The 288,358-nt window shown below is 38.7% G+C and overlaps 4 protein-coding genes, 1 long non-coding RNA gene and 2 pseudogenes across 9 annotated transcripts; 5 read left to right on the top strand and 2 right to left on the bottom strand.

The window, feature by feature from the left end:
* Positions 1-37,641: 37,641 nt before the first annotated feature.
* On the top strand, positions 37,642-37,982 carry LOC117085980 (annotated as a pseudogene).
* A 9,052-nt stretch (positions 37,983-47,034) lies between these two features.
* On the top strand, positions 47,035-53,890 carry LOC117085981. The gene is made up of 3 exons (XR_004438156.1): positions 47,035-47,120; positions 48,671-48,813; positions 53,797-53,890. It is a non-coding gene; the product is annotated as an uncharacterized LOC117085981 (long non-coding RNA).
* Positions 53,891-62,277: 8,387 nt separating this feature from the next.
* On the top strand, positions 62,278-62,897 carry LOC117085979 (uncharacterized protein C11orf98-like). The gene is given in 2 exon segments (XM_033215384.1): positions 62,278-62,388; positions 62,391-62,897. Coding segments are annotated over 2 exon segments (369 nt in total). The 5' UTR covers positions 62,278-62,285; the 3' UTR covers positions 62,657-62,897.
* A 6,623-nt stretch (positions 62,898-69,520) lies between these two features.
* OTUD4 (OTU deubiquitinase 4) lies at positions 69,521-118,090 on the top strand. Of its 3 annotated transcripts, none has more exons than XM_033215377.1 (21): positions 69,521-70,297; positions 75,679-75,762; positions 78,739-78,789; positions 86,816-86,862; positions 87,789-87,861; positions 89,302-89,383; positions 92,039-92,171; positions 95,140-95,197; positions 95,446-95,563; positions 95,655-95,719; positions 98,508-98,602; positions 100,249-100,352; positions 100,455-100,641; positions 104,724-104,886; positions 107,027-107,150; positions 107,461-107,516; positions 108,009-108,089; positions 109,421-109,559; positions 110,117-110,377; positions 111,740-111,780; positions 113,072-118,090. In XM_033215377.1, the coding sequence occupies exons 1-21, from the start codon at positions 70,139-70,141 to the stop codon at positions 114,290-114,292; spliced, it is 3,342 nt and encodes a 1,113-aa protein (XP_033071268.1). In that variant the 5' UTR covers positions 69,521-70,138; the 3' UTR covers positions 114,293-118,090. The 3 variants fall into 3 exon arrangements, with proteins under 3 accessions (XP_033071268.1, XP_033071269.1, XP_033071270.1); XM_033215378.1 differs by having other exon boundaries at positions 70,075-70,297; positions 95,449-95,563; XM_033215379.1 differs by lacking the exon at positions 69,521-70,297 and adding an exon at positions 70,429-70,535.
* A 4,370-nt stretch (positions 118,091-122,460) lies between these two features.
* On the bottom strand, positions 122,461-154,056 carry ABCE1 (ATP binding cassette subfamily E member 1). Of its 2 annotated transcripts, none has more exons than XM_033215381.1 (18): positions 153,810-154,056; positions 147,415-147,544; positions 146,257-146,342; positions 143,817-143,914; positions 142,719-142,836; positions 141,735-141,872; positions 141,530-141,599; positions 140,834-140,930; positions 139,552-139,641; positions 134,540-134,661; positions 131,812-132,033; positions 130,727-130,786; positions 130,569-130,627; positions 128,823-128,933; positions 128,597-128,739; positions 128,354-128,476; positions 126,874-126,985; positions 122,461-124,095 (listed from the first exon to the last, which is right to left on the bottom strand). In XM_033215381.1, exons 2-18 carry the CDS (start codon positions 147,515-147,517, stop codon positions 124,048-124,050), a joined length of 1,800 nt encoding a protein of 599 aa, XP_033071272.1. In that variant the 5' UTR covers positions 147,518-147,544; positions 153,810-154,056; the 3' UTR covers positions 122,461-124,047. The 2 variants fall into 2 exon arrangements, with proteins under 2 accessions (XP_033071272.1, XP_033071273.1); XM_033215382.1 differs by having other exon boundaries at positions 122,465-124,095; positions 147,415-147,541; positions 153,810-153,957.
* On the top strand, positions 153,985-283,334 carry ANAPC10 (anaphase promoting complex subunit 10). Of its 2 annotated transcripts, XR_004438155.1 has the most exons (6): positions 153,985-154,143; positions 156,153-156,279; positions 171,262-171,352; positions 187,715-187,835; positions 220,438-220,530; positions 282,889-283,016. XR_004438155.1 is itself a non-coding variant. In XM_033215383.1 (5 exons), exons 2-5 carry the CDS (start codon positions 156,165-156,167, stop codon positions 283,117-283,119), a joined length of 558 nt encoding a protein of 185 aa, XP_033071274.1. In that variant the 5' UTR covers positions 153,985-154,143; positions 156,153-156,164; the 3' UTR covers positions 283,120-283,334. The 2 variants fall into 2 exon arrangements, 1 of the variants encoding a protein (XP_033071274.1); XM_033215383.1 differs by lacking the exon at positions 220,438-220,530 and having other exon boundaries at positions 282,889-283,334.
* Positions 276,604-277,485, bottom strand: LOC117085978 (annotated as a pseudogene).
* Positions 283,335-288,358: the final 5,024 nt, after the last annotated feature.

Raw genomic sequence — 288,358 nt, 5'->3', positions numbered from 1 at the left:
CACTTCCAGGTATTCTATCCAAGTTCAAGGTAGGAAAAAGCAAAAGGAAAAGGACCAAACAATTTAAAGGGGAAAAGCGTTTTCATAGAGAGCTATTACCTTTCTATTTGCCAAAGGAAGCACTTTTCTTCATTGGCCAGAACTATTTTATATCTCTTCACTGCAAAGGAGGTTGGGAAGTAGGGAATTTTAGTTTTTTCATCTGAATTGCAGATAAAGATAAGAGAGAAGGGGATTATAAATTGTTTCAGAAAGCTCAGCCTTGGTCTCTGTCACAGAAATGATTGCCTAACAGCATTGAAGATCCAGCCGACGCTGGAAATCACAAATTTGTGGTGGAACCAATCAGCAGAGAATCACCCACTTGGTTAACTGGAAAAAATGACAGCTTTATACTAAATTTCACTGATTCTGCTAACTTGGGAGATCTATGAGCCAAATTTTTCTAGCAAAGAGGGCAGTGAAACCAACCACATAGTTCAGAAAAATTGTTGGAACAATGCTGCTATTTTATTTCCAGAAAAATTAAGAGACTTTCTGAATAAATTTATAAACTAAAGTCCATAATTTGTAACATATCCCAACATTCATATTTGTTATTTTTCCAGAGAAGCGTATCCATTTAGGAAGGAATGTTGCATCTAATTTTAAAGACTACTGACAAAGTTTTAGTATTTGTCTAGACAAATGCAAAAGAAAAAAATTATTTCACTCTCTTTTAAGGCAATTTTTCAAAAGAAATCCCTTAGTAGGCAGGTTTTATTGACTTTTTTGCATTATCATCAAAAATACAAATTTTTTCTTATATAAGCATCCTGCACAAGGCCATATACAAATGTGTACTTAATTAAATATAGCTGAATTAAATACATTTTGTGTATATGATTGTATCATCCAAATATAACATTGCTGCAATCTTAGGACTCACAGTGACACTTTCAAAATATTTACAAATTCTCGTGCTGGGCGCGGTGGCTCATGCCTGTAATCCCAGCACTTTGGGAGGCCGAGGCGAGCAGATTACAAAGTCAGGAGATCGAGACCATCCTGGCTAACATGGCGAAACCCTGTCTTTACTAAAAATACAAAAAATTAGCCGGGCGTGGTGGCACGCACCTGTAGTCCCAGCTACTCAGGAGGCTGAGGCAGGAGAATCGCTTGAATCCAGGAGGCGAAGGTTGCAGTGAGCCGAGATCTTGCCACTGCACTCCAGCCTGGCAACAGAGCAAGACTCCATCTCAAAAAAAAAACAAAAAAACAAAACAAACAAAAAAATTTACAAATTCAACTCCAAAAGCCTTGAAGAATAATGTAAATCTTCACAGATCTTCTATACCACAAGGTTCCCCTCAGTCTCACATCACATGGAAGCTGCTGTGCCCACAATATTCTTCCTGTCTCTCTTGCCTGTTCCAGAAGAGCCAGCTCATGTCCTTATTTATGCGAAACCATCTACCCTCTTTTCTAGGCTCCCGTGGGTTGGCAGCCTTGCACATTTCTCCACCAGTACATCAAAGGCCCCAGTCTATCTTCCCAAACAGGAAAGGACCTTCCTCTTTAGAAAAAAGCAAAGAGAGAAGGACACATAAAGGTCAAATCATAGCAATAGCAAACTCTAGGCAAGTGCTTAATATAGCATCATAGAAAGTGCCAGTAGCTTCCCACCTTCAATAAATAACAAAACGATTGGAACAAAAACATATTATTTTCACATGGCACCATATGGCAAAAAATAACAAATGCCACAGATTTCACTGATCTTCGGTGTGAAACAGAAAAGGAAAAGGGAAAGAGGAAGATAATGACAAAAAAGATATGAAGCAAGAGCAATAGTTAGATTTCCTTTCGCAGACCATGTATAACTGGAAGGGAACTGCTGAAAATAAGAATTTTAAGCTATTGAATAAAAGGTATAAGTGTTCTATTAAAATATGAAATAGCTTGCAGTGTAAATGAATAAGAAAAATGCTTCATACAGCACATGAACTGACAAAATTTCTTTGTGGTTTGTGGATATGCTTAGGTATATTACTACTAGGCAAGTAAAATAAGACAATTTCCATTTCAAAACAAAGACATGATGAAGGCAATTATTAAGCTAACCAACAATTCCACGAATGACTGTTTTCAATCTCCATGATGCTTATTAACAACCATGAGTAATAAAAACCTATATTCTACTTTGGGTTCTTCAGTTCACCAGCCATGTTCAACTCCAGTTTTCTCCAATCCTCTGCTCCTACCTCTGTTACACTGAGATAACATTTGCCCTTCTCCAGGTGCAGTGAGGACCAATTTAGATAATGCTATGCCACCATTTTGAGAATTGCAAAGCACTTATCAAACTTAAAGTAGTTTTGTTTGGCAAAATGGTGCCAGGTGCATTGGAGATATAAAATGTATGCATTATGCCCACTCTAAAATATTTAACTTTGGCATCACTGTCTAGGACAGTATAATATACTCCTCGGAATTTTAATTAGTAGATAATCATAGCAGCTATCTTTTAGTGAGCACCTGTGAAGCATTAGTCTAAACTCTTTAAATACCTTATATCATTTAATGATCACAGGAACATAATGAGAGAGGGTATTGTTATAATCAGCTCTATTTCATAGTAGGAAATAGGGACTCAAAGAGTTTAAGCAGGCCAGGCGCCATGGCTTCTGCCTATAATCCTAGCACTTTGGGAGGCCAAGGCGGGCAGATCACTTGAGGTCAGGAGTTCAAGACCAGCCTGGCCAACATGGTGAAACCCCATCTCTACTAAAAATTAAAAAAAAGAATTAGCTGGGCATGGTGGCAGACCTTGTAATCCTAGCTACTCGGGAGGCTGAGGCAAGAGAATTGCTTGAACCTAGGAGGCGGAGGTTGCAGTGAGCCGAAATCACACCACTGCACTCCAGCCTGAGTAACAGAGCAAGACTCTGTCTCAAAAAAAAAAAAAAAAAAAAAAGTTTAACTTTCTCAATCCCAGTTACAATAGTATTAAGCAGCAGAATTTGGGATTGAATCCAGGTGATCAAATTGACATGCCATGACATTCTCTTGTAGATAAACCATGGTGTATGCAGGTACACAAGCAATAAAATATATGTTGACTGACTGAATGGACATATATAGATGCCTGTTTTCAAGTAGTCAAGAGTATTACTAAGTTTTCATGGCATATATTATTATTTTCTAAATGAGGAAAGGAAAAAGAAACTTTCCCACCATTAATAACTGTCATCATTGAGAAATGAGCTTCCAAGAGCACAGTTTTTTGTTTTCTTTTATTTAATTTTTTTGTTTGTTTGTTTGTTTGTTTTCTTCCGAGACAGACTCTCACTGTGTTGCCCAGGCTGGAGTGCAGAGGTGTGATCTTGGCTCACTGCAACCTCCATCTCCCAGGTTCAAGTGATTCTCTTGACTCAGCCTCCTGAGTAGCTGGGATTACGGGCGCCTGCCACCATGCCCAGCTAATTTTTGTATTTTTAGTAGAGACAGGGTTTCACCATGTTGGCCAGGCTGGTCTTGAACTCCTGACCTCGAGTGATCCCCCACCTCAGCCTCTCAAATTGCTGAGATTACAGGCATGAGCCACTGTACCCAGCTTCTCTTCTTTTCTCTTCTCTTCTCTCTTTTTTTCTATTCTTTTCTTTGAGACAGAGTCTTGCTCTGTCATCCAGGATGGAGTGCATTGGTGCAATCTCAGCTCCTTGCAACCTCTGCCTCCTGGATTCAAGTGATTTTCATGCCTCAGCCTCCCAAGTAGCTGGTATTACAGGCATACACCACCGTGCCCAGCTAATTTTTGTATTTTTAGTAGACACAGAATTTTGCTATATTGGCCAGGCTGGTCTTAAACTCCTGGCCTCAAGCAATTTACCCACTTGGCCTCCCAAAGTCCCTGGCCAAGAGCAGAGTTTTCTAGATAGACAATGAACTCTTAGAAGATTGAATTATAAATTATAAACTTTTAATTTACTTTGATAAAAATTTCCTAAAATATACTACAAACTTTTGAGCGTCAATAGAGGTGGATAGCTATTTGATGCCCTCTCCAGGAACTAAATTTCTCTGTCTCCTAAACTATACTCTCTGCTTTCCAAGTATCTGTTACTCACTGCACCTGCTTCTAATACATGGTACTGTTCTATATCTCTACTGTTTTCTTCTTTTTCTCTTTCATTGTTCTTCTTGCCTCACAGATCATTTATATTTTCTTTTCTATATACTTTCATTTGAAAATCTGGCTTTTTACAGACAGAATCCATCTTTTTATTTGTTTATCAAAGTAAATAATCACAATGAATTGGAAGTGTTCCTGGTATTTACATTCCTTTCACTCAGTTTTCTTCTTGCTCCTTGCCCAGGACTTGTCTCATTAGAAACAAATACCTTTTAGGGGGTCTAAATCCTACTTAGACTAAAGTGGGCCACCAGCACTTCCTGATAATCCTTCCACATTTCTGTAATCAATTCACTATCCCATTCTCTCAAAGGACACCTTATCATTTCTCCTCAAACCTGCAACACCTTTTCACTTCAGCTGATGATTATATCTCTAATTTTACTGAAAAAAAAATAGAAGCAATACAAAGGTATCTGCCTAATCTTCCATCACCAAATGCACCAATTTGCCTGCGTCTATACCCATACATACTCTCTCTTTGCTCTCCTGTGTTCTGGGGTATTCCTTTTTAAGATCTTGCAAATCACTAATTTTTTCTTCAACTATATCAAAATTCAAGTCTTCAAATACATTCACATTCCAGCTTACAAATTTCTAATAATATTTTGTATTTTATTTTTGCTTCTTTTTATTTCATAATTCCTTGTTCCTTTTAGTAGAACTTAGGCTTTTATGTCTTTGAACCACTCATTCATATTTATATTAAAAGCTTTTCAAATGGCCAGGTGTGGTGGCTCACACCTGTAATCCCAGCAATTTGGGAGGCTGAGGCAGGGAGATTGCCTGAGGTCAGGAGTTTAGAGACCAGCCTGGCCAACATGGCAAAACCCTGTCCCTACTAAAAATACAAAAATTAGCCTGGTGCTCTGGCACACACCTGCAATTCCAGCTACTAGGGAGGCTGAGGCAGGAGAACCACTTGAACCCAGAAGGCAGAGGTTGCAGTGATCTCACCACTGCACTCTAGCCTGGGCAACAGACTCTGTCTCAAAAAGAGAAGAGGTTCTTCCAAGATGGCCGAATAGGAACAGCTCCAGTCTGCAGCTCCCAGTGAGTTCAATGCAGAAGGTGGGTGATTTCTGCATTACCAACTGAGGTACCCGGTTCATCTCATTGGGACTTGTTAGACAACGCAGCCCACATAGGGTCAGCCAAAGCAGGATGGGGCATTGCCTCACCCAGGAAGTGCAAGGGGTTGGGGAACTCCTTCCCCTAGCCAAGGGAAGCTGTGAGGGACTGTGCCACGAGGAATGGTGCACTCCAGCCAAGATACCATGCTTTACCCAGGGTCTTCACAACCTACAGACCAGGAGATTCCCTCTGTTGCCTATGCCACCAGGGCCCTGGGTTTCAAGCACAGACCGGGCAGGCATTTGGGCTGACACCAAGCTAGCTGCAGGAGGTTTTTTTTTTTTTCATACCCGAGTGGTGCCTGGAATGCCAGCAAGACAGAACTGTTCACTCCCCTGGAAAGGGGGCTGAAGCCAGGGAGCCAAGTAGTCTGGCTCAGTGGATCCCACCCCCACGGAGCTCAGCAGCTAAGATCCACTGGCTTGAAATTCTTGCTGCCAGCACAGTAGTCTGAAGTGGACCTGGGACACTCAAGCTTGGTGCGGGGAGGGGTGTCCACCATTACTGAGGCTTGAGTAGGCGGTTTTCCCCTCACAGTATAAACAAAGCCACTGGGAAGTTTGAACTGGGCAGAGCCCACCACAGTTTGGCAAAGCCCCTGTAGCCAGACTGCCTCTCTAGATTCCTCCTCTCTGGGCAGGGCATCTCTGAAAGAAAGGCCGCAGCCCCAGTCAGGGGCTTATAGATAAAACTCCCATCTCCCTGGAACAGAGCACCTAGGGGAAGGGGCAGCTGTGGGCACAGCTATAGCAGACTTAAATGTTCCTGCCTGCCAGCTCTGAAGAAAGTGGTGGATCTCCCAGCACAGTGCTGGAGCTCTGCTAAGGGGCAGACTGCTTCCTCAAGTGGGTCTCTGACCCCTGTGCCTCCTGGCTGGGAGACACCTCCCAACAGGGGTCGACAGATACCTCATACAGGAGAGCTCCAGCTGGCATCTGGTGGGTGCCTCTCTGGGATGAAGCCTTTAGAGGAAGGAACAGGCAGCGATCTTTGCTGTTCTGCAGCCTTCACTGGTGATACCCAGGCAAAAAGGGTCTGTAGTGGACCTTCAGCAAACTCCAGCAGACCTGCAGCAGAGGGTCCTGACTGTTAGAAGGAAAACTAACAAACACAAAGGAATAGCATCAACATAAATTAAAAGGACATCCACACAGAAACCCCATCCGAAGGTCACCAACATCAAAGACCAAAGGTAGATATATCCACGAAAAGGAGGATGAACCAGCCAAAAAGGTTGAAAATTCCAAAAACCAGAACACCTCTTTTCCTCCAAAAGATCACAACTCCTCACCAGCAGGGGAACAAAACTGGACAGAGAATGAATTTGACAACTGACACAAGTAGGCTTCAGAAGGCAGGTAATAAATAACAAACTCCTCTGAGCTAAACGAGCATGTTCTAACCCAATAAAGGAACCTAAGAACCTTGAAAAAAGGTTAGAGAAATTGCTAGCTAGAATAACCAGGTTAGAGAAGAACATAAATGACCTGATGGAACTGAAAAACACAGTATGAGAACTTTGTGAAGCATAGACAATTATCAATAGCTGAATCAATCAAGCAGAAGAAAGGATATCAGAGATTGAAGATCAAATTAATGAAATAAAGTGTGAAGACAAGATTAGAGAAAAAAGAATGAAAAGGAATGAACAAAGCCTCCAAGAAATATGGGACTATATGAAAAGACCAAACCTACATTTGATTAGTGTACCTGAAAGTAATGGGGAGAATGGAACCAAGTTGGAAAACACTCTTCAGGATATTATCCAGGTGAATGTCCCCAGTCTAGCAAGGCAGGCCAACATTCAAATTCAGGAAATACAGAGAATACCACAAAGATACTCCTTGAGGAGAAGAACAACCCCAAGACACATGACTGTCAGATTCACCAAGGTTGAAATGAAGGAAAAAATGTTAAGGGCAGCCAGAGAGAAAAGTCGGGTTACTCACAGAGGGAAGTCGATCAGACTAACAGTGGATTTATCTGCAGAAACCCTACAATCCAGAAGAGAGTGGGGGCTAATATTCAACATTCTTAAAGAAAAGAATTTTCAACCCAGAATTTCATATCAAGCAAAACTAAGCTACATAAGCAAAGGAAAAATAAAATCCTTTACAGACAAGCAAATGCTGAGAGATTTTGTCACCATCAGGCCTACCTTACAAGAGCTCCTGAAGGAAGCACTAAATATGGAAAGGGAAAACTGGTACCAGTCACTGCAAAAACTTACCAAATTCTAAAGACCATCAACACTATGAAGAAACTGCATCAACCAACAGGCAAAATAACCAGCTAGCATCATAATGACAGGATCAGATTGGCACATAACAATATTAACTTTAAATGTAAATGGGCTAAATGCCACAATTAAAAGACACAGACTGGCAAAGTGAATCAAGAGTCAAGACCCATCAGTGTGCCTTAATCAGGAGACCCATCTCACATGCAAAGACACACATAGGCTCAAAATAAAGGGATGGAGGAAGATCCACCAAGCAAATAGAAAGCAAAAAGAATCAGGAGCTGCAATTGTAGTCTCTGATAAAAACAGACTTTAAACAAACAAAGATCAGAAAAGACAAAGAAGGGCATGACATAATGGTAAAGGGATCAATGCAACAAGAAGAGCTATCCTAAATATATATGCACCCAATACAGGAGCACCCAGATTAATAAAGCAAGTCCTTAGAGACCTACAAAGAGACTTAGACTCCCACACAATAATAGTGGGAGACTTTAATGCCCCACTGTCAATGTTAGATCAATGAGACAGAAAATTAACAAGGATATTCAGGACTTGAACTCAGCTCTGGACCAAGCAGACATAATAGGCCATCTACAGAACCCTCCACCCCAAGTCAACAGAATATACAATCTTCTCAGCACCACATCTCACTTATTCTAAAATTGACCATATAATTGGAAGTAAAACACTCCTCAGCAAGTGCAAAAGAATAGAATTCATAACAAACAGTCTCTCAGACCACAGTGCAATCAAATTAGAACTCAGGATTAAGAATCTCACTCAAAACCTCACAACTACATGGCAACTGAACAACCTGCTCCTGAATGACTACTGGATAAATAACGAAATTAAGGCAGAAATAAGTAATTTATTTGAAACCAATGAGAACAAAGACACAATGTACCAGAATCTCTGGGACACATTTAAAGCAGTGTTTAAAGGGAAATTTATAGCACTAAATGCCCACAGGAGAAAGCAGGAAAGGTCTAAAATCAACACCCTAACATCACAATTAAAAGAACTAGAGAAGCAGGAGCAAACAAATTAAAAAGGTAGCAGAATACAAGAAATAACTAAGATCAGAGCAGAACTGAAGGAGATAGAGACACAAAAAAACCCTTCAAAAAAATCAATAAATCAAGGAGCTGGTGTTTGAAAAAGATTAACAAAATAGACCACTAGCAAGACTAATAAAGAAGAAAAGAGAGAAGAATCAAATAGACAAAATAACAAATGATAAAGGAGAGATCACCACTGATCCCACAGAAATACAAACTACCATCAGAGAATACTATAAACACCTCTATGCAAATGAACTAGAAAATCTAGAAGAAATGGATAAATTCCTGAACACATACAGCCTCCCAAGGCTAAACCAGGAAGAAGTTGAATCCCTGAATAGACCAATAAGAAGTTCTGAAATTGCAGCAGTAATTAATAGCCTACCAACTAAAAAAAAGCCCAGGACCAGACGAATTCACAGCCAAATTCTACTGGAGGTACAAAGAGGAGCTGGGACCATTCCTTCTGAAACGATTCCAAACAATAGAAAAAGAGGGACTCCTCCCTGACTTATTTTATGAGGTCAGCATCATCCTGATACCAAAACCTGGCAGAGACACGGTTACAATCATCTGATCGTTGACAAACCTGACAGAAACAAGCAATGGGGAAAGGATTCCCTATTTAATAAATGGTGTTGGGAAAATTGGCTAGCCATATGCAAAAAACTGAAACTGGACCCCTTCCTTATACCTTATACAAAAATTAACTGAAGATGGATTAAAGGCTTAAATGTAAGACCTGAAACCACAAAAACTCTAGAAGAAAACCTAGGCAATATCATTCAGGACATAGGCATGGGCAAGGACTCCATAACTAAAACACCAAAAGCAATGGCAAAAAAAAAAAGCCAAAATTGACAAAGGAGATCTAATTAAACTAAACAGCTTCTGCACAACAAAAGAAACTATCATCAGAGTGAACAGGCAACCTAAAGAATGGGAGAAAATTTTTGCAATCTATCCATCTGACAAAGGGCTAATATCCAGAATCTACAAAACACTGAAACAAATGTACTAGAAAAAAACAGACAACCCATCAAAAAGTGGGTGAAGGATATGAACAGACACTTCTCAAAAGAAGACATTTATGCAGCCAACAAAGGTATAAAAAAAGCTCATCATAGGCTGTACATGGTGGCTCACGCCTGTAATCCCATCACTTTGGGAGGCCAAGGCGGTTGGATCACCTGAGGTTGGGAGTTCGGAACTAACCTGACCAACATGGAGATACCCCATCTCTACTAAAAATACAAAATTATCTGGGCGTGGTGGCACATGCCTGTAATCCCAGCTATTTGGAAGGCTGAGGCAAGAGAATCGCTTGAACCCAGGAGGTGGAGGTTGTGGTGAGCCAAGATCACGCTATCGCACTCAAGCCTGGGCAACAAGAGTGAAACTCCATCTATGAGGGAGAAAAAAAAAGCTCATCCTGGTCATTACAGAAATGCAAATCAAAACCACAAGGAGATATCATCTCATGCTAGTTAGAATGGCGATCATTTAAAAGTAAGGAAACAACAGATGCTGGAGAGGATGTGGAGAAATAAGAACTCTTTTACATTGTTGGTGGGAGTGTAAATTAGTTCAATCATTGTAGAAGACAGTGTGGCCAGTTTTCAAGGATCTAGAACCAGAAATACCGTTTGACCCAGCAGTCCCATTACTGGGTATATACTCAAAGGATTACAAATCATTCAACTATAAAGACACATGCACACGTATGTTTATTGCAGCACTGTTCACAATAGCAAAGACCTGGAATCAACACAAATGCCCATCAATGACAGACTGGATAAAGAAAATGTGGCACATATACACCGTGGAATACTATGCAGTCATAAAAAGGATGAGTTCATGTCCTTTGCAGGGACATGGATGAAGGTGGAAACCCTCATTCTCAGCAAACTAACACAGGAACAGAAAACCAAACACCACATGTCCTCACTCATAGGTGGGAATTGAACAATGAGAACACATGGACACAGGGAGGGGAACATCACACACCAGGGCCCGTCAGGGAGTCGGGGGCTAAGGGAGGGATAGCATCAGGAGAAATACCTAGCTGAGTGTGGTGGCTCATGCTTGTAATCTCAACACTTTGGGAGGCCGAGGCAGGTGGATCACCTGAGGTCAGGAGTTCGAGACCAGCCTGACCAACATGGCAAAACCCCGTCTCTATTAAAAATATAAAAATTAGCCCAGCGTGGTGGCAGGAGCCTGTAATCCCAGCTACTTGGGAGGCTGATGTGGGAGAATCGCTTGAACCCGGGAGGCAGAGGTTGCAGTAAGCTGAGATTGCACCACTGCACTCCAGCCTGGGCAACAAGAGCAAAATTCCATCTCAAAAAAAGAAAAAAAAGAAATAAATACCTAATGTAGATGACGGGTTGATGGGTGCAGCAAACCACCATAGGATGTGTATACCTATGTAACAAACCTGTACATTCTGCACATGTATCCCAGAACTTACAGTATAATAATAATTTTTATAAAAAAGCTTATCATGCTGCTCCAGAGATAAAATTAATTTTATCTACAGGCAATTCACATTCTGATTATTGATTTTGTTGACTTTCTTGCTAAGCATTAGACCTACCCATGTGTTTTGGAATTTGGATTTTCAGGCTCATATTGAAACATTTGGAAGCTTTTAACATTTTTTTTTCTGCCCTTCCCCCGTGCCTTAACAATGAGCTCATTCTGTCAGCAGACCTTCAATTGGAAACCAAATCCAACTATTCCAGCTTGAGATTTTATCTACAAGGTGATATTGAGGACTCCACAGGTCTAGTCATAGAGCAATTAGCTATTTTGACTCAATTTTTGATTGTGAGATTGTATCTATGCACGCCCTTCTCCTTAGGTCCACAGCTTCCTAAAAGCCACATCTCCAAATACAGAGTATTTTATCAGAGCCAGGCATGGTGGCACGCATCTGTAGTCCCCACTATTCAGAAGGCTGAGGCAGGAGGATCACTTGAGGCCAAAAGTTCAAGGCTGCAGTGAGCCATGATTGAGCCTGTGAATAGCCATTACACTCCAGCCTGGGTGACATAGTGAAACCCATCTCTAAACAATAAATAAATAAATAAATGTAATTTTTTTCCAGCCTCATTCCTGAGAATAAAAGAGTTTTCAAGCTGTAAAACTGGATTCAGTTTCTCATGGAGCAATTTTAGTGTCCTCTGCCCCTCAGGAACTGAAATCCTAACCAGAACTTGATGCTTTCTGGATTTTCCATAAACTTTGTGACTTCAGTCTACCCACTTTGACATTTTTTATCTATTTGCATTTAGGAGATGTTTGTTTTTTATCCTAGACTTACCTTTTTTTTTTAGAGTTGATCTATTTTTGTCATGTATTGGAAGCAAAGTGGGTTATCGAAGCTTAAACTCAGTGAGCTGTATTGCCTAAAAGTTGTGCCCCACACTCTGCTTTCTCTGTTGTTTATATCAAATGCTGATCTCCTCATTTGTGCCCTGTATTTGGTTTCCCACTGTCTTCTTAAGGACTTTACTCCTACAATTCTTCCCCCTTCCCTGAGTCATTCATTTCTTCTCTCCTAAACCACTCCCATTATTATACTAACAGGTTGAAATATTATTCATTTTATAAAATGAAACAAAATTCTCCTGAGACTTTACATTCTCCTCCAGCTACTTCCCATTTTTCTGCTCCTCTGCTCTTCTATCAAAACTCCTGAAAGAGTTCTCTATACTGTATTCACTATCTTCACTTTCTTACTCCTCATTCTTCCCTCAACTCACAGTCATTCATCCTTGAGTCTCCATTACAAAGGCAATGCTTTGCTCATGTTAAGTTTTAGTTGCCAAGTGTGCATCCAAGCACAGTAAGTGGTCTTGAGGCTTGGAGAAGAGTAAAGGGCTGGAAATATGAATATGGGACTCTTTGATATATCAATGTTATGACAGAAACTACTAGGTGCTTACCAAATATTCTTTTTCCTCCTCCCCCTTAGAACTTCACATTTAGGGCCGGGCGCGGTGGCTCAAGCCTGTAATCCCAGCACTTTGGGAGGCCGAGACGGGCGGATCACGAGGTCAGGAGATCGAGACCATCCTGGCTAGGATGGTGAAATCCTGTTTCTACTAAAAAATACAGAAAAAAATGCTAGCTGGGCAAGCTGGCGGGCGCCTGTAGTCCCAGATACTCGGGAGGCTGATGCAGGAGAAAGGCGTAAACGCAGTGAGCTGAGATCCGGCCACTGCACTCCAGCCCGGGCGACAGAGCGAGACTCCGTCTCAAAAAAAAAAAAAGAACTTCACATTTAGGCCAGGCACAGTGGCTCACACCTGTAATTGCAACACTTTGGGAGGCCGAGGTGGGAGGATCACGAGGTCAAGAGCTCGAGACCATCCCGGCCAACACGGTGAAACCCCGTCTCTACTAAAAATACAAAAATCAGCTGGGTGTGGTGATGTGTGCCGGTAGTCCCAGACTTGAGAATATATGTGCTAAGATGATGGAACAGAAAATCAGAAGCAGCCTGAGTATCTGATGACCTTGTAAATCTGCCATATCAGCTATGGATGGCCTCCTTCTGACTCCTAATATGGAAGAGAATGAACTATTTTGTGTCAAAGCTGCTGTAAGTGGATCTTTGTTATCAGCAGTTGAGCACAATTTCTTAGGGAACAGATGATATTTAAAGCCATGGAACTGGATGAGATCACCTGGGAAGTGAATGGAGGTAGAGGAGAGTAAAGGACCATGCCAGAGCCTTGGAATTCTAGCATGCTGATGTTCAGGAAGAGGAAGAGGATGCAGAAAGAGATCAGCCATGAAGGACCAACTAAGTAGCAGGACAACCAGGCCTCTGTGATGTCTTGGAAGCAAGTGAAGAAAATGTTTGCCAAATGCTGTCCATAGGCCAAATTAGAGGAGAACTGAGAAGGAGCCATTGGATTTAGCAACATGGAGGTCATTGGTGACACTGACGAGAGCAAGTTCAGGGGGAGGTGGGGAAAAGCCTGATTTGAATGGAGACTGGAAGAAGAAGACAGAAAGTATAAGCAACTCTTTCAAGTAATTTTTGCTTCAGAGGAAGGCAGAGACCCAGGGCAGTAGCTGGAGAAGTATGCTCAAAAGAAGTTGTATTGGCCGGGCATGGTGGCTCACACCTGTAATCCAGCAGTTTGAGAGGCCGAGGTGGGCCGATCACTTGAGGTCAAGAGTTCGAGACCAGGTCAACATGGTGAAACCTTGTTATTACTAAAAATACAAAAATTAACTGGGCATGATGGCATGTACCTGTAGTCCCAGCTACTTAGGAGGCTGAGGCAGGAGAATTGCTTGAACCCAGGAGGCAAGGATTGCAGTGAGCCAAGATCACACCACTACACTCCAGTCTGGGCAACAGAGTGAGACTCAGTCTCAAAAAAAAAAAAAAAAAAAAAAAAGAGTCGCATTTTTTTCAGATGAGAAAAACAATAGCATATTTGATGCTTATAGGAATGATCTAATTTAATAATGCAGGAATGAGAAGGTAGAATTGTTGGTGTGATATCTTTGTTTAAGTCAAGTTGCTCCCTGAGTTTCACTCAAATATTCACTTTATTATGTTTCCATAACTACCACATAGCTAACTTTTCCTAGTTCTTTTTCATTTGTGTAATTTTTAAAAAGATCAATGCAATGAGTTAAAATGGCATAAATATATAAAAGAATTTTAAAGAGAATACTTGATTCTAAAAAACAATTAAATATATTCTAATTTAATCTTATTTATATTACATCATTTAGATTCTAAGTACTTCAAATACTTACATATATATATATGTGTGTCTCCAATTAATTAGGAGAAAGTATAGATTGAAGAAAAAAAGAACAAAGAAAAGTGCAGTAATTTTATCGTTTATACATTTGTATCTAAGGATAAGAACTTTAATTACAATGTATGAGGCATGATGTGGGCGTTATCTTTCCTGTCCATCCAGGAATTTGTAACAAAAACAAATAAATACGATTTTAAAATAACATTACTTGCTTCAAAAAGTCTTTAAAGTGTTAGTCAATATTAAATCAGGACAGACATGAATACAATGTGAATGTTGAGCCTTAGTGTTTATAATGTTCTATAGAAACTGGAACTGTATAAAGACCAGAGGGTGGATTCTTTAACATGGAAACTACATGCTCTCTGCGAAGGAACTACGGTGACCCCTGCTGGGAGGATGAAGTTCTCCATATAGGGCCAGGCTTAGGGTAAATGAGAAGGTCACAAATTGGAAAACTTAAGAACGTGAGGATTTAACATGAGGAAGGAAAAAGAATACCAGATGAAGTGATCATGCATGGACAGGCTGAAGTAGCTGGTCTTCAGTAAAAATCAGAGCAAGGGGAGGAGAAAGAGTCATAGCATGAAAAGAAAGAACCGTAACAGATGATACACAGGTTGTGTAAATTAAAATGGAGTTTTGGGCTCCAGACCCCTGTTAAAGGGCACCTTTGAATCCTCTAAGTGTTCCCAAACCCCACATAGGTCAAAACCCTCTGCCAAGAGAAATAAATATTCTCTCAGACGTGCAAATAGTCGATCTTGATACACAAAAACTCCTGAGAGATTCATCATAATTTCAGAGAAACATTGGGGTTTTTAAAAAAAAGTCTGGAGAAAGGGGAGGAAATGGCAAAGGGAAAGATGAGTTTTTTTCCAGGGGGCCATCAGTCTTCCTTTGCACCACAGTTTAGAAATTGCTGCTCCAGGTTATTTTAATTATTTTCTGTCTCACTTCAGACAATTATACTTAATAGATAAAGGTGAAAGTGAAGAGATAGATTAGTATCAGAAGATTAAAGCCTTATTGATAGATGAGGTTGTTAGCCCTTGGTTTATAAATCAGAGAACTAATGGATAACTTCCAGAGGATCCACAAACCTGGGGAAAAATATACTTTTTTTGTATGTCTTCCCCAATATTTAAAACTACAGTTGGAGGAGAAAAACTTTTTGTATAACATATTTTTATGAAAGCATTGTTTATAATAAACAAGTAAAAAGCAGTATGTAGAATTACAGTTTGGTGTCATTGGCCTATTATAATATCTACCAGGCCATTCTTTGACATGAATTGAAAATGAAACATTATGATTATGAACATCTGTTTATCTATACCTTAATATCAGTTTAGGCTAGGATATATCACCAAAAAGAGAAGCTCTCTTTTTTTTTTTTTTTTTTTTGAGACAGTGTCTCGCTCTGTTGCCCAGGCTGGAGTGCAGTGGTACAATCTCACCTCACTGGCAACCTCTGCCTCCGGGTTCAGGCAATTCTCCTGCCTCGGCCTCCTGAGTAGCTGGGACTACAGACGCCCGCCACCACGCTCGGATAACTTTTTTTATTTTTAGTAGAGACGGGGTTTCACCATGTTGGTTAGGATGGTCTCGATCTCCTGACCTCATGATCTCCCACCTTGGCCTCTCGAAGTGCTGGGATTACAGGCATGAGCTACCATGCCCAGCAAGAATCTCTCTTTCTCTCTGCACTTGGATTTTGCTTGCATGGTTGAACATATTACCTATGGAAGTAGGAACCCAACGAAGCTGAAGTGATCCCTTACATCCTGAAAATACACTGCACAGTCTGCCTCTTTTGCCTTAGTAAAAGGGTCAATTGGAAAGCATTAAAAACTTGAATTTTCTCCAACACAAAGATGTACTGTCTTGAGTCATCCTGCAAGATTGCTTGCTGCACAACTAAATAAAAGACCTTGCTGAAGCAAAATGTCCTGGAAATGGTTACGCTGATTTGTAATTTGAAGAAAAATTTAAAAAGTAAAACAATGCTCTGTCAAATCTTCTCATCCATTCCAGAATCACTAAAATCTATTCCAATATTTTGAAGCAGATCATGAAGGAATTGCTATTTCTCTTCATCGTGAAAGTATTGACCTCTGTTGGCAGAACCAAGTCCAGTTCACATGTTATCTGCATAAGAACAGCATCGAATGAGGATTTCTATTTTGGGAGCACTTTTAGAAAGTTCGAAGGCCTCCTGTGGTGTTGAAATTATAAAAACTTTATTTGCAAACAAAATTTCAACTCAAAGAAACATTGGTACTATGCATGCTTGGAGAACTAGCAATGAGATTCATTTCACTCTAGATTGTCTCACATTAGTGTCAAAGGTAAATCCCAAATAAAATTTTGCTTACAACCACAAAAGTCTTCAACCTATTTAGCTTCAGAACCTTGCATTTCTGTCTTTTCAAGAAGTTTTCTTAGAAAAGCAGATTGTGAAGTTGTCTTTTGCTTTATGGAAATTCATCAGCTATCTGGAAGTTAAGTCTAATATAACTTAATTGAACTTGGGGTAAGTAACTCTTCAATAACTTCTACTGAGTCTTAAGATTGCTGATTAAATAATGCTTTCTTATTAGTTAAGTCTCCATTATTTTTTCTCACAGAACAATGTACCTTTTCTCCACAGCAACTTTACATGTGTGTTCGTGATTATTTGATTAATATCTGTCTTCCCCATTAGCTAGAGTCTGTAGTGGCCATCTCTCTGCAGGAAGAAACTACAGCAGTTGGAAACACTGTAAAACTCTGCTCAAAATACCATCTAGACAGTGCCAGTAACAAAGATGTTCTCAATGATCTGAGGGAAAAAAAAAAAGGCGTAAATAGAATCCAACTCAGAAACTGAGAATTCTGGTATTTTTTTGATACAAGCCAATCCTTACTTGAAAAAGCAAGCAAGCAATGGGAATTTTGATTCCATCTGCAATTGAAAGTCAAAGATTTCATAACTTTCTATCATTAGTGTTAGAGTTGACATCTGTGGAATGTCAAAGTTGAAAAAGTTGGCATGTTAACATGTCAGTGACTGCTCCAAAAGTTGTTCTTACTGAAGTTAAAAAAAAAAAAAAATCCATATACCTTTGGAATGTCCTTGTTAACAGAAATTTCCTATTGAATTTCTTTTTTTTTTAATTTTAAATACACAATTTCGATTTATTTTTTAAATTGTTACATATTGGCCACTATTTTTTCTGAGAATATAAGTGAAAAAAATCAAATTCATTATTTACTAAAATATTATCTGTCTCTGAGGAGGCAAAATATTGTACATAAATTTGTTTGAGTACTTAGATGCACATCTTAAAGTCTGTGACCCCAAAGGAATTAAGAACCACCAGTCTCTCTCTCTCTTTGTTTTTTGTTTGTTTGTCTGTTTGTTTGTTTGTTTGTTTTTGGTTTTTTTGAGACAGAGTCTTGGTCTGTCACCCAGGATGGAGTGCACTGGTGCAATCTCAGTTCACTGCAACCTCCACCTACCAGATTCAAGCGATTCTCCAGTCTCAGCCTCCCAAGTAGCTGGTACCACCATTCCCGGCTAATTTTTTGGCATTTCTTGGCATTTCTAGTAGAGACAGGATTTCACCATGTTGCCCAGGCTGGTCTCGAAACTCCTGGCCTCAAGTGATCTGCCTGCTTTGGCCTCCCAAAGTGCTGGGATTACAGGCATAAGCCATTGCACCAGGCCTTCTTTTTCTTTTTCTTTTTTTTTAATGTATAACAAATAGAATTTGTTTCTCACAACTCTGGATGCTGGGAAGTCCAAGGTCAATGTGCCAGGAGGTTCTGTGTCTGGTGAAGTCAGCTCTCTGCTTCATAGGTGGTGCTTTGTTGTTGCATACTCACATGGTGGGAGGAAGATGGGCAAGAGGGCCTGACTAGTTCTCCCCACCCCAAAAGTCACTAATGAGAGCTCCATCCTCATGACCTAATCAGCTTCTACAGGCCCTCTACCTAATTCCATTGCATTGGGTATTTAAGTTTCAATATGAATTTTGAAGGGGACATAAGCTTTCAAACCATAGCGCCTCCCAAATGAATAAGTTTCTTGTATGTATTTTATTTTTTCTTCCAATGCAAGTATTTCTGTTTCTATGAGCTCTCTAAATAGTGATTCAAGGACTCAGACTTCATCCATTTGTGACCTTTTCAAATTCAACATGTGATTCCTAACATCATAATAGTTAAGTTTGCCTTCATTCCAGCCAATTTAAAGAGGAAAAGAGCATGGATGATCAAATATGCAGTTTTTCATGAGCCAAGCTTGAAAGAGGGATAAACCCTTTATACTCACCTCCCATTGGTCAATTCAGTCTCAATGTATTACCTACATAGAAGGGGACAGGAAATGTGCCTCCTGGCTGAGTGTTCGCTTCCCAGATTAATCTTACATTAGGAAAGTATAGAAAAAAAATTTGAGAACCACCAGTCTCTAGACTGAAACCATGTATTATGACTTTCTAGATCAGAAGTGACTAGTTTAATGCATTAATGTATAAAGAGAACAGGGTTTTGTTGAAAGTCTGTACATGGATATTCTCTATGTGCTCCTCCAGACCCACTATCTATTCTTTCTGGCTGTTCTTTGAACCTCTGGTGACTGAGCTGTTCAGCATGTATCATGGATCCCTGTCTTCTGGCTTCCAGTTGGTTCCAGAAGTAACCAGGCAGGAGCAGAGGCCTGGCTAGCTTCCTGCAGGGCTGTACTATGTCAATAGTTGTGTGCCTCCTGCTAAGATCCTACTTTAGTCTGGCAGATTCAACCTTTGCCAGCTTCCAATTGCTAATCCCTCATATTGCCCCCTTAGCCCTTAGATTTATTTGACTCATAGTTCTGCAGACTGGGAAGTCCAAAAGCATGGTGCTCCAGCATCTGGCAGGGGTCATCCCACAGTAGAAGGCAGAGTGACAAGCAAGCATACAAGGCAGAGAGAAAATTAAGTCAAACTCATCTATTTATCAGGAGCCACTCCCAAGATAATGGCATTAATCTTTCACCTCTTAGAGGCCCCACTTCTTTTTTTTTTTTTTTTTTTTTTTGAGGCCGAGTCTCACTCTGTTGCCCAGACTGGAGTGCAGTGGCCGGATCTCAGCTCACTGCAAGCTCCACCTCCCAGGTTCACGCCATTCTCCTGCCTCAGCCTCCGGAGTAGCTGGGACTACAGGCACCTGCCACCTCGCCCGGCTAGTTTTTTTTTTTTGTATTTTTTTAGTAGAGACGGGGTTTCACCGTGTTAGCCAGGATGGTCTCGATCTCCTGACCTCGTGATCCGCCCGTCTCGGCCTCCCAAAGTGCTGGGATTACAGGCTTGAGCCACCGCGCCCGGCCGAGGCCCCACTTCTTAATACTGTTACAAAGGCAATTAAGTTTCCAACACATGAAATTTTGGGGGACACATTAAAACCATAATATAGGCATTTGCCAAAATGTATCTAAATTGGGGTTCCATTCCAAGATGGTTGAATAGGAAAACCTCCGGTCTGCAGCTCCCAGCATGATCAATGCAGAAGACAGGTGATTTCTACATTTCCAACTGAGCTCTGAAGAGAGCAGTGGTTCTCCCAGCATGGCTTTTGAGCTCTGAGAACGGACAGACTGCCTCCTCATGTGGGTCCCTGAACCCCATGTAGCCTAACTGGGAGACACGTCACAGTAGGGACCGACAGACACCTCACACAGGCAGGGGCCCCTCTGGGACGAAGCTTCCAGAGGAAAGATCAGGCAGCAATATTTGCTGTTCTGCAGCCTCTGCTGGTGATACCCAGGCAAACAGGGTCTGGTGATACCTCCAGCAAACTCCAACAGACCTGTGGCTGAGGGACCTGACTGTTAGAAGGAAAACTAAGAAACAGAAAGTAATAGCATCAACATCAAAAAAAGGACATCCACACCAAAACGCCACCTGTAGGTCACCAACATCAAAGACCAAAGGTAGATAAAACCACAAAGATGGGGAGAAAAGTTGAAAATTCTAAAAACCAGAGCCCCTCTTCTTCTCCAAAGTATCGCAGCTCCTTGCCAGCAACATAACGAAGCTGGATGGGGAGTGACTTTGACTAGTTGACAGAAGTAGACTTCAGAAGGTCAGTAATAACAAACTTCTCCAAGCTAAAGGAGCATGTTCTAACCCATCACGAGGAAGCTAAAATCCTTGAAAAAAGGTTAGACAGATGGCTAATTAGAATAAATAGTGTAGAGAAGACCTTAAATGACCTGATGGAGCTGAAAACAATGGCACAAGTACTTTGTGATCCATGCACAAGCTTCAATAGCCACTTAGATCAAGTGGAAGCAATGGTATCAGCGATTGAAGATCAAATGAATGAAATAAAGTGAGAAAACAAGGTTAGAGAAAAAAGAGTAAAAAGAAATGAACAAAGCCTCCAAGAAATATGGGACTATACGAAAAGACCAAATCTACATTTGATTGGTGTACCTGAAAGTGACAGGAAGAATGGAACCAAGTTGGAAAACACTCTTCAGGATATTATCCAGGTAAATGTCCCCAACCTAGCAAGGCAGGCCAACATTCAAATTCAGGACATACAGAGGAACATCACAGGGACACTCCTCGAGAAGAGCAACTCCAAGACACACAATTGTCAGATTCACCAAGGTTGAAATGAAGGAAAAAATGTTAGGGGCAGCCAGAAAGAAAGGTTGGGTTACCCACAAAGGGAAGCCCATCAGACTAACAGCAGATTTATCCACAGAAACCCTACAAACCAGAAAAGAGTGGGGGTCAATATTCAACATTCCTAAAGAAAAGAATTTTCAACCCAGAATTTCATATCCAGCCAAACTAAGCTTCATAAGAGAAGGAAAAATAAAATCCATTACAGACAAGCAAATGCTGAGAGACTTTGTCACCACCAGGTCTGCCTTACAAGAGCTCCTGAAGGAAGCACTAAACATGGAAAGAAACAACTGGTACCAGCCACTGCAAAAACATGCCAAATTGTAAAGACCATCTATGCTAGGGAGAAACTGTATCAATTAACGGGCAAATAACCAGCTAACATCATAATGACAGGATCAAATTCACACATAACAATATTAACCTTAAATGTAAATGGGCTAAATACCCCAATTAAAAGACACAGATTGGCAAATTGGATCAAGAGTCAAGACCCATCAGTGGACTGTATTCAGGAGACCCATCTCATGTGCAGAGACACACATAGGCTCAAAATAAAGGGATGGAGAAATATTTACCAAGCAAATAGAAAGCACAAAAAGCAGGGGTTGCAATCCTAGTCTCTGATAAAACAGACTTTAAACCAACAAAGATCAAAAGAGACAAAGAAGGCCATTACATAATGGTAAAGGGGTCAATTTAACAAGAAGAGTTAACTATCCTAAATATATATGCACCCAATACAGGAACACCCAGATTCATAAAGCAAGTCCTTAGAGACCTACAAAGAGATTTAGACTCCCACACAATAATAATGGGAGACTTTAAAACCCCACTGTCAATATTAGATCAACAAGACAGAAGGTTAACAAGGATATTCAGGACTTGAACTCAGCTCCGCACCAAGCACACCTAATAGACATCTAAAGAACTCTCCATCCCAAATCAACATAATATACATTTTTCTCACACTTATTCTAAAATTGACCAGATAATTGGAAGTAAAGCACTCTTCAGCAAATGTATAAGAACAGAAATCACAACAAAGTATCTCTCAGACCACAGTGGAATCAAATTGGAACTCAGGATTAAGAAACTCACTCAAAACCACACAACTACATGGAAACTGAACAACCTGCTCCTGAATGACTACTGGGTAAATAACAAAATGAAGGCAGAAACAAAGATGTTCATTGAAACCAATGACAACAAAGACACAATATACCAGAATCTCTGGTACACATTTAAAGCAGTGTGTAGAGGGAAATTTATAACACTAAATGCTGACAAGAGAAAACAGAAAAGATCTAGAACTGACACCCTAACATCACAATTAAAAGAACTAGAGAAGCAAGAGCAAACAAATTCAAAAGCTAGCAGAAGAGAAGAAATAACTAAGATCAGAGCAGAACTGAAGGAGATAGAGACACAAAAAAAACCTTCAAAAAAAAAATCAATGAATCCAGGAACTGGTCTTTTGAAAAACATCAGCAAAATAGATAGGCCGCTAGCAAGTCTAATAAAGAAGAAAAGAGAAAAGAATCAAATAGACGCAATAAAAGATGATAAAGGGGATATCACCACCGATCCCACAGAAATACAAACTACCATAAGAGAATACTATAAACACCTCTATGCAAATAAACTAGAAAATCTAGAAGAAATGGATAAATTCCAGGACACATACACCCTCCCAAGACTAAACCAGGAAGAAGTTGAATCTCTGAATAGAACAATAACAGGCTCTGAAATTGAGGCAGTAATTAATAGCCTACCAACTAAAGAAAATCCAGGACCAGAGGGATTCACAGCCAGATTCTACCAGAGGTACAAAGAGGAGTTGGTACCATTCCTTCTGAAACAATTCCAATCAATAGAAAAAGAGGGAATCCTGCCTAAGTCATTTTATGAAACCAGCATCATCCTGATACCAAAGCCTGGCAGAGACACAAGAAAAGAGAATTTTACACCAATATCCCTGATGAACATCGGTCCAAAAATCCTCAATAAAATACTGGCAAACTGAATCCAGCAGCACATCAAAAAGCTTATCCACCACAATCAAGTCGGCTTCATCCCTGGGATGTAAGGCTGGTTCAACATATGCAAATCAATAAACATAATCCATCACATACACAGAACCAATGACAAAAACTACATGATTATCTCAATAGATGCAGAAAAGGCCTTGGACAAAATTCAATAGCCCTTCAACTCTCTCAATACCTAGTTTATTGAGAGTCCTAAAAACTCTCAGTAAACTAGGTATTGATGGAACGTATCTCAAAATGATAAGAACTACTTATGACAAACCCACAGTCAATATCATATGAATGGGCAAAAACTGGAAGCATTCCCTTTGAAAACTGGCACAAGACAAGGATGCCCTCTCTCACCATTCCTATTCAACACAGTGTTGGAAGTTCTGGCCAAGGCAATTGGTCAAGAGAAAGAAATAAAGGGTTATTCAATTAGGAAAAGAGGAAGTCAAATTGTCCCTGTTTGCAGATGACATGATTGTATATTTAGAAAACCCCATCATCTCAGCTCAAAGTCTCCTTCAGCTGATAAGCAACTTCAGCAAAGTCTCAGGATACAAAATCAATGTGCAAAAATCAAAAGCATTCCTATACACCAATAATACACAAATAACCAGTTCATGAGTGAATGCCTGTTCACAATGGCTACAAAGAGAATACAATACCTATGAATCCAATTTACAAGGGCTGTGAAGGACCTCTTCGAGGGGAACTACAAACCACTGCTCAACAAAATAAAAGAGGATACAAACAAATGGAAGAACATTTCATGCTCATGGATAGGAAGAACAAATATTGTGAAAATGGCCATCCTGCCCAAGGTAATTTATAGATTCAATGCCATGCCCATCAAGCTACCAATGACTTTCTTCACAGAATTGGAAAAAACTACTTTAAAGTTCATATGGAACCAAAAAAGAGTCTGCATTGCCAACACAATCCCAAGCAAACAGAACAAAACCGGTGGCATCATGCTACCTGACTTCAAACTATACTACAAGGTGACAGTAATAAAAACAGCATGGGGCCGGGCGCGGTGGCTCAAGCCTGTAATCCCAGCACTTTGGGAGGCTGAGACAGGCGGATCACGAGGTCAGGAGATTGAGACCATCCTGGCTAACACGGTGAAACCCCGTCTCTACTAAAAAATACAGAAAACTAGCTGGGCAAGGTGGCAGGCACCTGTAGTCCCAGCTACTCGGGAGGCTGAGGCAGGAGAATGGCGTGAACCCAGGAGGCAGAGCTTGCAGTGAGCTGAGATCTGGCCACTGCACTCCAGCCTGGGCGACAGAGTGAGACTCCGTCTCAAAAAAAAAAAAAAAAAAAAAAAAAAAAACAGCATGGTACTGGTACCAAAACAGATATATAGGCCAATGGAACAGAACAGAGGCCTCAGAAATAACACCACACATCTACAACCATCTGATCTTTTACAAGCCTGACAAAAACAAGAAATGGGGAAAGGATTCCCTATTTAATAAATGGTGCTGGAAAAACTGGCTAGCCATATGTAGAAAGCTGAAACTGGATCCCTTCCTTACACCATATACAAAAATTAATTCAAGATGTATTAAAGATTTAAATGTCAGACCTAAAACCATAAAAACCCTAGAAGAAAACCTAGGCAATACCATTCAGGACATAGGCATGGGCAAGGACTTCATGACTAAAACACCAAAAGCAACGGCAACAAAAGCCAAAATAGACAAACAAGATCTAATTAAACTAAAGAGCTTCTGTACAGAGAAAGAAACTACCATCAGACTGAACAGGCAACCTACAGAATGGGAGAAAGTTTTTGCAATCTACCTAAAGGGTAATATCCATAATCTACAAAGAACTTAAACAAATGTACAAGAAAAAACCCCATCAAAAAGTGGGGAAAGGATATCAACAGACACTTCTCAAAAGAAGACATTTACACAACCAACAGACAAACTAAAACATGCTCATCATCACTGGTCAAGAGAAATGCAAATCAAAAACCACAATGAGATACCATCTCATGCCGGTTGGAATGGCGATCATTAAAAAGTCAGGAAACAACAGATGTTGGAGAGGATATGGAGAAATAGGAACACTTTGACACTGTTGGTGGGAGTGTAAATTAGGTCAACCATTATGGAAGACAGTGTGGCGATTTCTCAAGGATCTAGAACTGGAAATAGCATTTGACCCAGTGATCTCATTACTGGATATATACCCAAAGAATTGTAAATCATGCTACTATAAAGACACATCCACACGTATGTTTATTGTGGCACTATTTACAATAGCAAAGACTTGGAACCAACCCAAAAGTCCATCAATGATAGACTGGATTAGGAAAATGTGGCACATATGTAGTCCCAGCTACTTGGGAGGCTGAGGCAGGAGAATGACATGAACCCGGAAGGCAGAGCTTGCAATGAGCCAAGATCACTCCACTGCACTCCAGCCTGGGCAACAGAGGAAGACTCCGTCTCAAAAAAAGAAAAGAAAAGAGAAGAAAGAAAATGTGGCACATATACACCATGTGCATACACTATGCAGCCATAAAAAAGGATGAGTTCATGTCTTTTGCAGGGACATGGATGAAGCTGGAAACCATCATTCTCAACAAACTATCACAAGAACAGAAAATCAAACACCACATGTTCTCATTCATAGGTGAGTATTGAACAATGAGAAATCTTAGACACAGGGTGGGGAATATTACACACCAGGGCCTGTCGCGGGGTGGAGGGCTGGGGGAGGGATAGAATTAGGAGAAATAGTTGATGGATGCAGCAAACCAACATGGCACATGTATACCTATGTAACAAACCTGCAGGTTGTGCCCACGTACCCTAGAAATTAAAGTATTTTTAAAAAAGTATCGGCCGGGCGCGGTGGCTCACGCCTGTAATCCCAGCACTTTGGGAGGCCGAGACAGGTGGATCACAAGGTCAGGAGATCGAGACCATCTTGGCCAACACGGTGAAATCCTGTCTCTACTAAAAAATATAAAAAAAATTTGGAGGCTGAGGTAGGAGAATGGCGTGAACTCGGGAGGTGGAGCTTGCAGTGAGCCGAGATCGCGCCCCTGCACTCCAGCCTGGGTGACAGAGCGAGACTGTCTCAAAATAAATAAATAAATAAATAAATAAAATAAAAAATAAAAAGTGGACACTTAAAAAACATGCAATTTATTATATTATTTTCTATTATATTATTATATATTATTATAACTGCTTTATTGAGGTATTACCTCTGTTTAAAAACAGAGATAACAAAAGACGCACAATGTTGCAATTTGTTTTTAGGCAATGTTTATGTTTTTTCTAATGTAAAGTAGGTGAAGGGCACAATTAAGGTCAGTTTTACTAAAGAAAATGCTCAGGGATAAAAAGAAACCACCTTGTTGTTCAACAAATGAATGTGTTACTAGATTATCTTTTTTGCATGTTTCCATAGTGTTATCTACAAAGTTTCTCAAAGACTTAAGATGGTAAAAATTGAAATTGATATTTATAAATTAAAAAATGAGTTATTCTGTAAGTTTTGTTATCCTTTTCAAGTATTTTTTTAGTTATTTTATTTTTTAGTTTACACATGAAGGGGGTAAAAGTATAGGTATTTTACATGTGCATAACGTGTAGTGGTCAAGTAGGGGCTTTTAGTGCACACATCAGCCAAATAGTGAATGCTGTACTCAATATGTAATTTTTTCATCCCTCACTCCCCTTTCACCCTCCCACCTTTTAGAGTCTCCAGTGTCTATTATTTCAGTCTGTACGTCCATGTGTGTCTATTTCTTAGTTCTCACTTGTAATGGAGGACATGCAGTATTTCTATTTCTGGGTTATTTCACTTAGGATAATAGCCTCCAGTCCCATCCTTGTTGCTGCAAAAGACATGATTTTATTCCTTTCTATGGTTGAGTAGTGCTCATACACATATATCACATTTTCTTTATCCAGTCCTCTGTTGATGGAGACTTAAGTTGATTCCATGTCTTTGCTGTTGTGAATAGTGCTGCAATAAACATATGAGTACTGGTATCCTTTTGATACAATGATTTCTTTTCCTTTGGGTATATATCCAATAATGAGATTGCTGGATGGAATGGTAGTTCTATATTGAGGTCTCTGAGAAATCTGCATACTGTTTTGTATAACAGTTGTACTAATTTACAGTCTCACTAATAGTGTACAAACATTCCCTTTTCTTTATTTTGTTTATTTATTTATTTCTTTATTTTGAGACAGTCTCTCTGTGTCACCAAGGCTGGAGTGCAGTGGCACAATCTTGGCTCAGTGCAACCTCTGCCTCCCAGATTAAAGCAATTTGTGTGCCTCAGCCTCCCAAGTAGCTGGGATTACAGGCCTGTGCCACCATGCCCACTAGGCTGGTCTCGCTCGAACTCCTGCCCCCAAGTGATCCACCTGCCTCGGCCTCCCCGAGTGCTGGGATTACAGGTGTGAGCCACTGTGCCAGCCACCTTTTCTTCACATCCTCACTAACATCTGTTGTTTTTTGACTTTTTAAAAAGATCCATTCTGACTGGTGTGAGATGGTATTTTTTTTTTTTTTTGAGACGGAGACTCGCTCTGTCGCCCAGGCTGGAGTGCTGTGGCCGGATCTCAGCTCACTGCAAGCTCCGCCTCCCGGGTTCACGCCATTCTCCTGCCTCAGCCTCCCGAGTAGCTGGGACTACAGGCGCCCGCCACCTCGCCCGGCTAGTTTTTTGCAGTTTTTAGTAGAGACGGGGTTTCACCGTGTTAGCCAGGATGGTCTCGATCTCCTGACCTCGTGATCCGCCCGTCTCGGCCTCCCAAAGTGCTGGGATTACAGGCTTGAGCCACCGCGCCCTGCCGGAGATGGTATTTTACTGTGGTTTTAATTAGCATTTCTCTGATGATTAGTGATGTTAAGCATTTTTTCGTATGTTTGTTGGTCACTTGTATGTCTTCCTTTGGAAAATGTCTGTTCATGTCCTTTGCCCACTTTATAACAGGGTTATTTGCTTTTTTCTTGCTGAGTTGTTTGAATTTCTTGTAGATTCTGGATATTAGCCCTCATGGATGCATTGTTTGCAAAAAAAAGTTTTCCCATTCGTAGGTAGTCTGTTTATTCAGTTGATTTTGTTTGTTTGTTTATTTACTTATTTATTTACTGCTGTGCAGAAGTTTTTTAGTTTAATTCAGTTCCATTTGTCTGTTTTTGTTGCATTTTCTTTTGAGGACTTAGTCATAAATTTTTGCCTAGGCCAGCATCCAAAAGAGTTTTTCTTCTAGGATTTCTACAGTTTCAGGTATTGGGTTTAAGTCTTTAATTGATCTTAAGTTGTGTATATGGTGAGAGATAGCAGTCCAGTTTCATTCTTCTGCATATGGCTCTCCAATATTCCCAGCACCGTTTCTTGAGTAGAGTGTCCTTTCTCCAATGTATATTTTTGTTGACTGTCAAAGATCAGTTGGTTGTAAGTCTGTGCCTTTATTTCTGGGTTCTCTATTCTGTTCCACTGATTATTGTGTCTATTTTTATACCAGCCCCATGCTGTTTCAGCTACTATAATCCTGTATAATTTGATGTTAGGTAATGTAATGCCTTCAGCTTTGTTCTTTTTGCTTAGGATTGCTTTGGCTATTTGGCTCTTTTATGGTTTCATGTGATTTTTACGATTGCTTTTTCTAATTCTGTGAAAAAATGACATTGGTAATTTGATAGGGATTGTATTAAATCTATAGATTGCTTTGGACTTTATGATCATTTTAACAATATTGATTCTTCTAATCCATGAGCATGGGATATTTTTCCATTTGTTTGTGTCAAATTTGTTTGTGATGATTTCTTTCATCAGTGTTTTGTAGTTCTCCTTATGGAGATCTTTCACCTCCTTGGTTAAATATATTCCTAGGTATTTCATTACTATTTTTAGCTATTATAAATGGAATTGCCTTCTTGATTTGGTCCTTAGCTAGATTCGGTTTGGTGTATAGAAATGCCAGTGATTCTGTACATTAATTTTGTATCCTGAAACTTGACTAAATTTATCAAATCCAAGAATTTGTGGTGGCATCTTTAGGGTTTTCTAGATATAAAATCATATCATCAGTGAACAGGAATAATTTGACTTTCTCTCTTCCAATTTGGATGCCTTTTATTTCTTTATCTTGCCTGATTGCTCTGGCAAAGACTTCCAGTAGTGTGTTGAGTAAGAGTGGCGAAAGTGGGCATTCTTGTCTTGTTCCAGTTCTTAGAGGAAATGCTTCGACTTTTTCTTATTAAGTGTGATATTGGCTGTGGGTTTGTCATACATAGCCTTTCTTATGTTGAGGTATGTTACTTTTACGCCTAATTTGTCAAAAATTTTTATCATGAAGGGATGTTGAATTTTATCTTTTAAAATTCATTTTAGATGCGTTTTCTATGTCTATTGAGATGATCATATGGTTTTTGTCCTGAATTCTGTTTTTGTGATGTATCACATTTATTGATTCTTTTTCAAATATTTAAAAATCTCTAATTGGTTTAATGCAATTTCTGTCTTAGTATTATTTAAAAGGGAAATGGTTATTGATATATTTTTTAAATGCTAATAATTTCAATGCCCATATTTCAAAGTCAAACAGATCTCAATTTGGATCATCACTTTAATCATAGGTAGAGCCTCCTAGCTCATTTAGTGTACTCATCAATAAAAAAGAAAAAAACAATTCCTATTTTTTAGGGTTTTCATGAAGAGTAAATGTGGTAATTCATATAATATACTCAACAAATGTTAGTTCCCATTTGTTCTTCATAAGCATATTTTTCTAGTCCAGTAAATAATCTTCTGTATAAATCATAGAATGACAAGTGGGATAGTTCCTGGGAATCTTAGAGGGTCCGTTGAGCCCTCAAATTTGAGATTGGTAATAAAAGTGGCCACACATTCAAAGAGAGAAATTAAACACATTCCTTTCAAGGTAGCCACACTGGTCCAACAACCATTGCCCACGAAAAGCCTAGTAATTCATTTGATAGCAGATTTCTTTCATGGAATCTGAAGGGTAGAGAATCACTGCAGATGCACAGACCCAAGGTACAACCAGATCACAATGCAGCGTACAGTAAGAGTTCTTACAGAAACGTGACACGTGCCCCCTGAAATTTGAAGCACAGAAGCTGGTGCCTGGATGAGCCTCAACACAGGAGGATGCCTGGAGCTGCCAGCAACATCAGGGCCAGCATGCCAAATAGCAGAGGGCCCACGGTCTTACATAGCTGTAAATATTCTGAGTTCCAATTAAACTAGTAACTTCTCATAGCAAAATAGGAATTGCTTTCACAAACCAAAGACAAACATATATATATATATACAAAATGGAAAAGGAGTTTAAGGTTTTATTATACTTTTCATCAATATTTATGTAATTCAAACATATATGGATAAAAAGTAATTAAACATGTTACTGCTATCAAATATGAATCCTTAGGTGGCTCTAGCTGGAGGCAGAAATATTTGAATATGTTATTCAATTCTTTGGAATAAAATTGTGCTCATTTCAGCAGCATATATACTAGGAACTGGAATAAAATTATATTTGAAGATGGGGTACTTACTTCCCTTATAGTATTTGTTCTATATACAAGTATAAGTAAATAAAACCACAGAGAGTAATATCATTGAACTAATAAACTATTAGTTTAGTTGAATCACATAATTTCTATGAGCAAAAGCTATTCTCTGTTCCCAGAACAATTAAATACTTCTGGTGCCTTGGGATAGGCTGTTACATAAATCAGCCAAAGATAGCCTCTGTACATTATCCCCAAAGTTGGTTGTTTCTCCACTGCAGGCTGAGACCCATTAGCTCAAAAGCCCACTGACACCAAACTTAAATTTTTACACATCCACTTATTTTAAAAATAGCCTGACCAAGAAAATGTTAGCCGCTTAAGAGCCTGTCTGCTTTACATACCCCGCAAAACCTCACCCAACAGCTGTTACTTATTCATAAGACAGGGCCGTGCAGTTATAAGGCCTCAAGCCAAAGCTGCATGTCAGGGCTCTCTGACCCAGAGACTCTATGTAAGCTTTCTCTCCAATCCCTCTCTCTGTTGTCCTCCTCTCTCACCAGTAAGGCTATGAGGGACTTCTCCTCTCATGCAACCCTGGCCAAGCACCAACAAACTTGTCACTGCCTTTCTTGCAGATATCCTTTTCCTTGATCAGCCCCATATCCCTTGAACCCTACACAGACTAATTACAAATTCAGTGAAAAATGATAAGATGCTGCTGATTATAATGAAGATATAACTATAGAAAAGAAAAAAATTGTGAATTACATCTAAAATTCATTAATTGTAATCTGAGACTATTAAGAAAAGAAAAGGTATGAAACTTTATAAGGATTCAAAAGATGTTAATTTGGGATAGGCAATGAAATACGTCTCAAACTTAAATAAATTCTTCCTATTTCCACATGTATTCAATAGGAATGGACCATGATCTTGATTCTCTCATTTACTAGTTGTGGGAATTTGAACAAGTTTTTCTTTTTGAAGAAAAATCTCTCTGAACTTCTAGTTCTGTTCCAATGAAATGGAATTAGTCATTTTATTTGCAATGTTACTGTGGGTCACTGTGAATATTATTTGAGATAACAAGTGTAAGGCACTTGCCACATAATGGGTTTTCAAAGTTTGTTAGCTCTCCACCCTAGATATGATGAAAACACGTTTTTCTTGAAAAGAAAAACTTGGCCGGGCGCGGTGGCTCAAGCCTGTAATCCCAGCACTTTGGGAGGCCGAGACGGGTGGATCACGAGGTGAGGAGATCGAGACCATCCTGGTCTACACGGTGAAACCCCGTCTCTACTAAAAAATACAAAAAACCAGCCCGGCGAGATGGCGGGCGCCTGTAGTCCCAGCTACTCGGGAGGCTGAGGCAGGAGAATGGCGTAAACCCGGGAGGCGGAGCTTGCAGTGAGCCGAGATCTCGCCACTGCACTCCAGCCTGGGCGACAGAGCAAGACTCCGTCTCAAAAAAAAAAAGAAAGAAAGAAAAACTATCACTAACATATATAGGAAATATTTCATTGATCTTTACAAACGAGTATTTTCAGGAGTAATTCATTAAAGAAAAAGCTAACATTCAAAAGGTAGAGATGGCTCAAGTCACTCACCTGTGAAAAAGGCTATTCTTACTGTTCCCTGTCCTTTCCTTAAAAGAAATCTTTATTTAAAAAGTGAGTTGAGGCTGGGCGCGGTGGCTCACGCCTGTAATCCCAGCACTTTGGGAGGCCGAGGCGGGTGGATCACGAGGTCAGGAGATCCAGACCATCCTGGCTAAAACGGTGAAACCCCGTCTCTACTAAAAAATATTTAAAAATTTGCCAGGCATGGTGGCAGGCACCTGTAGTCCCAGCTACTCGGGAGGCTGAGGCAGGAGAATGGCGTGAACCCAGGAGGCGAAGCTTGCAGTGAGCTGAGATCACGCCACTGCACTCCAGCCTGGGTGACAGAGCGAGACACTGTCTAAAAAAAAAGAATAAAAAAAAAGTGAGTTGAAGAGTTTCCTTCCTGCTTTCAGCACTACTGTGGTTTCATTTGGAAGACAATGTGGTGTAGTGGGAAGACAGAACAAGGATCTTGGGGCCAGCCGATTCCAACACAGTGTAGAGGAGGCTAGCCACGAAGCCACCAACCTGAGACCCCAGGCAAATCCCTTGACCCCCACAAGCCCCATTCAAACCCAGGACAACCAAGTAAAATGTGCTAAAATCTGCTCTCTTTTCCTGAAAGGAAGGCATCTTTTAAAGGAACAAAAGTGCCTTGAGAATTTTTTAATAGTGTCTTTCAGAAACATGAATTCTGAATGAAGTAGCAAAAAATGATAATATGAATGATAATATGTATGATTCCAAATACCAGAATCCATACAGATGGCAATTTCTCCACACCTTTTATTGCTAAATATTTGGCTTGCTTCCATTATGCCAACCACAGTAAATTCTGATGTCTGAAGTGTTGATTCAGAAAAATGGGTATAAGAGATTTCTTACATACATGAAAGAACTCCCTTTCAATCCAAATTTTTACAAAATTTGGGCCAAAGAATAGTTTCCATTTTGCTTAGAACCTCACATTGAACTTCAAAACATTTTTAAGATTTTTGTTCTAAAATTATCTAATCCAAGGCAAAGAACTGGAGAATATTTGTTGTCGAACCAAAAGGAAGACATCATTTAGTCAGCATGAAGTTGCATAATGAAAGAGGTCTCAGGATGCCTAGCTTCTATATTAATTTATATGTCATTCTAGACCTCAAATAACATTCGGATCAGCTTTTAAGTCCATCAAGCTGTCAAAATATACATATACACATCCAATAACCAAAAATCTCTGTAACACATGCCTAAGTATCTAATGCCACCTAAAGGCAACTGTAGCTAATTGCAAAAACAAAACAAAACAAAAAATGGATACATGACAAGATATTAAAACTTTTCTCCCTGGATGTAAACATAAATGATATGTTCTTAGCTTAATACTCTCCTATGTTGCTTACAGTCAATATCTACTAAAGTCAACGACACATTTAGCATAATCAATATTAAAATACAAATAGCTACTCAGGGGGGAAAAATGTGTGTGTTTGTGTGTGTGTGTATGTGTTCAGTATTACAATAAATCAAATAAATACAATTAAAACTAGGGAAGAGTCTTTTTAAAATTCGATGCTGAATAGCCAAAAGGTGAAAGCAACCCCAGTCTCCATTGAAAGATGAATGGAAAAACAAAATGTGCTATATACATACAATGAAATGTTATTCAACCCTAAAAAGGAAGGAAATTCTGACACATGCCACAACATGGATGAACCTTGAAGGCAGTTAATTAAATAAACCAGTCACAAAATGAGAGATACGATTCCACCCATATGAGGTACCTAGAGTAGTTAAATTCATACAAACAGAAAGTAGAAGGGGGTTGCCTGTGGCTGTGGGGAGAAGAGAAAGTTAGTGTTTCATGTGGATAGAGTTTCAATTTAGGAAGAGGAAAAAGTTCTGGAGATGGATGGTGATGGTGGTTTCACAACAATGTGAATATACTTAATGTCACAGAACTGTACACTTAAAAATGGCTAAAATGGTAAACATTATGCTACCATATGTTTATGGTATACTTCACCACAATAAAAAAATTCAGTGCTGATATGAGAGGGATGAGATGCACCAATATATTGCCAATAGAAGTAAAAAGTGATGCAACTTTTCTGCAAAATGTGACAATTGCGGAGCAAGAAAATTTTAAATGCTTATATCATTTAATTAATTAATTCTATACCTAGGACTCTAGCCAAAATATATATATAACAGAGATAACATTCAAAGAATTATGTCCTAGGATGATCATCAAAGTATTACTTGTAACAGAGAAAAGCAGGCCGGGTGTAGTGGCTCACGCCTGTAATCCCAGCACTTTGGGAGGTTGACATGGGTGGATCACAAAGTTGGGAGTTCAAGACCAGCCTGGCCAAGATGGTGAAACCCCATCTCTACTTAAAATACAAAAAAAAATTAGCTGGGTGTGGTGGCAGGCGCCTGTAATCCCAGCTACTCAGGAGACTGAAGCAGAGAATTGCTTAAACCCAGAAGGCGGAGGTTGCAGCGAGCTGAGATTGCGCCACTGCACTTCAACCTGGGTGACAGAGCAAGTCTCTGCTTCAAAAAAAAAAAGAGAGAAAAATAGACAATAGTCTACAAATCTTATGACAGGAGACTATAAAACTAAATTGTAGAAAAGCAATATGGATTTGTTTGTTACAATTACAACCATATTTTTAAAGAATACTTAATGACATGCAGCATTAAATGGAAAAACGAGATTTTTGTGTATTTTATCAATATTCTCTAAGTATTTCTCATGACCAGTGGGAACAAATGTGTACATATGTTTAACAATTTGTAACATGAGGAAAGAGTTGAATTAATTTGCTCTTTGAAATATATCAGGAGGTTATTTTACTTAACTAAAGCCTAGAAACAACTCATGATCACATTATACTAATAGCCAAAACTATATTCTGTTTTAATTTAATGAGAAATCTGTTGAGAATGTTTAAGAATTTTTAAGGCTTATGTTGAAATATTATTATCTTTTATTTTACAAAAAAATTTTTGAATTTATTAAAAATTCACATATCTACCACTGTAAGAATCCACTGTGAGTGGAAATGTAATAGGCCCTTAACAGATTAAAATACAATTTATTTAAAACCATCAACTCTCTCCAGCTACGCTTAGACTTCATTTGAACTTAAATGATATGATACAACTTTTAGATGAACAGAATGCTTGCTCTGTCACAACAAATAAAATAAGCATTTGTCTCTATGCCAAAGATAATGCTTTAAAACGTTGATTATGAACCAGATGCACACCTATAATCCCAGCTACTTGGGAGGCTGAGGCAAGAGGAAGGATTGCTTGAGTCCAAGTGTTCAAAGCTATTGTGTGCCATTATCACACCTGTGAATAGTCACTGCACTCCAGCCTAGGCAACACAGTGAGACTTTGTCTCTAAAAGCAAATAATTATAACAAAATATATGTTGACAGTTTTATTCAATCCAGTAACATTTACCAAGTATGATATAGGTATTAGAGCTATAGCAGTGATGGCAACAGAAGGAAGCCAAATGCCCAGGCAGATACAGGTGGGTCCCCAGTGAAACCACCTTCAAGCCAAAAAGAGCCTGAAGGCTGAAAGACCAGACTTCTGGTTCCAGATGGAACCTACAACCCAGAAAACTTCTATTTCTGTTTGCCTGCCCTTTCCCAGTTGATTATTTCTGAATAATGCCTTTTAACTAATCGAATATTGCCTTTTCCAATACTACTTACGGCCTGCCCCTCCCCATTCTGAGCCCATAAAAGCCCCAGACTCAGCCATACACAGGGCACTTTCCTGTCCTAAGGTAGGAGGACCACCCCCACATCCCCTCTCCCCTGAAAGCTATTTCAACACTCAAGAAAACTCCCCACCTTGCTTACTTTTCAATTGTCAACATATTCTCATTCTTCCTGGATGTGAAAAAAGAACTCGGGAACTGATGTGCAAGCATGACTTGGCCCAGACAGGCCAAGTGAGCAGGCCATCTCCTGCAGCAGGTAGCATGCCCCGAGCGAGGCCCAGGTAGGGGCATCACCAGCCAGAGGTCCTTGACTGGCAAAGGGACTGAGAAAAATCCTGCATCAGCAGTAAACAAAACAGACAAAAATCGTTGCTTTTACAGGATTTGCAATCTAGTGAAGAAGAGAGAAAATAAATGAAATAGATAAGTAAAATCAAAAGTATGTTAGATTATGATAAGTGCTTTGGAAAAAGATAAAACAGAGTAAAAGAATACAGAGTACTGGAGGGGAGTAAGTAGTGTGATGAGGAAAAGTGACCTTTGAGGAGGCATGAGGAAAGTGAGGGATGTGTGTGTGTTAGCCCATTGCTATAAAGAACAGCCCATTGCTATAAAGAAATACCTGAGGCTGGGTGATTTATAAAGAAAAGAGGTTTAATTGGCTCACAGTTCTGCAGGCTTTACTGGAAGCATGGTGCTGGCGTCTGCTTCTAGTGAGGCCTCAGGAAGCTTATAATTGTGGCAGAAGGTGACCAGGAGTAAGGCATGTCACGTGGAGAGAGCAAGAGCAAGAGAGAGATGGGGGGAAGTGCCACACTCTTTCAAACAACCAGACCTCACATGAACTCAGAGTGAGAACTCACTTATCACCAAGGAGATGATGTTAAGCCATCCATGAGGGAATCACCCCAGTGACCCAAACACCTCCCACCAGGCCCCATCTCCAACACTGGGGATTACATTTCAACATGAGATTTGGGGAGACTGCCGGGCGCGGTGGCTCAAGCCTGTAATCCCAGCACTTTGGGAGGCCGAGACGGGCGGATCACGAGGTCAGGAGATCGAGACCATCCTGGTGAACATGGTGAAACCCCATCTCTACTAAAAAAAATACAAAAAACTAGCCGGGCGAGGTGGCGGGCGCCTGTAATCCCAGCTACTCGGGAGGCTGAGGCAGGAGAATGGCGTAAACCCGGGAGGCGGAGCTTGCAGTGAGCTGAGATCCGGCCACTGCACTCCAGCCTGGGCGACAGAGCGAGACTCTGTCTCAAAAAAAAAAAAAAAAAAAAGAGATTTGGGGAGACCAATATTCAAACCACTTCACTGGGGATATTTGGGTAAAGGGCAAAGGCATTTCAGGCACATGAAAAGGAGCCTAGTGTGCCTGGAGCAGAATGAACAAGAGAGAGAACAGGGGATCAGAGAGGTGGGGAGAGTAGGAAATCATGTAGAGCCTCTTGTAGATGATCATTAGGATTTTGGCTTTTGTTCTACAAGACTGTCCATGAAGCCTGGAAACGTAAATAATTATGTGATTTTATTTTTTACAGATTGAAGATGTCCTGGATAGTATTATGTATATGAGCCTATGTTTTCAGACTCCATGAACACCTTGAAATGAGATAGAAAGTCATTTGGGGTCTCTCTGGTCTCAACTGCAGAAGCGAGATGATGAAGGGAACGTCATCGTTTGGAAAGTGTCGCAATAAGACACACACATTGTGCCACCGCTGTAACTCTAAGGCCTACCACCTTCAGAAGTCGACCTGTGGCAAATGTGGCTACCCTGCCAAGCACAAGAGAAAGTATAACTGGAGTGCCAAGGCTAAAAGATGAAATACCACCGGAACTGGTCAAATGAGGTATCTAAAAATTGTATACCGCAGATTCAGGCATGGATTCTGTGAAGGAACAACACCTAAACCCAAGAGGGCAGCTGTTGCAGCATCCAGTTCATCTTAAGAATGTCAACGATTAGTCATGTAATAAATGTTCTGGGTTTTTTTAAAAAAAAAAAAAGAAAAGTCATTTGGAGGGACAACTGAATGACACACTTCTGGTAGGTCCAAAGGTTATCCTTCCTCAGGTTAGCCTAGGATGTTCCCATTGTGAAGGCAGAGGAACCAAACAGTGAGTGGAAATGTGCAAGCACTTTTTCAAGCCCCTACTTGAAAAACATCCCATTGGTCATATCAGATCACATGGCTGAGACCAGAACAAAATCCCGAGGCAGATCATCTCATCCAGAATGGGAGGGTATTGCAGTTACAAGGACATGGATATAGGGAGGGGTGAAGCACTGGGGCCAATAATGAGCACAACTCCCTGAGGGAGGGAGCTACTGCAGGAACTTCTTCTTTCTCAGCCAGATGAGAGCCTAAGATTAACACTAGAGAACACCAATGCTAGAATGTGATCCATAGTTCCTGTGGAAACCGTGGCTCTCAAAGGTCAGCAGACCACTGGGAGGAAGGAAAATATATTAGGTCTAGCAGCCAAGGAGATTAATACTCAGAAGAATCCCTTATTAAAAAGAGAGTGACTGGAAGAGAGTTAAAAGTATCATGAGAACTCTTAAAAGAGTTCCATGAATAGCATGGAATGAACTAGGAATTCAGCATCTCAATTCAAAGAGATGTTTAAAGTTGAAGTTCAAGTTACTGGCCTGAAGTTCAAGTGAAAGAGATCTTGAAGCAAAGAACAAAATTACAAAGAGATGAAAATCATTAGGGAAATGATGAAGGATTCGAAGGATAGATCCAGAAGATTCAACGTGTGAGTAATAGGCATTCCACAGGGGAATAAAATGAAATAATGGAAAAAAGAAAATAATTAAATATAGAAGAAGAAAATTACCTTGAGCTGAAGAAAGATATGCATCTGCAGACTGTAAGGGCTCACTGAATTCCAGATGGTTTTAACAAGAAAACACACATTGCTGGGCATGCTCTTGTAAACTTAAAACTTCAAGAATGATGAAAAACTCATAAAAACTTCAAGGCAGAAAAAAATTTACTTATAAAGGAAGAAAGACAATCTCTCATTTGACTTCAAATCTACAATGTCAGAAGCTAGAAATTAGTAGAATAACATCTACCCATTACTGTGAGGAAAGGGCTGGCATGCTACTTTACATAGACAAAGAATAAAAACAAAGCAAAACAATTGGCTAACCAGGAAAGAAAGTTATATGCAGGGATGCAGAGAATGTACTACCCTTGTATTTGATCTGAGAACAATACTTGAAAAATAACTCTAACCAAGCAATATACAAATCAGACAAAAAGCCTTATGAGTGTTGAGCAAACAAGAAAAAATGACCACACAGCACACATATAGTTGCATTCATAGGAGAAGATTCATAGAAACAGAAATCTTAGGAATGTAGATTGTCCCATTGTCCATACATTCTGGGGCAGCACAGAGACTTCTGGCTGTGTCAGCCTGTGGGGAAAAGACCCCAACCCTTGGGCTATGAGGCCTTTTTGCTGCTCATTATTAAGGAAGCAATAGCCTCCTACTCCAAATCCCCATCCCCTACGAGGCATCATCAGAGCCTGAGACACAACAGCAATATAACAGAGCAGAAACATGGATCTAGCTCTGTTTTTCCAGTTCAGCACTATCCTCTCATCTCTTGTTATGAAATGAGTAGAGTCTGGAGTCCAAGCCTGGAAGCTATGTGATATGGTGAGTTGGTTGCCTAACTCAATACCTTAACATTCACAGTTAGGGGAGCACCAATTCATTCCCTGTCATAAATAGGATCGGGGAGCTTGGGTCCAATACTTGTCATTGGCCAATGCCTTATGCACTGAACAATAACCAATTTCCATAAAACTTTTCAGGAAGCCAACTCATTTTCTAAATGGCATCCTGCAAGGGGATTAATCTTGTACAAGTTGACCCTTACCTCTTAGTGCCTCCTCCTGCAACTCCGATCTCCAGGTTTGACTTCTACCATTAATACTTCACTCTGTCGGTACTCTGTTTCAGCCACAGGGCCAGTGAGGCTGGTCACTGACTTTGTAGGTTATACTACAGATAATTAGGAATGACCAAGGGTGAACCCTAGAGTACTCTGTACCCCAGAGCACAGATAATATGTACTCAAAACAGACAGAAGAGGCCATTTGTGAGAACAGCCTGAGAGGTACACATTATCCAGTCTGGAATGTAAAACAAGACCAGCATACATTGCTTTAGTCCAGAGATACAGAAAGATTAAACAGAACCTGAGACCTTGCTGTCATGCCTCCTTCAATGATGGGGTATCCCATGTTGACTAGGGAGAGGAAGAGCCATCCTGCATGACTTGACCACCAATCTTTCCTATCTTTCATCTGTCATTGCTTACAGAACCATAAATAGAGTCAGATCCCAGCATGCTCTGGGGGAGAATTACAGTCTGATCTGGGTGCAGATAGCCTATATACCAAAAGAATTGTCAAATCTTGCTGATTTTCATTAGAATGAGCCCAGGTAAAATGTTTAAAGATAATTTCTTTTCTTTCTTTTTTTTTTTTTTTTGAGATAGAGTTTTGTTCTTGTTGCCCAGGCTGGAGTGCAGTGGCACCATCTCGGCTCACTGCAACCTCCACCTCCCAGGTTCAAGCAATTCTCCTGCCTCAGCCTCCTACGTAGGTGGGATTACAGGCATGCGCCACCATGCCAGGCTAATTTTGTATTTTTAGTAAAGACAGGGTTTCATCATGTTGGCCAGACTGGTTTCAAACTCCTGACCTCAGGTGATCCACTGGCCTCGGCCTCCCAAAGTGCTGGGATTATAGGCCTGAGCCACCATCCCTGGCCTAAAGATAGTTTTTAGAGTGTTAGACCAAAGAGAATGGAATTTAACACCGAATCAAGCCAAATTTATCTATGAGTGCACTTATTCGGTATATAAGATTTGGGGTACATAAGTGGGAAATGGCTTAACAGTGTCCTTGGTTGATTGGCTTAAATTTGTATTCAGTAGAGGCCTACCTTTAATGAAGTTAACATGCCAGAACTTCCCTTCAAAATAGGGAAGAAGACATTTTAAAAGCTTAGGGGTGTAAGAATGTTGGAGTAGATTAATTCTGTGAAACTCACGCACCCTTTCCCTATTTTCCTTATTTGCTACTTCACTGAGAAAATGCATTAGCAAAAGGTGCACCGGCATCTTGGAAAAACCTGGCGGTGGCTGTTCTCTGTTGACTGGTTAGGATGCTGGAAGATGCTGCCACTGGGATGAGCTCCACAACTTGAGTGGGAATAATTGGATCCTGGCATGACATAGGCCAGGCGAAAGCTCTTAACTATCAGAAACAAACTGGATGCAATTACCAGAATGAGCAGCAACAGGTGCAGAGTGACAATGAGAGTATTTTGACACCAAGGGATCTGTGGTGGTGGCTAACTGAACACAGTGTTCTTAGGAATGAAATAGATGGCAGCATACTAATATATTTGATCTATACTATCAGAAATATTCTAGGAATGAGGAGCTGAAACCTTACTTGATCACTGCAAAAGGAATTCATAGCCTCTCACATTTCCCAGATCTAAGCCAATTTGACAGTTTGGAGCCCTTTGAAAGGGAGAGTGGATTTCTTTTCTTTTTTTTCTTTTCTTTCTTGAAACGGAATTTTGCTCTTGTCACCCAGGCTGGAGTGCAATGGCACAATCTTGGCTCACTGCAAGCTCTGCCTCCTGGGTTCAAGCAATTCTCCTGCCTCAGCCTCCCAGGTAGCTAGGATTACAGGCACCCACCACCATGCCCAGCTAATTTTTGTATTTTTAGTAGAGATGGGGTTTCACCATGTTGGCCTAGCTAGTCTCGAACTCCTGACCTCAGGTGATCCACCTGCCTTGGCCTCCCGAAGTGCTGGGATTACAAGTATGAGGCACCGTGCCCAGTCAGGAGAATGGGTTTTATCAGGAAGGATCTGACAACACTACATGCTTGTACTAGAAATCATCCTCCAAACCTACCCCAGTGAGACCTGCAGTCCTTTACCAGGATGACTGTACACTGGAAAAAGACAAGTATCCAAATTTGGGGGAATTAATAGATTTGAGTTGATGCTAATCAAATTTGAGTTGATGCTAATCCCTGGGAAAAATCACTGTGATCCACCATTCAATCAGAATGGGGTCTTGTAGAGGTCAAGGGGTTAATGGAGTTTGGGGCTGAGACTATGTCACAGTGGGCCCAGTGGGCCCACAGCCCTGTCCTGTGGTTATATCCTCTGTCTCTGAATAGTTGAGGTAGACATACCTAGCAACTACAGAATCTCACATGTAACTACTCAACTCAGGGTCCAGTAGAGGGGGAGCAAAAAGAAGATATTCGGCACAGCCTCTTTTCTCACCCGTCCTGGTACTTGATTGCATACAAAGTGACCATAGCAGTAGGGATAGAGTCAATCATAACAGGGACTTCAATAACAGAGACTTCCCTTAACAAGGCTGATCTGGCTGTAGCCACTGCTGGGTGCCCAACCAGCCAACAGCAGAGGCCAACACTGAGTCACTGATATGGCACATTTCCCAGAGGAGACCAGCCAGCTGTTTTGTGGCAGGTAGACAATAGTGAGCTCCTTCCATCACAGAAGGAGCAAATTAAGCACATACTGAGGATATGCATTTGTCCTCAATGCCTGCAATAAATCTCTCAACACCATCTATGGGCTCACAGGAGGCCTTATTCAGTAGCGTGGTATTCCTTACAATACGACTTCTGGAAACCATTTTACAAAAAACAAAAACAAAAAACAAAAAAGAACAATTATTCATTACTCATGATCATGGAGTTCACTGGTCTTACTACCTAAATTATCAGCCAGAAGCAGCTGGCCTAATAGAATGGAAGAATAGCTTACTAAAAAGCCAGTTATGTCATCTGCCAGAAGACAACGTTCTATAATGTAGGGGTGCAGTATATCTCTGACCCAGCTCTCTATTTATGATGTGTTATTTCTCCCATAGCCATAATACATGGGATAGTCCAAGTAATAGAAATGAGAGTGGACTCTCTCCCCGTTAAGCTTAACCCTGTCTCAGAGGTTTTGCCTCTCATTCTCACTCTTGGACACTGCTAGTTTACAGGACTTAGTTCCCAAAGAGGAATACTGGCACCAGAGAATCCAACACAAGTCCCATCAAACTAGAAGCTGAGACTCACCAACAGATAGAGAAGGAAGTTGCTGTAGAGACTGGAAAATTTGATCTGATTAACACATGAAAACTGGGTGGCTGGTGCGTGGTGCCGGTAGGGAGGATCGTGTCTAGAACCCCAGGGATTCTCATTACTTCTGTCCAGTGTAAAGCCACCCAATAAAGTCTGAACTTCTATGGACTAAGATCCTTCAGTATAAAAGTCTTAGTCACCCAATCAGGTAAAGAATCCCAACAAATCCAGGTGCTATATTAGGACAAAGCAATCATGAAATGGGTGGTGGAAGAAGGAAGTAATAAATATCACTCTTGACCTTGTAATCAGTTACAGAAATAAGGATCATAGCAGCTATGCACATACACACACACAATATTTCATATGTGCCAATTTTTTTTTTTTCAGATTTTCCTGCTATTATCTTCCTTCTTATGTTGAATGAGAGTTGGTAGTGCCTAATTTTACAATTTAGTTCACTGGTAACCAGGAACTACAACAGGGAGGATTACAGGATTGTGTTATCACCTGGAAAATCTTGAGATAGATACTATGGCTCACTTTTCTAGGACTTTGTGTGTCCATTTTCTGGAAAGAAGACAACAGTATCTTTGTTTGCATGATGGATAGTAGACTCATGTTAGGCAGAATCATGGAGCTGCTGTTGTATTGGTATAAGGGTTTTATGGTTTGGTTCTGTGTCCCCACCCAAATCTCACCTTGGATTGTAAAAATCCCCATATGTCATGGGAGGAACCCGGTGAGAGGTAACAGAATCATAGGGGCGGGTTTTCCTCTGCTGTTCTCATGATAGTGAGTAAGTCTCACGAGATCTGACGGTTTTAAAAAGGGGAGATCCCCTGCACACGCTCCCTTGCCTGCCAGCATGTAAGATGTGCTTTTGCTTCCCCTTTGCCTCTGCTATGATTTTGAGGCCTCCCCAGTCATGTGAACAAGTGAGTCCATTAAACTTCTTTCCTTTATAAATTATCCAGTCTCTGGTAAATCTTTATTAGCAGCATGACAACAGACTAATACAAAGAATAAGAATAGATCCTGAATGGCAAAACGGTTAGACTCTCATATAAATTTTCTGCCCTTTTTGTGCCCCATGCTATCTCAGAGGAAAGTACATTTTCCAGGTTCCTTCTTCCTCTGGCTTCCAGAAAGTTCAGCCAGTGAAAAACACTGGCAGAAAATTGAAGTACAGGAGGAAAGGAGAAGGTAAATTACTTGTAACTCTGCTAGGGGTGGTGGTAGCTTCTTGTGGAACCAGTCTCTTGGTTGCCTCAATGTCCTATGCTTAAATTCTCAGCTTTTGTTTCTGACCATTAATTCTCTGTATCAAAACTCCTTCTGGTGAAAGATCTTGAGTGGTTTATGCTTTCCTTCCTGGACCTTGAATGAAACTGTATGTGTATATATATATATATATTTCATTATAAACTACTTCAAATTGTTTTGAAAGTAGGTAGAAGCTTTTTTAATTAAAAGATATTAAAATTGTACTTGAAATGTTGTAAAAATTATCTCTTTAAAAAGTCACAATTAATTTTATAAAATGTAAAAACAAAACTTTTTCCTTATATAAGTGAAAAAGTACTTTAATATAAGATGGTGTTATTATTTACATGAATATTGCTGAGTATTTTTCTTGTAATGCAGCAAAGAAATGAACTTTTAAGTTTAATCTCTTTATTTACACAATGAGTATAGATAAATTTTTGATAAATAAAACTCCACAAGCCTACCCAAAGAAGTCTATTTTTCAAATTTCATATATGGCCAAGCCTTAAATATATTCTTCCAGGCATTTTATTTTTTCCCTTAAAATTGCATGTGGAGTTGCAAGTAATCCAGATATTACTGATTTGTTTATATTTAACAAGAATTATTTGCTACAAAATATTTAAAGGCCAAAATGCTTTTCAAATGTCGTTATTCTTAGAAAACTAAAGTTGAGTATTGCTGATGCTAAGTGAAACTTGAACTACACAAGGCTTAAGTCCAATGAACCTAAGAATTTCCAAATTTTCACATGGCCCAAAGCTAAGTGATATTTTCACATCTGACTCTAGACACTAAGCCACCAAAGACTGGAATTTTTTTAAGTGGTTAATTCTATTCTTGTTGAAGTTCCTATTTTGTCACAAATTATATTTTAATGCCTGTGATTTTAACCAGATGGTTTCAAAATTACACCACATTGGAATGCAAGAATGCAGCCAACATATTTGGCCTCTTTATTCTGAAACATTTTTTACTGATCAAATGAGATAAACTAGTCATCAAATAATACCTATACATTTCCCCTCCCACTTATTCAATTTTATTGTGCTGATGTTCAGCCAAAGTTCATTGAAGAATTCAGAAAAGAAGAAAGAAGAATTCATTGAAGAAGAAAAGAACAGCAGTATGGCAGTGATTAAACACAAGTTTTTGAGTCAATAATACTTGGGTGTCTCTAGTGTTGTTCCTAGTTGTGTTACATCAATGTCTTCCTTCATAACATAATTGTACCTGTCTCATGGAATTGTAGAGATTAATTGAGAAACCATTTGTAAAGATCTGAGTATACTACTTGGCACATAACACATGTTCAGTTATCTACTACTATTTTATACATTTTCCAAAACATACTTTTTCAACGTTGGAAAGGCTTTTTATACAAGATGAAAGATGGAGATTATAAAGTATTCCTAATGGCTAGAACTAATGAAGATTTGTGGGTTCACCTGTGTATATTTAGTTTCAAATGATTTGTGTTTTGAATAGTTAGTACATTTACATGATTTGAAATTCAGAAAGTACTAAAAACTATACAGCGAAAGGTACATACTAAAAGGACCCCCTCCCACCTCTGTATGTCAGTTACCCAGTACCACTTCTCATGAGGCAATCAATGTTAGCACTTGCTGATGAATCCATCCAAAGATATGTTATGCATATACCAACAAATAAATATGAATATAATCTCTCTCTTTTACACAAATAGTAGCATATTCTACACTTTGATTTTTACTACACTCACTATTTTTGCTTCACAGTATACATCTTATACATCATTCCATATTGATATGGCTCTGCAGTATTCCTTATTTTATTTAACCTGTCTTTTATTAATGTAGGTTGTTTTCAGGCTTTTGCTATTACAAAAATATGTCACAACAAATAACCTATGTGTGCATGCTTTAGCATGTATGTATATGCTATAAATATCTGTAGGATAAATTCTGTATGTCTGCAGCAGAAATTCCCAGAAGACCTGCTGGGTCATTGGGTATATATAATTGTAATTTTGATGATTATTTGCAAATTATTCCCCATAGAAGTTACATCATCATATATACCAACAAACAATGTACCTGGACATTTAAAATTCCTTTTTTTTTTGTTGAGACAGAGCGTTGCTCTGTCGCCCAGGCTGGGGTGCAGTGGCGCAATCTCAGCTCAGTGTAAGCTCCGCCTCCCATGTTCACGCCATTCTCCTGCCTCAGCCTCCCAAGTAGCTGGGACTACAGGCACCCGCCACCACGTCTGGCTAATTTTTTGTATTTTTAGTAGAGACGGGGTTTCACCGTGTTAGCCAGGATAGTCTCGATCTCCTGACCTCCTGATCCACCCGCCTCAGCCTCCTAAAGTGCTGGGATTACAGGCGTGAGGCACCACGCCCGGCCTAAAATTCTTTTTCAAAACTACTAACAGACCAAAGGTTCAGCTAGCTCAACAGTCCATGAGTCTGTCGAGATATACTTTGAGCTTCACACCCTTTTTTTAGTAATAAGCTCCACACGGGAGGAGATCTCGGAGAGATTTCTTTTTGTATCCATGGCAACACTTACCTACTTAGAAGCTTCAAATTATTGTTCCTAGGTTACAAAAGTAAAAACTCTGGATTAAAACATTCTGCCCACTCCATGTTTTAAATAGAAAAGAGATAAGAAAAATCTGTGTTGGAAAACAGTGGTACACACACTGCTTCAGGTACTTGAGGATTGCTCAATTTAGGCATTTTCTTAGTGCATTTTGGAATATATTTTTCTGCTTTCTGAGGCTCTCTTCAGTTTTGCTCTCTGGCTTTTGAGAAAGAGACTAATTTGTTTGCTTTACTGGCTGAACATAGAGCAGGTCCAGGGTAGGAGTGGGATGATTATGGGTTTGTCCTGAATTCTTAGCCCCTCCTTTAAGCAGGTAAATGTGCTATACTGTGGTATGGTCCTCAATGACTTAAATGCATTTGAATTTATTTTTGCTACTAAGACTTAAATTGGAATGAACAGTATTATCCAAGTACAAAAATGTGTCCACTTATCCAATTATTTTTTATTTAAATAGTAATTAGAAAAAAATCAACTGAGCATTTGGAAAATCTCACAGGGAAGAAGTAAACACATGTATAATCGTTAGTGTTATTAGCTGCAGTTACAAAAAAAACAAAGGCCCTTTAAGATGTCCTGCTTTGAAAACATCAGAGGCATGTATGTATGTGCTCCTGCCACTCGGAATCCACAAGTAAAAATCTGCCTATTTGCAGAAATGATTCAATTGACTGTAAACATATTTGTTTGCAACATTGAACAGCCCATTTGTGAATGTGTGCTCATCTCCAGATGAACTGTCTTGCACATAGGCCAAGTCATTGGAAGGTATTTAAAACCAAAAGTTTCTGTGGGGCTAGGCTCTCACTACAATCCACTTCTTTCACAGTGTTGATTTTAAACTCAAATTCAGCATTAAGTGAGGTCTGATTTAGTTGGTCCAGTTTTATAATGCTTTTCAGAGTGAAGCATCAAAAAGCATTGTTGTTTCCTTATTGGTACAAAATTAGTCTTTGAATTGTGGATAACTTGTAATTTCAGTTAAAAGAGAAAAATAAAAGCAAAACTAGCTTATTGTATGACAATAACTCAAATCAGGGATTTGCCACACATAAGAACAAAAACTTGACTGATGTAACAAATGTTTTTTGCTTTTTATCTATCTTTTTTAACATCATAAATACAGCTACTGAAACATTTTCTGACTGCAAGTAATCAATACAGCCCCACTGATCTTTTCAAGGTTCTCTCCAGGAACTGATGTAGAGTTGAAACGTGAACTATAGCAAATGAATTGCGGTTACTTTATTTACATGAATAATAGTCCCTTTTTAAAAAAGAAAAAAGAGCCACAAAAACTCCAGCAAATAAATTTTTAGAATAATTGCTCAAAGTAGCTTAGGAAAAAAAGAAATTAATTGGTTCAACTAGCCAAACATGAAAAGCAATTTTGCCTTATGACCTAAAATTCAATAACTCCATCTCCAAAGGCCTGATAATTATTGAAAAAATGCTGCTCTGTGTGTCTTTTCTTAATGTACAGTAAGCTTAATTTGACATAAAAATTGAAATGTATCAAACAAATTTTTAAAAAAGAATAAGAGAAGGCAATTTGATCAGAGAACATTAAGACAAGGCTACTTGTATATGTACTTTATTCTATATTTTTCTCAGAAAAATAAAACTAGCTTTAAATAGTCACTGGCTTTATTTCAGGACTATGACTGGAGCTTCTCTTCACTGCAATATAGAACAGCATCAAAGGCAAATAAGACCAATAGAATCACATTGCCAGTGCTGCCCTCGTTTCATTGTGTGCACACCATCGAACAGGCAGATGAAGAGGATCCTTGTCTTGGGTAGATTCAGTAGTTTTTTAAAAAGTCCAACAGTGTTCATTGTTTAGTAATAATATTTTTGTACCCTGGGCTCTACCTAATTATTCTTCCTAAACCAATATTTATATATAGGCAAAGGTTGAACATATACAATACACCTTCAGGGGTTTTCCTTTTAAAATATAATGTATCTACATTACGGGTGAAGCAGCATAGCATAGTAGATGAACTTAGGAGTCAGTGAAGCCTTGGTTCAAGTTTTGTCAAGTTAATGTAATTTTAGTATTTTCATATTTGAAATAGAAATAATAAAACTTCCTAGAGTGACAATTAAACAAGATAACATATGCAAAACATAGTTCCTTAAATAAAATGGAGTGTTAACAAATAGAGGCTATCGGCCGGGCGCGGTGGCTCAAGCCTGTAATCCCAGCACTTTGGGAGGCCGAGACGGGCGGATCACGAGGTCAGGAGATCGAGACCATCCTGGCTAACACGGTGAAACCCCGTCTCTACTAAAAAGTGCAAAAAACTAGCCGGGCGAGGTGACGGACGCCTGTAGTCCCAGCTACTCGGGAGGCTGAGGCAGGAGAATGGCGTAAACCTGGGAGGCGGAGCTTGCAGTGAGCCGAGATCCGGCCACTGCACTCCAGCCTGGGCGACAGAGCAAGACTCCGTCTCAAAAAAAAACAAAACAAAAAAAAAAACAAACAAACAAAAAAAAATAAATGGAGGCTATCACTATTACAGTATGCTATCTGAATATTTCTTAGGCACCATATACCGTTGGCCCCCTGTATATCCGCAGGTTCTGCATCTGCAGATTCAACCAACCGTGGGTTGAAAATATGTGCAAAAAAATTTTAAATAGCAATACACCGATAAAAAAATACAAATAAAAAACAATACAACAAATATTTACATGGCATTTACATTGTATTAGGTATTATAAGTAATCTAGAGATGACCAAGTATACCAGAAGATATGCATAGGTTGCAGGCAAATATGACATCATTTTATACAAGGGACTTGAACACCGTGGATTTTGGTATCTGCGGGGATCTTGGAACCAATTCCCCCTTTCCCGCTCCCCCACCCCATGCCATGGATACTGAGGGAGGGCTGTTCTGTAGTACATATTTAAATTAGACCCCTAAAGGGAAACAACCACATTTGTAACGCCATGGAATTTCCATTCATCAATTAAATAGCAAACAACGTGCATGGCACTGTAACAGATGTGCCAATTGCCATCTAATTGGCAATAACAAAATGTATATATGCAAAATATGGCCTTAGATACCGTCAGCTAAAAATGTAAAATTGTGCCATATGGGCGGTTAGGGAAGAAGCACAGTATAAAGTAGCAAATGGTTAGTACATATAAAATATGCTGAAGGAATAAAGAGTGGAAGTGAGAATGCGGTCAAGGGTCCTCAGGAAAGTTAACATTTTAGGATTCTCAATTATAAGCGATAGAAACCTAACACAAAGTAGCTTGGGTGAAAAATAAATTAGTTGGTACAAGTAACTAAACTGTGGTAAGGGTCAGGGCATATTTGTGCCTGTGGTAATACTAAAACCAGGCACTCTAACGCCAACATTTTTTTTTTTTTCATTTTCCTCCTACTGTTGCTTTTCTCTATATGTCAACTTCATTTTCTTAGACTGACTTTTTCCACGAGGCTAGGAAATTACTAAGCAAAGGGAAAAGTCAAGCTGGGAATTAGGTCAGACAAACCTGCCTCCCATTTTATTTCTAAATAAGATAGGTGCAAAGCTACATACCTCCCTCACAATTTGCCCACAAGGAAATTCCTTGTGGGCCTCAAGATCTTTACCCTAAAACAGTTCTGTTGAACTTCATCCTGATCGCTTACCTTCACAGATGTGAGCAGAAGCTCATCCCTCTGCTCACCTGAGACAAATGCTTCCTCTGCCCTAATATTCATGTAAAAATGCAGATTCACTGACCCAGACTAAATTGTGTATTCAGTGAAAGGCTGATCAAGGACTCAAAAAGAATGTAACCCTTTGTCTCTCATCTACCAGTGTCCTAGAAGCCCCTTGCTTTGAGTTGTCCTGTCTTTCCAGACCTAACCAATGTACATCTTACATGTATTGATTGATGCCTTATGCCTCCCTAAAATGTATAAAAGCAAGCTGTACCCCGACTACATTGGGCACATGTTGTCAGGACCTGCTGCGACTGTGTCATGGGTGTGTCCTTAACCTTGGCAAAATAAAATTTCTAAATTGATTAAGATCTGTCAGGTATTCTAGGGTTCATATCATGGATAGCAGGTTTAGGGACTAGCCACTACCAACAGAACCAAGATAAGGAAGCCCATTCAGGGCTGACATCCAGACCTCATAGAAACAGCAAGGACTTAGCTCACTGGATGGCAGAGAAGTTTGCGGGGGTGCCATACTGATGAAACTTGCTGGAAATCCACCTCATGAAGTGCTGGGGAAGCTGTTCATGGAGAAATACCTTGTTGCCCGCACTTCACTGTCAAGTCACCAAAGAGGTGCCATGAAAAGCTGTTCATAGGGAGGTGCCATATGCTAATAATTACTGGGTGCAACTGGGTGTGGCTGACTGCTGCAGGAGCCTGACAAGAAGAGAACACTGCAACCAGGGAGAGAAACTCTTTTCTTCTCCAGCCAGCGTCCCCCCAACACCCTGTACTGACAAAGCTTAACATCATGCCAACTGGCAAAGGAGAAAGTCCAGCTTCATTATTATGGCGCAGGCAGTGAAGGGTGGATTTGGAGCTAAGAAGCAATAAACTAGTAACTGACATGGAGTATTTATGGAATTTTTTTAAATACCCATCTTGAAGAAATACCATCCATCAGTCTTATGCTGCTCTACTTAAATACAACTTAGCCAGAGAAGGAGAAGGGGATAGAGTGTCTCAAAAGGCTCTGCAAATTCTGCAGGTGGAAGGAGACTACTTAAAAATTAAAAGAGGCCAGGCGCAGTGGCTCACGCCTATAATCCCAGCACTTTGGGAGGCTGAGGTGGGCAGATCACCTGAGGTCGGGAGTTTGAGACCAGCCTGACCGACATGGAGAAACCTCATCTCTACTAAAAATACAAAGTTAGCCAGCGTGGTGCTGCATACCTGTAATCCCAACTACTCTAGAGGCTGAGGCAGGAGAATCACTTGAACCCAGGAGGTGGAGGCTGCAGTGAGCTGAGATGGCACCAATGCACTCCAGCCTGGGCAACAAGAGCAAAACTCCGTCTCATAAAAAGAAAGGGGGGGGGGCGGGGAGAGAGAGAGAGAGAGAGAAAGAAAGAAAAAATTTAAAAGAAAGGGGGCCGGGTGCAGTGGCTCATGCTTGTAATCTCAGCACTTTGGGAGGCTGAGGTGGGCAGATCACCTGAGGTCAGGAGTTCGAGACTAGCCTGACCGACATGGAGAAGCCCTGTCTCTACTAAAATACAAAATTAGCCAGGCGTGGTGACGCATGCCTGTAATCCCAGCTACTCAGGAGGATGAGGCAGGAGAATCTCTTGAACCTGAGAGGCAGAGGTTGTGACATTGCACTCTGGCCTGGGCAACAAGAGCAAAACTCCGTCTCAAAAAAAAGAAAAGAAAAGAAAGAAAGAAAGAGAGAAAGGGTTAAATATCTTGCCACTAGAAGAGCTTTTTGGTTCAGGATAGATTACTGAAGATGGACATTTGGTAGTCTCTCTCTTTTATCTGGGGGGTGGTCTGGAAATATATTAATAGAACTTCTGCTCTACAAATAAAATTGGAATTATACTTCTATAATTTTTATTTTACAAAAATGTGTTACATACTCTAAGAAAAAGAGTCTTCAGCATTTATTTTATATGGAAATCCATTCATTAAGACAGGAGGCATTATAGGTGGTGGTTAAGCATGTTGAAAAACAAGTGTAGCCAGGCGCGGTGGCTCAAGCCTGTAATCCCAGCACTTTGGGAGGCCGAGACGGGCGGATCACGAGGTCAGGAGATCGAGACCATCCTGGCTAACACGGTGAAACCTCGTCTCTACTAAAAGAATACAAAAAAACTAGCCGGGCGAGGTAGCGGGCGCCTGTAGTCCCAGCTACTCGGGAGGCTGAGGCAGGAGAATAGCGTAAACCCGGGAGGCGGAGCTTGCAGTGAGCTGAGATCCGGCCACTGCACTCCAGCCTGGGTGGCAGAGCGAGACTCCGTCTCAAAAAAAAAAAAAAAGAAAAAAAAAAAGAAAAACAAGTGTATAAGTTCAAACTGAGATGAAAGATGATTTGGGTTGAGTTAACCATGGAGCAAAACTTAGCCATTTTTTCTTCTTTTTTGGTTCAGTCTTTACTCTTTATAAAAGAAGAAGGGAATATTGCTCCATGTTACAGATTGCAAAGGGTAGTATTGTATCAGCCACAGTCCAGTCAGGAAGGAAAACAAACAAACAAAAAACAGTGCTAGGTATTTGAACAGGGGAGATTATAGAGAGAGAATTGATTACTCAAGTGCTGTAAAACTGGAAGAACAAAAATGGAGCCCTGGGGTAACCCAGAGAGAACAGCAGAAACAACTACCTTCAGGTCTCGGGAAATAAAAGGGAAGATATTGAGATGACCACTCATCTCCTCGAAGAAAGGGCCTCCTGAGCTGGGGATAACGCCTCTGAGAAGTGCACACTGCCTGGCACCTCTGAGAGGGTAATGAGGCTTCTTCTGGGGGTGACAGAAAAAGCTAGGCCAACATAAAAACAGCAAAAAGTCAGAAAAACGTCACTTCTCCTCCCCAACTTTCCAATCTCCCTCTTGCGCCTCGGATTTGCAGAATTTAACAGATTGCCAACTGGCGAAGGAGCTCGGGACATGTAATTTGCAAAGTCCCAGTCCTGGCATCAGTGAGCAGCTACAAAAGGATCTATTTGGGATCGAGAGGCAATAGGTAAATAGTTGTCTTAGTAAGCTCAGGAGCATAACTTACCATTTTTTTGTTCTTTCTTGTTTTTTTTCTTTCCATGTTACAGTTAGGGAAGAAGTCACCACACATCCCAGCTGGAGGAGGGAACATGACTTTGGCTCACTTCAGCACCCTCACTATTGTTCCAGATATCCAAGGCCCTCCTTGGACCTCAGCAAGACTTAAGCCGCTGCAGAGATGGTGTAGATGTGGAGTGGCTGGTTGGGGACAGAGTGAAACTCCTGGAATCAGATGGTGATCTGCTGATAAGCTGGGTCCTTGCCAGCCAACAGAGTCCATGTGTGCAAGAGCCTGGAGTCTCCCCCTGTGAAAGCTTGGGGCTGGTTGGTCAGTAAGCCTCACAGTAATCCTTAGTCCTGTTAGATATGAGTTATAAATTTCTTTTCAAAGAATTAATATGTCAGTATGTTCAATTCTTTTCCTTTTACTTTTAAACTTCCTCATAAAACAACCTTTTCCAATTACCTACTCCTCCCTGACTCATTCCTATCACCTGCTTCACCCTAATTCATTCTGACCACCTGCCCCACCCTAACTCATTCTGACCACCTGCCCCACCTAACTCATTCTGACCACCTGCCCCACCTAACTCATTCTGACCACCTGCCCCACCTAACTCATTCTGACCACCTGCCCCACCCTAACTCATTCTGACCACCTGCTCCACCCTACCTCTTTGTGATTACTTGCTACTTGCTCTGCCCTGACTCCCACCAAAGCACTCACCCCATCATTCTCTTTAAATTAGCCAGTTGGAATTAGTTTAGCCTGTGCGGTCTAACCCTAGCCAACAGCAGCCACCACCACGTTGGTCAGGGATACGAACCCCTTCCCCTCCCGTGTCCAACTGTGCGCTCACCATTGTTCCATCTGTAAGGGCGCACCATTCTATATAGAAGTAACTTGCCTTGCTGAGAATTAAAAAGAAAATTTTATATTCCAGTGCTATTTCTTTTGCAGCACCGAAACTTTATATATAATAGTCCCCTGCACTTCTTGCGCACCAGGCTCCTACTTTCTATGACATTTTTTCCTAGGTTTATGTCCCAAGCACCAGTTCCTATCATCTCACTTCACATGCTTTCTGCTTTTTTTTTGTACATAGTAACACACAAATCAAATACCTATTCTTAATTTCTTTCACAATAGATTTTGTTTTGTTTTGTTTTGTTTTTTGAGACTGACTCTTGCTCTGTCACCCAGGCTGGAGTGCAGTGGTGTGATCTCAGCTCACTGCAACTTCTACCTCCTGGGTTCAAGCAATTCTCTTGCCTCAGCCTCCCAAGTAGCTGGCATTGCAGGCGTGCACCACCACTCCTGGCTAATTTTTGTGGTTTTAGTAGAGACGGGGTTTCACCATGTTGCCCAGGCTAGTCTTGAACTCCTGGGCTCAAGCAGTCCACCCGCCTAGGCCTCCCAAAGTACTCGGATTACAAGCGTTGGCCAGGGGCGGTGGCTCAAGCCTGTAATCCCAGCACTTTGGGAGGCCGAGGCGGGCGGATCACGAGGTCAGGAGATCGAGACCATCCTGGCTAACATGGTGAAACCCCGTCTCTACTAAAAATACAAAAAAACTAGCTGGGCGAGGTGGCGGGCGCCTGTAGTCCCAGCTACTCGGGAGGCTGAGGCAGGAGAATGGTGTGAACCCGGGAAGCGGAGCTTGCAGTGAGCTGAGATCCGGCCACTGCACTCCAGTCCCGGCGACAGAGCCAGACTCCGCCTCAAAAAAAAAAAAAAAAAAAAGATATTTTCAAAGAAAGAAAGGGAAAGACCACATTCACATAACTTTTATTACAGTATTTTGTTATAATTATTCTCTTTTATTTGCCAAGTTTATAAATTAAACTTTATCATAAGTATGCATTAATATGTATAGAAAAAAACAATAGAATGTATTGGTTTCGGTACTGTCTACAGTTTCAGTCATCCACTGGGGTCGTGGAATGTATCTCCCCCCCAGTAAGGGGGACTACTATAATAAAATGCATTTAAAAAATTTTAAGTTTATTTGAAATACTTACACTATTTATGTATGTATGTATGTATGTATGTATGTATGTATGTTTTTTGAGACAGAGTCTCATCTGTCCCCCAGACTGGAGTGCAGTGGTGCGATATCAACTCACTGTAACCTCCACCTCCCAGGTTCAAGTAATTCTCATGACTTAGCCTCCCCCAAGTAGATGGGATTACAGGCGCCTGCCACCACACCTGGCTAATTTTTGTATTTTTAGTAGAGATGAGGTTTCGCCATGTTGACCAGGCTGGTCTTGAACTTCTGATATCAGGTAATCTGCCCGCCTTGGCCTCCCAAAGTGCTAGGATTGCAGGTGTGAGCCCCACTACACCTGGCCCATTTTTATTTATTTTTTATGGCAACTCCATTGAGGTATAATTCGTATCTCACAAAATTCACCTTTTTAAAGTGCACAGTTTCACGGTTTTGGTATATTCATAGAGATGCACAACCTTTACCCTGATCTAATTTTAAAATACTTTCACCTGTCCTCAAAAATCTTACCTATTAACAGCCACTCCCCATTCCTCCCACTCCTCAACTCCCTCTACTTTCTGTCTGTATGGATTTGCCTTTTCTTGACATTTCATATAAAGGGAACCACACATGTGGCTTTTTGTGCCAGGCTTGTTTCATTTAGCATATTTTCAAGGTTCACCATTTTGTTGTTGTATTTGTACTTTCATTTTAATTGTATTATATGGATATACCATATTTGTTTATTAATCCATCAGTTGATGGACATTTGGGTTATCTCTACTTTTCAGTTATTATGAATAATGTTGCTATGAACATTAGTATACACTTTTTATCTGGACACATGTTTTTAATTATCTTAAATGTATACCTTGAAGTATAATTGTTTGATCATATGATAATCCTATATTTAAGATTTTAGGAAACTGGCAAACTTGTTTTCCAAAGTGACTGTAGCATTTTACAATCCCTCTAGCAAGTGTGAGGGTTCCAATTTCTCCACATCCTTACCAAAACTTGCTATTGTCTGTATTTTTTATTATAACCATCCTAGTATGTGTGAAGTGGCATCTCATCACGGTTTTGATTTGTATTTCCATGATAAGTAATGAAAATCTTTTCATGTGCTTATTTGCTATTTTTACATCTTTTTTGGAGAAATGGCTATTCAAATCTACTGCTTATTTTTAATAGGGTTGTCTTTTTATTCAGTTGTAGCAGTTCTTTATATATTCTCAATAAAATCTCTTACTAGATATATGATTTATAAATATTTTCTCCCAAGAATTATCTTTTTTTTTTTTTTTTGGAGAGTCTTGCTCTGTCACCCAGGCTGGACTGCAGTGGCACAATCTCGGCTCACTGGAACCTCTGCCTCCCAGGTTCGAGTGATTCTACTGCCTCAGTCTTCCGAGTAGCTGGGATCACAGGTGCATGCCACCACGCTCGGCTAATTGTTTGTATTTTAGTAGAGACAGAGTTTCACCCTGTTGTCCAGCTGGTCTTGAACTCCTGAGCTCAGGCAATCTGCCCACCTCAGCCTCCCAAAGTGCTGGGATTACAGGTGTGAGCCACCATGCCCGGCTATTGTAGCTTTGTAATAATTTTGAGATTGAGAAGCATAATTACTATAATTTTGTTCTTTCTCAAGATTATTTTGACTATTCTGGGTCTCCTTCATTTCCATATAAATTAGAGGATTAGCTTCTCAATTTCTGCCAAGGTAGCTGGGATTTTGGTAGGAATTATGTTGAATTTGTAGATCAATTTTTGTAGTATTGCCATCTTAACAATATTAAGTCTTCTGGCCAGGCACGGTGGCTCACGCCTGTAATCCCAGCACTTTGGGAGGCCGAGGTGGCCGGATCACCAGGTTAGGAGTTCTAGACCAACCTGACCAACATGGTGAAACCACATCTCTATTAAAACATACAAAAATTATCTGGGCATGGTGGTGCATGCCTGTAATCCCAGCTGCTCGGGAGGCCAAGGCAGGAGAATCACTTGAACCCGGGAGGGAGAGGTTTCAGTGAGCTGAGATCGTGCCACTGCCCTTCAGCCTGGGTGACAGAGCTAAACTCTGTCTCGAAAAAAAAAAAACAAATTAAGTCTTCTGATCCATGAGCATTAATATCTTTCTATGTGTTTATATCTCCTTTAATTTCTTTCAACAATGCTTTATACTTTTCAGCATACAATTTTGAAACTTCTTTTGTGAATTATTTTCTAAGATTTTATTCTTTTTGATGCTATTGTAAACAGAATTTTTTAAATGTCATTTTTGGATTGTTTATTGCTAGTGTGTAGAAATACAATTGGTTTTGGATTAATCATGTATCTTGCAACCTTACTAAACTCATGTATTGATCCTTACAGTGTTTTGTGGATTCTATTTTATTTTTTCCAGTGTGAAAATGCACCTTTGGTATGTATGTCAAATATGTACTTCTTTCACTTTTAGGAAACTCTTTCTTGGCTGGGCGTGGTGCCTCCTGTCTGTAATCCCAGCACTTTGGGAGGCCAAGGCAGGTGGATCATGAGGGCAGGAGTTCCAGACCAGCCTGACCAACATGGTGAAACCCCATCTCGACTAAAAAGACAAAAAATTAGCCAGGCATGGTGGAGCACACCTGTAATTCCAGCTACTCGGGAGGCTGAGGAAGGAGAATCGCTTGAACCCAGGAGGCGGAGATTGCAGTGAGCCAAGATGGCGCCACACTCCAGCCTGGGTGACAGAGTGGGACTCCATCTCAAAAAACAAACAAACAAACAAACAAACAATTTCTCTCCAGCTGAGTTTGGTGGCTCAATCCTGTAACCCCAGCACTTTGGGAGGCCAAGGCAGATTGATCACTTGAGGTCAGGAGTTCAACACAAGCCTGGCCAACGTGGTGAAACTCTGTCTTTACTAAAAATACAAAAATTAGCCAGGTGTGGCAGCGTGCGCCTGTAGTCTCAGTTTCTCAGGAGGCTGAGGCGTGAGAATCGCTTGAACCTGGATGGCAGAGGTGGCAGTGAGCCAAGATCACGCCACTGCACTCCAGCCTGGGTGACAGAGTGAGGCTTCGTCTCGAAAGAAAAAAAAAAAGCAGGGAAACTAGACTTATTTTGTGGCCCAAACTGAAAAGTCTGTGGACGTAACAATACTCATTGTATTTGTTTTCAAATTTCTGCTTCTGGCCAAGTTGGAGTAATAGAGATCTTACTTACCTTTCCTCCTGAAATGACAAAGAAAAAAAGTCAAGAAAATATATGAAAGAATAATTTTCAAGACACTGGACATTAGACAACAAAGGACAGCAATCACAGAGGTGGGAAACAGCTGAAGTAAGCCTATAATTACCTCAGCTTATTGCCTTGAGAGAGTTTTTAGACCATGGCACAGGGAGGGGAAATTCAAGTGAAATACAGGGACTCCCTGAGTTGAGTAGATGGCGCTAAGAGTCCCAGAGAGCAAGGCAACTCCAATTCACTGGACACAGTACAATAGAGAAGAGGGCAGCATAGATAAATAACTGTGACGATTTGTGGAGAATTCTTGTAACCAATGCATGCACGGGAGGAAACCACCCAAGGCCAGGGAAACAACCTCCTGAGAAGATTAGAGAAAACAATGCCCAGTATAGAGACAGTGTAAGGAGAGTGATGGTTCCTCCTAGCCACACTGGAAAATCTCATAATTCATGAGACATTGGTTAGAATACTCAGAAAGGTCTAGCCTCAGTAGTGGATATAAATTAACCCTAAGCTAAATGCTGCTCTGGTCCCACCTAACAAATCCTAAAAGCAAGAGCCCCACCAAACTGAATACTCAACCAAAGAAGAAATACAAATGACATACAAGTACATGAAAGGAGGCGCCACATCATTAGTCATTAAGGAAATACAAAGTAAAACTGCAATGAAATGCCACTGCATACTCATTAGAGTGGTTAATATTTAAAAAGTCTGTCACGCCTGTAATCCCAGCACTTCGGGAGGCTGAGGTGGGTGGATCATGAGGTCAGAAGATCGAGACCATTCTGGCTAACACGGTGAAACTCCATCTCTACTAAAAATACAAAAAAAAAAAAGAAAAAAAAATTAGCCGGGCATGATGGCAGGTGCCTGTAGTCCCAGCTACTCTGGAGGCTGAGGCAGGAGAATGGCATGAACCTGGGAGGCGGAGCTTGAGGTGAGCCGAGGTCACACCACTGCACTCCAGCCTGGGCCACAGAGTAAGATTCCATCTCAAAATAAATAAATAAATAAATAAATAAATAAATAAATAAAAAGGCTGACCATACCAAGTGTTGGAGAAGATGTGAAGGAACAGTACTCTTATGTACTGTTGCTGTAACCAATGAATATAAAATGGTACAACTCACTTGGAACAGTTTGGTAGTTTTTTTTCGTTGTTCTTAGAAAGTTAAACGTTCACTTACCATGTGACATATGACCTAGTCATTACACTTCTAGGTAATTTGCCTGAGAAAAGTGAAGAGTGCATTGTAGCTTTATTTTTATAGCCCAAACCTGGAAACAACCCAAATATACAACAGCTGAATGGATAAACAATGTGTGGTATGTTCATACAGTGGAATGCTACTCAGCCAAAAAAAAGAAAAAGAAAAAAACTACTGATACATGAAATGAACAGATCAGTTCAGAATAATTGTGCTGAGTGAAATGTCAGACAAAAAAAGAGCCCATATAGTATAATTCAATTTATATAAAAACTCTAGAAAATACAAACTAATCTACAGTAACAAAGAACAGATCAGTAGTTATCTGGAAACTTGAGGAGTGTGAATGTGTGTGTGTCTGTGTGTGTGTGTTTGTATGTGTGTGTGCATGTGTGTGTGTGATATACAGGGATTACAAAAAAGGATAAGGAAACTTTGAGGGGTGATGGATATGTTCATTAGTTTGATTGTGGTGATAGTTAATCATGGGCATATCATTATATCAAGATATCAAAATTTTACACTTTAAATATATACAGTTTATTGTGTCAATTATATCTCAAAGTTGTTAAAAATTATTTTACTCAGGTTTTACAGTGCTTTTTTTTTTGAGACGGAGTCTCGCTCTGTCGCCTGGGCTGGAGTGCAGTGGCCGGATCTCAGCTCACTGCAAGCTCCGCCTCCCGGTTTTATGCCATTCTCCTGCCTCAGGCTCCTGAGTAGCTGGGACTACAGGCGCCCGCCACCTCGCCCAGCTAGCTTTTTGTATTTTTTAGTAGAGATGGCGTTTCACCGTGTTAGCCAGGATGGTCTCGAACTCCTGACCTCGTGATCTGCCCGTCTCGGCCTCCCAAAGTGTTACAGTGCTTTTAAGAGTAATACGTTCAGGGCCAGGAGCAGTGACTCACACCTATAATCCCACCAATTTGGGAGGCAGAGGCCACCAATGCCCAGCTAATTTTTTGTGCCACCATACCCAGCTAATTTTTTTTTTGAAACGGAGTCTTGCTCTGTTGCCCAGGCTGGAGTGCAGTGGCACAATCTCGGCTCATCACAACCTGTGCCACCTGGGTTCAAGCGATTCTCCTGCCTCAGTCTCCTGAGTAGCTGGAACTATAGGCACGTGCCACCATGCCTGGCTAATTTTTGTATTTTTAGTAGAGACGAGGTTTCACTGTGTTGGCCAGGCTGGTCTCGAGCTCCTGACCTTGTAATCCACCTGCCTCAGCCTCTCAAAGTGCTTGGATTACAGGAATGAGCCACCGTGCCTGGGTTTTTTTTTTGTTTTTTTGTTTTTTGTTTTTTGTTTTGTTTTGAGACAGAGTCTCGCTGTATTGCCCAGGCTAGAGTACAGTGGTGCGATCTCAGCTCACTGCAACCTCTGCCTTCCAGATTCAAGTGATTCTCCTACTTCAGCCTCCCGAGTAGCTGGGATTACAGGCGCCCACCTCCACACTGGGCTCATTTTTGTATTTTTAGTAGAGACAAGGTTTCACCTTGTTGGCCAGGGTGGTCTCGAACTCCTGACCTCCAGTGGTCTGCCCCCCCTTGGCCTCCCAAAGTGCTGGGATTACAGGTATGAGCCACTGTGCCCAGACTTAATTTTTGTATTTTTAGTAGAGACAGGGTTTCACCACATTGGCCAGGCTGCTCTCAAACTCCTGACCTCAAGTGATCCACCTGACCTCAGGGTTCGAGACCTCATCCAAGGTGATCTACCCACCTTGGCCTCCCAAACTGCTGGGATTACAGGTGTGAACTACCACATCCAGCCTGAAGTAGGATATTAAAAACCCTGTTTTTAAACTTTTTTATTATAGAAAATTCCAAACATGTACAAGGTAAAAGGAATAATATAATGAACTCACGTGTGCTCATTACCTAAGTACAATTATTAATTCATGACGGATCTTTGATTAATTCATCACCATCTTCTACCTTCAATTTCAGTAATCTGTGGTTTTATACAGTTTTCCGGATGATTGTGATATGACACACACACAGAAACAGACACATTGTATTTGAAGGCTGAACAGTACTGTATTCTAATTGTATTGACATATTAGAATGTGTTTGACCAGGGGTGGCATCGCAACTATGGGAGCTCCGGGGGGAAAGATCAACCAGCCCCGAACCGAGCTGAAGAAGAAGCTGTTCAAACGCCGGCGGGTGCTGAATCGGGAGCAGCGTCTGAGGCACCGGTGGTCGGGGCTGTGATAGACCAAGGGCTGATCACGCGGCACCACCTCAAGAAGCGGGCGTCCAGTGCATGTGCCAACATTACTCTGTCAGTGAAGAAGCGCAGAAAACTCCTCCAGCAGATCCGGCTTGCCCAGAAAGAGAAGGCAGCCATGGAAGTGGAAGCCCCTTCAAAGCCAGCCAGGACTAGTGAACCACAGCTCAAAAGGCAAAAGAAGACAAAAGCTCCCCAGAATGTAGAAATGAAGGACCTTGAAGATGAGAGCTAAACCTCTTCCAGTAGAAGATTCTCAACTGGAGCCAGCCTTCAGACTCAGTGGTTGTTTCAGATGACTTTGACAAAAGCAGTGCCCCTTTTCACTCTCCAGATTTCCTCCTACCTAATGGCCTACTGACCTCCCCTAGAGGGATGTCTTTGGGAGGGAAGACAGTACAGAAGAAAGATTGGAGAAGGGCCTCTCTAGCAGTCAACTCTATTTGTAATAAAGCCCTAGCACTCTTAAAAAAAAATCATAATCATAATCATGTGTTTGACCAAGTCTCTATTTTTACATTATCTTCAATTTGTTTGGTTAGGAAGACAGTATTAAGTATTACTTAACATATAATCTTGGTCCATTGTTCTATATCAAATATTTAGGCCTCAACCTACAGGTTGAGGTTCCATAACCTGTGGTTATTTATGTATTTTCATTTGAAATACTTTCTTCTTTGAGCAATTCATTGGGAATACATGAAATCAATTAATGAATGTTTATTGAATGTTTAATCTGAATATGCAAAAGCAAATATACTATTAGATACTTGAAAAAGAAAAAAAGAATCTTAAATTCTACGAGCCTACAGAGAGTTTACAATCCCATTGGGGACCTAAAGTAAATACCTTGTAATGGGACTTTGTGAGTTTGCTTCTGTCAGGGTGGAATCAAGAGGTAGTGGTGGAAGGAGAGGTAAATGGTTGGAAGTATGTGGAGGTTTTATTTGCAGAGGTGATGGACTATGACTTAGCTACTAGCTACTTGTGTAAGAGGCTCAGTCTACTGTGAGGTTTATTAACTCATCCAGCTTGGGCATAGCAACATATGGAAGTCATAGCTCTAATAAGAAACTAAATCATAGTTTCACTTCTTTAGTCATACAGGTTATAGGGTCTCAGGACTGCAGTCCTAGCTCTGGTGTTTGAAACTTATTCAGTGCTAGCTCTGGGGTTTGAAAGTATAGATGGGGGCTCTTTTTTCTTTATTAGGATTGAGTAAGGATCTCATGGCATACACCAACTTCGGTACTACAGAGCAGTCAAGCTACAAAGCGCTGGTACAGTTAAGTAACATGGCCAACAAGAGATGCTTCTTCATGTGGAGGCTGAATGGTGAGCTAGAAAGGAGTCAGATATCTGAGCATTTTCAGCCAAGCCCCTTGCAAGGTCCTTCTCTAGGTTAGCTCACTTGGCTAATAGATGGCACCAGGGTCCTGGCCCCTTTACCCTTCCTTGTACTTTCTTCCTTCTTTCCTTTTTTTTTCTTTTGTAATTTTTTGAATTGTTCTTGATGACAAGCCATAGTGAAACTTTAAAAATTACTTTAAAAACTAAGAAAAGTGGTCTTCTTTTCTTTCAAGCCTTGATCTTCAAACATTTTCCTGCAGTGAGAAGTATTTGCTTCCTGTTTTGGGAAATGATGTCTCTCCTCTGCCGTTCTTTTGATCCTTTTGCTGTAGCAAGGAAAAGGAAAACTAACTCATGCAATGTTAAAGTATTTTCTGCTATGCAGGAATGTATATTATTGAAGACTTAGAAGGCTTGTGAAGGACTTTGCTAAGGTTGATATTCCAAGTTACCAGAGAAGGTGGGAAATGGGTATAGAATCATAGGTTTATTAGGTAAAGTCTTTTATTACCACCAGCCAGTTCCTCCTTGTGAATAGCTTGCAAATGAAACACAAAAGCTATAGCATACGTTCTCTTCTATCATTTCATTCGATTATTAAATTACAGATGAGATTATTTTTCTGAATGATCATTGCTCCAAAGTATAAATTGGAAATGTAGTCCCATTACATCAGTTTTTTCCTGATTTGCCTGAGCATTTAACTAAATGATTTCATTTGCAAAAAGTTGGTTTTTATTACCTTGACCATAACTCCTTATTGTTTCTCATCTATTCCACAGAGAATGGAAAATGATTAAGCAAAAACAAGAGTTAGCTACCAAAATAAATGATATATCATTAAATCATTCAGCAAATGTTGTGTTTTTTGAGTATCTACTATTTAAACCTAATGCTTGATGTTAGAGTGGTTGAGGGGGATGGTTTTAAGAGAAAAATGAGTTTACTTTTAGAAATGCGTTTCAGGTAGAAATACCCTGCATGGACTAGAGATAAGATATTAAAGCTTGTAAAAGAGAACAGGGCTAAATAAAGTTAAAGCTTGAGACCTGGGGCACCCCCACACTTAGGAGATGAGGAGTGGGGGAGAAAAGGAATCAGCAAAGGAGATATAACCAAGACAAGATATTTAAATATCTTGACTACACAAGATATATCACCTTCACAAAAAACGAAGGAGAGTAACAAAATGAAAAGGTGGTCAACACCATCAAATGTAGCAGCTAAAGGGGAATGTGGGTTGGTGAGGCAGAAAGTCATTAGTTGAAATAACACCATTATTTTGATGTTAAAAACTTCATATTTTGAAGCCCTCTAACATTTGGAATCTTGCAATTAAGTCTTTGGCAATTCCCTAATTTCTCAGAAAAAAGAATTATGGGCTAGGTGTGGTGGCTCACGCCTGTAATCTCAGCACTTTTGGAGGCTGGGGCAGGAGGATTGCTTGACTCAGGAGTTTGAGACCAGCTGGGGCAACATGGCAAAAACCCATCTCTACTAAAAACACACAAAAAATTAGCTGGGAGTGGTGGTGCATGCCTGCAGTCCCAGTTACTCGAGAGGCTAAGATAGGAAGATCACCTGAGCCTGGGGAGGTTGAGGTTACCGTGAGCTGTGATGGCGCCATTGCACTCCCGCCTGGACAACAGACTCTGTCTCAAAAGCGAGAAAAAAAAAGAATTATATTCTGCTCAACTCAGAAACTCTTATAAGTAAATTTAGTTTGTCCCAAATATTATCACTTATTTAATATTGGAGGGGGAAATATGCTAGAATACATAGACTAAGTAGTTATAATAACAACAGCGGCAATGGTCAGTAAAATAAGTTTATTTCTCATGAACAGTCTGGAGAGGAGTGGTTCAAGGATCACAGGCTATGAAGTATTCAGGAGCTCCAGTCCTCCGTCTCATTGCTCTGTTATCTTAGGGTGTTGTCTTTGCATGATCAAAGCTGGCTAACTAGTTTCAACCATGTTTGTTTTTTTTTCTGAGATGGAGTCTCACTCTGTTGCCCAGGCTGGAGTGCAGTTGCGTGATCTCGACTCATTGCAACCTCCACCTCCCAAGTCCACATGATTCTCCTGCCTCAGCCTCCGGAGTAGCTGGGATTATAGGCACCCGCCATCAAGCCTGGCTAATTTTGTATTTTTAGTAGAGACGGGGTTTCACCATGTTAGCCAGGCTGGTCTTGAACTCCTGACCTCAGCTGATCCGCCTGCCTCGGCCTCCCAAAGTGCTGGGATTACAGATGTGAGTCACTCGGACTTCAACCATGTTTTCAGAGCAGCTCATGGGAAGTAGGACAGAGAGTAGAAGGCAGGAGAATCCATCTTTAAGGAGATGAGCTGGAAGTTAAGTAATTCTGCTTACATCCCATTGACCTAAACACAATCACAGGGTCACATTTAGTTCCAAGGTAGTTGGGAGATATAGCCCAAAGTTGGGTGCCCATGGGCCCAGCAAAAACTCAGGGGAAATCAAATGGGAAGTGGAGAATGGCAATTAGTAGCCTCTGGCAGGTAAGATACAGAAGATACAGGTCTTTTTTCATAAAATACATTTTTTGAGTAGGATTCCAGTACTTGAATTTTTGTAGAAAATGAAACAATGCTATGTGGTAATAAAGACATTCTTTGGTTACTCTATTTTTGTAAGAGATTTTATAGATTTAAAAAAATCCTATTACTTACTATTTTGACTCTTTGGTAAAATAACCCACCTTTTCATCTTTAGAATTCAGAGAACTGGTAAAACCACTGATACTAAACCAGTGATTATTTTCATGAATTGTCAAAATGCATTCATTCTCTATCTAGTAAAGACAAATAATGAAGAATTATATCTGTATTATTTATCTATTGCCATGTAACAAATTACGACAAAATTTAGGAGCTTAAAACAAACACTCTCTCACCCAGTTTCTGAGGTCAAGAATTTCAGAGCTTATCTGGGTAGTTCTGGCCAGGGTTTCTCCTGAGGTTGTAGTCAAGATTTTGGCCAAGGCTGGAGTTGTCTGAAAGCCTGACTGGGCTGGAGGATTCGCTTCAAAGCTGACTCACATGACTGCTGGAGGAAGGAAGGTTCCAGTTTCTTACCAAGGGAACCTCTCTGTCAGTCTGACACATAGCAGCCAGGTTCCACCAGCATGAGTGACCCATGAGACAGGGAGTATGAGAGGGCAGTCAAAATGCCAAAAGTGTCTCTTATAACCTAATCTCAGAAATGACATACCATTACTTTTGCTCTATTCTATTGGTCACTCAGACCAATCCTGTTACAAGGTGGAGGTGATTATGCGTGTCAATACCAGGAAGTGGGAATCACAGGGTGGGGGTCGGGGGTGGGGCATCTTAGAGGCTGCCTACTACAATACCTAACCTTAGGTTGGAAAAAACAAAACTCCATAAAATCTATCAATCTATGAAGTTTAAAAACAATTTTAAAAATTCTGTCTAGTACAATTATTAGCCCTAAAGTTTGTCAGAGTAAACAAACTTAAGGCATTGACTTTGCACAAGGAAAAAAAGTTGGTTGACTCCTTTGTGTAAGTTTAATTTTATAATTTCATTAGGTCTCAAAAGCGTTGAATCTTTCAGGTATTGTTTGATTAAAATGATGTCTGCTTAGAGTTCTTCACACAGGCAGAAATGGCTTCCTTAGAATAAACATTCTGTCAGCTCTGGTTTGTTTTATTGAAAAGGTTCAGAAGTTAATGTCAACAAGTAAAGATCCTTTGAAAGTAAGTGAATTTCTCTAAGTTTTGGTCCAGTTTAAAGACATAGGATCCTCTAATGTTGCTTTAACACTGAGCTATATTTGGGAAGTTGGCATACAGAGGGTCTATCTTGGATTAGGTCTCAAAATACCTAAAGGATTTCCTTAAACAGGCCCAGGGTCAGAGATAACAGGTGCATCACTTCTAATTTTGGAACCAGAAGCAGCCAGCTTAGAGTGAGGCTGTTCTACATTCATTCAGCAGGATTTTAGGTATTACTTTGAGTTTCTCTTTGAGTTTAAAAGGAAGCTTTTAAACTCAAAAACAAGGGTAATCCATGTTTTAAGTAGTGGCAATACTCAGGATTTGTTTTTTTTGTTTGTTTTTTGTTTTTTTTTAAGCAGAATGAGAAGTATATGCAATGTAAATGTATTTTAAAAAGAAAAGCAACAGGTTTGACTTGAAACTATATTTTTCTTTTCCTTTTTTTCTTTTTTTTGAGACGGAGTTTTGCTCTTGTTGCCCAGGCTGGAGTGCAATGTTGCGATCTCGGCTCACCGCAACCTCCGCCTCCCAGGTTCAAGCGATTCTCCTGCCTCAGCCTCCCGAGTAGCTGGGATTACAGGCATGCGCCACCACGCCCGGCTAATTTTGTATTTTTAGTAGAGACAGGGTTTCTCCATGTTGGTCAGGCTGGTCTCAAACTCTTGACCTCAGGTGATCGGCCTGCCTCCGCCTCCGAAGTCCTGGGATTACAGGCATAAGCCACCATGCCCGGCTGAAACTATATTTTTCTAAACGTGATTTCAAAGCGTTTCTTTGCTACAACAAGTAAATTTGAGGCAGGGACATTTTTTTCATTTGGGTAACTATGACGTTTGTATCTCTAAAAGAAGCATCATTTGAGATAGAGTAAACATTAAGAAATCAATTACGCTCCTAGGAAAGTGAATATATGACTGATTGCTTGCACTGAAAATACTGAAAAGTGTGTAAAGCAGTTTTTAAAAAAATTATGTCGTTGGACCCTCACCACCTGGCCTGCCTTGCCCCCATTCCAACGTATTTGACTACATGTCTAAACCTATAGTAACGCTCCCTTTTCTTCTCCCTCTCCTCCACCATAGCCTAAAGACTGAATTAGTTCTTATGATTAACCATGTATTTAAATAAGGACATCACACGTTGTATTTTAGCGAAATAAAATTCTGGTGCAACAGAAAGCATGCTGGATTAATTCTTGGTTCTAAAGCATAATTTGACTTTGTCAATTCTCTGTCATTCATCATCGGAGGGTGGGAAGTTGAGCTGAAGCCTCGAGCACTGGTGGAAGCCATGGCCAGTCCAGTTAGCATGTTATCAAGCAATTACAAGATGAATTTTTTAAGAAGGAAAAAAAAAAAAACCCTAAAGTCTTCCGACAGTGACATGTCTCTGTGATGGGGTGCTCAGCTACAGTGACAGGGTAAACAAAAATGTCTTTGGCAAAGCCTTCATCTTGCCGTACGTGAGCTGTACTTCTAATTTCTAATAGGAATCAGCAGTCCACGGTTGATTTATGGAAAGAGTGTGTCGTCCCGCACCGTGTCAGTTCCCGGAGCCTCCGCCAATTAGCTCTATTTTCTGCTTAAGCCGTTAAAGCCACCTCCATGGAAACGCCAGGAGAGCAGGCCGGGGGGGAAGGGAGCAGACAGGTGCGCCCTCTGGAAAGAAATACACAAAGGGCCGACACTGCGCCGCCGTGCCCTTGGCAACTCCACGCCAGCCCAGCGCGCGCGTTTCCCGCCGCGCAGCGGCAGGGTTGGCGGGCGGCGCGCGCTGCTCGCCCCACGTCGGCTGGCGGAGCCCCTCGGCCTGCTAGCGGACGCGGCGCCAGAGCAGCGCGAAGTCCGCTTGGGGCGGTGGCGGCGGCGCCAGCGCTGTAGGGACTTGTAGTCCGCGCGCCTCCCAGGCGCCTCCCCCGGATAGGCCGGCCCGCGCGTCCCCGCCTGCCGCAAGCCGACTTCCTGCGGCTGCCAAGACTACATCTCCCGCCGTCCTCTCCGCTGTCGGGCCGAAAGCGAAAACAAATTCTGGGCTGCGAGGTGCTGTTCTCTCCCGGGCGCCCCCACCCGCTCCCCGCCCCTTCGGCGCCCTCCAGCGAGGTGGGGAAACGAAAGGCTGCGTCTTTCTCTTTTGGTTTCCTCGGCTCCCGGCGTGGGGAGTGTGCGGGGGACGCAGGCCTCGCTTCACCTGAGCCGGCCCAGCGTGCGCGCCAGGGGCGGGGGTTTTCTCGCTTCACACCGGTACGGACGAGGAAACTTGTGGGGGCGGCGAACCCCGGCCTGGGTCCTGAGTCAGGCAGCGAGGCCGTCGGGAAGTGACTGCTCACCCTCGGGGTTTTCCTTAATCCCGCTCCCCCCGTTTGTTGTGGGCGCGTGTTCGCTCTGAGGAGGCGGCCGCGTGCGGACAGCCATGCATTAGGCAGGGCTCCCCTATGCACCCGGAGAGCGCGGACCGCTGCCTCGGGCCGCCGCCGCCTGCCGCCGCTCGCGGAGCCCGAGCCCCAGCCCGAGCCGCCGCCTGCCCCAGGCCGGGGCGTCGAGCAGCCGGCGGCCTAGCCATGTGGGGCTAGCCCTTGCCGCGCCTGGCCTGCAGCAGGACCAGCAACATGGAGGCGGCTGTCGGCGTCCCCGACGGCGGGGACCAGGGCGGCGCGGGGCCCCGCGAGGACGCGACGCCCATGGACGCCTATCTGCGGAAACTGGGCTTGTATCGGAAACTGGTCGCCAAGGATGGGTCGTGCCTGTTCCGGGCCGTGGCGGAGCAGGTAATTGCGGGGGGGGGGGGGGAATGGTGCGAGGGGAGGCGGGGACGGCCCGGCGGGTCTGGGTGGGGAGGCAGCTACGGGCTGTCCGGGCCGCCCGCTGCCGGGGCTGCGCGTGCCCTCGCTGTCGTCACAGCGCCCCATTGTAACGCCGGAGTGGGACGCTGCTTTGCGTCTGAAAGGTGCAAATTGAAACTTCAAAGCTCGCAAATTAACGGGTTGTCTCTCTTCTGATGAAGAGGTAATGGGTTGAGGACAACTTGTGAGGCCTGCTCGGAGCTTGTACAGTTGATTTATTGCTGGGGACCTGGCGACATATTTTTCACTTCTGTTCCGCATTCACCTTCCATCCCTTCGTTTAAGAAGCACCACGCTCACCCCACTCCAGTAAAACAAGTGTTGACTGTAAGTGGTGGATCAAACTTGACTTGTGGAACATATTTTGGTTTGCTGCTGGACTTTGGAATGTGGGGTAGGCAAGCTCGCCCATATCACTTGAATCAAATTTGGGCAAACTGCCGTTTGAGAAAATCAACCTTTTACAAATATAGAATATTTTGAAAGGATTTGTCTTTGAGTAGGTTCCACCCTTTATTATGGTCTGCTGGGTTGTGTAGGTATATTAAACAGAACTGACTTTTTTTAAAAAAACCTGTTTTGATGTTGGTAGTAGAAAGGGTACGTGTAACTGGAGCTTTTCAAAACCACTTTCCAACACAGTTGCTCAGGAAGATTTTTCTGATTTTTGTTTTTGAGCGAGCTTATTCCAGTTATATAACACTGTGTTGTAGGTGTGCTGTCACCAAAACCCATCCTGTATTGAAAAATAGCTGCCGAAGTAGCTGGATAAAAGTTTCTGCTCTGGTGTGTCTTTCAGACCTTTCACATGTGCTTTCGTTTGACCTAGGACCTGCTCTCCACACCCCATCGCACACCGCTCCCTACCCCCCTGTGGGGTTTTTATGATGTTTCTGTTTTCTTTTCCCTCACCTTTTTTGAATGCTAAATAACTTTTAAAATTTCAATTTGTGAGTAAATCTTTCACTTAACATCTGGAGGCCAGTCCGTTCTCATATTTTTAAACATTAAAAGGCGAGCCATTTATTTGCCATAGGTAGCGGAAAATCTTTCTTTAAAACAAATTGATTTAAGGGACACAAACCGTTGCTTTATGTTGCGGACATTGTCATTGAAACATTCTTCCAGAAGCTCCCCAAACCAGGCTCTGTCCGTTAGACTTTTCTCATTTTCAATGTTGCTGTGAGGTATGTTCACACCCACCCACTCCCTCCAGTCCTTATTAGTAGTAGGTAGTCTGCCCCATTTGTGAATTTTCTGGGTCTGTATCTGTCTTGCTTCCTTGAACTCCTCAGCACCTCCAGAAGCCTAGGGAAGAGGTGAAAGTGAATTCAGCCCATATTTATTACGTACTGTCAGACCTAGCAAGAGTTTGGTAAGCAAGGAGGTAGAAATAAATGGCGGTAAGGGAAGCTTGGAATTTACTTGGATTTGAGTTATCTGAATCCTAGTTTATATTGAAGCAGAAAGGTGTGCCTGATTTCCGTAGTGCATACCATAGATACTTGGTGGCCTTGATTATACAGAAGCCTCTCTTATTGTAGTGGGATCTCTGTTTTTAACTGGAAAGGGGGCAAGAGCTAGTTTACACTAAGAACTGTTTGTTACATCGGGTAACACATTTTATTGTGTTTTGTAATGGGGCTTAGATTAGGCATAAGGGACTACCCTTCCCAGTTATGTGACTCCGTTTTAGTCTGATGAGCTTAGCTCAAGACCTTGAACTTTGGGAGAAGTTCAGTTATTCAGTAGACTACAGGTATAGCCATCATCGCTAAAGGCAAAGTGTGTGTGTGGGAAAGAGGAAGTAATACCAACGTCAGGCTTCCCTTTTAAAATAAGTACCAAGGATTTATATTTTTGCCAACAATTTCTCCTATAAAATCACAAATATTCATCATTTCTAAGAAGGAATCAGAGTAAATAATCTAAGTGGCAGTTTTTAAAGAGGGGAGGAGACTTGAGTTAGAATTTTGGTCTTTCTCTCCGAATTATCTGATTTAGATAGGCCATTTCCTTTTTACACTTGTGGATTTGGGCCTGCCGGAGGCCTGACCTGAATCAGCTCCACAGCCATGGAGCTAAAAATAGGGCACTCTTAGAGGACTTGCTAAAACAGTGTCTCAGCCTTTCCCAGTATTTATCACTATCTTGTCCCAAGTAAAAATGGGAAAGCCTTCTTGTTTGCTTTCATGTATATATTAATTTGCAGAGGTATTTGTCGTATTACTTTAATTCTTCCGGAGTGTTCTCAACCTTGCACAATAATTTACATTTTAAAAAGTTGTCATTTAACCTTGCTTTTCTTGCAGTACTTGACTTTGTAAATTACCAGCACTCTCACACTTTATAGAAGTTGCTAAGAGTTTTGCTTCTGAGCAAGGAGTTCAGATAGATTGTATGTGCCATAATCTTTGTTAAAAGAGGAGAAGAACCAATAAATATGCCTACCATTGTTTTTGATTGAAAATAAGCTTTACTAACTTAGTTTGCCACCTGTTGCTAGGTAAATGGCTTTAAGACTAGCTCCACTTTGCTAATGGCAGAGGAAAGCCCTATCAGATGACACTGTGGTTTATTTATACTAATAATACCTTGATTCATAATAGTGTCTAACATGGCTTCTGTGAAAGAAGTGTTGCTAAATGTCATTTGATTGGCAAAAAAAAAAAATTCTTTTTTTTTTTTTTTTTTGAGACAGTCTTGCTCTGTCGCCCGAGGCTGGAGTGCAGTGGCACGATCTCGGCTCACTGCAAGCTCTGCCTCCCAGGTTCACGCCATTCTTCTCCCTCAGCCTCCTGAGTAGCTGGGACTACAGGCACCTGCTACTGTGCCCGGCTAATTTTTTTTTGTATTTTTTTTTAGTAGAGATGGGGTTTCACCGTGTTAGCCAGGTAGGTCTCAATCTCCTGACCTTGTGATCCACCCGCCTCGGCCTCCCAAAGTGCTGGAATTACAGGTGTGAGCCTTTATGCCCGGCTGGCAAAAAAACTCTTTGGTGGTTATTTTTATATATAGATAGTTCTTTTGGTCACGGACTCTTAGAATGTATACGAATACAGTTTAATCGTGTCCGAGAATAGCAGTGAAGGTAGAATCGGTTAAACTGAAAACCAGTTATTACAATGAAAACAAACTAATTGCTAACCTCAATAGGTGCATCTTCGGTGTATCTCAGTGTAATAGGACATACTAGGCGTCCAGGCAGTTGTGCCGGTTCTGTGGGTATAAATGAGCCTGGTTGTTACCAGGAGAGCTGTAGAATGCACAGCTGGAGCCTCCCTTTTCCCAAATTCTCTACTCACACTAAACGTAAAGGGAGAACCACTCGATTGGATCTGTAACTTTTTTTTCTTTTTTTTCTTGAAACAGTCTCACTCTGTCACTCAGGCGGGAGTGCTGTGGCGCCATCTCGGCTCACTGCAACCTCTGCCTCCCGGTTTCAAGCGATTCTCCTGCCTCAGCCTCCCAAGTAGCTGGGACTACAGGCATGCACCACCACACCTGGCTAATTTTTTTATTTTTTATTTTTTTTAGTAGAGATGAGGTTTTACCATGTTGGCCAGGCTAGTCTCGAACTCCTGACCTCAGGTGATCCACCCTCCTGTGCCTCCTAAAGTGCTAGGATTACAGGCGTGAGCCACTGTGCCCGGCCAGGATCTGTAACTCTTAAAGCTACTTTCTATTAATATAAATTCTTAAGAGATCTTGATGGTAGTTTGAAATGTGTTATTTTAAGTGTGTGTGTGTGTGTGTGTGTGTGTGTGTGTGTTTAAACTATAACCCTTTAGAGTACAGGAATATCTTTGAGATAACTAGTAATAGAAAAGAATTTTAATCTCCTTTAAGCATGTTAAAGAATTGGGAGCTAGGCCTGGGCGCGGTGACTCATGCCTGTAATCTCAGCACTTTGAGAGGCTGAGGCTGGTAGGTCACCTGAGGTCAGGAGTTTGAGACCACCCTGGCCAACATCGTGAAACCTTGTTTCTACTAAAAATACAAAAATTAGCCGGACATGGCAGCACCTATAACCTAGCTACTCAGGAAGCTGAGGCAGGACAATCACTTGAACCTGTGAGGCAGAGGTTGCGGTGAACCGAGATTGCACCACTGTACTCCAGCCTGGGCGGACAGAGAAAGACGCTGGGGGGAAGAAAAAAATTGGGAGCTAGCTAGAAGGAAGCATTGGATAAGAAATAGTTGTTTCAGGCTGGGTGCGGTGGCTCATGCCTGTAATCCCAGCACATTGAGAGGTTGAGGTGGGTGGATCGCGATATCAGGAGTTTGAGACCAGCCTGGCCAAGATGGTGAAACCCTGTCTCTACTAAAAATACAAAAATTAGCCAAGCTCTGTGGTGGGTGCCTGTAATCCCAGCTACTCAGGAGGCTGAGGTAGAAGAATTGCTTGAACCCGGGAGGCGGAGGTTGCAGTGAGCCGAGATTGTGCCACTGCACTCTAACCTGGGCAACAGAGAAAGACTTCATCTCAAAAAAAAAAAAATAATAATTGTTTCAGTTCACCGTTTTAGAATATTGGTAAAAGACCACATGCCAGTAAGTTATCTTTTTGTTGAACTGGTTGTTTAATAGAAGAAAATGAAAACTACAGAGTGAGAGGATCTGGATCATACTTTGTAGGTTGGTACTTTACAATTTGGGCATACAAACAAATCCCAAACCTCTTGGGATGACATCACACAACATTTTTGCACCCCTTGTGCTGCCTACTTGGATGTTCTTTCTTGTCTTGTGAGCTTGATCACCAGGGAAAGAATGAGTGCCTTAATTTTTCTGAAACCAGAGTGGACTTACATTTTTACATAGAGCGTCTAAGTGGATTCAGAATTAATGGGAAAAATAAATCGGCCTTTTACAGGCTGAAAGCTTCAAAATACATTCCTACTGAAGTTGCCAGTTTGTCTTTTTCAATATTGTATAGGATGAGGTTCAGCGTGGCATAGCATAGATTTTGTTAGCTCTTCTTTGTGAAGAGTGAAGTTATTGTGGAGGGATGGCCAAGGGAAGAGAGCGTCCTAAATTTGCAAAAATGTCCTACAGGCGAAAGGCTAATAAATTCTTTTCAAAATTTGGCTTAAGAAGTAGTATTGTTTGTATATGTCATGTTTTTGCTGTGCTTGGTTAGAAGAAGAGGTAGGAATGAATAAAGATATCGAAATTTTAGAAAGGGAAATGGAGGAAGACTGATAATCTATTGGTTGTCAGATTATTTTGGGTGTAAAAGAAGACATTAGGTTCTAACTTTTAACTGAATGCTTAATAGTGTGTTTGTTGCCTTTTGTTTTTAGGTATTGCACTCTCAGTCTCGCCATGTTGAAGTCAGAATGGCCTGTATTCACTATCTTCGAGAGAACAGAGAGAAATTTGAAGCGGTAACTTGTAATTTCAAACATGTAATGGTGTCTTGACTTGGATTTACATTTTGGCTTTTAGAAGTGTTCTAGTAGAAATTTCATAGGCTGGATCTTAATGCAGGTTATGAAAATAACACATAAAAAACTTCTCTATTGAACTTAATCTAGTTATTCAGTTACGTTATTTTCTAGGCTATTTTATGTTTTGCATTTATTTGGACATGTAGAAAGCTACTATGATGGATAAGACGCTGAGCTGTGGGGGATGAAAAGATGACCTGGACAAGGCCCTTGCATACTAAGAGTGGGCGTTGTCTGACATGGTCAGGGAATTGGGGGTGTTGTGATTAATAGTGGTTTCTGTGATTGGCAACTCCCTATAAATTAAAAAAAAAAATTCAGGCCAGGCATGGTGGCTCACGCCTGTAATCCCAGTACTTTGGGAGGTGAGGAGTTCAAGACTGGCTTGGCCAACATGGCAAAACCCTGTGTCTACTAAAAACACAAATTAGCTGAGTGTGGTGGCCCATGCCTGTAGTCCCAGCTACTCTTGAGGCTGAGGCACGAGGATTGCTTGAACCCAGGAGGCAGAGGTTGCAGTGAGCCGAGTTGTGCTGCTCCACCATAGCCTGGGTGACAGAGTGAGACTGTCTCAAAAAAAAAAAAAAAAAAAAAAATTCAGCCTTGCAGTGTAAAAAATACGCCCAGTGTAAGTAATGCTGAACACTTAATTTTATCAGAAGGCATTTATAGGTTTTTAATTTTCAGGGTTCAAAGTGAACTCACATATCAGAACACTGTAATTATGTAAGTAGTGATTAATAGTTAATAAAATGTTGTGTAACAGCTTAATACAATTTTTTCAGTAGTATGTGAAATAAGATGCCACAGTGACCTGTTCTCATTTTACATTCAAAGTCTTATAGGATTTATTACTTACTGGTTTGAAGACCTAGAATTATGTAACCTGACAACTTTGGATGTTGTTTCCCCCAGTTGACTGGTAGAGAACATTGATATAATACTTTACAAATGATAGGCTTGAAACCTTGTTTTATTAAAAAAAACTGGTAACACAGAGGCTAGATAAGAGAGTACAAAGGTTACAAAGGTGTGGTAGAGAAGGGAAGTGGGGAGGTGGAGTGGTCTTTAAATTAATTCTTATTAATCATTGGCCCCAGAGGGTAAAACTGTTGATAATAATGGACATTGCTAACATTGGTTGAGGTGCTTACTATGTGCCAGGCATTAAGATTAAGTGCTTTGCATATATTTTTTTAGTCCATATAATCTTTTTTTTTTTTTTCTTTTGAGATGGAATCTCACTCTGTTGCCCAAGCTGGAGTGCAGTGGCATGATCTCGGCTCACTGCAAGCTCTGCCTCCCAGGTTCATGCCATTCTCCTGTCTCAGCCTCTAAAGTAGCTGGGACTACAGGTGCCCGCCACCACCACGCCAGACTAATTTTTTGTATTTTTAGTAGAGACAGGCTTTCACCATGTTAGCCAGGATGGTCTCAATCTTCTGACCTCGTGATCCACCCGCCCTGGCCTCCCAAAGTGCTGGGATTACAGGCATGAGCCACCGCGCCCGGTCTTAGTCCATATAATCTTTTGAGGTATGATCAGAGGTTGAAAGTTCCATGGGGAAAAGTTTCACTTTCCGTATACGAACGTTCAGGCAGTTTCATTTGTCCAGAATTGGAAAGATATTGTAGAAAGGATTATGCCTTATTATGACATTGTTCAGCCACGGCATAGATGGACACTTTCTGCCCAGAAAGAAGACTCTCAGATAGGATGCAGGCTTGCGTCAGAATTCTGCACTCTCTTGTAACTTTAAACGGTTCTGTGTTTTTTTTTTCCTTAGACCTATAATCATCTAATATAGAACAGTAGCCCTTGATTGGTGGGCTCTTTTATATATATGCCTCTTTTATTATAAATATGTTTTGAAATTTAAGATATTTTTGGCAATTTGACATTATATAATCTATAAAAGAATCTCAATCTTAAAATCCAAGGGTGCTTAAAAGATTTTTTATAGACTAGGGAGTATACTTTAATGTCTTTAAGTATATTACTTTGCTAAATCAACTGGGACTGTAATTTAAATGCAATTGAATTTGGTGGTTCAACGAATGACATTTGGAGATTTCTCAAATGAGTGCGATTGCTGTGAAAGAAACGTAAGAAAGATTGGGTTATTACACAGCTTGAATAAACTCTGTATTTATGTCAAAGTAACAATTAAGCAATGAAGCAAGCTGTATTAGAAAAATCCTGTTGATGCTTCAAAATATTTTTAGCCTTACTAGTTCTCATCGCTCTTTCTAGTATCACTGAACTGAGAGACAATGAGTACTCTTATCTGTATTGTTAAGCTATACTATTTCTTAGCTAGTAAGTCAGCCTTTGTTTTATTCCCTTCCACACACTGGCCACTACCAAGTTAAAGAACTGCTTTCATTATATAATTTCTCAGTTCAGAATGTCACCTGCAGTGGCCTTGAATGGCCTTTCCCATCTAGCCTGTAAGTCCTTCCTGGGCTCAAGGCCCTCTGTAAATATGCCCCCATTTGGGTTCTTCTCCCCCTCAGTTCCACAACAGGTTGTCCTGCTCCAGCTGGGCAGATTGCTTGTCTTCCCAACGCAGTGTTCCTCTTCCTCCTCATGCCACATTGGCCCTCTCTGTAGAGTATCAGCTGCCTGTTGCCATCCAGATCCTGTCCAGTATTCATTCATCTTGAGTCACTTGTCTTTCAGGGAACTTTTCCCGACAAAATTTCCTTCTTTACATTCTTTTGCATGTTTATGGTCTTTAGTGATTGCTATATGTTTTCATAATTAGATTATGTACATATTTTCAAATAATGCTGAGGTATTTTAGGTTTATGTACAAACAGTAATTCACAGTGAATGTTGTTTACACAGTGAAGCGGTTAACTTTTGACATATATCTTAGATGACATTTCTAATAGATTTATTTTTTGCAGTTTATAGAAGGATCATTTGAAGAATATTTAAAGCGTTTGGAAAATCCACAGGTATGTCACAATCTTCTGGTATATTTCTATTTTTATATATCCAAATAATGGATTTAAAATTCATTAAAATGGAAGATTACTATTACAGTGTATAGAGAAGTGTAAAAGGCTGAAATAATATTGGGGTGATGATTTTCAGAATGCTACGTTGGTGTCTGTGTAACCTTGGACAGGGTGAAGTTTGATTTCTCTCTCTTTTTTTTTTTTTTTTTTTTTGAGACAGAGTCTCGCTTCTCGCCCAGGCTGGAGTGCAGTGGCCGGATCTCAGCTCACTACAAGCTCCACCTCCCGGGTTTACGCCATTCTCCTGCCTCAGCCTCCTGAGTAGCTGGGACTACAGGCGCATGCCACCTCGCCCGGCTAGTTTTTTGTATTTTTTAGTAGAGACGGGGTTTCACCGGGTTAGCCAGGATGGATTTCTCTCTTTTTTTTTTTTGAGATGGAATCTCACTTTGTTGCCAGGCTGGAGTGCGTGGCACGATCTTGGCTCACTGCAGCCTCTGCCTCCCAGGTTCAAGCAGTTCTCCTCCCAAGTATCTGGGACTGCAGGTGCGCACCACCATGCCCAGCTAATTGTTTTATTTTTAGTATAGATGGGGTTTCACCCATCTATACTATTGGCCAGGATGGTCTCGATCTCTTGACTTCGTGATCTGCCTGCCTCGGCCTCTCAAAGTGCTGGGATTACAGGTGTGAGCCACAACACCCAGCCTGCAAAGTTTTTCTTTCCAGGCAACTGAGAAGGCGGAGTTCTTTCTTTCTTTTTTTTTTTTTTTAATTATACTTTAAGTTCTAGGGTACATGTGCACAACATGCAGATTTGTTACATATGTATACATGTGCCATGTTGGTGTGCTGCGCCCATTAACTTGTCATTTACATTAGGTATATCTCCTAATGCTATCCTTCCCCGCTTCCCCCACCCCATGACAGGCCCCAGTGTGTGATGTTCCCCTTCCTGTGTCCAAGTGTTCTCATTGTTCAATTCCCACCTATGAGTGAGAACATGCGGTGTTTGGTTTTTTGTCCTTGCAATAGTTTCCTGAGAATGATGGTTTCCAGCTTCATCCATGTCCCTGCAAAGGACATGAACTCATCCTTTTTTATGGCTGCATAGTATTCCATGGTGTATGTGTGCTACATTTTCTTAATCCAGTCTATCATTGATGGATATTTGGGTTGGTTCCAAGTCTTTGCTATTGTGAATAGTGAGAAGGTAGAATTCTCTCATGCAGGTTCCTATTTCCATGATCATCTCGTGAAGAGGGAAGAGACTGTTGTGACAGAAAAGGATAGCATTTACCTACCAACTCCTGCTGCTACACTTTTTCAGTCACGATGTTAAAAGCATTTTTCTTAATTTTTTTCTGTTTACAAAACTAACATTCTCACTGTAAAAATCCAGATACCTTGGAATGCCATTTAGAATGTTAAGGTAAAAATAACATTGGCAAAGAAGAAAGCGAAGAAAGTTAAGGAGTAAAGGGAATGTAATATAGGAACCAAGGGTGTTTGATTGATGACTGGTGTATCCATTTGGTTGCCTAACACTAATTTGAGTGCTTGTTATGGGCCAAGAATTCCTAGTCACCCTAGGGATGCAGAGATAACGTAGATGACAAAAAAGTTTCCCTATCATAGGAAAGAAGGTCAGTACAAGCTGGAAAAGTGGATTTGTCACAAGAGTTATATAGCTGTGACGCCGTAGGCATTCAAAGTGTTATTTCTAGCTGGGTAGACAAAGCAACACTTTGAGAGTGAGTTTGTGTTTGAAGTCTGAATAGATTCTAAATAGGAAATGCCTGGGCCGAAGGGCATTCCAGTCAGTGAAAACTGTGAGCAAGGCAGATTCAGAAAACAGTTCAGATTGTGTGGAGCGTTGAGCATGTGAAGGTAAGAAGCAGTGAGAAAGGAGTTGGAAGGCAGGTTGGGGCCAAACTGTGGGAGAGCCTTCAGTGTTAGGATCAATGGTTTGGAGCTTATGCTTTAGACCCGTGTTTCTCAAAGTGTGATCTGTAGTTTATCTGTATCAAAATCACTTGATGTGCATGTGAAAATGCAGATTCCCTGGCCCCTATTCCAGACCTGAATCAGGGCCTCTGGGCCTGGGGCCTAGGCGTCAGGCATTGGGAAGCCATATAAGGTTTTGGGGGAAGTCAGAGTAGTGGTTACCCTATCTAAAATTGTAATTCTCAGCTTCCAACACATTCCCTGTATCCCTCTCTGCTTTATTTTTCTCTGTAGTGCTTATCCCATTTAATGTACTGTGTATTTCGTTTGTCGTCTTCCTACTTGAATTATAAGCTCCATGAATATGGAGTTCTGTATGTTTTGTTCACTGCTATGTTCCTGAGCTGAGGGATTTTGTTGACTGAAGGGTTGGATGGCATTTTGATGACTGAATGGATAGATGAAAGAATATTGTGTAAAAATAGTTTGAGGTGGATGGGATCACAGGCGGAAAGACTCATTTTAAAATAGTTTAAAAAGTATTTAATACAGAAAAATGCTCACATTATATTAAGTGTAAAAAGGAACAAGTATTACTCCGGTTTTGGAGACAAATACCATTGAAGGCTTTTTCTCTAAATCCAGTCCTGAATATATTTTTCAGTAATTCTGAAACTGAATTTTGCCAATATACTGTGATCACATATTCATTTTCCTGAGGTTTGCATTTTTCTTAGTTTATAAGCCTCTTTGAAGGCAGGCATTGTGTGTATGTTTTTATTGCTTTGGAATTCTCATAGTTACCTTTCAGTTTGGGGTACCTAATTCATGATCAGTTTGTCTGTGCAGAATGAGTGTTAAGTCCACGTCACATTATATGTAACAGATAGGGAAAATAAACACCAGAATATTAACCGTTGTTATCTCCAGGTGGCAAGTATTATACGTGATTTTTTTTTTTTTAACTTCCTTTAGAAAAAATATAAAATGACAAAGGCCATTTATTACTTTGTATCAGGAAAAACCACACAGTGTTGTTTCACAATAATTTCTGTGCAGCAGGTCAGGCTGTTGGACTATGAGAATTTGAGCTAGGCTAGGCATAATGGGAATGAAGAGAAAGGGACAGAGGGAGGAAATGAAGCAGTGAACTGAACAGAGACGGATTTGATTTGGGGTTGTGGGAAAGGAAGGTGTTAATGTTGGTTTGGTTTAGAACACGTGGGACAGGTTGTACCTCTTCCTCACGGTGGAGACTGGCCAGGTTTCTTTCTGATAAACACAAGACTTCTTAGGATCTCCCCAGTCTGATCAAACCTCTTCTTGAGATGTCTTAGGTATCTTCTGAACAGTTGTTTCTTTTTTGTTACTAGCAACAAATATTTATAAATCTTCATTCTTATTTTTTTGCTCTCCTGGGCTGGGCACAGTGGTTTGTGCCCCTAATCCCAACACTATAGGAGGCAGAGGTGGGCGGGTCACTTGAGGTCAGAAGTTCATGATGGTGAAACCCCATCTCTACCAAAAATACAAAAAAATTAACTGGGTGTGGTGGCGTGCACCTGTGGTCCCAGCTACTCAGGAGGCCAAGGCAGGAGAATTGGCTCGAACCTGGGACGCGGAGGTTGCAGTGAGCTGAGATTGTGCCACTGCATTCCAGCCTGGGCACCAAGGTGAGACTCCATCTCAAAAAATAAATAAATTTTTTTGCTTTCCTGATACGTGGCTGTATAAAATGAAAACAGAAACCATTTGGCGGATAGTTGATGGATAAACTCAGTTGCTTCATCCAGTTCTCAGAGAAAGAATCTTTTTCCTCTTAAAATAATAAGTAACAGTGGAGCATTTTGAAAGGTACCTCAGACTTGTGCAAGAATATGTTTTTGTCTGCTTTGAGGTCAAATTGATATATAATGAAATTAATCACTTTTAAATGTACGATTTGATGAGATTTGACAAATGTATACACTTATGTAACCACCACTACAAACATCATAAAGGACATTTCCATCACTCCAAAAAGTTTCCTTTTGCCTTTTTGCAGTTAATTCCCTTCCCCCTGTCCCCCGGGTCCTGGCAAGCACTGATTTGCTTTCTAAGTTTTGCCATTTCTAGATATAAATGGAATGATAGAGTTTGTAGTCTTATGTATTTGGCTTCTTTAACTTAGCCTATTGGAAACACCAAAATTCATTCATGCATTTAGCAGTAGTTCCTTTTTATTGAAGAATAATAGTCTGTGTATGTATCTATCACAAGCTATGTATACATTTACCAGTTGATATTTAAGTTCTTTACAGTTTTGTATTGTTAAAATTGAAGCTGCTAGGCCAGACGCGGTGGCTCACGCCTGGTAATCCCTGCACTTTGGGAGGCTGAGGCGGGTGGATCACGAGGTCAGAAGATGGAGACCATCCTGGCTAACACGGTGAAACCCCGTCTCTACTAAAAAACAAAAAAAACCAAAAAAAACCAAAAAATTAGCCGGGTGTGATGGCAGTCGCCTATGGTCCCAGCTACTCGGGAGGCTGAGGCAGGAGAATGGTGTGAACCCAGGAGGCGGAGCTTGCAGTGAGCCGAGATCGTGCCACTGCACTCCAGCCTAGGTGACAGAACAAGACTCTGTCTCAAAAAAAAAAAAAAAAAAAAAAATTGAGGCTGCTGTGAACAATTGCTTATAAATCTTTGTGTAGACATGTGTTTTCTTTTTTCTTGGATTAATACCTTAGAGCAAAATTGCTGGGTCATCTGGTAAATACATTTTTAAGAGAAACTGCCAAACTTTTCGAAGTGACTGTACCATTTTGCTTTCTCTTCAGCAATATTATGAGAATTTCAGGTTCTCCACATATTTTGCCAGCACTCTTTGTGATTTAACTTGAATTTTTCTAATGATGTTGAGCATCTTTTCATGTGCTTATTTGTCATCCATCTAATTTTGTTGGTGAAATGTCTTTTCATAGGTTTTTGCCCATTTTTTAATTGCTGCTGTTCTTACTGAATTTTACTAGTTCTTTATACTGGATATAAGTCCTGTATTGGATGTATATTTTATAAATATATTCTTCTAGTTTGTATTTTGGCTTTCCATTTTCTTTTCTTTTTTTTTTTTAAATTTTTTATTTATTTTATTTGTTTTTTTTTTTGAGGCAGAGTTTTGCTCTGTTGCCCAGGCTGGGGTGAAGTCGCACGATCTCAGTTCACTGAAACCTCTGCCTCCCCGAGTTCAAGCGAGTGCCCTGCCTCAGCCTCCTGAATAGTTGGGATTACAAGCTTGACTTTTCGTTTACTTAACAATGTCTTTTGAGGAGCAAGAGCTTAATACTGATGACTATTTAAGAACCATATGTAATTTTGATATAATATGGTTAATTAGTTAAAGCATATTTTGAAGGAATTCTTTTTACAAGAAAGATGTATGTGACACATCAAAAATGCTGATTAAGCAAAATTATAGTTTTAAGGTGGAAGACAGTGGTAGTAGAATATTGATTTTTTTTTTTTTTTTTTTTTTTTAAATAATAGTGACACTGCTTGGGGAAGATTTTAGGATATCCATTGTTTACCTAACCAGACTACAAAATAACTTATTCTGAAGATTACTTATTAAAAAGTACATTATTCTCATGTAGCATTTTGTTGAGACTGATAGAATTTTTCATTTTTTATTTTTATTTTTTTTAGAGATGGAGTTTTGCTCTTAACACCCAGGCTGGAGTGCAGTGGTGTGATCTCGGCTCACTGCAACCTCTGCCTCCTGGGTTCAAGCGGTTCTCCTGTCTCAGCCTCCTGAGTAGCTGGGATTACAGGCATCTGCCACCACACCCGGCTAATTTTTCTATTTTTTAGTAGAGATGGGGTTTCACCATGTTGGCCAGGGTGGTCCTGAACTCTTGTCCTCAGGTAATCCACCCTCCTCAGCCTCCCAAAGTGCTGGGATTACAGGCATGAGCCACTGTGCCTGGCAGAATTTTTCATGTTTTTAAGTGATGTAATGCTTCTTGTATAAAAATTAGAAACGTAGCTCGGGTGTTTGATCTAAACAGACTCATAGCAGTGAACAGTTTCCTCTACACCAAAGGGTATCACTTCTAGCAGTTTGTGAGAAGCCGTGATTGTTAGGCTGAGGCCTATTTTAAGAGATCTATTTTAATATATGGCACCTATTCCATTTTGAAAATCAGAGCTAACTTTTAAGAACTATTGAAAAGTCTCTGGGGGAAAAGATTGTGCTGGTCTAAGATCAAAACACTGTTTAAAATATTTTCCTTATTTGAGTTTTTCTTTTCTTCCAAAGATTAAGTGGCAACATTCACTTACCAAAGCTCATTGTTTTTGGTGACTTAATGTATTAAGTCTTTACTGACTTCACAGTACTATAGGAAAATATTCTTATGATAAAAGTTTTAAAATATAGATGTATATAGAATGAAGGGTGAAAATTCTTCATTTTTCATCATGTTAACTTCCCTGTCTCTATTGTCGGTTTAGGATGTATCCTCCCCATCCGCTTTCTATGCGTGCACATGTACCAATATGCGTGTCTTTTTGTTTGTTTTTTACAAATAGGATTATTTTACCATGATTTACTTTTAAAATTTGAGTGATTTTTCTAGGTCATTTCATGTGGTTATACCTCATTCTTTTCAATGAATACCTGATATTCTATAGTGTGGATGAAACATGAATTACTTATTTTTATTTTTTTTGAGACAGTTTCGCTCTTGTTGCCCAGGCTGGAGTGCCAGAGGCGTGATCTTGGCTCACTGTAACCCCTGCCTCCCAGGTTCAAGTGGTTCTCCTCCCTCAGCCCCTGAGTAGCTGGGATTACAGGCATGCGCCACCAAGCCCGGCTAATTTTTTGTATTTTTTGTAGAGATGGGGTTTCACCGTGTTGGTCAGGCTGGTCTCGAACTCCTGACATCGTGATTTGCCTGCCTCGGCCTCCCAAAGTGTTGGGATTACAGGCATGAGCCACCGTGCTGTGCCTGAAACATGAATTATTTTACTATCCTGTAGGAATCTTAGGGAATTTTTTTTTCCTGTTTCTTTTTTTTTTTTTTTTAACACTGTTACAAATAATCCCCAGTGACATCATTATTTTACATACACTTTTGTAGACATGAAATATTTCTTTATGATAGATTTATAGAAGTTGAATTGCTGGGTCAAAGGGTATATGGGACATTTTAAATTTTGAAATATACTGGCCATTTGTCTTTCAGAAAGGCTGGGACTTTTCTAAGGAGTGTAGAATTTCCCTTGTTTTCAAAACGATTGCTAGCACAGTGCTGTCTTTTGTACCTTCATTTACCCTGAAGATAAGAGACCTTCTGCCCTTTTTTATACTTCCCGATTTTCTGCTTCTATTCAATATTTCTTTTTTTATTTTTTGAGATAGAGTTTTGCTCTTGTTGCCCAGGCTGGAGTGCAATGGTGCAATCTTGGCTCACTGCAACCTCCGCTTCCTGCGTTCAAGTGATTCTCCTGCCTCAGCCTCTTGAGTAGCTGGGACTATAGGCATGGGCCATTACACCTGGCTAGTTTTGTATTTTTAGTAGAGATGGGATTTCTCCATATTGGTCAGGCTGGTCTTGAACTCCCGACCTCAGGTGATCCTCCCTCCTTAGCCTCCCAGAATGCTGGGATCACAGGTGTGAGCCGCTGCGCCCGGCCTCCTCTATTCAGTATTTCATTTCCCAAGCTTATACCATGTGCCAGCCTCGCTCCTGGGGGCTAGGCTGGAGCATAACTCTTGCCTTCAGTAAATTATCAACTTGAGCCAGGTGCGGTGGCTCATGCCTGTAATTCCAGCACTTTGGGATGCAGAGGCGGGCGGATCACCTGAGGTCGGGAGTCGAGACCAGCCTGACCAACATGGAGAAACCCCATCTCTCCTAAAAATACCACATATTGTGATCTGCTTTACATAAACGTTTTTATAATATTCACAATACTACTAATAATGAACTTTAAGAACTCATTACATATGCTGTATAAATGTGTGTATAGAAGTATAAAGTGTAATCTAAAAAGTGTGAGACACTTACATGCCACCTTTTTTTCTTCAATACAGGAATGGGTAGGACAAGTGGAAATAAGTGCCCTTTCTCTTATGTACAGGTAAACACTGTAATAACATAAGTAAAAGAAAATGTAACCAGTGGGAAATTATATTCCATTATATTAAAAATGTTAAAATAGCAAAGCTGTTTTATACTTTGGTTATGAAGCATCTTTTCTAAGTTTTTTTTTAATCGCATCAATTAGATTTTGACATTTAGATAGGTCAGTGTTTAGAAATTTTAAATCTCAAAATACTTTGGAAAAGGGTACAGAAATTTTTCTGGTCTATGTTCTGTAAGATATCACTTATCAACCTTATAGAGAAATGATTTTCTGCTTTCTCAGGGTCAGTGGCATTGAATGGGCCACTAAAACTGTACTAAAATACCATGTTACAAATTGAGTATTCCTTATCTGAATTGGTTGAGTCCAGAAGTTTTTGGATTTGGATTTTTTTTTTTTTTTTTTTGGAATGTTTACATTACACTTACCCAGTTGAGCATCCCTAATCTGAAAATCTGAAATCCAGAATGCTCCAGTGAGCATTTCCTTTGAGTGTCATGTTGGTGCTCAAAAAGTTTTAGGTTTTGGAACATTTGGGATTTTGGCTTTTTAGATTTGGGATGCTAAACCTGTATTCAATTTTGCCACTTTTGCCCAGTAGAGAAGCAGGTAAATACTTTGTTTTTTCTTTTCAGAATGTTGTTTAAATTTCATCTTCAAAATTTCTTTGATTTTTGAAGTCTCCCTTTAAAATTATATCTGACATTTAAAATATATACAACTTCGAAATTTTACATGTTAAAAAAGTTACTTTTGTATAGATATTTTACAACTTAGTTATCTCATTGTCTTTTGTATCTCCAGTGGTTGGGACAGTGCCTGGCACATATTAGGTCCTTGAATGAATTAATGAATGAATGATTAAATTCAAATTAATCAAGTATAGCCCATTATAAATAATTTCTAAATGTTATTTTCAGGAAAGATTTTGTAATTTATCGGGAACCAAATGTTTCTCCTTCACAAGTAACTGAAAATAATTTTCCTGAAAAGGTAAGAATTTTTCAAAGTGTTGTAAAGTATTTAAGTAGAAGACCCACTTAGTTGCTACCATGACCTCATAAGCTATAATTTTAAATGATTTTTTGAAATATTTCCATATTAAGGTTATAGTATTCTGATTTCTTAAAAGTTCCTATTGTCACTTAGTCGTATTATTTTGTATTTTTTTGCTCCCACAAATTACTGTTTTTAACCCTTTTATAACATTTTAGTAGAAACACTGAAAAGAGATGAGACATTAATATATACAATGAATTAGAGTGTTATTAGTTTTTTGTCAGTGTAAACATTAAGTACTAAAATAACTTGTGAAAATAGGTTCTGCCATTACATCCAGGAATACTTTAGTAATCATATATATTTCCCTGTTGTAAATTTTACTCACAAGGGTGTTGTTGCATTATCTGTCATAAAGCAGAAGCAACTGAAAAATTTTGTGAAGCCTAGAAAGAAAGATCATCTGACTTACTATAAGAGAATTTTTGTCTTGGCCGGGCGCGGTGGCTCAAGCCTGTAATCCCAGCACTTTGGGAGGCCGAGACGGGCGGATCACGAGGTCAGGAGATCGAGACCATCCTGGCTAATACGGTGAAACCCTGTCTCTACTTAAAAATACAAAAAACTAGCCGGGCGACGAGGCGGGCGCCTGTAGTCCCAGCTACTCGGAGGCTGAGGCAGGAGAATGGCGTAAACCCAGGAGGCGGAGCTTGCAGTGAGCTGAGATCCGGCCACTGCACTCCAGCCTGGGTGGCAGAGCAAGACTCCGTCTCAAAAAAAAAAAAAAAAAAAAAAAAAAGAGAGAATTTTTGTCTTAAGTAGCTATTTTGGAGTCATGAAGGCCAAATTGAAGTGACTTGTGTTCCACCATTCTAGTGGTGGTAAGTTAGAGGGGAATTAAGTTAAATACTACTGTTAGAAGAGTTTTGGGGTTTCTGGGATGTTTTAAGGGATCTGGCTTTTTCAAAACAAATTTTGAAATATATTATTATATTCTAAACAAAATGCGCATTTTTCTTTGTATATCTGATGATTTAGAAAATCACTTATACAAAGAAATTTATCTTTGATTTTGCTTGTTTAATTTTGCTTGTTAGAGGTTAGCATTAATAAGGTTTTCAAATATTTTCTTACAGTGCCTTAATTTTCTTCTTTAAGTAGTTGAAAGCATGTTTTCATATATTATTTTTATTTTTTTGTGATCCTGTAAACATTTCCAGAAATCATTTTGAATTTTTTGATTCAATGCTTATATAACATTTCAACATATGGATGTACTGTAGCTTGACAATATTGAAGCTTTAGGTTACTCCTAAAATACTCACTGTCTGTTTGGAAATGATCTAGTAATTCAGAGGCATTGGAGACGTACGTTGCTATGTAAATGTCATATATATGAGGGGCTGAAAGGTTTCTTTTATTTTTCCCTTTCAGGTATTACTGTGTTTTTCAAATGGAAATCATTATGATATTGTGTATCCCATAAAGTATAAAGAAAGCTCTGCTATGTGTCAGTGTAAGTATCACCTTGTGTTTATGTGGGAAATTATATTCCTGAACTTATAAAGTCTTAATATAAACAAATCAGAACAAATAATTCTATTGTGATATGAAAGTTATGTCCTAGAACCTTAAATTACCAATAGTATTAATATTGTAATAAAAACGTGTTGCAGTAGGAGGAAAGGTAGCTGGGCATGGTGGCACATGCCTGTTTTCCCAACTACTTGGGAGGCTGAGATGGGAGGATCACTTGAGCTCAGGAAGTCAAGGCTGCAGTGAGCTATGATTGTGCCACTACACTCCAGCTTGGGCAACAGAGTGAGACCTTGTTTCAAACTCAAACAAAACGAAACAAAACAGAAATTGGAGGAAAGGGAGCTTGTGGCTGGAGTTTGACTTGTAAATACCGACTGTTTTTTCCTGCAATAATTTCAGTAATAAAGATTTATATGCATTTTAAAAACTGTTAGTGTATAGCTTGAAAATCCAAGTGACTGAGCAAATCAAACATTTGATTGTGTTTGGGTCCAGGGCAGCATTTTGAACCTTGGCACTATTGATATTTTGGGCCGGATAATCCTCTGTTGTAGGGCTCTCTTGTGAACTTCAGGGATGTTAAGTAGCATCCTTGGCTTCTACCTAGTGGATGGCAGTAACACACACTCTCTCCCTTTGTGACAACTAATAATATCTCCAGATTTTGCCAAATATTTCTTGGGCATATGAATTCCCCTTGTCCTTCTTCTTTTTGAGAATCCCTGCTATAGAAGAGCAGTGACCCTTCCTACCAGTTTATTTTATATCATCTGTACTGGCAAAGCACAGATCAGTCATACAAAGCAGTGGTACTGGGCTTGTGACAGCTTTTTCCTCTGCTCTTAAGCTAGTGGTAACCAGTAAAGATATGTGCAATACACTATTTAAAAAAATTAATCCATTGTAAGATATGGAAGTGTAGCTTCTGTACCCTGGGCTATGTCTTCTCTCTCTCCTAGCTAGTCACAGTCTGGACATTAAATAGCTCTGGGAAAGATAGCTCCTAAAGCTTGTCTTTCCTGTGCTTCTAAGTGCCTGTGGTTTGGGTGATATAAGGGCTGTAACTCCTGTTACTGGAATGTGGAAGAAAGATGGTCTATAAGAGGAAGTCTCTGTGGGGACTCATTTAGAGGTGGACACCCAATGTTTCTTTTGTTGTTGCTACTTTTTTTTTTTTGAGATAGAGTCTCGCTCTGTCGCCTAGTGCAGTGGCTCAGTCTCTGCTCACTGCAACTTCCGCCTCCTGGGTTTAAGCTGTTCTCCTGCCTCAGCCTCCCAAGTAGCTTGGATTACAGGTGCACGCCACCACGTCTGGCTAATTTTTGTATTTTTAGTAGAGATGGGGTTTCACCATCTTGACCAGGCTGGTTTTGAACTCCTGACCTCAACTGATCTGCCCGCTTTAGCCTCCCAAAGTGCTGGGATTACAGGCGTGAGCCCTACCACACCCGGCCTTTTGCTGTTTTTTTAAGACAGGGTCTCGCTCTGTCACCCAGATTGGAGTGCAGTGGCATGATTTCAGTTCACTGCAACCACTGGTTTCTGGGTTCAAGCGATTCTCCTGCCTCAGCCTCTTGAGTAGCTGTAATTACAGATGTGCACCACCACACTTTGCTAATTTGTGTATTTTTAGTAGAGACAGGGTTTCACCATGTTGGCCAGGCTGATCTCGAACTCCTGACCTCCCGTCGTCTGCCCGCCTTGGCCTCCCAAAGTGTTGGGATTACAGGTGTGAGCCTCCACACCTGGCCCCATTGTTGGTGAATTCTTAGTACATTTGTTTTCTTAAAGCTCATCGTAATAAAACCGAATGAGAATCCTAAAATCCATGTATTTTTGAGTTTTTGTTAAAATATATTTCCCTATATTTGAGACTGGAGTTTTACAATTTTACTTTATTTAAAGCAACAGAGTTGTCTAAATATGCTTCTTTCATTCAGTGGCTGCTGAGAATATATTTTGTAACAGCTTTTTTTTTTAGTTGCTTATGTAAAATTAAAATCTGGAGCTAGGTTATGTAGTCAAACATCCTCTTTTTCTATGGAAACCTGAGAAGTGCTTGTCCAAGGGTACAATTAGTGGGAAAGCTTAGACTAGCATCCAGGTCTTCTGAATTGTCAGCTAGTATGTACTATATTCCTCTTTCTAGCAATCTTAATGCTTCTTACTGTTTTTCATCCAAGTCTCTTAAGATTGGGCATGTTGTATGACGTACTTAAGTCTCAGTTTCCTTATCTGTACAATCAGAATAATGCTTCACTGTGCTGGGATTAAACGTAAGGATATATAGAGGTGCACAGTGTGTGGCATGTAGTATAATAATTGCTCAGTATGTGTGTTTTGGCTTTTCCTATTGTCCTTGTTTCACAGTTGTACCTTTTTGTGATGGTGTTAGTTTTTAAAATGGCACTGTCTTTTGCGATTACTTTAAACTACTTAACTGCACTTACAGAAATTTTAGTTGTACCCTGGGTAACTTTCTGATTAAATTATGTTATTGACCATAAGGTTTAGCAGGTATCTAGTCAGGATTTTAAAAGCCTGAGCAATAGAAAGTTACAATGTTACGGTCTGTTCCTGTTTTTAAAAAACTTCCTATAGTTAATGTTGAAAAATCTGTCATTAATTGCAGCTCTCCTTTATGAATTGCTGTATGAGAAGGTATTTAAAACTGATGTTAGTAAAATTGTGATGGGACTAGACACGTTGGAAGTAGCTGATGAAGACAACAGTGAAATATCAGATTCAGAGGATGACAGTTGCAAGTAAGAATGAAATCCTAAAATATTTTTCTAGTGCCATACAAGGAAACATTTAAGTAAATGTCTTTACATTTCAGTAAATGTCTTTGCATAAGATATATTGAGGTGTTAATGGTATTCATAAAATATAGCCGTCTGCTGAAGTTTCTTTATCCCTGCCACTATTTTTACCTAATTTCTATTATGGGACTGTTTGGTTGTTTATATTAGGATATTATATTAGGATGTTTACTCTTTTATAAGAACCAACCCTATTGTATTCTTACTGAAACTAAAAGTATATATTGTTGTATGAGAGTATGAAAGGATTGTACTTGGTATGTTACACTCTGTGACACTAGAAATATAAATGGAACTTAAGCCTTAGGCTATCTAATTCTTTATTATAAAAATAACTTAAAATATATGTATATTTCTTGATTTGTAATTCCAAGTATTTATTGAATTAAAATTTTCTGATCCTGATTGAAAATTTGGCCACCATTTCTTTTTTTTTTTTTTGAGGCGGAGTCTCGCTCTGTCGCCCAGACTGGAGTGCAGTGGCGCAATCTCGGCTCACTGCAAGCTCCGCCTCCCGGGTTCACGCCATTCTCCTGCCTCAGCCTCCCGAGTAGCTGGGACTACAGGCGCCCGCCACCTCGCCCGGCTAGTTTTTTGTATTTTTAGTAGAGACGGGGTTTCACCATGCTAGCCAGGATGGTCTCGATCTCCTGACCTTGTGATCCGCCCGTCTCGGCCTCCCAAAGTGCTGGGATTACAGGCTTGAGCCACCGCGCCCGGCCCACCATTTCTTTCTAACTTGAATCAGTGTCTGCCATTGTAAATTTAATTCTAGAATGGACTGACTTTGCATAGATAGAAATTTTGCTCTATGGTTCTCTCTGAGCACCATGTAATTGAGCATGGGGGGCATTGGAAGAGAGAATGACTAGCTTGTTACAACTTATTACCTGTGATTGGGGTTGGGGGACTTCTAGCACATCCAGCACGTGCCCTTTGGTTGCTGCTGGTGGTAATGGTATTAGAAACAACTGGGTCTTATATGGCATTTGGCAAATGAAGTATAAGTAGGGGCTAGTAAGCTGGAGAAGTTTACCGGAGATGGTAGAGTAGGTGTATAAGAAGATGTGTTCACTATTGTGTTTAGTTTTTCTTTTTATACCGCACTCTTGTTGTCCTTGGAATGTGGATTACCTTTACATTGCATTATTAAAATTTCTTTTTTTTTTTTTTTTTGAGACTGAGTTTTGCTCTGATTGCCCAGGCTGGAGTGCAGTGGTGTGATCTTGGCTGACTGCACCCTCCTCCTCCCGGGTTCAAGCGATTCTCCTGCCTCAGCCTCCTGAGTAGTTGGGATTACAGGCATGCGCCACCAGCCCGGCTAATTTTGTATTTTTAGTAGAGATGGGGTTTCCTCTGTGTTGGTCAGGTTGGTCTCAAACTCCCGAACTCAGGTGATCTGACCACCTCGGCCTCCGAAAGTGCTGGGATTACAGGCCTGAGGCACTGTGGCCTCTTTTTTATAAAACCATCAGATCTTGTGAGAACTCACGATCATGAGAGCAGTGTGGGGGAACCACCCATGATTCAGTTATCTCCACCTGGTCTTGCCCTTGATATGTGGGGAGTATTACAATTCAGGATGAGATTTTGGGTGGGGGCACAAAGCTAAACTGTATCAGCCTACATCTCAACACTCATTTTTGCCTACTTATTTTTTTTTCCTTATAACAGTTATCAGCATTTTACATACTCATTACTTACTAGTTTTTATCTGTTGTCACCAGATTGTGCATTTCATGTAGGCAGAGTTTTTGTTCTCTTAAATGCTAGACCCCAGCACCTAATAATACAGTCATCCCTTGGTGTATACCAGGGGATTTGGGACTCTTGAGTATACCACAGTCTGCACATATTCACGTCCTGCCACGGGCCCTGTGAATCTGTTTATATGAAAAGCTGGCCCTCTGTGTACTTGGGTGTCACATCCCAAGAATACTGTATTTTCGATCTGCTTTTGGTTGGAAAAAAAGCTGTGTGTAAGTGGAACTGCACAGTTCAAACCTGTGGTGTTCAAGGGCCAGCTGTGTACAGTGCATGGCACATAGTAGACACTCAAGTTAGTTATTGAGTATATGAATGTGTAGGTATGTATGCGACAGTGAATTTAAAGGGCTTATGATGGTGCTTTCATTGTGCTGAACATTTATTTGACGTAGAGTTTTTTTTTTTTTTTTTTATTTGAGATGGAGTTTCACTCTTGTTTCTCCGGGCTGGAGTGCAGTGGTGTGAACTCGGCTCACTGCAGCCTCCTCCCCCCGGGTTCAAGCGATTCTCCTGCCTCAGTCTCCCGAGTAGCTAGGATTGTAAGCACGCGCCACCATGCCCAGCTAATTTTGTATTTTTAGTAGAGACGAGGTTTCTCCATGTTGGTCAGGCTGGTCTTGAACCCTCCAGCTCAGGTGATCTGCCTGCTTCTGCCTCCCAAAGTGCTGGGATTGCAGGCGTGAGCCACCGCACCCAGCTGATGGAGAGTGTTTTTAATAAACGGGTTGTCGAATCTGCCTATAGATAATTTTGTTGTAAATGGATTTTTTTTTAAATGGGTATATTGAAAGAAACTGGTATATTGAATTTACAAAACAATGTAAAAACTTGCTTTCAATATACACGTGAGTAAATGCAATTATTCTACCCACCCAAATTTCAGTTTATTTCTGTTCTCTTACTGATTACTGAGCCAGTTAGAATTACTGTTGTCTTTGACTTCTATCTTATATGTATACATTTACATACATATACCCTTTTATATATAGATACATTTATACCAAAACTTGTATGAGCTCACTGGAATATAGCTCTGACTTTTTGGAGCATAGTTCTGACTTTGAAGACTTTTAGATGAGGTTAGAAGGTAATTACATGCAAATACCTTTTTTCTGCCCCTAATTATGGTTATCTTTCTTTGTAGGAGTAAAACTGCTGCTGCTGCTGATGTGAATGGATTTAAACCTTTGTCAGGCAATGAGGTATTTTTTTTTAAAGTGGTTTTAAAACTAGCTCTTTAATGTAAGAAAGCATATACATTAAAATCTTAATTTTTTTTCTTTTTTCTGGTACGTTTCAGTCAAGTCAGGATCATCTAAGAAATTGATTTGGTGGCTTCCTAGTTTTTTGAAGTTTCTTTTCTTCATTTGACTTTAGTTTTACGTGTATCTCAAACAAAAATGTTTTAAAAGACTCGTGTTGATTGGACTTCCTGACTCTGTTTATTTAGCAGCTGAAGAACAATGGGAACTCTACTAGCCTGCCTTTGTCTAGAAAGGTTCTTAAGTCACTCAATCCTGCAGTCTATAGAAATGTGGAATATGAAATTTGGCTGAAGTCTAAACAAGGTGAGTTAAAAATCTGCATTTTCCATAAATTTGCTTTGTAGCACTTGAAAATAAGTCAACTTTATATTCTGACCTTTTTTTTTTTTAACAGCTCAGCAAAAACGTGATTATTCCATTGCTGCTGGCTTACAATATGAAGTTGGAGACAAATGTCAAGTAAGTGACTTATGTAAAATAAGAGATTTTACTTGAAACCTTGCTTTTTCTAATACGAACCGAGAAAACAACTGAGGTGTGAATATGTTGTTAATTTGGGATTTCAGAATATATTTATCATGTATATACATTTTAGTAGTTTACAAGTATTTAGCTTTTTGACTCATTTGAATACATTGTTAAAATTGTATGTATCTGAAACTGTGGCATTCCATCACATGATCTTTAGAAACAGTTCAGCCTTTGGTGTTACTTGGTTCAAAGAAGTAACGATAATAACGTTTCAGATATTGAGGTTTTTTTGTTAAAATTGACTGAAGTTGATTCAAAATTGACTATAGGTCATTTAGTTTTGTTTATGAAAATCATCTTGGATGATGTTGATACATAATGTTTACTGTTGGACTGAGGAAGGAAAGTGAACCACAGAGAAGTTTTTGCCAATTAATTTGAATAAGCAGCTGCCCTGGGTTTGAGTAGCTGATTGTTAAAAGGAGAAAGTTGGATTAAAATCAGTGTTTCTTAATCTAGTGGTTAACCCCCTCACTCGCCCCCCAGCCCCCCCACCCCCACTGAACATTCAGCAGTGTCGAGAAATTTTTTACTGTCACAACTGGGAGGGTGCTACTGACATCTAGTGGGTAGAGGCCAAAGCTGTGGCCAGATACTCTTCAATGCACAGGACAGCCTCCCTCATCTCCCTCCAACAAAGAACACCTAGTCCAAAGTGTCAGTAATGCTTAGGCAGAAGAAATCCTAGGTAAGATAATTTACAAGGTCTCTTCTTGTTTTTTGTTCCTTGTTTATGGAAAAATATTGCTATTTCAAAAACAAAAACAAAGCCACATACACAAAAAATGTTACATGGAAGTTAATTCTCATCAGTAATTATTTCCATCAAAAAATGTTGCCTTTTAAAAAACTACTTTAAAACAGCCATTGGCAAACATTTATTTTTGACTTACAGAGGAAACATTTACTTTATGATAAATTGGCTTATGTGAAGTCATCTGATTAGCCAGGATTTTATCTTAAGAACCTTTAATAGTTCTCGTTCTGGGGTATTTAAAGGTGAGGAAAAAGAGAACATGATTCATTCAGGTACTGCCTTATGGGATTGTCATAAATCTGCTCTAATTGTAGAAGGGAGTTGTGGAAGCTTTTACTACATTGATTGGGAAAACTTGAAAGAGAACAAACTAGATTAAATCCAGGGTTTAAAGGTCTCTCTCCTCACCCTTCTTGACAGAGAAGAGAAGATGGCTTATGCTGTATCACTAAAGTCATGTTATTTTAAGTCAAGCATATTTCCTTTGAGGTTGAAATTGCTTTTGGTAAAGTAGGTGCTTTTGATAAAGTAAATGGTAAAGCACATGCTTTTGTTTTTTTCCTTTTTAGAGTATTTTATTTCCATCTGTACTGCTTGACCATTTTATTTGGATAACATGGTCATTGGGTAATTTGGATAAAATTTTAAGAAACTGGGATGACTCTAAGGTGACTTTTGTTTACTCAAGTGTGTAAGATGTAGTTTAAACTTTTGATTAGAACTAAGTTCAGAAAAGAATTTTTTTATTGTGAAACTTTTGAAGGAAAAATGTCTTGTCATTGATGAAGAATGAAATACCAGCTTGAGGACTTTGGTTTACTACTAAAAGTGGGAGGTTGCTTAAAACATTGTCCTGTATGTTGTACTTGGCAGGTACACAATTCAGTGTGGGCAATTTAACAATAGGAAGAAAACTTAGGCTTATTTCCTCTTTTATCAAGGATTTACAATTGCGTAATATTAATTGTAAGAGAACAGTTAATGGATCTATTTTTAGGGATAAAACTCACAGTTGCACATTTTTAATATAGGAAAAATGGGAAGATAATTGTAATAATAGTTGCTCTCACTTGTAGAGTGGTTGTTGTGTGCAAGTTGGTATCTCTTATGTGTATCCTGTGCACCCTCATTCCATCTCCGTGAGTTCTGTGACGTAGGTACTATTATTAGCTCCATTTTGCATTATGAGGAAACTGAAAGGAGAGAAAAATAACTTGCCCATGGTCATATTGCTGGCAAGTGGAAAAGCCATACCTGGAAGCCTGGGGTATGTGGGACCCATAGCCCTGCCTTCAGAACCAGCGCATGTTGCCTCTTTTGTTTAGAGCCTTAACATATTGTGCTCCTACTTTTTGAACAATTTAGAAAATCAGTTTCGAAAAGAATTTAGAGGGACAAAGAAGAAAAGATTTTCTTTCTTTTAGGTGGGAGATATGGAGGTCTGGGAAGTTAAGGAGATGGATTTTGTTGTAGACCTCTTTGGACTTACTTTGTTTTTACTGATAAACTTTATTTTCTGTTTAATTAAAGACAAAATTTTAAAATCTGGGTGTGGTGGCTCATGCCTGTAATCTCAGCACTTTGGGAGGCCGAGGCAGGTGGATCACTTGAGGTCAGGAGTTCGAGACCAGATGGGCCAACACGGTGAAACACTGTCTCTATTGAAAATACAAACAAAACAAAATAAAATAAATGTAGCCGAGTGTGGTGGCACGCACCTGCGATCCCAGCTACTCGGGAGGCTGAGACAGGAGAATCCCAGGCTTGAACTGGGAAAGTGGAGGTTGCAGTGAGCCAAGGTTGCGCCTCTGCACTTCAACCTGGGTGACAGAGCGAGACCCTATCTCCAACAAACAAAACAAACAAAAAAACACAAAAAAACCGCAAAAAACTGATTGATGCAAAGGAAGCAAGTGACTGATTTTTTTTTTTCCTTTTCATTTTTGGAATTTTTAACAGGTGAGGTTGGATCACAATGGAAAATTTTTGAATGCAGATGTTCAAGGAGTTCATTCTGAGAATGGACCAGTTTTGGTTGAAGAACTGGGAAAGAAGTATGTACTACTCTTCAGCTAAGGCATTTACTGCCTCTTCCATTTAGCCTAATCATGAGCATTTTAAAATGGCTTTCTATATTTGCAAATTCAATGAAAGATATTGCCCATGTATAGAAAGTGTATTTGGGGGCCGGGGGCGGTGGCTCATGCCTGTAATCCCAGCACTTTGGGAGGCCAAGATGGGCGGATCACGAGGTCAGGAGATCGAGACCATCCTGGCCAACATGGTGAAACCCCGTCTCTACTAAAAATATAAAAATTAGCTGGGCGTGGCAGCGTATGCCTGTAAATCCCAGCTACTGGAGAGGCTGAGGGAGGAGAAGGAGAATCCCTTGAACCAGGGAGGCAGAGGTTGCAGTGAGCTGAGATCGTGCCTCTGCTCTCCAGCCTGGTAACAGAGCTAGACTTCGTCTAAAAAAAAAAAGGAAAGTACATTTGTTCTGACCTCTAGAAAAGCACTAAATGTGCAAATTTAGTATTTTGCACATTGTCAAACTTTAAATGAAGATTGTTTTGTTGCTTACTGTTTAAAATGTACCATTGTGTGCACAAAGGCAGTTTAAGAAATTGACTAGATCGTAATATGGGAGCTTTGGAGGGATTCATTTTAAATTCATTCAGTACTGCATTGTGTGTAGTTAGTGTTCAGTCAGTGTTTGTCAGATGGAGTAGCAAAATATTGTTGGCTTACCTTATACAGTGTTATTTTAGAGCACCTTTGTTTCAGTTGCTGCTGGGCTTTATTAGAGAAAAAGGTAGTAAGTCATACCTTAAACTTCACTGTGGAAAAATTTGAACATACACAAATTAAGAATAGATCCCCAATATAACCAACAGCACAGTTTTTGAATTCCAGTATAACTCAACACCCATTTTTAGCAACTCACAGTATTTTGACCAATTTTCTAATTTTTTTGAGACATAGTCTTTCCTGTCACCCAGGCTGGAGTGCAGTGGCACAATTTAGGCTCACTGCAACCTCTGCTTCCCGGGTTCAAGTGATTCTTCTGCCTCAGCCTCCCAAGTAGCTTAGATTATAGGCATGTGTCACTATGTCCGGCTAATCTTTTGTATCTTTAATAGAGACAGGGTTTGACCATGTTGGCCAGGCTGGTCTTGAACCCCTGACCTTGTGATCCGCCCACCTCAGCCTCCCAGAGTGCTGGGATTACAGGCATGAGCTGCCTCACCTGGCCTAGGCAATATTTTCTAATCTATTTTCCCTAATACGTTTTTAAAAAATGAAAATGAAATTGGCATATTTTGAAGGTAATCCAAACATCACACGATTTCTCCAGTGATGTTTATATGTTTCTCTAACAGAATAAAGACTTCCTTCCCTGCCTTAACTACAGTACCATTATCCTATCTAAAAGAATAAGTCATTCTGTATTTAACTTTTGCTTAGATTGTGATTTAGCCCTCTTTTTTTTAAATTAGAAAATATGCTTTTGATTAATACCATTTTATTTGATTAGAATTACATCTGGATTGGTAAATGCTGTTTGTACCTTAATTCTAATTTATTTTAATGTAAGAAATAAAACTAGAAATTCTTAAATAAGCTGAAAATAAATATGCAGAATATTTAAGTATTCTTACTAGGGTATTTTAAGCTATCACAAGTCTTTTCCCCTTTGAAGGCACACATCAAAGAACCTCAAGGCACCTCCCCCAGAAAGCTGGAACACAGTGTCAGGGAAGAAGATGAAAAAACCTTCCACTTCTGGACAAAATTTCCATTCTGGTAGGAGCACACCAGGCTATCATTCCTTTGGGATTGGGATGATGGTACTTGGGATTGTTTATAATATGAATATTATGATGTACTTTTGGGTTCTTATCACAGATATGGATTACAGAGGGCCAAAGAATCCAAGCAAGCCAATAAAAGCCCCATCAGCACTACCTCCTCGACTGCAGCATCCTTCAGGAGTAAGACAACATGCGTTCTCTAGTCATTCTTCAGGGTCACAGTCTCAGAAATTCTCCAGTGAGCACAAAAATCTTAGCCGGACACCTTCACAGATCATAAGGTAACCTTGAATGCAAGAAAAGTATAGAAATCAAGTAAGAGGCATTTGTTGTATTTGCCGCATTATGTGCATTTAAATAATTATAACTTTGTATTCATGTAATTGTCCCTACATTAGTATTAAGAGCATTTTGGATAAAACATCATGTGAGGATCTCAATTCTTTATAATTTTCTTTAAACAAAGCAAGGAAGTATATATAGAAAGACCTTTATTTTTTAGTATTTTTTCAAACGGTTTGGGAGATCTTATTCTAGCCCAATGCTATTCTGGCACTTAATTTTCTGGTGGCTTGTAATATGGTAAATACTGGATTCCAGATTGCATTTCTATTTTCTTGAGAGGTGAGGATACTCCCATTTGTACAGGAACTTAAAGCAGCCCAAAATTGTTTACTTTGATAAGTTTTGATTGTGGTAATGTCCCTTACTACTGAATGGGGCTACAATTTTAGGTCTGTGAAATTGTAAATATCAACATTCTAAGTATCCAGAGACAGATGAACTTTGAGGATCACAGTTTTCCTGTGCTATGTGGATTTTAATTTTTCCCTAGTCTCCACTTTCTGTTGAGTAACTTTATAACCCTTTGCAAGAGCTTTATTTGAGAGGCTGTGTCGTATGTTGAAGCTGTCTTTATCATGCAAATATGACTGTGTTTCCTGTGGAGTCTTCATAGGTAACTGTGACAAGTACTTTTCCCATCAAAGCACCTTCTCAATTGCCCGAATTGCTGTAGCATCAGCTTATGAGTTTGCTAACCCTCTGGTCTTTAGTTCCTTTATATCTGGCATTTGGATGTTACCTTTTTTGTGAATGCACTTAACATTTTGTCACTGAAGATATATAGGCTGGTGTGAAGGTCATGAGTTATCTCAGTTGATTGTTCACAGTCAGTTACAGATCAAACTCCTTGTTCTACTCTTTCACCTTTTCTCACTACTGTAGTTGGCTTGTCTTAAAAAGAAAGGAAATCAAAAAATATGTTTTATGTAGCATCTTCAAGACAGAATTGTAGTTCTTAAGCTGACATTTATCAATACTATAAGCTGACATTTATCAATACTATTTTAGTTTCTTGGTGCTGTTGTAGCAAAATACCATAAATTGGTCATCTTAAAACAACAGAAATTTATTGTTTCACACTTCTGGTTGCTAGAAGTCTGAAATCAAGTTGTTGCCAGGGCCATGGTCTCTCTGAAGGCTCTAGGGGAGAATCTGTTCCATGCTTGCCTCCTACTTCTGGAGTTAACTGCAGTCCTTGAGGTTCCTTGGCTTGTAAGTGCATCACTCCATTCTCTGCTTCCATCATCGCATGGTGTTCTCCCCATGTGTCTCTGTCTGTCTTTTCTCATAAGGACATTAGTCATACTGGGTTTAGGTCCTACCCTATTCAGTACGACCTCATCTTTACTTGATTACATCTGAGAAGACCCTATTTCTAAATAAGGTCATGTGCACAGGTACTAGAGATTAGGAACATGAACATACCTTTCTGAGAAGCACAGTTCAATCCATAACAAATACTAATGATTCTAATCCGTTACATTACCTCTCCCAAACAGGATTTATGCCACTAATCAACTAGTTTATGGCTGAAGTTTGTTGTTTGGACATTGACCAAACTCCAGTAGCCCCTGGTGGTAGCTTACTCAATGCACGAAGAGTATCTAAGATATTAACTTACTTTGAATGTTAACTTTGGAAACCTAGAAATAGAAAGTAATTATGGAAAGGTTATAGGCAGAAATTAATTGTTTAATAACATTCTCATTTTTTGATAGAAAAAGCAATATTATTTTTCCTTGAACACAAGGGTACTCTTTAGTGATTTAAAGATTTAAAAAGAAAATACAGATAGACTACAAAATGGCTAATTATTATGAGTTTATAATCCAGTGTGTTTCTGGTGTTTGATCGCTTGTGAATTGGTATAGTGCTCAGACAGATGTCTTGTACCAATAATACTTTTAATCGTTTTTTTTTTTTTTTTTTTTGTGAGACAGAGTTTCGCTCTTATTGCCCAGGCTTGAGTGCAGTGGCGCAATCTTGGCTCACTGCATCCTCTGTCTCCCGGGTTCAAGTGATTCCCATGCCTTAGCCTCCCGAGTAGCTGGGATTACAGGCGTGCACCACCACACCTGGCTGATTTTGTATTTTTATTAGAGACGCGGTTTCACCATGTTGGTCAGGCTGGTCTTGAACTCCTGACCTTAGGTGATCAGCCCGCCTCTGCCTGATTACAAAGTGCTGGGATTACAGGCATGAGCCATGGCACCCGGCCTCTAATCAACAGTATTTTTAATACTATGAAATAGAGAAGCATATCTTATTAGGATCCTTTTACATATGTTAGCTATATGTGTTACTTGGTATATAAAAATACTTGATGATGTGTGACAAGGCAGTGATAATACCACAAACGTGAAACTTTAGAGATTTTTTGACATTGTGACTAATTACATTAGAACCTAGTGGTATTTGCAGTTTGTTGTTAGGTTAGTATGCCTTCTCCATTGTGTGTGAGAGCGAATTTTACTAACGTATTAAAACAAATTTAAAAACTTTATTGAATATTTAAAGTAAGAACTTTAAAAAACCTAGTCAGATTTTAGAATTTTATAGCTAACAATCTAATTGATTTAAGCCCAGTACAGTTCATCTTCACTGTATTTCTGATTTGTAACACATCACTTTTGAATTTCTTCTAGTTATAGAGCAAAAGAGAACTGTAGTGCTGGATATGAGACCTTCATGGCCTCTTACTTTTTCCAGTTTTTCCTCATTGATAATTGTCTCTTCCTGTGGAGAAAACACAAAATATAACCAAAAACCAAGCAAGATTGCCATATATGCTTTCATTAATGTGGCTATCCAGGAAATACTGTGGCTATCCAGGAAATACTGTGGCTGAATATCTATCTTCAAGCTAGATGAAAATAGACCGTGGTAGCTTCTGTCTGAGGATGAGATGAAAACCATACAATAGTGGTCATTTTTTTGGGGTGATAGGAGGTGGTGACAAGGTAGTGCTAATTTGGCAGAGACTCCTGACAGTTGCTGAGTCCTCTTCAAAATTTTTTACCACTGGAATTTGGGAAGGATTAGTCTAAAATAGTGAGAATCCAGATTTTCTATCCCTCCCTTTTTTCATCAATACCATTGGGGTTGACATCTGTCCTATTGTAATTAGAGTGTGATTGTAAGTGGGACTGTGTAAGGACGTGAAATGGCTATTTATTTCAGCGGTAAAAAGAAAATCAGATGACATCATAGTGCTCTACTCTGTTGAGGAGGATAATATTTCTTTGTACTGTGACAAAGTATTTTTCTTACAGGTTTTAGATTTTCATGTTCCATTTTTGAAGAACTGTTAGACATGATAGAAATAGTATTCATACTGTCTTTAATAGTTATAAGCCATATAATACATTAGGGTTGGATTATAGGGTACTAAACTCTATTCATGAATTTCTTGTCATCCTTTTTTGACCAAAATTATGTTGAAACGACAGCAGTCTTATCTATGCAATTGGTATCCAGCCTGACATGTTTTAGTTTCTCTTTTTCAGCTCTCTATCTCCCTTGGTGGTGTCATAAACAAGTGGGAAGATGGTCCTTCTGTCTCATTGGACCTTTGGACCATTCCCCTTTAACTTAGAACAGAAAGTGAGAATGCTTTTGAGACCTAAACTAATAATTTTCCCTTTGAGAATAAATTCTTAATGAAAATATTGGAATATGGTATAACAAGTATATACAGTTCTCACATTTCTTCCTTGATGAAAAGAAAAAAACTTCACTAATTTTTGTATCATTTGGAAATTTTTTTTTTCTTTTCCCCTCTACCTCCCATTGTTAAGTTTGTCTTATTGACTCTCTGTAAGGTAGGCTAATGCTACAGGAGCTTCCATTTGCTGAACATTTATTAACTAGGCTGCCAAATGTTCTAAAATGTCAGTGTAGCTAAATTAGTAAAATGTTTGTATTGCAAAATAGATCGTTTTATTTTAGGTACTCAGTACAGTTTGTCTTTTTTTTTTTTTTTTTTTTTTTAATCTGACAAGAATGTTTTATTTGACAGAAAACCTGATCGTGAAAGAGTTGAGGATTTTGATCACACAAGTCGAGAATCTAACTATTTCGGCCTTTCCCCAGAAGAACGCAGAGAGAAGCAAGCTATAGAAGAATCCCGTTTACTCTATGAGATTCAGAACAGAGATGAACAGGCTTTCCCAGCCCTTTCGGTATGTATGAAAAGACAATTTAAAAGTTATTGTCTAGAAGTTTCTCTTAATACAGTTTTTAGATTAAGCCATAGTTCCCAAGGGTAAACTAATTTTTAAACTTTAAATACTTTAAAGATCACATTTTTTTCACATTTTTCACATTTTTCCTTTTCACATGTTTAGTAATCTCTCTAGACCTAGAGATATTACTATAAGGTTGATAGACTTGAGGCAAGTAAACTGGTTTGTTCACTTGTAGTTATTCAGCATTTTCTTTTGAACTAAAACGTGTTTAATTTGTTAGCAAAAGTACTGTGTAGTAGAGGTTCATGATTTAGTTAATCCATTACAAGATATGTGTGTAAAATCAGGAAGCCTTTTTGAGAGCTGTTTTTCAGGGTGTTTGCTGTTGGAGGTGGTAGCACATGTCATCCTGAGGCTTTGTCCTTTCTCCATGTGTCAGTCACTGGGCTGTGATGGATGCTTCTCTGATAAAAGAAGTGTTCTCTACCTTCAGGTTTCTTAATTCTTTTTGGGAAGTCAGAAGGGAAAACTGTTCTCATGTAGAATGAAGTATGTGCTCTCTGAGGTGGGTTTGTTGACAGCAAAGAGGAGGGCTACCTAATTCATTCTCATGTCTGGGAGCCTATGCCTGTGGTCTTTTACATCTTGGTAAGTAGTACCCAAATGACCTATGATCCAGAATGGTGGTTGGACACATTTTCTCTTTAGAGTAGATTAAATAAATAATGGACTGTTACAAGAGGTTACCCAGTATACCAGTATAAAACATTAAAGCCCCACACACTGAGGTCTGTCTGCTGGTCTCTCTGGACTTCCTTAGGAGACTTGAGGAGGAACTGTTGAAAACAGGTGATCTGGAATAGCAGTTTAATCTGGCACAGGCATTGGAGTTTAGGAATTATTGGAAGAAGTGCCCAAATCCATTTAGGAATAATTGAAGTGCCCAAATCCGTACATAAATAAGCATCGTTTATGTGCTGCGTACATTTATCTCTCATGTCATATGTGTTATATAAATAACAACTACAAATTGTTTAAGCTTGCATTCATACCTTTTTGCATTTTTTAGTTAGTAAATTGTAAAAGTACAACTACTGTAATGTGGGTACAGATTGTGAAATTTCTTTCTTGTTAAGAATGGGAGGCCGGGCGCGGTGGCTCAAGCCTGTAATCCCAGCACTTTGGGAGGCCGAGACGGGTGGATCACGAGGTCAGCAGATTGAGACCATCCTGGCTAACACGGTGAAACCCCGTCTCTACTAAAAAATACAGAAATCTAGCCGGGCGAGGTGGCGGGCGCCTGTAGTCCCAGCTACTTGCGAAGCTGAGGCAGGAGAATGGCTTAACCCCGGGAGGCGGAGCTTGCAGTGAGCTGAGATCTGGCCACTGCATTCCAGCCTGGGCGACAGAGCGAGACTCCGTCTCAAAAAAAAAAAAAAAAAGAATGGAGTCTTTCGTACTCATCATTTTTAGACTAAGGAGTTTAATACTGATTGCTTTTGTTAGTGGCTGAAATTTGTTTTCTAGAAAACTCCTGTTAGAGAAGACTGAGATCCTCCTCTTAGCTGTGTGGAACATTTATTTAGAATACTAAAACAGGAAACTAGAACCTTCAATGATAATTTAGCTTAAAAACCTGACTTGTTTCAGTCCCTGATCTCATGCAGAGTTTAAGTGATTTGCTGACAGTTAGTAAGCATTTCATTGATAAGAATCCTAGTGCAGTGTATTTGCTAATTTGCACTTAGGTTCTCCCCAACTCCCCACCAAAAAATATGGCACTACAATGACTTCTTTGGAAGGTTGGCACAGAAGATGTTGTTTTTGTAAAAGTTGTAGGGTAAAGGTTTGGTCAGGGTGGCTTCCTAGAAATAGGGATATGAAGATTAAGTCTGCTAATCTAGGCTGAAATCTGATTGCTTAATCCTTTCGACTTTGCGATAAGACTATTAATCTAGGATGTACGATTAATTATGGACCCTAGATTCTATCTTCTTTAGTTTCGGTTCAAAAATACAGGGCTGTGAATTTTGAGATTTTGAGAAGTATGAAGAATAAGATTAAATACAGGATTTGTTCGTATATTTGTGGGTAAATCTTTAACACAAAATGTTGGGTTTTGTTCATTTTAAAGAGCTCATCAGTCAGTCAGTCAGCTTCTCAGAGTAGCAACCCATGTGTCCAGAGAAAATCATCACATGTAAGTGATAGAAAAGGAAGCAGGCGGAGAATGGATACAGAAGAACGAAAAGACAAAGGTAAGTTAATCTCATCATTCGAAAGCAGATGTTAGAGATCTCTTTAGATGACTAGCTTAGTGCCATATATTTGGGAAGGAACACTTTTTAAGTTGTTAAGTAGTTTATCTAATGTCACATATTTTGAATGTTGTAGAGAAGCATTGACTCAAGCTAAAGCATGTTAAATGCTATTCTAAAAACTACATTTTCACTGGCTAAACATGGTTCAAATAATACTTTTGGCTTCTTCTATCTTCGTATTTTGTTGTTCTGTGTTCAGACATGACTGGTGGCTTATGCTGTCTTTTTTAATCTTGATCTGCTGCAGACTCTATTCATGGACATAATCAGTTGGATAAAAAGCCTGAACCAAGCACATTGGAGGTAAAAGTTTTAAACACTACTTGCATCTTTTCTTTTTCCTTAATACTGTGATAGTACAGCAGGAAGAAGTGGAAGAAGGTGAAAATCAAAATTTTATAGCTGTGTATTAGGAAAGTAGAAAAGCAGGGAAAAGATGATGGGGATTGAGAAGTCACTCACAAATTATGTCTTCAAGGTACATTAGGGTGCCCTGCCTGAATTGTTAGAAAGTAGCTTTTATTCTCTGTCCCTCTAGAGTGATATTTTTAAAGGAGAAGAGTATACTGTTTGAAGCCTTGCCCCCCGTGAAAACTGCCCAGTAGTTTGATATAATAAAGATGTTCAGGCAAAGTTAGCCTACTTGTTGAAGATAAGATATAATTGGAAAAAATACTCAGTGGTGAGAGGGTTCTGTCAGATACAGGTAGGGTGAATTATAAAAGGAAACCATCAATTATTCCAGAATGTGGGTCTCTGAAATACAAAACTTTGTTTTTTTTTTTGCTTCCAAAGAATATTACCGATGATAAATATGCAACAGTTTCGTCACCATCAAAGTCAAAGAAGTTAGAGTGCCCTTCTCCTGCAGAACAAGTAAGTATATTGTTGCATTTAATATTGAATGCTCTACTCTCTGGGTTTCTTTGCTCTGTATATAGGATCATTTAACAACAGAAGACATCAGTATGGGAAATGGAGAATTTTTTCTAGCATCACAATTTGGCTGTGGTTATGATTTTTAAATGTATTCTGATGTTAGTCTAGAATGTTCTTGATATTTATGGAATGTTATAGAAATAACCACCATTTTCTGGACATTGAGACCATTCTTTTGAATTGATTTTTAGTATATTTATATTTGTTACCGTTATAGTTGATACTTTGTATTACTTTGGTAGATTTGCTTGAAAATTAGATTTTTGGCCGGGCGCGGTGGCTCAAGCCTGTAATCCCAGCACTTTGGGAGGCCGAGACGGGCGGATCACAAGGTCAGGAGATCGAGACCATCCTGGCTAACATGGTGAAACCCCGTCTCTACTAAAAAAAATACAAAAAACTAGCCGGGCGAGGTGGCGGCTCCTGTAGTCCCAGCTACTCGGGAGGCTGAGGCAGGAGAATGGCGGGAACCCGGGAGGCGGAGCTTGCAGTGAGCTGAGATCCGGCCACTGCACTCCAGCCTGGGCGACAGAGCGAGACTCCGTCTCAAAAAAAAAAAAAAAAGAAAAGAAAAAGATTTTTGAAGGGAAACTATGAATTTCTGCTTTATTTCAAAATTTAAAAGACTTGTCTGCATCAGTTATTTCACAGATGGGAGGGAATGTACTGATTGAAAAGATTTGAAAAATCTGCATTAAAAAAATACCAATTTACAAATTTCATGATGAACCTGTGTTCTAGCAGACATTTTAGTTCTTGATCCTAATACAAGAGTAGAGAAAGTTAAATGTTAAATGCCAGGAAGCATATAGTTGTATGAGGAGTTTTTCTAAATAATCATGAATTTAAAGATTTCAATGATTTTGCTCACTTGCCTTTAAAGTATTGTGTTGTATTTAACTCTGCTAGTGGATAGGTGCAGTGACTCACGCCTGAAATTCCATCACTTTGGGATGCCGAGGCGGGTAGAGCCCAACTCTTGAGCCCAAGAGTTTTGAGACTAGCCTGGGCAACATGGTGAAACCCTGTCTGTATTAAAAAATACAGTCCTTGTTGGTAGGCAACCCTTGGTTAGGATCAAATTTGTTTGCATATTATCTTTAGCTTCTGTGTGTTTCTCTTACATTTCTAAGACTATAAAGGGCTATTTGTACTTCATTTGTATAAAAGGCAGGCAACTCAATATGTATCTGGTGGTTAGAATTAGTGTTAAAGTAGAATGACCTCTTGTCTTTTTCTGTCTTCCCCTATTCACCCCCTTCTTGAAGAAGCCAGCAGAACATGTGTCTTTGTCAAATCCAGCTCCCCTTCTAGTTTCTCCAGAGGTACATCTAACTCCTGCGGTGCCTTCTTTACCAGCCACTGTGCCAGCCTGGCCAAGTGAACCTACAACTTTTGGACCAACAGGTTAGAGAAGGGTTTAGAAAATCTAGCCAGCCAAAACACCTTTCTAGTCAGAGACTTCAAATTCTTGAGTGAAAGTTTGACCTCCGAGCAGGGTTAGGTATGTGGAGCCTCACAGAGCTTTCTGTGATACTCTGCTTTGCTCTGCTTCCAGTGTGGAAAGACCATGTTCATTTGGTGTTGTATTCATCTGACATATGCCCTCATAATCTCAGGAGCATGATGTTTGAGCTGGTTGCTTTGGTTGCTCAGCACTAATTAGCACCACAGTTTGATGCTTCCTTCGTGGGCCAGCTCTTTATGGCCCCGTAATGAATCCCTTGACCAGCCCCATGTCTTACACGTGCCTGCAAGAGCTACTGTTAGAAGACATTGATTCAAAGCTTGTGTCCTGGGCATATTTCCTTCTTTGTGTCCAGGAGGGCCCTTGGTTGATATTAAAAGGTACTACTTTAGATTGGCTATATCAGTTATATAGCATTCTTTATAGGTTAATGTAAGCATATTTGTAAAGATTTTCATCTTTTGTCATTTTTGATTCCTTTTCTTCTTGTTTGTAGGTGTCCCTGCTCCAATTCCCGTTTTGTCAGTGACACAGACTTTGACCACTGGACCTGATTCTGCTGTATCCCAAGCTCATTTAACACCCTCTCCAGTTCCTGTGTCAATACAGGCAGTTAACCAGCCCTTGATGCCTTTGCCTCAGACATTGAGCCTTTATCAAGACCCACTCTATCCTGGGTTTCCTTGTAATGAAAAGGGAGATCGAGCCATTGTACCACCTTATTCACTGTGTCACACTGGGGAGGACCTACCTAAAGGTGAGCTCCTTCTCCAAGTTCAAATTGACTTTATAATGTCCAAACAAGCTTAGTAAGAAATGAAAAGATGTAAGTAGAGGTCAGAGGTCTGGTTTCTTAGTAAGCTCAAGGATGGGAAGGACAGCAGAGGTTTAGCTGTTAGTCATTCATTCTTGTTGCAGCTTGATTTATTAGAAAAATGTATTAGAATTTTTTTCTTTTTGAGACGGAGTCTCTGTCTGTCGCCCAAGCTAGAGTGCAGTGGTGTGATCTCGGCTCATTGCAACCTCTGCCTCCTGGATTCAAGCGATTCTCCCATTTCAGCCTCCTGAGTAGCTGGGACTACAGGCACCTGCCACCATGCCTGGCTACGTTTTTTGTATTTTTTAGTAGAGACAGGGTTTCACCATGTTAGCCAGGATGGTCTCCATCTCCTGACCTTGTGATCCGCCTGCCTCGGACTCTCAAAGTGCTGGGATTACAGGCGTGAGCCACCGCACCTGGCCCAGAAAAAAATTATTTTAATGTTTCTGGCATACTTGTTAATGCTAATATGCTTAGTAATGATACCTCCTTCTGTGTTTTTTACATAAACGGACTTGAAACCATTCTGAATTAAGATCATAATAATTTCACTAATTAGATACCTAAACATGGGTCTGCATTTCAGAACTAACACATGCATCCATGAAAAAGTTACAGAGAAAAGCAAATATAGTATGTAGTGGCTGTTAAAGTACTATATTTAATGTCTTATTTTTGTTTAAAAATTCTTTTAAAATTTACTTTCCCCCTTTATTTTTAAGGAATTTGCCCCTCCCTCATTTTTAGTTTGCAAAATTTTATATCTGTAAATCTGAGTAATGCAATGACTACTATATGCTGTTTACCTGGATTTATGTGAATGTTTTTGTTTTATTAGTCAGTAGTTTGATGTTTGTGTCTATGGGTAACTGGCTCATGGTAAATGAATACTTGGAATAATATTATCCTAATGATGCTACTAATAAGTTAGGTTTTATGTTGATTTTACCATTCTCAACATTTTCATTTCCTAATTTTTAAACCCCCAGAAAAGTTGAGAAAGAAAGCACCTGAATGTCCTTTACCCAGATTCAGTTTTAGTAAGATAAAAATTTCAATCTAAGCCATTTTGGGATTTACATGCTAAGAGACAAAGCATATTGAATCTGGAATTAACCTTTGGTAACAGCCTGTTTTTATGTTATGTTATGTTACGGTTTTTATCTATGGTTTGTATCACAGGCTAGAGAAAACAACTATAGTAGGTAAAATTGTCTTTAGAACTATATATTTAATGAGGATGATAAATAAAAGCTCTGCAGATAACATAATTTTAACAAATGATTACTTTATTTTTAGATAAGAATATTCTTCGATTCTTCTTCAATCTTGGTGTGAAGGTATTTACATTTTATCATGTTAAAGTCAGTTTATTCATTAATACTCTTTTAAATTATTACTAGTGTTAACTCTTATCCTGTCAGTCAGTAACCTAAAATTTGCTAAATCTCATTATTTTAAAAACCAGCATTTTCAGTACTATATCGTTTGTTTTTAGTGCTAGTAGAGGCTCCAGTTTTACTTGCTTTTTCTCTTGACTGGGGTGGCTTAACCTGTGAGTATATTCAAGACATAGCTTCATCTTTGGGCAGCCTAATGGAAATGCCCTCACTTGGGAATTAATTAGATGCAAATCTAGGCTTAAAGTTCTGCTCCATAGCTGAATTTCCCTGGGCAAGCCATGTAGTGTATCTGGGCCTAACTTTTTCATTTATGAAATGGGGGTAATATTCTTCACCTGCCTCCATTATTGAAAAGATCAAAGGAAATAACGTGTACATCCTCCTATGTAAGATAGTGTGGTTGTTGACTAGAAGAGCAGAGGTATCCTTTGGGAAATGGTCAGTCTAGAAATAGCTTTTCTTAGGTTAGAGAACTCTGTCCTTGTTAAAGTTAGGTTTTCTCCTGTCCTACATTAGTTTCTGTGGGTTTTAGACAGTCAAACTATGAAATAAAGTGCCCTACCTTAGCCTGCTGACCACTTTCATAAAATGAAACTTGATTATTTTACCATCTGCTGCATTAATTGGTTAATTTTATATTTAATGTTGATTTTAATTGGTTAGCCAATTAGCTAACCAGTTATACTTTCTTCATATTTTGGTTTTTAGCTGAAATCTTGCAGAGGATTTGGAATATTTAATTTTCAACATTATCCCTCCCTGATTAGAGGTCTAACTTAATCCTTACATTTGGAGTACTCTTGGGGGCTCCTAGAATTGTGGAGTCCTAACATTGGAGATCATCTACTCTCATACTGGCATTTTCCCAGTAAAACAAATTCAGATGTTAACTGGCCTGCATGGGGTGGCACAATGAGTTAGTGGTAGAGCCAGAATGTGAATGCAGGTCTAGCTAAACAGTCAGTGATGGAAATACTATCTCCTATCAACTTATGAGGACTTCAGATTGGTTTTAGGACAGGAGCAAGCAATGGAGTCTTAAAGCAGTGAATTTTGTAATTCATTTTCATGTTGGTTATTACAGTGATTTAGTATTTGGACTATAGATTATGTGGTCTTTGTAGGCATGAGAAACTTACCTTGAGCCTAGTACTTGTAGATTGATATGCACCCAAACCTCTCTTTTTTTTCCTCTTTTGTTTATTTAACTGTTTTGTGTCTCTTTTAGGCATACAGTTGTCCTATGTGGGCCCCACATTCTTACCTGTACCCGCTGCACCAGGCCTATCTGGCAGCCTGCAGGATGTACCCAAAGGTCCCTGTCCCTGTTTATCCTCATAATCCCTGGTTCCAAGAGGCTCCTGCTGCTCAAAATGAAAGTGACTGTACCTGTACTGATGCCCACTTTCCTATGCAGACTGAGGCCAGTGTTAATGGTCAAATGCCACAGCCAGAGATTGGACCACCGACATTTTCTTCACCTCTGGTTATCCCTCCATCTCAGGTGTCCGAAAGTCATGGACAATTGTCTTACCAGGCTGATCTTGAATCTGAGACCCCTGGGCAGCTTCTGCATGCTGATTATGAAGAGTCACTAAGTGGCAAGAATATGTTCCCCCAACCATCTTTTGGACCCAATCCATTCTTAGGCCCAGTTCCTATTGCATCTCCTTTCTTTCCTCATGTTTGGTATGGGTACCCTTTTCAGGGATTCATAGAAAATCCAGTAATGAGGCAGAATATTGTCCTGCCCTCTGATGAGAAAGGAGAATTGGATCTGTCTCTGGAAAATCTGGATCTGTCTAAAGATTGTGGTTCAGTTTCAACAGTAGATGAGTTTCCAGAAGCTGGGAGTGAACATGTACATTCTGTCCCTGAAGCAAGTGTGAGCAATAAGCCGGAAGAAGGCCGGACAGAGCAATCATCCCAGACACGAAAGGCAGATATGGCATTGTCTTCCATCCCTCCTGTAGCAGAGGGAAAGGCTCATCCTCCCACTCAGATTCTAAACAGAGAGAGAGAAACTGTGCCTGTTGAACTTGAACCTAAAAGGACCATTCAAAGTCCGAAAGAAAAAACAGAAAAAGTAAAAGATCCTAAGACTACTGCTGATGTAGTCAGCCCTGGGGCCAACTCTGTGGATAGCAGAGTGCAAAGACCAAAAGAAGAGAGTTCAGAAGATGAAAACGAAGTGTCTAATATTTTGAGAAGTGGTAGATCTAAGCAGTTCTATAATCAAACTTATGGAAGCAGGAAGTACAAAAGTGATTGGGGCTATTCTGGTAGGGGTGGATATCAACATGTGAGAGGTGAGGAGTCCTGGAAAGGACAGCCAAGCAGAAGTCGGGATGAAGGTTATCAGTACCATCGAAATGTCAGAGGACGACCATTTAGGGGAGATAGGAGGAGATCAGGGATGGGAGATGGCCATAGGGGACAGCACACTTGATGGTTGTTGCTGAAGTATTTTCTAACAGAAACTCTTAGGTGGAATGTTTCTGAAGGCTTTAAAAAAATACAATAAAGTAAAACCCCAATTGGAACTCTTTCCCCTCCCCAGCCCCCTTACCTTCACTCCCATACTGGACAAGACATTTTGGACATGACTTCAAGGGGACAAGTTAATTCCTGGCATTGCCAGTTCTCTTCATTCAGAATCTGTTTGATTTATTTATCAAGTGACTGTCCCCGTAAAAAGTAGAAGATAAGTTTGTTAAAGTATTTTTTATAAACAGCTTAATATAAAACATTATAGATTTAGTGTTTGGCTTTTTCCTTATAAGTTTATAAGTTTGATTTCAAATGTTGGAAATGTGTGCTTTATAGTGTTTACTAAAGTGACAAGAAAATATACCATTTGACACACTATAGATTCCAAACATAACGTTGCACCAAATAGAAATGTATATTTTATTATGCAATGCCTTAGTCATAAACTGGGCTCAAACAATTCTCAGCCTAAAACACTGTTGTCTTTTAAAATGCTTCCAACCCAAAGGCCTTTCATCTCAATATCTGTCAAACTTGAATAATGTCTTCTCTTTAATATTCACATAAGGCAGCCTATTAACTGTGTCTTAGCAATGTTGTATATAGTTCTTTTAATATTCATAAGGTATATTTTTGAATTTTGGTATTTGTTGAGATTGCATAGAAGAATAGTAGGAAATCCAATGAAATGGCTGTTTCCACCAAGAATTCTTAGCACTGGTGTAAATATCATGGTGCCTACTCGAAAGAAATGTAGATGCTATGCATTTTGAAAATAATCTGCATCAGTTAGAACTGCAGAAGTTTTTTTAATGCCACTTTAACACTAATGCACTGACAGATTCTAAATATTTTGTGAGAAGAAATGTTAAAAATTTTTAGCTTGACAGGTTTCTAGAGTTACTGTTTTTTTTGTTTTTGGTTTTTGTTTTTTCCCCCTTGCACCATTGGTTGTGTATCACTTTCACTTTACACTTGCATGTTCTACTTGTCAGGGCTGGAACTATTGTATAGAAGATAATATGATTGTGACTTTCTAGTTCTTTTCTAGAGGATGCTGCTAGAAAACGGTTTTGCTTTGCATTTTATAGCTTGTTACCCTTAGGTAGGTAACAAATTCCATCCTGCTTTCTTCCAGTCTTTGCAGTATTCACTAGAGGTTCCCTTTGCATGTTGCACTCTTCTCATTTGGAGATTGGACTCTCTGAATTAACACAGTATTCATTCATCTGTGTTATTTGTAAAAATAACTGTAGCTTGTATTTCTTATTTGTACATACCAATGTGAAAATCCACTTCTATTATGTTGAGATTATCTTCTGATCAGGAAGTTTGAGTGCTATGCAAATAACACAGTAGTAATTTCTCTTTGCATGCCATGTGTAATATACCTAGCCAAAACCAGATGCGGTGACTTTCTTTTTTTGTAAAGCAAATTACTTAAGAAAATACAATTCACTTGAATTTGACAAACTGAAACAGATGAGTTTTCTGGGTTCTCTGATAACCTATGGGAATGTTTGGATGCCAGCTGGGCTCAGTGAATCGCCACTGTACTGTAATAATGGTTATTTACCTCTGTGCTGTTTTAATTACCTAACGTCTGTGTAACTGCTGATTTGAGTAGTGATTAGCATTTAGATAATGTAACAGGATCTTAGCACTTTGAAAGATAACATTTTATTATGATGGTGCTAGGTAAAAAATTGTAAAGACTGGGATGGTTGTGTGGAAAAAATTTTTTGAGAGAACCAATTGAAAGGAATTTGTTGTCACCTTCTAAACTAGAATAGTTGTTGAAGGTACCGCTTAAGCCATTTTTTTCTTAACATCAGTGGCTCAGTTAAGGAAAGAGAAGATAGAGGGTCCGCTACTTTCAGCTCATGCTTTTTTATGTAGGACTAGCTTACCTGATTTTAATGAAAATCACATATTGACATAAACACCAGATTTGAAAGTTCAATGTGTTTGATCTCAGGAGTCCAAAATAAGTTGTTGCTTCTAGTGTCCTGCATTTTATTGACTGGGGTTTGATCTCAGCTTCTGAAAATGTTTAAAAATTGGAAATACTATTCATGTCTTCATTGTTACTTTGTCTTACCTCAATTGAGTAACAGAATATAGTTCCTGAAGGAAACACTGATTTGCTTTCTGTTTCTCATATCTCACCTCTTGGATATGATGGAAAAAGTGCTTGAAAGAGAATTTTAGCAGATGGTACTTTTCTCAGTGACCTCTGGAATAAAAGAACTGACTTTTGATAGTTTTAAAATTAATCTTTGCATGAAGGTTGGTTTTCTTTTTTTCCTTTAAGTTTGTTTTTAAATGTGTTAATTAGTCCAGGGGATTTTGCCTTATGCTGAGGTCAAACTAAGGCTAAGCAAGCTTTTGTCCTTCATTTTATCTGTTTGTCATACTGTATGTTGACATATTTCTTTATAAGAGAATAGAGGCAAAAGTATAGAACTGAGGATCATTTGTATTTTTGAGTTGGAAAATTATGAAACTTCACCATATTATGATCACACATATTTTGAAGAACAGACTGACCAAAGCTCACCTGTTTTTTGTGTTAGGTGCTTTGGCTGAACTTGATTCCAGCCCCCTTTTCCTTTTGGTGTTGTGTATGTCTCTTCAAGTTCATTTGCTCTCAAATCTTCAACTCTTGCCCCATGTCCTCCTTGGCAGCAGGATGCTGGCATCTGTGTAGTCCTCATACTGTTTACTGATAACCCACAAATTCATTTTCATGGCAGACCTAAGCTCAGACCCTGCCTTGACCTGGCAAGAGTAGGTTTTCCCAGACCACAATGCCGATATATCTTATTTAATGCAGACTGTATTCTTGCAGTGTGTTGTTTTCTTTGTGACTCAAAGTTGAATTAAAATGCCTGTGAACTGCAAACTTGCTTATGATTGACTTGGTGCAATAAAGTTCCTTTCTAACCATTTCTGGTTTAGAAAACATTCAGCCATCCTAGAAACTAGCAATATTTATTTTTGCCTCTTTTATTTTACCTTCATTTTAAGATGAGGTAATGTTTTGTCTTTTACTTAAGGGTACTCAGCAAGGTCCACTCTAGTGTAGCTGAAGAGAATGCATATTTGGCTACACTATTTCTGTTTACTGTATTTTGCTCCCTACTCTATGTCTAAATGCTATTGTTTTTGTTTAAAATCCTAATAATGTCTCATTTTCCAATATGTTATTTTCAAATAACTAAGGTTTTGCTACTAGTGTCAGCCATTTACTCTCCCACTAATTGGGATTATTTTTTAAAAGAGGTCTTTCTCCCTGAAATAGAAGTTTTAGAAAATCTTAGAAGAGGGGTGGGTGCATGTCTTAATGCTGGGAAGCGGCAACTTTGGGGTTGAACTTACTTGAATGGATTAAAAATTGCATTGTGTTACAGAGCTAGAAAATTTTATGTATGAAAAACGATAATAGCCTTACACTGAGTACAAATAATACTTTAAGAGCATGTGAAGATGTGATCATTTGTGATGTTACTTGTAAAAAAAAGTATATATACATATCTTTTGAAGTGTTAAAAGGAAACTAGTACTTTATATTCTTTATCATATCACTTTTTGTAAGTGTTGAATATATTCCTGTTTATTTTTCTATGTTCTGTTTTGTAGCCTTAAGAAGTGTTTCAAACATATCTGAATGTATAAAATAAGAGTAAATGCCCTACATGGTGTGATGCTGCATTATATATAAAACTGTGTGCATATATTAAATTTTGTCTCTTGATTCTGCTTGTGATTCTTTGGTTCCAGGGTTAACCAGGTGTAATATAGCATGTAAATCTTAAGAATTTTTGTAAACTCCTTAAAATAAATGATTTCCATGACATTTTTCCAGCTAGAAATCTACATGCAACTAAAAGCCATGTAGAATTTATAATCTATAGGTACTGTAATTTCCCCTACTATATATAATGAAACGGAGGCCAAGTTACTTGCTTAGGGTTATGCAACTAATAAGTGGTAGGACTTGTATTTGAGTCTAGTTTTAAGTGATTTTATAGCTAGTGCTACCATTTTTTTCTGCAATGACTAAATGGGAATGTGCAGAATATCTAAGAATATGGATTAAATTGTTTTTTAATGGTTTTTACATTTAGCATTCAGTGATATTTATGTTGGCTAAAGGTGAAGCAAATTGAATGTTTTGAAAACAGTATACTTACTTTGTATAAAGTATACTTTATACTCTGAAAACTCAATTTCTTAAAGCTTGTTTTTCTTTATAAAAGTTACCACAGAATATTATCAAGTCAATACTTGCTTACATACAACATGAACTTTGTTAATCTGGCTTCCTCAGAAGGCCGAACCTGAAACAAGAGCCTCTTTCAGTTCAAGTATCTGACAGAAAAGTGAGTGATCTAGGGACAGGGTCAGCAAGCTGGGAAGGAGGATGAGCCATTTTAAAGATGATGAGAGTCAGCATGTGGAACTTTTATTTGAGACTGCTTTAGGAGCTGAGTAAAATATAGAACCTTGTGGGAAAGAGGAAGGAGAAAAAGGGGAAACATTAGGTTCTTGGCAGTATGCCGTGGGTTTATCCATGGAGTCAATAGAGAAGCCAGTGTGGGAGCTGGTTAGTAAGAGGTGTGTTTGTGGCTGGATGGGGGGCTCTTGCAGAATTGGTCACGCCAGAAGTGAATGGGAGTGACCCACATTCAGTCAGTGGTCTCCAAAGTGTCTGATACAAAGGGCCTGCTTTTCACTTTGAATAATTAAACTTTCACTTATCTTTCAAAGACTTAGGTCTGGGACTAGGGCATAGTATGAGAATGTAAATAACTATGAAAGAGGAAGTTTAAACACAGCTTCCCTTCATAAACTTTTGCACCCTAACTTAATCTGTGAGTTCTTCATGAAACGTAGACCCCCAGAATAGTTTAATAGGGTTGAGTTTTCTAAGAAAAGCTACAGACATTGGTATAAACATTAGTTTTTGAAACTGCTTTTTCTGTAATGAATTCATTAGAGAAACAGGCTTTAGAATACATAACATTCCTGTAATTATATTTTTTTCACATTTAGTAAAAAACATTATAAAGATGTTAATGGTAGGCCAGGCGCTGTGGCCCACACCTGTAATCCCAGCACTTTGGGAGGCCGAAGCGGGTGGATCACGAGGTCAGGAGCTCAAGACCAGCCTGACCAACATGGTGAAACTCCGTCTCTACTAAAAATACGAAAATTAGCTGGGCGTGGTGGCACGTGCCTGTAATCCTAGCTGAGGCAGGAGAATCACTTGAACCCGGGAGGCGGAAGTTGCAGTGAGCCGAAATCATGCCACTGCACTCCAGCCTAGGCGACAGTGAGGCTCCGTCTCAAAAAAAAAAAAAAAAAAAGATGTAAATATAGATGAATGTGGTTCTTAAGGCCTCCTACCCCTATGATTAGTCTTAACTGGCAGGTTAACTGATAACAAAATTCTATGTAGTAAGCCAATTTCTTTTTTAAAAAATGAGAACCTTGGCTTTGGACTAACGCTAAAGTGCAATTTACCTATCTAGGGATATACTTGTTACTTGTTGCATCCTTCCAAACTAGTAGTAAAAGCATTTAAGTCCTTTATCGTTTTATAAGATACTTTTATAAATGGAGACAAGAAACCAGAAGCACAGACATAAAGTGACCATTGACGTGGGAGACTTATACTTAGGCACATGCGAGGTTGGGAGCTGGAACAAACATTTTCATTAAAGCCAGTCATCCCAGCGAAAAGGAGTGAAATTAAAAATTCCCAGACAAAACTATCTTGGCCTGGGATCCAGCTTCTTAAAGGCAAAAAACAAAACCACCACTGAAAATGTTACCACATTCATTTAGGTTTGAGGTCCTTAAAGTCACAAACTAGGAAAACTGAAAAGTGGTTCCAGGGTGGTAACACACTTGGCTCCACTGGCAGAAGGCAAATGGAGAGCCTCTGAAGGAAAAGACCTCAGCCAGGGAGGTTTCTTGATGGCAAACAGGAAACCACTGACTTAACCAGGCTTAAACAAATAGAGATTTCTCAAAAAATGTGGAGAAGTGGCTGCTGGCGCTTGTGCAGTGTTTTGATGTCAGGAGTCACATTTTTGTAGCTTGTTTTGCATTTCCCTTATATGTATCACCTTATGGGCATAAAATGCTTGCTCCATATACTACACCCTCAAGCAGCAGTACCAGATAATCATTTCCCTTTATTAGGAAAACGAGGTTTTGAGATATTGTCTAGAAAACCCTCAAGAGGTTTCAATTTACTGGTTAGAACTCTTGCAGTTAGGTCATATGGCTTAACTGCAAGAGACTAGGTAAGTGTGGAAGAGGATTTTCTATGTCTTAGACCAATTCTGACCAACCATGTGGGACTGGGCATACTGTCTCCCTAGCAAATTGGCAGAGGTGGTAGTGGTGGTGGTGAGTACAGGGCTGGGGAGAAATGGTATCTGCTACACAAAATCTCAGAATTTTCAGATACAGCCTCACTGAACATCTGCTCACAAACTGAAACACTACAAAGGAAACCATCTTCCAAGAGCAACAGTCAGCACAGTATGCACCCAAGTTTAGACCTGCATGTATTAAGTGGACAGAGTAGAAAGGTTTTAAAAAATTAAAGGGGTGAAAAATTAAAGTAGAAGCTCTGCAACAACTACTGTCTTGATACTTCTGCTTCTCTAACTGGCCTTGCTTTATCTCTTCAATTCCTACTTTCAGCATGTAAAAAACTAACTTCAATCTGGAAGGCACAGAAAGCTCATCACAATCAGCCTGTATCCCTCAGTTCCTTCCATTAATCTCTTAAAATGCCCATGTTCCTTTCTGCCTCTCACCAAACATGTATTTTGCTTGTTGTGGATTATCTCACTTCTCCTTTTAACTCAGTAAGATGGCTGCTGTTACTGTTTCCTGGGACCTAATAACTTTATGTAGTCCTTTCTGATATTCCAACCCAGAATGATTACTTTTTCTCTCTGAACCACTCACTGAGTGCTCACAATAGACTAGGCACTGGGGTTAAGGACTTGACATACCTGTATCCGAGTATACTGATGAACATGAAGGAAATTATAGAACTCAGCAGTTTTGTGGTCTTCCTACTTTCTCTGAGACATGCAGGTTCATTCCTTCAATACAGTAGGCCACTACATGCCAGACACCATGCTATATATACCGAGTGTTAAGACAGATACGATACTGGACTTTAAAATGCTTGTAGACTAAAATTAGGTTAACCTAAATTGCAAAAAAAATAGTTGCAGCATCAATACACTGCCTTTAAGACTACACGAAGTGAACACAGAAAATATGGATTATCCAATGATTTAAAAACTTCAATGGCCGGGCACAGCGGCTCATGCCTGTAACCCCAGTACGTTGGGAGGCCAAGGTGGGTGGATTACCTGAGGTTCAGTTCCAGACCAGTGTGGCCAACATGGTGAAACTCCATCTCTACTAAAAATACAAAAATAGCTGGGCGTGGTGGTGGGTGCCTGTAATCCCAGCTACTGGGGAGGCTGAGGCAGGAGAATTGCTTGAACCCAGGAGGTGGAGGTTGCAATGAGTGCAGATCACATCATTGCACTCGAGCCTGGGTGACAGAGCAAGCCTCCACCTCAAAAAAAAGGAAAAAAGCCTCAAGACAAAAAACAATTTCAATGATTTTTAATCACATGCAAAATGTAAAATTCAAAGATTATTATGTATGTGTATATATAAATGTCTTTTTCTATTTGATCAAATTGTCCTTGTCAAAAGCAATCTGCGTCTTGAGTATTCCTTTGTATATTTCAATATTCTGTATATTTTCACAAAAATGGTAGTATATAAACTGCTCCAATTTTTTAAGTATTTGAGACTTTTTCCAATTAGGACGTATCAAATAGTCTCATTCTTTTTGCTAACATATGCACTGATGCTCTCTATGTAATACTGATTTTATAAACATTTTTCTTGTGTTAGCAATTGTAGGCCTTTCTATTGCTATGTAAAATTTTAAGATCCATATTTTAAATTTCATTTACATGAAAATACTTTTAATACATATTCTGTCATTAGCAGTAAGTAGAACTGTGCTCTTGTTATATCACAAGTACTTTCTTTAAGACAATCCAGGATCAGTAAATAACAATATTTTTTGCTTATTTTATTCAATATATTTGAAATAATAATTCACAAATTTAACCTATCCTTAAAAATAGGCATTACTTATTTTAGTATAATCCCATTTGTGTACAAAACAAACCCTTTACATATACACACTTAGGTAAGTGCACAGAAAAAGGCATGAAAGAATATACATTATTAAATTCAAACGCTGGTAACCTTTGTGAGGGTAATAAAAGGAGATCATTTTTTTATTCCATTCTGTATATCTGAATTTTTTACAACATGTATTTATAGGTTACTGAAATTATTTTTTAAAAGGCATAATAGGGTCCAGTTAAACCATACTTTCTAGCCATTATTTGCATATTAATCAAGACTTCCATTATTTCAAGTAGCTCTTAAAGTTTGTCAAATACTTTCTAATTTCCTCTCAATTTTGCTTGCCCCAGTCATTTATTTAGTAAACACTCTTCCTCACTCATAATTCCAGTTTAGTCAGAAGTACAACTTAAAGTGGCTCCAGGCTCCAGGCAATCTTGCTCAAAATGCAGGAACTCAAGAAATTTAGATGGGCTTTTGGAACTAAAAAATGGTTTAGATAATGTGCTCTATATCCAAACTCAGAAATGAATATATGTGGTACCAAGGGATACTCTGTATTGCTATCTGGGGACTTTTGCATTAATGTTGCCTTTAGGGACATGGTTTATAATCCTGGGCTGCCCACCAGAAAAATCTGTGGAACTTAAAAAAAATACATAGATGCTTAGGCACCATCTTTAAAGATTTCGAGTCTGTAGTTGTAAGGGAAGCAAATATTCTTTAGAAATGCTTTTTCCTAAATCTCGATCAGTGGTTATATAAATATATGTGTACAAAAATGACATTACCTAGAGAATGACTGAATACAGAACCTTATGGAATGCAAAAACAAAAATTAAGAGTAAAGTCAGGGGTTTTTGGGGGGGAAGGGAACTGAACTGGTTTTTGCTAAACGTGTTTAAAAGCACCAAAAAAAATTAAACACAATTAAAAAATACCTATTTTTCCAACAGTGGTGTTTTGTAGTAGATAATCTTCCTCGGAAACCACATACTGATAGTGCAAAGACTGAAAACAAATAATAAACATAATCCTGATGTTTATTTATCAAATGTCAATCAGTGGAATCTTTGACCAGCTTTTAAAACAAGGGCAGTTTCATCACACTGGCATACATGGCAAACCAGGTAAGTACAGAAACCCTTTTCAAGATTTAAAAAATGGAGCAACACTGGTCAGCATTTGGTACGTGAATATAATACACCCACTGAAAATCTTCCCATACATCATGAACACTTGGAGGTAATTTGTATAGTATGAAATGTCTTCATTTTAGAATATTATGCACAAAAGGGCCTCATCAGGAACAGAAAAGTGGCATTTTCTGTGTTTCAACTACAATTTAGAACCCAACTGGCTTTTTATGTTATATTAAGTAAATTATACTTCAAGTTCCAGAGTATGTGGGGCATAAAATCCTGATTCAAGTTTTATATGACAAAAATTTTAGCAAATATTCCTTTTAATAAGTGGCTTATCAATATGCTCAGAGTCAGTCTAATCATCCAGGAAAAAGTAGTTTCCACTCTTCTTTTGTTCTACATCCTAAAAAAGAACAGAAGCAACAAAAATCAGCAACACCATTCTACTATAGGTAAAGGTACACTTTCACTGATGGTATTACTTAGCAGTGTTTACAACATAAGGGCCTGTACAACCTGTTCTGCACACACCATCTGTTTCTGGATATTCCTGGGTCCACTGCTCAAAGGAAAGATAACTACCTCTGCCCCATCCTTAATGCTAGAATGACTCACTTGCACCAACTCAAGCGAAGTCCCTTTATATAAGATGCCTTACATATATAAAATTTTGCGGCCGGGCGCGGTGGCTCACGCCTGTAATCCCAGCACTTTGGGAGGCCGAGACGGGCGGATCACAAGGTCAGGAGATCGAGACCATGGTGAAACCCCATCTCTACTAAAAATACAAAAAATTAGCCGGGCGCGGTGGCGGGCGCCTGTAGTCCCAGCTACTCAGGAGGCTGAGGCAGGAGAATGGCGTGAACCCGGGAGGCGGAGCTTGCAGTGAGCCGAGATCGTGCCACTGCACTCCAGCCTGGGCGACAGAGCGAGACTCCGTCTCAAAAAAAAAAAAAAAAAAAAAAAAAAATTTTGCTATGTATTATTTCTGGGAAAACTAATTCCGTTTTCATCAATGCAACTCTAATCTCCAGATCCAAAATGTAGCATACTGTCAGTCTGAGATCTGCCTATTACAGAATATATATATATATAATTTTTTCCAATACTGGCCAGTAACAATCTCACCTACCTACTTGTTGAGCTGTTCTCTTATTAGGATTAAGGTATGACTATCTTAAAGTGAGTAGGCATACAGAAATGATTAACTGATGGTGACTGAACCACGAGTCTATCTAAGAAAATGACAATACAAAGTGTCCTTAATGCTTCAGAAGAAATTCTTTTCTACCCAATATGCTTTTCAAAACTGAGACAACTCTTCAGTTTTATGTGAGAACTTACCATTTCTCTATCCTGGCCAAGAAGTAATATCAATAATTTAAAAACAAAATATATAATAAAGGGTAAGGGCATCCAGACATACTGTTAGGTGCTTAAGAATACAATGACGTGCAAGATAACTTTGCCTCTGGCATTCCAAGAGCTCATGGTTTAGCAGCAAAGCTAGGACTTACAAATATGAAAATAAATGCCACAGCAGAACTATGTATAACATACTTCTAAAGCTTTTAAGCATTAAGGATGGATACAGAGTGATAAAATGTAAACACTTTGAGGCACTGCAGATATTAAACACAGAAATGATGGCCAGCATGGTGGCTCACGCCTGTAATCCCAGCACTTTGGGAGGCCAAGGCAGGTGGATCACAAGGTCAGGAGTTCAAGACCAGCATGGTCAAGATGGTGAAACTGTCTCTATTAAAAAAATACAAAAAGTTAGTCAGGTGTGGTGGCAGGCACCTGTAATCCCAGCTACTCAGGAGGCTGAGGCAGAGAATTGCTTGAACTCAGGAGGCAGAGGTTGTAGTGAGCCGAGATCACTGCACTCCAGCCTGCGTGACAGAGTGAGACTCTGTCTCAAAAAAACAAACAAAAAACAAAAAACCCAAACGAAAACCAAAACCAAAAAAACAACTCAGAAATGCTTTCAGAGTTCATTTACTTTCTGTTTCTGAGTGATGAAGATTTTTGCCTTTTAATAAACAAAAACTGTATTTCACAGAGGAAATCAACTGTAGGGTGCACAACTGTGTACTACAAAGACAAAAAACATTGTCAATTAAGTCGTCACAATGTTTTCCTCATCACAGGAGCTTGTTTAGACTTTTAAAATATACTTTCTTTTTTTTGGGGGGGTGTTGGGGGGACAGGGACAGAGACTCACTCTGTTGTCTAGGCTGGAGTACAGTGGCACTATCTTGGCTCACTGCAACCTCTACCTCCTGGGTTCAAGTGATTCTCCTGCCTCAGCCTCTCGAGTAGCCGTGATTACAGGCGCATGCCACCATGCCTGGCTAATTTTTTGTATTTTTAGTAGAGATGGGTTTTCACCATTAAGTTAGCCAGGATGGTCTTGATCTCCTGACCTCATGATCCGCCCACCTTGGCCTCCCAAAGTTCTGGGATTACAGGCATGAGCCACCACGCTCAGCCTAAAATATACCTTTTAATCATGTATTGAAAAATATAACAGAAATTGGTTAAGGTATTCTTAAAAAATTCTTTGTTACAATGGTGAATTAGTGTAATCTTCCCCAAGACATTTTAAATGGTAATCAATATAGGTAGTACAACTGTGATACAACTTAGGGACAACAGGAACAGCTCTGACTTCACACAGCAATGACAGCTACGTTACAACTGCTGCCTACTGCAGACTAAAGTATGCCATCGGGTCTTAAAATGTAAAAATCATAGGAATTTTAAAATAAAATATGGTGTTTTTCTGTTTTTGTTTTTATTTTTATTTTTTTAGATACAGTCTCACTCTTTTGCCCAGACTGGAGTACAGTGGGACGATCTCAGCTCACTATAACCTCCACCTCCCAGGTTCAAGCGATTCTCCTGTCTCAGCCTCCCAAGTAGCTGGGATTACAGATGCCTGCCACCAGACTCGGCTAATTTTTGCATTTTTAGTAGAGATGGGGTTGCACCATGTTGGCCAGGTTGGTCTCAAACTCCTGACGTCAAATGATCTGCCTGCCTTAGCCTCACAAAGTGCTCGAATACAGGCGTGAGTCACAGTGCCCAGCCATATGTTACTGATTTTTAAATAGCCTTTCAGTCATTTATACTGAGATCAAAGTGATCCGTGGTTTAAGACAATTTTTCTACATACCTTAATTGAATTAAGTTTGTTTATTCGTGGCCTATAGTTGTTTGGATCTCTTCTGAAAGTAATTTCAAGCTGAGACAAAAATTTATTCATGCCAGCCAAAAGGGTTTGAGGACTAGAAGAAAAAAAAAAAATCAATTTTGATTAAATTTTACTTCAGAAATATAACTACCTTTTGGGATGAAGGATATTAAGAATTACTATTGCCTCAAATTCCCCAATCATAAATCATCTGGATAACAGTGTAACACCATACTACAAATCCTATGTTCAGAAATGGCTTTGCTTGGACTATATAGTTTTCTTGGCTATAATATTTTTGTGCAAAACAACAAAAAAATTAACCTGGATTTCTAATCTGGTGAAAGAAACATTTAAGACGAAAGTACTACTTTAGAAAAACAGAAGATCATTAATAAGTAGATTACAGAATCTCAAATTGCACATTTTTAGGGGAGATGAGAATCTTAGAAAGTTATATTTATATGAAAAATTTGTTACTGGAGGTAATATGTCCTCCTAATAGTGGTTTTCAGTGATAACTCCTTTCTAAATTTCTATACTTCATTGTTTTTACCCAACGTAGTTCTTAAATCATGCCAAATCACAACATACATGTGAAACATTTTAAAATTGTGTAAATAGGTGGGATATCATTAGATGAACAAATAAACATCATATATACTAAGAAATTTCCTTGGCTCTTCAAGAAATATGTAATTCTCAATTTATTAAAAAAAAACAAAAAAAACGGAATTCAGGGAAGAAGCCCAGCAAAATACTTTTATTTCTTAGATGAATTATTAAAATGGCAATTTCATTCCTTGCTCTCCAATACCAGAAAACATGCTGAAACCACATGAAACTGCTGGTTTTGTCGGTGAAAACTGAACACCAGTAATTTCATTTAGCTCAATCTAATAATACAGGCTTTAGCACTAAAGGTAAAATGAATTTCTCATAACCTGATCTGATCTGAATGTTAGGCTTCTCTATATTGCAAGTGCTCCTAATCAGGCTAACAAGGAAAAATGAGAAGAGAAAAGGAAAAAGGTAAAACCATTTATTTTAACTCTGCTATAGATCAAAACTAGATATTTGGGATCCACTGTGAGCTCAATCACTGTCAGTTATCAGTTGGACAAATCATGTATCCTCTTTGAATCTTGTTTTCTTTTTCTATCACGTATGAAAGCAATAGTTTTCAATCTTTTTGGGAGATTCAAATAATAAAGCAAACAAAAGTTAAGCTGAAAGAAAAGGTGAGGGGCCCACAGCTTTTTATCTACCTGGTGAAGGATTCTACACTGCAGCCTAAAAACTACTCTTTTACATCCAGTCCCCAACACCAATGATCTCAGGAGTCACAGGATCAGGTCTAAAATTTCTAGCTTTCATTTTTTAAAAATTAAAGTCAGTGACTTTACTATTTATTGGAAAATTTAAAATGAATTACTTTGAACATATTAAAAAGTAATTTTACCTGTTTGCAACTGTGTTCTTAGATGGAACACCATCAAAAACGATGACACGGTCCGCTAGATAGGTGGCCATGATGAAGTCATGTTCCACAACAAAGGCTGTTTTTTTTGCATGGAGTATGAAACTAAAACACAATGATTTGGAAATCTTACAGCTTTATATCATAAAACATTCCACTGTTATATTAAGCACACTTGTAGGACAGTACACATAATCAAAATACTTCTATGAGCAAGATATTTACCGTTTGACAACTCGAGCTGCCATCAGTCTTTGCTCAGAATCCAAATATGCAGATGGTTCATCAATTAAATAGACATCAGCAGGTTTGCCCAAACAAAGGGCTAAAGCTACTCGCTGTAGTTCACCACCAGATAATGTCTGCACCTAATTGGAGGAGTTTAGCAAACCATGTAAAGGCATCCAAAATTCAAAATAATAATAAAATTTAAAAAATTATGTTAAAGTACCTCTTGATCGATGATGTTTTCAATTTGCAGAGGCTTCATTACATCTGTCACAAATTGTGGATGAGTATAAGCATCTCTTATCTTTTCATGTAGTAACTGGCGAACACTTCCCTGTTTTTAATAGAAAAAGGTATTTAAATGATAAAATTTCACTACAGAACTCGATGAATCTTGACAAAGTTAAGCTTCAGAATAAAAGCATATCAATATTTCACCAACAGATATCAATGTGTTTCCACCATCTATGACATGTTTTGAGATTTTCTATTCAAAACCCATCATGTACAACAAGTAAAAAGGGATTTTGTTTTTCTTTTGAGACAGGGTCTCGCTCCACTGCCCAGGTGTGCAATGGCATGATCAGGGCTCACTGCAGCCTCAACCTCCCAGGCTCAAGTGATCCTCCCACTTCAGCCTCTAGAGGAGTTGTAACTACAGGCATGTACCACCATGCTGAAGCAATTTTTTAAGTTTTTGTGGAGGCGGGATCTATGTTGGCCAGGCTGGTCTTAAACTCTTGGGCTCAAGTGACTCTCCTGCCTCAGCCTCCCCAAGTGCTAGGATTACATGCATGAGATACCGTGCCCAGCCTGCAATAATCTTTTTTTTTTTTTCCCACTCCACAGCCCCTGCAATAATAATCTTAAAATTAGAAAGCAATAAATAATGAATGTTTCAGGGGAAAAAACATTCAAGAGTAGAAATTCCAAAGGTCAAAGTGGGTATCAAGCAACCTTAGGCAGTAAGAGAGAACACAAAATGCATGCTAGTGTGTTAGGAATGAAGGGATGAATCCTAAGATGGCTTTTCCTTGCTGTTTCAGGATGTCTGAATTTTAGAATTTAAATCTAAGCTTATAGAGAGTATCAATGATAACACTTTTATGATAAGCTAAGCCAAGTAGACAAAACATAAATTGAATGGTGAGGTACTGAGGAGTTCATTACAACACCTGCAAAAATCAAAGGAGGTTAACTTTAACATAATGGTTTCAAGGTTTATCCATACTGTGGCATTTGTTAATATTTCATTTCTTTTTATGGCTGAATAACTTAAAAACATTTGCTCATTTTTAATTGTAAGATTTCTTTATGTATGCTGGATACAAGTCCTTTAATGGATATATGATGTGCAAATGTTTCTCCCATCTTGTGGGTAGCCTTTTCATGTTCTTGCTGGTGTCACGTTGAAGTACAAAATACATTAGGTTTTTAATGATTTATTTAGCAAAAAGATGACATCTTTTTATGTTTTTATTTTTTTTGAGACAGCCTCGCTCTGTCACCCAGGCTGGAGTGTAGTGGCACAATCTCCACTCACTGCAAGCTCTACCTCCCGGGTTCATGCCATTCTCCTGCCTCAGCCTTCTGAGTAGCTGGGACTACAGGCGCCCGCCACCACGCTCGGCTAATTTTTTGTATTTTTAGTAGAGACGGGGTTTCACCATGTTAGCCAGGATGGTCTCCATTTCCTGACCTTGTGATCCGCTCGCTGGCCTAGGCCTCCCAGTGTTGGGATTACAGGCGTGAGTCACTGCGCCCGGCCAAATGTGACAAACATCTTTAAAGCACTTTCTTAGCGGTGGATATGAATCAAGGATTGGACTCTTAATAACTTTGTTAGAAACTACCAATAGAACTGTATAGAATCTAACTTGGAGAAAAATTTTAATACAGTAAAAGATAAAAGCTATAGGCATTATATACAAAATTTTCTTTAGTAACCATATAAAAAATAATAACTCACAGTTGATTTGGGACTAATTTTCTGTGGCTTATAACTGACATTTAGAACTGGTACTTCTCCTGCAAAATAATGAAATACATAAGACACTAAAAACTGCCCAGATCTTTAAAGTTTACTGTGTAGAACAGTGTAAAAAGACTCAACAATTACAACTGTACCTCCTTCATCAGGTTTAAGTCTTCCAGCAAGCATTCTGATAAATGTCGTTTTACCCGTTCCTGGCAACACAATATATGACAATTCGATCTGAAAGATGCTTGACATTTAAAGTAAAACACTATGTCCTATTTAGTTTTAACTGAGAAATTTGTTTTAAAGATATACACTGACATTCTTGAATTCTGCAGTTTATATAGAAAAATACTTAGTCTTTCATGGTTCACCTCTGAAGTGTCATTCTAAGCTAATTAAGAGGAATAAAGACTAGTCAAAGCTTATATGACAATTTTAATAAATGGTATATCTATAAAGTTTAAATCCTGCAATAGTTTGAAAAGATTTACTTAGCTAAATTATGAGGGCACACAATTTATTAAGATTATTAAGATAGTATAGACTATTTTATGAAAGATAACTGTAATCTTAAAGTTTACTTATATAAAATATTTAAATTAATTGCAACTCAATTCAAAATTCCCATTATCTAAACACTGATACATTGTAACAATCTTATATAAAGTTTATCTTCTATAGTTTTGTAAGCTGTAAGATTACAATTCAAATAGTTCTTAAATCATGAAGACAGTATCACATATTTAGTAGTCAAATTCATCTTATACCTATACTTATGACAATTTATTATGAAATATTTGTTGGTAATACAATTATTTACAAAGATAGATTGCTCTGAATTTAAAATAAAAAAAGTTCCACACTGAAGTATATGAGGAAAAAATTTTTAAAGCTGGATTGTTTCTGAATCACCATTTATCCTTTCCTCCTTAGTCAATTTATAAGATTAATAACTGCCTTATTAATTTACATGTAAAAAACCAGCTCACAAAGAACACCTTATTTTCACTGGAGGTTATAAAACAAAATAAGAAATATTAACCTGATTGAATTACAGTGCAACTGAATTACACAATGCCAAAAAACTGTGAAAGTACACTAAGAAAATTATGGGTTTAAATAAAACTCCATATTCTAGCCCTATAACATATGATTCAAATCTTTCCACAAAATAGTTAAAACTAATTTACTAAACAGAAAGATTTTTACTTATAACAAAACGAAAACTTACCATTTTCCCCCAGCATCACCATAATTTCAGAATCTGTAAACTCTCCAGCTACAATTGCTAGCTCAAACTCTCCCATTTTTTTCTTCATTCCTGGATATTTATACATACACATCTTTTTAACTTCTTCTTCATTTGCTGTCTCAGCCACTTTAAAAACAAGCGATGCATCTCTGAATCTCAAGTTTTCTGTTGGAACATAGCCATCCAAAAAAATGTTTATGCCTGTTGGGAAGAAAATTGTCAACAGGGAGAAATCATTAGAGTCAAAATCCTAAGCTCTCTTGGGAGCAATCTATAGATTATATACTCTAAATTTCTGTGGATTTTTGCTAACATGTTGGTCTGCATATAAAGAATTAACTTTTTAAAAAAACCATATTTAAGATAAGTTTAAATAATTCACGAATATATAGGCATGCCCCCTCCACCACATGAAATACATCTTCTCATTATCCTGTAATTATTTTTTCCACCAGGTTTTATGCAAAAGAGAGCACATGATGTCCTTTTTGCTTTATCTTTAAAGTGAAAATGACAAATATGTAAAAGTATTTTCAGATTGATATAATATTGGTATAAAAGTTTGGGGGATAAATTTTTGAATATACAATTTGTTATCAGTATTCAATTTCACATGAGAGATAAGCACATATTTTGAGGTTATAACTTATTGCATAAAAAAATATAATCCTGCAGGTTCATAATGAAATTGAATATGAGCTAACTTCAGTTAACTTCTTTTTAATGGTTTCACTGTACAAAGATAATCACCATTATCTAAACAGATTTTAATAACTTAATCCAACATTGTGTACAAGAACCCTCTGTAATAAAATTTTAAGATCTACAATAGCAGACAAACTGAAATGAAAAGTATATTTGAGAAACAATGAATAATCCATATTTCAGTGTTTCCCATATTTAAGTGAAGAGAAAGCTGAAGCTTTTTGAAGGTCTTGACGTTATTCATTTTATTTGGAAGTGAGAGACACATCATGTAGCCTGTATCCTCATCCTAGAACACAGGTGTTCAACACATCTTTGCTGACAGAACAAATGAACAGATTACATTTATTTTGCCAAAATCTGCATTTTTTTTTATCTTAAACTATCTAAAACATATAAATGTGAAGTTAAAAAATTAAATTAAAAAATTACATAAAAACATAAACTCAATGGAACCTTAGCAGCCACTTAGTCCACATACCTAACTTATTTTGGAAAATAAAGGCTCAAAGAACTAAGTGACTTCGTTTAAAAAACACACAGCAAGTCAGTCTTTATAGTCCTACTTCAATGTTTGTCTTGTCAATTTAAAAATGAGTTCAAACTATAACCACCTTTACAGTTTACAGAAAGCTTTTAAGTAATGCTGCACTGATTTCAATATATTAAAGGAACACAGAAAAACTAAAGTTTCTTAAGTTGTTTTAACAGATCAAGCACATTAAAAACCTTACTGGGTACCATTTACTGAATGGCATAGTCTCTAGACATGACATGCATAACTGGAGTTGTGAAGAATGATTGCCAAGTACCCATATCATTATCAACTTGATTCAAAGACTACCATATGGTATAGAGTAAGGTACTCAATACATATTTGTTAATTGACAAGAATAAAACATTAATAAATTGGTTCTGATGTCATCCCTTAGGACTACTGGCAAAAAAACTAGGTAACTTTGCAAATTTTTCTTTAAAGTATGCATCTATCTCAAATGTATAAGTTACAACAATTTCTTCCCCACATCTTAATATCTATGTACTTTTTATAAATTATAAAAACTCCCATCATCCTTTTATGAAAAGGATTATAATGCAATATAAATTTACTTTTCCAAAAGAGCTTTTAGGTGTAAAAAAGATTCTTCCAAGATTGAAAAAAAAAAAAAAAACAACCAAAAAACCTGCCACCACTTAGGGAACTACAGGCTACATGAATTTTTCTACTTCTAGGAGATAGTATTTTTTTTCCTGCGTAAACAGCCCTTTTGTGTTCTGAATTGTCAGTTTAAGACAGGTGGAGAGAAAAACAAAAAACAAAAACAAAAACAAAAACACAAGGAAGCAGCAAAAGGAAAATGGGGAAGAAAAAAAGGAAAAGGTATGGAAGGCTGAGAGTACATTGGTACTTGTTTCAGGAGCCACTTAGTGGTAGGCTAGTTTCTATTTTTGCTTAAATTGCACAGGTAAGGAGGAGACATGGAAGGGAGAGGCCAGGGAATCTGATTTTCTTGGAAGTACAAAGACTAAATAAAAATTTTAATATACTTACTAAACTTTCTTATCAGGCTTTTAGATAGCCTTAGTTCCAAAAACGTATACATATTACAGATAAATTTAAAACATGAAAACAAGGTGAATACTGAAAGCATTTTAAGAGTTTCATTACTGGTATTGGCCTGTCAAAGTTAATTTGAAAATGACAAATACTACAGTAATACCGCAGAAGCCAAAATGCAGAAGACTTTTACTGTAGCCTCCCAATCCCCCACAAAAGTAACACTGCATTTCTACCCATCCCCAGGAGAAAATTCTCCAAAATGAAAAAAATATATTTTGTATAACAACTGCTATAAACACTCTGCTCAGTGATTAAATTCCAAGGAACTAGAGTTTTGGATGATATCAGAGCAATGTAAAACGACTTAATATCAATAATGTAGTTTACAAGCATTAGAGTAGAAGAGAATACAGCATATGTGAAAAAAGTTTTTCAGGTTACCTTCTCTTACACTAAAAGGCATGGTGACAACTCCATAGGCGCTTGGTACACCATATAAACAGCAGATGAAGTCGGACAGATAGTCCAATACACTTAGATCATGTTCCACCACAATGATATATCTGAAAATCAAACCAGATTTTAATTTTTATATTTAACATATATAATTAGTTAAAACTCTTACGTAACTATTTTTAATAGTTGTAAATTTCAGAAAAATAGATACATCTAATAAAATTTAAGCATAAAGACATATGAGGCAAAAGCCATAAAACATTTTATCATTATCAATGCTCATATTTAAAAATGTTTTCCTGAACTAAAAGGAAAAAACCAGTCAATTTAAAAGTTTATTGATATATGAATTAAATGCATTCTGCTAATAAGAAACACATTTAGAAATAAGTGTTACAAAGTAGAAACAATTATAATAGATTTAATTCAGGTGTAGCCTAAACTGTTTGAGTATTATGCTACTCAATTTATGTAAAGCCCTGTACCTGTCCTGTCCCATGCTAGCTGTAGAAGGTGATGGATGCATACACAAAGACAAGACAGAATCCTTAACCTGAGATGTTTCGATTAAGCTGGGGAAGACAAGGAATAGGTATGAAATGGTAACAAAAAAGATTCCATGGCAAAATATGCTCCACAGATAAAAAAAAATCAGTGAACATCAGAAAGAAAATAGGTTAGTGGGTACTGGAGCACTTTATGAAGGAGAATGGGATATGTGAAGCTTCAGTGGCTATATTTGAATGAAGTGATACAGTATTGGCTGGAAAAGAAGCTATTAGGCAAGTAATAGTCATGAAGGTTTTATGTAGCACTTTATTCCCATTTCCATGTTGAACATAGTTCAACATGTCAAAAAGAAAATGTCCTGCAGACATCTCAAACATCAAATTAATGTATCAGCTTCCTACACAAAAATTCTCCATATTTGTATTAATGGAATTATCATCCCCTAAAAAATGACATTTTATTCCCACTGATATTTTGTTTAAACTGTTAAAAGTCTGTGAATTCCTTCTCAACAATGTCTTGTGTTTCAATTTCATCCTTTTTCTTCTTTGCCTAAATTCTAGTCCAGGTCCTCATATTTCTTTCATATCTCACTTTCTTTAGGTCCCCTGATGTGGGTCTCAATTCCAAATGAAATTAATCACTTTCATTAATTAGACGTTTTCAACATTTTCTAAAACTTTAGCTACTATCTTTCTATTACTTAGCTTATACACAGGAAACACTGAAGAATGCATCTTTTTTCTCAAATAAACCACTTCTCTACTTCTCTGGTGTCTAAGAAAGTATTCCTTTTCTAAGCAGTCTCCTGCCTAGATCTTTACCTGCTGAAATCCCGCTTAACCCTTTAAGGTCCATCTCAAATCCAACTTGCTATGGAAATACTTTTCTTAATATGCAAATGAGCTTCCCCCCTCACTCTTGAATACTGGTAACAAGTATTCGGACTGATACTTGGACTTCTATTATTTTTTAATTACCCCTATAACTTGCTCATAAACATCTTAAGGGAGACTCTTAATACTTTTAGCACCTCTGTGATCTTTAGTTTTACACAACGTACTAACAGACACCTAAAAAAGCTGTTGATTTGACAAAATGAAGAATATGAACTAAATTAATTGGAAATGAGGAAGATGGTAGTAGGTTCTGAAATAGGACTGTGCAGAACTTTCTACAATTATGAAAATGTTCCATCTCTCTGTTGTCCCATATAGTGGCTACTAGCCGTAAGTTGAATGTTGCTAGTTTGATGAAATAAAATTTTAATTTCAATTAAGGATGTTTGTCTAGAGGCTACAGTACAATTCTAGAGTAAGGGAATGAAATGAGAAAACATTTCAGGAATAATCTGGCAAGGAAAAAAAAGTAAGAATGGAAAATAAGAGCAGGTCTAAGATGAAAAGGGAAAATTAAGAGGAAATGTTTTCTACCACAATGGTGGTAGTTATCAATAAAAATGGCAAATCAGGTGAGCTGGTGATACTCATCTTGCATCGGTGTCTTTAAATTCCTATGTTTCCTTAAAGAGCCAGTGTGAGGGAGCATTGTATCATGTAGTGGCTTTTACTTCGCTTTGAAAAGAAGAAAAAAATAGGTCAAACTTCCTGCCCCCAGCCCCAACCTTCAAATGGAGGTCATGGAGACAGAAGTCCAAAATACAAAAATGATTTAGGTCAGCCATTCTGTTTCCTGAGAAGTTGGGAAGAAACACAAATCTGTAGCATAGTAAGGAATCTAGGCTGTAAAAAATGTATACCCTACAGTTAATTTGGGGCTACCTCTTAGCCTTCAATGTTACTGATAATGTTCTGAGGTCAATATAAAACTTCTTAATCTCTATCCTTTTGTCCAATGTATCCTCTATTTTTCATTGTTTATCCAAGGATATGTTCTCCAAAATCTTTTTAGTATTAAAGACTCAATGTATACCTTGACACACTGAATTTCAGAATGGAGATATACTTCCTATGACTCTTTATCATCAATCTATCACTACATAGAGATCTTAACCTTATATCTGTAAATAAACCAGCCCATTTGTGAAATGTCTTAAAAATTTTCTCTATGTTGTCATGCCAATCTGTCTTACCATGTTATCCCTATTACAATTAAGGTTACTGTCCTCTCATAATATAGGAAAGTCTTGGGTAGTATTACTTTTCCTTACTAGTTTTTTTTTTTTCTCTGAGGTCCAACTACACTATTTATTTCACTTTCCTATTGCAACTATACAAAACATTTACTGATCTTTTAATTTTAAATTTATTCATTATAAGTGGATATAATAAGTACCTGATGCCTTGTTTTCTAGTGATGTGTCTAAACAGTTACTCCTTGAAACACTGGCTGTAAACTAGTATTTTCTTTCAGTTTTCCTCTTATTGTTAGGATGTTCTTTGATATCTTTAAAGTTTTATGTGAAGGCAGATATTATCTATGACTTTCATTTTAGTATAAAAAGGGGCTATAAAAATACTTTTTATAAAAAGTGACTTGAGAACTAGTGACCTGACTTTGTGTATTCCTTTCAAGACTATGGTACATGTGTATGCTTTTCTTTACCACAGTGTGTATTTTTGTGAAGTCCCTGAATACTGGGACTGTATTTTTACACTTGCATTCCCCAAAGAGCCTATCATAATGCCCAGGCTCTTAATGCCTGTGTATGAAGTAAAGATCATGGCTTCTATTTGGCTCACATAAGATTGTCTCTTTATCACTGATATTCTAAGTTTCACTTCAAAGTATCTACAAGGATTATTTAGTATCTGTAGAACTTGTGCTCCTTCAATCTAAGGAGCTGATTTTTTCATCAATTCTGAACAGTTCTCAGCCATAATCCTTTCATGACGTTATTTTTCAGACTCTTAAGATATATGTAAATAGTTTCCTCACTACATTATCCAGGTTTCTGAACCTTCCATCCACGTTTTAATTTTATTCTCTCTCTGCTATATTCTAGTAACTCCTCAGATCAGGTTTCTAATGCACTTTTCTGCTGTCCCTCACCCATCTAATATGTTCAGTGAATCTGTAATGTCACCATGCTTTTAATTTTTAAATTTGTTTGGGTTTCTGAACATCTACCTATTGCTTTTTTGGTAGCATTATATCCTTAGGGTTTTGAATCCTTTTATTTAAAGATTTTATTTTGAACATTATCTAATAGCCTTCCTTAAAATTTCACCTAGAGTTCTTGAATCCTGCTGCCATATAATATCTGCTGGCTAATTTGTAGACTGCTTCCTCCTCTAATTTATAAATTTTATAATTTACAATTTAAGCTCGTCCTCGTGAGGCATTACCTATAGGAATCCTGTGCAACCAGGGTTGAAACCATTGCCATTGGTTCGTTGCTTCTGCTATGTACCATAAAAGTTCCAGACCCCTTAAAAATACTACTTTCTCACTTTGAAGGGTTCACAGATTCCACTGGTTATATAAATTCCAATTCCACAGCCAGACGAGCTGCTGGCCCATGAAGAGAGATTTGAAAGACAGTGATCCCTTCACTTCCAGGGAGCTCAGTGAATGATAGATATTTGCTTTCTTGACATTTCCGTGCAATGATAGAAAAGTTGTTTCCAATTTGCCCTTTTAGGGAGAAAGCAGTCCTTTGAGAGTCCTGGCACTTTATGTGTGAAATTCCAATACTAGACCTTGCTTCTTGCCCATGAGTGGATGTTAAAACCCAAGACCTATTACAGAAACCATCAACATCTGGTCCTATCACTTCTTTATAGTTCTAATGCTTCAGTTTTTCACCATTTGAGATAAGCTATGTATTTAAAAGGATGTTTATTAAATTGTTAAGTCAGAAGAGGCAGTATAATATAGAAAATGCTATACAGAAAAAACCCCTGGGGTCTGGTCACAGCTTTGTCATACAGTGAATTTGTAACCTAGAACAAACAACTAGATTTTTGACGTTATTCTTCATTTGCAAAATAGGAATACCATCTGAAGATTCCTACAAGATAACCACGAGGATCAAATGACGTAATGAATTTGAAAACTCTACAAACCACAAAAGCACCCTATAAACACAGGGTATTTTGAATACTAACAGAAATTATGACGAATTTTCTTTTCTTTTGCCCAGTAAGATTCCAAACAACCAGAATTACTCTAGTGATTCTTACAATTCTAAGCCTGTGTGTGTTTATGTGTGAAAATGAGAGAGAGAGAGAGAGAGAGAGAGAGAGAAAGATAGCTGGGAAAAGCTAAGGGTCTACTTCCTATAAAGCTATGGAATTTGCAAATGATTTCAGAATATTCCTAGGCTCCCTGGAAGCAGGGGTGTTAACAAATGAATCTTGCACTGAGAACGTCTGTTCTAGATAAAAGTAAATTTAGGTGGTAGCTATAAACAAAGAAGATTAAAAAATATGTACATGACATTGACAGACCCAGTGTTTAATCTTTACAAATCTGTAAAAATCTCCAAACAAAACAACACAGTAACATGCCAGATCTCTACTTACCTATCTGGATTTATTAGAGATCGTATAGTAATAGCAGCCTTTAAACGCTGCTTGACATCTAGGTAACTAGAAGGCTCATCAAACATGAAACTATGAAAAATAAAAATAAAAAAAGCAAATATAATAAGTCTGAAAGACAAGACATTCTACCTTGCATATTATTTTAAAGCACTGTAGTATCAAGAGCTTCTGATTTAACCACAACAAAAATCTCCAATAGTAATGAAGAGTCTATTTGTAATGGTAAAAATTTCTGTATTCTGTTCAGAAGTAGAAGGAAAAAAATTACAGAAAGCATGATTATACACCAAGTTTGGAGAGGGTCTACCAGTTTAGGCTAATTTACAAACTGGTAACTTCTCATAAAAAGTATTCTGATACAGTCTCAAGTAGTTTGGAGAGTTTTCTCTTAAGTCAGCTGCATGTAAGCACAGTTTTTTGGAGGGTATTGCAAGAATTTATAGAATACTTCGTGGAGAAGTTAGCCTTCACCAGACAACAGGGCAGAAATGTGGAAAAAGGAGCAATAAATATCTGGGAGGAAAGACATTAAACGTAGGAAGGAAATGTTCCTCTCCTCTCTCTCACGTGGCATGCCAGAGTGATCTACGGTGATTTAAAAAACCTCGTGCTTTGCTTCAGATATTAAAAAGCTTGCTAGCCTGGCTGGAGGGCTAAAGTCTTAAAATCTTTTCACATAAAAAGAGGACTTAGGCCGGGCGCGGTGGCTCACACCTGTAATACCAGTACTTTGGGAGGCAGAGGCAGGCGGATCATGAGGTCAGGAGATTGAGACCATCCTGGCTAACATGGTGAAACCCGGTCTCTACTAAAAATACAAAAAAAAAAAAAAAAATTAGCCAGGTGTGGTGGCGGGCGTCTGTGGTCACAGCTACTCAGAAGGCTGAGGCAGGAGAATGGCGTGAACCCAGGAGGTGGAGCTTGCAGTGAGCCAACATAGCACCACCGCACTCCCGCCTGGGCAACAGAGTGAGACTCCGTCTCAAAAAAAGAGGGCTTAGATAATGAATAACTGACTTTATATAAAAATTTCTGGCATCAATCAGTTATAAACTATCTAAATAAATAAAGATTTTCCTCTGTGAATATAACAGGGAAAATGGGTAGTGGATACACAACTGCTTCAACATCCTACCTTGAAATTAGGGCCTTAGATACTATTTCTATTAATTTCTCTCAAAACCATTCCTCTATTAGCAGCATTACAACTGAAAACTCTACAATATGGATGAAGATAAACAAAAATTGTAAAGTAACCTACATATCAGCTTTCTGTATGCAAACGACAGCACAAGCAAATCTCTGCAACTCTCCTCCTGAAAGATCTTCAACATTTCGTTCTTTTAGGTGGGTTAAATCTACAAAGAACATAGAGGCATTGTGCTCAATGTATTTCACCTCTTCCAGGTAAAACGTATACTGCATGTCATCGTTTGAAGTTTGAATGCTATTTCAGTTGAAAATTGTTTAAAGTAAATATAACAATTACTGGAGATTTTCCCATTTATTTCAGGAATCCACATAAAGATGTGTACTTTCATCACTTAAGTTTGGGGCCTACTGAAATATATACACAAAATGGCTGGGCGCAGTAGCTCACGCCTGTAATCCTAGCACTTTGGGAGGCTGAGGTGGGTGGATCACCTGAGGTTGGGAGTTCAAGACCAGCTTGACCAACATGGAGAAACCCTATCTCTACTAAAAATACAAAAAATTAGCTGGGTGTGGTGGTGCGTGCCTGTAATCCCAGCTACTTGGGAGGCTGAGGCAGAAGAATCGCTTGAACCCGGGATGTGGAGGTTGTTGTGAGCCAAGATTGCACCACTGCACCCCAGCCTGGGCAACGAGAGTGAAACTCCGTTTCAAAAACAAAAACAAAAACAAAAACATACATATATATCTATATGTGTGTGTGTATATATACACACAATCACACACACACAAAATAAACACTTACCAAGCTGTTGACATACAACTGCCTGTGTCTTTGTTTCATCTTTTCGGTCCAAAATAGATCCCACTGTCCCCTGCCACAATACAGCAAAAATAGTTACTATTTTCTTTCAATATTAAGAAAGAATCACAAAGTAAAACACATTTATTTTGATATGTCTTTTATACTTCTACCAATATCCATTAAATTCCCTCTATCAAAAACCGACCTTTGCAGCCTTAGGAATCTGGTCTACATATTGAGGTTTGATGATGGCTTTTAGGTCATCTTCTAGAATCTTGGTAAAGTAATTTTGTAACTCAGATCCACGGAAATAAGTCAAAATCTCTTGCCAGTCAGGAGGATCCTAAAAAAAAAAAATACAGAATCACGTGAATTTAGTAATACGAAGAGGACGAATGATATAGGAAATAGAACATATATGCAAATAGAATACTTGTGGCTTTTAACTTAAGATTGGAGGCGAACATAATTAATAAAAGTCTCCTTTCCCTGTAAGAGCAAAGAAAGAAAACAGAACAGATACTATGTTATTCAAAACCAGATTCCCAGCACCTAGGACATAGAAAGGCATCTAATAAGAGGTTAAGCTGGAAGGAATGTTTCCTGCTCATATTTTCAAAACAAGTGAAAATGTTTTCAAGTATCCAAGAAATCTTTCTGGATACTTAACCAAGGATTCAGAAATGAAATGTAAAATACACTTATGATTTATTTGAACAATTAATAGGGTGGCATTCACACTCTGGTGAAGCTCCATTTTATAATATCTACAAATAAAAATATCTAACTTAAGAACATTACACAGTGGCCCCTAAATTTCTTTATGTACTAAAGTTGGAAATTTACCATTCATAAGTCAAAAGCCTAATCAAACTATTCACTGCAACAAAAACTAATTGAGCTATTTTTACATTATTGGGACGAATTAAATAGAAACATGTGTAATACAGCAGAATCAAGCAGAATTCTGCTTCAGATCAAGGCTTAACAACTCAGAATTTTCAGTTAAGTAACATTAACAGATTTTTAGTTAAAAAGTACAAAAGAGCTTTATTTATAAATTTCGCAGCATTAATTCCACAAATAATCCTGAAAATAAGAATATTTTAGAAATACACATATCACCTACCCCACAAAATCTCAAAAAACTGACTCATGATATTAATTTTTACAAGGTGATAATACGTACATCGTACTTTCCAAGGTTTGGCTTTTGTTTTCCTGCTAAAATTTTTAAAGCAGTTGACTTTCCAATACCATTAGTACCAACTAATCCCAAAACTTCACCTGGACGAGGGATAGGCAACCTGTTACAAGTATACAAAAATAATAAAACTCAGACTTACATAGAAAAAGCCACATAACATCAGAATGATATATTTTAATGCACTTCCACTTCACATACATCCATTAATAAGTTAAGAAACATATACCAGATATTATTGGCTATTAGAAAAAAAAGAGCCAAGATAAACTTACACTGTTAATTGTTAGAAATGCATCCATAAACAACATTATTCCAAGTTTTATTTATTCAGTTTTCAAAGTCCATTCTAAACTAAATTTCTTCTTTACATGTAAGGCTCAGTTTTAATGTATAACAAAATGCTTTGGTAATAATTACATAGCAGGTGCACCCTCACAATGTCTTTCTTTTCTGGCCTGCCATTTACTTACTAAGGAGAGAAGTGCCACATCAATCAGAAATATTCCACTTCATTCTCCCTGCTGCAGTAGGCTCCTTAAAGCTGGCAGGTTAAGAAATACTTTTTTATTAGTAAAATCTAGACTCCTAGATTCAAAGTATTAGTGTTCAGGAGAGAAAAATCCCAAACTAAGGATTTGTGACTTGTATTATTATGATGTCCAAACTCAAAGTGGTATTCTCTGTAGCTCATCAAATTAATGGATAAACAAAATCAAAGGCAAATTCCTTTAAAAGTTATTCTGGGGATAAGGGTACTAGGAACAACAGTGACTCTCAGTCCTAGTTGTATATTAGAGTCACCTGGGACTTTTTAATATACTAAGGTCCAGACCCGACAATGTAATTAAACTGGGCTGAAAGCTGGGCATTAGTAGCTTTAAAAAGTCCCATAGATAATTGCAATGTTAGCCAGAATGAACCACAGACATATACAGTATGATTCTGCATGATGTTATAATACTGTATTTTCCTTTAGTGACTGGTTAATAGCATTTCCCCCAACTTCTGCATTTCTCTTAAAATCCCAAATGTATTTTACGCTTAACTCGACAGAAGAGGAATCTTGATGTGAAAATATACCTGTGAAGTTTGAAGGCATTGGCACAATATCGATGTGTGGTTTCTTTTTCCAGGTTGCTTGGTAGATTGACAATTGATAAGGCGCCAAAGGGACATTTCTGTTATTTAAAAAATTAATTTTTGTATTAATTTGTAGACATATACACATAACTAAAATGGATTAAAAATATTTTTATAAGCAATCTTCTAAACACGAGGACTTTCATAAATATGTGAAATATTGTTAAATTTCCTTTTACCATTTACTTAAAAATAAAAGGTTCCTTGAACATTAGAATCATATCAATTGTCTCTCAGTATATGCGGGGAAAATTGTTCCAGGACTGCCGAGTACACCAAAATTGGCACATACTTAAGTCCTGCAGTCAGCCCTGCAGAACCTGAGTAAAAGAAAAAGTCAGCCCTTTCTAAAACGGTTTTGCATCCTGCAAATACTCTATTTCCAGTTGGCATTTGGTTGGGGGGAAAAAATCCATGTGTATGTAGATCTGTACAGTTTGAACCTGTGATTTCATGGGTCAACTATAACTTGATATTCCCTTCAGTGATGGGCATAATCCTATACATTTAAAGAGTGCGCTTAATACTTATTGAAAAACCTTATAGAACTTGAGGCTTTTCGCTTGGTTTTGTTAAAACATATTAGATAAAGGGAGGCTAAGAGGCAAGTCAACAAAAAAGTCACTGAATATATGACTTCATATTCTTTCCAAAACAGATGTTCTCCCTCTGTTTCCTTCAATTATTACTGCCCTTGTATGCTTCCTATTATACCTTGTAAAGTCGTTTGAGGTCACGGATCTTATCCTTTTTTGGGCTATTTCCATCCCACCAATAGCTAGCACATTTGCACAGACCAGGGATTAATGTCTTTCCAGTATGACTTTTATCTATCCTATATGAAAAACATACTTGAATTCTCGAAGTCAATTCACATTAAAAAACAAAACACAACATGACAAAACAAAACACATAGGCTTATTCAAATAACATTTGACTGTATGACTGTCCAAGGAACAAGAATGACAAAAACAGGAAAGTCATTTAAGAATGGTAATGTGGCTAGAAAAATTTCTCATAAGTACAGGCAACTACAGAGGTACATGCAAAGATTATAACCTCATATTACTAGAGATCTGCTCAGCAGACATGTTCAATGAGCTCAGGCGACCAATTCAAAGTTTCTGTGTTTAGAGATTCCAGAGAATTTCCATTTTATACATTACAAAAACAGAGAATTACTCGTTTTCTAATAAAGAAAAAAAAATAAAGAAATAAAGAGGGTAATTTCCACCCTCTAACCAAAACTATTAAGTTTTTACAAATTATATTTTTCTTTCAGTGGAGTTACCTCCATTATCCTCTTCTCTTAAATGTACATAGAATGCTTATATGCTGCAAGTGATTTAAACTTCTTTAATTCTACAAGGAAAAAAATATCCACTGTTTATATATGAGTTGCATTATAATATCTTAGTGTTCAGGAATTATACATTACTTCCCCACTCTCAGAGAATCATCTCATCAGTATGTTTTGAGCCACTCGAGTGCATCCAAAATTTAAATTTTAAATTAATCTAATTTTCTTACAGCAGCAAAGAAAGAGAATAGATACGCTAGTGCTCAAAACCAGATTCCCAGCACCCAGGGTACAGGCAGGTATCCAATAAGAGATTAGTAAATATTTGCTGGAAGGAATGCTTCCTGTTTATATTTTCAAAGCAAGTGAAAATGTTTCAGGTATCCACACAACCTTTCTGGATACTTAAACAAGGATTCAGACACTAATGTGAAACATACATGATTTACTTGAACAATAGCGTGGTATCTGAACTCTGGTGAAGCTCCTTTTTATATTATCTACAAACAGAAAGATCTAAATTAAGTACGTTACACATTAGCTCCTAAATTTATGAACTAAAGTTGGAAATTTACCATTCAAGGGTCAAAAGCCTAATCAAACTATTCAAGGCAACAAAAATTATTAATAATTGAGCTATTTTAAGTATTATACTATTGGGAAAATTCAATAGAAGCATGTGTAATACAATAGAAGAAACACTTAAGAATTAGGCTAAATTTTAAAGTTTTTGGCTGTGTGCATTTCTGTTTAAAAGGTGTGAATTTAAAATTCAATACGGACTTAGAAGAAACATGTAATGTGATGGTAATGTCCTTATAAAGAGGTGAGAAAAAGAGAAATTTTGGTTGGAAATGGCTTTATAGAGTACAGCAAGAGAAACTTTTAAAAGGGGTGCTTTAATTAATTTAAAAAAGCAACAATGTCACTGATATTAGAATAACACTTTCCTAAATTTACATTCTCTATTCATTTGCTTTATACTTTGCCTCACTTAAAGAAGTTAGAGCATAGTACCCAGAATTTTCAGATTTCAGTTTTAGGTTACACATTTGATCCAGTAAATAAAATATTACTTACCTTAATACAGATACCACAACCAATACAAAGAGTTTCGGAAATCCATGCTATTTTGCTCTGGGGAGTAACCTCTATGCATAATTTTCCTGGTAAAGGAAAAGATATAATTAAGCCATTCCCCTTTATCTTCTGATTTTCCGAATACTGTTATTTAGGCAATGCTAGTTCTAAATTTCCATACAGAAGCAGATTTTCAAAAACAAAGGCCACACAAAGAAATACATTTGAGACAATGCCTTAAATCAGTGCTTTGTGGTGACAGATTTCTAATCACTTATATGAATATCCTTGTTTGATAACAGGGAGATGACTTTATATTTATTTTACTTAATTTACTACTGGGGAAGAAAATATGTTAGTAAAAATATGATATATCCTGAAATATTTTTAAGCTGATTAACCTAAATTTTAAATTCAAAAAACAAAATATGCCTTGAAAATGGTAAGACAGACTACGAAAAGAATGAACTACTGTAGCCAGATCAGTAAAACTCCAAAAAGGTATGCAGTCATCTAATATACAGCTAAAATTAAACATGATATTAGGGATAATGGAATTTCTGAATAGCAAAGGAGACAATAACAGATGACAACTAAAGTTTCTAAGTTTCACTAATTTTAAGATTCAGTAATTCTATGCCTCATTCGTACATTTACAATTACTTAACATAGCCCTTAAGGATGACCAGTAATTTTTCAATTGAATTGTTGGAAATTTATCTAATCTTCAAAGTATAGTTAACCTTATGAATAGTCATTCTTAAGTTCTTTGTTCATTTTTTAAATATGAAAATACTGTCAAAGTTTATTGTAACCCATCTCCCATTAAATTACAATTAATTACTATATATAATATTAAAATAATTATAAGGTTTTGTAGATTTCAAGATCAGTAAGCTGAACTCTGCTTTGAGTTCACATCTAATACACTTTTAAATACTGATGTATTATTCTACAATTTGGTCTTTCTTTTAAAAATAGGATCCTTTAGTCACAAAGCAATAAAAGAAATTTAGAACAAACTAGTTTTCTTGTCTTCACAGTTTATGAAACTAATGGTGAACACAAGTATATGCTAATACCCATAAAGAACTATCAAACCAGTTGATTTCTTCTATGGTTTTCTTTTATACTTAAATGATCCACAGAACAGCTTACCCATTCGAACTACAGGACAACTCTTTTTGCATTCCTGTCGGCATTTCTTAGGTTTACATTTGTCATGGTTGACAATAGCAATTCTCGTTAATTTGTCTGCCATAACTGTGCGAAAGAATATCCAGCTCTTCTATGAAAGAAAAAATAAGAAATTCAATGCAATTAGTTAAGGGAACTAATTTGCATACATGAAAGACAGGAAAACATAAATGATCATTATACGGAGATGAAATGATTATCTGCAAAAAAATATAAATTTTGACAGTAAAAATTATAAAATAATCTATAATCTAGTAAGGTTGGGAAAATCAAATTTTACATATATACTTTAATCAGAAGATTTACATAAGAAAAAAATGCCATTTACAATAGCGACAAAAAGAAAATATCTAGGAATATACTCAACAAGATATATACACAAGAAAACTTTAAAACACCGAATGACATAAATGACCTGAACAAATGACATGCTATCTCAGTTTTTATAATAAAGAATAGTTAATATCACAGATTTACACCCTTCCTCAATTCATATATTTAATTCAATCTCATGTGAAAAACCAAACAAAAGAACCCCATACATGTGGTGGTGTGTGCCTGTGGTCCCAGCTATTCTGGAGGCTGAGGTGGGAGGATTACTTGAGCCTAGGAGGTGGAGGTTACAGTGAGCTGAGATCATGCCACTGTACTCCAGCCTGGGTGAGACAGTGAGATCCTGTCTCAAAAAAAAAAAAAAAAAAAACCCACAAACCAACCCAGACAAAGCAAATCTAAAGTTCTAATAGAAAAAGAAGTTTTTTTTTTTTTTTTTTTGAGACGGAGTCTCGCTCTGTCACCCAGGCTGGAGTGCAGTGGCCGGATCTCAGCTCACTGCAAGCTCCGCCTCCGGGTTTACGCCATTCTCCTGCCTCAGCCTCCCGAGTAGCTGGGACTACAAGCGCCCGCCACCTCGCCCGGCTAGTTTTTTTTAATATTTTTTAGTAGAGACAGGGTTTCACCGGGTTAGCCAGGATGGTCTTGATCTCCTGACCTTGTGATCCGTCCGTCTCGGCCTCCCAAAGTGCTGGGATTACAGGCTTGAGCCACCGCGCCCGGCCTGGAAAAAGAAGTATTAATAGCCAGGAAAACTGAAAAAGGGGAAGCAGGATGGGGGAAATCCCACAAGCTCTTCCCCCAGACTAAGCATTACTTCACGTTGTGTATATCTGACTGTAATGACACTGACAGAAATGGCAAATAATTATAATACCAATGAAATTAAAAGGAGACCAAGTAACTACATGTATATACTATGCTTACTTTTAAGGCTTTTACAAGTCTTGATTTTCCAATTTAATCAATTACATAGCATTAACATCAAAGTGAACTTAAAAATCTTTTACAATATTGGGCTTAGTGGTTCAGAAATTAATTTCCTTAGAATGGTGATTAAAGTAAAAAATTACAAAAAGTGCCTTAATACTGGAGTTTATTCCAATATGTAATGAACGAATCTGAAACCAAGACTATCCATTTACAAAGACATCATGTCTTTTTTTTACTGTGATAATCAATCCTGATTTTTTTTCTTTTTTTGATAGACTGCTTCCCTTTGTAGACATCTCAAGTCTTTTCACACCCATCAATATCATTAGGCTTGGACGGGGATAAGATATCTTGCTCCTCAATGCTATCCTAGACTATTATCTCTCCCTCCTCCCTAAAAAGTTTTACATCTCAACTATCTAACTGCTTTAGTTAGTAGTGACCACCAGATCACTCCCTTTCATTCTTTGAAGATTTCAGTCCCTCTGTCAACTTTCACACACTCTTTTACAACACTTGACATAGTTCTTGGTGATTTCAATATGCTCACAGATGACCCTCCTGTGCTCTCATTTATTAACCCCTCTCCTCAAACAGCTTGTCTTCTATCCTACCACAGCTATTCATTTTTTCTGGTTACATCGTAGACCTTATTATTACCGGTAATTGCAATCCTTCCATAACCTCAACTTCAAATACTCCATTCTCCAACCGCCATTCTTTATTTTTCAGTTCACCCTCTACTACAGAACAATCCAACAACCCTGACTCCTCCATTCTCCAAACCTTTCATTATGTCTTGAATCCACTGTCCCTCAGCTCTTGGTGTTTTTATTTTCCTTCTTAGCCAGCTAAATACCCTTAATCACAATCTTGGTTAAATTAGACTCTTTACCTGCACACATAGAGCTGAAAATGGGTAGGGAAAAAAAACACAAAGCCTGCTGACTAGTCTCCCTTTAAATTCATCATCTCAAATGGACCCTTATGCCAACCAGCAATCACACCATATGTATCTCCCTAGCTAAGACCATTTGTACACTAGAAGACAGTCCACAAGAATGTCCCAACAATTTTCCCTTCTGTCTTTAACTTCAGCAATTATTCTCTCCACTGGATAATTCTTATCAGCATTCAAGCATTCTACTACCTGACCCCATGGTCTCCCATTGTTTTATTTTTCCTTCTTCAAGACTATTTCAAAGAGTTGCTTATACTCAATGTCTCAAATTTCTTGCTACATGCTCTCTGGAATCCATTCTAGGCTCTAGAGCCCATCATTCCATCAAAACAGCTTGTCGAGCCATCATTGTTCTTCACATGGCTAAAACAAATGTTTACCAGACCTTAATTCACCTGACCAATCAATTGCATCTGATACAAATAAACACTTTTCCTACTAGATAAAAACCCTTTAACTTGGTTTTAGGATACAACACTAATCCGGTTTTCCTACTACTTTCCCGGTCACTCATCTTCACCTCCCAGGCTTCTAAATGTTGAGAGTGCTCTAAGACTTGGTCATTTTTTTCCACATATACTCATTCCCCAAGGTGTTCTATTCTGGTCTCATAGGTTTAAATTCCATTTATATACTGCAAATTTCCAAATTTCTACCTTTAGTCAGGATACCTCTCTTGAACCCTTCCTGCCCATTTAACATCTCTGGAAGGCTTAAGAGGAATCTCCCAAATAAGCTCCTGAAATCCTCACCAAAATTTCAGCAGTCTTGCCCATTTTGTTAGATGGCAACTCCTGTCTTTTTTTTGCTCAGGCCCAAATCCTTGAAGTCATATTTCTTTTCTACCTAATAATAGCAAATCCTGTTGAAGCTATAAAACATCCAGAATCTGATCTCTTCTCCTGAGTTTGGTGTAAGTTATCATTATCATCTCTTACCAGCATTACTCAAATAGCTTCCTAACAGATCTCTTTGCTTTTACCCTCATCTCTTTCTACTCTAATCCTCAACAGTTCATTCTCAACACAGGAACTGGAGTAAGCCTTTTAAAGAGTAAGCTAGATTATGTCACTCCTCTATTTAAAATCCTGCAATGGCTTCATTCTCAATCTGAGTAAACGCCAAAGTCCTGAAAATAATCAATGAGGCACTGATCAGCCTCTGTTAACTTTCTGATCTCATCTCCAACTACTCTAGCTCTTGTAGTATGGCTCCAGCTACCTTGGCTCTTTGTTGCTCCTAGCACATGACAGGCCTGTTCTTACTTCAGGATCTTGGCACTTTCTGCCTATAACGCTATTACCCCTAGAGAGTTACATGGCTTACTCCTTCCAATCTTTACTATTTCTCAGTAAGTCTTCTCTAATTACACTACCAAAAAATACACTCAACTGCTTCTTCATCCTTCTTTCTTGCTTTTTCTCCCCAGCTCAACTATATGACACACTATATATTCCATATATATCTGGTGTATATGCACACATCTATTGTGCATGTGTGTATGTATATTCTGTCCCCCTACAAACACACACATTTTTCCCCTCCCCAAGTAGAATGTACTCCATCCATCATGAGGGTAGGACTGTTTGTTAATTCCAGTGGCTGAACCTGTGCCTAGCACACAGGAGATCAAACATTTCTGCTAAATGAGTGAGAATATGAATTTAAATATAGTAAATAATTTCCCTGTAGGTTATAACAACTTTAGAAATCTTGCAAATTACCAATATTTTATAGTGACAGTTGTCCACTAAACTACATACTGAAAAAAAAAAAAAAAACCATTCAAAAGAAGACTAAACATTCATGTAATAAATACAGGGTTTTTCCAATAAACAGGTTGACTCTATTCCTTCAAAAACTGGTCCAGGTCTTGTAAAGATTAGAAGAGGAAGAAATTAGATGACTTAAATTGTCACAAAAAAGCTCTTACTGGGGAAATGACAACTTCCTAGGAAATGAAGATTCTTTAGTAAGCTATTAAAACTGGACCTCATGCATTCTAACTTAAATACTGAATGCCTTTGTACAAATTACTCAGTGAAAGAGTATAATGAATTCCCTTCCAGGGGATAAATCTTTCATCGCGAAATTGCTTAAACTTTATTTTGTTAAATTCCTAAAATATTTAATTTTTCAAACTATTTTAAAAACCAAAAGACTGTAAAAGACAATTAAAAAAAAAAAAATGGGGATCTTGCTATGGTGTCCAGGCTGAATGGACTGATCACAGGACACTACAGACTGGGACTCCTTGGCTCAAGCGATCGTCCTGCGTTAGCCTCCCAAATAGCTGGGATTACAGGTGCATGCCACCACCCTGGCTTGATTTTTACAGAAGAATAAAAACATATCAGAAGTGGTTAATAAAACTGATTTATATAAAAATAGTGATAAATTGTAATGCATTTAAGAAAAATGAACATGGATTCTTTGTAGAACTGTTAATTAACTGTAAACACTTTTAATTCAATTTCTGTATCAGTTTCAATAACTGGGGCAAGGGGATTCTCTACTACTTTTTCAATAGAAAAGTAAGGCACAGTAAACCTTGGAGAAGAAGATTACAGTTAACAGGCTCCTGCAAACAAAGAAGTATTTGAGGATATTTCAGATTCGAAGACGAAAGTGTTCAAAATTGACACTAGAACAATGACCCTCAGTGTCATTCTTCCAGTTGAGAGGAAAAAAAGGAAGTGAGGCATACTTGGAAACATTTATAGTCTAAAGCCAAAATAATTGTAATACTGTGTAAAAGCATTTCAAAGATTGCTGTTAACTAATGATGTTTAGTATCACATGAAATAGTCTAACCCATGCCTATGGTAGTTTATTAGTCTTATAAAACACGTATAAGTTAGGAGAGGTACATGGCTCTGATTTCAAAGAGTTTTAAGTTTAAGGCATTTAGAAGGAACTCTTAACTTAATATTGTTTTCTCCCCCTCCCTCCCAATTGTTAAATGCTTTTCCAAACAAACAAACAAAAGAACTTCCTTTTTTAAAATAGGGGAGAACTAAGGTTTTAAAAAGCTCACAAACCCCAAACAGCTTTTGGTTCAAATACAGGTTCTGAGCCTTTGGTTACACTAACAAAGCATTATTGTCAGGTGGCTGGTATACAATGAATAGTCTCAGAATATGGGACAACCTACTGCAACATAAAATGCCACTATCATAAATGACTAGTTAGCAGTTCTGTTGGGAAAGAGTAAAAAAAAATAAAACATGTTATTTGGACAGTTCTTCCTCTTAGATATTTTTACCATCAAAAAAGAGAAAATAAACTGATGTAGTTAATGGGAGGTGGGAATTCGGCTTTGGCTGTCATTCATTCACATTACATATTAAATGTCTACAATGTATGAACCCCTGAAGAGATAATAAAGGTATTCTGAGTAAAGACATCAACCTCGATCTCAATGAGTATTAGATACAATAAAGGGAAAAATGGATAAGGGGAGAAAGTGCCGAGTAGTATAAAAGCGTACCAAAAAAACTATAGGATTTCTACTGGGAAACTACTTGGGACAACCCCAGTCATAGCTGCGTACACGCTGTTCTGAGAGAAGCAGAGCGACATGTGGGCATCATAAAACCTAGCAGTGAACAGGGAGTATTCGACTTCATGGCGGCAAGATGCCATGACTCATTCCACTCACCGAAACGTGGAAGCCACGACTTCCCACAACCAAATATGCACATGTGACAATATATCCATTTTAGGGTGCTGGAAGAGTGTGGGGGTAATAGAGGGTGCTGTGGGTACAGAGGGTGCTCTAAGTTCTAAAGGTGACTTCCTCTCCAGCAGGTTTAGCTCCAGGGCCGGAGTGGGGTAAAGGGGGAGTGGAGACTACGGCATCTAGGTCCATTCTCGAAGTCCCTGGCGGGCGTGGCAGGTAACAGCGGCGACAGCCGGGTCGGCTGGAGGGGAAGACTGAGGCACCCCCAAGGTCTCGGCGTCGCCCGCGCTCCGGCAGTTCCAGCTGTCCCGCAGGAGCCGCTGCCACGCGCTGCTGCTGTCTCCGCCACCTAAGGCCTAACCAAAGGCTCTCGGAGAACGTCCCTACAGTCTTTGCAACCTGACAGATGGTAGCTAACAGTCAAACCTCTCTGGGCTATTCACTTACCTGGGGACAACGATCCCCTTCCGGAGGGGAGCACACAGGCCAAATCTGCTCTTGCCTTCACTTTTCAGCCGCACAGCGTGTTCTCACGGCCACCGGCCAAAATGGCGGGGCCCAGCCGCCGCTCGCGCAAGCCATAGAACGTAGTGCGCGCGCGCGACATAGAGCGTGAGGCGGCACCCTGGAGGTAGGTAGGGAGAGATGACGTCATTGTGCTGCGACCTTGTTCAACGCCGTTGGCAAAGCCAGGCTGTCCGAGGAAGCCGAGTGGGAGTGGCACGGAACTGCTGGGGGTCCTGAGAACCTGAGTTTCGGCAAGCAACCGGGTCTGGAAACTGTGAGTGTGTGGGCTTTTTTTCCGACGTCAAGTGTGGTCCTAGCGTAAACAGATGCATTCGCCTCCCCGGTTTCAATCTTTTTTTATGTTCGCGCTTTCCTCAAGGCCCGTGGGTCAGGAGTGGAGCCTTAGTTATTCTAGCACGCTAGAGGTGTCAATAGGACCAACAGAGTATGGTCCCGACACGGCTTGCTGTTGCGCGCTCTCCTAGGCCTCAACTCCCTCTCATCTGTGTGGTCAGTTCAAGGCCTGGAATCCAATCTTTTCCGAGCTCTGTATTTTATCCACTTGGTGGCGTCCAGTCCCAAGTCCGGCAGTTGAATTCTACCCTAAAGATGGGCTTTCTTTCTTTCTTTTTTTAGATGAGAGGACATTCAGTTAGTAATGATCATTGCAGGTTAAATAGTCTTGCCCTAGATGTCACCTAACTTGCAGGCAAGTGACAAATAACTAGTTCATGACTGAACCTATTCACCTATTTATTCATTCAGTAAATTACTTATTGAGCGTTTAAGCCTCAGGCCTTGTCAACGTTTACAGTCCATTGTCTCTGCTGTTATTTAGTATCAAATGCTTGTTTGCCGATTAGAGAACAACTTCGGATACAATGGGAGGTGTCAGAACTATTGCACCTATTTTGAATAGCGTATATAACAATGTTCAGTAGCAGTGACTGCGCTACCAAAGCAGTTTTACATATTGTTCGCGATCCGATATTGAAGTGTTTTTTCACATATGAATGGACTTACAAAAATTAACAAAAGATGTGAAAGATGAGGTCATCCTTTTTAGAATGGGCCAGTTATTCACTTCAAAATCTTGAAGCCATTTTCTTGACCTTATCTTCTATGGTAAGAGCATTTGTAAGTGAACTTTTAACATTTTTTCTTTTTTCTTTTTTCTTTTTTTTTTTTTTTAAGGATAGAGTCTTGCTCTGTTACCCAGGCTGGAGTGCAGTGGCACGATCTGGGCTCACTGCAACCTCCGCCTCCCAGCTCAGGTGATCCTCCTGCCTCAGCCCCTCTGGGACTACAGGTGTGTGCCGCCACACCAGGCTGATATTTTGGAATTTTTTTAGAGACAGGGTTTCACCATATTGCCCAGCCTGGTCTCGAACTCCTGGGCTCAAGCAATTCACCTGCCTTGGCCTCCCAACCTGCTGGGATTACAGGTGTGAGCCACCGGGCTGGGCCTTAAATAAAACTTTGACAGTTAGAGGGCAGATATGACTGTTCTCTGCGTCACTCAATGAATATTTAAAATGAGGATCTTAGGGGGGCGATGGGATCACATCTGTAATCCCAGGTACTTGGGAGGCTGAGATGGGAGGATCGCTTGAAGCAAGGTGTTCAAGACCAGCCTGGGTAACATAGCTAGATCCTGTCTCTAAAAAAAGGAAATTAAGTAAATAAAATGAGGATCAATATTTATGTATTCCTAGAATAAGAGTATTTCAGTCTGACTTTTCTAGGGCTAAAAGTCATTTGAATTTTCAGTCATAGAAGTATAGAACTGCATAGCATTGTAGAATTAAAAGTCATCAAGTGAACCTATTTGACAGGAAAGGAAATAAAACCCAGACCTACTCAAAGTCTAGGCTAATTAAAGGAGATACTGAAGCCAAAACTTTGATTCTGTGCTCTTTTGACTACTGTAACTCCCTGCTTTGCATATCTGGTCATATGAAACAAAACCTGAATTCCTAAGATTTTTATTTATTTAAAAATAGAGGTGGGGTCTTGCCATGTTGCCCAGGCTGGTCTTGAACTCCTGGGCTCACATGATCCTCCTGTCTCAGCCTCCCAAAGTGTTGGGATTACAGGTGTGAGCCACCATGCCCAGCCCCTGAGATTTAAATTATAGTAATTTAATTATATTAACTGCATTCTTCAGAATAAATGATTAATATCAGGGTATATGAGTTCCATTAAGTTTTTATTGGTAAAAACCTTTATGTAGAAAGATGCCCAATTCCTGATATAATGTGTGCATTCTTTTTTTATACATAGAATATTTTAAAAATGACCACACCAAACAAGACACCTCCTGGTGCTGACCCTAAGCAGTTGGAAAGGACTGGAACAGTACGGGAAATTGGGTCACAAGCTGTTTGGTCACTCTCATCTTGCAAACCAGGTAAAAACAAAAAAGCTGTTGGAAATAGTCACTTGCAGTTTCCTTGTACAGTCCTCTCCCCTTATCCCAGGGGATACATTCCAGGACTCCCAGTGGATGCCTAAAACCATGGATAGTACTGAACCCTTTCTATATTAATACTGTGTTTTTTCCTATACAAATGTCTGTGATAAAGTGTAATTTATAAATTAGGCACAGTAAGAGATTAACAATAATAGCTAATAATAAAATAGAACAGTTATAACAATAGAAGTAATAAAGTAATAAAAGTTTTGTGAAAGTGGTCTCTCTCGCTCTCAAAATATTGTGTTGTATTGTACCCTTCCTCCTGTAATGAGGTGAGAGATAAAATGTCTATGTGATGGGAGCGAGCAAGGCGAATAATATAGGTGTTGTGATGTAGCTTTAGGCTACTATTAACCTTCTGACAATACTTCAGAAGGAGGAGCATCTGCTTCTGATGATTCTGGATCATCAAGCCATGATTATATTGAATTGGATGTCGGGAGCAGATGATATTGATGACGAATGGTCAGGTAGTATATACAGTGTGAATATGTTGGACAAAGTGGTAGATATGCTGGACCAAGGGGTGGATATGCTGGACAAAGTGATGATTTATGTCTTAGGTGGGATGGAGCAGGATGGTGAGAAATTTCTTCACACTACTCAGTGCACAGTTTAAAACTTACCAATTATTTCTTTCTTTCTTTTTTTTTTTTTAAATGGGGCTTTTTTTTTTTTTTTGAGATGGAGTCTGGCTCTTCCGGCTCTGTCGCCCAGGCTGAGGTGCAGTGGCCAGATCTCAGCTCACTGCAAGCTCTGCCTCCTGGGTTTACACCATTCTTCTGCCTCAGCCTCCTAAGTAGCTGGAACTACAGGTGTCCGCCACCTCGCCCGGCTAGTTTTTTGTATTTTTTAGTAAAGACGGGGTTTCACCATGTTAGCCAGGATGGTCTCGATCTCCTGACCTCATGATCTGCCCGTCTCGGCCTCCCAAAGTGCTGGGATTACAGGCTTGAGCCACCGCGCCCGGCCACCAATTATTTATTTCTGGAATTTTCCTTTTAATGTTTTGATCCGTGATTGACCAAGGGTAACTGAAACTGCGGAAAGTGAAACTGCAGATAAAGATACTACAGTACACTGGTCTGATTTTAATATTCCTTTTGTTTAGATGCTTTATTTTAATTCTGATGCACTGGTTTTTTTTAATCTTATATCTCTGTCCAATTTCTTTACTAATCCCTTGTTAGATTTAACTACATATGTCATAAGGTCTCCTCTTTTCCTCCTCTCTCTCTGCTATGATTCAGTTGTTATTTAGGTTTTTTGTTTTTTTTTTTTTGCCATTTCTCTCAATTGGATAAGTGAGTGATAGCATATGTCAGAATACTTTCCCTTTAGTCTTCATTGGGATAGAATTCTTGGGTGGCCGTCCTTTTCTCTCAAAAATGTATCAATGCTATTTCACTATCTTCTTTTGGCATGTTGTGGGTAGAAAGGCCTATGCCTACCTCTCTTTTTTTTCCCTAAGTAACTTGTTTTTCTGGAAGCATCTAAGGTTTTTCTCTTTATTGTTGAGTTCATGGCATTTGCCAGGATATCTTTTCTCACCCTTGTAATCCGTAATTTGATAGGCAGTTTTCATCTGCAGACTCAAGCTTGGAGAAATTTCTTTAGCTTGAGGAACTTTATAATATTATTAGTTTAGTAGTCTTTCAGAAACTTTTATTATTTACACATTATGACTGCTGTATCCATCCTCTCAACCAAGCCTCTTCTGTTTCCCCTCAAGATTCCCTTTTCTCTCTTTTTATGAGTACTTTATTGAGGTATAATTTACATACTCTAAAACTTGTCCTTTTTAGGTGTACAGTTCTATGAATTTTACAGACATGTACAGTCATATAAGCAGCATTATAGTCAAATATGTAACGTTGCCATATCCCACAAAATTCCCTCATGTCTCTTTATGGTCAGTCTTCTGGGCCTTTCCAAGCCCCTGACAGCTCTAATCTGTTTTGGGTCCCTTTGGTTTCAGCTTTCCCAGAATGCTAATATAAATGTAATCATATTGTATGTAGCTTATTGGTTCTATCATCTTTCATTTAATATAATTCAGTTGTGAGTTTTGCTGTTGCACGTATCTGTAGTTTGTTCCTTTTTATTGTTGATTACTGTTCCACCATATGGGTGTACCCGTTTGTTCATCCATTCACCAGATTTGGAGTAGGTAGCTTTCAGAATGGTCCCCAGTTTTCTTGCCTTCTGTTATTCATGCCCTTCTGTGGACCCCTTCCAGACTGTATCAGGATTGGTCTCTCGGACCAGTAGAATAAGGCAAAACTGATAGTATATGACTTTTGAGACTAGATTGTAAAAGACATTGTGTCTATTATTTCTTCAATTATTTCTTTTGCCCTATTCCTTCTCTATTAGAATCTGGGAATCTAATTATACATGTGCTAGACCAGTTGGTATTATCCCACAGCTTTTGGGTACTCCATTGGCCTGTTTTCAAATCCGCTGCATTTGTCTTTGGCTTTATTGAATATACTTATAATTCTGCCTAAGAAATTTTTCATCTGTGATATTTTTTATTTGTAGCTCTTCCATTTGACTCTTAGAGTTTTCATTTCTATTGAAATTCCTGTCTGTTAACACAGTTCATCTGCCTTTCTAGGTTTTTTTTTTTTTTAAACATCTTAGTCATAGTTATCGTTATTTAAGATTCTTGTCTGGTAGTTCCAACAACTGGGTCATCTCTAGGTCTGTTTCTATTTATGATAATTCTGTTTTTCTTTTTGTCAGTCATTTTTTTATGTGCAGATTAGTAGATACTGAGATAAATAGTATTTACACCTTGAAATGGATGCCTTTTTTCTATCATTTGTCCTTTATTGTGGTATTTGCATTAGTTAGGAATTGAGCTGAGTTTGAGTTTTGTTTTGCTGTGGTTACCTTCAGTGTCTCACAGGCTTCAAATTCCTCTAAAGATGCCCTGTGCTTATTGTGGGACCATTGTGCCAGAGACATTTTCTTATTTTTCTGTGTAATAGTTCCACTCCAGTTTTCCTGTGCTCTGGCGCACACTTGTGCTACAGAGGGTGCCTCTCGCCATGCTCTTGCCCTACCTACAGCTGTAGAATACTGTGTTTTGTTACTCAGTTCAGGGTATGAGAGGCAGGGTGGTTCTCTGTTTTTCTAGTGCAGCAGCAGTCTTACGTAGGCTATATGTGCCTGGCCTCAGCAATTTGGCCCCTCCTATTCGTGACAGCCTTGTATCTGTGGTTGGTCTTTTGTGGAAGAGAGTTTTCTGCCTCACTTTGAGAAAGGACGGTTGTTTGCCCCTCTCTGAGGTGTAGAGGGTTGTTTTCTTTTACTCATCTTTCAGCAAGGATGGATGTTTATTTGTGTCCTGGAGTCAACAGGGTTGATTCTCCTCCTACAGCAGCTTAAGTCCTTTGTTCTGTGGGAGAGAAGGGTTTGGAGGGAGGGTAGAACTTTTTACTTACCTTCAGTGGTGGTCAGTCGCCTCCTCTATACGTGTACCACTGACTTAGGCTCTTTAGTCTCTTGCTCTCTCCCAATCTTTATGTGTAAAGTGAGCACCCTTGCAAAAGAGTCTGAGAGTCAGTGTGAATTCACCTTGTGTTTGGGGCTGTCAGTGTTGCTGTATTGTTATGCTGGCCTGCATTTGGTCTTTGTCAAGTGATGAAAGTTATACTTGATTTCTTCTTATGTGTTTATTTGGTCTCTGTTCCTTCCTCCTATGCTCTACCACAGTTGGGACAATCTGTAATCTTTTTTCTCCTGGGAATGGGGGCTGCCCCATTCTTGGATTTCAGGCTGTCTTGTAGGAGTTTGTAGTTTATCCAGCTTTTTCTTGTTGTTTGGAGGGAACTGATTTTTTTAATTTAAATTTTAAGCTTAAGTTCTGGGGTACATGTATAGGATGTACGGATTTGTGACATAGGTAAATGTGTCCCATGGTGATTTGCTGCACCTATCAACTTATCACCTAGGTATTAAGCCCAGCATGCATTAGCTATTTTTCCTAATGCTCTTCCTTCCCCAGCCCCATCCTGACAGGCTCTAATGTATGATGTTCCCCTCCCTGTGTCCATGTGTTCTCATTGTTTAGCTCCCACTTATAAGGGAGAACATGTGATGTTTGGTTTTCTGTTCCTGTGTTAGTTGCTGAGGATATGGCTTCCAGCTTCATCCATGTCCCTGCAAAGGACATTATCTCATTCCTTTTTTGGCTGGATAGTACTCCACGTGTTTACACTGTTGGTGGGAATGTAAATTAATTCAGCCATTGTGGAAGACAGTGTGGCGAGTCCTCAAAGATGTAGAACCAGAAATACCATTTGACTCAGCAATCCCATTACTGGGTATATACCCAAAAGAATATAAATTATTCTGTTACAAAGGTACATGCACATGTATGTTCATTGCAGTACTATTCACAATAGCAAAGATGTGGAATCAACTCATGCTCAAAAGACTGAATAAAGAAAATGTGGTACATATACACTATGGAATACTGTAGGGTGATTTTCCCCTTCCCCCATTTTTTAAAAGCTTTTCCAGCTTTTTAGGTTGCTTTGGAATTCCTTAATATCCATTATCATATCAAATATCCTATAAATATGCTTAAATTGAACATCTTTCACTGTTTGATCTAATAGTATAACTAGACTGGGGCTATATTGTGTCAGTAATGAGATACGAATCAGTGCTAGTTGAACTCCTTTGGTAAAGTTTACCTTCTTGGTAAACTAGCACTGATTCGTACCTCATTACTAACACAATATGGCACCAGTCACCAGTTTGAAGAGAGCAACACATGTCACCAGTTCCCTGAAGATGCCCCACTACTTTGACATCTTGGAGGTGCAGAAGAGATAGTTATTGCTACTACAAGAGTGGCAGGATCACTTAAAAATGTGTTGAGTATGAAATTCATGAAGTGCATTAGTGCAATGTCATATGTCTTACTTCACGTGATTTTGAGCTTTGAGTCCATCAGTGAAATATCATATGATTAGCACTTTACATATTAAGAATGACTACTCTTTATAAACAGGAAGCTGCATGAGAAAGTGATTGCTCGATCTTTGCTTCTCTAGGGTCAGATATTTTTCAGTTTAAGTCAGTAGATGGTGCTGAGATTTGTAACTCAAATTTGTTAGAGATTGAAAGACAAAAAAGACACAATCCCTTACTGTCAAGGACTTCACAATTTAGTGGAGGAAGTATAGCTTTAAACTATTACTACACAATGTAATAATTAATAACTTTGATTTAGTGCTTGCTGAGTGATAGGTTCTGTTTTAAGAACTTTACATGCATAAAATAACCAATTATCTCAGTAAAGTTTTCAAAAGTTATATGAAGTTGTACTATTTCTTTTCTTTTTTTTTTTTTTTTGAGACGGAGTCTCGCTCTGTCACCCAGGCTGGAGTACAGTGGCATGATGTCGACTCACTGCAAGCTCCGCCTCCTGGGTTCACGCCATTCTCCGCCTCAGCGTCCCAAGTAGCTGGGACTACAGGTGCCTGCCACTCCCCTGTCGCTCATTTTTCGTATTTTTAGTAGAGACGGGGTTTCACTGTGTTAGCCAGGATGATCTCTTGACCTCGTGATCCACCCACCTCGGCCTCCCAAAGTGCTGGGATTACAGGCATGAGCCACTGCACCCAGCGAAGTTGTACTGTTTCTTTTACCATTTTCCAAATGAGGAAACTCTAGTACAGAAAGATTAAGTAGTTTGACAAAGATCACATGATAAGCAGGAAATTCTGGAATTCAAGACAGACTCCACTACCTAATACTGCTTTTCACTAAGTATGGGCTCAGTGTAGAAGTAGCCCAAATAAGAAAGTGATTTACTTTGCTTGAAAGGATCATGGAAGTCTTCATGGAGATGATGCTTATTCTGTATGATGAAGCAAGAATAGGATTTCACTAAGGAGATAAAAGCAAGGGAAATGGGACAGTTAGCCCTCTGTATCTGTAGGTTCTAATTTCATGGATTCAACTAACTGAAGATTGAAAATAGTTGGAAAAAACCCACAAAAAATAACAATACAACAACAAAAATAACACAAATAGAAAAACAACACAGTACAACTTTTTACATATTTACATTATATTAGGTATTATAAGTAATCTAGAGATGATTTAAAGTATACAAGAGGAGCCATTTTAAATAAGGGACTTGTGCATCAATGGATTTTGTTAACCACAGAAGTCCTGGTACCAATCCTTGTTGGATGCCAAGAAATGATAATATGTGCAGAGGTATACAGCTTAAACAAAACATGGCTTATTCATGAATTTCTTTTATTAAATGAGACTAGAACATAGGGGAATGGCATATGTGAAGCTATATAGTCAGGTAGATGCCTGATTATAGAGGGCTTTATTAAACAGTTCATACTTTACTGTATAGATAATATGAGCAGTTGAAAAGGTAAGTAACGGAGTAAAACAATCAGTGTTTGTTCATATTGGAGAAGTGTGGAGGATAGATTGAAGTGAGGCAAGATTAGAGGTAAAAAGGAAATCAGGAGACATGCTATAAAGGAAATGATATAAAGGAGAATGTTAAGAAATTTTCAAAATGTTGATATCAGCCTTTGGGAGATACAAATTTACTTGCCTGCTACAGGATGGTAGTTGGCACATGGCTTTGCAGAAATCTTTTTGTATCTTTGGAAATAGTGGTTCAATATTTCATTCTGATTAAAGTTGGAATGTGTTTAGTAGATTCAGCTTAGTTGAACACACACCACAAAACAATCTTACAATTCAGCACAGTTGTTAAGTCTCTGCCTAAGAGACTGGAAAAACAAAAGAACAAATTTGTGTTATGACTGCTGCCACGTAATAGGGTCTTTTAAAATAATTTAATCATTTCATAAGCACCAAATTCATCCAATGTTGAAAAACAAATTTAGGGGAAAAATAGGTACATCTGCTATGCTTAACTATATTTGATACAAATAAGGGATTCAGTATGGCTGTATTTTGTGAACATCTTACAGGACTTATATGCTATTTGTTCCCTGGTTTTTATGAAGACATTGAGTTAATTTTAAGAAAGATAATGGGATGTTGTAAGTTCTGTTTTTCTTAAAATAAAAACTCACTAAATTTTTACTGAAGTTCATGCTATAATGGGCCATTATAATGGGCCATTAATGGACAATTATGGGCCATAATGGGCCATATGGCCCATATGCCCATAATGGGCCAATAATGGACAATTATGGGCCTTTGAGTTAAAGGATTTCTGAGTTGAATAGTGATATTTGCTTTGCGGAAAATAAGACAGCAGTATAATAGAAAATAACTTTTAAGTGGGAGGCTACGTTAGATTGTGGGATTATGGGAGGCCTCTTTTATAAGTGAAATTTGCACAGAGACATGAATGTTAAGAAGAATTTATTGTGCAAAGATTTCAGAGAAGAACTTTCTTGACACCAGGAAGTTAGTTCAAAGGCTCTAAGTTAGTTGATTTGGCATTTTAGAGGTTCAGAAAGAAGGCTATAGGGATTGGAAAGTAGTGAGTAAGGAGGAGAAATGGTAGATTAGATTGGAAGTGTAATTAGACATAGGCCAGATTATATGAACTCTTATAGGCCCTGAAAAAGAGTATTGATATTAAGTACAAAGGGAAACCACTGGAGGTGTTAAGCAGGAGAGGAAGATGATCTGATACAGAATTTTTAAAAAGTCACTCTGTCCACTATGGATAATGTTGGTAGTGGCATAATGGTGGAGACCAATGGAGGAAATGATATTATAGTAATTTATGTTAGAGATGATGTTTATTTGGACTAGACTTAAATGGAAAGAAATGATGGCTTTGGGATATATTTTTAGAGGTGGAATAGTTATGATTCATTGGAGGAAACCTTCAGAGTGACCTTTCTGGCACAACAACTCATACTGTTTCCTGAGTTGAAAAAGAAGGAGGGAGAGGAGAGAGTAAATAGATATTGGGTCAAAAAATAAATAATTTGATTTATATATGTTAATTTTGAGATGCCTAATTATTTTTCTAGTTGAAGTGTTCAGTAGGCAATTGACTGTAGAAGCTGGGAACTCTGCTTAAAGTTTTGGGAGATATAAATTTGAAGGTCATCAGTGTGCCGATGATATTCTAAGGGAACTGGACTAACTCACTGAGGGAGCGAATTTAGAGGAAAGAATAAAGCTTTGGGACACTTCAAGATAAAGAGATCTGGCAGAATAGTGGAAGAGGTGTCAACAAAGGATACTAAGAAGTAGCTAGTGAACTAGGAGGAAAACCAGGAGAGTGGGAAATCATGGATAGAAGTCAGGAGGAAACAAGTGTTTCAGGAAGTTAGTTAATTGTTCATCTCTCTTTTATTTTTATTCTTTGAGATGGAGTCTCCCTCTGTCGCCCAGGCTGGAGTGCAGTGGTGTGATCTCTGCTCACTGCAACCTCCACCTCCAAGGTTCAAGTGATTCTCCTGCCTTAGCCTCCCAGGTAGCTAAAATTACAGGTGTGCACCACCACACCCAGCTAATTTTTTATATTTTTAGTGGAGACAGGGTTTCACCATGTTGGCCAGGCTGGTCTCAAACTCTTGACCTCAAGTGATCTGCCCGCCTCAGCCTCCCAAAATGCTGGGATTATAGGCATGAACCATTGCACCTGGCCTCATCTCTTTATTGTTGCGCTAATACTTCATATTATAATTTATCTGCTTAAATCTATCAGTGCTGTCCATTAGAACTTAGTGCACCATGCAATGAGGTAACCACTAGCTACATGAAACTATTGAACACGTCAAATGTTACTACTGTTACTGAGGAACCAAATTTTTAATTTTACTTAGTTTAAATGTATATAGCCACAGTGTAGGTCTAGTACAGGATATAGATGAACTTCTCTACAGAGACCATTTGTTATCTATCTTTAGGTCTTCAGAGTTAAGACATTTGCCTCAGTTAAAATAGCCCCCTAAGGCCGGGCGCGGTGGCTCAAGCCTGTAATCCCAGCACTTTGGGAGGCCGAGACGGGCGGATCACGAGGTCAGGAGATCGAGACCATCCTGGCTAACACGGTGAAACCCCGTCTCTACTAAAAAATACAAAAAAAACTAGCCGGGCGAGGTGGCTGGCGCTTGTAGTCCCAGCTACTCAGGAGGCTGAGGCAGGAGAATGGCGTAAACCCGGGAGGCGGAGCTTGCAGTGAGCTGAGATCCGGCCGCTGCACTCCAGCCTGGGCGACAGAGCGAGACTCCGTCTCAAAAAAAAAAAAAAAATAGCCCCCTAGCAGAGGAGGTTGAGGCTGCAGTGAGCTGTGATCGTATTACTGTACTCCAGCCAGGGCAACAGAGTGAGACCCTGTCTCAAAAAAAAAAAAAAAAAAAAAGCCCCTTAGCGAATGTGAAAGTAGTTGTGTTAATAGATATGCTTGAAAGGAGAGTGACCGTTTGATTCATAAAGGCAGTCTAAACTGGGCTGCTCAAATATATCTCTACTGGTGTTGTATTAGTGCTCTCACTGCACTAATGCTGCTTAGCAAACAACCCTGGTCTCTCAGTGGCATGATCAACCGAATTTACTTTGTGCTTTGGTGATGGCTTGGCTTTAGGCTGTGACTCAGGTTCAGATCTGCTCCATTTGTCCAGGCATATTCTCTTAGTGGAGTGCAGAGCATTCAGAAGACCAGGCCAGACTTTGCAAGCACATTTACAACCTCTGCTTATGTCACAGTGTATTGTAAGTCATAATTTAGCCCCAATATTGACTGGAGTGCAGAATCATATTCCTCCCATGAAGAGTGGGGAGAGAAGCATTAATATTTACCAAACAATAACAGTAACCGTAGATGAATACTGATTTTTCTTTTCTTTAGGGCAGTTGTTCTCACCAGGGGATGCTTGGGATGCTTTTACCCTCCAGGGTACAAAGTCTGGAGATATTTTTGATTGTTGTGATTACTGGGGACATAAGGGTGGGGGGAGTTGGGGAGTTGGGGGAGTGTTTCTATTGGCATCTAGTGGGTAGAGCCCAGGGATACAGCTAAATACCTTTCAATGCACAGGACACCCCCTGTACCAAACAAGAATTATTCAGTCCAAAATATCAGTAGTGCCGTGATTGAGAAACCTTGCCTTCGAAGAGTAATTCTAACATTTTAGCATGCATCAGAATCACCTAGAGGATTTATTAAGACATAAACTCTCAAAAGGGCTGAGCTCTCAAAGTTTCTGATGTATATCTAGAATTCCTTACAAGTTCCCAGGTGATAATGATGCTGTTGGTCTAGGAATGACACTGTACGAACCACTGCATTAGAGAACCAGTACATCATATAAAAGTTTTTTTTTCTGTGTAATATTGTTATTTGTGTGGATTTTCCTGATACCTGTTAAAGTAGTTATTATTGATAAGTCTTTGTTTTAGTTCTTTTGTTTAAATTAAAACAATTCAGGGCCGGACACGATGGCTCATGCCTGTAATCCCAACACTTTGGGAGACTGAGGCGGGTGGATCACTTGAGGTCAGGAGTTTGAGACCAGCCTGGCCAACATGGTGAAACCCCATCTGCACTAAAAATATAAAAATTAGCTGGGGGTGTTGGCCGGTGCCTGTAATCCCAGCTACTCTGGGGGAGGCTGAGCAAGTCTTCACTCTTGTGACCTTCATATTTTAGACTTTTATTTTTTGAAGCTCTGCCCACTTGCAAAGGTGAGATTCAGCTACCTGCAACAGTCACTTCTGGGAATTGCTTGAACCCAGGAGATGGAGGTTGCAGTGAGCCGAGATCGTGCCACTGCACTGCAATCTGGGTGACAGAGCTAGACTCCATCTTAAAAAAAAAAAAGAAAAAAGGAATTCAGATGCAATACTGAGTGGGAAGCTTTGGAAAAGAGATTGAAACATGGCATTGGCACATAAGCCAATAAGAGGTTCTGTTTGTAAGGCGTATCGAGGAAGCAAAAGTTGGTGATCATACTTAGTATTTCAGGCATAAAGATTTAGACTAATCAGTACTTGAAGATATTAGACCTGCTTAGTTGTACTATGATACTTTCTAAGCAGTAACTTAGAGACAAATTTTAAATGATCAGTTTTGAATTATAGGACATAGCTTATCCGAATAAATTATTCAGATTTTTTGTTTAATGTTTTTAGCATTTAAAGAACAAATACTGTTTTATGAACCTTTTTGAGCACATGCATAATAAAGTTGTGAAATGAAGGAGAAAAAAAACCTGGCTGAGGTAGCTAAAATAAAATGAGTGGGGAAAAAAAAACCATTTTAATCAATAGAACATTAAACTGTGGAGCTTTTAAGGAAGAATTGTGATTTAGTTGTCCTTTATTAGGGAACTCATAAACCAGTACTAAAAAGAAAGAGAGTTAAGATCTATAACTCTTTATAGTGGAGGTAAAAGTTTTTTTTTTTTTTTTTTTTTTGTCGGGTTCTCGCACTGTTGCCCAGGCTAGAGTGCAGTGGTACAGTCATGGCTCACTACAGCCTTGTACTCCAGGACTCAAGTGATCCCCCTGCCTCAGTCACATGAGTACCATCACACCTGGCTAAGTTTTTTATTTTTTGTATAGACAGTGTTTCACTATGTTGCACAGGCTGGCAAAACAGCTTTTTATCTTGTAACTTGCATAACTCAATATTCTGGATTAGCTTTAGCAATATTGTATAAAGAACGAAGCATGATTTGAAGCATCACTGTCCAATAGAACATGTAATGTGAAATATATATACAAGTTTCATGTGGAATTTTATAGTAGCTACATTTAAAAGGGCTAAAAAATAAGTGAAATTAATTGTAATAATATTTTTTAATCTAGTATAACTGAAATATTATTACTAATGACGTATTTTACATTTTGTCCTAATCTTCAAACCAGTGTGTATTTTACAGTTATAGCACATCTCAATTTGGATTTGCTATATTTCAAATAGCCACATGTGGCTAGTGCTACCATATTGGACAGTGAGTATTTAAGAGTTATGGAACAAGTAATAGCCCAATTTTTACATTTTATGGACGTATATGGCCCAGGACGGCTTTGAATGTGGACCAAATTAGTAAACTTTCATAAAACATTATGAATTCTTTTTTTTTTTTTTTAGTTAATCTGCTATTGTTAATGTTAGTGTATTTTATGTGTGGCCCAAGAGAGTTCTTCTTCCAGTGTGGCCCAGGGAAGCCAAAAGATTAGACACCCCTGGTCTGTGTGATCTGGCTCCTTTCATATGTCTGGCTCATTTCCTGCTTCACACCAGTGAAGCCTTAGCTCTTGAAGGACCCACTGTTGTTTTCCATATATACCATTTTTTTTGATTTGTGACATTACATGCTTATCTCTCTGCTGAATGCCCTTCAATCTTACCGTTCTACCTCTTTATCTAGCTAACTAGTACTTTGAAATTCAATGCAAAACTCATTTTCTCTGGATAAACTTCTTTTATCCACTAGTATGCGCAATAAAGGCAGCAGATGCAAAGTTAAGATACACATCCATTCATGTTTGGATTACGTGGAACAGACATAGTGTTAATATCCATAATAGTGACTGAGTGTGGTGGCACATGCCTGTGGTCCCAGCTACCCAGATGACTGAGGTGGGAGGATTGCGTAAACCCAGCAGGTCATGGCTGCAGTGAGTTTTGATGGTGCTACTGCATTCCAGCCTGTGTGTCAGAGCAAGACCCTGTCTCAAAAAGAAAAAAGACAAGATCTGTAATAGTAAAAAGTGTTGTGAATAATTAAAAGACCAAAGTTTATTGAAGATATAGGAGGATATGAATAAGCATGAAAATATAAATATTAATAAATGTGAAATACAATTTTTTTATCTCTCAGGTGAGTAAATATTTAAAAGATTAACTGCATTTTTGCATGGTTGCAGAGCAGTGCTTTCCAACAGAAATGTAACACAAACCACGTATGTAATTTAAAATTATCTAGCAACCACATTAAAAAAATTTTATAAAAGTGCAGTTATTGTTTTTCTCAGTATGTTCAAAATATCACTTCAACATATAATCAATGTAAAAACATTAAATATATATTTAAAGTTTTTATCATACAAAGTCATCAAAATCTAGTATATTAATTTCAGAACATATCAACTTTTACTAGCCATTCAGAGGGAATAGATATTCTTTTACATTTTTGGTGAGGAAATGTTTTGGAGGACAATTTGGCAATATTTATCAAATTAAAGATTCAAATGACCCAGGATTCTATTCCTAGAAATCTATTCTCTAGAAATAACATATATTTAAAGAATATAGACAGATAGGTATTTTTTGCAGTATTGTTTGTATAAGCAAAACATTGGAAACAACCTAAATGTTCTGCAGGGGTGTGGTGAGATAATTATGATATTTCCAGACGGTGGTGGACTATACAACCTTAAAAAATATGGAAGCTGTTTATGTCGAGTTATGTGAGCTAATAAATGTTAGATTCTTTAACATATACAAAATGTTTAGAATGTGCCTGGCTCATAGTTAATGTGATATCAGTGTTTGTTATTATTATGAATTTATTGATATGGAATAAATATTCATATGGAAAAAATCTCCAGATATGTTAAGTAAAATTAAAAAACACCAACATACAGAGCTATTTATTATATGCTATCATTTGTGTAAATAAAGGGGAATAAAAAGAATACCTATATGACTGCTTGTATATGCATATAGTATCTGTGGAAGGGCATGCAATAAACTGAGAACATTAATTATATTTGGAGAGGAGAATGAGATGGTAGATAGTGACTTTTCACTGTGTCCTGTTCCTTTTGTATTTGTTCCATAATGAATATATTACTTAGTGTAAAATTGAAATGTAAATTAAACTTATTTCTCTTATTGAAAAGTATGCATTTTAAAATTAAATCAGGTTCATTTCTAGAATTAGTATGAATTATTGTGGTTTTAATTAGGAAAAATCACAGGATTGTACAACTTCATTTATCTAGAATGGCTGGAGAATATGGAATTCTGGGTAAATTTAATTTTGAGTAATCAGAATTTTAATCAGAAACATTTGGTTTCAAAATATATATGCCTTTTGAAAATATTTCTAAGTCATCCTTTTTCTTGTCTCAGTAAGTATGGCATATTGAGCTTACCAGAATGTGTTGATTTTTGAGGATTTTGTGCTTAGTCATTCTTACTATCAGCTTGCAAAAGCATAAGAAACTGAGTTTGAATACATACATTCTTTAAAATATATCCGGCTGTACGTGGTGACTGACACCTGTAATCCCAGCACTTTGGGAAGCTAAGGTGGGTGGATCACCTGAAGTTGGGAGTTCGAGACCAACCTGACCAACATGGAGAAACGCCTTCTCTACTAAAAATATGAAATTAGTTGGCCATGGTGACACTTGCCTGTAATCCCAGCTACTTGGCAGGCTGAGGCAGGAGAATCACTTGAACCTGGGAGGTGGAGGTTGTGATGAGCCGAGATTGTGCCATTGCATTCCAGCCTGGGCAACAAGAGTGAAACTCCATCTCAAAAAAAATAAATAACATCTCCTAGAAAATGTTTTTTAAAAAGGTGACAACAAAATAACTCGATCCTAATATAGGCTTTGTATGTGCAAGTGATATTTCTCTAAGAGTTGAGCTCTGAATAAAAGGGTAGAAGAATTCTGGTTAATTTAAATTTCACAGCTGGGTGCTATGGCTTATGCCTGTAATCCCTGCACTTTGGGAGGCCAAGGCAGGAGGATCACTTGAGGCTGGGGGTTCAAGGCCAGCCTGGCCAACACAGCAAGACCCTGTCTACAAAAGAAATAAAATAAAATAAAAAATAAATTTAGTATTTCTGACCGTTCTGTTTATCAAAATTTCTGGACAAATACATATGTTAATTTTATATTTTTCATGTATAGTTCTTGCTTTTTTTCACAGGCATTTATTGACACTTTTGGTGTTTTTAGGATTTGGAGTGGATCAGTTACGAGACGACAATCTAGAAACTTACTGGCAATCAGATGGTTCCCAGCCTCATTTAGTGAATATCCAATTCAGGTAATACATTTTCAAATTTTTCATCTAGTGTTGGTTATAGACAAAGAAATCTGTTTTATTTACATAAAAACTAAACATAGAAATTACAATGAAATACACTTTTTAAACTCTGAAGTCTTAGAGATTATTTTTCTGTTCGGTTAGATCATTAGCATTTCAAATTTACTCTGTCTTATTTTTTATGAATTTTCTTATGGTATGTTGCATAGTTCCTTTTATGTAGATATTTCTCAAATATACTTTTCAATATAATTTATTTTTTGAAGGTACTTCCAGTAAAATATGTTTGCTTGTGGCCCAATACAGTGCCTTGATGTATCATATTAAGTAAACCCTGAGTGGTGAGTGTAAGTTTTTTAGCTGTGGAGTATTCATATAACTTCTCAAATTTTTACTTTTATTTGGGGAAAAAAAATTTAACTTAGAACCTTTCAGGACATTTTCCTTTTTGATAATGCTTTTTGAGGGGAAAGGAAAACAGCCACATGTTTGTCAATGCTTTGAATGTATTTATTATCAAATTTTTAAAATTTTAAATAGAGACAGTTGACCACTATGTTGGCCAGGCTGGTCTCGAACTCCTGGCCTCAAGCATTTCTCCCACCTCAGCCTCCCAAAATGCTGGTGTTCCAGGCATGAACCACTGGGCCTGGCTGAATTGATTGACATAGTTGGAAACCAGTTAACTCAGCTATCTTGTTCCATTTACACCATCTTTTTTGTTTTGTTTTGTTTTGTTTTTGAGATGGAGTTTTGCTTTTGTTGCCCAGGCTGCAGTACAATGCCGTGATCTCGGCTCACCGCAACCTCCACCTCCCAGGTTCAAGCGATTCTCCTGCCTCAACCTCCCAAGTAGCTGGGATTACAGGTGCCCGCCCGCCACCACACCCGGCTAATTTTTGTATTTTTAGTAGAGACAAGGTTTCACCATGTTGGCCAGGCTGGTCCCAAACTCCCGACCTCAGGTGATCCACCCGCCTCGGCCTCGCAAAGTGCTGGGATTACAGGCATGAGCCACCGCACCCAGCCATGTATTCAATGTTTAGTTCCCACTTATAAGTGAGGACATGCAATATTTGGTTTTCTGTTTCTGTGTTGTCTTAGGATGCCAGCCTCCAGCTGCATCCATGCTGCTGCAAAGGACATGATTTTGTTCTTTTTTATGATTGTGTGATGTTCCATGGTGTATATGTACCATATTTTCTTTATCTAGTCCACTGTTGATGGGCATCTAGGTTGATTCCATGTCTTTGCTATTGTGAATAGTGCTGCAGTGAACATGTGTGTGTATTTGTCTTATGGTGAAATGATTTAAATCCCTTTGGGTATATAACCAGTAATAGGATTGCTTGGTCGAATAGTAGTTAATGTTTTAAATTCTTTGAGAAATCTTCAAGCTGCTTTCCACAATGGCTGAACTAATTTACATTCCCACCAGCAGTGTATAAGCATTGCCTTTTTTTCACAACTTCACCAGCATCTGTTATTTTTTTGACTTTTTAATAATAAACATTCCGAGTGGTGTGTGAAATGGTATCTCGTGGTTTTGATTTGTATTTCTCTAGTGATTAGTGAGGTTGACCATCTTTTCATATGCTTGTTGGCTGTATGTATACTTTTGAGGAATGTCTGTTCATGTCCTTTGCCCATTTTTTAATAGAGTTGCTTTTTTCTTGTAAATTTAAGTTCCTTATAGATTCTGGTTGTTAGACTTTTGTCAGATGCATAATTTGCAAATATTTTTTCCCATCCTGTAGGTTATCTGTTTACTCTGTTAATAGTTTCTTTTGCTGTACTGAAGCTCTTTAGTTTAATTAGGTCCCACTTGTCAATTTCCATTTTTGTTTTAATTGCTTTTGGAGTTTTTGTCATGAAGTCTTTATTAGGTCCTATGTTCTAGGTATTTCTAGGTATTTCCTAGGTTTTCTACCTGAGACTTTATAGTTTTTGGTTTTACATTTAGGTCTTTTATAAATCTTGATTATTGTATATGGTGAAAGGGAGGGGTCTAATTTCAATCTTCTGCATATGGCTAGCCAGTTATCCCTGTACAGTTTATTGAATAGGGAGTTCCTTCCCCATTGCTTGTTATTGCCAACTTTGTTGAAGATCAGATGTAGATATGCAGCTTTATTTCTGTGTTCTCTAACCTGTTCCATTGGTCTCTGTGTCTGTTTTTGTACCAGTACCATGCTCTTTTGGCTACTGTTATTTTGAAGTATAGTTTGAAGTTGAGTAATGTGATGCCTCCAGCTTTGTTCTTTTTGCTTGGTATTGCTTTGGCTATTGAGGCTCTTTTTTGATTCTATATGAATATTAGAATAGTTCTCTAATTCTGTGAAAACTGTCAGTAGTTTGATTGGAATAGCATTGAATCTGTAAATTGCTTTGGGCAGTTATGATCATTTGTTTTTTAAACAATATTGATTCTTCCCATCCATGAGCATGGGATATTTTTCCATTAGTTTGTGTCATATCTGATTTCCTTCAGCAGTGTTTTGTAATTCTTGTAGAGATCTTTTGCTTCCTTGGTTAGCTGTATTCTCAGGTATTTTATTCTTGTTTGTGGCTGTTTTGAGTGGAATTGTGTTCTTGATTTGGCACTCAGCTTGGATGTTACTGGTGTATAGAAATGCTATTGATTTTTGTATATTGATTTTGTATCCTGAAACTTTTCTGAAGTTGTTCATCAGATCTAGGAGTCTTTGGGCAGAGACTATGGGCTTTTCTAGGTAGAGAATTACATTGTCTGCAAACAGAGATAGTTTGACTTCCTCTCTTCCTATTTGAATGGCTTTTATTTTTTCTCTTGCCTGATTGCTGTGGCTAGGACCTCTAGAACTATGTTGAATATAAGTGGTGAGAGTGGGCATCCTTGTCTTGTTCTGGTTCTTAAGGGGAATGCTTCTTCCAGTTTTTGCTTGGTATGATGTTGGCTGTGGGTTTGTCATAGATGGCTCTTATTATTTTGAATTATGATCCTTCAATGCCTAGTTTGTTGAGCATTTTTAACATGAAGAGATGTTGAATTTTATTGAAAGCCTTTTCTGCATCTCTTGAGATGACGATGTGGTTTTTGTTTTTCATTCTGTTTATGTGATGAACGACATTTGTTGATTTGTATATGTGGAGCCTGTCTTACATCCCAGGAATAAAGCCTCCTTGATTGTGGTGGATTAGCATTTTTTTTTGATGCGCTGCTGGATTGAGTTTGCTAGTATGTTATTGAGGATTTTTGTGTCGATGTTCATCGAGAATATTGGCCTGAGGTTTCTTCTTTTACTGGGTCTGTCTGCCAGGTTTTGGTATCAGAGTGATGCTGGCCTTAGAATGAGTTAGGGAGGAGTCCTTCCTTCTCAGTTTTTTGCAATCATTTCAGTAGGATTGATACTAACTTTTTCTGTACTCTGGGGTTCTCTGAATTTCCTGAATTTGAATGTTAACCTCTTTAGTGAGATTGGGGAAATTTTCATGGACAATAACCTCAAATATATTTTCCAATTTGCTTGTTGTTTCTCCCTCTCTTTCGGGGACCCCAATGAGTTGTAGGTTTGGTCTCTACATAATCTCTTATTTCTCCGAGGTTTTGCTCATTTTTTAAAAAATTCTTTTTAATTTTTGTCTAACTGAATTGATTTGAAGAACCTGTCTTTGTGCTCTAAGATTCTTTCCTCAGCTTGGTCCATTCTTCTGTTAACACTTCTGAATGTATAGTGAAATCCTTGTAGTGAGTTTTTCAGCTCTATCAGATTAGTTTGGTTCTTTTTTTTTTTTTTTTGAGACGGAGTCTTGCTCTGTCGCCCAGGCTGGAGTGCAATGGCCGGATCTCAGCTCACTGCAAGCTCCGCCTCCCGGGTTCACCCCATTCTCCTGCCTCAGCCTCCCGAGCAGCTGGGACTACAGGCGCCCGCCACCTCGCCCAGCTAGTTTTTTGTATTTTTCAGTAGAGACGGGGTTTCACCGTGTTAGCCAGGATGGTCTCGATCTCCTGACCTCGTGATCTGCCCGTCTCGGCCTCCCAAAGTGCTGGGATTACAGGCTTGAGCCACCGCGCCCGGCTGTTCTTTCTTAAAATAGCTATTTCGTGTTTCAGCTCTTGATTCATTTTACTGGATTTCTTAGATTCCTTGTATTGGGTTTCAACTTCCATCTGCATCTTGATGTTCTTCATTGCCATCCAGATTCTGAATTCTGAATTCCAAATGTCTGTCATTTCTGTCATTTCAATCTGGTTAAGAACCATTGCTGGGCAACTAGTGTGCTCATTTAGAGGTGAGAAGACACTCTGTCTTTTAGACTTGCCACAATTCTTGCTCTGTTTTTTTCTCATCTGTGTGGGAAAATGTTCCTTTAATCTTTGAAGTTGTGGTCTGTTAGATGGGACTTCTTTGCTTTTATCTTCTTTGATGTCATGGAGGATTTGATGGTGGTGCAAGTTGGGTTTGGTTGACTGGCTCCATTTCTGGATGATTTCAGGATACCAAGGCTCAGCTCAGCACTTGTGGGTTGAATGCTCTAATGCAGAGGGCCTTTGACCAGACCCAAAACCTTGTTCTCTGGCCCTTCAACTTAAGCAACTGCTGTACTGGAGGGGCCACGATGTTCCCAGTCTGCTGGCAACAACACTCCAATGAGGGGTGCAGTCAAAGCAGTCAGGGGAAGTCTGTGGGCAGACGTATTCTGGCAGCAGCCCATCTGCAAAAGCTTTCTGATGGTTAGGTGGGGTCTGTTGGTGAAAAAACTGTGGCAGTGGCCGCTGGGAAGCACCCCAGTAGGTCATCTGAGGCTGTGCTGCAATCAGACATGGCCAAGCAGGGACCCTGGGAGAGACTGGCAGATAAGGTGTTGCTCAGATCAGACTGGCCCCATTCCATGGGTAAGATAGCCCTATCTTGTCCAGGTTCAACAGTCAACAAAGGCCAAAGCTACCTAGAGATACATGGCAATCCTTAGGGGACAGGCATCCCTGGCTGTGTTCCACTGCAGCCATTCCCCTGCCCAACCCTCTGGGCTCCACACAGGCTGGGGTCCTGTGCCTGCTAACTCTCCCAAGCAGCACTCCCTGCTGGTTCAGATGCCCGTGGGGGTTGTGCAGCCTCCTGCAGCTAGAATTCTGGGGATACATGGTGAGAGTGGACTACTCCATGCCTATTTAATTAATTCCTTCCCCAGGAGCTGCTCAGGGCCAGAATTGAGTCCTGGTGCTCAGCAACCCCATTCGGTGTTCCTAGCTTACTGCCCTTTGAGCCCAGGGTCTGCTTGGTCCTCCCTCTGTCCACTCTCAGTGCCTTCCTTCCGACAGTCTGCTCAGAGTATGCCTGTGTTCTTGATGGTCTGGTCTCTTGGTGAATGAAGCTCTTCCTGGCCGCATCTAGTTGGCCACCTTGGCTCTGATCAACCCTGAGGTTCTTTTTAAATAAAAGTTTTATTTCTTAAGATGGTTGCTAAAATTAAAATGACAGTTAAGTACTAGTCTCTTTATAGTAAATAATAAATGTATTATAAAGTTATAGTTCTATATTTAATCCACTTCTCCTCCTTCCTTTTGAAGAGTGTAAACTCAAGATGGGAAAGGAGGACAAAGCCAGAAGTGTGAAAGATATTTAAGTAGTTTTAGTTGACAATGAGTTTAGTTTCAGTTAACAGCGTGATGTGATTGCTAAAAAAGCTAGTATGATTTTGGGGTGCAATAAAGTAAGCATAGAATCTATGAAGACCTCCTGGTGTGTTGTATTCCGTGTCAGCTTCCCTTGCTAACACTGATAAAGAAGGTCTAGGATGTGCTCAGAAGAGAGTAGGCAGAATAGGGGATTGAAGCCAAACCATAATAAAAAATAATTTGGAACATATGGTCTGCCGAAAACTTTGGGGGACATGGTAGCTTTCTTTCCATAATTTGAAGGATTTATACTTTGTGGAGGAATTAGATTTTTTGTATGTGTCACCTCCTAAGAAAAAAACTTCATCCAAAAGGTAAGAGCTACACAAAGACCAGTTATGGCTTAGTATAAAGAAAACTTTTTTTTTTTTTTTTTTTTTTGAGACGGAGTCTTGCTCTGTCACCCAGGCTGAAGTGCAGTGGCCGGATCTCGGCTCACTGCAAGCTCCGCCTCCCGGGTTCACGCCATTCTCCTGCCTCAGCCTCCTGAGTAGCTGGGACTACAGGCGCCCGCCACCTCGCCCGGCTAGTTTTTTGTACTTTTTAGTAGAGACGGGGTTTCACCGTGTTAGCCAGGATGGTCTCGATCTCCTGACCTTGTGATCCGCCCGCCTCGGCCTCCCAAAGTGCTGGGATTACAGGCTTGAGCCACCGCGCCCGGCCAAGAAAACTTTTAAAAATTGGAACTGATCAAAGATAATTTATCTGCTTGATAGTAATAGTTGTTACCTGTCAGAAAAATTTTGAACCTGGGTATTTATTGGAATAAATGATGGTTAGATATGTGATCCTCTAAGCTCATTTTTAGTCCTAATGGTTCTGATTAGGTCTAATTGAAATACATTATGCTTCACTTACTGAATGTTTAGCATGTTTTTTTTTGTGAAATAGCTTTAAATGTTAGAATATGAACATAATTTAAAGTATGAAGTATTTCCAAATTCAAGAATAGACACACTAGCAATTAAGTATCACAGGGCCTATACATGGAAAATCTAATTTGGAACATTTTCATAGTTCTTGATTTTTCTTTGGAGGAATCTCCTGTTCTGTCAGCCATGCAGAAATTACAAAGAAATAATCTTCATAAAAATTTGAATAGAATATATTAAAAACTGTTACCTATTACATAAATAAATGAAGGGAAAAAGCCCTCTGCCCTCCTCAAAAAGAGAGGTAATTTTTCTTGGCAGTTAGAAGGAAAAAGTCTTAAGGGGGAAGGAAAAAATACAATAAGAAAATGAAATGTTCTTTGAGTGTGTAGTTTTGTGCTTAAATGGAAAATAGAGAAGCTTTTTGCTCTTATGAAAGATAAAGTGAATTATTTTCTATTTGTAAAGGGCTAATTCTCTTGGGAAGAATTTCAAAATTTGTTAATAATTTTTTGAGGAAAATTGGGGAGTAATTTAATTTAATATGGATTATATGGATTAATGTACTTGTTTGCTGATTTAAAATACTGTTGGCTGATAAATACTGAAATATTAAGCTGAGTAAGAACAAAGCAAAATTTGTGCTTTTGTTTGATCTGCCTTCATCAAAATTCCTACAAATTTTATTAAATGTAGTCTTGATATTTTTGTCATGGTAATAACAATTATACATTTTTAAATTATATTAAAATGATTTCTGTGTCACAAAGAAATTTATTGAAATAGAAAAGGATAGAAGAATGCTGAGGAAAATATCGAAAAGTTATGCTGGTTTGCTTCATTTTCAAGAGAAATTTTGATAGTTTAATAATGAAAGATAAATTATAAATTTTTTAAAAACCTGTATTTCCTAAAACCTGGGTTGAATGAAAACATTGATAGCAATAAACTCCATTATCATTTAAAGCACTTTGAACAGAAAGTACTTTATAAATTTAATAAAATCCTATATATACTTAAATACCAACGTATGTATGGGTGTAAATTGCTTAAGCCAAATCATACAAATTAGTTTATTTACCCTCAAATTACACTGTTGATAAATTTTAAACTTTATAATTTTGTGAAATTTATACTTTTGCTTGGTCATCTCTTTGGATTAATTTTAGGTTTTTAAAAAGTATCAGGTAACAGGTGAACAACAGGACCTATTACCTGGTAGCACTAGAGTTTCAGCAGCTTAGGTATCTTTGTAAAAAAGCATTTGTGCAATTATAGAATACTTTATTGCATTTTCCCCTTATTTTTAAAAGTAGAACAAATGGAAAAATTAAAGTGCTGATGTCATTTAAAATATAATAGGTTGGGTTCAGTGGCTCACGCCTGTAATCCCAACACTTTGGGAGGCTGAGGTAGGAGGATTGTTTAAAGCCAGAAGTTCAAAACTAGCCTAGGAGATAAAGCAAGATTCTGTTTCTACAAAAAATTTGAAAAATTACCTGGGTGTGGTGGTACACACCTGTAGTCTCAGCTACTCAGGAAGCTGTCATGGATCACTTGAGCCAAGAGTTTGAAGCTGCAGTGAGCTTTTGTCATGCCACTGCTCTCCAGCCTGGGTGACAGAGCGAGACCCTGTCTCCTAAAAAAAAAAAAAAAAAAGATACATAATAGATGCTAGGCTTAATCATAGTATATTAATACTTGTGAATACATTATAAATCATTAGACTCAACTAGATATTCATTGGACTTTCCTAGTCACCTACATATTGAATTATGAACACCACAAGGAAATGTTAAATATTTATTGTCAAAGATTGTGACTTAACCATCTGGTATAATTTAGGATTGTGATTTAGGATTGGGTAGATTTTTTTAGCACTTGAGAACTAACTTTCCTACCTTTATTATATAAATTCAGTATTCAGCTTTCTTCCATTTGATCTTCATCCATGTTTTCATGAACTTTATTGAAAAAAATTGTATTACAAACAAGTTTGAAAGAGGTTCAATTTGGAGTTTATATTTTGTTAAACAAACTATTTGGTTCCTTAGATGTTTTTTTCTTCACATAGAAGATAAGCAACTCTTGATTTATGTAGCAGTTTCTCAGCTAGTTGAGCATGTAGGTTTTAGAAATAATTTATATGTATTATTGATCTGTTAAGGTGAACATATATTGTAACATATATAAAGTAACATTACTTTATATCTCATTGTCTTTTTAAATTAGAACAAGCTCTTTCTCTGCTCTGGATGAGGACTTGGTGGGGAGCATATAGCACATTTTTTGGTAACATACCCAGTTTTCTGTTTATTTCAAATGGCAAAATATATTTTAGAAATAGAAGTGTTCAGTTCTAGTGAATACTGAAAGCCTCAATCTTGCTTTAAAGTTTCTTTTAAGGTTTATTCCTCTCCCTAAACTTGGGCCTGTTGCAAGTTGGGTGTAGTTTGCTTCACTTACCCTGCCTAGTTTTTTTTTGTTTTTTGTTTTTTGTTTTTGTCCTTCACATTTCTGAATTTGTTAGATCTGCTAGTATGGGAACGAAGAAGAGGTAAGGAAAGTCTGTAATTGCCAGTTCTGTCTTGGTGATATAGCGTTGGTGTTCTCTGTACCTGGCTATATATTTAAAGCTGACTGTTATCTTATGGATGCTTTTGCGGATTCAGAGAATCAGCCACCACATTCACTTAATGCTATGGATGATTCATCTGCAGTTGTCTTATTAAGGGTATATTAATCATCTTCTTTTTCACATGGTAGTACCTCCAGCTTCCTGATGAGGATTATTCATCCTTTCTAGAAAGAAACTAAGGTAACCCTTCAGGTTATCAGGTTATGAAGTTCCCTTTTCCCAGTTTCCTGAGACATTTTTGGATTTTCTCAAATGCCTTTTCTCTATCTATTCATACAGATCATATGGTTTTTCTTTATTCTGTTGAGATGGTGAATAATCAAATTCAATATTTAATTATTTAGTATTTATTCTGTTGAGATGGTGAGTAATAAACAATAAAGATTTTTTTTATTTGTAGTAAAATATTTAATATAAATTTACCGTTATAGCCTTTTTATTTTTATTTTTTGAGACAGAGTTTTGCTCTTGTTGCCCAGTCTGGAGTGCAATGGCATGATCTTGGCTCACTGCAACCTCCGCCTCCTGAGTTCAAGCGATTCTCCTGCCTTAGCCTCCCAAGTAGCTGAGATTACAGGCATGCGCCTCCACGTCCGGCTAATTTTGTATTTTTAGTACAGATGGGGTTTCTCCATGTTGGTCAGCTGGTCTCAAAATCCTGACCTCAGGTGCTCTGCCCTCCTCAGCCTCCCAAAGTGTTGAGATTATAGGCGTGAGCCACTGTGCCTGGCCAGCCATTTTTAAATGTACAGTTCAGTGGCCTTAAGTACATTTACAGTGTTGTGCAACCACTACAACCTCCATCTTCAGAACTTTTCATCATCCTGTGTGGAACCCATTAAATCATAACCACCCAATTTCCTCTTCTCTCCAGCCCATGATAATCAGTGTTTTATTTTTGCCTCTATGTATTTCACTGTTCTAGGGACCTGATATAAATGGAATTATACAGTATTTGTCCTTTGGTGTCTAACTTATCTCACTTAGCCTAATGTTTTCAAGGTTCATTCATGTTGCAGCATGTGTCAGAATTTTATTCCTTTTTAAGAATGAATAATATTCCATTGTATGGCTGTGCCACATTTTGTTTATCCATTCATTTATCAGAAGACATTGGGTTGTTTCTACCTTTTGGCTGTTGTAAATAATACTGTTATGAACATTGGTGTGCAAATATCTGTTCAAGTACCAGATTTCACTTCTTTTGGATATATATCCAGAAGTGGAATTGCTGAATCATACGGTAATTCTATGTTTAAGTTTTTGAGGCACCTCTATACTGTTTTTCACAGCAGCTGTACATTTTACCTTCCTGCTGGTAATGCACAAAAGTTCCAGTTTCTCCACATCCATGCTAACATTTGATAATAGTCATCCTAATGAGTCTATCTCATTATAGTTTTGATTTTCATTTCCCTAATGATTTGTGATATCAAGCATTTTTTCATGTGCTTCCTGGTTATTTGTGTATCTTCTTTAGAGAAATGACTACTTAAGTCGCTTCCCTCTTGTTACACTGGGTTGTCTTTTTGTTGTTAAGCTGTAAGACTTCTTTATATGTCCTGCTGCAGTTGCTCAACTTTGCCATTGTAGTGTTAGCTCCCATAGACAATGTGTATATGACAGAGTATCACTTGGTTTCAATAAAATTTTGTTTATAAAAATAGGTGGTGGTCCACATTTGGCCTGCAAGCTGTAGCTTACCAAGCCCTGCTTTAGAGCAGCAGTTCTCAAACTTTTTAGTCTCAGTACTGCTTTAAACTCTTACTGAGTACTCCAGAAATCTTTATATATCTCTCTCTCATTATTTACTATTTTAGAAATTATAGATTAGGAACTTTAAATTATTTAGTTATTCACTAAAAATAAACAATAATTAACCTATTATATGTTAACAACATAAATAACAATTTTATGAAAAATAACTGTCTCTTCCCAAATATACAACAACAAAAAAATAGAAGAGTGTCATTGTTTACATTTTTTCGTGAACCTTTTTGGTTCACAAAAAAACAGCTGGAGTCTCATTTCTGCTTGTTCATTAAATCTTTTACAACATCCCATGTCAGATAGCCTCTGAAAAACTCGACTACATATTGATAAGAGAATGATTCTGAAAAAGGCAAATTACATCTTAATAATATTAAGAAAATAGTTCTGACCTTGCTGATCCTCTGAAAGAGTCTTGAGGTCCTCCGCAGGTCCCCAGACTACTCTTTAAGATCATTTCTCTTGGGCAAGATTAGCCTCATTACTAAGACTAGACTCGTATGGGATCGCAAACGAGTGTCTTAGGTATTTAAAGAGGACTTTCCACTTCGGTTATTGGGAGCTTTAATGATTCACAGTCCTCTGTGCCCGCTGGAAATTGTTTAGCTTACTGCTTTCCAGTAATTGTTCTTTCCCCAGTGCTTGTTCTTTGCCTATCCTTGTGAAGTTTTGCTGTATGCATGTTCATATTGTCTTCAGGCATAAAATGAAGGGGACCCCATGTATATTTCTGGAGTTTTCCTTTGTGTAGCTCCTTCCTCCTCAATTCAGTAGACTGCCAGATTCTCTTTGGCTTCTCCCTCTTCACATTGCAGTCCCGAAATGGCCTGCAGCCAAAAACCTACTTGTTTGTAGGTCTCAATTCTTGTGTTTCCTTTCTCTCAGGACCTAGAGGCCTGTGTTGCCTGTTGCTCAGCATCTGTGGATGCTTCAGATATGTTCTCCAGTATTCTAATTGTATGTAGTGGGGAGGCAAATCATGTAGCAGTTAACCTTCATGAGCAGACATCTCGGACTTTCTTGTTTTATTTTATTTTACTTTTTCTTAAGACTGTATCTGCTGAAAATTGTGCATTTGGTCTCATATATACTTTCAAAACATAGTCTTTATTGTTGTAGTCTTCAGTGAAAACTTTCATTTTAGCATCTTGTTAACATTGATACAGAGGACATTTTTCACTTTTTTTTTTTTGAGATGGAGTCTTGCTTTGTCACCAGGCTGGAGTGCAGTAGCGCAATCTTGACTCACTGCAGCCTCCACCTCCTGGGTTCAAGCAATTCTCCTGCCTCAGCCTCCCCAGTAGCTGGTACTACAGGCACACACCACCATGCCCAGCTAAGTTTTGTATTTTTAATGGAGACAGGATTTCACCATGTTGGCCAGGATGGTCTCAATCTCTTGGCCTCATGATCTGCCTGCCTCCGCCTCCCAAAGTGCTGGGATTACAGGCGTGCGCCACTGCGCCCGGCTCGCATTTGTCACTTTTATACCAGGAACATATGTGGAAGAATATAGTTATTTATAAATATTTGCTTCTGATTTAAACAACTATGTGGACTCTGTTTATTTTGTCTCAACCTCCTGGTAATGTATCTAGCATATTAAGAAGAATGATTTTAAAAATATGTTTTGTAACTATTTTGTTTTTTACATTTAACTTTAAATGTAAAGCTATCATCTATCAAATACATTTAGCTTTAAGTTTTGTACCTTAGGGTTTATTAGTTACTCTTATATAATGTTGTCACGTAGACCTGGATTAAGTTCTGGCTCTATGGTTTACTAGATGTGTAAACAAGGACCACTTGCTTAACCTGATGTGAACCTCTGTTTCTTCATGTGTAATACAGACACAGTAATGCTGTATTAATTAGAAATCAGAACTTCTAGTAACAGAGCTTTTGATAATGGTGTTTTCTACAAGGTGGAAATTTATTTCTTCTACCTCTTTGTGTAAGAGGAGCCTGGCAGTCCAGAAGTGGTATGGCAGCCTCACAGTGTGTTTGTGGACCCAGTTGCCTTCTCTTTTTACATTCCTTCATTCTTAGCTTGTACATTTTATCCTCAAGGTTGTCTTATGGTTCAAGATGCCTACTGGAATTCCACCTATCATGTCCATATCCCAGGCAGCAGGAAGGAGTAGATGCAAAAGGTAAAAGGGGCATGTTTTTCTTTTAAAGAAACCTTTAGTACACACCATCATTTTGTTTAAATCTTACTGGCCATAACTTAGTCATATGGCTATACCTAACTTTAAGGGAAGTTGGATCTTTTAGCCAGATATTATGAAGAAAGAGGGGATAAAGGGATTTTAAGTTAGGCATCTAGGAATATCTGTCACTAATGTCTTCCATCGGAATTTCATGGGTACCAAACCTGATGAGAAATTATTCAGTAGGTGCTCGTATCTGCGGTAGCAGGAGGAGGCCAAAATACCAACTTTATAAAATGGACAGAACTGATGTTTGAGAAATATAACTGCATTATATCTTCAGTCAAGTGTGTTTCCTATTATTGAACCCTAGAATTAAACAGTCTTACCTATCCAGTTATACCACTAGACCAGGTAGCATGTGCCTTTATTAAATTGGTGGCCTGAAAGAACAAAGCAAATGTTTGGTTCCTGCTAGAAGCTCTTTCTCAGGAGAAAGGGTGTAGTGAATGAGGGGATAGAGAGCGTCCAGGAGTGTTACTTATGTCTTCAGAAATAGGGAAGTATTGCCCTCTTCCTTCTCTGCTCTTGTAATATCTTGTGCTACAAATATAGCATGATGCCTGGCATATAGTGAACATTCACTATGGAGTGATTATTATTATATTGATGGTTTTGAGCAGTTTTAGCTACTGCCACTATGTGTAATAGTCTGTACGTTTAATGTTATCACATACATTGCTATTTGAAAAATAGCATGTTTTTCCATGAAATACTATTTTTAAAATTCATCATGAGATAAAATTGATCAATGGTTTTAAAATTTTTTACTCTACCTTTTAATTGTTTTAAACTTTTGGTGAGGTCACAGTTTCCTATGCAAATTTAATGAAACTATTGTATAGCAAATTATACATACGATTTCTGTGAGTATGTGAACCTTACGATAATAACTCATGGCTTAGATAAAATTTAAAGAACTACAGACAACTACCTATTACTGTAAACTTGTATCAATGACTATTGAATGAGCCAAGCATAATTAATTAAAAGGAAGTTTTGGTTAAAATCATGTGAGGTAGACAGACACATTTTTTAATTTCAACTGTGCCCTCCTACTAGCTTTTTGACCTTAAGCCAGTTACTAACCTGAGTGTTATGGTTTTTTTTTTTTAATCAGAAAAACAGAGATAATAATAGTTCCTATTTGACAACATTGAGAAATAAATGAGACAATATGTATAGAGCATTACTTCTGGGTCAGACACAAAATATTCACTTGCTCTTTGCTGTTACTGGTTTTCTTATCCTTAGTATTTTTAGTATTCTTTGCTTTTCTAACCTTGCCCTGATCATCTTGAAGGTAGTGAATAGTGTACCTGAATTTCACAATTTAGAAATGTAATTACTCTGAGTAAAAAACTTGATCCTTTAGATCTGCCTTTCTTTTCTTCCTTAAAAAAAAAGTTCTTAAGAGCCATCTTCGTGATCTTTGATCTCTTCATAAGAAGAAAGATCATTTACTTCCTGCTTATGGCTCATCAAGGAAAAAGGTCTTCAAAAATTTCCTTTCTTTCTTTGCTTCCTCTCCTGTCTCCTTCCAGGCTCAGCAGAGAGAAAGATGTCAGTTTGATACCTTTGGCCTCTTTTAAAAACCTAGTAATGGTATTTATCCTGTCAGCAGTTCCTAGGTATTTAGTGTTTTACCTCTTGATCTGAGGAAAAGTCTTTGACTTTCCGTATTGCTTTCTAAAGAATAGCTTAGGCTGCAGAAGTTTGGTCTCCTTACTAAGAGCTACAGAGCCCCTGCTGTTTTTATAGGCTGACTTTTGACACAGACTACTTCTGTTCAAGGAGCTCATTGTTACTAAGTTAGTGCCAGTTTATACTAGAACTTAACTTTTAAAGCACATGTAAATAGATTTCTTAATGGGTTTTTGGGTAAGTTTTTAAGATCACCTAGATATATATATATATATTTTTCCTGGTGGCCAAATAGCACATGCGCACTTTGAAAAATTGTTCAGAAAATATAAAAATCGTAAAGAAGAAAATAAAGATCTCCTATGGTCCCATCCCACGAAAACAGTCAATTTTACTATTTTTGGGTAATTCCACCCAGGTCTTTTTCTATACACAAATATAGATTTACATGCCTTTAAAAAATTGTTGTTTTCCCTCAAATGTGATTCTTCTGCATATGTTGTTTTATAATCTTCTTTTTTCTACTGTAACTATATATGTACATGATTTTTTTAAATAGTTGTGTAGCAGTTCGTTGAATGGATATAATGTAACTTATTTAACCAATTCCCTATTGCCATGGATATTTAGGCTATTTTTAGTTTGTTAGTGATTTAATCACAGGACAAGATTTTTCTGCATCCATTTTTTCTCCAAGGCCAGCCTTCATTAGACATCAGTTTTTGAGTGTTTGTGTTACTGTATTTTAATGCATTCTCAGAAGTTTGAATTAGTGGGTCAAAGGTTGTGTTTCTACTAACTGGCGATGAAAGCACCCTTTTCTAATTAAATTTGAGTGTTATCAGTCATTTAAATATTTTCCAATATGATGATAAAACTAATATCTCTGTGTGTTTTAATTTCTCTTTCTTTATTAGACGTTGAACACATTTTCATGTTTTTTTGGCCACTTGCATTTTTTTTGAGGTTCATTTTCTATTATATATTTCTTCTTTCCCTAGGATATGTATGTTTTAAAATCAACAGCAAAAGAAAGAAAGAAAAAATCAACAGCAAAATTATGTTTCTTGCATTATTAAAGCTAGGTTGTTCTATTTTTTAAAAAAGTAGTTTTCTCTTTGCTGGACTCAGTTCCTCACTTAGCTAGTTATTTTCAAGTATTAATATAGGAAATGAAGTAAGTACCTAGCAAAGGAAACCAAACTTATAAGAATAATTTCTTTGTCTAAAATACAAATGAAGAGGATGGAAATCCTTAATGCTTGTTTGCATGATAAAGTACCTAATTTGGCTTAACTGATCCTTCTTTGCTTGCATCTGGCTCTTGACCATGTTCTACATAGGAGATGTCTGTATAATAAACATATTATCTGGACCTATATTTAACATATTATCTGGACCTATATTTTTACATTTTTCATTTTTACTGTTGAAATTAAAAGATATGAAAATGTTGATTCAAATACTGCTTTTAGCAAACTATGATTTTTGAAATCAGAAGATAAGATGCATTGGAAATCTTTTCATATGATGAAGTGCATGTTATTTTTACTTTATTGCTTTTAGAAGAAAAACAACAGTGAAGACATTATGTATTTATGCAGACTACAAATCTGATGAAAGCTATACTCCAAGCAAGATCTCAGTCAGAGTAGGAAATAATTTTCACAACCTTCAAGAAATTCGGGTATGTCTTTCAAATTTTTGAAAATATGTCATCCTTTAACTTTTACTCATTAGAAGATAGTCACAGTTGACATTACATTAGATAGGTTAAAATGTTAATATATAAAAGGAAAATATTGGAGAAAACATGTTTGAGTGTAAAATTTATTTTCTTCTGAATTCTGATTGTTCTCTTTATTTTTTCTATGATATTTTATTATTGGAACTATCAGACCTACAGAAAATCTCAAAGAATTGTACAGTGAACCCCAACATACTCATGTCCTAATTTCTTCAGTTGTTAATATTTTGCTATATTTGCTTTATTACAATCTGTCCATCTAATTTTTTTGTGCGTTTAAAAATAATTTGCGTGTATTTGCCCATTTCACCCCAATTACCAGTGTGATATATTGGTAGATTTATCAACATTTGCTTAATTTTCATTTTTTAAGATAAAATTTATGCACAGTTTTGCATAATCTTAAGTATATTGTTTGGTGAGTTTTGACAAACACATACATTTATGTAATCCCAACTCCTGTTAAAATATAGAACATTTCCACCATTCCAGATAATTCCCTCATATCTGTTCCCAGTCTTCATCTCTATCTTACCCTCAGAAAGAACTATTATACTGATTTTATAGATTGATTGATTTTTTTATCATAGATCCATACTGCCTGTTTTACAATGTCATATGAACAGAGTCATACAGGATATAACTTTTATGTAAGGCTTCTTTCACTCAGCCTAGGGTTTTTGAGATTCGTCCATGTAGTTGCATGTGTCACTGCTTCATTCCTTTTTACTTCTGAGTTGTATTTCACTGTTTGAGTATACCACAATATATTTATCCTGCGTGAAGTTATTAGGACAGTGCTTTAGTCCTGAAGTATTTCAGAGGTATTTTCAGTAACTTTGAACTACATAATTGTCAAGCTCTGGCTGTTGACATTTTTGGGTCAGAAAATCATTAAGCCCTAATAATCATTAAAATCTGGTGGTTCTGAGAGATTTGGGAAGCACTTGTGATCTTTGAAAGGCCTCCAGTTAATTTGTGGTCTTGGTTCTTATTTGACTTAGTGTTTATATTAAGATTGTGTCTCTAAATTTATATTTCTTATCGGAGTTAGTAATAAAATACTTAATACAAATGACATGTACTGCATATGTATTGACAGATAAGAACAGGTGAGGAGGATATTGTCCAAGATATTTTTGTTGTTGTTTTGTCCTTTGAGATATTCATTGTTTTTTAAAAAAATTATTAAATAAAAATTGTATGTATCATGCACAGTATGATGTTTTGAAATATGTATACTTTGTAGAATGGCTAAATAAAGCTAGTTAACATATGCATTACTTTCACATACCACTTTTTTGTGGTGAGAACTCTTAAAATCTACTTTCAGCAGTCTTTAAGAATATAACACTTTGTTTATTAATGTAGTCACTATGTTATATACTGGATCTCTTGATTTTATTCTTCCTATCTAACTGAAATTTTGTACCCTTTGACCAACATCTTCCCAATCTCTCTTTCCATTATAGCCCCTAGAAACTATCATTCTCCTTCTGCTTCTGAGTTCAACTTTTTAATATTCCATATATAAATAAGATCATGTGGTGTCTATCTTTCTGTGCCTGGCTTGTTTCATTTAACAATAGTGTTCTCCAGTTCCGTCCATGCTGCTGCAAATGACAGGATTTCCTTCTCTTTAGGGCTGTATAATATTCCATTGGATATATATATACCCCACAGTTTATTTACCCATTCATTCATTCATTGATGAATACTTAGGTTAATTCTGTATCCTAGCTATTGTGAATAATGCAGCAGTGAACATGGGAGTGCCATCTTGCTGACATCTGAACTCGAGTTGTTTGTTACTTTGAGATAACTTTTTGGTCTTGTTATAGACAATTATCTTAACATACTTTTTTTTTTTTTTTTTTTTTGAGACAGAGTCTCACTCTGTTGTCCAGTCTGGAGTGCAGTGGTATAATCTTGGCTCACTGCAACGTCTGCCTCCCAGGTTCAAGCAATTCCCATACCTCAGCCTCTTGAGTAGCTGAGATTACAGGAATGTGCCACCATGCCCAGCTAATTTTTTCTATTTTTAGTAGAGACAGAGTTTCGCTGTGTTGGCCAGGCTGGTCTAGAACTCTGGCCTCAAGTGATCTGCCACTCTCGGCCTCCCAAAGTGCTAGGATTACAAGCATGAGCCACATGCCCGGCCCTTACTTTTAAGAAACCTTTCTTGAAAACTAATTTCAGCTTTTGAAAATTTGAAAAATTGTTGTAAATTAGATAGATTTCTTTTAATTTAAAAACATTTCTTCTTTTGTCTGACAGGCCATGCTGGTTGATCTGTACTTCCTGTGCTTGAATAGATTAACAAATAAATCAGCTTGTAGTTTTCTTAAGTTCTTCTCTTCACCCAGTGCTTTTTTAAATTCAGAATATTTAAAATTTTTTAAAAATCATAATCAATTTTTTTTCCTTTTTTTGACAGAGTCTTACTCTGTCACCCAGGCTGGAGTGCAATGGCCTGATCTCAGCTCACTGCAACCTCTGCCTCCCAGGTTCAAGTGATTCTCCTACCTCAGCCTCCTTTGTACTCTTAGTAGAGACGGGGTTTTGCCATCTTGGCCGGGCTGGTCTTGAACTCCTGACTTCAAGTGATCCACCCACCTCGGCCTTCCAAAGTGCTGAGATTACAGGTTTGAGCCACCGCACCTGGCCTCTTATTTTTGGACCAATTGACAGCCCTTCTTTTAGTCACATATCTGATACATTTAATTAGTGTTTGATTCTTTGATGACTTGACATATTAAATTGTACTTCATTAAAAATTTCACGTTATCGGCCGGGCGCGGTGGCTCAAGCCTGTAATCCCAGCACTTTGGGAGGCCGAGACGGGCGGATCACGAGGTCAGGAGATCGAGACCATCCTGGCTAACACGGTGAAACCCCGTCTCTACTAAAAAATATAAAAAATTAGCTGGGCGAGGTGGCGGGCGCCTGTAGTCCCAGCTACTCGGGAGGCTGAGGCAGGAGAATGGCGTGAACCCGGGACGCGGAGCTTGCAGTGAGCTGAGATCCGGCCACAGCACTCTAGCCTGGGCGACAGAGCGAGACTCCGTCTCAAAAAAAAAAAAAAAAAAAAATTTCACGTTATCAAATGATTGGATCACTCATATTGATAAGCCTTTTGTAAGTAGAGTTGGCTTCTTTTGATTTATAACTAAAGATTTATCATATAGCTCCTCAGGCAGTTGTGATAAGTGAAACACTAGCAATAAAATGTTTTGATTTGATATACATGTATATATTTGAAACATCCACTAGATGTCACTGTTGTCCTTTATTTTCTAGTTTCATAGCCTATTTGTAGTAAGTTCAAGACCTCAAATAATCTTAGTTGTACTAGTTTTTCCTAGAGAATATATATGCAAGAACTCTTTGATGCATTTTTGGGAAGTGTACATACAAAAGATGTTTTGTATTCTATTGTAAATTTTACTAACATTAAATGAGGATTTTGAGAAGTTAACAGGAGAAACTTTAAGTGATATTTGGACCTTGTGAAATACTTTTAATCTAGTCTTTGCTTCTATTATGTCATCTAAGTGCTGAAACATTAGCCATATAGAAAAAGAGCTCTTATAGGTAGTCTCTTAATTTTTTCTAAGTGTTTATATTTCTGTTTAGTGACCACATAGCCTCATGAGACCAGTAATACAAAATATTACCAGGTGATAATGTGAGTTGTTTTCCTGGAAAACTTAATGAACATACTACTTTTCTGCAATAGTTCTCACTAAGGAACCATAATTTTTGGATGTTTCTTTAAATTATTAGTGCCTAGCTTTTGCAACTCATGATATGAATACTTTTATCTTTTAATTATACATCTTTGTATGAGATTTATACTGTTTACCTTTTTTTCTTTCTAAGTTAAATAAGAGCCTGATAGCACTTTGCTTTTTAAGGAAAGATGAAGCAAATCATGATTTTATTTTTTCTGTTATTCTACCACAATATCTAAATATATATAAAAAATCTTTGCTGCTTCTAACTCAGATACTAAAACAAGTAATTAAAATAGTGTGAATTTTTTATGAAGTTTTTAGAGTCATCATTTAATTAGTTATAGTACTGATTTAACTGAGTAGAAAATCCACCTAAATCTTTTTATATTTTTCCATGTATGCTTGCCCACTGGAGGGTGTAGTGTGGTGTGTATTGAAATGTTTTAATAGATTTTCCTTTTTTTCCCACTAGAAATTATGAATTTGTTTACTTGAAATGCTTATTTTTTGTCATTGTTGATTTGAAGTAATAACTGAAAAAATAGTCTAAGATGAGAAAAGCTAATAGCTACCTTATTTAGCAGTAAATTCTTTTCTATCCTATTTTCCTTCATTTTAGTTATGAAGCATGTATTGTATCTAGATCTTTGTTACTTCTATTGATAACTCTCTACAAAGGCATCAGACCCTTCCTTTAATACCCTAGAATGTGTATTTTAACCACTATACCAGAGGACTTAAATTGAACTTTCTGCTAAGTAGTCACAAGATATTAAAACTGAATTTGGCCAAACAGAATATGTTTAATGACAAAATTGAAATTATTTATGCTTCTCATTGTACTTTCTTGTATTCAAAATATCCCATTCCACATAAATTGAAAACCAACAATTTAAGAAAATTTTATAAGATGTTTGCAATTTATTGCTTCTACACAAGAGATTGTTTCCATGTAGAAGTGATAAGTTAGCATTTCTGAGGCTACATTGTCTTTCTTTGCAGAATGCCTCATCTCAGTTGGGTTACTTTTATGTATGAATTCATGTTATTCAAGAGAAATTTTCAGATCAAGATGGTAGTTTTTAAATTCTTAAATCTTTTGCATTTTAGCATTATGTTTTGATATAATGTTGTTCTTTTCTTTTGCTCTCAGAAGGGAAAATAATGTGTGAGATAATTTTTTTTTTTTTTTTATCATTTAGAGCAATGGACCAAAGAACATTATATTTTAGATGTGACCATTATAACATTTTAGAAAATATCTCTAGCTGAAATTCAAGGATACTTAAAGTCCTTTTCAATTTGCTAACTAGTTATTGTTGTTTTTAAAAATTATTGTAGAATATTTTGTACTTAAATATGAAACTAAAGTGTTTTTTTAGACATACTGTGACAGTTCTCAAATTATTTCTATATTGTTATATGAGAAACAACTTGTTAAGGTTAAGTAGATACTTTCAGCATATGTGAAAGTTGTCCTTTGGTTTATTGCTTCTAAAATTTGTGGCCACGAAAGAATAAAATATTGATAGAGCACAAGAGCACAAGATCGAGTACTTAAGTGAATTTTAAACCTGTTTTTGTCTTCAGATAATAAAGCTGTTACCAAGTGATTTTTTTTTTTTTTAAAGAGGCTTGAAATAAGTCTTCAGTGTTAAAGAAAGCTGTAATGTTTTCCCATGGTTTCATGTGGCCTTTCGCTCTCTACTTGTGTCCTTATTTCAGTAGCACAACCATGTGAGTCCATATATGGTACTTTGACAGAAGTGGTTCATGTATCAGTTCTTTTGATAAAATAATATTTCCTATTATAATTTGAGTTCCACTAATGTATGTGATAGAGTAAGAAGATGCAACAAAAGCTCTGGCTCTATTCGTTGATCCCAAAATCTACTTATATTTACTTTCTTATGAGGGACCTATTTTAAACAATTTAATATAAAGTGGAATGACTTAGGCAGCATCTATAAATATCAATTGGTTTGATAAGACAGAAAGTGTAATTTATCAAGTCTTTGGAAAAATAGTTTGTGTTGAATTTAGCTAGTTTAAAAGATTTTTTTTTAAAAAAATTAGTTTCATAACTAACTTTAGTTCATCTTTGAAGTCTATGTAGAGTGTTTTGGTGTGATACACATAATTTTTAGGCCAAAAAATGTTATCTTCTAACTTTCTCTGGAAACAATATATAGAATTTTTGAAAACGTTTATTTGTTGTATGCATCACTTATTTCTAAAATGGAGCTGAGGCAACTATGCATTTGGGGTATATTTCCTTTTGGAACTAAAATATGTTATACAGAAAAGTATCATCTGTATTTTTAAGAAGAAGTATCATCTATATTTTAAAGAAACTTTATCTTGTTTTTGTTTGACCACAAACTTATACTGTAGATTATTTAAGAGATGTAGTCTGGCATTTCATACAAAACAGATTCATGCTTTATTCTGTGAATAATGCTGTGGGGCCTGCCAAGTGCCAGGTACTAGTTAGATACTGGGGATACAATAAAGTCACAGTTTCTGCCTTTGAGCACTTCATAGTCTCATGGAAGAGATACGCAAAAAATTCTCAGTTGCCATATAGTATAGTAAGTACGTGGAGGTGGCTATGGGAACACAATGGAATATTGTGTTTAGAAACACAATATTGTTTTGTGGTTTTAAAAGCCCAGTGGTTTAAAAAGCTGAAGAGGTTGATGGTTCAACTGACTGTTTAGGATAAATACAAAGCCTATTCAGGTGCAAAATCAAGTGGAGGCATTCTAGCAGGGTCATGATCTACATAAAGGTATGGAAGCACAGTAGCATGGTATAGTGACAGAAGTGCAAGTAATTCAGTCTGCCTAGAAGCTGGATAGGTCTGAGGGAGTGATAAGAAAGACTGAAGAAGTATTTATTCATTCAACACATTTATTGTGATGTAGCATGGTTCCCATACATACGTTTACATTCTTGTAGGGAAATAAATATAGTATATAATTGTTTCAGTGAAAATGTATAGTCGTTTTATACATAATGTCAGACATTAAATGAGGAAACATTGACACAGCTTAATCATGGGAATGCTGGAGCTGGAGCACCTAAAGACCAGGTAGGTATAATATTAGCCAGGTAAAAATTATGAGGATTTAATTAAGGCTACGGCAGTTGGGTTCCAGAGGAAGGGATATATTTGAAATAAATTAAAAGGACTTGTGACTGATTGCTACCTGGGATGTATTCAGAATATTGGGTAGAATTCGAGTAAGTAGAAAGTAGAAAGGGGCATCTAGAATTCTTTTTTTTTTTTTTTTTTTTTGAGACGGAGTCTGGCTGTGTCGCCCAGGCTGGAGTGCAGTGGCGCGATCTCGGCTCCCTGCAAGCTCCGCCTCCCGGGTTCATGCCATTCTCCCGCCTCAGCCTCCGAGTAGCTGGGACTACAGGCGCCCCCCACCACACCTGGCTAATTTTTTGTATTTTTAGTAGAGACGGGGTTTCACCATGCTAGCCAAGATGGTCTCGATCTCCTGACCTCGTGATCCGCCCGTCTTGGCCTCCCAAAGTGCTGGGATTACAGGCTTGAGCCACCGCGCCCAGCCCATCTAGAATTCTTAGCTTAGGCAACTGGTTGAAAGTTGGCATTTACCAGAAATGGCATACAGAGAAGGAACATTCTGAGGGGGAGGGGCAGAGAGAAAGGGGCTTCGATAATAAGATTAATTTTGGTCACTGATTTCTGGTATCTCTTCAAATGGAGAGATTTTCAGTAGGTAGTCCATGGATAGTAGGGTATGGTATATGGATCTGAACCTAAGGAAAGAAGTCTGGGTTAGAGGTATAGATTTGGAAATCATCAGTGTGTAAATTGAAGTTTAGATATAAAATAAAAGTTCTAGGGCTGGGACCATGAAGATGCCAATATTCAATAATTGGATAGGAAAAAGTTATCCAGTGATGAAAGCTGAGAGGAACTCCCAGAAAGATGAGAAGAAAATTAAGAGAATATGTTGTCACAGAAGCGGAAAGAAGTTAGGAGTATCTAGGCAGATAGGGACTGAAACATTTCCTGTATTTCATGTTTTAAAAGGCAGTTTGGTTAATGTAATATACTTAATGCAATTCTGAACTAAGGTAGTTCTTGAAACTTGTTTAAGCACTCTTTGGAGTAATTGTTTCTAAATTTATAGATTGGGAACTAACGAAATGATTTAATAGCAGGAATTCCATCTTTTCTAATTATAATATTTGTGCCAAATAAGATGATTCTGAGGAGGATTCTTGTTTCATAATGTGTTGATTTGGAAGGTTTTGTGCTGCTAATGCATACTTAAAGTAAACTTAGAAGTTGATGAATTTTCTTTCAAGAACATTATCCTGTAAAGGTCACTTTTTTCTAGTGATCTTTTGCAGCAGTTATAGAAGACCTACACTGTTTCTTTTAGGCAAAATGGCAATGGTAATAGCTTAGGGCAAAGAAGACAAAAAACCCCACAAAATCTAAATTCTCTTTATTTAACCATATGACAGAATATAATTCAATAGAAATATGCATTTTACTTATGAAAATGAAAATGACATGGTTTTAGAAATGGAGATTATCAACCCCTCTTATAAGGAAAACATACTGGGAATATAGCCTGCTGATCAGAGCAGGGGTGGGCACCTGGCTGAGAACCTAGCATAGTGTCTGAAACAGTAGGTATTTAATTAAAGTGTTGTTAAATAACCATACTGTTGCAGGGCCCCGCCACTTACCCAAACTTGTTAACTTTTGGGTCGGGGGTTTCCGCACTATAGTCTCTCCAGTGGTCGCCAGAAAGATGTTACAAGAAAAGGGGTCCCAATCCAGACCCCAAGAAGGAGTTCTTGTATCTTGTGCAAGAGGGAATTCAGGGCACATCCATAAAGTGAAAGCAAGTTTATTAAAAAAAGTAGAGGAATGAAAGAATGGCTACTACATAGAGCAGCCCCGAGGGCTGCTGGTTGCCCATCTTTATGGTTATTTCTTGATGATATGCTAAACAAGGGGTGGATTATTCATGTCTCTCCTTTTTAGACCATATAGGGTAACTTCCTGACTTTGCCCTGGCATTTGTAAACTGTCATGGCGATGGTGGGAGTGTAGCAGTGAGGACGACCAGAGGTCACTCTTGAGACCATCTTGGTTTTGGTGGGTTTAGGCCAGCTTCTTTACTGCAGCCTGTTTTATTAGCAAGGTCTTTATGACCTGTATCTTATGCTGACCTTGTATCTCATCTGGTGACTTAGCATGCCTTAACCGTCTGGGAATGCAGCCCAGTAAGTCTCAGCTTCATTTTACCCAGCTCCTCTTCAAGATGGAGTTGCTCTGGTTTCACACGCCTCTGACAATACCAGCAGTTCATAGGCTTGCCGTTGACTCATGCTTGTGTAGTTTGCTTCAAAAAGATTATCTGGGCAAATCAGATTCCCTGTCTCAGACATTTAAAAAACTTTTTTAATTGCAAAAAACATATACCATAAAATTTACCACCTAAACCATTTTTTATGTACAGTTAGTTCGGTAGTGTTACATATATGGCATTCACGTGGTTGTGAATGCACATTTCCAGAACTTTTTTCTCTTTCAAAACCAAAAATCATTGTCATTAGTAACAACTCCCAGTTTCCTCCTTCTCCAGGCCCTAGGGAGCACTATTCTAGTTTTTGTTTCTATGAATTTGACTGCTTTAGATACCTCATATAAGTGAAATCATACAATATTTGTCCTTTTTTGACTAGCTTACTTCACTTAGCATAATGTACTCAAGCTTCATGTTGTATCATGTGACAGGATTTCCTTTATTTATTTATTTATTTATTTATTTTGAGATGGAGTCTCGCTCTGCCGCCCGGGCTGGAGTGCAGTGGCCGGATCTCAGCTCACTTCAGCTCACTGCAAGCTCCGCGTCCCGGATTCACGCCATTCTCCTGCCTCAGCCTCCCGAGTAGCTGGGACTACAGGCGCCCGCCACCACGCCCGGCTGGTTTTTTTTGTATTTTTTAGTAGAGACAGGGTTTCACCGTGTTAGCCAGGATAGTCTCGATCTCCTGACCTCGTGATCCACCCGTCTCGGCCTCCCAAAGTGCTGGGATTACAGGCTTGAGCCACCACGCCCAGCCCTTTATTTATTTTTAAATTTAATTTATTTTTTATTTTTTGAGACAGAGTCCAGCTCTGTCACCCAGGCTGGAGTGCAGTGACATGATCTCAACTCACTACAGCCTCTGCCTCCTGAGTTCAAGTGATTCTCATGCCTCAGCCTCCTGAGTAGCTGGGACTACAGGCACATACCACCATGCCTGGCTAACTTTTGTATTTTTAGTGTAGAGAGGGTTTCACCATTTGGGGCAGGCTTGTGTCGAACTCCTGACCTCAGGTGATCCACCCGCCTCGGCCTTTCAAAGTGCTGGGATTACAGGCGTGAGCCACCTCAGCAGCCTCCTTTTTTTTTAAAGATCAAAAAATATTCAGCAGGTACAAAATATATGTACTTCATTTTGCTTATCTATTCATCTCTCAGCGGTCACTTGGGTTGTTCCCACCTCTTGCCTAGTGTGAATAGTAGTACTGTGAACAGTGGGTGTGCACGTATCTTAAGATCCTTTATTCATCTCTTTTGGGTATATATGCAGATGTTGGATTTCTGGATCACAAGGTAGTTCTATTTTTAATTTCTTTGCCTTAGAAATTTAACTCAGAAGAAACAGAGGCAAAGTTAGCATTGGCAAGATCTGATACTGAGAGACAGTGATATGGAAAAGGGTGGGTAAGGTGAAGGGCCATGAGCAAACTGAAGTTATAAAGTAAAAGAGTACAACTATAAGATATGGGAAGACACAGAATGGTGTAGAATGAATAAAATAGATGCAAGAGTAGAGACATAACAAGGAGAAAGAACAATAAACTTGAGCAAGTGTATGGTGTCTCTGATAGTCTTCATTTACTGACCTCTTTCATACTTGACCACTTTTCCCTGAGTTCCGTGTACAAACATATACACACACACACACATGCACATGTGCACACATACACACACTATTCAGTATGTCCCCTCATCCTGTGGTAAGTTTTTTTTTTTTGAGACGCAGTCTTGCTCCATTGCTCAGGCTGCAGTGCAGTGGCACAATCTCGCTGACTGCAAGCTCCACCTTCCGGGTTCTCGCCATTCTCCTGCCTCAGCCTCCAGAGTAGCTGGGACTATAGGCACCCGCCACCACGCCTGGCTAATTTTTTGTGTTTATTTTTTAGTGGAGATGGGGTTTCACCATGTTGGCCAGGATGGTCTCGATCTCCTGACCTTGTGATCCACCTGCCTCGGCCTCCCAAAGTGCTGGGATTACAGGTGTGAGCCACTATGCCCGGTGTGGTAAGTTTGGAGTAAATATTTCTGGCAACTAGCATGTTGCTGATTAAAACAGTAGTAATCGGGCGGGGCACGGTGACTCAGGCCTGTAATACCAGCACTTTGGGAGGCCGAGGCAGGCGGATCACGAAGTCAAGAGATTGAGACCATCCTGGCCAACATGGTGAAACCCCATCTCTACTAAAATTAGAAAAATTAGCTGGAAGTGTTGGGAAGTACCTGTGATCCCAGCTACTCGGGAGACTGAGGCAGGAGAATTGCTTGAACCTGGGAGGCAGAGGTTGCAGTGAGCCGAGATTGCGCCACTGCAGTCCTGCCTGGTGACAGAGTGAGACTTCACCTCCAAAAAAAAGGAAAAAAAAAAAAAGAAAACACACAGTAGTAATCAGTTGAAAGAGCTGCAGTGAATCTTGCTGAAACTACCTGCTGAAGTATTTTATCATAATTTAAAAGTATATCTTGAAGATGGCCGAATAGAAACAGCTCCAGTCTCCAACTCCTGGCGCGAGCAACACAGAAGACCGGTGATTTCTGCATTTTCAACTGAGGTACTGGGGTCATCTCACTGGGGAGTGCCGGACAATCGGTGCTGGTCAGCGGCTGCAGCTCGACCAGCGAGAGCTGAAGCAGGGCGAGGCATCGCCTCACCTGGGAAGCGCAAGGGAGAAGGGAATCCCTTTTCCTAGCCAGGCGAACTGAGACACACAACACCTGGAAATTCGGGTAATTCACACCCTAATACTGCGCTTTAAGCAAACGGGCACACCAGGAGATTATACCCACACCTGGCCGGGAGGGTCCCACGGCCACGGAGCCTCCCTCATTGCTAGCATAGCAGTCTGCAATCTAACAGCAAGGCAGCAGCCAGACTGGGGGAGGGGTGCCCACCATTGCTGAGGCTTAAGTAGGTAAACAAAGCCGCTGGGAAGCTCGAACTGGGTGGAGCTCACAGCAGCTCAAGGAAACCTGCCTGTCTCTGTAGACTCCACCTCTGGGGACAGGCGCAGCTAAAAAAACAACAGGAAAAGCAGCAGAGGCCTGTGCAGACCCGAACGACTCTGTCTGACAGCTTTGAAGAGAGCAGTGGATCTCGCAACACGGAGGTTGAGATCTGAGAAGGGACAGACTGCCTGCTCAAGTGGGTCCCTGACCCCTGAGTAGCCTAACTGGGAGACATCCCCCACTAGGGGCAGTCTGACACCCCACACCTCACAGGGTGGAGTACACCCCTGAGAGGAAGCTCCCAAAATAAGAATCAGACAGGTACACTCGCTGTTCAGCAATATTCTATCTTCGGCAACCTCTGCTGCTGATACCCAGGCAAACAGGGTCTGGAGTGGACCTCAAGCAATCTCCAACAGACCTACAGCTGAGGGTCCTGACTATTAGAAGGAAAACTATCAAACAGGAAGAACACCTATACCAAAACCCCATCAGTACGTCCATCATCAAAGACCAGAGGCAGATAAAACCACAAAGATGGGGAATAAGCAGGGCAGAAAAGCTGGAAATTCAAAAATAAGAGCGCATCTCCCCCTGCAAAGGAGCGCAGCCCATCGCCAGCAACAGATCAAAGCTGGTCAGAATGACTTTGACGAGATGAGAGAAGAAGGCTTCAGTCCATCAAACTTCTCAGAGCTAAAGGAGGAATTACATACCCAGCGTGAAGAAACTAAAAATCTTGAAAAAAGAGTGGAAGAATTGATAGCTAGAATAATTAATGCAGAGAAGGTCATAAATGAAATGACAGAGATGAAAACCATGACATGAGAAATACGTGACAAATGCACAAGCTTCAGTAACCGACTTGATCAACTGGAAGAAAGAGTATCAGCGATTGAGGATCAAGTGAATGAAATGAAGCGAGAAGAGAAACCAAAAGAAAAAAGAAAAAAAAGAAATGAACAAAGCCTACAAGAAGTATGGGATTATGTAAAAAGACCAAATCTACGTCTGATTAGGGTGCCTGAAAGTGAGGGGGAAAATGGAACCAAGTTGGAAAACACTCTTCAGGATATCATCCAGGAGAACTTCCCCAACCTAGTAGGGCAGGCCAACATTCAAATTCAGGAAATATAGAGAACACCACAAAGATACTCCTCCAGAAGAGCAACTCCAAGACACATAATTGCCAGATTCACACACAATTGCCAAAGTTGAAATGAAGGAAAAAATGTTAAGGGCAGCCAGAGAGAAAGGTCGGGTTACCCACAAAGGGAAGCCCATCAGACTAACAACAGATCTCTCGGCAGAAACTCTACAAGCCAGAAGAGAGTAGGGGCTAATATTCAACATTCTTAAAGAAAAGAATTTTCAACCCGGAATTTCATATCCAGCCAAACTAAGTTTCATCAGTGAAGGAGAAATAAAATCCTTTACAGATAAGCAAATGCTTAGAGATTTTGTCACCACCAGGCCTGCCTTACAAGAGACCCTGAAGGAAGCCCTAAACATGGAAAGGAACAACCGGTACCAGCCATTGCAAAAACATGCCAAAATGTAAAGACCATCGAGGCTAGGAAGAAACTGCATCAACTAATGAGCAAAAAAACCAGTTAATATCATAATGGCAGGATCAAGTTCACCCATAACAATATTAACCTTAAATGTTAACAGACTAAATGCTCCAATTAAAAGACACAGACAGGCAAACTGGATAAAGAGTCAAGACCCATCAGTCTGCTATATTCAGGAGACCCATCTCACATGCAGAGACATACATAGGCTCAAAATAAAGGGATGCAGGAAGATCTACCAAGTAAATGGAGAACAAAAAAAAGCAGGGGTTGCAATCCTAGTCTCTGATAAAATAGACTTTAAACCATCAAAGAACCAAAAAGACAAAGAAGGCCATTCCATAATGGTAAAGGGATCAATTCAACAGGAAGAGCTAACTATCCTAAATATATATGCACCCAATACAGGAGCACCCAAATTCATAAAGCAAGTCCTTAGAGACTTACAAAGAGACTTAGACTCCCATACAATAATAATGGGAGATTTCAACACTCCACTGTCAACATTAGACAGATCAACGAGACAGAAAGTTAACAAGGATATCCAGGAATTGAACTCATCTCTACACCAAGCGGACCTAATAGATATCTATAGAACTCTCCACCCCAAATCAACAGAATATACATTCTTCTCAGCACCACATCGCACTTCTTCCAAAATTGACCACATAATTGGAAGTAAAGCACTCCTCAGCAAATGTACAAGAACAGAAATTATAACAAACTGTCTCTCAGACCACAGTGCAATCAAACTAGAACTCAGGACTAAGAAACTCAATCAAAACCGCTCAACTACATGGAAACTGAACAACCTGCTCCTGAATGACTACTGGGTACATAACGAAACGAAGGCAGAAATAAAGATGTTCTTTGAAACCAATGAGAACAAAGATACAACATACCAGAATCTCTGGGACACATTTAAAGCAGTGTGTAGAGGGAAATTTAGAGCACTAAATGCCCACAAGAGAAAGCAGGAAAGATCTAAAATTGACACTCTAACATCACAATTAAAAGAACTGGAGAAGCAAGAGCAAACACATTCAAAAGCTAGCAGAAGCCAAGAAATGACTAAGATCAGAGCAGAACTGAAGGAGATAGAGATACAAAAAACCCTCCAAAAAATCAATGAATCCAGGAGTTGGTTTTTTGAAAAAATCAACAAAATTGACAGACCGTTAGCAAGACTAATAAAAAATAAAAGAGAGAAGAATCAAATAGACGCAATAAAAAATGATAAAGGGGATATCACCATGGACCCCACAGAAATACAAACTACCATCAGAGAATACTATAAACACCTCTACGCAAATCAACTAGAAAATCTACAAGAAATGGATAATTTCCTGGACACTTACACTCTTCCAAGACTAAACCAGGAAGAAGTTGAATCCCTGAATAGACCAATAGTAGGCTCTGAAATTGAGGCAATAATTAATAGCCTACCAACCAAAAAAAGTCCAGGACCAGATGGATTCACAGCTGAATTCTACCAGAGGTACAAAGAGGAGCTGGTACCATTCCTTCTGAAACTGTTCCAATCAATAGAAAAAGAGGAAATCCTCCCTAACTCATTTTATGAGGCCAACATCATCCTGATACCAAAGCCAGGCAGAGACACAACAACAAAAAAAAATTTTAGACCAATATCCCTGATGAACATCAATGCAAAAATCCTCAATAAAACACTGGCAAACCGGATTCAGCAGCACATCAAAAAGCTTATCCACCATGATCAAGTGGGCTTCATCCCTGGGATGCAGGGCTGGTTCAACATTCGCAAATCAATAAACGTAATCCAGCATATAAACAGAATCAAAGACAAGAACCACATGATTATCTCAATAGATGCAGAAAAGGCTTTTGACAAAATTCAACAGCCCTTTATGCTAAAAACGCTCAAGAAATTCGGCATTGATGGAACGTACCTCAAAATAATAAGAGCTATTTATGACAAACCCACAGCCAATATCATACTGAATGGGCAAAAACTGGAAAAATTCCCTTTGAAAACTGGCACAAGACAGGGATGCCCTCTCTCACCACTCCTATTCAACATAGTGTTGGAAGTTCTGGCTAGGGCAATCAGGCAAGAGAAAGAAATCAAGGGTATCCAGTTAGGAAAAGAAGAAGTCAAATTGTCCCTGTTTGCAGATGACATGATTGTATATTTGGAAAACCCCATCGTCTCAGCCCAAAATCTCCTTAAGCTGATAAGCAACTTCAGCAAAGTCTCAGGATACAAAATTAATGTGCAAAAATCACAAGCATTCTTATACACCAGTAACAGACAAACAGAGAGCCAAATCATGAATGAACTTCCATTCACAATTGCTTCAAAGAGAATAAAATACCTAGGAATCCAACTGACAAGGGACGTAAAGGACCTCTTCAAGGAGAACTACAAACCACTGCTCAGTGAAATCAAAGAGGACACAAACAAATGGAAGAACATACCATGCTCATGGATAGGAAGAATCAATATCGTGAAAATGGCCATACTGCCCAAGGTTATTTATAGATTCAATGCCATCCCCATCAAGCTACCAATGACTTTCTTCACAGAACTGGAAAAAACTGCTTTAAAATTCATATGGAACCAAAAAAGAGCCTGCATTGCCAAGACAATTCTAAGTCAAAAGAACAAAGCTGGAGGCATCACGCTACCTGACTTCAAACTATACTACAAGGCCACAGTAACCAAAACACCATGGTACTGGTACCACAACAGAGATATAGACCAATGGAACAGAACAGAGTCCTCAGAAATAATACCACACATCTACAGCCATCTGAACTTTGACAAACCTGAGAGAAACAAGAAATGGGGAAAGGACTCCCTATTTAATAAATGGTGCTGGGAAAATTGGCTAGCCATAAGTAGAAAGCTGAAACTGGATCCTTTCCTTACTCCTTATACGAAAATTAATTCGGCCGGGCACGGTGGCTCAAGCCTGTAATCCCAGCACTTTGGGAGGCCGAGACGGGCGGATCACGAGGTCAGGAGATCGAGACCATCCTGGCTAATACGGTGAAACCCTGTCTCTACTTAAAAATACAAAAAACTAGCCGGGCGACGAGGCGGGCGCCTGTAGTCCCAGCTACTCGGGAGGCTGAGACAGGAGAATGCCATAAACCCGGGAGGCGGAGCTTGCAGTGAGCTGAGATCCGGCCACTGCACTCCAGCCTGGGTGGCAGAGCAAGACTCCGTCTCAAAAAAAAAAAAAAAAAAAAAAAATTAATTCAAGATGGAGTAGAGACTTAAATGTTAGACCTAATACCATAAAAACCCTAGAAGTAAACCTAGGTAGTACCATTCAGGACATAGGCATGGGCAAGGACTTCATGTCTAAAACACCAAAAGCAACGGCAACAAAAGCCAAAATTGACAAATGGGATCTCATTAAACTAAAGAGCTTCTGCACAGCAAAAGAAACTACCATCAGAGTGAACAGGCAACCTACAGAATGGGAGAAAATTTTTGCAATCTACTCATCTGACAAAGGGCTAATATCCAGAACCTACAAAGAACTCAAACAAATTTACAAGAAAAAAACAACCCCATCAAAAAGTGGGCAAAGGATATGAACAGACATTTCTCAAAAGAAGACATTCATACAGCCAACAGACACATGAAAAAATGCTCATCATCACTGGCCATCAGAGAAATGCAAATCAAAACAACAATGAGATACCATCTCACACCAGTTAGAATGGCAATCATTAAGAAGTCAGGAAACAACAGGTGTTGGAGAGGATGTGGAGAAATAGGAACACTTTTACACTGTTGGTGGGATTGTAAACTAGTTCAACCATTATGGAAAACAGTATGGCAATTCCTCAAGCATCTAGAACTAGATGTACCATATGACCCAGCCATCCCACTCCTGGGTATATACCCAAAGGATTATAAATCATGCTGCTATAAAGACACATGCACACGTATGTTTATTGCGGCACTATTCACAATAGCAAAGACTTGGAATCAACCAAATGTCCATCTGTGACAGACTGGATGAAGAAAATGTGGCACATATACACCATGGAATACTATGCAGCCATAAAAAAGGATGAGTTTGCATCCTTTGTAGGGACATGGATGCAGCTGGAAACCATCATTCTTAGCAAACTATCACAAGAAGAGAAAACCAAACACCGCATGTTCTCACTCATAGGTGGGAACTGAACAATGAGATCACTTGGACTCGGGAAGGGGAACATCACACACCGGGGCCTATCATGGGGAGGGAGGAGGGGGGAGGGATTGCATTGGGAGTTATACCTGATATAAATGATGAATTGATGGGTGCTGACGAGTTGATGGGTGCAGCACACCAACACGGCACAAGTATACATATGTAACAAACCTGCACGTTATGCACATGTACCCTAGAACTTTAATTAAAAAAATATATATATAAAATAAAATTTTTAAAAAGTATATCTTAATAGAGGTGAGCTACTCAGGAACCTCATTTTTTTTTTTTTCAACCTCATGTTTTACATGTGGTAAATGAAGAATCAATGAATCTCAAGACTCAGGATAAAGGAATGAGAATATTGAAGCAGAAACTGCAAATAAAAGACAATGGATACTTTTTTGTGTCCATTTCTCCTTCATAAAGGAATGAAGAGAATTCTTCATACAAGGGTTTGTAGATATTTGGGAATCTTTCCTCTTGTATTTGAAATTACAGTTGATGGTACGAAACAAAAACCGTAGCTTAGCAATCTCACCACTTTTTTAGAATCAGTTGCCTACTTTGTAATTAGATAATTAATTAAGAATGATAATTAGCTAATTGAATGGCCTACAACTAGTCTTGATTTCTGATAATTAAGTAGGACAGAAGCAGTATGTAGAGAAAGCTTTCAAAGAACTTACAATGAGAAAAGATCTAGATTTAGACTAAGTGGTACCGTAAGTATGAGGCAATAGTAGGGAAATTGTTCAGATAATACGTTAGCTATCTATTTTAATCTTTGTTGAGCATAAAGTCTTTAGATTTAATCTTGTTCCAAGTTAACATGTTTCCTGAGTAGCTATGTGAATTTTCTGTTACTTAATTTTGATAATGAAAAGATTAAATTTTTGTTCTGGTTCTTATGTATCTCCTAAGTTCCCATTCTTTGCCACCAGATAAACAAAACATAATGGCAGGTCCCTCATATTGAAAATATATAATCTTCTCTACATCTTCTTCCTCATCGGTCAGGATAAGGTTTCTTAGGGTTTGCCTGGCACACTTAGCTAAAATAATAATAGTATTTATAGTACACTGGCAACTGCTGTTTTTCCTACTTCTTCCCTGAGACTGTATATCTGCTGCAAAAGAAATGAGATTTTTATGATAAATGAGTGTCCCAATTTTTTTTTTTTTTTTTTTGAAACAGAGTCTCGCTCTGTCGCCCAGGCTGGAGTACAGTGGTGCGATCTTGGCTCACTTCTACCTTTGCCTCCCAGGTTCAAGCGATTCTCCTGTCTCAGCCTCCCGAGTAGCTGGGATTACAGGCATGCACCACCACACCCAGCTAATATTTTGTATTTTTAGTAGAGATGGGTTTTCACCGTGTTAGTCAGGATGATCTTGATCTCCTGACCTTGTGATTCGCCTATCTCGGCCTCCCAAAGTGCTGGAATTACAGGCATGAGCCACTGTGCCCAGCCCCCAGTATTTTTTTAATAGGAAAACCTCTCTAATTTTATAATAGAAATCAATATAGTTGTTTATAAATGAAACTTAGAGCCAGTAACAACTAAAATACTATTTTATTGTATTAGTATATCTATTTTATCTGTGAGAACAACTGAAATTAGAAAATATGTAGATTCCACCTCTGTAAACTGGTTAGGCTAGTGTTATTTTACTAATTATTAAATTTAGCTTTTTAAAATTGACAGAAAAATTGTGTATATTTATGGTGCTCATAATGATGTCTTGATATTTGTATACATTGTGGACTGACTAAATCAAGCTAATTAACATAGGTAATACCTCACATATATGTCATTTTTTGTGGTGTGAACGCTTAAATCTGTCTTAGCAATTTTCAAGTATACAATATATTGTTATTAATTATATTCAGTGATGCACAGTAGATGACTTGAACTTATTTCTTATGCCTCACTGAAATTTTATGTCCTTTGACCAACATCTTCCAACTGTCCCCATTACTCGTAGCCCCAGGTAACCGTCATCCTACTCTCTGCTTCTGTGAGTTCACCTTTAGATTCTGTGTATAAGTGAGAACATGCAGTTCTTTTTCACTCCAATTTTTTTAGAAACTTACTTAAAATCTTATTTTCTGTAACATACAGTTTTTCGATTTTGTAGGAGTTAACTAAGTAATCAGACTGTGTGAAATCCTCTGAGGTTGACTAAAAGGTACTCTGTGATTATTTAATAGTGTCCTTAGACTAAATTAAATTTTTCAGGAAAATTATGATATCCTTCAAAGTCCTGTTGGCTCCTTCTCTCATTTCACTTAATTATGTTGAATCTGGCCAGTCCATATATATAATTTACATAGAATGTCTCTTTACAATAACCGTATGCAATAATAACTATGTGGCTGTTGGCCTGTTCCTCTAACTGCATGAATTTTTCATGAATTCTTTGAGATTCATGAAAAAAAATGAATAGTTCTTTAAAAATTACTGCATCCATTTTCATTGTCTGCTAAGAACTACACAGGCCTACCTCATTTTATTGCTTTTCACCTTATTGTACTTTACAGATACTGCATTTTATTACAGATTGAAGCTTTGTGGCAACCCTGTGTCAAGGAAGTCTGTTGGCACCATTTTTTCAGTAGTGTGTGCTCAATTCCTGTTTCTATCACATTTTGGTAATTCTCACAATATTTCAAACCTTTTCATTATTATTATAACTTTTATAGTGATCTGTGATCAGTGATTCTTAATGATACTATTGTAATTGTTTTGGGACCCCATGAACCATGCTCATATAATATAGCAAACTTAATTGATAAATATTGTGTTCTGACTACTCCACCAACTGGCTGCTTCCTTACCTCTTTCTCTCTAATTGTGCTTTCCTAATCCCTGAGACACAACAATATGGAAATTAGGCCAATTAATAACCTAATTAATTGGCATAATTCAATTAGGCCTCTAACTAATGATGATGGTCTCTAACTATTTAAGTGAGTTTCACATCTCTCACTTTAACTCAACAGCCACAAAGAATTAAGCTTAATGCAGAAGGCATTTTGAAAGCCAAGATATGCTAAAAACTAGGCCTCTTGCTCCAAACAGTGAAGTTGTGAATACAAGAGAAGAGTTCTGAAGGAAATTAAACATGCTACTCTAGTGAACACATGAATAATAAGAAAGCATTACAGCCTTATTACTGATATGGAGAAAGTTTGAGTAGCCTAGATTGAAGATTAAACCAGCCACAATATTCCCTTAAGCCAAAGCCTAATTCACAGTAAGGCCCAAATTCTCTTCAATGTTAGGAAGGCTGAGAGAGGTGAAGAAGCTACAGAAGAAAAGTTTGAAACTAGCCGAGGTTGGTTCATGAGATTTCAGGACAGAAGCTGTCTCCATAACATAAAAGAGCCAGGTGAAGCAGCAAGTGCTGATGGAGGAGCTGTAGCAAGTTACCCAGAAGACCTGGTTAAAATAGTTGATGAGGGTAGATACACTAAGCAACACATTTTCAATGTAGACAAAAAGCCTTCTACTGCAAGATACCAACTAAGACTTTCATAGCTGGAGAGGAGAAGTCAATGCCTGGATTGAAAGCTTCACAGTACAGGCTGGCTCTTTTGTTAGGGGCTGATGCAGCTAGTGAGTTTAAGTTGAAGGCAGCCCTCACTATTCTAAAAATCCTAGGGCCCTTAAGAATTATGCTAAATTTATTCTGCCCGTGTGCTCTAAATGGAATAACAAAGCCTGAATGACAGTGCATCTGTTTAGAGCATGGTTTCCTGAATATTTTAATCCCATTGTGAAGACCTACTGCTCAGAGAAACAGATTTATTTCAAAATACTACGCTCGCTGACAATGCATATAGTCACCCAAGAGCTTTGATGGAGATGTACAAAGAGGTAATACAACATGTATTCTGCAGCCCATGGAGCAAGGAATAATTTTGACTTCCAAGTCTTATTACGTAAGAAATACATTTCTTAAGGCATTAGCTGCCATAAATAGTGGCAAATGATCTGATGGATCTAGGCAAAGCAAATTGAAAATCTTCTGGAAACAACTTACCATTCTAGATGTTACTGAGAATATTTGTGATTTACGTGAAAAGGTCAAAATACGAACATTAACAGGAATTTGGAAGAAGTTGATTCCAGTCCTCATAGATAACTTCGAGGGTCTAAAGGCTTCATTAGAGGGAGTAACTGCAGATGTAGTGGAAACAGCAAGAGAACTACAATTAGAAAGGGAGCCTGAAGGTCAGGTGTGGTGGCTCACGCCTGTACTCCTAGCATTTTGGGAGGCTGGGGTGGGAGAATCTCTTGATCCCAGGAGCTCAAGACCAGCCTGGGCAACATAACAAGACCCCCATCTCTACAAAAGAAATTCAAAAAATTAACTGAGTGTGGTGGTGCACATCTGTAGTCCCAGCTACTTGGGAGGCTGAGGTGGGAGGATTGCTTAAGCCCGGGTGACGGCAGTTCCAGTGAGCCATAATCATGCCATTGCACTTCAGCATGGGCTAGAGAGAGAGACCCTATCTCGAAAAAACAAAAGTGGAGTCTGAAGATGTGACCAAATTGCAGCAATCTCATTATAAAACTTGAACAGGTGAAGAGCTGCTTCTGATGAATGAGCTAAGAAAGTAGTTTTTAGTGTGTGAAGGTGCTGTGAGCATTCTTGAAATGACAACAAAGAATTTAGAATATTGCATCATCTTAGTTGATAAAGCAGTAGTAGCACAGTTTGAGAAGACTGACTCCAATTTTTAAAGAAATTCTACTGTCAGCGAAATGCTGTTAAATGACATTGCATGCTACAGAGAATATTTTTCATGAAAGGAATATTGAATAAATGAGGTAAACTTCAGTGTTGTCTTATTTTAAGAAATTGCTTCAGCCACCTCAGCCTTTAGTAACTACCACCTTAATCTGTCAGTAGCCATCATCATTAAAGTGAGATCCTCTACCTCCAAAAAAATTATAACTTGCTGAAGAATCAAGGGATTGTTAGCAATTTAGCAGTAAAAATTTTTTTGTGAGAATGCGTACATTGTTCTTTAGACATGCTATTGCACACTTAATAGACTACAGTATAAGCATAATATATGCACTGAGAAACCAAAACATTATATGACTGACTCACTTTATTGTGATACTCACTTTATTGCTGTGGTCTGGAACCAAACCCACAATGTATCTGGGATATGCCTATACTTATTTTAGACATAATTGCTAAAACTTCAAAACTTTATCTCAAAGTTTTATTTTCCTATTTATAAATTAGAGCAAAGAGGTGTTACACACAAAACTTGCATAAGAAATAACTGAGAGGCTGATAGTTTCAATTATTCCTATATCTTTGGACTATTCCTCCAGTGGTTGAATTTCCTTTTTTTTTTTTTTAAACTGGAGCTGCTTGAAGAACATGTTCTTTAGCAATTTTGAATATGACTCTTTGGCAGCATTGTTTTATAAAATTGTTTTCATAGAATTTCTTCTTAGTATCCATGACCTATATTGAGGGAGGTTGGGGAGAAATATGTCAGCTCTGTCAACTACCAATAGATGGTATTAGTAGTTGCTTCTATAGTTAGAAATTGACACATGTGATTAAGTACTTAATGATGACCCTTTGGAAATGAATCTGTAAGTAGAAGAATCTCTATGCTGTGTCAGAACCAGTACTGATACCCACTTCGTGTTGACTGATACCCACTTCGTGTTGAAGCTTAGAACCAAATTTGTGACCCATGTGGTAACAATTGTGTATATTTCTATACCCTAATCTTGGCCCTCAGTCATTTGTTTTGTCATTTTATGGCATATTTCTTTTCAGGGCCCACAAATGTTTGATGGCTTTCATTAGCACAAGGACATTATCTGTCTTGATCACCCGTGTGGCTGAGTACCTGCCACACAGGTGCTCAGTTAATATTTGTACAATTTATTTCTGCAGTGGCCTTTGATATTTATTTTAAAGATAGTGGAGGGGCATCTGTGTTAGCTTTACTGAGGAAAAGAGTCCAAGGCAGATTAGTTCTAAAATTGATTCTACTCTAGCAGCCTACTTTCTGTTATCAGCATGTGATCTTAGAGAAGATAATAATGACCAAAGGGAATGTAATATAGCTTTGGGGAATATAGGGCAATCCTAATTTGCCTGTTATCATAGCCCAAAGGTATGAGCTCTGGCTAAGTATGATAAGGAAGGTACTTTAGGGAATAAAGAGAGACTGAGGAATGAGAAGAAATCTCTTTCTGCCTTCAGTGTTCTACCTTAGTATTTAGGTAGCCACTACACGTTTAAGGTAACATAAGGGTAAAAGTTGAGTCAGAGTTGTCAGCCAGTTTGTAAAATCTAGTTGAACAATAGCTTTATCAATTTAAAAATTTTATCATTTCTCTGAGGAAATTTAATGAAAGGCATTGAGAAGTGTTCCTGACTTTAAGAAACTTATTTTGAATGAAGAGTTGCCTTGTGTTGAGAGGGAATTGTCTAAGTCAGATGTGGAATTCAAATTTGAAACTTTTCTGTTAACCAGGTTCAGGATTATCAGTAGCATGGAATTATCATGACTCACTGAACTCCATTTAACCTGAAGTTATAGTCATTTGAAACTTGCTGATAGTCCCCCAGAGTCATATTGTACTTGCCATTGAACGCAGAGTTCTCTGACCTTGGCTTACAGACGGAAAAACCCAGTCTGTTTCATAACCTGCAATCTGGGTTTTAAATATTGTTTTCAGAGTAGGACAGAAGGGTGAGACCTAAGCCAAATAAAGGAACATGTTTCTAGATTGTCTTTGCCACATGCTGCTTTAATCATGGGGTTTGTTGTCTGTCAGATCAGAGTTGGAATCTTGGTATTATCATTTCTTTGAGAGAGAGTACAGTTTCTCTGTTTTTTCTGAGCCTGTTTATTTACTTTAAAAAATGAAAATTACAACGCCTGTCTTGTTAGGGTGGTTGTGAAAATTAGGTAAGCTGTGTAAAAACATCTACCATGAACCTAATATATATAGATTTGTAGTCAATATAAGTCTATGCCCTTCCATAGTACTTTTCTCCGTTAGCTTTGTAATGGCTACTTGCTTTATCCTTACTCGTACATGACTGTACACGGTTGGAAAGTGCTAGATAAATGTGTCTTATGTATATTAAGACATGCTCAAGTTATAAAGGATGGATAGGTAGTCTTGGATTCAATTCCTTATTATCAGATCTAAGCATGAAGTGTTTTTTTAATGTTGATATTTGGCATTTCAATGTCAGCATTTTCTCTGTTGCAACTGGACAGAGAGAACAACCTATGTAGGTTGTTTAGGTTTTTTTTTTAAAATTATTTTAATGAAATTTCCCTTGGCATTGGAGTAGATATACAGATTTAATCCTTTGAAACTACAGCATCAGTGGCATTATTTTTTGTGGCATATGTAAAGCAAGAGTTTAGCAATTTTAAGCTTCCTAGTATTTAGCTAATAACTTCACATACTGGAGCACATCTTCATCCATTGTGTCAAAATATTAGATATTTTCTAAGGTAATAATTTTACTAACATGGATACTTCCTTTGATTTTGTTCTCCGTTCTTGAAATTTTTTGTGCTTATGGAATTTATTTTGATATATTTTAAAAAGTAAACAAAGCTGACTTTATACTATAGATGACTTTGAATTTTACTTCTTAGCCCTTATACTTTCTCTGCAGGATGTATTTTTAAAAAGAAATACAGTATTTACAGGAACAAATTTTTAGAGTAGGGGCTATAAATGGGCATTTTAAAAGTTATTTATATACGTCTTAACCGCCATGACTTTTAGCCAAGCCAATATTTTCAAGAAAGTGCTATCTTAATTACACAAATATTTTTGCAAACTTTTCCATTAAGCAGTGAATGAAGCCCTGAAAGTCACTGTAGCTAATGTGAAGGCTGAGGATTTCAGAGTAGTAATGGATATTTAGGAGTGCTCAGCGTGCGCTCCTGTAACAGGCATTTGCTTTTAGGGCAGTTTGGCCCAACAATTGAACAAATTAGTTATGTTTGAAAATTTATAAAGCAAAAGCATAGATAATCATAATATAATTTTTGCTAGAACATATGTTAAGTTGGCTCATTAGGTCAGATAGTTTTTTTTAAAATTACAGTATGAAAAAGTTATTCAACTTATGTTAAAATTCTCCTTTGCAAATAAATTGATACCTTGATACCCATGGCATTAAGATAGCTTTTTACTTTTTTGTGGGCTGGCATAATGGACAGACAGTACTTTAGCCTTGGAAATCAGGAATATTGATGGGTGACAGTTTAGATGAGTATATGTGTATGTGAGCAGGTACTTGTGGGTGCAGGCATGTGTGTAGAAGATCATATATGCATTCATATATGTGAGACTGCATTTGGGTTAGAAGTGATATGAAAAAAACTGGAGTATTGTATCTTAGTAATCTTTTACTCTCTTAGTAATCTTTTACTCCTTCATTAATCTCCTTCAAGTTGTTGATCATTAATGCTTGGATATTCTTTTGTAGAATGGCTTTCGAACTTGGCAGTATTCTGTGATCCAGTTTTATAAGATGACATGGGGAGATGACCAAGGAATTTTCTCATATTTTTTTTAGGCCAAGTAATGTTGAAAGACCACAGTTTGGCTAAGTAGACAGATCTGGTTTCAGATCTTAGTTTTGCCACTTACTAGCTGTGTGAATCTTGGAGATATATTTGGCTCTTTTGAAGCCTCAGTTTCATAGAATAGGTGAACATACATAGAATAGGTGAACATACATAGAATAGGTGAACATACATAGAATAGGTGAACATACATAGAATAGGTGAACAATGTCTGTCTTATTGAATTCCTGAAAGAATTAAGTAGGATAAGGTTTGCAAAGTACTTATTCACATTACCTGGTTACGTAGTAAACACTCAGTTAATGCAAATTCTCTTTTTGGGTGTGTTTTTTAAGAGATAAATAATATTTTACAACTTTAAGCCTTTTTTGAATATTTGAAGTAAAATGCAAATTTATTTTTACATTGGCTTTTGGAGAGTATTAGTGCTTTCTGCATCTTGGGGGAAATCTTATACTTTTATTTAGTTATGTAAACATATAAGCATATAAATAATCAGCATAATAACTGATTATTGTTTTATAAAAACTCCAAAATGTTTATGGTGAACTTCTATAAAATGAAAATTACTCTGTGTAACTTATGTAGCATAATTTACAAATCAGTTCAATTTGGGGAAAATGTAATTTATATTAAATAATATACCACCAATTTTGGGGAAATTATTATAGTGTAATATAATTATAGTGTGTTATTAAGATAAACTAAAAAGCCCATTAGATAGCCAGTATTGTCATGTTCCTGAGGTTAATTGGCTGCGTTCAGTTATAGGTTATGAACAGTACCCACTTGAATGATCCACCAAGCTATCAGGCAGAAAGACTGATAGTTCACAAGACTAATTGACCCTGTCAGTATAATAGAACACTTACAAATAAAATTCTCTTTGCAAACAACATTGCGAATGAAAACCCCAGAAGAAACTGTTATGTCCTGTAACTGTCCTGGAATGCTATGATTCAGTTAGCAGACTGTGGGTGGAGGTGGGTCATGGTGGGTGGGAGTTGGGGGGAAGAAAATGCAAAAGATAGGAAGGAGAATTTTGGAGGGAAATTAATCAGGCAAAATGTTAGAGAGAAACACACATGTTTTGAAATGATTTTAACCTCCTTGAATCTCTAAAAAGTACTGTCTTTAAATTTTTCATTTTTTTACGCTTCTTGTTCTGTATCGCAAGCCCTTTTGTTAGATTTGGTAGTCATTGTTGCAGTGAGCTCTTTTCTGAAAGGTAAGAATGTATTTTTTGTCAAACACATTGCTATGATGAGTATGATGTGTACCTGCCATTCTGCAGTCTTTCTTCATTTACGTGTATTATCAATATAAGGCAAATACTGTCAAGGGCAACTTTATCTCCTTGAATCTTTTTTTTTTTTTTTTTTTTTTTTTTAACATAGGTTTGTATTTGTGCTGGTGCAGGAGGAAAGGGGAAAATGTTGGGAAGAAACATAGAAAGAATATTTATTTTCTAACACATTTTGACAATTTTTCTCTTTTTTTTTTTTTTTGGTAATGATCAAAATTATGTATTAAAGAACTTCCCAAAGCAATATATCAACTTTTATTAAAGAAAGCAAATATTTTCAAATGCTTTAAGAAACTTGGTGAACTCTAGTATAAGGGTTTGGTTTTCAAAGGAAAAAAAAAGAATTTTATCTGGAAACTCCTTTTAGGTAATACAGATCCTCCAGTTAATCTATGGGAAATTGTGCAGCAGATATCAGCCTTCATTTGTAATACTGTAGGAGGGTGATAACTTTCCTGTTGCATTTTCTTTTTGTAAAAGGCATCTTTTACTTTGTCAGAAAACAACAATCAAGTTGTAAAAGGGCTTCAAAAATAGTAATAAAAAAAGATTTATAATGGAAAGAAGTGATAGTATATTTCACCTAAAGTAAGAAAGACAATGTGTAATAAGGGATTTTGCGGTTTTACAGCTCGGTGCATGTGTTTGAAAGCTGTTCTCTCAGCAACGTGGGTGGCAGGTTATGCTACCATATAATGTATTGTAGTTGGCTCTCCACACTTGTCAGGGTTAGTGTTCAACCATTCGGAAAATTTTCCCATTGTTCTATCATGTGAACCAAGACTAGTGTTGAATTCCCAATAACTTACAAAAAAAGGATTAATTAGAAAGTTTGAAATTTGATTACTTATTGTTTTAATACAGTACTATGTATTTTAGTATTTTATCTATAATTAGAATTGTTTTTTAGTCAAAATAATGTATCAAAATCAAAACTTCATCTTATTTTTTAATAGATTTTACAGAAATTTGTATACTGAATCCTGCCTCTTTTTTTGTATTAACACTGTTTCCATCTTAAGCATTTTGCTTTAGATGGACCATAGCTCTTGGCAGCTAGTGCATTTTTAGCAAATAATACTGTTTCTAGTAAGAGTTGCAGAGAAAAAAAAACTTTGTGTGAGGTCCTTGTAAACTGAACCTTTGGAACGTTACTTTATTTCTTTTTTTCCCCTCTTTTGTGCTGCTTCTCTATTTGTGTAATGGTTATAAATTATATCGTTTAAAAAGAAGAATTAAAAACACTTTGTTTTTTTTTTTTTTAGTTAATTTTTTCTTTACCTGTTATTTTAAAGATATACAGAGAAATAAGCAGTTATGGTATTGAAATTCCATTGTGCCAGCACCTCCAGAGCATAATCCAAAAAAAAACAGAAAACCGCCTGCTGGGTTGTCTGCAGTATGCTTGTGTGAACATCAGTGTCTGCTGTTCACACATCATTTTTTTACTGAAAGTTCCTCTTGGAATAAAGACTCTGTGTTTTCTGAGTGTAGTGAAACATTTGTTGGTTCTTACATTTTTCAATTTGTGAGGGATTCTGTTTATAGGATAAGTTGTCATGGCTGTATGTTGCACTAATGTTATTGGCACATCAAAGAGTAGAGAAAAGTCTTGTGTATTTATATACAATAAAAAAATGAAAAAATGAAATTAGAAAGTATTGAAGGTGAGAAATTTTGTTGAAGATATATGTGAAGAAGGATTGATTTAAATATTGACGTTTGCCCTTTAAAATCTATTTTATTTATAAAGTAAAGTATATCTTGGCTAGATTATACATCTGAAAATATCATAAATGTCCTGTATTTCACTTGGAATTCAGAATCTTAAGTACATTGGCTTCTTGATAATATTATTTTGAGTTAGTCAAGTTTTTCAACTGACCCTGGGTAATCAAGGAATGTTCAGGAAGTATATTTATGGACGCTTAGAATAATTTTTAATTTTTGATCCTGTTTCACTTCATTTACTTTTACTCTTATGCTGCTGAGTATCACGCTAGATACAGGCAGCAAACTTGTGAAATGTAGTCTAGTGTGTTGGCAGTCTCAGCCTTCATTGAGATTCATACAACATCAAAACAAAAAATTATTTACCAGGTAATAGGGAACTTCAGGTTTAAATTTGGTAAAATGGATGTTATGGTCCACAGTGTCCCCTAAGGTTTATTGGAATTATTCAACTTTTTTGTTTGTTTGTTTGTTTTTAACTTTCTATGTAGAAGTTAATAAAGGAATAAATATACATATCTGAAACTGGGTTTTTACCATTTTGACTATCTTTTCTAAAGATATAATTTCAGATTTGTTCTCTGAATTTCACTCTGAGTTTCTTGATCAAAATTCAAATACACGTTTACATTTCATAATTGTTGTACAAATCTTTTAATTATTGTTTCTTCTGGTTATTTAGGATAATATTGCTGTATATCTGGGACCATTTATTAAATTTTAGTCACTAGATCCAGTAGACAATGATGCTTACTCCTCAGTTTGCTTCTTATTAGTTGTCTTATTCTCTTGTTGAATTCAGAATATGGAAAAGATTGTCATCTAAGCAAGTCATATCTTGCATATGCCTTCTAGAAGGGGAAGTGAAAGCACCAAGTCCTTAACATGTTAGTTTTCTAAGGGCCTAAGATGTCTGAATTTCTTGATTGCCACGAAGCCTAATTCTTCACAGGGCAACCTGGCATACTGCCATTTCCACGCTGGGCTGTTTGTTGGTACTTGTGAATAGAACAAAAAACGTCTTTGCTTTTTCTCCTCAGTTATCAGTGATTATAGTTTTTGGAAACAAGTTAACATTTTTCTCAAAATGATGGTAATTCACATCAAGATGAAGTCAAACTTCATGATATCTAAGCCGTAACTAATAGAGTTAGTTCAGTATTTTAAAAATTTATGTAAAATAAAATTTGTTACTTCTGACTCCAAAATATTCATTTTGTAAAATTTCACCTTAACCCTTGTTAGACAGGTGTTCTAGATTTAGCTAAACACTTCTGAAAGTAAATTATGAGGTGGGTTTTTGGCTAATTTTTATACTTCTATAAGTAAAATCTGTTATATGTGAATTACAGGACCAATGGAAGTCATAGATCTTACAAGCAAAGAGTTTGTGGGTCATTGGGTTGGGGAGTTACTTTAGCTGTTTGTTTAATCTAACTGGAGGTGTATATTGAAGTTTTACCTCTACCTAGATCTGTAGTAAGAACTTTATTTGTTCCCATTGTCATGCATTATTTCTATGCATATTAACTAATAATAAAACAATAAGTATTATGAGACTTTCACCCAGTTGAATTAGTTTCTTCCTTCTCAATCCCCTTCAAAGTTCCACATCTCTTTATAGCATATATAGAATTATGGCTTTTTGAGTTGTCGATATTTATTGACTTGTACTCATCTTAGAATATGTTCTTTTATTTTTATTCTAGGCGTACATACTTTAAGGTTATTGCTTTGGTGATGTTCAGGATTTTGCGGGATAATTACTTTCAAATCCTGGCTGGCTAGGTCCCTAGCTAGGTGACCCATGGGCAGATTGTATAACCTCTCTATGAACTTAAGTTACTTATAAATTAGCTATAAATTAGAGATATGATGTTGGGTTGATTGCAACAAATGTTTTAAGTGCCTGGAACATAGTAGCAGCTCAGTGAATGGTAGCTGAAAGGAGCAAAGCCATTAAAATTGTTATGTTTTTATAGGTCTTAAAAGCATATAATAGACTAGGCACGGTGGCCCATGCCTGTAGTCCTAGAACTTTGGGAGGCCAAGGTGGGTGGATCACCTGAGGTCAGGGGTTCAAGACCAGCCTGACCAACATGGAAAAACCCCGTCTCTATTAACAATACAAAATTAGCCAGGTGTGGTGGCACAGGCTTGTAATCCTAGCTACTCAGGAGACTGAGGCAGGAGAATCACTTGAACCCGGAAGGCAGAGGTTGTGGTGAGCCAAGATCATTGGCTCAAGTACCATTGCACTCCAGCCTGGGCATGAAGAGCAAAACTGCATCTCAAAAAAAAAAAAAAACTCCCCCCCGCCCCCCCACCAAAACAAAAGCATTCGAAAGTTTGCTTTCCTATATAATCTCATGAAATTAAGAGTTTTCACTACCTCTAACTATTGATTTCTTTGGGTTGTTAAAGCTCCAAGAGCATGGGCTTTGGAGTTATCTGTTGGGGTTTGAATTCTTGCTCTGCCATTTAACCATGAACCTTGGAATGTTAGCCTCAGATATCTAGTCTCTAAAATGAAGATTAAAAGAATGTACCTTGGCCGGGTGCCGTGGCTCATGCCTGTACTTTAGGAGGTTGTGGCAGGCGGATCCTGAGGTCAAGAGGTTGAGACCATCCTGGCCAACATGGTGAAACCCCATCTCTACTAAAAAATACAAAAATTAGCTGGATGTGGTGGTGTATGCCTGTAGTCCCAGCTACTCGGCTATTCGGGAGGCTAAGGCAGGAGAATTGCTTGAATCTGGGAGGCGGAGGTTGCAGTGAGCCAAGATCAAGCCACAGAACTCCAGCTTGGCGACAGAGCGAGACTCTCTTTCAAACAAACAAAAAAGGTGTACCTCATAGAGCTATTGCAAGGCTGGAAAAAAATCAGTACATCTATAGTTCTTACAACTGTGCCTGCCAAAGAATAAGTACTTCCAAAATGTTAATTGTTATTTATTATTATCTCATAGAAAAGGCAAAATCATAAAGCAAGAAAACTTGAATGGAGTCAGCCTTAATGATGTCCCTTTAATCCACTCCTGTATAATTCACACTACTTTTCTTCCCAATCTCTTTCAGAATTCCACATTTCCACAAAGCATATTTAGATTATATTGAAGTCAGAATTCTGCATCTGATTCATTACCTACACAGGATTGTGACAACCTTACAGTAAGAATCACTTAGCTGTGGAATTCTAGTTTGAAAATAATTTTCCTTAGAATTTTAAACACATTTTCCATTGCCTCATTATTTTCGTTGTAAATGTTGAGAAATACAATGCCACTTTTGATTTCTGATGCTTTGCGTGTGACCTATTTTTCTCTCTAGAAAGTGATGTCTCTTGATCAAAAGTATCTGTTGGATTTGTTGCCTGCTTCTTATAGGTTTTGCCTTAGTTAGGTTTTTTTGTTGTTGTTGTTGTTGTTTGTTTGTTTTTTTGAGACAGAGTCTTACTCTGTCACCCAGGCTGGAGTGCAGTGGTGCGATCTCTGCTCATTGCAACCTCGGCCTCCCAGGTTAAAGCAATTCTCCTGCCTCAGCCTCTTGAGTAGCTGAGATTACAGGTGTTCACCACACCCAGCTAATTTTTACTATGTTTAGTAGAGACAGGGTTTTATCATGTTAGGCTGGTCTCGAACTCCTGACCTCAAATGATCGTCCTGCTTCAGCCTCCCAAAGTGCTGGATTACAGGCATGAGCCATCGCACCTGGCTGCCTTAACTTTTTTTTCTTTTTTTTCTTTGAGACGGAGTCTCACTCTGTCATCCAGGCTGGAGTGCAGTGGCACGATCTCAGCTCTCTGCAACCTCTGTCTCCTGGGTTCAAGCGATTCTACTGCCTCAGTCTCCCGAGTAGCTGGGATTACAGGTGTGCACCACCATGCCTGGCTAATTTTTGTATTTTTAGTAGAGACAGGGTTTTGCCATGTTGCCCAGGCTGGTCTCGACCTCCTGACCTCAGGCGATCCACCCACCTTAGCCTCCCAAAGTGCAAGAATTATAGGCATGAACCACCATGCCCTACCTTAGTTAGCTTTTTAGTAGTCCTTTTGAAAGCAGCTTGATTCTGAAATGACCTTTTATTTATTTACTTTTATTTTTATTTTGTAGAGATAGGGTCTCACTATGTTGCCCAGGCTGGTCTGGAACTCCTGGCCTCAAGCTCTCCTCCCCCTTCTACCTCCCAAAATGTTGAGATTACTGGCGTGAACCACCAGGCCCAGTTGTAAAATGGCCTTTTTAAGGCTTCATTGTTATCAGTTGTTTAAAAGGTAACTTGGTCTTCATGTATCTTTCTACTTCAACTGGAATTTTTTGTTTTCTGAGACAGGGTCTTGCTCTGTCGCCCATGCTCGAGTACAGTAGCGCAATCATGGTTCACTGGGACCTAGACCTTCTAGGTTCAATCGATCCTCCCGCTGCAGCCTCCTGAGTAGCTGAGACTACTGGCATGCTACCATGCCCTGCTAATTTTTGTGTTTTTTGTAGAGACAAGGTTTTGCCATATTGGCCAGGCTGTTCTGAAACTCCTGGACTCCAGGATCCACCTGCCTTGGTCTCCCAAATACGTGGGATTATAGGTGTGAGCCATTGTGTCTCGCCTTTATCTGGATTTTTAAATAAGCAATTGTTTACTTAATAGTTAAATGACTTATATAAAAAGTGTTTTATAGTGACTTTTTGGCATTTTAAATTTATGATTCCCCCACCTGTTTCTCAGTGGGTTATAATCCAGTGGCATGATATCAAATAGCCTGTTTTCTTAGATATATTTCTGACATGTTTACTTAAAGGCTAGTTTTAACCTTTCTTTGTTTTCAATATTTATTTACTGTTAAAATTTATGGTGATAGGGCTGGGTGCAGTGACTCATGCCTGTAATCTCAGCATAATAAAACATTTTTAAAATTATGGTAATAGAATGATAGTGTACTTTTTAATTTGCTATACCTTAAAAATTACTCATACATGTGAGCAGTCTAAATTTCTATGTATTTGATAAGATTTTCTCATACCTGCCATACATACAATTCTGTTTCATTTTTGTTCTAAGATAAAAGATACATTTCAATATGTTTATTTATTTTAGAGCTCACATAGCAGCAAATCGTGGTGTTACCTGGAGTATGAAGGACTTGGTAAAAACTAAATCTCGTGGATAGCATAAGGAACTCCACAACTGTGTTCTGGAGTTTCTGTTGTATCCTTAGTGTTTCCCTGCTCTCCAAAGTCCATGAAACACACGTGCATGCATGCACACATGTACACACACACACACACAGACACATATCTGTTTGGTATAAGAAATAGAACATTATGAGTATCTCAGTTCCTGTCACAAACCTTCCCCTACCCTTTAGGGAAAACTATGATCCTACCTTTTTATGATAACTTTCTTAATTGTCCTTATAGTTTTATCACCTGTGAATATGTACCTCCGCATTGAGTGCTTGTTTTTGAACTCTAAGTAGTTTAGACTTGATATTGTTAAGTTTCTGCCTTTCTTTTTTGTTTTGCTAACTCACTAAGTCATAGTTTTTTTATTTTCAATTATACTAACTTTGAATTTTCATAATTTAATGCTTCTTTTTACTACAGTAAAACATGTATGTTGGTTAAAAGTGTGAAAGAGCTGGGTATGATGGCATGTGCTTATAGTACCAGCTACTTGGGAGGTGAGACAGAAGGATTGTTTGAGCCTTGGAGTTCAAGGCCAGCTTGGACAACCTAGCAAGACCCCATCTCTTAAAAAAAAAAAAGCGTGAAATACTTGCAGTAGCACTTGCAACAATCATACTTCTCACCCTGCCCCACACTCTTGCCTCACTCCTTGGGAGCAATCCTGTTAGCTCTGTTAGCCATTTTTTGTTAAAAAATTGTAGAAATATTTACTTTTATATTTCTAAATGCATGTACATAGATACCTGTATTAGATGTGTACAATTCTAAATAAAGTGTACATATCTATATTTAAAGCTGTGATCTAATCATATCTGCTATAACACATCAGGATTTAGCTCTCTAATCCCATTCCTTCTCTCATCTGCTTTGCTTATCTTCATCTTACTAGTGTAGGTTTTTGTGGTATTTGCTGAAATCAGTATGCATGTTTTCATTATTATGATCACATAAGTGTTTTTATGCCTGAATCATATCATGTCCTAATGCTTACATTTTTTTAGGCATTATTTTGTTTTCCTGGAATTAATGCTTACCTCCTTTGTTTCTTAACTTTTAAAATGTTGGTTACCAACATGTCTCTAAATTTTCTGACAGTTACAGAAACTCTTTCTTGAAACAGCAACCCATAACTCCCAGTTCCACATTTTTTCCCGGTAACATCCCTCCTGGACTTCCAGCTCATCTGCTGTCAGTGGAAGATTCCTCAGAAAAGCAGAGAGCATTGAGGGAGACCAGGGGTGTATAGTAAGGGATTTATTACAGGAATTCTACCTTTCCCAAGTAGAAGTTGGTTAAATAAATTCTGTAAGACTATAGTTTTCACATCTGACGTAAACAGATGAGCTTGAAGTCCATAGGGCAGGAAGTTGAAAGTGAAGATTTATGTAAAGTGGTGGAGAGCAAGAACAATCTGGAACCTATGAGCACAGGCTGGAACCCATGAAGATTAACTGGAATCATCCATGCTCACTGCCTCCAATCTTGTGACGAGTGTCCCGCAGAAGAAGTTGATAACCTTTTTTCTTAGAGCTAAACATTCACCTAACCTAGGAGTTAGAGAGCCTGCAGGAAGATCTAAGGGAATGAGGGTCAGTTGTAGTCCTGGTTCCCGCCCCATGACAGTGGTGTGAAGCAGTAGATAGTGACATTGTATATGATCTATAAAAGCGCCTGCTTGTCTTCAGTGTAAAAATAAAGTGGCTGCTGCCTCTCTTCTGCTCTCCAAAATCTTGAGAGCTTGTTTGGGGATTCTGTGAGGGAAGCACAGCTACTCGTATATTCTTGACCAAAGAGTGGTCCTCCTTTATCAGGGAGGGTTGTCCTCTTTGACCAAGCACACAGCTTTGGGAGGGATGCACATAGAGCAGTGAGGGAGGAAGGTGATACCAATCTAGCCAACTAGATCTGCTGAATCAACCCTGGTGATTAGTAGGGTGACAGATGTCGCAGCCGGATAGCCTTCACATCCTGCTCTCCAAATCTTGCATGAAAAGAACTCTTGTGTCTCACCTAACTAGAATTGTGGGTAAGGGAATCTTGAGAAACATACTTTAGACTAGCTTGAGTTGACACATTACAAAGTCGCCACAGGTGACCATGAGAATGCTCCTCTCAGATCTCTGCCCACAAACAGTAACTGACTGATGGCTCCAGCTGCTGCTCTCTGAAATCCATCACCATGTTTGTTCCAAGGCTATGCTTCCCAGATTCTGACCCAGTCAGTGACTGAGCACAACAGGGACATTAAAGCAGGCTCATTCCTGGGAGACGTTGAGTCATCTGACGGACAGTTTCATCAGATTTTCCTTAGACTGGCACTGCGGCCTAACACATATCCACCCAGCCTGCCTTTCTTCCCTGTCTCCTTCCCCTGGGTCGAACCTGTGTCACCATCTGTATCAGTCAGGGTTCTCTTAGAGGGACAGAACTAATAGGATTTATATATATATATATAATTTTTATCCTATATATAGGATGAACATATATCCTATATATAAGATATTATATATATAATATATATCCTATGTTATACATATATAGGACATGTATGTGGTATATATATATAGGGGAGTTTGTTAAGTGTTAACTTACACAATCACAAGGTCCCACAATAGGCTGTCTACAAGCTGAGGAGCAAGGAGAGCCAGAACAAGTCCCAAAACTAAAGAACTTGGAGTCTGATGTTCAAGGGCAGGAAGCATCCAGCATGGGAGAAAGATGTAGGCTGGGAGCCTAGGCCCATCTCTTCTTTTTATATTTTTTCTGCCTGCTTTATATTCACTGGAAGCTGATTAGATTGTGCCCACCAGATTAAGGGTGGATCTGCCTTCCTCAGCCCAGTGACTCAAATGTTAATCTCTTTTGGCGCCACCCACAAAGGCATATCCAGGATTAATACTTTGTATCCCTCAATCCAATCAAGTTGGCTTTCAGTATTAACCATCACCAATCTACCCCTTGTCAACTTGAACCTATACACATCTCCTGAGATCCTACATAATCTTCATATAAAGACAATAATGGGTCGTAGTTACACCTAACATGATACAGCTATCCTTCACACAGCCAGAAATGCATCAATTCCCAACCCAAATACTAGTACATAAAGTTAACAATACTTAAATGCTGATGTGAAGTCTGTAAATCTTATGTCACATGATAAAGGAAAAGGAAATAAAATGAATATATTTTCTTAGTACAAGTCTATACATGCACAAACATGTTTTTAACAAAAGCAGAAGGAAATACTCATGACAGTTACAGTCCTCATTTCTGCAGCTGGTCACATGATCGTAGCTGGTATTGATGACTACCTTCTTCTACTACCTATTCTGTATTCCCTTTGCCTTCAGCAAGTGCCTCAGTAGGTCATGGATTTTTTTCCTGGTGGAGTGACCCAAAGTTTGTTCCTGAAGAGTCTGGGTCATTTGTAGTCCTGCCTAGGTTGGGCTGTTGTAGTTTCCCATTGACCTTAACCACAGGGCATGGTAATACTAATAGATGTCCTAATGGATCTCCTGTATTCCATGCATACTCTTCCTTACCTCCACTGTGGAGTAGTAGACTGATTTCATCTTGATAGTCCAGGTCAGTCATCCTAGCCAACACTGTAACTCCCTTCTTAGCTTATTGACTTAAAGATAGGAGGAGCCCAAAGTGTCCAGGTGGCAATCTTAACTTCCAGTTTAATGGAATCGTTGTTATGTCTCCAGGTCGCAGTGTTCTTCCCTCTGAAACTAAGACCTCTAGGCCAGCAGAATGTAATGTTGTGGGAATAGGAAGCAAAACTGTTGCCAGTGGATCACTAGGGTGATGGTGGTACCATTTTCACTTCCACCCCTTGATTCCTGGACCTGTGAATCCTGGCTATGGGAGAAACAGTACCATATATTGGACCCTGATTCAGAACATACACAGCCTTCTGGAGAACTTTGCCCCAGTCCTGCAAAGTGTTGTCATCTAGCTGGCATTGTGATTGTGACTTCAAAAGGCTGTTCTATCCAGCTGCTTCAGGATGATGGGGAACATGGTAAGAACAGTGAATTCCATGAGCATGTGCCTACTTCCACCCTTCTTTAGCCATAAATTCAGAGGTAATGCTGTGTGGAATACCATGACAGTGGATAAGGCATTTTGTGAGTCCACAGATGGTAGTCTTGGCAGAAGCATTGCATGCAGGATAGGCAAACCCATATTCAGTAAGTGCCTATTCCAGTGAGGACAAACCTCTGCCTTTTCTATGATGGAACAGGTCCAATATAATCAGCCTGCCACCAGATAGCTGACTGATGGTGCCGCATCAAGGGCTCAGTGTTGGTCTCTGCTGCTGGCAAATTGGGCACTCAGCAGTGGCCTTAGCCGGGTCAGCCTTGGTGAGTGGAAGTCCATCTCGCTGAGCCCATGTGGAACCTCCATTCCTGCTACCAAGGCTGCTTTGTTCATGGGCCCATTGGATGATGACATTGGTGCTTGGGGAAAGAGGCTATGTGGTGTCCACAGAACGGGTCATCCTATCCACTTGATTATTAAACTGCTTCTTTGCTGAGGTCACTCATTGGTGAACACTCATATGGGATACAAATATATATAGCTTTTGACCACTCAAGAGAGGCCCATCCACATACCTCTTCCCTAAATTTCTTGGTCACCAATTTGCCAATCATGGTTCTTTCAAGTCCTTGACCATCCAGCCAGTCCATTGGCTACAGCCCATGAATCAGTGTAAAATCACACATCTGGCCATTTCTCCTTCCATGCAAAGTGCACGACCAGGTGCACTGCTCAAAGTTCTGCCCACTGGGAAGATTTCCTTTCACTGCTGTCCTTCAGGGATGTCCTAGAAAGGGGCTGTAGTGCTGCAGCTGTCCACTTTTGGGTGGTGCCTGCATATCATGCAGAACCATCTGTGAACTAGGCCCTAGTCTTTTCTTCCTCTGCCAGTTGATCCTAGGGAACTCCCATGAGGCCATCTGTGCAGGTTGCGGGAGAGAAGTTGGAGTGGCAGGAGTGGAGACCGTGGGCATTTGAGCCACTTCCTCATGTAACTTGTGCCTTCTGGACCTGCTCGAGCCTGATCATGTATATACCACTTCCATTTGTTAATGGAATGCTGCTGTGCACAACCCACTTTATAGTTAGATGGGTCAGAAAGCACCCAGTTCATGGTAGTCAGTTCAGGTTGCATGGTGACTTGATGACCCATAGTCAAACGTTCAGTTTCCACCAAAGCCCAGTCAAGAGCTATCTCTCAAAAGGAGAGTAGTTATCTTTGAAGAAGATGGCAGGGCCTTGCTCCAAAATCCTAGAGGCCTCCACTGTGATTCACTATGGGGGCCTGCCAAAGGCTCCAAACAGCATCCCTATCTGCCACTGACACCTCAAGCACCATTGCTTCTGCTGGGTCATATGGCCCAAGTGGCAGAGCAGCTTGCACAGCAGCCTGGACCTGTTGCAGAGCCTTCACCTGTTCTGGACCCCACTCAAAACTGGCAGCCTTTCAGTCACTCGATAAATGGGCTGGAGGAACATACTCAAATGAGGAACGTGTTGCCTCCAGAATCCAAATAGACCCATTAGGTGTTGTGCCTCTTTCTTCGTTGTAGGAGGGGCCAAATGCAGCAACTTATCCTTCACCTTAGAAGGAATATCTCAACAAGACCCACATGACTGGATCCCTAGAAATTTTACTGAGGTAGAAGGTCCCGGAATTTTAGTTGGATTTATTTCCCATCCCCTGGCATGCAAATGTCTCACCAATAAGTCCAGTGTATTTGCTACTTTTTGCTCATTGGATCCAGTCAGCACAATGTCATCAATGTAATGGACCAGTGTGATATCTTCTGGAAGGGAAAAGTGATCAGGGTCTCTCCGAATAAGATTATGACACAAAGCCAGTGAGCTGATATACCCCTAAGGTAGGACAGTAAAGGTATATTGCTGGCCTCGCTAGCTGAAGGCAAATTGCTTCTGATGGGCCTTATGGACAGGAATAGAGAAAAAGCCATTTGCCAAGTCAATGGCTGCATACCATATACCAGGAGATATATGAATATGCTCAAGCAATGAAACCACATCTGGTACAGCAGCTGCAATTGGAGTCATCACTTGATTAAGCTTATGATAATCCACTGTCTTTCTCCAAGATCCATCTGTCTTCTGCACAGGCCAGATGGGAGAGTTGAGTGGGGATGTGGTGGGAATTACCACCCCCGCATCCTTCAAGTCCTTGATGGTGGCACTAATCTCCACAATCCTTCCAGGGGTGTGATACTGTTTTTGATTTACTATTTTTCTAGGTAGAGGTAGCCCTGTTGGCTTCCATTTGGCCTTTCCCACCATGATAGTTCTTACCCTACCAGTCAGGGAGCCAATGTGGGTGTTCTGCCAGCTACTGTGTGTGCTAATTATGTCTGTGATAATTATGCATTCCGGTACTGGGGAAATGACCACAGGATGAGTCTGGGGACCCACTGGATCCAGTGTAATTCAGACCTGAGCTAAAACTCCATTAATTACCTGATGTCTGTAAGCCCCTACTTTAACTGGAGGACCAAGATGACGCTTTGCATCCCCTGGAATCAATGTAGGCTCAGAGCCACTGTCTAGTAGTCCCCAAAATGTCTGATCATTAGCCTTTTCCCCAGTGCAGAGTTACCTTGGTAAAAGGCCAGGGATCTTCCTGGGGAAGGATGGGAGAAAGATTCACTGCATAAATTGTCGGTAATGTAGTAGGGTCCTTCCTTGAGGGTCCTTCCTCAAGGGTCCTGGCCTCCCCTTCCATTCAAGGAGTTCTGGTCTGTAAACTGGCTCAAGTCTGGAAATTGAGAGGCCGTGATTCTCTGTTTTTATAATTCAGATTAGTACTTTGTCCATTCGACCTAGAAGTTTTCTGTTTGTAAAAGTTAAGTAGGAATGCAGTTGGCTTCCTATCAGTTTCACTTCTAGGAACACCATGATTAATTAGCCAATGCCAGAGCTCTACACAAGTCAGACTATTCTGATTGCTGCTTTGTCTCTGCTACGCCCACCTTGCCTTGATGACTGAGTGCTGCCACTTGGCCCCTGCCACATTGTGATTCAATTATTCCCATTTTATTTAAATTTTGTAGTTGAGTGACTGTGGTTCCCATCATTAAATCTGACATACAGAGAAGAGCAGTTACAGGACTCTTTAAAAATGCAGTTGCTGCCCTCACAAATCTGTTTTGTAAGTCTTTGGTCAAGGGTATATCTTCTGGGCTCTCCCAGCTGGAATGAGTAGGTCTAAAGTGACTAATCCACTACCCCATCCCAATCTCCCTAAGCCTTTGGATCCCTTCCTCTACATTAAACCAAGGGAAATCAGATATTTCTAGCTCTTTCACAGTGGACCATTTTTGAATCCATATTTCAGCTAACTAAGCAAATAAACTATTAGAACCTTTTTTAACTCCTTGAGCTGCAACATTAAAAGCAGAGTCCCTGCTTACTGGACTCAAATCAATAAATTCAGCCTGATACAACTCTGTGTTCCTTCCACCATTATCCATACCCTTAATATCCATTCCCACGCTTGTTCTCCAGATTTCTGTTTATATAAATTTTAGAGAACTTAAACAGTTCTTTTCAATTGTAGCACACCTCCTCATGGGTCACACTCTCAACTTCACCTCCAGGAGCCTACCAGGACTTTAGCCTAGCTGTAGGTCTAGAAGCAAACAGGGGTGTTGGGGGTGGCTTCTGAGGAGAATCAACATTTTCTTGCCTGGCAACTACCTCAGAGGAGGTCATCACTGTTGCCTCAGGCAGCACAGGGTTTATCTCCTCAGACAAAGGTGGAAAGACTGATGGCAATGTGGGTCGGGGAGGGATGTTGCCACTACTGGGGATGGGGAAGCTGTTTCTTTTGGCAAAAGAGCCTCATCAGAGTTTACAAACTCAGTGTCCCAAGCTTCATCAGGGTCTTCCCACTCTTCCTTATTCCAAGTTTCCAATCAATGTCCTCACTTTAACAGTAGACACCTGGCAAGGCTGTACATGCATGTTTCGTTGCAGGTCAACCACTCACATGATAAGAGCTTGTGTCTGTTTTTCCACAATTTCAGCTCTTTCTTTAACAGGGAGTAAAACTCCCACTCAGGGCAATCTTAGCAGATTTGAGGCTCAGTACCTTCTTCTGAAGCCAGGAGTTAGATTCCCTGAGTTCATCGTTTTCTTAATCACTTTGTCCACTGAACTTAGGAGCAACCAACCAGCTTCATTATGTTCCTTGGTTCTCCACATATGGTCAAAGGTATTATGTGTAGAGTCACTAAACTTGCCGCTCACGAGTGGCGAGTCAAGTGTTAAACGCATTTATTTTGCATAACTCTCTAACCAGTTTATGCCAAGGACTATCAGTGTTTTCCATACTGTTAGAAGTAGAGTCCTTAGCATTTTTGGGTCTAATCATATTAACCAGCCAACTCCAGAAACCTCAAAACCAATAAAACAACCCACTCCTCTAGAACCACTCCTGGTACCAAAAGCTGTATTAGTCATGGTTCTCTTAGAGGGAAAGAACTAATAGGATATATATATATATATATATATATATGTATGTATGTATGTATGTATACGAGTTTCTTAAGCATTAAGTTACACACAAGGTCCCACAATAGGCTGTCTGCAAGCTGAGGAGCAAGGAGAGCCAGTCCAAGTCTCAAAACTGAATAACTTGGAGTCCTATGTTCGAGAGCAGGAAGCATCCAGCATGGGAGAAAGATGTAGGCTGGAGGCTAAGCTCATCTCTCCTTTCACAATCTTCTGCCTGCTTTATATTCACTGGAAGCTGATTAGATTGTGCCCACCGGAGTAAGGCTGGATCTGCCTTCCCCAGACCACTGACTCAAATGTTAATCTCTTTTGGCAACATTCGCACAGGAACACCCAGGATTAATACTTTGTATCCCCCAATCCAATCAAATTGACACTCAGTATTAACCATCACACCATCTAACAGCTCTTTCAGCCTCCCCTGGCTCCCTCCCCAATTTCTCTTACAGACATTTCCCCTACTAAATTTCTTGTATTTCTAACCCTGTCTTGGTGTCTGCTTCTCAGACACAGCTGTATTCTTAAGACATCCCTTTAAGATCATCCTGGGAATTTCCTTCACTTTTTCTTTTGGGAGACCTCTTATTTCTGGATCCCAGGTCTTCCTCATTTTTGGTTTACTTCCTTTATTGGTGGAATACATCCTCCACATGGGAGGTAAATTGTTGAAACCTTGCATGACTGAAAACTTTATTTTAATCTCACCCTCGAGGGATGATTTGGCTACGTATGGAATTCTAGTTTGGAAATAATTTTCTCTCAGAATTTTAAACACATTCTCCATTGCCTCATAGTTTCAGCGTAAATGTTGAGAAATACAATGCCACTTTTAATTTCTGATGCTTTGCATGTGACCTATTTTTCTCTCAAGTAGCTTTTATAATCTCTTTTTTCTTGATGTTGTGAAATTTCATGATACTGTGCCTTATTGTGTGTGTGTTTTTTTTATTGTGCAGGGTGCTCAGTGGTTTCTGTCAGTTTGGAGATACCTGTCCCTGAGTCTTGGAGGCACTCTTGTGTTCTTTGATAGTTTTTATGTTTTCTCTGTGTTGTCTATGTGAATTCACATTTATTAGCTATGATAACTTCTTGCATTAGACCCTAATTTTCTCATGTTCTATTTCTTTTGTTTTCTTGTCTTCCAATTCATTTAACTTCTATTAAATTAAGACGTTTTTGGCCAGGTGTGGTGGCTCATGCCTGTAATCTCAGCACTCTTGAGAGGCCGAGGTGGGCAGATCACCTGAGGTGAAGAGTTCAAGACTAGCCTGGCCAACATGGCAAAACCCCATCTCTACTAAAAATACAAAAATTAGCAGAGTGTGGTGGCACTTGCCTGTAGTCTCAGCTACTCAGGAGGCTGAGGCATGAGAATTGCTTGAACCCAGGTGGCAGAGGTTGCAGTGAGCTGAGAACGTGCCACTGAACTCCAGCCTGCAAAACCAAAAAAAGAAAAAGAAGTTTTTGCCTGTGTGTGTGTGTATATATAGGCAAAAATGTCTTATATATATGTGTATATATATATATACATTTCTAAGACCTCTTTTTGTTCTTTGACCATTTTAAAAAATTAACATTCTGTTCTTGTTTCATGGATGCAATATGTTATATCACTGAGGATGCTAATGATACTTTGTTTTGTTTTTTAAAATTCTTGTGCTTCCTTTACTGCCTTTCTTTGGATTTCCTGGTTTTTTTTTTTTTTTTTTTTTTTTTGAGACGGAGTCTCGCTGTGTCGCCCAGGCTGGAGTGGCCGGATCTCGGCTCACTGCAAGCTCCGCCTCCCGGGTTCACGCCATTCTCCTGCCTCAGCCTCCAGAGTAGCTGGGACTACAGGCGCCCGCCACCTCGCCCAGCTGGTTTTTTTTTGCATTTTTTAGTAGAGACGGGGTTTCACTGTGTTAGCCAGGATGGTCTCGATCTCCTGACCTCGTGATCCGCCCGTCTCGGCCTCCCAAAGTGCTGGGATTACAGGCTTGAGCCACCGCACCGGGCCTTGTTTCTTACATACCAGGAGATCCTTGACTGTTTTCTCTTATTTAAGAGTGAGGCACAAATAATAAGTTTGGAACAGTTTGTGTTCATAGAATTTGTTCTTAGTGGGCCTTCTATAGTGTAGTCAGGCTGGAAGCCTCACCTCCTTCACGTCTTTGCACACATCACCTTCTCATTGACGCCTATTCTGACCACCTTATTTAAAGCTGTACACACCTGCCCCTAATACTTCAGCTGTCTTTTCCTGCTCTGTTTTTCTCCTGTGCACTTTTTTTTTTTACCTGATATGCAATGCAATCACTTATTGATTACATTTATTACTAGAACATCACTTACAAGAGAACAGGGATTTTGTTGTTGTTCTTGGTTTCATTGATATATTCCAACCAACGAGAATAGTGCCTGCACAAACTAGACATTCAGTCAATCAATAAATGTTTGTTAAATTGAGGACACTCACACATCATTATGTATCGGTCTTTTCTTATGGATTTTCATTTTGCCCAGAAAATAATAATACATTCTCTGGCCTGGGGCACATGGCAAGGGATGGGAGGTGAGATATGTAGGAAACTACAAAGTGTTCTGCCTAGGAGTCAGTGTTCTTGTAACTGAGCAAGAGGAAGGGAGGTGAGATTTTACTGTGAAATGTGCAGATGTACAGTTCTTTTTATATTCAGGTGCTGCCATCTAGTCTTGTTTTACCTGAATCTAGACCCTCTTTAATCTGTCTAACTGGTAAGACCTTATTTTTCTGTAAGAGTGGGAAAGGAAACCATCAACTGCCTGCTCACGCTGGGGGCAGGTAATAATCTAGGGCTTTATTCCTTATACTACAGACATATCTCATTTTATTGCACTTCACTTTGATAAATATTGTGTTTTTACAGATTGAAGATTTGTGGCAACCCTGCATTGAGCAAGTCTTTTGGTGCCATTTTTCCAACAGCATGTGCTCATTTTGTGTCACTGTCATGTTTTGGTAATTCTTGTAATATTTCAAACTTTTTCATCATTATTATACCTGTTATGGTCATCTGTGATCAGCAATCTTTGATGCTACTTTTGTCATTGTTATGGGTCTCCACAAACTAAGCCCATGTAAGATGGCAAACCCAATCGATAACTGTGTGTGTTCTGTTTGCCATCTCCCTCCCTCTCCTTGGGCCTCCTTATTGATTGAGACACAACAATATTAAAATTAGGCCAATTAGTAACCTGACAATGGTCTCTAAATGTCCAAGTCAAAGGAAGCGTCTCACGTCTCTCACTTTAACTCAAAAACTAGAAAGGATTAAACTTAATAAGGAGGGCATGTTGAAAGCCAAAATAGGCCAAAAACTAACCTCTTGTTCTATTGGGAAAGTTCCTGAAGGAAATTAAAAGTGCTACTCTAGTGAACACATGAATAATAAGAAAGCAAAACAGCCTTATTGCTAATATGGAAAAAGATAGAAAATCAAACCAGCCACAACATTCCTTTAAGTCAAAGCCTAATCTACAGTAAGACTCTTAACTCTTGAATTCTATAAAGGCTGAGAGGTGAGGAAGCTGCAGAAGAAGTTTGAAGTTAACAGAGGTTGGTTCATGAGATTTAAGGAAAGAATCTATCTTCATAACATAAAAGAGCCCAGTGAAGCATAAGTGCTGATGGAGGAGCTGTAGCAAGTTACCCAGATCTGACTAAAATAGTTGATGAGGGTAGATACACCAAGCAATACATTTTCAATGTAGACAAAACAGCCTTCTGCTAGAAGAAGATACCAACTAAGACTTTCATAGCTAGAGAGAAGTCAATGCCTGGCTTAAAAACTTCACAAGACAGGCTGTCTCTTTTGTTATGGGCTGATGTAGCTGGTAACTTTAAGTTGAAAGCAGCACTCACTGTTCTAAAAATCCTAGGGCCCTTAAGAATTATGCTAAATCTATTCTGCCCATGTGCTATAAATGGAAGAACAAAGCCTGTATGATAGCACATCTGTTGAAAGCATGGTTTCCTGAATATTTTAATCCCACTGTTGAGACCTACTGCTCAGAGAAAAAGATTTATTTCAAAATATTACTGCTCATTGACAATGTACCTAGTCACCGAAGAGCTTGATGGAGATGTACAAGGAAATTAATGTTGTTTTCCTGTTTGCTAATACAACTTCTGTTCTGCAGCTCGTAGATAAAGCAGTTATTTTAACTTTCAAGTCTTATTATTTAAGATGCACATTTCATAAGGCATTAGCTGCCATAGTGATTCCTCTGATGGATCTGGGCAAAGTAAATTGAAAGTCTTCTGGAAAAGATTCATCCCAGATGTCATTAAGAAATTTATGATTCATGTGAGAAGGTCAAAATATAAAAATTAACAAGAGTTTGGAAGAAGTTGATTCCAGTCTGCATTGACAACTTTGAGAGGTTAAGACTTCAGTTGAGAAAGTAACTGCAGGTGCATTGGAAATAACAAGAGAACTAGAATTAGAATTGGAGCCTAAAAGATGTGACTGAATTACTATAATCTCGTGATAAAACTTGAAATGATGAGGAGTTGTATCTTATGGATGAGCAAAGAAAGTAGTTTCTTGAGGTTGAATCTGCTCCTGGTGAAGATGCTGTGAACACATTGTCAAAATGACAACAAAGGATTTAGAATATTACATCAACTTATTTGAAAAAGTAATGGCAGAGTCTGAGAGGACTGACTCAAATTTTGAAAGAAATTTTACCTTAAGTAAAATACTATTAAACAGCATTGCATGCCACAGATGAATTTTCCGTGAAAGGAAAAGTCAATCATCGTGGCAACCATCATTGTTGTCTTATTTTAAGAAACTTCCACAGCCACCCAAACCTTCAGCGACACCACCCTGATCAGTCAGTAGCCATCAACATTGAGGCAAGACCTTACACCAGCAAAAAGGTTATGATTCATTAAAGGCCCAGATGATTGTTAGCACTTTTTAGCAGTAAAATATTCTTAAATTAAGGTATGTGCATTATTTTCGTGGATATAATGCTATTACATACTTAATAGATTCTAGTATAGTGTAACACAGCTTTTATTTGCACTGGGAAACCAAAAAATTGTGTGACTTGCTTTATTGCAATATTTCATTTGTTGTGATAGTTTCAAACTGAACCCTCAAAATCTCTCGGGTATGCCCCTGTAGACTTTCAACTAGTTTTCTTGTTCGCTTGTTTTTTTGTATTTTTATCCTAACTTGGCACCCCTGCTTGCAGAACTACCTGGTACTTCAAATTCGGAGATATTAGGGTACCATGTACCTTGCTTCTTGTTGACCTCCTCCTTGCTGCCCTCTTCCCCACCGTCCCTATTTCTACACATCTCAGGGACTAAACAAAGTGGAGAAAGATAATATGTAAGTTTTTTTTTATCATTAATCTCTCTCTTTTTTTTTAACCACCTCATCAGTTTTTATCTTCTATTCCCATTGCTTTTGTGGATTTGTATATTTTTCAAATGCCTCAGCTGTCATATTAGTTGAGTTTTGAAAGCAAGAAGGAAAGGATACTTACTCAGTTCAGTTTCCTAAAGTACTTTTCCAAATCACTTGCAAATTAATCAGTGGTGTTTCAATTATAGCTCGTTGCACGCTCAAAGTTCTGGGCTTAAGTGATCCTTCTGCCTCAACCTCCTGAGTAGCTGGGACTGCAGGCACACATCACGATGCCTGGCTAATTTTTTTATTTTTTGTAGAGATGGGGTCTTGCTGTGTTGCCTAGATTTATCTCAAACTCTTGGCCTCAAGCCGTCCTCTGGCCTCAGCCCCCCAAAGTGTTGGGATTATAGGCGTGAGGCCCTGTACCTGGCTGAACTTGAGACTTTAAAGGAAAAGTTAGGGGACTGAGGTCTCATATGACAGACCAAAAGTCCCTATAATTATTCTTATATTTACATGTATAAAAATAATTTTCTAGAGAGTATCCAAGATGTAATCCATTTTAAATGATGTACAATTAATACTTTTTGGCCATTTGTTGATCTTTGGAATACTTTCAGAATCTGCCTTCTTCACTGTATAAAATTATTTTTGCATTATTACAGACTGTATAGATAAAATATAGTTAGGCAAAGGACAGTTCAAGATAAAGCTGAGGAGGTAAGCAGAAACCAAAATCGTGCAGGACCTTGTCAACTATTTTAAGGATGTGGATTTATTCTTATGGTAATGAGAAGCTTATGAAAGATTTTTCGAATTTACATTTTTATCAAATGACTGTGGCTACTAAGCAGAGTTTACATTTGGAGGAAGACAAAAGCGACTATGGCAAAACTAGTTAAGAGACTGTTAATAATAATTTGAGGGCCAGGCATGGTAGCTCATGCCTATAATCCCAGCACTTTGGGAGTCCAAGGTGGGAGGATTACTTGAGCCCATGAGTTTGAGAACAGCCTGGGCAACATGGTGAGACTGCATTTCTATAAAAAATACAAAAATTAGCCTGGCATGGTGGTGGTCACCTATAGTTCCAGCTACTTGGGAGGCTGAGGTGGGAGGATTGCTTGTGTCCAGGAGGTCGAGGCTGCAGTGAGCCGTGAGCACGCCACTGCACTCCAGCTTGGGCAATAGAGTGAGACCCTGTCTCAAAAAAAATAGTAATCTGAGGTGACAAAAATTTGTGGTTACCTATGCAGTGTTCCTCTGTGTTTCTTCCTTGCCAACAGAGACTACTTTTCATCATAAAAAGAAAATGTCAGATATTCCATTAGCAAATTTTCTTTCAGTTACTGCATAGGATGTGATCCAGGCATGACCAATGAGAAATCTGATAGCTTCTGAAAAATATTTTCCTTTGTTGCTAAGAAAGGAAAATGCCTTTTTGGACATTGTTATATGAGAGTGTGCTTCTAGCTGCTGCAGGCATCACATTCAGAGTAGATCTTTTCTTAAAAAAAACTTTATTTTTATATAGATACAGAAAAGTTCATGTCATAAGTTAACAGCTTACTGAATTTTCACAAATTGAGCACACTTATGTAACCAGCAGCCAAATAATAAACCTAGAAATGCTGTTTATGTCTCCTTATACTTCCTGAAGGCTAACCATTATTCTGACTCTATAGGATAGATTACTTTCACCAAGGTTTTGTCTGTTTTTATTTGTTGTTGTTGTTGTTGTTTTACTTTACATAGATGGAATCATATTGTGCATACTCTTTCGTGTCTGACTTCTTTTATTCAACCTTATGTTTGTGATAGTCGTTGGTACAATTGGGTAGTTAACAAATTGTTCATCCTCACTGCTATATAGTATTGCATGTTGTAAATGTACTCCAATTTATCTACTTGACTATTGGTGTGTATTTTGATAATCTGGCTGTTACAACTAGTGCTCCTATGAACACTTTAGTATATACTGCATTTCTGTTGGATTTATAACTTTTTTGATTTGTAGTAGTTCTTCATGTATTCAAAATAGGTGTCCTATGGTGGATAGATGCATAATACTTTCTGGTCTGATGCTTGTTTTTTTCACTTCCTTAATGTTATCTCTTTTGATGAACAAAAATTCTTAACTGTAAGATAGCTAATTAATGTTAGTTGATTGGTGCTTTTGTGATCTATTTAAGAAAATGTTACTGGCTCCAAGGTCACAAAGATGTTTTATTTTCTTCTCAAAACTTTGTAGTTTTATCTTTCATATTTAGATCTAAATTCATCTGGAGCTTATTTTTGTTTATGGTGAGAAGTGTAGGGGTCAAAAATCTTTCCCCCCACTGAATGGAAATTAAAATCATCTAGCATCATTACTTGAAGAGACCATTTCCTATTGTGATGAAATGTCATCTTTGACAACAATCAAATGACTATAAATATGCGGATCTGATTTTGAACTCTAATTAGTTTCATAATCTATTACTCTATTTTTGCACTAATTCCATACTGTTTTAGCTTTATAGCTTTATGTTGACTTTGTATCCAGTGACCTTGTGACATTATTTTGTTAATTTTAATAGTTGGGAGATTTTTTTGGATGTTCTAGATGTGCAATCATACAATTTTCAAATAGTAATTTTTTTCTTCCCTTTCAATCCTTGTCTATCCCCTCCTCTCCCACTTAGTTCTTTTCCCATTGTTGCTCTCCTTTTTCCTTGCCTTGTTGCATTGCTTAAGACTTCAGTACAATGTTAAATAGAAGTGGTGATAGCGGATAATCTTGTCTTGTTCATGATCTCATTGGGAAAGTTTTCAACGTTTCACTACCGTATATAATGTATGCTGTAGGTTGTTCAAAAGATGCTGTTTTTAATTTTTTTTTTTTTTTGGTTTGACAATTTTTTATAAAGTTTAAACTTGCCTGTGACAGAACAATTCCAGTATTAGGTATTTATCCAAGAGAAATGAATATGCATGCTCACAGAAAGTTCTATACATGAATGCCTATATATGCTTTTAATTTTTTTTTAATTTTTAAAAAATTTTTTCCATAGATTACTGGAGTACAGGTGGTGTTTAGTTACGTGTGTAAGTTCTTTAGTGGTGATTTGTGAGATTTTGGTGCACCCATCACCTGGGCAGTATACACTGCACCCTGTTTGTAGTCTTTTATTCCTCACCCCCCATTTTCCCCCTACTTCCCAAAGTCCATTGTATCATTCTTATGCCTTTGCATCCTCATAACTTAGCTCCCACATATCAGTGAGAATATACGATGTTTGGTTTTCTATTCCTGAGTTACTTCACTTAGAATAATAGTCTCCGATCTCATCCAGGTCACTGTGAATACTGTTAATTCATTCCTTTTTATGGCTGAGTAGTATCCCACAGTTTACATACATACATACACAGTTTACAAGTATACATACCACAGTTTCTTTATCCGCTTGTTGACTGATGGGCATTTGAGTTGGTTCCATGATTTTGCAATTGTGAATTGTGCTGCTATAAACATGCATGTGCAAGTATCTTTTTCATATAATGACTTCATTTACTCTGGGTAGATACACAGTATTGGGATTGCTGGATCAAATGGTAGTTCTCCTTTTAGCTCTTTAAGAAATCTCCATACTGTTTTCCATAGTGGCTGTACTAGTTTACATTACCACCAGCAGTGTAGAAGTGTTCCATGATCACTGCATCCCCAGCAACATCTACTGATATTTTGATTATGGCCATTCCTGCAGGAGTAAGGTGGTGTCACATTGTGATTTTGATTCGCATTTCCCTTATCATTAGTGATGCTGAGCATTTTTTCGTATGTTTGTTGGCCATTTGTATATCTTCTTTTGATAATTGTCTATTCATGTCCTTAGCCCACTTTTTGGTGAGATTAATTTTTTTTTTTTGGCTGATTTGTTTGAGTTCATTGTAGATTCTGGATATTAGTCCATTGTCAGATGTATAGATTGTGAAGATTTTCTCCCACTCTGGGCTGTTTACTCTGCTGACTGTTCCTTTTGCCATGTAAAAGCTCGTTGGTTTAATTAAGTCCCAGCAATTTATCTTTGTTTTTATTGCATTTGCTTTTGGGTTCTTGGTCCTGAAATCCTTGCCTAAACCAATGTCTAGAAGGGTTTTTCCAATGTTAATATTCTAGAATTTTTATAGCTTCAGGTCTTAGATGTAAGTTCTTAAGCCATCTTGAGTTGATTTTTGTAAAAGGTGAGAGATGAGGATCCAGTTTCATTGTCCTATTTGTGTCTAGCCAGTTATCCCAGCACCATTTGTTGAATAGGGTGTCCTTTCCCCACTTTATGATTTTGTATAGTTGTTGAAGATCACTTGGCTGTAGGTATTTGGGTTTATTTCTGGGTTCTCTATTCTGTTCCATTGGTCTATGTGCCTATTTTTATACCAGTACCATGCTGTTTTGGTGACTGTGTACTTATAACATAGTTTGAAATCAGGTAGTGTGATGCCTCCAGATTTGTTCTTTTTGCTTAGTCTTGTATTGGCTATGTAGGCTGTTTTTTGGTTCTGTGTGAATGTTAGAACTGTTTTTTCTAATGCTGTGAAGAATGATGGTGGAATTTTGATGGGAATTTCATTGAATTTGTAGGTTGCTTTTGGCCGTATAGTCATTTTCACAATTTTGATTCTACCATTCTATGAACATGGAATGTGTTTCCATTTGTTTGTGTTGTCTATGATTTCTTTCAGTGGTGTTTTGTAGTTTTCCTTGTAGAGGTCTTTTGCCTCCTTGGTTAGGTATATTCCTAAGTTTTTTTCTTTTTCTTTTCTTTTTTCTTTTTTTTTTTCTTTTTGCAGCTATTGTAAAAGGGATTGAGTTCTTGATTCGATTCTCTGCTTGGTTGCTGTTGGCATATGGGAGAGCTACTGATTTGTGTACATTATTCTTGTATCTGGAAACTTCGCTGAATTCTTTTGTCAGTTCTAGGAGCTTTCTGGAGGAGTCTTTAGGATTTTTGAAGTAAACGATTATATCATCAGTAAACAGTGACAGTTTGACTTCCTCTTTACTGATTTAGATGTCCTTTATTTCTTTCTCTTGTCTGATTGCTCTGGCTAGGACTTCCAGTACTATGTTGAAGATGAGTGGTGAGAGTGGGCATCCTTGTTTTGTTCCAGTTCTCAGAGGGAATGCTTTCAACATTCAGTATCATGGTTGCTGTGGGTTTGTCATAGATGGCTTTTATTACATTGAGGTATGTTCCTTGTATGCCGATTTTGCCAAGTTTTAATCATAAAGGATGCTGGATTTTGTCAGATGCTTTTTCTGCATCTGTTGAGATGATCATGTGATTTTTGTTTTAATTCTGTTTATGTGGTGTATCACATTTATTGACTTGTGGATGTTAAACCATCCTTGCATCCCTGGTATGAAACCCACTTGATCATGATAGATTATCTTTTTGATATGTTATTGGATTTGGTTAGCTAGTATTTTGTTACGGATTTTAGCATTTATGTTCATCAGGGATATGGGTCTGTGGTTTTCTTTTTGGTTATGTCCTTTCCTGGTTTTGGTATTAGGGTGACGCTGACTTCATAGAATGAATTAGGGAGTGTTCCCTCTTTCTGTATCTTGTGGAGTAGTGTCAGTGGGATCGGTACCAATTCTTCTTTGAATGTCTGATAGAATTGTGCTGTGAATCTGTCTGGTCCTGACCTTTTTTTTGTTGGTAATTTTTAAATTACCATTTCAATCTTGTTGATGGTTATTGATCTGTTTAGGGTATCTAATTCTTCCTGATTTAAGCTGGGAAGGTTGTATGTTTCCAGGAATTTATCTGTCTCTTCTAGGTTTTCAAGTTTATGTCCATAAAGGTATTCATAGTAGCCTTGAATGATCTTTTATATTTCTGTGGTGTCAGTTGTAATGTCTCCTATTTCATTTCTTATTGAGGTTATTTGGATTTCCTCTCTTCTTTTCTAGGTTAATCTTGCTAATAGTCTATCAGTTTATCTTTTCAAACAACCAGCTTTTTGTTTCATTTATCTTTGTAATTTTGTTTGTTTGCTTTAGTGTCATTTAGTTCTGCTCTGATGTTGGTCATTTCCTTTCTTCTGCTGGGTTTGGGTTTGGTTTATTCTTTTTTCTCTAGTTCCTTGAGGTGTGACCTTAGAGTGTCAGTTTGTGCTTTTTCAGTCTTTTTGATATAGGCATTTAGGGCCATGAACTTTCCTCTTGGCACCACCTTTGCTTTATCCGAGAAGTTTTTATAGGTTGTCACTATTGTCATTCAGTCTGAACGTTTTATAATTTCCATCTGGATTTTGTTTTGGGTCCAGTGATCACTCAGAGCAGGTTATTTAATTTCCATGCGTTTGCATAGTTTTGAAGATTCCTTTTGGAATTGATTTCCAGTTTTATTCCCCTGTGGTCTGAGAGAGTCCTTGATATAATTTCAGTTTTCTTAAATGTATTGAGGCTCGTTTTGTGGCCTATCATGTGGTCCATCTTGGAGAAAGTCCCATGTGCTATTGAATAGATTGTGTATTCTGCAGTTCTTAGATGGAATGTTCTGTATATAGCTCTTAAGTTCATTTGTTCCAAGGTCTAGTTTAAATCCATTGTTTATTTGTTGACTTTCTGTCTTGATGACCTGTCTAGTGATTTCAGTGGAGTATTCAAGTCCCCCACTGTTACTGTGTTGCTGTCTATCTCATTTCTTAGGTCTATTAGTAATTGTTTTATAAATTTGGGAACTCCAGTGTTATGTCCATATATGTTTAGGATTGTGGTATTTTCCTGTTGGACAAGACCTTTTACCATTATTTAATGTCTCTCTTTGTCTTTTTTAGCTGCCATTGCTTTAAAGTTTGTTTCGTCTGACATAAGAGTAGCTATCCCTGCTCACTTTTGGTGTCCATTTGCATGAAATGCCTTTTTCCACCTCTTTAAATTTATATGATTCCTTATGTATTATATGAGTCTCTTGAATGCAGCAGACGGTTGGTGAAATTTTTTTTTTTTTTAAAGATTTTGAGATTTTGAGATTTTGAGATGGAGTCTCGCTCTGTCACCCAGGCTGGAGTGCAATGGTGCGATCTCGGCTCACTGCAAACTCTGCCTCTCAGGTTAAAGCAATTCTCCTGCCTCAGCCGCCCAGGTAGCTGGGATTACAGGTGCCTGCCACCATGCCTGGCTTATTTTTTTATATTTTTAGTAGAGATGGGGTTTCACCATATTGGTTAGGCTGGTTTCAAACCCCTGACCTCAAGTGATCTGCCACCTGAGCCTCCCAAAACATTGGGATTACAGGCATGAGCCGCCGACACCCAGCCGTTTGGGGATGTAGTACATCTTTTAAGTGGAGCATTTAGGCCATTTACATTCAATGTCAGTATTGAGATGTGAGGTACCATTCCATTCATCATGCTATTTGTTGCCTGTATACCTTGATTGTTTGGTTTTTGTTTTTGCTTTTTAAATTGTATTTTGTATTATAGGTCCTGTGAGATTTGTGCTTTAAAGAGGTTCTGTTTTGATGTGTTTCCAGGATTTGTTTCAAGGTTTCAAACTCCTTTCAGCTGTTCTTGTAATGGTGGCTTGGCAGTGGTGAATTCGCTCAGTGGTTGTTTGTCTGGAAAACACTGTATCTTTCCTTCATATATGATGCTTAGTTTCACTGGATGCAAAATTCTTGGCTGATAATTTTGTTTGAGGAAGCTGAAGATAGGGCCCCAATATCTTCTAGCTTACAGAGTTTCTGCTGAGAAATCTGCTGCTAATCTAATAGGTTTTCCTTTATAGGTTACCTGGTACTTTTGTCTCACAGCTCTTAATATTCTTTCCTTCATCTTAACTTCACATAACCTGATGACAGTGTGCCTAGGTGATTATCTTTTTGTGATGAATTTCCCAGGTGTTCTTTGTGCTTCTTTTATTTGGATGTCTAATTCTCTAGCAAGGCCAGGGAGTTTTCCTTGATGATTCCCCCAAATATGTTTTTTCAGCTTTTAGATTTCTCTTCTTCCTCTGGAACACCGATTATTCTTAGGATTGGTTGTTTCACATAATCTCGGACTTCTTGGAGGCTTTGTTCATATTTTCTCATTTTTTTTTCTTTGTCTTTGTTGGGATGGGTTAATTTGAAGACCTTGTCTTCAAGCTCTGAATTTCTTTCTTCTACTTGTTCATTTCTATTGCTGAGACTTTCCAGAGCATTTTGCATTTCTATAAGTGTATCCAATGTTTCCTGAAGTTTTATTGTTTTTTCTTCATGCTATCTATTTCCTTGAATATTTCTCCTTTCACATCTTGTATCATTTTTTTTTAATTTCCTTGCATTGGACTTCACCTTTCTCTGGTGCCTCTCAGATTAGCTTAATAACTAACCTCCCAAATTCTTTTTTGGGTAAATCAGGGATTTCTTTTTGGTTTGGATCCACTGCTGGTGCGCCAATATGATTTTCTAGGGGGTGTTAAGGAGCCTTGTGTTGTCATATTACCAGGGTTGGTTTTTTGGTTCCTTCTCATTTGTGTAGCTTCTGTCAGAGGGAAGGTCTAGGGCTGAAGGCTGTTGTTCAGATTCTTTTGTCCCATGGGCTGTTCCCTTGATGTAGCACTCTCCCCCTTTTCCTATGGATGTGGCTTCCTGAGAGCCGAACTATAGAGATTGTTGTCTCTCTTCTGAGTCTGACCACCCAGCAAGCAAGTCTGCCAGCCTCTGGGCTTGTACTGGGCATTGTCTGCACAGAGTCCTGTGATGTGAACCGTCTGTGGGTCTCTCAGTTATGGATACCAGCACCTATTCCAGTGGAGGTGGCAGTGGGTGAGATGGACTCTGTGAGGGTTCTTAGTTTTGATGGTTCTATTTTTGTGCCGGTTGGCCTCCTGCCAGGAGGTGGTGCTTTCCAGAGAGCATCAACTGTGGTAGTGTAGGGAGGATCAGGTGGTGGGCGGGGGCCTAGAACTCCCAAGAGAATATGCCCTTTGTCTTCAAATACCAGGGTGGACAGGGAAGGACCATCAGGTAGGGGCAGGGTTTGGTGTGTCTGAGCTCAGACTTCCCTTGGGTGGGCCTTGATGCAGCTGCTGTAGGGGATCGGCATGAGGTTCCCAGGTCAATGGAGTTATGTACCTAGGAGAATTATGGCTGCCTCTGCTGAGTCATGCAAATTGTCAGGGAAGTAGGGGAAAGCCAGCAGTCACAGGCCTTACCCAGCTCCCACATAATCCAAAGGGCCAGTCTTACTCCCACTGTGCCCCCCACTAACAGCACTGAGTTTGTTTCCAGGCAGTGGGCGAGCACAGTTGAGAACTTGCCCCATGGTACCCACCTCCCAGCTGTGACAGAAAAGGGTTTTAGGTCTTCCTCCACCTGGGGAGTCTGCATGCTGGATGCTAGATTCGAGCCCTCCCCTGAGTTCTGGCCAGGAGGCTTCTGACTGGCTCAAATTGTTAAAAAAAATCAGCCAGAGACTTCCTTCTCCCTGTGGCATTTTCTCCGCACCGCTGGCCACCCTCCTGAAGGATCCCTGTGAGGCCAGGCAAGAATGGCCTGCTTGGGGACACAGCAAGCTCCCAGGGCCTTTTCCACTGCTTCCTCTACCCCTGTATTTCACTCTTCTCTCTAAATTGATTCAGGCCCAGGTAAGGTCAGAATCTTCTCCCTCAAACGAGACCTTCAGTTTCCCCAGTAGGGGTGTGTGCTTGGGGGTGGAGGATCTCCCTTTCCCGCTTCCACAGTTTGGGTACTCGTAGTATTTGGGGTGTCTCCTGGGTCCTGCAGGAGCAGTCTGCTTTTTTCAGAGGGTCTGTGGGTCTTCTTGGAATTCCTAATATATTCCTGCAGTCACTGTGGAGCTAAAATTCACCATGTGAGTTTTCACATGATGCTCTGTTCATCTGAGTCAGAGCTGCAATCTAGTCCTGCCTCCCATCCACCATGATGATGTCTTTGATTATATATCAAAAGATGCTGCTTTTTATTGAGGAAATTGCATTCTGTTTCCAATTTGCTAAGAGTTTTAAAATCATAAATGAGTATTGAATTTTGCCACTGTTTTTTTTTTTCATATAATGAAATGATAGTATAAGTTTTTTCTACTATTAACAAAGTCATAACATTGGTTGATTTTAAAATGATAATCCAACCGTGCATACCTAGAGTGATGTATTATCCTTTTTATATATTGCTGGATTAGATTTGCTAATATTTGTTCTAGATTTTTTTCATTTGTGCTCATGAGAAAGATCAGTTTGTAAATGTTCTTTCTTATACTATATTTATCAAATTTTGGAACAAAAATTATGCAGGCCACTGTTTTGTTCTCAGATTGCTATAAAGAAATTCTTGAGGCTGGATAATTTGTAAAGAAAAGATGCTTAATTGGCTTACAGTTCCACAGGCTGTACAGGAAGCATGTCTGGGGAAACCTCAGGAAACGCTGAATCATGGCAGAAGACAAAAGGGAAACAGGCATGTTTTACCTGGCTGGAATTGGAGGAAGAGAGGGAAGGGGGAGGTGTCACACACTTTTAAACAACCATATCTTGTGATAACTCGCTTACTATCATGAGAACAACACCAAAGGGAAAATCCACCACCATGATCCAGTCACTTCCTACCAGGCCCCCTCCATCACTGGGGATTACAATTTGACATGAGATTTGGTCAGGGACACAGACCCGAACTATATCAAGGCCTTATAAAAATAGTTAAAAAGTATTTCTCCCTTTTCTATTCTCTGTATTTGTGCAAAATTTAGGTCACTTTAAAAATATTTAGAAGAAGCCAGTCCAACTGATAAAGCCATCCAAGTTTGGAGTTTTGTTGTAGATTTTAAATTATGAGTCAGTTTCCTTTTTATTATTATTATTATTATTATACGTTAAGTTCTAGGGTACAAGTGCACAACGTGCAGGTTTGTTACATATGTATACATGTGCCATGTTGGTGTGCTGTACCCATTAACTCGTCATTTATATTAGGTATATCTCTTAATGCTATCCCTCACCCCTCCACCTCCCCACAATAGGCCCCGGTGTGTGATGTTCTCCTTCCTGTGTCCAAGTGATCTCATTGTTCAGTTCCTACCTATGAGTGAGAACATGCGGTGTTTGGTTTTCTGTTCCTGCGATAGTTTGCTGAGAATGATGGTTTCCAGCTACATCCATGTCCCTACAAAGGACACAAACTCATCCTTTTTTTATGGCTGCATAGTATTCCATGGTATATATCTGCCACATTTTTTTTTTTTTTTTTTTTTTTTTGGAGACGGAGTCTCGCTCTGTCGCCCAGGCTGGAGTGCAGTGGCCGGATCTCAGCTCACTGCAAGCTCCGCCTCCCGGGTTCACGCCATTCTCCCACCTCAGCCTCCCGAGTAGCTGGGACTACAGGCGCCCGCCACCTCGCCTGGCTAGTTTTTTGTATTTTTTAGTAGAGACGAGGTTTCACCGTGTTCGCCAGGATGGTCTCGATCTCCTGACCTCGTGATCCACCCGTCTCAGCCTCCCAACGTGCTGGGATTACAGGCTTGAGCCACCGTGCCCGGCCTCACATTTTCTTAATCAGTCTGTCACTGATGGACATTTGGGTTGATTCCAAGTCTTTGCTATTGTGAATAGTGCTGCAATAAACATATGTGTGCATGTGTCTTTATAGCAGCATGATTTATAATCCTTTGGGTATATATCCAGTAATGGGATGGCTGTGTCAAATGGTATTTCTAGTTCTAGATCCTTGAGGAATCGCCACACTGTCTTCCACAATGGTTGAACTAGTTTACAGTCCCACCAACAGTATAAAAGTGTTCCTATTTCTGCATATCCTCCCCAGCACCTGTTGTTTCCTGACTTTTTAATGATTGCCATTCTAACTGGTGCGAGATAGTATCTCATTGTGGTTTTGATTTGCATTTCTCTGATGGCCAGTGATGATGAGCATTTTTTCATGTGTCTGTTGACTGCATAAATGTCTTCTTTTGAGAAGTGTCTGTTCATATCCTTTGCCTACTTTTTGACGAGGTTGTTTGACTTTTTCTTGTAAATTTGTTTGAGTTCTTTGTAGATTCTGGATATTAGCCCTTTGTCAGATGGGTAGATTGCAAAAATTTTCTCCCATTCTGTAGGTTGCCTGTTCACTCTGATGATAGTTTCTTTTGCCATGCAAAAGCTCTTTAGTTTAATTAGATCCCATTTGTCTCTTTTGGCTTTTGTTGCCATTGCTTTTGGTGTTTTAGTCATGAAGTCCTTGGCCATGCCTATGTCCTGAATGGTATTGCCTAGGTTTTCTTCTAGGGTTTTTGTGGTTTTAGGTCTAACATTTAACTCTTTAATCCATCTTGAATTAATTTTTGTATAAGGTGTAAGGGAGGGATCCAGTTTCAGCTTTCTTTATATGGCTAGCCAGTTTTCCCAGCACCATTTATTAAATAGGGAATCCTTTCCCCATTTCTTGTTTTTGTCGGGATTGTCAAAAATCAGATGGGTGTAGATGTGTGGTATTATTTCTGAGGCCTCTGTTCTGTTCCATTGGTCTATATCTCTGTTTTGGTACCAGCAACATGCTGTTTTGATTACTGTAGTCTTGTAGTATAGCTTGAAGTCAGGTAGGGTGATGCCTCCAGCTTTGTTCTTTTTGCTTAGGATTCTCTTGGCAATGTAGGCTCTTTTTTGGTTCCTTATGATCTTTAAAGTAGTTTTTTCCAACTCTGTGAAGAAAGTCATTGGTAGCTTGATGGGGATGGCATTGAATCTATAAATTACCTTGGGCACTATGGCCATTTTCACGATATTGATTCTTCCTATCCATGAGGATGGAATATTCTTCCATTTGTATATGTCCTCTTTTGTTTCGTTGAGCAGTGGTTTGTAGTTCTCCTTGAAGAGGTCCTTCACATCCCTTGTAAGTTGGATTCCTAGGTATTTTGTGCTCTTTGAAGCAATTGTGAATGGGAGTTCACTCATGATTTGGCTCTCTGCTTGTCTGTTATTGTTGTATAGGAATGCTTGTGAGTTTTGCACATTGAGTTTGTATCGTGAGACTTTGCTGAAGTTGTTTATCAGCTTAAGGAGATTTTGGGCTGAGATGATGGGGTTTTCTAAGTATACAATCATGTCATCTACGAACAGGTACAATTTGACTTCTTCTTTTCCTAACTGAATGCCCTTTATTTCTTTCTCCTGCCTGATTGCCCTAGCCAGAACTTCCAACACTATGTTGAATAGGAGTGGGGAGAGAGGGCATACCTGTCTTGTGCTAGTTTTCTTTCTTTTCTTCTTTTTTCTTTTTTTTTTTTTTTAAGTCGGAGTCTCGCTCTGTCCCCCAGACTGGAGTGCAGTGGCACAGTCTCGGCTCACTGCAAGCTCTGCCTCCCGGGTTCATGCCATTCTCCTGCCACAGCCTACCGAGTAGCTGGGACTGCAGGGGCCCACCACCACGCCCAGCCAATTTTTTGTCTTGTGCCAGTTTTGAAAGGGAAGCCTTCCAGTTTTTGCTCATTCAGTATGATATTGGCTGTGGGTTTGTCATAAATAGCTATTAGTATTTTGAGATACGTCCCATCAATACCTAGTTTTTTGAGAGTTTTTACCATGAGGGGCTGTTGAATTTTGTCGAAGGCCTTTTCTGCATCTATTGATAATCACGTGGTTTTTGTCTTTGGTTCTGTTTATATGATGGATTACGTTTATTGATTTGCGTATGATGAACCAACCTTGCATCCCAGGCATGACACCACTTGATCGTGGTGGATAAGCTTTTTAATGTGCTGGTGGAATTGGTTTGCCAGTATTTTATTGAGGATTTTCACACCAATGTTCATCAGGGATGTTGGTCTAAAATTCTCTTTTCTTGTTGTGTCTTTGCCAGGCTTTGGTATCAGGATGATGTTGACCTCATAAAATGAGTTAGGGAGGATTCCCTCTTTTTCTATTGATTGGAATAGTTTCAGGAGGAATGGTCCCAGCTCCTCTTTGTACCTCTGGTAGAATTCGACTGTGAATCCGTCTGGTCCTGAACTTTTTTGGGTTGGTAGGCCGTTAATTATTGCCTCAATTTTAGAGCCTGTTATTGGTCTATGCAGGGATTCAACTTCTTCCTGGTTTAGTCTTGGGAGGGTGTATGTGTCCAGGAAGTTATCCATTTCTTCTAGATTTTCTAGTTTATTTGCATAGAGGTGTTCATAGTATTCCCTGATGATAGTTTGTATTTCTGTGGGATCAGTGGTGATATCCCCTTTATCATTTTTTATTGTATCTATTTTATTCTTGTCTCTTTTCTCCTTTGTTAGTCTTGCTAGCAGTCTATCAATTTTGTGGTTCTTTTCAAAAACTAGCTCCTGGATTCATTGACTTTTGACTTTTTGTTTTGTTTTGTTTTTGTTTATTTTTTTGTTTTGTCTCTGTGTCCTTCAGTTCTACTCTGATCTTAGTTATTTCTTGCCTTCTGCTAGCTTTTGAATGTGTTTGCTCTTGCTTCTCTAGTTCTTTTAATTGTGTTGTTAGGGTGTCGATCTTTCCTACTTTGTCTTGTGCTGCTTTAAATGTGTCCCGGAGATTCTGGTATGTTGTGTCTTTGTTCTCATTGGTTTCAAAGAACATCTTTATTTCTGCCTTCATTTCGTTATGTACCCAGTAATCATTCAAGAGCAGGTTCTTCAGTTTCCATGTAGTTGAACGGTTTTGAGTGAGTTTCTTAATCATGAGTTCTAATTTGATTGCACTGTGGTCTGAGAGACAGTTTGTTGTGATTTCTGTTCTTTTACATTTGCTGAGGGGTGCTTTACTTCCAACTGTGTTGTCAATTTTGGAATAAGTTTGTGTGGTGCTGAGAAGAATGTATATTCTGTTGATATGGGGTGGAGAGTTCTGTGGATGTCTATTACATCTGCTTGGTGCAGAGCTGGGTTCAAGTCGTGTATATCCTTGTTAATCTTCTGTCTTGTTGATCGGTCTAATATTGACAGTGGGGTGTTAAAATCTCCCATTATTATTGTGTGGGAGTCTAAGTCTCTTTGTAGGTCTCTAAGGACTTGCTTTATGAATCTTGGTGCTCCTGTATTGGGTGCATATATGTTTAGGATAGTTAGCTCTTCTTGTTGAATTGATCCCTTTACCATTATGTAATGCCCTTCTTTGTCTGTTTTGATCTTCGTTGGTTTAAAGTCTGTTTTATCAGAGACTAGGATTGCAACTCCTGCTTTTTTTGTTTTCCATTTGCTTGGCAGATCTTCCTCCATCCCTTTTTTTGAGACTATGTGTGTCTTTGCACATGAGATGCATCTCCTGAATACAGTACATGGATGAGTCTTAACTTTTCAGTTTGGCAGTCTGTGTCTTTTAATTGGAGCATTTAGCCCATTTGCATTTGAGGTTAATATTGTTATGTGTTAATTTGATCCTGTCATTATGATGTTAGCTGGTTATTTTGCCCATTAGTTTATGCAGTTTCTTCCTAGCATCGATGGTGTTTACAATTTGGCATGTTTTTGCAGTGACTGGTATGGGTTGTTCCTTGTCATGTTCAGTGCTTCCTCAGGAGCTCTCGTAAGGCAGGCCTGGTGGTGAGAAAATCTCTCAGCATTTGCTTGTCAGTAAATGATTTTATTTCTCCTTCACTTATGCAGGTTAGTTTGGCTGGATATGAAATTCTGGGTTGAAAATTCTTTCCTTTAAGAATGTTGAATATTGGCCCCCACTCTTTTCTGGTTTGTAGAGTTTCTGCCAATAGATCCACTGTTAGTATTATGGGCTTCCCTTTGTGGGTAACCCGACCTTTCTCTCTGGCTGCCCTTAACATTTTTTCCTGCATTTCAACCTTGGTGAATCTGACAATTATGTATCTTGGAGTTGCTCTTCTGGAGGAGTGTCTTTGTGGCATTCTCTGTATTTCCTGAATTTGAATGTTTGCCTGCCTTGCTAGGTTGGGGAAGTTGTCCTGGATAATATCCTGAAGAGTTTTTTCCATCCTGGTTCCATTATCCCTGTCACTTTCAGGTACACTAATTGGACGCTGATTTGGTCTTTTCAGAATCCCATATTTCTTGGAGGCTTTGTTCATTTCATTTTACTCTTTTTTCTCTAAAGTTGTCTTCCAGCTTTATTTCATTCATTTGATCTTCAATCACTGATACCCTTTCTTCCACTTGATCAAATTGGCTACTGAGGCTTGTGCATACATCGCGTAGTTTTCTTGCCATGGTTTTCAGCTCCATGAGGTCATTTAAGGTCTTCTCTATGCTGTTTATTTTAATGAACCATTTGTCTAATCTTTTTTCAAGGTTTTTAGCTTCTTTGCGATGGGTTTGAACATCCTCATTTAGCTCTGAGAAGTTTGTTATTACTGATCATCTGAAGCCTACTTGTGTCAACTCATCAAAGTCATTCTCTGTCCAGCTTTGTTCCATTGCCAGCGAGGACCTGCATTCCTTTGGAGCAGAAGAGGCGTTCTGATTTTTAGAATTTTCATCTTTTCTGCTCTGATTTCTTCCCATCTTTCTGGTTTTATCTGTCTTTGGTCTTTGAGGATGTTGACATACAGATGGGGTTTTGGTGTGGATGTCCTTTCTGTTAGTTTTGCTTCTAACAGTCAGCACTCTCAGCTGCAGGTCTGTTGGAGTTTCCTGGAGGTCCACTCCAGACCCTGTTTGCCTGGGTATTACCAGTGGAGTCTGCAGAATGGCAAATGTTGTTGCCTGATCCTTCCTCTGGAAGCTTCATCTCAGAGCGGCACCTGGCTGTATGAGGTGTCATTTGGCTCCTACTGGGAGATGTCTCCCAGTTAAGCTACTCAGGGGTCAGGGACCCATTTGAGGAGGCAGTCTGTTCGTTTTCAGATCTCAAACTCTCTGCTTGGAGAACCACTACTCTCTTCAGAGCTGTCAGACAGGGACGTTTAAGTCTGCAGAAGTTCCTGCTGCCTTTTGTTCAGCTATGTCCTGCCCCCAGAGGTGGAGTCTACAGAGGCAGGCAGGCCTTCTTGAGCTGCAGTGGGTTCCACCCAGTTCCTGCTTCCCAGCCACTTTGTTTACCTACTCAAGCCTCAACGATGGCGGATGCCCCTCCCCCAGCCTCGCTGCTGCCTTGCAGTTCAATCTCAGAGTGTTGTACTATCAGAGAGTGAGGCTCCATGGGCGTGGGACCCTCCCAGCCAGGCGCGGAATATAATCTCCTGGTGTGTTGTTTGCTAAGACTGTTGGAAAAGCACAGTATTACGATGGGAGTGTCCTGATTTTCTAGGTACTGTCTGTCATGGCTTCCCTGTGCTAGGAAAGGGAATTCCCCGACCCCTTGCACTTCCGTGGTTAGGCGATGCCCCACCCTGCTTTGGCTCACACTCTGTGGGCTGCACTCACTGTCCAACAAGCCCCAGTGAGATGAACCCGGTTCCTCAGTTGGAAATGCAGAAATCACCCATCTTCTGCATCTCTCACGCTGGAGCTGTAGGCTGGAGCTGTTCCTATTCGGCCATCTTGGAATTGGCACCACCCAGGAGATATATATTTTTGAATCATCAGCATATAGCCACTCGAGGTACCAGAAATGATGAACCTGGACAGTTATATGATTAAACCCTGTATCGTGGGACTAGTTTTAGGACAGAACTATGAGGAATGCAACGTTTAAGGAACACAGAGAGGAGTCTCTGGAGAGACAAGGGAGAAATGAGAGAGGTGGGAGGAATACCTGAAGAAGGTGAAATCACAGAGGTAATGAGACAAGGACATTTCAGTAGAGAGGTTGCACCAAATACTGACAGAAAAAAGGCTAAGAAGGTTCAAACTGAAAAGGATCCCATGGACTTAGCAATAAGGAAATTTATGTTATCTTGCTATCTTACATTTCTGAGGAAAATACAACAATTATACAGAAATAAAATTATCCTCGTTTTATTTTTGACCTACAAAAATGACAAGTTGATATGATTCATCCTAACAGATGGAGAAATAAAGGTTGGCTAGCAGAGGTAATTTGCTTCATTTCCTGATGAGAAGTGAAATTCAAATCTAGGTCTTCTTCTATCATCTGGTCTGATGTTCTTTGTACTGCACTACATTCTTTTATTCATTGCTATCATTCCTTGATTATTCATCATTTGAAGACATGAATTTAGGAGACCCATATCTCATGCAGTGACACCCATAGGCTCAAAGTAAAGGGATCTGCCAAGCAAATCCCTTTATGTTTGCCAAACAAATTCCTTTTATGTTTTCCACTTGATTGGCAGATTTTTCAGATAAAAAGGCAGGGTTGCTATAATTTCAGACAAAGCAGCCTTTAAAACAATAAAGATCACAAAAGACAAAAAAGTGCATTACATAATGGTAAAGAGCTCAATTCAACAAAAGGACCTAACTGCCCTAATTATATACGCACTCTACACAGGAGCACCCAAGTTCATAAAGCAAGTTCTTAGAGACCTATGAAGAGACTTAGAAAACCACATAATAATAGTGGGGAGACTTTCACACCACACTGTTAGTATTAGATCATTGAGGCAGAAAACTAACAAAGATATTCAGGACCTGAACTCAACACTTAACTAAATGGACCTCATAGATACCTACAGAACTCTCCACCCCAAAACAACAGAATATACATGCTTCTCATCTACACATGGCACATACTATAAAATTAACCACACAATCAGACATAAAACAATCCTAAGAAATTCAAAACTGAAATTATGCCAACCATGCTCTAAGACTAAACACAATAAAAATAGAAATCAATACTAAGAAAATCACTCAAAACCATGCAATTACTTGGAAATGAAACAACCTGCTCCTGAATGACTTCTGGGTACATATGAACTTAAGGCAGAAATCAGGAAATTCTTTGAAACTAATGAAAACAAAGATAAAATATACCAGAATCTCTGGGACACAGCCAAAGCAGTATTAAGAGGGAAGGAAGTTTATAGCACTAACTGCCCACATCAAAAAGTTAAGAAAGAATTCAATTTAACAACCTAACGTCATAACTAAAAGAACTAGGGAACCGAGAGCAAACCAACCCCAAGGCTAGCAGAAGACAAGAAATAACCAAAATCAGAGCTGAACTGAAGGAAATTGAGATGTGAAAAACCATACACAGGGTCAGTGAATTTAGGAACTGGTTATTTGACAGAATAAGATAGACTGCTAGCTAGACTAATAAAGAAAAAAAAGAGAAAAGATCCAAAGTACAGTCAGAAATGACAAAAGGGATGTAACCACTGACCCCACAGAAATCCAAAATCCCTGAAAGACTATTATGAACACCTCTTTGCACATAAGCTAGAAAACCTAGAAGCAGATACGTTCTTTTTAGCCAGGTGTGGTAGTTCACGCCTATAATCCCAGCTACATGGGAGGCTGAGGTAAGAGGATGGCTAGAGCCTGGGAGGCAGAGGTTGCAGTGAGCCAAAAATGGTGCCACCACACTCAAGCCTGGGCAGTAGAGCCAGACCTTGTTTCAAAAAAAGAAGAGGAAAAAGAAATGGATACATTCTTGGAAATATAATCTCTGAAGATTGAACAAAGAAGAGATTGAATCCCTAAACAGATCAATAATGATTTCTGAAACTGAATCAATAATAAAAAGCCTACCAACCAGGAAAAGCCCATAACCACACATATCCATAGCCAAATTCTACCAGTTGTGTAAGGAAGAACTGGTACTAATCCTACTGAAACTTTGAGGAGGAGGGACTCTTCCCTAATTCATTCTGTGTGGCCAGCAGCATTCTGACACCAAAACCTGGCAGAGACACAACAAAAAAGAAAACTTCCAGCCAAAATCCTTCATGAACATAGATGCAAACATCTTCAACAAAATACTAGCAAACTGAATCCAGCAACACATCAAAAAGCTAATTCACCATCATCAAGTAGGCTTCATCCCTGGAATACAAAGTTGGTTCAACACATGTAAATCAATGAATGTAATCTGAAAACAAAAAGCATGTGATCATTTCAACAGATGCAGAAAAGGCTTTTAATAAAATTCAACATCCTTTCATGATAAAAACCCTCAACAAATCAAGCATTGAAGGAACATACTTCAAAATAATAGGAGACATCTTTGACAGACCCACAGCCAACATCACACTGAATGGGCAAATGCTGGAAGCATTCCTCTTAAAAACGAACAAAACAAGGATGCCCTCACTCACCACTCCTATTCAGCATAGTCCTGGAAGTTCTAGCTAGAGCAATCAGGCAAGAGAAATAAATAAAGGCATCCAAATAGGAAGATCAGAACTCAAACTATCACCGTTTGCAAATGATATGATGCTAGACCTACAAAACAGCATAGTTACTCTGCCCCAGAGCTCCTTGATCTGATAAATGACTTCAGCAAAATTTCAGTATACACAATCAGTGTACAAAAATCAGTAGCATACCTATAATCTAACAACATCCAAGCTGAGAACCACATCAAGAATGCAGTTCTATTTACAGTAGCCACAGAAAGAAAAAACTACCTGAGAATACAGGTAACAAGGAGGAGAAATGGGAATTACAAGACACTACTCAAAAAAAAAAAAAAAAAAATTCAGAGATGATACAAACACATGAGAAAAACCTTCCAAGCTCATGGATAGGAAGACTCAATATTGTTAAAAGGCCATACTGCCCAAAGCTATTTACAGATTCAGTGCTATTCCTATCAAATTACCAATGACACTGTTCACAGAATTAGAAAAAAACTTTTGAAATTCATATGGAAACAAAAAAGAGCTTAAATAGCCAAGGTGATCGTAAGCAAAAAGAACAAAGCTAGAAGCATCACACCTGACTTGAAACTAGTATAAGGCTACATTAACAAAACAGCATGATAGTAATAAACAATAAACAATAGCAGGCACACCAATGGAACAGAATAGAGAGCTCAGAAATGATGCTGTACTCCTACAACCATCTGATCTTCAACAAAGTCGACAAAAACAAGCAATGGGGAAAGGACTCCCTATTCAATAAATGGTGCTGGGATAACTGGCTAACCAAAGGCAGAAGATTGAAACTGGATCCCTTCCTTACACCATATACAAAAACCAGTAACACTGCTGTTGGGAATGTAAAGTAGTTCAGCCATTGTGGAAAGCAGTTTGGCAATTTCTCAAAGAGATTAAAAATGGAATTACCATTTCACTCAGCAGTTCCATTATTCAGTATATACCCAAGGTAATATAAATCATTCTACCATAAAGGCATATGCACATGTATGTTCATTGTAGCTAATAGCAAAGACATGGAATCAACCTAAAAGCCATTCAATGGTAGAGTGGATTTTTAAAATGTACATATATCACATTTTGGAATTCCAAATTTCACATAATGGAATACTATGCAGTCATAAAAGAGAATGAGATCATGCCCTTTACCACAACATGGATGGAGCTGGATGCCAGTATCCTAAGCAAACTAACACAAGAACAGAAAACCACATACTGCATGATCTCACTTTTAAGTGGGAGCTAAACATTGAATACACATGGACACAAAGAAGGGAACAATAGGCCGGGCGTGGTGGCTCAAGCCTGTAATCCCAGCACTTTGGGAGGCCGAGACGGGCGGATCACGAGGTCAGGAGATCGAGACCATCCTGGCTAACACGGTGAAACCCCGTCTCTACTAAAAATACAAAAACTAGCCGGGCGAGGTGGCAGGCGTCTGTAGTCCCAGCTACTCGGGAGGCTGAGGCAGGAGAATGGCGTAAACCCAGGAGGCGGAGCTTGCAGTGACCTGAAATCCGGCCACTGCACTCCAGCCTGGGCGACAGAGCAAGACTCCGTCTCAAAAAAAAAAAAAAAAGAAGGGAACAATAGTCGCTGGGACTTACTTGAGGTCCTGGAAGATGGGAGGAGGGTGGGGATGGAAATCTACCTATCGGGTATTATGCTTACTACCTGGGTGACTAAATAATCTTTACACCCATGATATGCAATTTACCTGTATAATAAACCTGCACATGTGCCTCTGAACCTAAAATAAAAGTTAGAAAAAGATATTTAGCCTTTTACAACGAAAGTAAAGAATATTTTATTATGTATATAATTTTGTAAGTTTTAAAAATTTTTATAAATTTTTATTATGTACATATATATGTAACTTTTTAATTATAGTTAAATATGATTAATCTGGAAATCGTTTTCCTTTTTTAGTCCAAAGATTTTCTGTAATTTTTTCTTAAAATGTGTTTACTATCTTGGGCTTTTGATAAAACTATTCTTTTTAATTGACATTGACTTCAAATTTATTCAGTTGTTCATGCAGATTAGTAGAACACTAGTTGTTCTTTTGTTATGCCTTTTTTTTAAAAAGCACATTACTTTAAGACTAGTTAAGCTATATAATCTTAACTCTCCAGGAACAACTTCTGGAGTAGTTTCTCTGTATAGAAACTTTTCTGATTTTCTAGTCCAAAATGAATGATTTGAACATGTGTAGTAGGGTGACTGATTTTGACTTTCAAAGGCATCTTCATAGGTGGTCACCTTCTTCACTAGGGGAGAAGAGCTTGCTTTCCATAGTGAGCCTTTTGAGTTGGCGTCTTTCTTCTTAAGCTGCTTTTGTGGTAGCTGCTTCCTTTTAACACATTTGGAACTTCTAAAGTTTCTTTTGGATCATATTAGACCTTTTTCCTCCAGAACTAGGTCATCATTAATGTTAACTTGTTCAGTTTCTTTCTAAGTGAAAGGATGGTTAAAATTCTAGAATCTGCTGCTTCATATGTTGACAGTTCTCGTAGTAAGATTCTGTAGAATTTCATTAAGTCACAGCTATGGTTAGTAAAGGTGAAGTACTGAGAGTAGGGAGAAAAGAGCAACTCCTGAAGCAACTATCAAGTAGTTTTTCCTTCCTTCGTTTATTTTCCATGGATGTGTGATCCGCAGTAGGAAAAGACATGTAAACAATTTTGTACTTAATATTTGACATGATTTTTATTGATGAATTACTTCCTTTTTATAATGTAAGCTTTGTTTATGCTGCAGTTAATACTGTAAATCAGTGCATGCCTAGCGGGTTACATCTGCTCTTAAATAAGTCACAACCAGAGTAGATAGTCACTTCAGGGTTGCTAATAGGAAGCAGAAGATCCAGAAGCCAGACTGAAAGATGTCGATGTCTTCGTAGAGAAACTCTTAATGGATCCTATTTACAACATTGTAGGTTTACACCATTGTTATGATATCACCATAGCAGCTGATATCAAGGAAAGAGTATTGAGTGATGGGAAAGGTGGTGGGTGGTCCCTATTCAGAAGTGACCTGGTAGTCTTTGGGTTGGCAGTAGTGCTGATTTTGTGACCCATTACGTAACTTCTCCTAATGTTAGTACAATAGTATTTAATCTTACAGTGTTTAAGAACTATACATCTTCAAAGTTCTTCATTTTGTAAAACTTTTAACTCTCTATGTTTTTAACAATAATTTTCCATTTCTCTTTCCCCTTGGCAACCACTATTCTACTTTCTGATTTTTGACTACTCTTAAGTACGTCATCTAAGCAAAATCATGCAGTATTTGTCGTTTTGTGTCTGTTGTATTTCACTTAGAATAATGTCCTCAAGGTTCATCTACCTTGAAGCACATGTCAGAATTTCTTTTCTTTTCTTTTCTTTTCTTTCTTTCTTTTTCTTTCTTCATTAATTCATTCATTGTACTTTAAGTTCTAGGGTACGTGTGCACAATATGCAGGTTTGTTACATAGGTATACATGTGCCGTGTTGGTTGGCTGCACCCATTAACTCATCATTTGCATTAGGTTTTTCTCCTAATGCTATCCCTCTCTCTGCATCCCATCCCACAACAAGCCCTGGTGTGTGATGTTCCCCGCCCTGTGTCCAAGTGTTCTCATTGTTCATTTCCCATTTATGAGTGAGAACGTGTGGTGTTTGGTTTTCTGTCCTTGCGATAGTTTGCTCAGAATGATGGTTTCTAGCTGCATCCATGTCCCTGCAAAGGACATGAACTCATCCTTTTTATGGCTGCATAGTACTCCATGGTGTATATGTGCTACATTTTCTTTATCCACTCTATCATTGATGGACATTTGGGTTGGTTCCAAGTCTTTGCTATTGTGAATAGTGCTGCAGTAAACATGTGTGCATGTGTCTTTATAGCAGCATGATTTATAATCCTTTGGGTATATACCCAGTAATGGGAATGCTGGGTCAAATGGTATTTCTAGTTCTAGATCCCTGAGGAATTGCCACACTGTCTTCCACAATTGTTGAACTAGTTTACACTCCCACCAACAAAATAAAAGCATTCTTATTTCTCCACATCCTCTCCAGCATCTGTTGTTTCCTGACTTTTTAATGATCTCCATTTTAACTGATGTGAGATGATATCTCACTGTAGTTTTAATTTGCATTTCTCTGATGACCAGTGATGATGAGCATGTTTTAACGTGTCTGTTGGCTGCATAAATGTCTTCTTTTAAGAAGTGTCTGTTGATACCCTTTGCCCACTTTTTGATGGGGTTGTTTTTTTCTTGTAAATTTTGTTTAAGTTCTTTGTAGATTCTGAATATTAGCCCTTTGTCAGATGGTTAGATTGCAAAATTTTTCCTCCCATTTTGTAGGTTGCCTTTTCACTCCAATGATAGTTTCTTTAGCTGTGCCGAGGCTCTTTAGTTTACTTAGATCACATTTGTCAATTTTGGCTTTTGTTGCCATTGCTTTTGGTGTTTTACACATAAAGTCCCTGCCCATGCCTCGGTCCTGAATGGTATTGCCTAGGTTTTCTTCTAGGATTTTTATGGTTTTAGGTCTAACATTTAAGTCTTTAATCCATCTTGAGTTAATTTTTGTATAAGGTGTAAGAAAGGGATCCAGTTTCAGCTTTCTACATATGGCTAGCCAGTTTTCCCAGCACCATTTATTAAATAGGGAATCTTTTCCCCATTTCTTGTTTTTGTCAGGCTTGTAAAAGATCAGATGGTTGTAGATGTGCGGTGTTTATTCTGAGGCCTCTGTTTTGTTCCATTGGTCTATATAATCTATTTTGGTACCAGTACCATGCTGTTTTGGTTACTGTAGACTTGTAGGATAATTTGAAGTCAGGTAGCATGAAGCCTCCCTCCAGCTTTGTTCTTTTTGCTTAGGATTCTCTTGGCAATGTAGGTTCTTTTTTGGTTCCATATGAACTTTAAAGTAGTTTTTTCCAATTCTGTGAAGAAAGTCATTGGTAGCTTGATGGGGATGGCATTGAATCTATAAATAACTTTGGGCAGTATGGCCATTTTCACAGTATTGATTCTTCCTATCCATGAGGATGGAATGTTCTTCCATTTGTTTGTGTCCTCTTTTATTTCGTTGAGCAGTGGTTTGTAATTCTCCTTGAAGAGGTCCTTCACATCCCTTGTAAGTTGGATTCTTAGGTGTTTTATTCTCTTTGTATCAGTTGTGAATGGGAGTTCACACATGATTTGGCTGTTTGTCTGTTATTGTTGTATAGGAATGCTTGTGATTTTTGCACATTGGTTTTGTATCCTGAGACTTTGCTGAAGTTGCTTATCAGCTTAAGGAGATTTTAGGCTGAGACAATGGAGTTTTCTAAATATACAATCATGTCATCTGCAAACAGGGACAATTTGACTTCCTTTTTTCCTGATTGAATATCCTTTATTTCTTTCTCTTGTCTGATTGCCCTGGCCAGAAGTTCCAATACTATGTTGCATAGGAGTGGTGAGAGAGGGGATCCCTGTCTTTTGCCAGTTTTCAAAGGGAATGCTTCCAGTTTTTGCCCATTCAGTATGATATTCGCTGTGGGTTTGTCATAAATAGCTCTTATTATTTTGAGATATGTTCCATCAATACCTAGTTTATTGAGAGTTTTTAGCATGCAGTGCTGTTGAATTTTGTCAAAAGCTTTTTCTGCATCTATTGAGATAATCATGCGGTTTTTGTCTTTGGTTCTGTGTATGTGATGGATTATGTTTATTGATTTGCATATGTTGAATTAGCCTTGCATCCCAGGGATGAAGCCGACTTGATCATGGTGGATAAGCTTTTTGATGTGCTGCTGGATTCAGTTTGCCAGTATTTTATTGAGGATTTTCACATCAATGTTGATCAGGGATATTGGTCTAAAATTCTCTTTTTTTTGTTTTATCTCTATCAGGCTTTGGTGTCAGGATGATGCTGGCCTCATCAAATGAGTTAGGGAGGATTCCCTCTTTTCTATTGATTGGAATAGTTTCAGAAGGAATGGTACCAGCTCCTCTTTGTACCTCTGGTAGAATTCAGCTGTGAATCCATCTGGTCCTAGACTTCTTTTGGTTGGTAGGCCATTAATTATTGCCTCAATTTCAGAGCCTCTTATTGGTTTATTCAGAGATTCAACTTCTTCCTGGTTTAGTCTTGGAAGGGTGTGTGTGTCCATGAATTTATCCATTTCTTCTAGATTTTCTACTTTATTTGCGTAGAGGTGTTTATAGTATTGTCTTTTTGTAGTTTGTATTTCTGTGGGATCAGTGGTGATATCTCCTTTATCAGTTTTTATTGCATCTATTTGATTTTTCTCTCATTTCTTCTTTATTAGTTTTGCTAGCAGCCTGTCAGTTTTGTTGATCATTTCTAAAAATCAGCTTCTGGATTCATTGATTTTTTTGAAGGGTTTTTTTTTGTCTCTGTGTCCTTCAGTTCTACTCTGATCTTAGTTATTTCTTGCCTTCTGCTAGCTTTTGAATGTGTTTGCTCTTGCTTCTTTAGTTCTTTTGTGTTGTTAAGAGTGTCGATTTTAGCTCTTTCCTGCTTTCTCTTATGGGCTTTTAGTGCTATAAATTGCCCTCTACACGCTGCTTTAAATGTGTCCCAGAGATTCTGGTATGTTGTGTCTTTGTTCTCACTGGTTTCAAAGAACATCTTTATTTCTAACTTCATTTCGTTATATACTCAGTAGTCATTCAGGAGCAGGTTGTTCAGTTTCCATGGAGTTTGGTTTTGAGTGAGTTTCTTAATCCTGAGTTCTAATTTGATTGCACTGTTGTTTGAGAGACAGTTTATTGTGATTTCTGTTCTTTTACATTTGCTGAGGAGTGCTTTACTTCCAACAATTTGGTCTATTTTGGAGTAAGTGCAATGTGGTGCTGAGAAGAATGTATATTCTGTTGATTTGGGGTGGAGAGTTCTGTAGATGTCTATTACATCTGCTTGGGGCAGTGCTGAGTTCAAGTCCTGGATATTCTTGTTAACCTTCTGTCTCGTTGATCTGTCAAATATTGATAGTGGGGTGTTAAAATCTCCCATTATTATTGTGTGGGAGTCTAAGTCTCTTTGTAGGTCTCTAAGGATTTGCTTTATGAAAATGTGTGCTTCTGTATTGGTTGCATATATATTTAGGACAGTTAGCTCTTCTGTTGAATTGATCCCTTTACCATTATGTAATGCCCTTCTTTGTCTGTTTTGATCTTTGTTGGTTTAAAGTCTGTTTTATCAAAGACTAAGATTGGCACCATTTTTTTTTTGTTTTTTGTTTTGTTTTTTTGCTTTCCATTTGCTTGGTAAATACTCCTCCATCCCTTTATTTTGAGCCTATGTGTGTCTTTGCACAAGAAATGGATCTACTGAATACAGCACACAGATGAGTCTTGACTCTATCCAATTTGGCAGTCTGTGTTTTTTAATTGGGACATTTAGCCCATTTACATTTAAGGTTAATATTGTTATATGTGAATTTGATCATGTCGTTATGATGTTAGTTGGTTATTTTGCCCATTAGTTGATGCAATTTCTTCCTAGCATCGATGGTGTTTGCAATTTGGCATGTTTTGGTGTTTACAATTTGGCATGCAGTGGCTGGTACCGGTTGTTTCTTTCCATGTTCATGCTTCCTTCAGGAGCTCTCGTAAGGCAGGCCTGGTGGTGAGAAAATCTCTCAGCATTTGCTTGTCAGTAAAGAATTTTATTTCTCCTTCACTTATGAAACTTAGTTTGGCTGGATATGAAATCCTGGGTTGAAAATCTTTAAGAATGTTGAATATGGGCCCCCACTCTCTTCGGACTTGTGGAGTGTCTGCTGAGAGATCTGCTGTTAGTCTGATGGGCTTCCCTTTGTGAGTAACCCGACCTTTCTCTCTGAGTGCCCTTAACATTTTTTCCTTCATTTCAACCTTGGTGAATGTGATAATTATGTGTCTTGGGGTTGCTCTTCTCGAGGAGTATCAATGTTGTGGTCTCTATATTTCCTGAAATCGAATGTGGGCCTGCCTTCCTAGGTTGGGGAAGTTCCCCTGGATAATATCCTGAAGAATATTTTCCATCTTGGTTCCATTCTCACCGTCACTTTCAGGTACACCAATCAAACGTAGATTTGGTCTTTTCACTTAGTCCCATATTTCTTGGAGGCTTTGTTCATTTCTTTTTACTCTTTTTTCTCTAAAGTTGTCTTCCTGCTTTATTTCATTCATTTGATCTTCAATCACTGATACTCTTTCTTCCACTTGATTGAATCAGCTATTGAAGCTTGTGCATACGTCACGTAGTTCTCCTGCCGTGGTTTTCAGCTCCATCAGGTCATTTAAGGTCTTCTCTACACTGTTTATTCTAGTTAGCCATTCCTCTTTTTTTTTCAAGGTTTTTAGCTTCCTTGTGATGGATTCCAACATCCTTGTTTAGCTCTGAGAAGTTTGTTGTTACCGACCTTCTGAAGCCTACTTCTGTCAGCTCATTAAAGTCATTCTCTGTCCAGCTTTGTTCCATTGCTGGTGAGGAGCTGCGTTCCTTTGGAGGAGAAGAGGCGCTCTGGTTTTTAGAATTTTCATCTTTTCTGCTCTGGTTTCTTCCCATCTTTGTGGTTTTATCTGCCTTTGGTCTTGGTTGGTGACGTACAGATGGGGTTTTGGTGTGGATGTCCTTTTTATTGATGTTGATGCTATTCCTTTCTGTTTGTTAGTTTTCCTCCTAAGAGTCAGGTCCCTCAGCTGCAGGTCTGTTGGAGTTTCCTGGAGGTCCACTCCAGACCATTTGCCTGGGTATCACCAGCGGAGGCTGCAGAAGAGCAAATATTACACAACAGCGAATATTGCTGCCTGATCCTTCCTCTGGAAGCTTCGTCCCAGAGGGGCACCCAGCTGTATGAGTTTGTCAGTCTGCCCCTACTAGGAAGTGTCTCTCAGGTAGGATACTCGGGGATCAGGGACCCACTTGAGGAAGCAGTCTGTCTGTTCTCTAAGCTCAAATACGGTGCTGGGAGAACCACTGCTCTCTTCAGAGCTGTCAGACAGGACGTTTAAGTCTGCAGAAGTTTCTGCTGCTTTTTGTTCAGGTATGCCCTGCTCCCAGAGGTGGAGCCTACAGATGCAGCAGGCCTTGCTGAACTGCCATTGGCTCCACCCCATTCTGCTTCCACAGCCGCTTTATTTACCTGCTCAAGCCTCAGCAATGGCGGACATACCTCCCCCTGCCAGGCTGCTGTCTCACAGGTCATCTCAGACTGCTGCGCTAGCAGTCGGCAAGGCTCTGTGGGTGTTGGACCTGCTGATCCAGGCGCAGGATACAATCTCTTGGTGTATCGTTTGTTAATACCATTGGAAAAGCGCAGTATTTGGGCAGGAGTGTCCTGTTTTTCCAGGTACCATCTGTCATGGTTTCCCTTGGCTAGGAAAGGGAAATCCCCCAACCCCTTGTTCTTCCCGGGTGAGGCGATGCCCCGCTCGCCTTCCGTGGACTGCACCCACTGTCCAACCAGTGCCAATGAGATGATCCAGGTACGTCAGTTGGAAATATGGAAATCACCCGTCTTCTGCGTTGATCACGCTGGGAGGTGCAGGCCAGAGCTGTTCCTATTTGGCCATCTTGGAATGGACCCAATTACCTCAGAATCTCTTTTTAAGGCTAATACTTGGTTATATGTTTATACCACAATTCGCTTACCCATTCAACTGTCAGTGGATGCTTGGATTGCTTCCATGTTCTAGCTATTATGAACAATGCTGCTATGAATGTGGTCTGCAGATATCTCTTTGAGACCCTGTTTTCGGTTCTTTATATGGCCAGAAGTCACATTTCTAGAAATATGACAATTCTTTTTTTTTTTTTTTTTTGAGACAGAGTTTCACTCTGTTGCCTGGGCTGGAGTGCAGTGGCCGGATCTTGGCTCACTGCAACCTCCACCTTTCGGGTTCCAGCAATTCTCCTACCTCAGCCTCCCAAGTAGCTGGGATTATAGGTGCCCACCACCACGCCTGGATAATTTTTATATTTTTAGTTGAGATGGGGTTCCACCATGTTGCGCAGGCTGGCTTCGAGCTCCCCACCTCCGACAGTCCACCCGACTCAGCCTCCCAAAGTTCTGGGATTATAGGCGCGAGCCACTGTGTCTGGCCGATATATGACAATTCTATTTCTATTTTATTATTTGTAAATTGAAAGTTTCCTCACAGTTTTAATGTCTTTATTGCACATGTGTGTTTAAAATATTGTTTATGTTTCCTTAGAACTTTTTCTTCCTAGCCTTATTGAGATATAATTGACATTTAAGATTATATTCATTTAAGGTATACAATATGATGGTTTGATATACACAGATATTGTGAAATGATTACGACAGGCAAGTTAGTTATCATATCTATTTCCATCACCTCACATAGTTACCTTAAATGGGAACATTTAAGGTCTACTCTCTTAGCAAGTTTCAAGTATCTGATACAGTATTAACTATAGTTACTATGCTATTTATTAAATCCCCAGAATTTATTCATCTTATAACTGAAAATTTGTACACTTTTACCAGTATCTCCTTATTCACCTCCCTCTCCAGCTCCTGGCAGCTACCATTCTACTCTCTTTCTATGAGTTTCACTTTTTTAGATTCCACCTTTGTCCAACGTATTACACTTAGTGTAATGCCCTCAAGGTTCATCTGCATGAGGAACCATCATACTGTTTTCTATAGCGGCTGTACTATTTTATATTCCTACCAACAGTGCATGAGGGTTTCAGTATCTCCACATCCTTCCCAAATCTTGTTTTTTTCTTTCCTTTTCTTTTTTTGATAGCCATCCTAATGCGTGTGAGATGATATCTCTTTGTAGTTTTCTTTTGCATTTCCCTAATGATTAGTGATATTGAGCATCATGTGCTTATTGGCCATTTGTCTAACTTCTATGGAAAAATTTCTGTTCAAGTCCTTTGCCCATTTTTGATTCAGATTTTTTGTCTTGTTGAGTTGTAGGGGTTCTCTTATATTTTGGATATCAATTCCTTATTAGAGATATGATTTGCAATTTTTTTTTTTTTCATTCTGTGGGTTGCCTTTTTACTCTGTTGAGAGTGTCTTTCGATGCACAAATTTTTAGTTTTTAAAAGTCCACTTGGTCTATGTTTAATTTCATTGCTTGTGCTTTTGGTGTCATATCCAAACATTCATTGTTAAATTGAATACCCTGAAGCTTCTGCTTGTGTTTTCTTTCTTTTTTTTTTTTTTTGAGACGGAGTCTCGCTCTGTCGCCCAGGCTGGAGTGCAATGGCCGGATCTCAGCTCACTGCAAGCTCTGCCCCCCTGGTTTACACCATTCTCCTGCCTCAGCCTCCCAAGTAGCTGGGACTACAGGCGCCCGCCACCTCGCCCGGCTAGTTTTTTTGTATTTTTTAGTAGAGACGGGGTTTCACCATATTAGCCAGGATGGTCTCGATCTCCTGACCTCGTGATCTGCCCGTCTCGGCCTCCCAAAGTGCTGGGATTACAGGCTTGAGCCACTGCACCCGGCCTTGTGTTTTCTTTTAAGAGTTTTATAGTTTTAGGTCTTAACTTTAGGTCTTTGATCCATTTTGGGTTAATTTTTGTATATGGTGTCAGATAGGGGTCCAGCTTAATTCTGTTGCATATGGATATCTTGTTTTTCCAGCACAATTTGTTGAGTAAACTGTCCTTTTCCATTGAATGGCTTTGGAACCCTTGTCAGAAATCATTTGGCTGTATATGTGAGAGTTATTTCTGGTCTTTCTATTCTGTTCTCTGGGTTTATGTCTGTCTTTATGCTAGTACCACACTGTTTTGATTACTTTGGCATTATAGAAAGTTTCAAAATAATAAAGTATGAGTCTTCCAGCTTTGTTCATCTTTATCAAGATTGTTTTTGCTATTTGGAGTCCCTTAATCTATGAATTTTAGAATAGGTTTTTTTATTTCTGCAAAAAAAGTCATTGAAATTTTGATAGAGATTGCATTGAATCTATAGATTGTTTGGTATACAAGGTGGATGTATTTTTAAGCATAGAATTTCCGGTATCTTATCTAGCTTAACATTAACAAGGCTTAACTTGATTAGCCTTTAAATTTATTTATCTTTACTGAGTTACCAGTTATATTCTCTATCATTTACAATCTTCTCTCTTTAGTAAACCATGTCACGTATTTGTGTACAAAACTATATATTAAAATATTATGTAAGAATTTTAAAGCCTTAAAATTTAAAATATGAATAGGCTTATTCAAGCACATCTTAAATAAAATATGTATTACAATAATTACCTTCTTTATATCAAATATTTCTTAGAGAGAATTTATTTGGCAAGGTTTGTGTTACTGGTGACTTTGACAAGATTGATTTCAGTGGTGGTGACAAAATTCAGATTGGAAGAGCAGGTGAAAAATGAAGATATTGACTACAGTTTTTCAACAGGGTGTAGTGGCTCACATTTGTAATCCTAGCACTCTGGGAGGGCAACGTGGGAGAATTGCTTGAGCCCAAGAGTTTGATGCTGCAGTGAGCTGTGATCATGCCACTGCACTCCAGCCTGAATGACAAAGTGACACCCTGTCTCTAAAAATAAAAAATAAAATTAATTACAACTTTTCAAGGAGTTTTGCTGTGAAGTGGAACAGAGAATTAGGGCAATAGTGGAACAGGATGTAGGATTGAGAAAAGGCTTTAGTTTTCATTTTTAAGATGACAAATATTGCAGCATGTTTATATGTTGATGACAGTGATCCAGTGGAGAAGAGAAAATTACTTAGAGAATGCCTATTGTGGGAATAGAGTATTTGGCTGGGAAGGAAAGGATGGGACTTATTGAGTTAATGGTGGGACTGACGTCAAAAAGGTAGAGGGACAGCTTAACTACTTTATAACAGCATATGAGGTGATGATATTCTTTTTCTAGGTTATCATGTTTTCTTAGTGAAATAAAATGCCGTCAACTTAGAGAGAGATTAGAATAGTTATTAGGATTTGAGTAGAAGCTCAAAAATAGCTATCCCAGAGACAGTGGGAAAGCAAATTTTCTAAGGGAATATAGTAGGAATTTTGTACAGGGCTAAATATGCACTTGAAATTAGTTTTCTTGGATCTAAAGTGAGACCAGTCAGTATGGTTATATTTCTTTTAGTCTAAGTTCCCTTTGTATATTTTTGTTTTTATTGTGTTTCTTTTTGAGGACTTAGTCATACATTCTTGGCCTAGGCCAATATCCAGAAGAGTTTTTTCTATGTTTTCTTATAGAATTTTTGTAGTTTTTATTTTTATTTTTTTATATACTTTAAGTTCTAGGGTACATGTGCACAACATGCAGGTTTGTTACATATGTATACATGTGCCATGTTGGTGTGCTGCACCCATTAACTCGTCATTTACATTAGGTATATCTCCTAATGCTATCCCTCCTCCCTACCCCCTCTCCACAATAGGACCCGGTGTGTGATGCTCCCCTTCCTGTGTCAAAGTGATCTCATTGTTCAGTTCCCACCTGTGAGTGAGAACATGCGGTATTTGGTTTTCTGTTCTTGCGATAGTTTGCTAAGAATGATGGTTTCCAGCTGCATCCATGTCCCTACAAAGGACACGAACTCATCCTTTTTTATGGCTGCATGGTGTTCCATGGCGTATATGTGCCACATTTTCTTAATCCAGTCTGTCACAGATGGACATTTGGGTTGATTCCAAGTCTTTGCTATTGTGAATAGTGCTGCAATAAACATACGTGTGCATGTGTCTTTATAGCAGCATGATTTATAATCCTTTGGGTATATACCCAGTAGTGGGATGGCTGGGTCATATGGTACATCTAGTTCTAGATCCTTGAGGAATTGCCATACTGTTTTCCACAACGGTTGAACTAGTTTACAGTCCCACCAACAGTGTAAAAGTGTTTCTATTTCTCCACATCCTCTCCAGCACCTGTTGTTTCCTGATTTTTTAATGATTGCCATTGTAACTGGTGTGAGATGGTATCTCATTGTGGTTTTGATTTGCATTTCTCTAATGGCGAGTGATGCTGAGCATTTCTTTATGTGTCTGTTGGCTGTATGAATGTCTTCTTTTGAGAAATGTCTATTCATATCCTTTGCCCACTTTTTGATGGGATTGTTTGTTTTTTTCTTGTAAATTTGATTGAGTTCTTTATAGGTTCTGGATATTTGCCTTTTGTCAGATGAGTAGTTTGCAAAAATTTTCTCCCATTCTGTAGGTTGCCTGTTCACTCTGATGGTAGTTTCTTTTACTGTGCAGAAGCTCTTTAGTTTAATGAGATCCCATTTGTCAATTTTGGCTTTTGTTGCCATTGCTTTTGGTGTTTTAGACATGAAGTCCTTGCCCATGCCTATGTCCTGAATGGTATTACCTAGGTTTTCTTCTAGGGTTTTTATGGTTTTAGGTCTAACATTTAATCCTCTAATCTGTCTTGAATTAATTTTTGTATAAGGAGTAAGGAAAGGATCCAGTTTCAGCTTACTGAAGTTATAAGTTATGGCTAGCCAATTTTCCCAGCACCATTTATTAAATAGGGAATCTTTTCCCCATTTCTTGTTTTTGTCAGGTTTGTCAAAGATCAGATGGCTGTCTGTAGATGTGTGGTATTATTTCTGAGGGCTCTGTTCTGTTCCATTGGTCTGTATCTCTGTTTTGGTACCAGTACCATGCTGTTTTGGTTACTGTAGCCTTGTAGTATAGTTTGAAGTCAGGTAGCATGATGCCTCCAGCTTTGTTCTTTTGGCTTAGGATTGTCTTGGCAATGCGGGGTCTTTTTTGGTTCCTTATGAACTTTAAAGCAGTTTTTTCCAATTCTGTGAAGAAAGTCATTGGTAGCTTAATGGGGATGGCATTGAATCTATAAATTACCTTGGGCAATATGGCTATTTTCACAATATTGATTCTTCCTATCCATGAGCATGGTATGTTCTTCCATTTGTTTGTGTCCTGTTTTATTTCACTGAGCAGTGGTTTGTAGTTCTCCTTGAAGAGGTCCATTATATCCCTTGTAAGTTGGATTCCTAGGTATTTTATTCTCTTTGAAGCTATTGTGAATGGGAGTTCATTCATGATTTGGCTCTCTGTTTGTCTGTTACTGGTGTATAAGAATGCTTGTGATTTTTGTACATTGATTTTGTATCCTGAGACTTTGCTGAAGTTTCTTATCAGCTTAAGGAGATTTTGGGCTGAGACAGTGGAGTTTTCTAAATATACAATCATGTCATCTGCAGACAGGGACAATTTGACTTCATCTTTTCCTAACTGAATACCCTTTATTTATTTCTCTTGCTTGACTGCCCTGGCCAGAACTTCCAACACTATGTTGAACAGGAGTGGTCAGAGAAGGCATCCCTGTCTTGTGCCAGTTTTCAAAGGGAATTTTTCCAGTTTTTGCCCATTCAGTATGATATTAGCTGTGGGTTTGTCATAAATAGCTCTTATTATTTTGAGATATGTTCCATCAATACCTAGTTTATGGAGAGTTTTTTAGCATGAAGTGCTGTTGAATTTTGTCGAAGGCCTTTTCTGCATCTATTGAGATAGTTATGTGGTTTTTGTCTTTGGTTCTGTTTATATCCTGGATTACGTTTATTGATTTGCATATGTTGAACCAGCCTTGCATCCCAGGGATGAAGCCCACTTTATCATGGTGGATAAACTTTTTGATGTGCTGCTGGATTTGGTTTGCCTGTATTTTATTGAGGATTTTTGCATTGATGTTCATCAGGGATATCGGTCTACAATTCTCTTTTATTGTTGTATCTCTGTCAGACTTTGGTATCAGGATGATGTTGGCCTCGTAAAATGAGTTAGGGAGGATTCCCTCTTTTTCTATTGATTGGAATAGTTTCAGAAGGAATGGTACCAACTCCTCCTTGTACCTCTGGTAGAATTCGGCTGTGAATCTGTCTGGTCCTGGACTTTTTTTGGTTGGTAGGCTCTTAATTATTGCCTCAATTTCAGAGCCTGCTATTGGTCTATTCAGAGATTCAACTTCTTCCTGGTTTAGTCTTGGAGAGTGTAAGTGTCCAGGAAATTATGAATTTCTTCTAGGTTTTCTAGTTTATTTCATAGAGGTGTTTATAGTATTCTCTGATGGTAGTTTGCATTTCTGTGGGGTCAGTGGTGATATCCCCTTTATCATTTTTTATTGCATCTATTTGATTCATCTCTCTTTTCTTGTTTATTAGTTTTGCTAGCGGTCTATCAATTTTGTTGATCTTTTCAAAAAACCAGCTCCTGGATTCATTGATGTTTTAGAGAGTTTTTTTGTGTCTCTATCTCCTTCAGTTCTGCTCTGATCTTAGTTATTTCTTGCCTTCTGCTATCTTTTGAGTGTATTTGCTCTTCTCTAGTTCTTTTAATTGTGATGTTAGGGTGTCAATTTTAGCTCTTTCCTGCTTTCTCTTGTGGGCATTTAGTGCTATAAATTGCCCTCTACACACTGCTTTAAATGTGTCCCAGAGATTCTGGTATGTTGTGTCTTTGTTCTCATTACTTTCAAAGAACATCTTTATTTCTACCTTCATTTCGTTATGTACCCAGTAGTCATTCAGGAGCAGGTTGTTTAATTTCCATGTAGTTGTGTGGTTTTGATTGAATTTTTTAGTCCTGAGTTCTAGTTTAATGGCACTGTGATCTGAGAGACAGTTTGTTATAATTTCTGTTCTTTTCCATTTACTGAGGAGTGCTTTACTTCCAACTAAGTGGTCAATTTTGGAATAAGTGCGATGTGGTGCTGAGAAGAATGTTTATTCTGTTTATTTGGGGTGGAGAGTTCTGTAGATGTGTATTAGGTCTGCTTGGCGCAGAGTTGAGTTCAATTCCTGGATATCCTTGTGAACTTTCTGTCTCGTTGATCTGTCTAATGTTGACAGTGGGGTGTTAAAGTCTCCCCTTATTATTGTATGGGAGTCTTAGTCTCTTTGTAAGTCTCTAAGGACTTGCTTTATGAATCTGGGTGTTCGTGTATTGGGTGCTTATATATTTAGGATAGTTAGCTCTTCCTGATGAATTGATCCCTTTACCATTATGTAGTGGCCGTCGTTGTCTCTTTTGATCTTTGATGGTTTATCAGAGACTAGGATTGCAACCCTTGCTTTTTTTTTTGTTTTCCATTTGCTTGGTATATCTTCCTCCATCCCTTTATTTTGAGCCTATGTGTGTCTCTGCATGTGAGATGGGTCTCCTGAATACAGCAAACTGATGGGTCTTGACTCTTTATCCAATTTGCCAGTCTGTGTCTTTTAATTGGAGCATTTAGTCCATTTACATTTAAGGTTAATATTGTTATGTGTGGACTTCATCCTGCCATTATGATATTAGCTGGACATTTTGCTCGCTTGTTGATGCAGTTTCTTCCTAGCATCGATGGACTTTACATTTTGACGTGTCTTTGCAATGGCTGGTACCAGTTGTTCCTTTTCATGTTTAGTGCTTTCTTCAGGATCTCTTGTAGGGCAGGCCTGGTGGTGACAAAATCTCTAAGCATTTGCTTCTCTGTAAAGGATTTTATTTCTCCTTCACTTATGAAACTTAATTTGGCTGGATATGAAATTCTGAGCTGAAAATTCTTTTTTTAAGAATGTTGAATATTGGCCCCCACTCTCTTCTGGCTTGGAGCGTTTCTGCCGAGAGATCTGCTGTTAGTCTGATGGGCTTCCCTTTGTGTGTAACCCGACCTTTCTCTCTGGCGGCCCTTAAGATTCTTTCCTTCATTTCAACTTTGGTGAATCTGACAATTATGTGTCTTGGAGTTGCTCTTCTGGAGGAGTATCTTTGTGGCGTTCTCTGTATTTCCTGAATTTGGATGTTGGCCTGCCTTGCTAGGTTGGGGAATTTCTCCTGAATGATATCCTGTAGAGTGTTTTCTAACTTGATTCCATTTTCCCCGTCACTTTCAGGCACACCAATGAGACGTAGGTTTGATCTTTTCACATAATCCCATATTTCTTGGAGGCTTTGTTCATTTCATTTTACTCTTTTTTCTCCACACTTCTGTTCTCACTTCATTTCATTCATTTGATCTTCAATCACTGATACTCTTTCTTCTAGCTGTTTGAGTCAGTTACTGAAGCTTGTGCATTTGTCATGTATTTCTCGTGTTATGGTTTTCATCTCTATCAGTTCTTTCAAGGTCTTCTCTGCATTGATTATTCTAGTTATCCATTCATCCATTCTTTTTTCAAGGTTTTTAATTTCTTTGCGCTGGCTATGTAGTTCTTCCTTTAGCTCTGAGAAGTTTGATCGACTGAAGCCTTCTTCTCTCAACTCGTCAAAGTCATTCTCCGTCCAGCTTTGTTCTGTTGCTGGTGATGAGCTGTGTTCCTTTGGAGGGGGAGATGCACTCTGATTTTTTGAATTTCCAGCTTTTCTGCACTGCTTTTTCCCCATGTTTGTGGTTTTATTTGCCTTTGGTCTTTGATGATGGTGACGAACTGATGGGGTTTTGGTGTGGGTGTCCTTTCTTTTTGTTAGTTTTCCTTCTGACACTCAGGACCCTCAGCTGTAGGTCTGTTGGCGATTGCTTGAGGTCCACTCCAGACCCTTTTTGCCTGGGTATCAGCAGTGGAGGCTGCAGAAGATAGAATATTGCTGAGCAGGCCGGGCGCAGTGGCTCAAGCCTGTAATCCCAGCACTTTGGGAGGCCAAGACGGGCGGATCACGGGGTCAGAAGATCGAGACCATCCTGGCTAATACGGTGAAACCCCGTCTCTACTAAAAAATACAAAAAACTAGCCGGGCAACGAGGCGGGCGCCTGTAGTCCCAGCTACTTGGGAGGCTGAGAAAGGAGAATGGCGTGAACCCGGAGGCGGAGCTTGTAGTGAGCTGAGAGCCGGCCAATGCACTCCAGCCTGGGCGGCAGAGCAAGACTCCGTCTCAAAAAAAAAAAAAAGAATATTGCTGAGCAGCGAGTGTTGCTGATTCTTGCTCTGGAAGCTTCATCTCAGGGGTGTACCCTGCCGTGTGAGGTGTGAGGTGTCAGTCTGCAATGTAAGGTCTTACCTTGAAGTCTCTAATCTATCTTCAGTTAATTTTTTTATATTGTGAGAGAGATGGGTTTAATTTTATTATTCTGCATATAGCAGAATAATAAATAAAGCCTCCAATTTTCCCAGCACTATTTATTCAATAGAGTACCCATTTCCCAATTTATGTCTTTGTATGCTTTGTCAAAGATCAGTTGGATGTAAGTATGTGGTTTTATCACTGGGTTCTCTACTCTGTTCCATTGACCTATGTGTCTTTTTTTTTTTTTTTTTTTTTTTTTTTTTTTTTTTTTAGATGGAGTCTCACCCTGTTGCCCAGGCTGGAGTGCAATGGCACCATCTCAGCTCACTGCAACCTCCACCTCCTCGGTTAAAGCGATTCTCCTGCCTCAGCCTCCCAAGTAGCTGGGACTATAGGTGCACGCCACCACACCTAGCTAATTTTTTTGTATCTTTAGTAAAGACGGGGTTTCACCATGTTGGCCATGGTGGTCTCAAACACCTGACCTCGTGATCCGCCCACCTTGGCCTCCCAAACTGCTGTAATTACAGGCATAAGCCACCACTTCTGGCCTATGTGTCTATTTTTATACTAGTACCATGCTGTTTTGGTTACTATAGCTTTATAGTGTAATTTGAAATCAAGTAATTTGATACCTCCAACTTTATTCTGTATTCTTAAATTTACTTTGGCTATTTGGGGCCTTTTTTGGTTCTATATGAATTTTAGAATTTTCTTTTTTAATTCTGGGGAAAAGAATGTTGATAATTTAATAGGGATTGCATTGAAACTGTAGATTGCCTTGGGCAATATCATCATTTTAGCAATGTTGATTCTTCCAATTTAGGAGCTTGGGATGTTTTTCCATTTGTTTGTGTCATCTGCAATTTCTTTCATCAGTGTTTTGTAATTTTCCTTATAGCATTGTTTACCTCCTTGGTTCAGTATATTTCTAAGATTTTTTTTTTTTTTTTCTGGTAGCTATTGGAAATGAGATTACCTTCTTGATTTGGTCCTTGGCTAGATCATTATTGTTATATGAAAATGCTGCTCATTTCTCTATATTAGTTTCTTATCTTAAAACGTTTCTGAATTCATTTGTCAAATCCAAGAGTCTTTTGGTGGAGTCTTTAGGGTTGTCTAGATAGATCACGTCATTAGCAAAAAAGGGTAATTTGACTTTCTCTTTTCCAACTGGATGCTGGTTTTGTTTTTTTTTTCTCTTGCCTGCTGATTGCTCTGACAAGGACACCTGGTACTACTTTGAATCTGAGTGGTGAAAGTTAGCATCTTTTTCATGTTGCAGTACTTAGAGGGAATGCTTTCAACTCCTCCGTATTAAATCTGATGGCTGTGGGTTTTGTTATTTTGTTGTTGTTGTTGTAGTTGTTCATTTTGGTTTGTTTTTTCTTTTCTTTTTTTTTTTTTCTCAGTCAGCTGTGCTTTATTGACTCAGGCCTTGACCGCGTGCTACCACAGCGGGTACAGCCGCTCCTTCCACTGCTGCTTCTTGGTCTTCAGGTTCTCCTCGTGCTTGTTGAGCTGGTGGAGCATGGCGCGTGTCTTCTTAGGCCGCAGGTCCAGGGGCATGTACTTCTTGCCGGTTGTAGAATTTCCTGAGATTTTCCTTCTGAGTCTGGTTAATAACTGTGAGAACACGCGCAATGGATTTGCGGACGACTTGGACCTTAGAGAGCTTGGAGACCCCACCGCCTGTCACTTTGGCGATGCGCAGCTGGGACAGCTCCACCTTCAGGTCATCCAGCTGTTTCAGCAGCTCCTCCTTCCCGCGAAGATCTCGAGCCTTGATCTTGGCCATTGCTACACAGGCCGCAGCCGCCCGCTGGGAGGGAAAGAGCTGTTTGTTTTTTTCTTTTAAGACACAGTCTCACTCTGTCACCCAGGCTGGAATGCAGTGATGCTATTTTGGCTCACTGCAACCTCTGCCTCCCAGGTTCAAGTAGTTCTCCTGCCTCAGCCTTCCAAGTAGTTGAGACTACAGGGATGTACCACCACACCCAGGTATATGTACTACTACACACATATATATGAGTGTGTGTGTGTGTGTGTGTGTGTGTATTTTTTTTAGTATAGTGGAGTTTCACCATGTTGGCTTGACAGGCCTTGAACTCCTGTCCTCAGGTGATCTGCCCTCCTCAGCTTCCCAAAGTGCTAGGATTACAGGCATGAGCCACTGCACCCAGCCTTGGCTGTGGGTTTGTCATGTATGACCTTTATTATGTTGAGGTATGTTCCTTCTACACCTAGTTTGTTTAAGATTTTTGTACTGAAGTGATACTGAATTTTATCAAATGCTTTTTATGTGTCTATTGAGATGATCATATGTTTTTTGTCTTTATTTTTATTTATGTGATGTATCATGTTTATTGATTTGCTTATGTAGAACCATCCTTGCATCCTTGGGATAAATCCCACCTGATCCTGTTCTGTTATCTTTTTGATGTGCTATGGGATTTGATTTGCTAGTATTTTGTTGAGGAGTTTTGCATCTCTTTTCATCATAGATATCGGTCTGTAGTATTTGTTGTTGTGTTCTTGTCTGGTTTTGGTATCAGGGAGATACTGGCTTCATAGAATGAGTTAGAGAGAATTCTCTCCTCCTTGCTGTTTTGGAATAGTTTCAGGAGGACTGGTGTTAGTTTTTCTTTGTATGTTTGGTAGAATTCAACTGTGAATTCATCTGGTCTTGAGTTATTTTTTATTGGGAGATTTTTTGTTACTGTTTCTATCTTACTACTTATTATTGGTCTGTTCAGTCTGTTTTCTTGCTGGTTCAATATTGGGAGGTAGTATGTTTCCAATAATTTATCAGTTTACTCTAGGTCTTCTAGTTTGTGAGCATATAGTTTTTTATAATAATCTTTGATCTTTTGTATTTCTCTGATATCAGGTTTTTCTTAATCCATTCTTCCTCCTTTTTCATTTATGATTGTACGTATTTGGATTTTCTGTCTTCTTGGTTAGTATAGCTAGTGGTTTATCAATTTTGTTGATCTTTTCAAAAAAGCAACTTTTCATTTTATTGATTCTTTTAATTTTTTTCTTTGTATCTTTTTCCCTTAAGATGTGATGTTAGATTGTTAATTTGGGATCTTTTTACTTTTTTGATATAGGCATTTAATGCTGTAAACTCCCCATTGGCACTGCTTTTGCTGTATATGTTGTCCTTTCATTTTTTATTTCAAATAAATTTTTACCTTCCATCTTAATTTCTTCATTGACCCAACGATTGTTCAGAAGCATGTTGTTTAATTTTCATGTATTTGTATAGTTTATGAAGTTCTTGGTGTTGATTTCTAGCTTTATTCCACTGTAGTTTGAGAAGATACTATATATAATTTTGATATTTAAAAATTTGTTAAGACTTGTTTTGTGGTCTAAGTTGTAGTCTGTATCTGTTAAGTCCATTTGATCTAAAGTCCAATGTAAGTCCAATGTTTCTTTGTTAATTTTCTATCTCGATGACCTGTCTAGGGCTGTGAGTGGGATGTTAAAGTCACCCACTATTATGATATTGCTATCTGTCTCTTTCTTTAGGTATAGTAATATTTGTTTGGTGAATTTGAGTGCTCTCATATTGTGTGTGTGTGTGTGTGTGTGTGTGTGTGTGTGTATTTAGAATTGTTACATTCATTGGCCAAGTTGACTCCCTTTGTCATTATATGATGATCTCCTTTGTCTTTTTAAAACTTTTTTTTATTTGAAGTATGTTTTATCTGATGTATGTAAGTATAACTACTCCTGCTCACTTTTGGTTTTCATTTGCATGGAATATCTTTTTCACCCCATTATTTTCAGACTATGTGTCTTTATGAGTATGGTGAGTTTCTTGTAGGCAGCATGTAGTTGGATTATGTGTGTGTTTTCTTAATCCATTTCACAAATCTTTTAAGTGGAGCATTTGATCCATTTACATTCGAGGTTAATATTGACATGTGAGGCTTTGTTTCTGTCATATTGTTAATTGTTTTCAACTTGTTTTACAGATATCTTTATTGCTTTTTCTCTTTTTGTTTCTGTGACTTGATGAAATTCTGTTGTGTTTCCATTTGTTTCCTTTCTTTTCCTCCTTAGTATGATTGTTTTATAAGAACAGTGAGTTTTACATTTCTGTATGTTTTTGTGATGGTGAATTCCAACCTTTTGTTTCCATGTTTAAGACCCTTTTGAGCATTTCCTGTATGACCCATCTAATTGGTGACAGATTCCCTCAGCATTTGCTTCTCTGGGAAAGACTTTATTTTTCCTTCATTTATAAAACTATTCTGGCAGAACATAAAAATCTTGGCTGACAGGTTTTCCGTTTTGTTTGTTTGTTTGTTTGTTTAACTTTCAGCACTTTGAAATTGCCATGCTGCTCTCTTCTAGTCTGTAACGTTTGTGTTGAAAACTTTGCTGTTAGTGTGATGGGGTTTTCTTTACTGGTGACTAGATATTTTTCGCTTGTTAATTTTAAAATTCTTTATTTTGCTTTGATTTTAGATATTCTGAATATAATATGCCATGGTGAAGTCCTTTTTGCAATGTATTTTCCTAGGAGTCACTGGACCTCCTTTATCTTAATAGACTCGGGAAGTTTGCTTGATTATTTCCTTAAGCAGGCTTTCTAAACTTTTTGATCTCTCTTCCCCCTTGGAAATAACGATAATTTGTAAGTTCGGTAGCTTTATGTAGTCCCAGACATTTTGAAGGCTTTGTTCATTCTTTTAAATTTTTTTCCCTTATTTTTGTCTGACTGGATTCTTTCAAAAGATATGTCATCAAGTTCTGAGATTCTTTCTTCTGCTTGCTCTACTCTATTATTAAAGCTTTCAAATGTATTTTTTATTTTCTTCAATGAATTTTTTGTTTCTAGAATTTCTGCTGTTTTTTTTTTTTAAAGAGATATCGATCTCCTTAATAAATTTCTCATTCATATCCTGACTTGATTTACTGATTTATTTGTATTGGTTTTCAGATTTCTCCTTCATCTTATTGAGTTTTAATCAATATTTTAAATTATTTATCTGGTATTTTGTGGATTTTTCTTTTTAATTTAAAATTCTTTCTTTCTTCTTTCCTTCCTTCCTTCCTTCCTTCCTTCCTTCCTTCCTTCCTTCCTTCCTTCTCTCTCTCTCTCTCTCTCTCTCTCTTTCTTTCTTTCTTTCTTCTTTTTTTATCTAGTCCTAAGTTTTGAATTGAGAAATTCTTTTTGACTGTAGTATATCGCTGAACAATTATGGTCCTTTGGAGATGTGATTTTTTTCCCTGCTTTTTCATGTTTCCTGTGTCCTTCCATTGATGTCGCCACATCTGATTTAGCAGTCACTTGTTCCAACTATTTGAAGTTGCTTTTGTAGGGGAGAATATTTTTCTGAAGATGTATGGGTGTTACTGATTAAAATACTTTGACTTGTATTTTGTGTGCCTGTGGTAGTGTGATCTTTGTATGAATTCTGCGTCAGTACACAAAGTCAGTGATATCTGTGATTTCCTTGGTGGCTTAGGATTCAGTTATTAGTTGATATTGTAGTGAAGTTTAGCTGAAGACTTGGATGCCACCTGAGCCAGTCTTTGGGCCCTAGTGGTGGTCACATTATGGTATGTGTGCCTATGTTTAGGCCCCAAAGCAACTTACCTTTGTTCTACTGTTCGTGAGTCCTGGAGGGCTGATTCTTGGGCCTCCAGGTGGCTTGCTTAGAAGCTACTAGTGGGGAGGGTTGGCCAGGTGTTTGGGTCCTCAGGCTCATGTTCAGCTGGTATGGTGTGGGTGATGGCAGTAACAATGGTAGAACAACCCTGCTGCCCATGTTGGTGTTGCTGGAAGCTGCAGTGGGTTGGCCAGGCTAGTCCTCAGTCCCACAGCCACCCATGGCAGGGCAGAGGGTCTTGTGCTAAGTTTTCTTAGGAGAGCTTGGTCTCTTCTGTCTGTCCCCTGACTGAGTGGCAGCTGTAGCCACCATGCCTATTACTCAGCCTGAGGCTGGGGCACAGCTCTGCACCTTAGAACTGCAGCCAGGGAGGGCAGGGCCCCTCCCAGGCAGGCAGCATGGGCATGAAGCAATATGGAGTATAGTCCACTCAGCTCAGTTTCACAGCAGCCCATTGCAGGGTGTGAGTATTGTTTTAGATATGCATAGGAGGGCCTGGTTTCCCTGTTTCTCCTTGACTGGTTAGCAGCTGCAGCTATGTCAGCCCGATCTTAACCCGAGGTCAGGGTACAGCCCAGTGTTAACCTCTCAAGATGGCACCTTGGGCTGCGAACCAAAGAGGGTGGGTTCCTCCCAGGCAAGCAACATGGGCAAGAAGCTGTGGGGAGTGTGGTCTTCTCATGTCTGTCTCAACAACAGCCTGCAGCAGGTCAGTTGGGACCTTCCCAGGGGTACATGGGAGCTCCCAGTCTTCCTTCTCCCTCCTTAGAGCAGCACAGCAGCAGCAGCCATGTCTCTAGATCTCCAGTATCTAGATTCTCCAAGTGGCGCCCAGCTGAGGTTGCTCCAGGATCTGTGGGATGCCTTTGGGATTCTGAGGTTCCTTTCTGGAGTAACGTCTCTTTACAGTCTGTAGACAGCTCATTATATCAGGCCCAAGGCCCTAGTTGGTAGAGGGTTTCTCTCATCACTAAGATCCTAAGCCTGTTTCAAAGTGTAGAGCCCTGGGGGTATCTCCATATCTCTCATATTGTTTCCCCATATCCAGGAGCCCCTCCTGGCTCTCAGTGAGTTCCCTGGCTGGGCAAGCTACCTCGAACCCTCTCCTTATTTACTTCTGGTACTTCCCATCTCTACTCTGATGAATCCTAGCCTTCTTTCCTAGATTGTTGGTTCAAAATATGAGTATCTACTTACTATTCTGGTTTCTCTTCATGGAGGAGACACATACTACCTGTGTGTAATCAGCCATCTGTGTTTCATGTATTTTTAAAAGTTGTGAGACTTGTGCTTTCTAGTATGTTTGCTTTATTCTGGCAGAGAGTACGAGTTGTATAAGTTGTACAAGTTCTGTAAACACGAAGCACATCTATTTTTATTTTGTCTACTAAGATGGTACATGTAAAGTGCTTAGCAACTATAAGTAGACCATGGTAAAAGTGACCAATAACTGGTAGTGATTATTGTCATATTATCATTCTTTCGTTGAGCAAAATGTTAATTATAAGTTAATTTTATTACAGAATGCATTCATTATTATAAATTATATTCATTGAATAAAAGCATAATGTGGTATTTTTTTCCCTTGGCAGCAACTTGAATTGGTGGAACCAAGTGGCTGGATTCATGTTCCCTTAACTGACAATCATAAGAAGCCAACTCGTACATTCATGATACAGATTGCTGTTCTAGCCAATCACCAAAATGGAAGAGACACCCATATGAGACAAATTAAAATATACACACCGGTGGAAGAGAGCTCCATTGGTAAATTTCCTAGATGTACAACTATAGATTTCATGATGTATCGTTCAATAAGGTGACTTTAAAATGAGATGAAAATCATTAAACGTATCTTTGTTTTATCCTGTATTTAAATAGTATATCGGGTACCTTTACTGAAAAAAGCACCGGTTATTTGTAATTTTGTATATGTTTAAAAATATTTTATTGTAACTTTGAAAAATAAATTTGGGGTCATATTATCTTTATTTTCTTTAACATATAATAAAGCTCACATATTTTACATTACTAAAAATGGATTTGAAGCCAATCATTTATTTTCCCTTATACCAAAAGAGTTGAACTGAAACTTTCAATATATACACAATTATAATAGGTGATTATTTCATTAGTGTTCATACATTAGAGTAATGGTTTATTGCATATTTGGGAACAAGACTGCGTTTTATCAGTATACATCATCTTTAATAGGTCAGAATTCCTATTTTTTCTACCCAGAGGAAGTTTATTCTTTTAATACTGGATCTTTTTAAAAACAGTGTCAAAATAAGCTTAGTATTAGGTGTCTGATGAGAACCAATCTAATATGGGGAATATAATTAATCGTCTCATATTTACCTTCATGGGATACTTACAGCCCTAGGGTTGTCTGTATCCTAATGATATTATATAAAGATTGCCTGTATAATCTCCTGTACATCTCAGTTCTAGCAGTACTTATGGAAGAGTTATTTTTAAATTTGTGTCTGACACTGTATTATTCCCTGGGCAGTCATATATCCCATAAAATCATAAAAGTATGTGAAATTTTTTAGATATATTAAAAGGTTTTAAAGAGATACGTGGAAATGTGTTTTTTCCCATGGTTTAAAATGAGTAGATTTGATTTTGTACACTGTTTTCTGCAAATGTATTACTTTTTCGGGGGGGATAGTTATTTAGCCACAGAATTTACCTAGATTCACTCTTGTTTGGAAGAGATTGTTCTCTGTGGTTCATTCATTGCTGGGTACACTAAAGTATTAAATAGTGAATATTATTTAAAAATTAGTGTGTTTGCTTTATTCTGGCAGAGATTGCTAATTTAGTTGGATACTATAGAAAAAGGTTTCACTTTTTCACTCATTAAAGACTCTGCTCTTCTTCCTGTAAGTTCTGGGAAGAATTGTATTATTACTTTCATTTTGTTGTCTTTGAAGTAAAAAACATGATAGGCTATCTATAGGATCACCAAAAAGTCTGTAGCTAAAACTTATTTGGAATCACCAAATTAAGCACATTATACATGTCAGATGCTGGGGAGAGTAGAAGAGAGGATTGAAGAAGACGATGAATAGGGACTAAAGGAAATGGAGAGAATGAAGGAAATAAGAATAGAATTATACACTAGGCACTGATGTTTTCCTTTAGTCTGATAAGGAAAACAGTCATGTAAACAACAGGGTCTTAGTCTGAGAGATAAAAGAAATCTAATTTTTTAAAAGTACAGGAAGTTTTATTAATAATGTTACTTCTTACTGCTTATTAAGTTTGCTTAACAGAAAAAAGGAGGAAGACTAATTATCACATATACTATCTAGTCTCTTATCTCATACTATTAGTAGTTTGTTAAGAGACTCCTAAAATCAGGAGGTATTAGAAGGATGTTGAGAAAATCAATATGTTTTCTACTTTTATTCTCCTTACCTATTTTTCATATGCCAGCTGGCTATCTTATTAGGCATGGGAAAACTTGGTAGCTGAGGATTATGGAGATAATGCTTCCCCTTATTAATAAGGAAAATTTAAAATACAGATAGATTATGTATTATATTAACAAAGCATAGTTATCTAAAATAGTTTTACTTCCTAAAATGCAAATTATGTATTTGACCAAGGTATATTTCTAGAATATATAAAAATCCCTTAAAACTCAGCAGTAAGAAGAAAAATCCAATTTAAAAATGAGCAAAATATTTGAACATTCACTTTACCAAGGAAGTTATATGATTGGCAAGTAATTGTACAAAAAGATGCTCAACTTCATTAGACACTAGTGAAGAGCAAATTAAAACCACAATGAGATACTACTATACAGCCACTAGAATGACTACAATGAAAATGATTATTCCAAGTGTTGACAACAATGTGGAGAAAATGCACTTCACACTGCTGGTACAGGCATATCCCCAGAGATGCCGCAGGTTCAATTCCAGACCACCACACAATAAAGTGAATACCACAGTAAAGTGACTATCACAGTAAAGTGGGTCACAGAAACGTTTTGACTTCCCAGTGCTTATAAAATTGTTTACACTATATTGTAGTCTAAAAAAACAATATATGCATACTTTTACTTTAAAATACTATTGCTAAGTGCTAACAATAATCTGAGGCTTTAGCCAAGTTATAACTTACATGCAGGTGGAGAGTCTCATGTAGGTGTTGATGGCTGCTGACTTACCAGGATGGTGGTTGCTGAATGCTGATGGGGCTGTGGCAATTTCTTAAAATAGGACAACAATGAACTTTGCCTCACTGATAGACTTTTCTTTTCACAAAAGATTTCTCTGTAGCATGTGATGCAGTTTGGTAGCATTTTACTCACAGTAGAAATTCTTTCAAAATTGGAGTCAATCCTCTCAAGTCCTGCTATTGCTTGATCAACTAAGTTGATATACTCTTCTAAGTCCTTTGTTGTCATTTCAACAATATGCACAGTATCTTCACCAGGAATAGATTCCATTTCAAAAAACCGATTTTATTCCTCATCCACGAGAAGCAGCTCTTCAACCATCCAAGTTTTATGATGAGATTGCAGCCATTCAGAGACATCTTTAGGCTCCACTTCTAATTATTGTTCTCTTGCTATTTCTACCACATGTGCCATTACTTCTTCCACTGAAGTCGTAAACCCCTCAGTGTCATCCATGAAGGTTGAAATCAGTTCCTTCCAAACTCCTGTTAAAGTTGCTATTTTGACCTTCTCCCTTAAATCAAGAATGTTCTTATGGCATCTAGAATGATAAATCCTTTCCAGAAAGTTCTCAGTTTGTTTTGCTGAGATCCATCAGAAGAATCACTTAGCTGCTAATGCCTTATGAAATGTATTTCTGAAGCAATAAGGCTTGAAAGTCAGAATGACTGCTTGGTTCATGGACTACAGAATGGATGTTGTGTTAGCAGGCACGAAAAAAAACATAACTCTCCGTCAGAGCTCTTGGGTGACCAGGTATATTGGCAATGATAAGTAATATTTTGAAAGAATCTTTTTTTCTGAGCAGTGGATCTCAACAGAGGGCTTAAAGCATGCAGTAAATTATGCTCTAAACAGAGGTACTGTCATCCAGGCTTTGTTGTTCCACAGGCAGAGCACAGGCAGAGTAGGTTTAGCGTAATTCAGGGCCCTAGGATTTTCAGAATGGTAAATAAGCATTGGCTTCAACTTAAAGTCACCAGCTGCATTAGCTGCTAATAGAGTTATTCTGTTCCTTGAAACTTTGAAGCCAGGCATTTTTTCTCTAGCTATGAAAGTCCAAGGTGGCATCATCTTCCAATAGAAGGCTGTTAATCTACATGGAAAAATCTATTGTTTAGTGTAGCCACCTTCATCCCTTATGTTCTAGATGGGGGTATTCAGTCTTTTGGCTTGGCTTTCCTGGGTCACATTGGAAGAACGATAATTGTCTTGGACCTCACATAGAATACACTACACTAATAATAGCTGACGAGCTTAAAAAAAAATATTGCGGGCCGGGCACGGTGGCTCAGGCCTGTAATCCCAACACTTTGGGAGGCCGAGGCGGGTAGATCACGAGGTCAGGAGATCGAGACCATCTGGCTAACATGGTGAAACCTCGTCTCTACTAAAAATATAAAAAATTGGCCAGACGTGGTGGCCGGCGCCTATAGTCCCAGCTGCTTGGGAGGCTGAAGCAGGAGAATGGCGTGAACCCAGGAGGCGGAGCTTGCAGTGAGCCGAGATCGCGCTACTGCACTCCAGTCTGGGCGACAGAGCGAGACTCATCTCAAAAAAAAAAAAAAACTGCAAAAAACTCTCTTCATGTTTTAAGACAGTTTACAAATTTTTATTGCATCTCATTCAAAGCCATCCTGGGCCACATGCAGCCTATGGCCCACGAGTTGGACAAGCTTGTTCTAGATCTTCTGGATAACTTGCTGCAGCTTCTCCACCAGCACTTCCTACTTCACCTTGTCCTTAGCAAATCTTTACTATTAGGTCGATGCCTCCTTTTTGTCTCTATGTGGTTCCTTAAGCGCAGGTTCTCCTCTGCTCTAGTAAATTATTAGAGTGCTGCCTGTTTTGAATGGGGGACTTCCCAAAAGGATTATTCTGGCAGTATGGGAAGGCTGGTAGTGGTTTGTGCCCAAAGGACCTGTGAAACATACCTCCTACAGCATGCTGCTGCTGCGGAACAGCCACTCTGATGTGGCGTCTCCTTTGGCTGAGTTACAGAGCAGAGTTTCCATTGCTGGGGATGGTAGTCCTACCTCCCTAGTTTGTCTCTGCTTGTCCTCAGGGATATTTATACCTTCAGGCAGTCATGATGCTTCCTGTGTGTTAAGGCAGGTACAGGTCTCTTGCGAGGGAATCCAAGATGATGGGAAAGCTGACTGATACGGTTTGGATGTTTTTTCCCTCCAAATTTCATGTTGAAACATAATCCCCAGTGTTGGAGGTGGAGCCTGGTGGGAGGTGTTTGGATCATGGGGGTGGATTCCTCAGGAATGGCTTGGTGTCGTCCCCTTGGTGATAAGTGAGTTCTCACTCTGAGTTCACAGGAGATCTGATTGTTTTAAAAGAGTGTGGCACCAACTCCCTTTCTTGCTCCTGTTCTCATCATGTGATGCTGGTTCTCCTTGGCCTTCCACCACGATTATAAGCTTTCTGAAGCCCTCACCAGAAGCAGATGCTGGCACCAGCTTCCTGTACAGTCTGCAGAACCGTGAGCCAATTAAATCTCTTATTTATAAATTACCCAGTCTCAACTATTTATTTATAGAGAGGCAAAAACAGACTAACACTTCCACCTCCATCTCATTTTTTTCCAGTGTAGAAATTGTGAGCTGGGGGGAGGCTTTTTGCAAGCTTGTTGCAGGGCAGAATTGTCAGGAAGGGCGTTGTGGATGTGGAAGTCTGATTCTCCTATCATCTGCTTGAAGTTTTTTCACTTCTCTGTGGTCCTGGGATCTGTCTCATCCTCATATGTGAGTTCTGCATTGTTACTGGTAAAAATCTTGGCACTGTGTATTTGTTTTTGGTTTTCTGTTGAGAGAATGAGGCCAACTTGCTCCTATGCTACTAGTTTATTTATTTAT

The sequence above is a fragment of the Trachypithecus francoisi genome, unplaced genomic scaffold (assembly GCF_009764315.1).
Source record: "Trachypithecus francoisi isolate TF-2019V2 unplaced genomic scaffold, Tfra_2.0 Lachesis_group1, whole genome shotgun sequence".
NCBI lineage: Eukaryota > Metazoa > Chordata > Mammalia > Primates > Cercopithecidae > Trachypithecus > Trachypithecus francoisi.
The sequence above is the reverse complement of the archived record's forward strand: the minus strand, read 5'-3'. Positions and strand labels throughout refer to the sequence as shown.

Coding starts and splice junctions, on each gene's coding strand:
- ANAPC10 (XM_033215383.1), top strand. CDS start 156,165: ATGACCACACCAAACAAGACACCTCCTGGTGCTGACCCTAAGCAGTTG. Junction 156,280..171,261: donor ACTCTCATCTTGCAAACCAG/GTAAAAACAAAA, acceptor TGGTGTTTTTAG/GATTTGGAGTGGATCAGTTA. Junction 187,836..282,888: donor ACAACCTTCAAGAAATTCGG/GTATGTCTTTCA, acceptor TTCCCTTGGCAG/CAACTTGAATTGGTGGAACC.
- OTUD4 (XM_033215377.1), top strand. CDS start 70,139: ATGGAGGCGGCTGTCGGCGTCCCCGACGGCGGGGACCAGGGCGGCGCG. Junction 78,790..86,815: donor AGCGTTTGGAAAATCCACAG/GTATGTCACAAT, acceptor TCTTCAATACAG/GAATGGGTAGGACAAGTGGA. Junction 107,151..107,460: donor AGAAGAACGAAAAGACAAAG/GTAAGTTAATCT, acceptor GATCTGCTGCAG/ACTCTATTCATGGACATAAT.
- ABCE1 (XM_033215381.1), bottom strand. CDS start 147,517: ATGGCAGACAAATTAACGAGAATTGCTATTGTCAACCATGACAAATGT. Junction 139,642..140,833: donor TGCATACAGAAAGCTGATAT/GTAGGTTACTTT, acceptor TATTTTTCATAG/TTTCATGTTTGATGAGCCTT. Junction 128,934..130,568: donor AAATTAGTCCCAAATCAACT/GTGAGTTATTAT, acceptor TATTAAAAACAG/GGAAGTGTTCGCCAGTTACT.